At 43.9% G+C, this 288,358-nt stretch overlaps 5 protein-coding genes and 1 non-coding gene across 7 annotated transcripts in view; 3 read left to right on the forward strand and 3 right to left on the reverse strand.

Moving 5' to 3' along the window:
• Positions 1-26,093, reverse strand: part of LOC124040401 (ras-related protein Rab-40B-like) — a 62,379-nt gene extending 36,286 nt beyond the window's left edge. The window contains exons 1-2 of the mRNA XM_046357560.1: positions 25,703-26,093; positions 25,262-25,498 (exon numbers count right to left, since the gene is read on the reverse strand). Coding sequence (XP_046213516.1) covers positions 25,262-25,403 — 142 coding nt within the window. The 5' untranslated portion in view covers positions 25,404-25,498; positions 25,703-26,093. The remainder of the gene's footprint in view (positions 1-25,261; positions 25,499-25,702) is intronic.
• A 33,248-nt stretch (positions 26,094-59,341) lies between these two features.
• LOC124040515 lies at positions 59,342-59,457 on the forward strand. Its single transcript, XR_006839748.1, has one exon. It is a non-coding gene; the product is annotated as a U5 spliceosomal RNA (small nuclear RNA).
• A 13,856-nt stretch (positions 59,458-73,313) lies between these two features.
• On the forward strand, positions 73,314-197,657 carry LOC124040402 (syntaxin-binding protein 4-like). Its single transcript, XM_046357561.1, has 22 exons — positions 73,314-73,441; positions 83,720-83,793; positions 84,129-84,224; positions 84,857-84,926; positions 85,918-85,992; positions 105,857-105,948; positions 109,798-109,957; positions 114,000-114,132; positions 114,590-114,696; positions 115,058-115,361; positions 124,382-124,454; positions 129,120-129,217; positions 129,676-129,772; positions 134,759-134,883; positions 135,895-135,984; positions 136,114-136,179; positions 151,909-152,094; positions 157,618-157,734; positions 158,610-158,659; positions 163,911-164,050; positions 193,824-193,881; positions 195,129-197,657. The coding sequence occupies exons 1-22, from the start codon at positions 73,386-73,388 to the stop codon at positions 195,274-195,276; spliced, it is 2,415 nt and encodes an 804-aa protein (XP_046213517.1). The 5' UTR covers positions 73,314-73,385; the 3' UTR covers positions 195,277-197,657.
• Positions 197,658-213,972: 16,315 nt separating this feature from the next.
• LOC124040403 (hepatic leukemia factor-like) lies at positions 213,973-233,940 on the forward strand. The gene is made up of 4 exons (XM_046357562.1): positions 213,973-214,350; positions 215,377-215,724; positions 219,711-219,922; positions 230,157-233,940. The coding sequence occupies exons 1-4, from the start codon at positions 214,212-214,214 to the stop codon at positions 230,370-230,372; spliced, it is 915 nt and encodes a 304-aa protein (XP_046213518.1). The 5' UTR covers positions 213,973-214,211; the 3' UTR covers positions 230,373-233,940.
• Positions 233,941-235,284: 1,344 nt separating this feature from the next.
• On the reverse strand, positions 235,285-239,525 carry LOC124039372 (circumsporozoite protein-like). Of its 2 annotated transcripts, XM_046355334.1 has the most exons (3): positions 238,214-239,525; positions 237,641-237,725; positions 235,285-236,472 (listed from the first exon to the last, which is right to left on the reverse strand). In XM_046355334.1, exon 1 carries the CDS (start codon positions 239,184-239,186, stop codon positions 238,530-238,532), a length of 657 nt encoding a protein of 218 aa, XP_046211290.1. In that variant the 5' UTR covers positions 239,187-239,525; the 3' UTR covers positions 235,285-236,472; positions 237,641-237,725; positions 238,214-238,529. The 2 variants fall into 2 exon arrangements, with proteins under 2 accessions (XP_046211290.1, XP_046211291.1); XM_046355335.1 differs by lacking the exon at positions 237,641-237,725.
• Positions 239,526-265,353: 25,828 nt separating this feature from the next.
• On the reverse strand, positions 265,354-272,412 carry LOC124040404 (transmembrane protein 100-like). The gene is made up of 2 exons (XM_046357564.1): positions 271,997-272,412; positions 265,354-267,925 (listed from the first exon to the last, which is right to left on the reverse strand). Exon 2 carries the CDS (start codon positions 267,886-267,888, stop codon positions 267,403-267,405), a length of 486 nt encoding a protein of 161 aa, XP_046213520.1. The 5' UTR covers positions 267,889-267,925; positions 271,997-272,412; the 3' UTR covers positions 265,354-267,402.
• Between the last annotated feature and the right edge of the window lie 15,946 nt (positions 272,413-288,358).

Consider the following 288,358-nt stretch of genomic DNA (forward strand, 5'->3'; position numbering starts at 1 on the left):
GAAAATGTAGAGAGGAGGGAGTGAAAGGATGCCAGGTCTCCATTTCCGCTCGGCTGCCCGGAGCCCTGTTCTGTGAGCTCGCAATGAGTCGTCGAGCCACGGAGCGGGAGGGGAGGACCGAGCCGGCCTGGAGGATAGGGGACATAGAGAGTCAAAGGATGCAGAAAGGGAGGAGAGGAGGGTTGAGGAGGCAGAATCAGGAGATAGGTTGGAGAAGGTTTGAGCAGAGGGAAGAGATGATAGGATGGAAGAGGAGAGAGTAGCGGGGGAGAGAGAGCGAAGGTTGGGACGGCGCGATACCATCCGAGTAGGGGCAGTGTGGGAGGTGTTGGATGAGAGCGAGAGGGAAAAGGATACAAGGCAGTGGTCGGAGACTTGGAGGGGAGTTGCAATGAGGTTAGTGGAAGAACAGCATCTAGTAAAGATGAGGTCGAGCGTATTGCCTGCCTTGTGAGTAGGGGGGGAAGGTGAGAGGGTGAGGTCAAAAGAGGAGAGGAGTGGAAAGAAGGAGGCAGAGAGGAATGAGTCAAAGGTAGACGTGGGGAGGTTAAAGTCGCCCAGAACTGTGAGAGGTGAGCCGTCCTCAGGAAAGGAGCTTATCAAGGCATCAAGCTCATTGATGAACTCTCCGAGGGAACCTGGAGGGCGATAAATGATAAGGATGTTAAGCTTGAAAGGGCTGGTAACTGTGACAGCATGGAATTCAAAGGAGGCGATAGACAGATGGGTAAGGGGAGAAAGAGAGAATGACCACTTGGGAGAGATGAGGATCCCGGTGCCACCACCCCGCTGACCAGAAGCTCTCGGGGTGTGCGAGAACACGTGGGCGGACGAAGAGAGAGCAGTAGGAGTAGCAGTGTTGTCTGTGGTGATCCATGTTTCCGTCAGTGCCAAGAAGTCAAGGGCCTGGAGGGAGGCATAGGCTGAGATGAACTCTGCCTTGTTGGCTGCGGATCGGCAGTTCCAGAGGCTACCGGAGACCTGGAACTCCACGTGGGTCGTGCGCGCTGGGACCACCAGATTAGGGTGGCCGCGGCCACGCGGTGTGGAGCGTTTGTATGGTCTGGATGTCATAAGGTGAATGCACCAATTTGTAAGTCGCTCTGGATAAGAGCGTCTGCTAAATGACTTAAATGTAAATGTAAATGTTAAATGTCTGTGCAGAGAGGAGAGAACAGGGATAGACAGACAGATAGTTGACAGGCTACAGAAGAGGCTACGCTAATGCAAAGGAGATTGGAATGACAAGTGGACTACACGTCTCGAATGTTCAGAAAGTTAAGCTTACGTAGCAAGAATCTTATTGACTAAAATGATTAAAATGATACAGTACTGCTGAAGTAGGCTAGCTGGCAGTGGCTGCGTTGTTGACTTTGTAGGCTAGCTGGCAGTGGCTTCGTTTTTGACACTACACTAATCAAGTCGTTCCGTTGAGTGTAATAGTTTCTACAGTGCTGCTATTCGGGGGCTAGCTGGCTAGCTAGCAGTGTTGATTACGTTACGTTGCGTTAAAAGAACGACAATAGCTGGCTAGCTAACCTAGAAAATCGCTCTAGACTACACAATTATCTTTGATACAAAGACGGCTATGTAGCTAGCTATGTAGCTAGCTACGATCAAACAAATCAAACCGTTGTACTGTAATGAAATGAAATGAAAATGTGATACTACCTGTGAATGCGACCGGGTTGTTGAGTTCTATTCGGAAGACTTTGGCTAGCTGTTGGCTAGCTAGCAGTGTCTCCTACGTTAAGGACGACAAATAGCTGGCTAGCTAACCTCGGTAAATTAAGATAATCACTCTAAGACTACACACTCTAAACTACACAATTATCTTGGATACGAAGACAGCAAAGACAGCTATGTAGCTAGCTAACACTACACTAATCAAATCGTTCAGTTGAGTGTAATAGTTTCTACAGTGCTGCTAATCGGTGGACGTTTGCTAGCTGGCTAGCTGCTGGGCAGAGCAGTGAAGACTACGTTAGGACGACGAAATACGATAATTACGCAATTATCTTTGATACAAAGACGGCTATGTAGCTAGCTAAGAAGAAATTGCTAAGATTAGACAAATCAAACCGTTGTACTATAATGAAATGTAATGAAAAAGTGAATGAGCGGTTGTTCATGTTCAATGTATAGGCATTTCCATGAGTGTAGTGTAGTCAACTGTATGTACTTGAATCCACACTCAGTTTCCTGTTCTTGAGTGGTCCCCAAACCCTTTCCGTTGTCTACAAAGCCGTCATAACGGTTTTGTCCGCTAGGGACTTTTTTTTTGTATCATGTAGTAACCAATGTATAACATTTTTTTTTGTGTGTTTTATGTAAACCTGTGATTAAGTTAGTTAGTAAATAAATAAGTTGTATATTGCTGAGTCATGATTCTATTCTAGGGTTCGTGCAGATATCCAAGGATTTGCGACGTTCAATAATGAGACTGATGAGGTATTAATATATTAAGTGACTGTAATCGATAAGATATGAAAATATCTGGAGTTATATTTGGAAATTGACACTATATAAATAATACTATATAAATAATACTTTTCTGTGGTGCCCCGACTTCCTAGTTAAAGTTACAAGATGAGTTAAATTGTGTAATTAAATTACACAGAGAATTGATTTGATAATATAAAGTCTTCACATTGAATGATATGAAACACTACAACAGGGTCCACCTGTGGTAAATGAAATTGATTGGACATGATTAGGAAAGGCACACGCCTGTCTAGGTTAGGATATGTCAGAGTAATTGTTGTATGATTAGTGTAGCTCTATGTATCCAGACAATAAGAAAACAGCTGCATTAGGTTGGTTGATTCCCTATGGGCTCTGGTGAACAGAAGTGCACTAGAGGAAACAGTGTGCCATTTGGGACACATCCAGTCAGTCACCTACTACAGTACTACCAGCCTACTACAGTACTACCAGCCTACTACAGTACTACCGGCCTACTACAGTACTACCAGCCTACTACAGTACTACCGGCCTACTACAGTACTACAGTACTACCAGCCTACCACAGTACTACCAGCCTACTACAGCACTACTACAGTACTACCAGCCTTCTACAGTACTACCAGCCTACTACAGTACTACCGGCCTACCAGCCTACTACAGTACTACCAGCCTACTACAGTACTACCAGCCTACTACAGCACTACTACAGTACTACCAGCCTACTACAGTACTACCGGCCTACTACAGTACTACAGTACTACCAGCCTACCACAGTACTACAGTACTACCAGCCTACTACAGCACTACTACAGTACTACCAGCCTAATACAGTACTACCGGCCTACCAGTCTACCACAGTACTACAGTACTACCAGCCTACTACAGCACTACTACAGTACTACCAGCCTAATACAGTACTACCAGCCTACTACAGTACTACCGGCCTACCAGCCTACTACAGTACTACAGTACTACCAGCCTACTACAGTACTACCAGCCTACTACAGCACTACCAGCCTAATACAGTACTACCAGCCTACTACAGTACTACCAGCCTACTACAGTACTACAGCACTACCAGCCTACTACAGCACTACCAGCCTAATACAGTACTACAGCACTACCAACCTACTACAGCACTACCAGCCTACTACAGTACTACCAGCCTACTACAGTACTACAGTACTACCAGCCTACTACAGCACTACCAGCCTAATACAGTACTACCGGCCTACTACAGCACTACCAGCTTAATACAGTACTACCAGCCTACTACAGCACTACCAGCCTAATACAGTACTACCAGCCTAATACAGTACTACCAGCCTAATACAGTACTACCAGCCTACTACAGCACTACCAGCCTACTACAGCACTACCAGCCTACTACAGTAAGGCTGAATCCTGCAGGTCACTCCCCCCTTTCCCTCCTTCTGTCAAGCTTCATCCCTCCATCTGTCAAGCTTCATCCCTCCATCTGTCAAGCTTCATCCCTCCATCTGTCAAGCTTCATGCCTCCATCTGTCAAGCTTCATCCCTCCATCTGTCAAGCTTCATGCCTCCATCTGTCAAGCTTCATCCCTCCATCTGTCAAGCTTCATGCCTCCATCTGTCAAGCTTCATCCCTCCATCTGTCAACCTTCATCCCTCCATCTGTCAACCTTCATCCCTCCATCTGTCAACCTTCATCCCTCCATCTGTCAACCTTCATCCCTCCACCTCACCTCTCTGCCATCTGTTACTGATGGCATGCACTTTCTTTCAGTACGATTACTGTAGGGCTCAATAGCTCTCCTCCTTCCCACTCTCTTCTCCTCTCCTCTCCTCTCCTCCCTCACCTTCTGTTAAAGGCCCAGTCCAGTCAAAAATGTGATTTGTCTCACAATGAGGTTGGAATAATACTGTGAAATTTATGAAAATGCCCTTTTAGTGTATGAGCTGTTTGAAAAGACGCCTGAAATTTCATCCTGTTTTCGATGGTATGGAGTTTTGGCCCCCCATGCTGACATTACCACGCAGTAATTTAGTACTTCTGTCTTTGTACATGCGTGACTCTTTCCCTGTATGTGTGTGTTCTGAACTATAATTAAGTGATCTATTTTGGTTTGGAACGGTTCTGTGGCCTGCGACCTCAACAACAGTTTATGGAAGGATTCTGTTGGAGCAGAGGGATTCTAGAATCTCTGTGGTCATTCCATTGTCTGTGTTCCAACTGTTCTAATGCTTCTGGAGTCTGTGGTCATTCCCCTGTCTGTGTTCCAACTGTTCTACTGCTTCTGGAGTCTGTGGTCATTCCACTGTCTGTGTTCCAACTGTTCTAATGCTTCTGGAGTCTGTGGTCATTCCCCTGTCTGTGTTCCAACTGTTCTACTGCTTCTGGAGTCTGTGGTCATTCCACTGTCTGTGTTCCAATTGTTCTACTGCTTCTGGAGTCTGTGGTCATTCCACTGTCTGTGTTCCAACTGTTCTACTGCTTCTGGAGTCTGGTCATTCCACTGTCTGTGTTCAAACTGTTCTACTGCTTCTGGAGTCTGGTCATTCCACTGTCTGTGTTCCAACTGTTCTACTGCTTCTGGAGTCTGTGGTCATTCTACTGTCTGTGTTCCAATTGTTCTACTGCTTCTGGAGTCTGGTCATTCCACTGTCTGTGTTCCAACTGTTCTACTGCTTCTGGAGTCTGGTCATTCCACTGTCTGTGTTCCAACTGTTCTACTGCTTCTGGAGTCTGGTCATTCCACTGTCTGTGTTCCAACTGTTCTACTGCTTCTGGAGTCTGTGGTCATTCCACTGTCTGTGTTCCAACTGTTCTACTGCTTCTGGAGTCTATGGTCATTCCACTGTCTGTGTTCCAACTGTTCTACTGCTTCTAGAGTCTGTGGTCATTCCACTGTCTGTGTTCCAACTGTTCTACTGCTTCTGGAGTCTGTGGTCATTCCACTGTGAGCGCTCCAACTCAGCCAACATCTCACCCAGACCGCCCAGCTCACTCTCTGTGCGCATCCCAAATGGTACGCTGTTCCCTACATAGTACACTATTTTTGACGAGAGCCCTATAGGGTATGATTTGGGACTGAAACATCTTTCTCTGGCTATGGAGACCTGCTGACCACAGAAATGCTTCCACTCTCCCTTCATTTCAGTAGAACTGATCCCAAACTGAGATGACCGTTGGATCCTCTTGATTCCACATTTAGTAGCCTAACGGCAACAGAAATGATTGGCCAGAGCGCTGAAAGGGGGTACACTGCCTGCATCCTAAATGGTGCCCTATTCCCTATACAGTGCACTACGTTTGACCAGGGCCCATAGTGCTCCGGTAGAAAATAGTGCACTATACAGGGAATAGCGTGCCATGTGGGACACAACCTCTGTTCCATGGTGTTTAAAACAAGCCAAACCAGCCGGGAGGTGGAGGAAACTGTGGTTCCTATATAAAACACACATCAGACTCATCATATCCTGTGATACCAGCAAAAACCGAGCAGGGCCACACTCAACAAACCATGTCAATAACCAGGAAAAATGGTAGTGTACAAAAACATACAACAGATGTCCCTGGTAGTGCAAGAGAACACCCAGAGAATTCCCACACATTCTTCAGCGTGTGGGTTTTGTCCAACGCTTTCAATGTAGAAACCAACACGTCATTCAAGCAGCAACAGTCAGACAGAACTTCATCTTAAAGTAGCAATGTAGAGACAAACCTCAAAATAAGTTTGGAAAGCATTTATTTGTCTCTTAATTGGTATACCTCAGGTAATAGGTTTACCAAAATGTCATTTAAATTCTTCCGAGGGAGCTTGTCCCTTATTGGATTCTCCAGAATATTAAGATGATAACTGCCACTACTCTGATTATAGTATAATCAGGAAAACCTGTCAAATATTTCTGTTTTCACAAGCACAACACAACGCAGTGTTTTCATTCAATCTTTTTAATAAAGGAATAACAAATCGGAGTATAAACACACACACACACACACACACACACACACACACACACACACACACACACACACACACACACACACACACACACACACACACACACACACACACACACACACACACACACACACACACACACACACACACGGGAATAAAGGAATGACTTCACGCAGACCCTTGACTCCCTCCAGATGATGATGATTGGAGTTGTTGTAATGAGAACATTAGGAAAGAAACACTAGAGAGACAAAATGAAGTAATTAGCAGCTAACTAAGGTCCTCTAAGGAAAACCCTGTTTGCGTCCCAAATAGATCCCTATCCACTATATGGTGCACTACTTTTGAACAAGACTCATAGGAAATTTCATATGAAATATGAAATTGGGATCCACACTAACTGCCATTTATACAGCTCCCTCTAGGAATCAGTCAAACAAACATCAGTCAAAGAAAATAAAAACAAACACTGTTGTTGATGATGATTTACATTTATACCCCATGACACCTTCCATGAATCTCCAAAGTGCTTAGCATTGCATGTTGGGAAGTCTCCCTCAGGAGGTGTCTAAAATAGAGTGACACATTCTGAATGTCGCAGAGCAGAAAAGAAAACACAATATTGAAGAAAAACAAGAACACAGTGCACTACTTTTGGCCAGAGCCCTGCCATTTGGGACACACTCACTGTAAAACACTTTCTCCGTCTACCAGGTTGTTGTTCTTACATAGTTGACAGTCTCCTGATCCACTGTGTGTTGGTAGCCTGTCTGCCTCACCGCTCACAGAATGGAATTCGTAATGGAATGAACGCAACGAGCTCTTGGGTTTGTAAAAAAAATATGAATATTCTTTAAAACTTTATGACCCTCTATAAAGTCCTGAGACAGGATGTATATCCTCTCTGTTTAGGGCAGGCTATGACAGACTCAGGATGTATACACTCTCTGTTTAGGGCAGGCTATGACAGACTCAGGATGTATACCCTCTCTGTTTAGGGCAGGCTATGACAGACTCAGGATGTATATCCTCTCTGTTTAGGGCAGGCTATGACAGACTCAGGATGTATATCCTCTCTGTTTAGGGCAGGCTATGACAGACTCAGGATGTATACCCTCTCTGTTTAGGGCAGGCTATGACAGACTCAGGATGTATACACTCTCTGTTTAGGGTAGGCTATGACAGACTCAGGATGTATACACTCTCTGTTTAGGGTAGGCTATTACAGACTCAGGATGTATATCCTCTCTGTTTAGGGCAGGCTATTACAGACTCAGGATGTATACCCTCTCTGTTTAGGGCAGGCTATTACAGACTCAGGATGTATATCCTCTCTGTTTAGGGCAGGCTATTACAGACTCAGGATGTATATCCTCTCTGTTTAGGGCAGGCTATGACAGACTCAGGATGTATACACTCTCTGTTTAGGGCAGGCTATGACAGACTCAGGATGTATATCCTCTCTGTTTAGGGTAGGCTATGACAGACTCAGGATGTATATCCTCTCTGTTTAGGGCAGGCTATGACAGACTCAGGATGTATATCCTCTCTGTTTAGGGTAGGCTATGACAGACTCAGGATGTATATCCTCTCTGTTTAGGGCAGGCTATGACAGACTCAGGATGTATACCCTCTCTGTTTAGGGCAGGCTATTACAGACTCAGGATGTATATCCTCTCTGTTTAGGGCAGGCTATGACAGACTCAGGATGTATATCCTCTCTGTTTAGGGCAGGCTATGACAGACTCAGGATGTATATCCTCTCTGTTTAGGGCAGGCTATGACAGACTCATTTCACCCTGGAGAAGCTCCCCAACCAGGGGAATGGGGAAGGCTGTCTGGAAATCAAATCAAATTATATTGATCACATACACATATTTAGCAGATGTTATTGCAGGTGTAGCAAAATGCTTGTGTTCCTACTGTAGCACCAACAGTACAGTAATATCTAAGAATTCACAACAATACACACAAATCTAGAAGAATGAAATTAATAAATAATAGACTGAGCACTGTCGGGGGTGGCATCGACTTAAATACAGTAAAATAGAAAACGGTCTACACATATGAGATGAGTAAAGCAGTATGTAAACATTATTAAAGTGATTAGTGTTCCATTATTAAAGTGACCAGTGATTCCATGTCTATGTATATAGAGCAGCAGCCTCTAAGGTGCAGGGTTGTGTAACTGGGTGGAAGCCAGCTAGTGATGGATATTTAACAGTCTGATGGCCTTGAGATAGAGACTGAAAAACAGCTTCTCGGTCCCAGCTGTGATGAACCTGTACTGACCTCGCTCAGGTGGTTGATGTCCTTGATGATTTTTTTGTCCTTCCTGCGACATCGGGTGCTGTAGGTGTCCTGGAGGGCAGGTAGTTTGCCCCCGGTGATACATTGGGCAGACACCACCACCCTCTGGGTGTTGAATGCTGAGCTATAGTTAATGAACAGCAATCTTACATTAGGTATTCCTCTTGTCCAGATAGGATGGGGCAGTGGGCGGTGGGCAGTGGGCGGTGGGCGGTGGGCAGTGCGCGGTGGGCAGTGGGCAGTGGGCGGTGGGCAGTGGGCGGTGGGCAGTGCGATGGCATCGTCTGTGGATCTATTGGTGCGGTAAGTGTCAGGTAGAGGTGATATGATCCTTATTAACTAGCCTCTCAAAGCACTTCATGATGACAGAAGTGAGTGCTACGGGGCGATAGTCATTTAGTTCAGTTACCTTTGCTTTCTTGTGTACAGGAACAATAGTTGACATCTTGAAGCATGTGGAGACAGCAGACTTAGATAGGGAGAGATTGAATATGTCCATAAACACTCCATCCAACTGGTCTGTGCAAGCTCTGAGGACGCAGCTAGGGATGACGTCTGGGCTGGCAGCCTTGTGAGGGTTAACACTCTTAAAATGTCTTACTCACGTCGGCCATGGAGAATGAAAGGCCACAGTCCTTGTAGCAGGCCACGTCGGCCATGGAGAAGGAGAGGCCACAGTCCTTGTAGCAGGCCACGTCGGCCATGGAGAAGGAGAGGCCACAGTCCTTGTAGCAGGCCACGTCCGCCATGGAGAAGGAGAGGCCACAGTCCTTGTAGCAGGCCACGTCCGCCATGAAGAAGGAGAGGCCACAGTCCTTGTAGCAGGCCACGTCGGCCATGGAGAAGGAGAGCCCACAGTCCTTGTAGCAGGCCACGGAGAAGGAGAGCCCACAGTTCTTGTAGCAGGCCACGTCGGCCATGGAGAAGGAGAGCCCACAGTCCTTGTAGCAGGCCACGTCGGCCATGGAGAAGGAGAGCCCACAGTTCTTGTAGCAGGCCACGTCGGCCATGGAGAAGGAGAGCCCACAGTCCTTGTAGCAGGCCACGTCGGCCACGGAGAAGGAGAGCCCACAGTCCTTGTAGCAGGCCATGGAAAAGGAGAGCCCACAGTCCTTGTAGCAGGCCATGGAGAAGGAGAGCCCACAGTCCTTGTAGCAGGCCATGGAAAAGGAGAGCCCACAGTCCTTGTAGCAGGCCATGGAAAAGGAGAGCCCACAGTCCTTGTAGCAGGCCATGGAAAAGGAGAGCCCACAGTCCTTGTAGCAGGCCATGGAGAAGGAGAGCCCACAGTCCTTGTAGCAGGCCATGGAGAAGGAGAGCCCACAGTCCTTGTAGCAGGCCACGGAGAAGGAGAGCCCACAGTCCTTGTAGCAGGCCACGTTGGTGGCACTGTGTTATCCTCGAAGTGGGTGAAGAAGGTGCTTGTCCAGAAGCAAGACGTCGGTATCCGTGACATGACTGGTTTTCCCTTCGTAGCCCGTGATTGTCTGTAGACCCTGCCACATACGTCTCGTGTTTGAGCCGTTAAATTGCGACTCCACTTTGTCTCTATACTGACAGTTTTCCTGTTTGACTGCCTTATGGAGGGAATAACTACACTGTTTGTATTCGTCCTTATTCCCAGTCACTTTGACATGGTTAATGCGGTGGTTCTTGCTTTCAGTTTTGCGCGAATGCTGCCACCTGTCCACGTTTTCTAGTTTGGGTAGGTTTAAATAGTCACAGTGGGTTGTGAACTCTCAACCAGACTGTACTGTTAATAGACATCATGGAGGCGTTACAAGCTTCTAGAATATTCCCAGCAAATTAGTAGTAGTGACAACGGACTCTCCCATCATCTCCCCGTCCCTCTGTCTCTATTCCTCTCACGCCCTATTATCTCTGTCCCTGTCCCTCGGTCTCTATTCCTCTCTCACCCTATTATCTCTGTCCCTGTCCCTCGGTCTCTATTCCTCTCACGCCCTATTATCTCTGTCCCTGTCCCTCGGTCTCTATTCCTCTCTCACCCTATTATCTCTGTCCCTGTCCCTCTGTCTCTATTCCTCTCTCACCCTATTATCTCTGTCCCTGTCCCTCGGTCTCTATTCCTCTCACGCCCTATTATCTCTGTCCCTGTCCCTCGGTCTCTATTCCTCTCTCACCCTATTATCTCTGTCCCTGTCCCTCTGTCTCTATTCCTCTCTCACCCTATTATCTCTGTCCCTGTCCCTCGGTCTCTATTCCTCTCACGCCCTATTATCTCTGTCCCTGTCCCTCTGTCTCTATTCCTCTCTCACCCTATTATCTCTGTCCCTGTCCCTCTGTCTCTATTCCTCTCTCACCCTATTATCTCTGTCCCTGTCCCTCTGTCTCTATTCCTCTCTCACCCTATTATCTCTGTCCCTGTCCCTCTGTCTCTATTCCTCTCTCACCCTATTATCTCTGTCCCTGTCCCTCTGTCTCTATTCCTCTCTCACCCTATTATCTCTGTCCCTGTCCCTCTGTCTCTATTCCTCTCACGCCCTATTATCTCTGTCCCTGTCCCTCGGTCTCTATTCCTCTCTCACCCTATTATCTCTGTCCCTGTCCCTCGGTCTCTATTCCTCTCTCACCCTATTATCTCTGTCCCTGTCCCTCGGTCTCTATTCCTCTCTCACCCTATTATCTCTGTCCCTGTCCCTCGGTCTCTATTCCTCTCTCACCCTATTATCTCTGTCCCTGCCCCTCTGTCTCTATTCCTCTCACGCCCTATTATCTCTGTCCCTGTCCCTCGGTCTCTATTCCTCTCTCACCCTATTATCTCTGTCCCTGTCCCTCGGTCTCTATTCCTCTCTCACCCTATTATCTCTGTCCCTGCCCCTCTGTCTCTATTCCTCTCTCACCCTATTATCTCTGTCCCTGTCCCTCGGTCTCTATTCCTCTCTCACCCTATTATCTCTGTCCCTGTCCCTCGGTCTCTATTCCTCTCTCGCCCTATTATCTCTGTCCCTGTCCCTCGGTCTCTATTCCTCTCACGCCCTATTATCTCTGTCCCTGTCCCTCGGTCTCTATTCCTCTCTCACCCTATTATCTCTGTCCCTGTCCCTCGGTCTCTATTCCTCTCTCACCCTATTATCTCTGTCCCTGTCCCTCGGTCTCTATTCCTCTCTCACCCTATTATCTCTGTCCCTGCCCCTCTGTCTCTATTCCTCTCACGCCCTATTATCTCTGTCCCTGTCCCTCGGTCTCTATTCCTCTCTCACCCTATTATCTCTGTCCCTGTCCCTCGGTCTCTATTCCTCTCTCACCCTATTATCTCTGTCCCTGTCCCTCTGTCTCTATTCCTCGCTCACCCTATTATCTCTGTCCCTGTCCCTCTGTCTCTATTCCTCTCTCGCCCTATTATCTCTGTCCCTGCCCCTCTGTCTCTATTCCTCTCACGCCCTATTATCTCTGTCCCTGTCCCTCGGTCTCTATTCCTCTCTCACCCTATTATCTCTGTCCCTGTCCCTCTGTCTCTATTCCTCGCTCACCCTATTATCTCTGTCCCTGTCCCTCTGTCTCTATTCCTCTCTCACCCTATTATCTCTGTCCCTGCCCCTCTGTCTCTATTCCTCTCACGCCCTATTATCTCTGTCCCTGTCCCTCGGTCTCTATTCCTCTCTCACCCTATTATCTCTGTCCCTGTCCCTCGGTCTCTATTCCTCTCTCACCCTATTATCTCTGTCCCTGCCCCTCTGTCTCTATTCCTCTCACGCCCTATTATCTCTGTCCCTGTCCCTCGGTCTCTATTCCTCTCTCACCCTATTATCTCTGTCCCTGTCCCTCTGTCTCTATTCCTCTCTCACCCTATTATCTCTGTCCCTGCCCCTCTGTCTCTATTCCTCTCACGCCCTATTATCTCTGTCCCTGTCCCTCGGTCTCTATTCCTCTCTCACCCTATTATCTCTGTCCCTGTCCCTCGGTCTCTATTCCTCTCTCACCCTATTATCTCTGTCCCTGTCCGGTCTCTATTCCTCTCTCACCCTATTATCTCTGTCCCTGCCCCTCTGTCTCTATTCCTCTCACGCCCTATTATCTCTGTCCCTGTCCCTCGGTCTCTATTCCTCTCTCACCCTATTATCTCTGTCCCTGTCCCTCTGTCTCTATTCCTCGCTCACCCTATTATCTCTGTCCCTGTCCCTCTGTCTCTATTCCTCTCTCACCCTATTATCTCTGTCCCTGCCCCTCTGTCTCTATTCCTCTCACGCCCTATTATCTCTGTCCCTGTCCCTCGGTCTCTATTCCTCTCTCACCCTATTATCTCTGTCCCTGTCCCTCGGTCTCTATTCCTCTCTCACCCTATTATCTCTGTCCCTGTCCCTCTGTCTCTATTCCTCGCTCACCCTATTATCTCTGTCCCTGTCCCTCTGTCTCTATTCCTCTCTCACCCTATTATCTCTGTCCCTGCCCCTCTGTCTCTATTCCTCTCACACCCTATTATCTCTGTCCCTGCCCCTCTGTCTCTATTCCTCTCACGCCCTATTATCTCTGTCCCTGTCCCTCTGTCTCTATTCCTCTCTCACCCTATTATCTCTGTCCCTGTCCCTCGGTCTCTATTCCTCTCACGCCCTATTATCTCTGTCCCTGTCCCTCGGTCTCTATTCCTCTCTCACCCTATTATCTCTGTCCCTGTCCCTCGGTCTCTATTCCTCTCTCACCCTATTATCTCTGTCCCTGTCCCTCGGTCTCTATTCCTCTCTCACCCTATTATCTCTGTCCCTGCCCCTCTGTCTCTATTCCTCTCTCACCCTATTATCTCTGTCCCTGTCCCTCGGTCTCTATTCCTCTCTCACCCTATTATCTCTGTCCCTGTCCCTCGGTCTCTATTCCTCTCTCGCCCTATTATCTCTGTCCCTGTCCCTCGGTCTCTATTCCTCTCACGCCCTATTATCTCTGTCCCTGTCCCTCGGTCTCTATTCCTCTCACGCCCTATTATCTCTGTCCCTGTCCCTCGGTCTCTATTCCTCTCTCACCCTATTATCTCTGTCCCTGTCCCTCGGTCTCTATTCCTCTCACGCCCTATTATCTCTGTCCCTGTCCCTCGGTCTCTATTCCTCTCTCACCCTATTATCTCTGTCCCTGTCCCTCTGTCTCTATTCCTCTCTCACCCTATTATCTCTGTCCCTGTCCCTCTGTCTCTATTCCTCTCTCACCCTATTATCTCTGTCCCTGTCCCTCTGTCTCTATTCCTCTCTCACCCTATTATCTCTGTCCCTGTCCCTCGGTCTCTATTCCTCTCTCACCCTATTATCTCTGTCCCTGCCCCTCTGTCTCTATTCCTCTCACGCCCTATTATCTCTGTCCCTGTCCCTCGGTCTCTATTCCTCTCTCACCCTATTATCTCTGTCCCTGTCCCTCGGTCTCTATTCCTCTCTCACCCTATTATCTCTGTCCCTGCCCCTCTGTCTCTATTCCTCTCTCACCCTATTATCTCTGTCCCTGTCCCTCGGTCTCTATTCCTCTCTCACCCTATTATCTCTGTCCCTGTCCCTCGGTCTCTATTCCTCTCTCACCCTATTATCTCTGTCCCTGTCCCTCGGTCTCTATTCCTCTCACGCCCTATTATCTCTGTCCCTGTCCCTCGGTCTCTATTCCTCTCTCACCCTATTATCTCTGTCCCTGTCCCTCGGTCTCTATTCCTCTCTCACCCTATTATCTCTGTCCCTGTCCCTCGGTCTCTATTCCTCTCTCACCCTATTATCTCTGTCCCTGCCCCTCTGTCTCTATTCCTCTCACGCCCTATTATCTCTGTCCCTGTCCCTCGGTCTCTATTCCTCTCTCACCCTATTATCTCTGTCCCTGTCCCTCGGTCTCTATTCCTCTCTCACCCTATTATCTCTGTCCCTGTCCCTCTGTCTCTATTCCTCGCTCACCCTATTATCTCTGTCCCTGTCCCTCTGTCTCTATTCCTCTCTCACCCTATTATCTCTGTCCCTGCCCCTCTGTCTCTATTCCTCTCACGCCCTATTATCTCTGTCCCTGTCCCTCGGTCTCTATTCCTCTCTCACCCTATTATCTCTGTCCCTGTCCCTCTGTCTCTATTCCTCGCTCACCCTATTATCTCTGTCCCTGTCCCTCTGTCTCTATTCCTCTCTCACCCTATTATCTCTGTCCCTGCCCCTCTGTCTCTATTCCTCTCACGCCCTATTATCTCTGTCCCTGTCCCTCGGTCTCTATTCCTCTCTCACCCTATTATCTCTGTCCCTGTCCCTCGGTCTCTATTCCTCTCTCACCCTATTATCTCTGTCCCTGCCCCTCTGTCTCTATTCCTCTCACGCCCTATTATCTCTGTCCCTGTCCCTCGGTCTCTATTCCTCTCTCACCCTATTATCTCTGTCCCTGTCCCTCTGTCTCTATTCCTCTCTCACCCTATTATCTCTGTCCCTGCCCCTCTGTCTCTATTCCTCTCACGCCCTATTATCTCTGTCCCTGTCCCTCGGTCTCTATTCCTCTCTCACCCTATTATCTCTGTCCCTGTCCCTCGGTCTCTATTCCTCTCTCACCCTATTATCTCTGTCCCTGTCCCTCGGTCTCTATTCCTCTCTCACCCTATTATCTCTGTCCCTGCCCCTCTGTCTCTATTCCTCTCACGCCCTATTATCTCTGTCCCTGTCCCTCGGTCTCTATTCCTCTCTCACCCTATTATCTCTGTCCCTGTCCCTCTGTCTCTATTCCTCGCTCACCCTATTATCTCTGTCCCTGTCCCTCTGTCTCTATTCCTCTCTCACCCTATTATCTCTGTCCCTGCCCCTCTGTCTCTATTCCTCTCACGCCCTATTATCTCTGTCCCTGTCCCTCGGTCTCTATTCCTCTCTCACCCTATTATCTCTGTCCCTGTCCCTCGGTCTCTATTCCTCTCTCACCCTATTATCTCTGTCCCTGTCCCTCTGTCTCTATTCCTCGCTCACCCTATTATCTCTGTCCCTGTCCCTCTGTCTCTATTCCTCTCTCACCCTATTATCTCTGTCCCTGCCCCTCTGTCTCTATTCCTCTCACACCCTATTATCTCTGTCCCTGCCCCTCTGTCTCTATTCCTCTCACGCCCTATTATCTCTGTCCCTGTCCCTCTGTCTCTATTCCTCTCTCACCCTATTATCTCTGTCCCTGTCCCTCGGTCTCTATTCCTCTCACGCCCTATTATCTCTGTCCCTGTCCCTCGGTCTCTATTCCTCTCTCACCCTATTATCTCTGTCCCTGTCCCTCGGTCTCTATTCCTCTCTCACCCTATTATCTCTGTCCCTGTCCCTCGGTCTCTATTCCTCTCTCACCCTATTATCTCTGTCCCTGCCCCTCTGTCTCTATTCCTCTCTCACCCTATTATCTCTGTCCCTGTCCCTCGGTCTCTATTCCTCTCTCACCCTATTATCTCTGTCCCTGTCCCTCGGTCTCTATTCCTCTCTCACCCTATTATCTCTGTCCCTGTCCCTCGGTCTCTATTCCTCTCACGCCCTATTATCTCTGTCTGTCCCTCGGTCTCTATTCCTCTCATGCCCTATTATCTCTGTCCCTGTCCCTCGGTCTCTATTCCTCTCTCACCCTATTATCTCTGTCCCTGTCCCTCGGTCTCTATTCCTCTCACGCCCTATTATCTCTGTCCCTGTCCCTCGGTCTCTATTCCTCTCTCACCCTATTATCTCTGTCCCTGTCCCTCTGTCTCTATTCCTCTCTCACCCTATTATCTCTGTCCCTGTCCCTCTGTCTCTATTCCTCTCTCACCCTATTATCTCTGTCCCTGTCCCTCTGTCTCTATTCCTCTCTCACCCTATTATCTCTGTCCCTGTCCCTCTGTCTCTATTCCTCTCTCACCCTATTATCTCTGTCCCTGTCCCTCTGTCTCTATTCCTCTCACGCCCTATTATCTCTGTCCCTGTCCCTCGGTCTCTATTCCTCTCTCACCCTATTATCTCTCCCTCTTTTTCTCATTGTTAACATCTTTTCAACATTCACTTGACTACCCTCATTCTATTGGATTTCATTTGAGGGTATTTTTGTGCAGATCTGTTTTACCATTTAGAAAGTAAATTATTTTATGTATCTAGTCCTCTCATTTGAATATATCATACATATATTTGGACAAATTCACTTATTACACAATACATGTTCACTAATAGACCTAGCATCAAAGCGACCAAATCATAAACGTACCTAGTGGTTTCCCACAATATCTAAGAGATGAGTTGTAATAGAAGACTGTGTAGCAGTCAGACCCGAAAGAGAACAAAGAGGTTACCAGAGAGGTCTGCTCTTTCCTGTGCTCTCCCATGAGCAGGGTTGGGAAGTAACAGATTACATGTAACGGATTACAAAAAAAAGTACAGAAAAAAGATTGTAAAATCAGATTACAGATACTTTTTACCAACTAGATGATTACTTCTAGGATTACTTTTAAATTAAGGATTCGGCTATTTATTATATTATATATTATATATTATATGCCATTTAGCAGACGCTTTTATCCAAAGCGACTTACAGTCATGTGTGCATACATTCTACGTATGAGTGGTCCCGGGGATCTTTCAGCCACACCTGTTGCCGACAGGTGTATAAAAATCGAGCACAGAGCCATGCAACCTCCGTAGACAAACATTGGAAGTAGAATGGTCTTACTGAAGAGCTCAGTGACTTTCAACGTGGCACCATCATAGGATGCCACCTTTCCAACAAGTCAGTGTCAAATTTCTGCCCTGCTAGATAGAGCTGCCCCGGGCAACTGTAAGTGCCTGTTTTGTGAAGTGGAAACGTCTAGGAGCAACAACGGCTCAGCCGCAAAGTGGTAGGCCACACAAGCTGACAGAATGTGACCGCCAAGTGCAGAAGTGCGTAAAAATCGTCTGTCATCAGTTGCAACGCTCACTGCCGAGTTCCAAACTGTCTCTGGAGGCAACGTCCGCACAAAAACTGTTCCTCTGTAGCTTCATGAAATGGGTTTCCATGGCCGAGCAGCCGCACACAAGCCTAAGATCACCATGCACAATACCAAGCGTCGGGTGGAGGGGTGTAAAGCTCACTGCCATTGGACTCTGGAGCAGTGGAAGCGCGTTCTCTGGACTCATGAATCACGCTTCACCATCTGGCAGTCCAACCGACGAGTATGGGTTTGGTGGATGCCAGGAGAACGCTACCTGCCACAATGCATTGTGCCAACAGTAAAGTTCGGTGGAGGAGGAATAATGGTCTGGGTCTGGTTTAATGGTTCGGGCTGGGCCCCTTAGTTCCAGTGAAGGGAAATCTTGATGCTACAACATACAATGACATTCTAGCCGATTCTGTGATTCAAACTTTGTGGCAACAGTTTGGGGAAGGCTCTTTCCTGTTTCATCATGATTATAGTCCTCGCTTTGTGCAGAAGAGAATTAAGATCTTGTTTGTCGAGATCGGTGTGGAAGAACTTGACTGGGCTGCACAGAGCCTCAACCCCATCAAACACCTTTGGAATGAATTGGAACGCCGACTGCGAGCCAGGCCTAAACGCTGAACATCAGTGCCCGACCTCACTAATGCTGTTGTGGCTGAATGGAAGCAAGTCCCTGCAGCAATGTTCCAACATCTAGTGAACAGCCTTCCCAGAAAAGTGAAGGCTGTTATAGCAGCAAAGAGGGGACCAACTTTGGAATGAGATGTTCGAAGAGCTGGTGTCCACATACTTTTGGTTGTGTTGTGCCTTCGGAAAGTATTCAGACCCCTTGACTTTTTCCAAATGTTGTTATATTACAGCCTTATTTTAAAATGGATAAACCAAATAATAATCCTCAGCCACACACACACACACACACACACACACACACACACACACACACACACACACACACACACACACACACACACACACACACACACACACACACACACACACACACACACACACACACACACACACACATACCCCATAATGACAAAGTGAAAACAGGTTTTTAGAAATACCAAATTTACATAAGTATTCAGACCCTTTGCTATGAGACCTGAAATTGAGCTCAGGTGCATCTTTTTTCCATTGATCATCATTGAGATTTTTCTACAATTTGATTAGAGTCCCCCTATGGTAAATTCAATTGATTGGACATGATTTGGAAAGGCACACAGCTGTCTATGAAAGCTTCCCCAGTTGACAGTGCATGTCAAAACCAAGCCATAAGGTCAAAGGAATTGTATGTAGAGCTCCGAGACAGGATTGTGTCGAGCACAGATCTGGCGAAGGGTACCAAAACAATTCTGCAGCATTGAAGGTCCCCATGTAACAGTGGCCTCCATCATTCTAAAATGGAAGAATTTGGAACTACCAAGATTCTTCCTGGAGCTGGACTCCCAGCCGAACTGAGCAATCTTGGGAGAAGGGCCTTGGTCAGGGAGATGACCAAGAACCCGATGGTCACTATGACTAGAGCTCTAGAGTTCCTTTGTGGCGATGGAAGAACCTTCCAGGTGGACATCCATCTCTGCAGCACTCCACCAATCAGGCTTTATGGTAGAGTGGCCAGACGGAAGTCACTCCTCAGTAAAAGGAACATGACAGCCTGCTTGGAGTTTGCCAAAAGCCACCTAAAAAGACTCAGACCATGAGAATAAATATTATCCGGTCTGATGAAACCAAGCGTCATGTCTGGAAATAACCTGGCATCATCCCTACGGTGAAGCACGGTGGTAGCAGCATCATGTTGTGGGGATGTTGTTCAGCGGCAGGGACTGAGGGACTAGTGAAGCATGGTGGTGGCACCATCCCTACGGTGAAGCACGGTGGTAGCAGCATCATGTTGTGGGGATGTTGTTTAGCGGCAGGGACTGAGGGACTAGTGAAGCATGGTGGTGGCACCATCCCTACGGTGAAGCACGGTGGTAGCAGCATCATGTTGTGGGGATGTTGTTCAGCGGCAGGGACTGAGGGACTAGTGAAGCATGGTGGTGGCACTATCCCTACAGTGAAGCATGGTCGTGGCACCATCCCTACGGTGAAGCATGGTGGTGGCAGCATCATGTTGTGGGGATGTTGTTCAGCGGCAGGGACTGGGAGACTAGTGAAGCATGGTGGTGGCACCATCCCTATGGTGAAGCATGGTGTTGGCAGCATCATGTTGTGGGGATGTTGTTCAGTGGCAGGGACTGAGGGACTAGTGAAGCATGGTGGTGGCACTATCCCTACAGTGAAGCATGGTCGTGGCACCATCCCTACGGTGAAGCATGGTGGTGGCAGCATCATGTTGTGGGGATGTTGTTCAGCGGCAGGGACTGGGAGACTAGTGAAGCATGGTGGTGGCACCATCCCTATGGTGAAGCATGGTGTTGGCAGCATCATGTTGTGGGGATGTTGTTCAGTGGCAGGGACTGAGGGACTAGTGAAGCATGGTGGTGGCACTATCCCTACAGTGAAGCATGGTGGTGGCACCATCCCTATGGTGAAGCATGGTGTTGGCATGTTGTGGGGATGTTGTTCAGTGGCAGGTGGCAGGGACTAGTCAGGGTCGAGAAAAAGATGAACGGACCAAAGTACAGAGAGATCCTTGATGAAAACCTACAGACCTCAGACTGGGGCGACGGTTCACCCTCCAACAGCGCAACAACCCTAAGCACACAGCCAAGACCATGCAGGAGTGGCTTCGGGACAAGTCTCAATCTTAGGCTGAAGGTAGGGAGGGGTAGTACATCTTGCTGCCCTGTGGGCAAGTACCATGGTCTGGTAGTGGATGCGAGCATTGACTGGAAGCCAGTGGAATGTGCAGAGGATGGAACAAGCAGGGAGCTGGGAGCCCAGCCAACAGTGAGTTGCAGTAGTCCAGACGCGAGATGACAAGTGCCTGGATTAGGATGTGCCACTTGCTGTGTGAGGTAGGATTGTACACTACGGACGTTGTAGTGCATGAACCTGCAGGAGAGAGTCACTGCTTTGATGTTTGCAGAGAATGACAGGGTGTTGTCCAGGGTCACGCCAAAGTTCTTTGACTCTGGGAGGGCGCGACACTGTGGAGTTGTTAACCGTGATGGAGAGGTCTTGGAGTGGGCAGGCCTTTTCCGGCAGGTGTGTGTGTGTGTGTGTGTGTGTGTGTGTGTTAAAGAATGATTAAATTAAAAACTTTATTTTATATATATATATATATATATATATATATATATAAAATAAAGTTTTTAATTTAATCATTCTTTAACACACACACACACACACACATATATGCATGTATATGTTAAAGAATAGGACTAAATTAAACTTGATTTAAATAAAGTTATAATTTATTTAGTCTTATTCATTAAGTTATATTTTTGGTTTGAGATGGAGAAGGGAATCCAACATTTCAATGAACAATTTGTAGACTGGAATTAAAGCCAGACTAAGTCAATGGCACAGCTGCAACTTTCCAGGCAGAAGATAAAACTCCTTCAAATGTTGACCTTTGGTTGTGTTGACAACCAAACACAATTCAATATCATTTTTTGAAGTACAATAAATGTCTTATTAACAAGGATTCATATCTCCAACTCAACCTAAAATAAAAGTTAAAGAATGGGATTAAACCAGTGGCTCAGAACTATCCAAACAATAAATACATTTCAGTTGAATGTTGATATTTGGTTGCGTTGTCAACCAAACACAATATTACTTTTGTAATCCAGTAAATTGCCTGAAGTTAAGGCCATTTTACAAACTAATGTAACATTCAACCATAATACAATAAAACATACATGCCCACATTGAGGTTACTCGTAACTAATATATATAATATTAAATATATAAATAATATCTTATATAATCATATAAAGTGTGCATGTTCAAGATAGCATGAATAGGTCGCCACAGGACTGTGATAATCTGTACAGAATCTCCAACGGCATTGATCACTTGCACCATGTAGTTTTAATGTAATCTCAAGTGTCATCCAGGTCATTTGGTTCTGCTGTCAGATAAAGTTATAACACAATCTGTTGAATAAATAAACCAAATATCTGACATTCTATTAACATTTTCAACTTTGCTGTGCTTTTAAAATGGTGGAAAGCAAAGTTATTAGACATGTTGTGACAACTAAACCAAAATTCTGACATTGTTTTTTAATTGGAATTTAGTCGTGCTTTTATATGGTTGAACACATAGTGTTAATAACACTCTGGTAATTCAACTAACGTTTGGCTGTCTTTTTGTGTGGGTGAATATAGGTTGTAATCTCAACCAAATATTATCCATGTTTAAATGACGTGGTGCGCCCAGTGGGTGGTCACTAGCTGGCACAGCCACAAAGTCATAACACCGAATTTGAAACCTAACCACACTGCTAACCATAATGCTTAACCGTTACCTTAAATTAAGACCAAAAATATCCTTTTTGTTTTCATACATTTTTACAATACAGAACATGTTGACTTTGCAGCTTTCCCATGTAGTGGAAACCGCTCAGTTCTGGCTCCAGGACGAGACTCATGCCAAGAAACGTCAACCTGCGAACTGCTGCATCATGCGGATCCCAGCCTATGGAATAAAAGTTTGAGGTAGTTCCTCTCTTCTAAACTCCACTGTGGTATAGTGCTCTGTACTGTCAAAAACACATTTATTTTAAGGTGGGGCTTTTATTGATCAATCGAATTTGTGCTGATTCCACAAAAATATTGATAGGCCTTACAGACGCATGCTAAAACTCGTACACTTTTGATAAGACTTAAAAAAGCTGCAAACTATCGAGTTATCAAAAAGTGTCCCGAACAAAAACATAAACATTAGGTCTATAGCAAATGCAGCATATGGCATACATTTTAACATGCAAATAGCACATTTTGGTAGTGCTGAAATGAAAAGGATTCCATTCCATGAGAGCAGCATTTCCTTTTCAACTGGAAGCAATAAGCCCAATCAGTCCTCCAGGACAACAAAGTCATAAACAACAGAGTAGGCTATTAATAAGCCCAATCAGTCCTCCAGGACAACAAAGTCATAAACAACAGAGTAGGCTATTAATAAGCCCAATCAGTCCTCCAGGACAACAAAGTCATAAACAACAGAGTAGGCTATTAATAAGCCCAATCAGTCCTCCAGGACAACAAAGTCATAAACAACAGAGTAGGCTATTAATAAGCCCAATCAGTCCTCCAGGACAACAAAGTCATAAACAACAGAGTAGGCTATTAATAAGCCCAATCAGTCCTCCAGGACAACAAAGTCATAAACAACAGAGTAGGCTATTAATAGGCCCAATCAGTCCTCCAGGACAACAAAGTCATAAACAACATAGTAAGCTATTAATAAGTCCATCGTTTTTGGGTTATGCTCCGGTAAAACAATTTGGCTCATCTATATTTCCAAGTCTGATACTTTTAGATCAAGGGGTGGGCCTATGAAATGAATTGGAATGACTGGAAATCTGACAGACTGGTTTTTAATGTAAAGAAAGTCTAATCCTATTATTCTTATTATCTGTAGTGCAAAGCAATGAAGCCTACATAACCAACGCATAAAGTAAAACGCAACAAATTTATGGCCAGCTATGTAAAACTCTAACATTGATTTATCTTAGATATAGATGTCATTCAATTTAAATGTTTGTATTTTTCTAATGCCTCTTAAGGGGAACATAGTCTAAAAGTAATCAGATTACTTTGTGGAGTTTGGGTAATCCAAAAGTTACTTTCCTAATTAAAATTTGTCAGGTAACTAGAACCTAACAAATTACACTTAGAAAGTAACCTACCTAACATTCTTCCTGAGGTACTCTCTCCCCAGGCCTGGAACTAGAAGAGTCCGTCCCTGAGGTACACTCTCCCCAGGCCTGGAACTAGAAGAGTCAGTCCCTGAGGTACTCTCTCCCCAGGCCTGGAACTAGAAGAGTCCGTCCCTGAGGTACACTCTCCCCAGGCCTGGAACTAGAAGAGTCAGTCCCTGAGGTACTCTCTCCCCAGGCCTGGAACTAGAAGAGTCAGTCCCTGAGGTACTCTCTCCCCAGGCCTGGAACTAGAAGAGTCAGTCCCTGAGGTACTCTCTCCCCAGGCCTGGAACTAGAAGAGTCAGTCCCTGAGGTACTCTCTCCCCAGGCCTGGAACTAGAAGAGTCAGTCCCCGAGGTACTCTCTGCTCTCATAAACCGCATTAACATGTCAACAAAATCCTGGGCAGTCAGCTATCTGTATATCCAGGATGAGCAAGTCTGTATTATATACACAAACATAAGATGCACTTTATTGTTTTGTTTTTTTACTTCCAGAGAACAGAAATATCCATTTGTGCTCACAACCTAATTATTGTGTCATGCCCTGCCGTAGCTCTTCTGTTTCCCCTCAGCATTCTTCTTGCAGTGTGTATGATGATTGCTGCGGAAAAACTGTGGCTCGGGCAGTACTGGAGGTATTGACTTATTGGAAAGCATTGGTGTGGGCTTTTCCTGAATAGCTGTCTGATGTCTGAGCTGCCTTCGACCAACACTGGAGAGACTTTTCCCACGGTTGAAGAAACAAGCTTGGACGTGCCTTCGAACCAACGCTAGAGAGAGAGAGAGAGTTTTCCCACGGTTGAAGAAACAAGCTCAGACATGCCCGAAATCAACATCTACCTACCACCTTTAGGGTAGCACACTCAAGTTAAGCAGTTTGAAAATCAATGGGTGGTGAGACATTATATGAGACATTATATGGCCAAGATTTCATTACACTCCTTTTATGTTCAAGTACAAGGTACACTATGGCACATGCATTACATTGTTATCGTGTGGATTTCTTATTTAGGGACGCGGATAAGGGATATTAGAGAGATCGAGAGAGCAAGAGAGATGGGGGGGGGAGAGAGAGAGAGAGATATTACAGTCAACCTCTTATGACAGAGTGCAACAAGTCAGTCAATATCTCCAGTAATATCTCCAGTCATAAAACATATATTGTTTTTTCCCCCCTAGAAGACTGTCAAGCTCTGACACTGGTGGGTGACATCATCAAAGGCCATAATATGTCTTGTCCTTCCGTGATGATCATCCATACTCTGGTCCGAAATGGCACCATATTCCCTAAATAGGGCACTACTTTTGACCAGAGTAATATGGGCCCTAGTCAGAAAGTAGTGCACTATAATAGTGCACCACAGAAGTAGTGCACCATTTGGGACACACTGACCCGCAGACGTCCAAGATGACATGCCCAGCCATGGTCTTATAGTCCACTAATCACAAATATAACCGCATTTCACTTAAAGAATGTGCACTGGCTAGCTAAGGAATGACGACCACTGCGCTTTTCTGGGCTCAGATGACATGTACTGTACCAGCCATAACGAGTTGTGCATAAAATGGACTGCGTGTGATCACTGGTTTGTGTTGCGCAATCAACATATTTTCCTTTCAATATTTCGATTCGTGGTGATCATAACATCAAATCAATCAGAAGTATTTATAAAGCCCTTCTTACATCAGCTGATGTCACAAAGTGCTGTACAGAAACCCAGCCTAAAACCACAAACAGCAAGCAAAGCAGGTGTAGAAGCACGGCGTAGAAGTAATGTTAATTAAAAATTTCTATAAATAAAATGTTTGAAATGAAAATGTATTGTTGGTTTCTTTGTATTTACACTGTTGTAAACTGGACACTCACCCATGTTGTAGCCATATGGAGACTCGCTGGCTCCGTCCTCGAGGCTCGCAAGTATCTCCCCCTTTCCCACATCGCTGTCCCCGACCAGGAGAAACTTGAGCAGAAAATCGTAAGCCTTGGCGGGGCTGGTTCTGTGGTTCATCCTCACGGTGAAGAATGATTATGTTCCATCATGGAACACCGTGTACACGACTGTTCGATCACTTCTTCCGTTTCTCCTCCAACTCGAGATTTGAGCTGTGTGACGCACGAATCAAAGGAGCAAAGAAGAGAGTCAAATTGAATGTGGTGTTCTTCGACTGTTTATATTACGATTCAAAAATAATATCTGGTAACTCACAAAGTCTCCAAAATAGAAGCTTGAATGAAAGCTACAAGTGTCAATTTGGTCACCGAAAGTGACAACACAATGTAATTAAAAATGTATAAAAATGAGCCTACATCTGCAGTGTAATCCACTGTAACATCAAAGCTTGCCGCTCACGCCGAACCTGTTCCTCTGCTCAAATCTTCTTTCCATAAATCCTTCATTCACGCTACCGTGCCTTTAAAGTACCAGAAGCGTCATTTTTTTATAGTCCTGCTTTTGGGTCGCCAGCCACGCTGTTCCGCAGCTCTCTCGGATGTCTGTCGTTTCCTCTCTCCAAACAGGCATGTCTCCAGTAGCCGCAGAGGGTCAAGCCTGGCGCCGCTTTGGTTGGCTCATCCAGCGGGTTGCTAGGGCAGCCTTGAATCGGTAGTAGTCGCTGCAAACGTCAGTCAAAAACCCTAAATACCCATTTGATTACAAGAGAGGGGTGTGACTACCGCTGCTTGCCAAGCCTTGTTCGGTCTGAGTTGGACTCAACGCTAGCCCTGATGAGAGATCAGTGTTAGGGATTTTAACCCTGTAGGAAGGGATAGGATGACCGATGACGGCTGCTTGAACTGATTCCGGGTCAGTATTTGTGGGCGCCCGCAGCAGCCACTGGTTTGGCAGTGGACAGCGTGGCTTGGTTTGTTGTGTTTTGGCTGGGCACGATTTCTGACGTAGCCTAGCGCAGAACAGTTCCGCGGATTTACGGACATTCTTATATTCAGACAACAATCGGACAGCCAGTCTCGCTGTAAAACAGCAGCACATTTTGAGAAAAACAATTACAATCATTTTGATGAGGAAATTATAATTACAAATCGTGTTAAAAGTGATCAATAATAGTATTACCTAATTTAACGGATTAAGTTTTCCCTAAGAAAAAAATGTTAGAGACAATAGACCACATACAATATACATAATTCAGGTAAAATACAAGTGAACTGTACCATTATAAATAAAGGGCTATATTTGATACATTCCTCAATATCAATAAAACAGACCAGGGATCTCTTGTCCTGTGAATAGTGTATGGGGGGTGATTCGTGCCAGAATTAAGCTTTGTGTAGCTACTGATACCTCTCTCCAAGTCACCTAACGTCTTCCTAGCGCCATAAAATACCGGCACGAATTAACATGGACTGTCAATGGAGACAGTACATGTCACGTAGACGTAGTATTCACGCCGTGTAACATGGCATTGACAGGTCACATGTCTGTTTGCTTGTAAGTTCATTATGAAAGATCTATTATTATTATATTATCTAACAATGAACACCTTAAAAAAGTCTACATGTGTTATGTATCAAGTGTTAGTTTAAGTGTCTGTTTAGCTTATTTTTTGAAAATCTCACCATGACCACCTTACAAATATCTACATGTACATGATTTTGTAAAAATATTTTTAATTGTCAGAGTAATCTAATCAATTTCATTTATCGATTTAGCTCAAATAGGCATATCATCTCAATACAAAAATTAGTAGGCTAGTTGATATCGTAGCCAGCCACCATTACGGTGTAGATATGCTGATTTCTCACTTCAATACAAACACAACGGCTTCTTTGTTCGAGGTAGCCCTATTCAGAAACAAGAGGGAGCTTAGGTCTCTAGATGCGCATTCAAAATAACTCGGAACTCGAAAATCTCTGACTTCCGACTTCAGTGCATTCAAGACAATTGGGAACCCTGAAAAAAAACAAGCTCAGACTGGGGAAAATGTTTGTTTTGAGTGGTCATCCAATTCGGAATTCCAATTCAGAAACACTGGCATCTTTCTCTGACCTGAAAACCACTGATGTCATGATTTTACTTCATCCCCCCCCCCCCCCCCCCCCAAGTTCCCAGTTTACCAGTTTAATAGACACAATAGACATGTAGCCTAGTGGTTAGAGTGTTGGGCCACCAAAAGGTTGCTGGATCGAATCCCTGAGCTGACAAGGTAAACATTTGTCGTTCTGCTCCTGGACAAGGCAGTTAACCCACTGCTCCCTGGTAGGCTGTCATTGTAAATAAGAATTTGTTCTTAACTGACTTGTCTAGTTAAATAAAGTTTTAAAAAATCACTGTCACAATGCAATCCTTAGGCTATACATTTCTGTGGTCTTGAATTGAGGGGGTATGTGTGGATATTAGATTAACCCTTGTTATAGATACAGGCAAAAAGCATATGCTACCGCTTGTTTGCTTAGGCTATTCATTTCAGTGCAGTTATGTTCTTACGCATAACCATAGCCTAAACGGAACCCGAAAACACCCCAGCCTGTTTTGATCAACATTTCAGCTGTTTGACATTGATTTAGCCCACAATCGCAGATTTGATACACATGAAGACCTACATTTAATCTAGATTTGACAACAACAAAAAATAGCCTGACTAGGATTCTCACTTTTCCCCACTTCATATTTGTTACCAATTAGGCTAAATCTATTCCTGTTAATAAGCTTTTGTTTTTGCTATTAATTTGCATAGGCTAACCATTGTGTTTAAAATGATTTACCATCTTCTGCTTTTTATGAATAAACAGGTAAAGGGGTAAAAAAATATATATAATTTTGATGCCCTCCCCCCGACACATTAATGTTACATGTGTTACAGATCACAAAGTAATCTAATTTCCACTCCATTCATATGCAAATACATTTGATTTATACACTGGCTTGTATGGCTGGCATGTTTTCATTTAAAACAAGCCTTCCCTTTTCTACACTGAAATAATATTATTTTAGTAGTCCTTTATTATGATTTGTTTTTAAATCATAGCTCATTAGTACACCCTTATGGTTCAATATATATATCTATTGCATGTCCTATGATCCAACAATGAATAATGTTGAACTAACAAATACCATCAAGGGATACGTTACAATTTACAATAATGAACACCATATGAAACAGCCGTGAAAACCAATCTGGCAATATTTTAAATATATAAACGTATATTTTTTTTGTTACATGTGTCAATTTACTTTCACATGTAGACTCACATGGCAATCATAGACTGAAATACTGAATTCTGCTGTGTGGGATAGGGAGGAGGTGGGTGCTGTGTGGACGAGAGGTTCTTCCTGTCACTTGTTTTCAACAGGCAGTCAGTCTCAGAAGAGGGAGACTGCAAAGTCCAGGTGCTGCTGCTCTCTTTGTTCTGAGTGTTTGCAGTGCTAGTGTTTTTTGCTAATCTGTGCATCTCACATTATGTGCCCAGTATGATAGTTTTCTTGCTCTTTCGTAGCAGATAATGACAACATGACAATAACAGTAGCTGGTGTAATGAAAAGCTGGAGGGTGGTTGGTAATGGAGAACATCAGGTGGATCCATGTCTGGGTGTTAGGCAGAACCCTTAGGTCCTGGAGAACAGGAGCAGAGTAAAGGGAACAGGGTAGGAAACAGCCATAACAAGCAAACACACAGGTTACAGGCATATCAGGTATGTAAAAGTACAGTTATTGAATTATTTAATTTAAATATTTGATGTTTGATTTGTTAATGGCAGACAGAAAAGAAAGGATACATGTCTGATATGTTTCTATGTTATTGGGGTTGATGAGGGAGGTAAGGGATGGTCCCTGGAAAAGGTAAGAGAGATGAGATGTGAGAGAAACTCCAGGGTGGTGTCATGAACACTGGAGTCATACACCTTAACTTCAGGCTAGGGTCCCTTTTTCAGAATATTTGCCTGACTTACGTGCCCAACGTAAACTGCCTGTTACTCAGGCCCAGAAGCCAGGATATGCATATAATCAAATTAATTCGATAGAAAACACTTTGATGTTTGTAGAAATGTTAAAATAATGTATCAGACTATAACACAATTGATATAGTAGCCTAAAATCCTAAGAAAAACCAACCAGAATTGAAGGAATGATACATCACGCTAAATACAGGGAAAATATTGCGGGAAACCTGTTTCAGTCTTCCAGAGATTTGAGACTGGGACGGAGGTTCACCTTCCAGCAGGACAATGACCTGAAGCATACTGCAAAAGCAACACACGAGTGGTTTAAGAGAAAAAATTTAAATGTCTTGGAATGGCCTAGTCAAAGCCCAGACCTCAATCCAATTGAGAATCTGTGGTATGACTTAAAGATTGTTTTACACCAGCAGGAACCCATCCAACTTGAAGGAGCTGGAGCAGTTTTTCTGTGAAGAATGGGCAAAAATCCCAGTGGCTAGATGTGCCAAGCTTATAGAGACATACCCCAAGAAACTTGTAGCTGTAATTGCTGCAGAAGGTGACTCTACAAAGTATTGACTTTGGGGGGGATGAATAGTTATGCACGCTCAAGTTCTGTTTTTTTGTCTTATTTCTTGTTTGTTTCACAATAAAACATATTTTGCATCTTCAAAGTGGTAGGCATGTTGTATAAATCAAATGATACAACCCCCACAAAAATCTATTTTAATTCCAGGTTGTAAGTCAACAAAATAGGAAAAATGCCAAGGAGGGTGAATACTTTCGCAAGGCACTGTATATATCTAATAGCACCGTGTGTATATTTTCATTTATAATTTAATTCATCCCATGAAATAAATAATACTAGCACATCAAATTACGTTATTATTGTACACTCGGCTACTCCCCTATTGACTCAGTAAATAATATTGCTTATGTGCATTCAACAATACGTTCTAAACAAAAAGTGATTATTTTCAAATTAACCAAATTTGCCTTAACACAGTAGGCCTGAATATTTTCTAACGATATTACAAACTTAAATATAGCCTACTTACTCCTCAATCGGATTATGGACATCTTGTTCATTCTTTTCATCATCTCTAAGGAAACTATCTGGGGCAGACACTTCGAAAAGCATGTTTGCTGCTTGTAGAAAAACAAAACAAATGTCTGTGCAGAGTTTTCAAATACTGTGCCTGTCTCTCACTCTATGAACGGTCACATCTGTCCGGTTTCCTTGGGACGTCCCTACCCTGAACCCCAAACTATAACCCTTAAGTAGAATAAACTTAACCATTTTACATGTATACTTGATTGACGTATGGACATCCCAAGGATCCCAAATAGCACTCCTCTATTCGACTGAAAGCCATGGACACAACTGTTGATGATAAGATTCGAGGAACTGGACTCGGTCATGAACCAGGGCACGGTGGAATAAAATATATATAAGGCTGTTTATTACAATGAAAAGTATTGCTCAGGCATGCACGGGCTGTTCAATTGACTCAGAGAGAGACCCTGGAACGCGCCCCGAAATATGTCGTGCATGAGAATTTATACATAGAATGACGTAGGTAGATTCTGGTAGTCCTGGCTTCTGGTAGGTTGCTTGTAGGTGATAGACAGTCCCCTCCAGCCTGGTGTCCGTATCCCATTGGTTCTTGACAGAGTTCTTTGTCTTTGGAGCCCATTCCGAAGGGGGTCGAGTGTATGTTTAGGAATTTCAGTGTTTATGTTCAGTGTATATGTTATCTCAGTCAGCCCCCCGTACGGGGTTGTATCAGTGCGGTTAGTATCTACAGAAGGACAGGGGGAGGGGAAGGTTTATGACACAGTGTGCAAGCTATTGTATCATGCTTAGGCCACAGGCAGACAACAGTCAGTGAATGCGTTATTTCATGTGTTAATATGTTACTACACAACTCTTATTGGTTGTCTGATGTAGCCTACTGGGACCTGGTAACAACTCAGTCTGTGATTGGTTAACAACATTTAGAATGTATACAGTGAGATAAAATAACATACCATGCCATGAGGTGTTGAGGGAAAGACAAATGACCTATAGATTGGACATAATCTTTTCTAGGCAGTTAGGGATAACAGAAAATACACAAGCTGTAGGCTACACTATTGCTCAGGATGGCTACTTCGGAATTTCAGCTTGAACATTTATGATTGAGATTAAATATATTCATATAAACTATGCATTTTAGGGCCTTCATAAACACGCAGGCGTTACACAGACGTTAGTAAGGCGTTGGTATGACCACATGTTAGTTACATGCAGGCGTCACGCAGACGTTGGTTTCATGTCATGTCAGTCAGACGTTCAATGGTAGACAGTCACGTGGTGGTATGGTTGCCTAGGCTCATTCTGGCATATATCACCCCCCATACCAGTGAGTAAACATTGTATTGCGAGCAGTAGAGTATTGTTTACAGAGCAGTGGTCATAAATACTTGTCCTGGACAGCTACCCTCCTGTAAGTTTTAGCTCCAACCCCAGCTGTAACTAACCTGATGCAGTTGATCAACCAGCTAATTATAAGAATCAGGTGGGCTAGATTAGGGTTGACGCGAAAACCTACAGGACACTACATCTCCAGGAAGAGGATTGAAGAGTCCTGGTGTAGTGGATGGATGCCTTGGGTCTGTTGATCAGATGGGTTATGTAACAATAAGAGAGAAGCTGCCTGCTGGCGGCAGCTTCAACTCCACTGTGTCCATTGCGTAATTGCACAACAGGCAACACGAGAGATTCGAGGAATTAATTCGGACATCGTAGTTATTAGGCTACATATTCGTTATTAGCCTGTAAGTCACCAAAGGCAATGGAACCTACATGATAATAAAACATTGTAGCCTATTTTTTCCACTGAAATAGTGGAATTGAAACAATTGAGAGAAAAATAGATATGACTTGAGTTTGACTGAATTTCTTTCATTTTCTGTCCATTACTTTTATTTGAGTTTCGCTTTGTTTTTTCCTTTTCACAAATAAAGCTTTCTTTGATCACATTACATAAAATGAGATCATCCACACAGACGTAAGGTATTCGTAGTGCGCCACAGTTGTTGATTGCATCAATGATTACTGTTCATCACCTGACCTCTAGTGGTATATTGTCGGTAGTACAAATAATAAACGCAGGACAAGTTGGATGCAAAGTTCAGATGTATAACAGTGTTGCCACTTTCAAAACAACTGGGAACTCGGAAATCTCAGACAACTGGTGGCTAGGAAAAATAAGCTCCGACTATAAAAATCGTTTGAACGTCATCAAACTCTGAATTCCGACCTGAAGATCATTTACATCATGATTTGGCCTCGTTTTTTCCCCTGAGTTGTCAGTTGTCTTGAAAGCACCATTCAGTCCTCACACGCTTGTGACAGAGTTGACTGTTACCTCGGGCTTTGCTAAATTTGATTTATCTGGTGAAACCATATTCAATACATATTTAAATGCTAGAAAATAAACATTTAGGCGTTCAATTACAGCTCGTAAAACTGTTAAATGTTTAGTTATGTATCTACAGTAGGCTATGATCTATTAAAGCTTCTGGGGGCGCTTTTATTTGTCTCACATTTCAGTTGGCTAAAACTGTCCATTACACTTCTGACGACTCATAACACCAGCACAGCATTTCAATAATCGTATTATCTCATTATAACAGTTTGTACGGAGCGACCCGTTTACCCACAACGTTCTTGAACAGACTTCGAGGTACATTTGTTTCCGTTTGGTGGGTGTGACTTGAAGCAATGAGTGACATGTTTAAACGGCAGTGACCAGCCATGCTGACAGCCTTCCACAAACCCTCCTCGTTTTCCAACTGGTCGTTCAGTACAGCACTGTTTCCGTTCAATTGAACGTACCAGAACGTACAAATGTAGTGAACGCAGCCCTGCTGATTAGAAGGTCCTGTGTAAGATTGTATTTTCAAGCTCTATAAATAGAGAGTTGCACACAATATCTATAATCTTCCAGTAATGTATTGGGTAAACCACCAACGTTTTACAGTGCTTGCTTCAGAGTAATACCATGAGTGTTGCTCCTTGTTGTGTAGACAAACACTGCAATTATAGTGCAGCCAATGACCACAGTGAGGGGTAGTAATTAGGGTGAGGATGGATGAGAAAGTGAAACAGTTAAACACATATACAATAGTTTACAGCATATTGAATATATTAGCCTATTATTTTCATCATCATATTGCAACATGATTAGATATTGCATATATAGTATTAACATCATACATCATTATTATTTACTCATTTAGTTCAAACATAAAGCATAAAAAACACTCTAAACATAGATGACATCATACAATATGTGCAAGCTGATAAATTGTGGAAACAATATGTTCATGTAGCAGACATGTTCCTAAAGAAACAACCAAAAGGGCCTGAGGTCAAAGTCGATATTTAGACCACTAGGGGTCAGCATGTTTTGATTGGGACTTTATTAGTCCTCCCGCTCCTCTCCTTGGAGGGAGGTCTACTTTTGTAGCCTACAGTTTATTCTCAGATAGTCAGCACCTTTACTACACATGGTTAGCAGATGTTAATGCGAGGGTAGCGAAATGCTTGTGCTTCTAGTTCCGACAGTGCAGTAATATCTAACAAGTAATCTAACAATTCCCCAACAACTACCTAATACACACAAATCTAAAGGGGTGAATAATGAGAATATGTACATATAATTATATGGACGAGCGATGGCCAAGCGGCATAGGCAAGGTGCAATAGATGGTATAGTATACAGTATATACATGTGATTTGAGTAATGTAAGATATTTAAACATTATTAAAGTGCCATAAAGTGACTAGTGATCCATTGTTTAAAGTGATCAGTGATTAATTTATTAAAATGGCCAGTGATTGGGTCTCACTGTAGGCAGCAGCCTCTCTGAGTTAACGATTGTTGTCCTGAGTCTGCACAACTCTGCCAGGACCTAGGATCAAGAGAGACGCTCTAGTGTTTTAGTACTATATCTCTTGACACAATGATGAAAATAATCATGGCCTCGAAACCTTCAAGCTGCATAATGGACCCTATTCCAACTAAACTACTGAAAGAGCTGCTTCCTGTGCTTGGCACTCCTATGTTGAACATAATAAACGGCTCTCTATCCACTGGATGTGTACCAAACTCACTAAAAGTCGCAGTAATAAAGCCTCTCTTGAAAAAGCCAAACCTTGACCCAGAAAATATACAAAAACTATCGGCCTATATCGAATCTTCCATTCCTCTCAAATTTTTTAGAGAAGGCTGTTGCGCAGCAACTCACTGCCTTCCTGAAGACAAACAATGTATACGAAATGCTTCAGTCTGGTTTTAGACCCCATCATAGCACTGAGACGGCACTTGTGAAGGTGGTAAATGACATTTTAATGGCATCGGACCGAGGCTTTGCATCTGTCCTCGTGCTCCTAGACCTTAGTGCTGCTTTTGATACCATCGATCACCACATTCTTTTGGAGAGATTGGAAACCCAAATTGGTCTACACGGACATGTTCTGGCCTGGTTTAGATCTTATCTGTCGGAAATATATCAGTTTGTCTCTGTGAATGGTTTGTCCTCTGACAAATCAACTGTAAATGTCGGTGTTCCTCAAGGTTCCGTTTTAGGACCACTATTGTTTTCACTATATATTTTACCTCTTGGGGATGTTATTCGAAAATATAATGGTAACTTTCACTGCTATGCGGATGACACACAGCTGTACATTTCAATGAAACATGGTGAAGCCCCAAAATTGCCCTCGCTAGAAGCATGTGTTTCAGACATAAGGAAGTGGATGGCTGCAAACGTTCTACTATTAAACTCGGACAAAACAGAGATGCTTGTTCTAGGTCCCAAGAAACAAAGAAATATTCTGTTGAATCTGACAATTAATCTTAATGGTTGTACAGTCGTCTCAAATAAAACTGTGAAGGACCTCGGCGTTACTCTGGACCCTGATCTCTCTTTTGAAGAACATATCAAGACCATTTCGAGGACAGCTTTTTTCCATCTATGTAATATTGCAAAAATCAGAAACTTTCTGTCCAAAAATGATGCAGAAAAATGTATCCATGCTTTTGTCACTTCTAGGTTAGACTACTGCAATGCTCTACTTTCCGGCTACCCGGAAAAAGCACTAAATAATCTTCAGTTAGTGCTAAATACGGCTGCTAGAATCCTGACTAGAACCAAAAAAATTGATCATATTACTCCAGTGTTAGCCTTTCTACACTGGCTTCCTGTCAAAGCAAGGGCTGATTTCAAGGTTTTACTGCTAACCTACAAAGCATTTCATGGGCTTGCTCCTACCTATCTCTCTGATTTGGTCCTGCCGTACATACCTACACGTACGCTACGGTCACAAGACGCAGGCCTCCTAATTGTCCCTAGAATTTCTAAGCAAACAGCTGGAGGCAGGGCTTTCTCCTATAGAGCTCCATTTTTATGGAACAGTCTGCCTACCCATGTCAGAGACGCAAACTCGGTCTCAACCTTTAAGTATTTGCTGAAGACTCATCTCTTCAGTGGGTCATATGATTGAGTGTAGTCTGGCCCAGGAGTGGGAAGGTGAACGGAAAGGCTCTGGAGCAACGAACCGCCCTTGCTGTCTCTGCCTGGCCGGTTCCCCTCTTTCCACTGGGATTCTCTGCCTCTAACCCTATCACAGGGGCTGAGTCACTGGCTTACTGGGGCTCTCTCATGCCGTCCCTGGAGGGGGTGCGTCACCTGAGTGGGTTGATTCACTGTTGTGGTCATCCTGTCTGGGTTGTCGCCCCCCCCTCGGGTTTGCCGTGGCGGAGATCTTTGTGGGCTATACTGATGTCATAAGGTGAACGCACCAATTTGTAAGTCGCTCTGGATAAGAGCGTCTGCTAAATGACTTAAATGTAAATGTAAATGTCTCGAGGATGGTCTGTTGGTGGTTGAAGATATCCCTCTAGTGGTGTGGGGGCTGTGCTTTGGCAAAGTGGGTGGGGTTATATCCTTCCTGTTTGGCCCTGTCTGGGGGTGTCCTCGGATGGGGCCACAGTGTCTCCTGACCCCTCCTGCCTCAGCCTCCAGTATTTATGCTGCAGTAGTTTGTGTCGGGGGCTAGGGTCAGTTTGTTATATCTGGAGTACTTCTCCTGTCCTATTCGGTGTCCTGTGTGAATCTAAGTGTGCGTTCTCTAATTCTCTCCTTTCTTTCTCTCTCTCGGAGGACCTGAGCCCTAGGACCATGCCTCAGGACTACCTGACATGATGACTCCTTGCTGTCCCCAGTCCACCTGGCCATGCTGCTGCTCCAGTTTCAACTGACCTGAGCCCTAGGACCATGCCCCAGGACTACCTGACATGATGACTCCTTGCTGTCCCCAGTCCACCTGACTGTGCTGCTGCTCTAGTTTCAACTGTTCTGCCTTATTATTATTCGACCATGCTGGTCATTTATGAACATTTGAACATCTTGGCCATGTTCTGTTATAATCTCCACCGGGCACAGCCAGAAGAGGACTGGCCACCCCACATAGCCTGGTTCCTCTCTAGGTTTCATCCTAGGTTTTGGCCCTTCTAGGGAGTTTTTCATAGCCACCATGCTTCTACACCTGCATTGCTTGCTGTTTGGGGTTTCAGGCTGGGTTTCTGTATAGCACTTTGAGATATCAGCTGATGTACGAAGGGCTATATAAATACATTTGATTTGATTTGATTTGATTGCTGTTTAGCAGTCTGATGGCCTTGAGTTTGAAGCTGTGTTTCAGTCTCTCAGTCCCTGCTTTGATACACCTGTACTGACCTCGCCTTCTGGATGGTAGCAGTGTCAACAGGCAGTGGCTCGGGTGGTTGTTGTCCTTGATGATCTTTTTGTCCTTCCTGTGACATCGGGTGATGTACATTTGAAATCGGAAGTTTACATACACCTTAACCAAATACATTTAAACTCAGTTTTTCACAATTCCTGACATTTAATCCAAGTAAAAATGCCCTGCCTTATGTCAGTTAGGATCACCACTTTATTTTAAGAATGTGAAATGTCAAAATAATAGTAGAGAGAATTATTTATTTCAGATTTGATTTCTTTCATCACATTGCCAGTGGGTCAGAAGTTTACATACACTTAATTAGTATTTGGTAGCATTGCCTTTAAATAGTTTAACTTGGGTCAAATGTTTCAGGTAGACTTCCAAAAGCTTCCCACAATAAGTTGGCCCATTCCTCCTGACAGAGCTGGTGTAACTGAGTCAGGTTTGAGGGCCTCCTTGCTTGCACACGCTTTTTCAGTTCTGCCCACAAATTGTCTATAGGATTGAGGTCAGGGCTTTGTGATGGCCACTCTAATACCTTGACTTTGTTGTCCTTAAGCCATTTTGCCACAACTTTGGAAGTATGCTTGGGGTCATTGTCCATTTGGGACTAAGCTTTAACTTCCTGACTGATGTCTTAAGATGTTGCTTCAATATATCCACATCATTTTCCATCCTCATGATGCCATCTATTTTGTGAAGTGCACCAGTCCCTCCTGCAGCAAAGCACCCGCACAACATAATGCTGCCACCCCCCGTTCTTCACGGTTGGGATGGTGTTCTTCGGCTTGCAAGCCTCCCCCTTTTTCCTCCAAACATAACGATGGTCATTATAGCCAAACTGAAAGGCCGCTCATTTTTGTTTCTTTCCTCCAAACATAACGATGGTCATTATAGCCAAACTGAAAGGCCGCTCATTTTTGTTTCATCAGATCAGAGGACATTTCTCCAAAAAGTACAATCTTCGTCCCCATGTGCAGTTGCAAATCGTAGACTGGCTTATTTATGCCGGTTTTGGAGCAGGGGATTCTTCCTTGCTGGGGGGCCCTACAGGTTATGTCGATATAGGACTCATTTTACTGTGAATATAGATACTTTTGTACCCGTTTCCTCCAGCATCTTCACAAGGTCCTTTGCTGTTGTTCTGGGATTGATTTGCACTTGTCGCACCAAAGTATGTTCATCTCTAGGAGACAGAACGCGTCTCCTTCCTGAGCGGTATGACGGCTGCGTGGTGTTTATACTTGCATACTGTTGTTTGTACAGATGAACGTGGTACCTTCAGGCGTTTGGAAATTGCTCCCAAGGATGAACCAGACTTGTGGAGGTTGACAATCTTTTTTCTGAGGTCTTAGCTGATTTCTTTAGATTTTCCCATGATGTCAAGCAAAGAGGCACTGAGTTTGAAGGTCTTGAAATCCACAGGTACACCTCCAATTGACTCAAATTATGTCAATTAGTCAATCAGAAGCTTCTAAAGCCATGACATAATTTTCGGGAATTTTCAAAGCTGTTTAAAGGCACAGTCAACTTAGTGTATGTAAACGTATGACCCACTGTAATTGTGATACAGTGAATTATGAGTGAAATAATCTGTCTGTAAACAATTGTTGGAGAAATTACTTGTGTCATGCACAAAGTAGATGTCCTAACCGACTTGCCAAAACTATAGTTTGTTATCAATAAATTCGTGGAGAGGTTGAAAAACTAGTTTTAATTTAATGTGTTGTGCAGCACCACCCTCTGGAGAGCATTGTGGTTGAGGGCGGTGCAGTTGTCGTACCAAGCTGTGATACAGCCCGACAGGATGCTCTCAATTGTGCATCTGTAAAAGTTTATCAGGGTTTTGGGTGACAAGACAAATTTATTTAGGCTGTTGCGCCATCTTCACCACTCTGTCTGTGTGGTTGGACCATTTCAGTTTGTCTGTGATGTGTAGCCGAGGAACTTAAAACTTTCCACTTTCTTCACTGCTGTCCCTTCGATGTGGATAGGGGGGTGCTCCCTCTGCTGTTCCCTGAAGTCCATGATCCTCTCAATGTTGACATTGAGTGAGAGGTTGTTTTCCTGACACCACAATCCGAGTGCCCTCACCTCCTCCCTGTAGGCTGTCTCGTCGTTGTTGGTAATCAAGCCCATTACTGTTGTGTCATCTGCAAACTTGATGACTGAGTTGGAGGCATGCATGGCCACGCAGTTGTGGGTCAACAGGGAGTAGAGGAGGGGGCTGAGCACGCACCCTTGTGGGCCCCCAGTGTTGAGGGTCAGCAAAGTGTAGTTGTTTCCTACCTTCACCACCTGGGGGAAGCCCGTCAAAGTCCAGGACCCAAATGCACAGGGTGGGGTTGAGACCCAGGGCCTCCATCTTGATGATGAGCTTGGAGGGTACTATGGTGTTGAATACTGAGCTGTAGTCAATGAACAGCAATCTTACATAGGTATTCTTTTTGTCCAGATGGGATTGGGCAGTGTGCAGACGATTGCATCTTCTGTGGACCTGTTGGGGCGGTATGCAAACTGAAGTGAGTCGAGGGTGGCCAGTAAGGTGGAGGTGATATGATCCTTAACTATTCTCTCAAAGCACTTCATGATGACAGAAGTGAGTGTTACAAGGCGATAGTCATTTAGTTCAGTTATTGGGGCGGCAGCGTAGCCTAGTCGTTAGAGCGTTGGACTAGTAACAAGTTCAAACCCCCGAGCTGACAAGGTACAAATCTGTCGTTCTGCCCCTGAACAGGCAGTTAACCCACTGTTCCCAGGCCGTCATTGAAAATAAGAATATGTTCTTAACTGACTTGCCTGGTTAAATAAAAGGTTAAATTAAATTAAAAATCTGATTTGGTACAGGAACAATGGTAGCCATCTTGAAGCATGTGGGGGATAGGGAGCGATTGAATATGTCCGTAAACACACCAGCCAGGTGGTCTGCGCATGCTCTGAGGACGGGTTAGGGATGCTGTCTGGGCCAGCAGCCTTGCAAGGGTTAAATGTTTTACTCACGTCAGCCACGGAGGGTCAGCGAAGTGGACATTTAGCTTGTTTGATTGCCTTGCGGAGGGAATAACTACACTGTTTTCATTCAGTCATATTCCCAGACCTTTTTCCATGGTTAAATGCAGTGGATCGCTCTTTCATTTTTGCCGCGAATGCCGCCATCCATCCACGTTTTCTGGTAGGTTTTAATAGTCACAGTGGGTACAACATCTCTAATGCACTTCTTTATAAACTCACTCACCGAGTCAGTGTAACGACGTGCGCTGAGAGTCGGGAAGCAAGCTCAGGGAGTGAGTGTTTTAATAAATAAATGGAACATAATGCAAAACAAGAAACTCGAACAGCACATAGACAAGAAACAGAAACAATGACGCCTGGGGAAGGAAAGAAAGGGAGTGACATATATAGGGAAGGTAATCAGGGTAGTGATGGAGTCCAGGTGAGTCTGTTGACACACGTGTGCCTAACAATGGTGACAGGTGTGCACCATAATGAGCCGCCTGGTGACCTAAAGGCCAGAGAGGGAGCACACTTGACAGTCAGTGTATAGGTCAATGTTGTTCTCTGAGGCTGACCGCAACATATTCTAGTCTGCATGATCAAAGCAATCTTGAAGCGTGGTTTCCGATTGGTCAGACCAGCGTTGAATGGTTCTCGTCACTGGCACAGCCTGTTTGAGTTTCTGCCTATAAGACGGTAGGAGCAAGATGGCGTCATGGTCGGATTTGCCAAAGGGAGGGCGAGGGAGGGCTTTGTATGCATCACGGAAGTTAGAGTAGCATTGGTTGAGTGTATTGTCCCTGCATGTAGCGCAATCAATATGCTGGTAGAATTTAGGTAGCCTTGTTCTCAAATTTGCTTTGTTAAAACCCCCAGCTACAATAAATGCAGCCTCAGGATATATGATTTCCAGTTTGCATAGAGTCCAGTGAAGTTCCTTGATGGCCATCTTTTTGTCTACTTGAGGGGGAATGTACACAGCTGTGACTATAACTGACGAGAATTATCTTGGTAGGTAAAATGGCCGGCATTTGATTGTAAGAAATTCTAGGTCAGGTGAGCAGAAGGACTTGAGTTCCTGTATGTTGTTATGATTACACCATGAGTCGTTAATCATTAAGCATACACCCCCCCGCCCTTCCTCTTCCCAGTGAGGTGTTTATCTCTGTCGGCGAGATGCATGGAGAACCCCGGTGGCTGAACCGATTCCAACACCATATCCCGAGACAGCCATGTTTCCCTGAAACAGAGAATGTTACAATCTCTGATGTCTCTCTGGAAGGTAACCCTTGTTCGAATTTCGTCTACCTTGTTGTCAAGAGACTGTACATTGGCTAGTAGTATACTCGGGAGCGGTGGGCGATTGTGCACGTCTACGGAGCCTGACCGGGTGGCCGCTTCGTCTGCCCCTTCTGCGGCGCCGTTGATTTAGGTCGGCTACTGGGATTAGATCAATTGCCCTGGGTGGTGGTCCGAACAGAAGATCTGCTTCGGGAAAGTCGTATTCCTGGTCTTAATGTTGGTAAATTGACGTTGCTCTTATATCCAATAGTTCTTCCCGGCTGAATGTAATAAGACTTAAGATTTCCTGGGGTAACAATGTAAGAAATAATACATTAAAAAAAACAAAAAATACTGCATAGTTGTCACGATCGTCGTATGAAGCGGACCAAAATGCAGCATGGTTTGTGTTCATGATGATTTTATAATAAAAGAAAGCACTGAACACTGAATACAAACTATACAAAAACAATAAACAAAATAACAACCGTGAAGATATCATAAGGACTGTGCTGACACAAGCAACTAACATAGACAATCACCCACAAACAAACAGTGAAACCCAGGCTACCTAAGTATGATTCTCAATCAGAGACAACTAATGAGGGGAACCAGCCAGGAAGAGACAGCATGGGCGATTCTTTGCTCCAGTGTCTTTCCTTTCATCTTCATACCCCTGGGCCAGACTACACTCAATCATAGGACCTAATGAAGAGATGAGTCTTCAATAAAGACTTAAAGGTTGAGACCGAGTCTGCGTCTCTCACATGGGTAGGCAGACCATTCCATAAAATTTGAGCTCTACAGGAGAAAGCCCTGCCTCCAGCTGTTTGCTTAGAAATTCTTGGGACAATAAGAAGGCCTGCATCTTGTGACCGTAGTGTACGTGTAGGTATGTACGGCAGGACCAAATCAGAGAGATAGGAAGGAACAAGCCCATGTAATGCTTTGTAGGTTAGCAGTAAAACCTTTAAATCAGCCCTTGCCTTAACAGGAATCTGGTGTAGAGAGGCTAGCACTGGAGTAATATGATCAAATTATTTGGTTCTAGTCAAGAGTGCTAAACACGGCTGCTAGAATAACTGAAGTTTATTTAGTGCTTTATCCGGGTAGCCGGAAAGTAGAGCATTGCAGTAGTTTAACCTAGAAGTGACAAAAGCATGGATAAAAACAATTTGGACAGAAAGTTTCTGATTTTTGCAATGTTATGTATATGGAAAAAAGCTGTCCTTGAAACAGTCTTGATATGTTTGTATGTCTGAAACACAGACGACTGTAAAAGCAAGATTAATTGGCAGAAGATCTCTTTGTTTCTTGGGAGGCATTCTGTTTTGTCCAAGTTTAAAATAGACCATTTTCACTTCCTTATGTCTGAAACACAGACTTGTACAGCAATTTTTGCTTCACCATGTTTGTCATCCAGCTGTGTGTCATAGCAGTGAAAGATAACATTGTTTCCGAACGACATCACCAAGAGGTAAAATATATAGTGAAAACAATAGTGGTCCTAAAATGGAACCTTGAGGAACACGGAAATTTACAGTTTATTTGTCAGAGGACAAATCCTCCACAGAGACAAACTGAAATCTTTCCGACAGATAAGATCTAAATCAGGCCAGAACTTGTGTAGACCAATTTGGGTTTCCAATCTCTCCAAAAGAATGTGGTGATCGATGGTATCAAAAGCAGCAGTAAACTCTAGAAGCACGAGGACAGATGCCGAGCCTCGGTCTGACGCCATTAAAAGGTAATTTACCACCTTCACAAGTGCAGTCTCAGTGCTATGATGGGGTCTAAAATCAGACTGAAGTGTTTCGTATACATTGTTTGTCTTCATGGAGGCAATGAGTTGCTGTGCAACATATCTCCAAAAAATTGTTGTTAAATCTTTCTATCCATTTCTATAACTTCTATGAAAGCATTTTAATTGCGAAAAATACATTATTTGATATAGACTATCCTTTTCATGTGTTTATGAGTGTTAGAGTGTAAGTCCTTTACTGGCCGCAGTCTGCTTACACTTGATTTTCAAGCTCGGAAACATGGTTTCTTTCAGAATTTCTTAAACTTCTTCCTCTGGGGATCGTTTCGGTATATTTCTTTAGCTTTTTTTATTCAAAACACCCCCCAAAAATTCTATGTGATTTATTTGTATCTTCTACCCTAAGACATTTAATTGTTTAAAGATCGTACTAACATGGGCAATCAAGCTATTTTCTTCTCTTTTTTTTCAGGCCACCTGGGGTATAAGACAGAAATGTGTGAAAATGATTTGATGAAACTTACATGTTGACCATATTGTGTGCGATAGCGTTACAAAATAAATGTACACATGCATGTTATTCAATCATTTCATCCAAACTGCTCACGTGTGTCCGCATAGCCAGTATTTTAGATGCCTGACACGCTACAAGTCCCACCTCAACCATCTACTGATTGATTTTGACAAGCATATATCCACGCGGGTGATTGAAAGAGAGTTAGCATTCTTAGCAATAGTTATCAACTGTACCGCAGAAATGGAACGTAAATCACAGAAAATAGATGTTGTGATGGCAGCTGCAGAGAAGTATTTGAGTATACGAGATTTGACTTCTGAAGAGATACAGGGTCTGTTGAGTGGTGGTGTCCCATGAGTTTTTAATGAGTGTTGGAAGGGTGTTTTTAATTCAACACATTGGACGCCAACCGCCGTCAAACTGCAAAGAAGAAGAAAGACGAAGAAGGCCACACTCCAATAGGCTCTTTGCATTACTCCGCCTCCAACGTTCTAATTGACTTCCGACCGGGTTGATGACTTCCGGAGCGAGTTCTGCTGTTGTTTTCATCATTAGCTTACTAGCTATCGTCGATGCATTTCTGACTGAAATAGTTCGCAATGACTATGTTTAAATTACAGCCCCGCGAAGGAGGCGCTAATGAACATTGTTCAGTGCCTCTGTGTTCAGTTTCTTGCAAATGTAATGGTATTGTGAGCTTCCATCGTTTCCCGGGCGATGTAGAGCTCAGAAAAAGGTGGTTGGTGGCAGTACATCGTGACAACTTTACTGTCACCAAACACACAAAGGTGTGTAGTACACATTTAGTTGAAAGCGACTTAGCTGAGGGAAAAATTGGGGGATGACAATACTTAAAAAGAGGTGTTGTTCCTACTGTCTTCGCGTGGAACTGGCACATTCAAAAGAGACCTGGTGTTTGGGAAAGAAAACCTCCTGCTCCGACTGAGGGGGTGAAGAACCTGGTGCGCTGTCTATGGACTGTGCCGTCTCTGATCCGGTCCAGAGCATGGGCCAAGCCAGTGTAAATGTACATGTGTTTATTTATAAATAATAATTTGTTTATATTCGACATGTATCAATCATTTGTGTTGTAGTGAATATCAGTTTGTGTGGAGCTGGTATTGGCTTTAATTAGGCAATGAGTAACAGGGGTGGAGGAAAGAAATCAAGTCAACACAGTACAGCCAGAATGCAAGATTGAATAGAATGTTAGAGATGTGTGATTGATTAACTGAACTGTTGAACATTTGCTGAAATACATTTTTTTTAAACAAATCTATTCTACTGTAGATTTATTCACAAGAACGTCAATACTTATTTTTCATAAAACCACTAAATGTGGCACCCATGCAGGGGATCCATTCAGGTGCGAGATAGACACAATAAAAGTGGTCAACCTTCTCTCTTATAGTTTTTGAAACCTGTAGATCACAGATTACAAAGTCACACCAGCTACAACCTGTGAGAAGGATTTGACCTTACACCTGCCAGTAGTAAGCATGAGATCTTTTCAACTTCAGCTCTCCATTCTGTATCTTCAGGTAAGGGCAGTCAACATAACTTGGTACATTTGGGCACTTGATCTCTAAGAGTCCAAAGTGTGGTCTCATGTGATCTCCTAAATATTGACCGACTAGGTGAAACTCTTATGACTAAGAGGCATCATGCATAGCTTTTATTTTTTACATATGAGGGTATGAGTGAAATGTCTGTACACTCAGCACTTACCAGCAATTTTCTACTGGAAGACTCTTTGTGGATGCAGCCCCTGTATTGCTATTAAATGTGATTTTGTCACAGTCCCTTCTAACGTGTCCTGCACGGCGTGTGAGCATCGTAGAGGGAAAGAGAAGACATGCACGTGTTCCTGAGAGTCGTGACTGTAAGGGAATAGCTGATAGCTCCCATCTTTAAAAAATTAGATGCAAATTTGTTGGAAGAAAACATTTTGACACAATCACATTTAGCTAACGTAATCGCGTAATCGCGGTTCTATGAACTAAGTGGCTCGTTAGGTTGATTGAAAACAATGGGGGGGGGGTGACAAAATAGCCTTCTGGAATAAAAGGGGGATGTGTTCCCCTCACTTATATGCCAACTGAGCACATGATACAAGCCATCAAAATGTCACAGCCAGTTCAATCAAATCAAATGTATTTTATAAAGCCCTCTTTACATCAGCAATTGTCAACGTGCTTACCCAGCCTAAAACCACAAACAGCAAGCAGTCCAGAAGTAGAAGCACAGTGGCTAGGGAAAACTCCCTAGAAAAACGAGGACCTATGAAAAAAACCTAGAGAGGAACCCGGCTCCAAGGCGTGGCCAGTCTTTTTCTGGCTGTGCCAGGTGGAGATAAGAGTACATGGCCATTAAGGCCAGATCATTCTTCAAGCTGTGTACAGGTTCATAGATGACCAGCAGGGTCAAATAATAATCACAGTGGTTACAGAGGGTGCAACAGGTCAGCACCTCAGGAGTAAATGTCAGTTGGCTTTTCATAGCCAGGTATTCAGAGGTCGAGATAACAGATCCAATGGAGAGAGAGAGAGAGAGAGAGAGAGAGGGGGAGAGACAAAACAGCAGGTCCGGGACTAGCTTAGGCAGCCAATAGTGGGCGCTAGAGCTGCACTATCTTTTACGCATACTTCGTATACACCGCCTTCAGACAAGGGTGTGCAACATCCTAAATTGGACGAAAATCCAAAAATGGTGGTGGAAAATTGTGTTTTATTTAGACAATGCACATATCTTTCTCGTGTTGTCCCCCAGAGGCTCGCCATTAAAGCTAGTTAAGGAGGAAAATGATGCCTTTGCAGCCTTAATGGATGATGCCTTATGTATGACTTGTAACGCCAGGGTAGTGGGTTCGATTCCCGGGACCACCCATACGTAGAATGTATGCACACATGACTGTAAGTCGCTTTGGATAAAAGCGTCCGCTAAATGGCATATATATATATATATATGAGTCGGTCCATGGGGGACACAAGTGTATTACAGAAGAATGCACATCAATCCTAGACGATGGCGCAGATCTAGCGCCAACTAGCGGCTGCCTAGGCTAGTCTGTGACAAGGTAGCACGTCCGGTGAACAGGTCAGGGTACCATCGTCATAGGCAAAACAGCAGAAACTAGATCAGAAGTCTGGATCAGCAGTCTAAATCTAGATGTGAAATGTCACATGCTGTGGCATTGATTCATAAAACAACTGAGCTAGGCTTGGTTCATTCAGATCTTATTATCCAGGTCACATATGTCGCTGTAAATCTATTACGATTGCCAATGTAAGGACTTAAATGGGTCAACTAATAAGGTCATAATAACGTGCTGGGCCTGTACAGGATCTCTCTGTGGTCCACAGTGTAGATTATGAGGTCTTCACTTTTTCAGCGTGCAGTGTGAAAGTACATTTGGATAAAATAGGGAGCTGTGTTGTTTTTCAGAAAGTTTCACAGATCTTTCACATATTAAATGGCAGAGTTACAAAAATTAGTCCAAATAATTACCCCCCGTCAGTGACCTACTCCACCCATTGCCATGTTCCTAAACTGGGTGTCAGAAATACATGCAGCCCGAAGACATTTGGGGTTACTTTATGACCCTGCGTCATTTGAGCTGGGTTTTTGAAACTCCAATTTGATCTAATAAAGTCGATTGGCAGAGTAACAAGAAGTATTGAATACCAAAGCAACAGATCATTTACAAGCCCATGTTCAGAAACAGGTGTGTCAGAAATACATCCAGCTTCCACAGGAATTTATACATTTGGAAAGTATTCAGACTCCTTGACTTTTCCTCATTTTGTTAAGTTACAGCCTTATTCTAAAATGGATTAAATATGTTTTTTTCCCACATCTATCTATACACAATACCCCATAATGACAAAGTGAAAACAGGTTTTTAGAAATGTTTGCAAATACCTTATTTACATAAGTATTCAAAACCTTTGCTATGAGACTTGAAGTTGAGCTCAGGTGCATCCTGTTTCTATTGACCATCCTTGAGATGTTTCTACAACTTGATTTATGATAGGGTCCACCTGTGGTAAATTCAGTTGATTGGACATGATTTGGAAAGGCACACACCTGTCTATATAAGGTCCCACTGTTGACAGTGCATGTCAGAGCAAACACCAAGCATTGAGGTCGAAGGAACTGTCCGAAGAGCTCCGAGACAGGATTGTGTCAAGGCACAGATCTGGGGAAGGGAACCAGAAGCATGGCAGCATCATGCTGTGGGTTTTTTTCAGCGGCAGAGAATGGGAGACTAGCCAGGATTGAGGGAAAGATGAACGGAACAAAGTACAGAGAGATCCTTGATGAAAACCTACTCCATAGGAGAGGCAGGTAGACTAGTGGTGAGAGCGTTGGGCCAGTATCCGAAAGGTTGCTAGACTAGATCGAATCCCAGAGCTGACAAGGTACAAATTTGTCGTTCTGCCCCTGAACAAGGCAGTTAACCCACTGTTCCTAGGCTGCCATTGTAAATAAGAATTAGTTCTTAACTGACTTGCCTAGTTAAGTAAAAAAATAAAATAAAAGCCAAGACAACGCACGAGTGGCTTCAGGACAAGTCTCTGAATGTCCTTGATTGGCCCAGCCTGAGCCTGGATTTTAACATAATCCAATATCTCTGGAGAGACCTGAAAATAGCTGTGCAGCGATGTTCCACATCCAACCTCACAGAGCTTGAGAGGATCTGCAGAAAAGAATGGGAGAAACTCCCCAAATATAGGTGTGCCAAGCTTGTAGCGTCATACCCAAGAAGACTGAGTATCTTGTTACCAAATACAGGTAACTGCTGAAATAATGGAAACAATTGAGTAAATGAGTGATACATGTACATGCATATTGAAAGTATGTGCTTCCACGCAGGTGTAGTTCCGGAGTTAATTAAGTGATTAACGTTGCATCATGTATAAAAATGCTGGGCAGGCCGTTATTTTGGCTACCATAGTTATTGCCCCATAGGATGGCAATGCTGCCATCCACAGGGCATGAGTGGTCACTGAATAGTTTGATAAGCATAAAAACAATGTAAACCTTATGCCATGGCCATCTCAATCACCAGATCTCAACCCACTTGAACACTTATGGGAGATTCTGGAGCGACGCCTGAGACAGCGTTTTCCACCACCATCAACAAAACAACAAATGATGGACGCTCTCGTGGAAGAACGGTGTCGCACCTCTCCAGTAGAGTTCCAGACACTTCTAGAATCTATGCCAAGGCGCATTGAACCTGTTCTGGCTCGTGGTGACCCAACGCCTTATTAAGACACTTTATGTTGGTGTTTCCTTCCCTTTGGCAGTTAACTGTACATTTCAATGTAGTTCAGGCCAGTGAAATACAAATGACAAAATACTCAAAAGTAATTAAAAAATATGTATTTCAAATACATGTAACATAGATACTGCCCATGTCTGGTTCTAGCCAAGCGTTTAGAAGCGTCAGGACAAGTGACAAATCCATTACATGGCCCCATCAAACATCAATGTTTTGAAGTGAAACACAATTTACGTATTTACAAATGTTACATCCAGTCTCACAATTGGAGGTCTGATTTAATCATTGGAAAAAATTGAAAGTATTTCTGTCTGCCTATGAACGAGTTGAATAGAAGGTGTTGAATAGAAGGTGTTGAATAGAAGGTTGTCCAGTTTAATTGCTAATATAGTAATAGCCTTGACCTCTATGACAGCTTTTACATCTGGGATGACTGAAAACCTGATGATAGGAGCCTCTGCTTTGTAGTTCCTGTATTTTATCCTTCGGACAAGAGCCATGTGCTGAAGGACTAATGTCAAACTGTCATAATAACCGTTTTAACCTCAATATTTCAAATCATCTCAATAATGTTGTACACAATCTGTTGGATCACTTGATGTAATTGCATAGCCATGGGCAGGGGGCCTGGGTTTCGGGTAAAGCCCCGCATGAGAGAGCAATTTTACAGTGCATTACTATAACCTATGTGTCTAGGCCTCTATGTACGGTGAACAAATGGTAGCATAAGTTAGCGGTATAGCTGAGACAAACGCACCGTCTATAGTAGAGACGGTGTCCCTGTTTTGGGATAGCCTAGGCCCTACAGATGTAGAATATTAATTTGATCACACTTTTGTTGCTGAGAATTTTCCTGCACTGCAGGAAATGCAAACTTGTGGTGTATTTGAGTTTTAAAATGCTTGTAAAGTGTGTAATTTCCTCTTAGACATTTCAGACTTGATTTGCCCTGACGAAAAATGCATCAACACCTACAAAAATATAAATTTAATTACAAATCAACATAAAAATTCAGGACTATTTTCCTGTTGTAACAAACTGTCTCAAATTAAGATCCTACCTGTATGCATCCTTCTTTCCTCCCATCCTTGAACAAATCACAGATAGATGGCTTGCATGAAAATGTTTGTTTAATTGTGTGAAAATATACTTAGTTTTTACATTAGCCTACTTTGGAAAATCTGTACAAGGTCCTTATATTGCAAGCATTTCGTTTGGTCTGTTTTGTTGATATTCTAATTAACTTTTTACTAGCCTATGTGTTTACCCCTCTACGGGTGGTCCTTCTGTAGCTCAGTTGGTCGAGCATGGCGCTTGTAACACCAGGGTAGTGGGTTCAATCCCCGGTACCACCCATATGTAGAATGTATGCACACATGACTGTAAGTTGCTTTGGATAAAAGCGTCTGCTAAATGGCATATATTATGATGGCGGCTCGATTCCAAAAGGATGAAAACATGTATTATGAGCCATGCTTCACAGATAGCCTATGTCATAGCGGTCAGTTTTTGGTTCCCCTTATGAGTAGGCTAATCTGGGGTAGTATTTTTTTATTTTTTTATTTAAACTTTATTTAACTAGACAAGTCAGTTAAGAACCAATTCTACCCTGGCCAAACCATTCCCTAACCCGGACGAGGCTGGGCCAATTGTGCGCTGCCCTATGGGACTCCTGATCACGGCCGGTTGTGATACAGCCCGGGATTGAACCTGGTCTGTAGTGACACCTCTAACACTGCAGTGCCTTAGACCCCTGCGCCACTCAGGATCCCCAACTGAGGATAAACTGAGGCCAAATCTTCCTCTGTGTTCGAGAGACCGAGAGGGGCAGCCGTGGTGCTCTCCGAGGTGAAATTAAATATTTAAGAACAGATCGAAATGTTCCTCGTAACAACTTTTTAGGCACAGTTTTCTAATAGTATTATAATATATTTGTCAGGTAGGGTGTCAGAAAGGCCTACAGGTCCAAGTACTCAACAACTGACACTCAATAACATTTTCATTATTTTTTTCACTGCTGGAAATTTGCCTTTGTAGCCTATTGTCTTTTGCCATGTGTTCCAAATGTCACTTTGCTTTTAACTCATTCTGTGAGTTATGTCGATGTAGGTCAGAAGAGCATCTTTAAAAACTTTATAATGGCCATTAACTGCACTGTAAAATATGTTCTCAAAAGAAGGATAATGAGTTGAGAAGATGTCCTCTCTCTGTTGCTGAAGGTCAAGCTGGCCATCAAGGGGGTCGTTCCCGAAGACCTCGGGGTGGGTAAGGCTTCCTCCGTGTCTGATGTAATCTGCTGCTAGAACGTTGGCTGGGGGGAGGAGATCTTCAGTGATTCTCGCTGCCTTTAGGTGGTTGGCAAACAAAACATCTGGAATGCCTTGGCGGGAAATGGTATGGGCATTCAATGCTGGAATTAAGTTATCTATTCCAGTTGTGCAGCATCTTCTTGCAAACGAGGAGACGCAGAACTTGGTACACAGGTCATCAATGTCCAACAAACCATCGCTTGTCATGCTGCATAGTGCGTGCTTGATGGGGTCATTTACCCTGGCATTGATTTCAACCCACTTCCTCTCTGCTTCTTGATTCTGTCTGGATTCACTCTGAATGTAAGGGGGCCTGTTGATATTGGTGCGATGTGCTTGGAGTTTGTCTTGCTGGTATAGACACAGGTAGAATTCCTTACCATAGTCAACACTTAACTGATCGAACAAGCCGTGTTTCAGACAGATGTCTCTGTAGATCTCCTCATAAATGCTCAGGTTGTTCTTGATTGGCATTACTGAAAACCCCAAAATTTTGCCACTGAAACTGTCAGATGCCAGAACTTCAGTGACACCAAAATCATTGAGCTTTTCATTTTGATCCATGTAAAGTTGTTGTCCCACATATTCTGTAGGGTACACATGAGGATTCATCTGGCTGGCGGTGCCCTCTCTTCGCATTTGAGTGTAGACTGGTTTCATCAGTATCTGTGCCTGTCTGACGCTTCTCTCTCCCAACCTGAAGCCAGCAGCTCTTAGCATACCTGTCATGACCTTCCTGCCACAAACTGGTCCACTTCTAGTGACCGCTGCAACGATAGCATTAACACCTTCTCTTCCAAGTCGTGAGTAGTCATAGCGATGTATATCTCGTGCAGCGCAGAACTGATAGATGGACGAAGTGCTAGCTCCCCTCTCAATTCCGTATTGCGTCTCCAGAACATGTTTCACTTCACTACATGTGTATCCCAATTCCTCTACTAACCTCCGAATTATGGTTTCATAATCATTAAGAACTGACATAGCTGAATGTGATTCCAGCCAGACACTCTCTCATGAAGTTTTAATTGTGTGATCAACTCCAAAAGTAACTTTTCCTCCTTCCTAGACTCTCAAAAGCCATTGGAAGAGCATACCAAGGTTCCTCCCTGCTGTCCTTCTCTCCCAATGGGTTTTGAGAAGGATGTGACTGGAGTTGATTTCCACACGCACACACACACACACACACACACACACACACACACACACACACACACACACACACACACACACACACACACACACACACACACACACACACACACACACACACACACACACACACACACACACACACACACACACACACACACACACACACACACACACACACTGTCTGTAACTCTAGCCTAAATGAAATTGTAGACCAGGCCTACACAACAAATTCCTCAGTGTTAAATTTAACACTGATCCAGAGTCTGTAGGGGTTCACACATTTCAGTGTTAAAGGTCCCACACAGTCATTCTGATTCCCATGTAAAATAGCCTTTTGAGTAACCAAAATATCTTCCTAATAAAAATGCTCTGAATTTGTGAAACTGAAAAGACAGACAGAGCGAGCGGGGAACTAATAGGCTGAGTGGGCGGAAAGCTCATGTGGACTGCAGTGGAGGCTGGTGGGAGGAGATTTAGGAGAACAGGCTCGTTGTAATGGTTGTAATGGAATTAATGAAATGGAGTCAAGCACATGGTTTTCCATATGTTTGATGTGTTTGAAACCGTTCCATTTATTCCATTCCAGCCATTACAATGAGCCTGTCTTCCTATAGCTCCTTCCACCAGCCTCCTCTGGTTGACTGACAATTCTTTGAAACGCCTATGCCAAGCAACTTGGATGCAGTGTTGCAATGAGATAATGTGAAGCAAATTTGGATGTTGAATACAACATATAAAACAATTCCAGTTTGAATTGAGTGGGCATACTGCTCTAAAAACTGCATTCTGACACCATGTATTTAGTCTGTTTTGACTGACTGTTTGGCCTTCATTCCAACCTCTCCCACCACTGTGGAATATATTTATAGTCCTCTCATTAGTCTGAAGCCTCGGCTATGTGTTTGGCATGCTTACAAAGTTAGCTAGCCTCTAACTTTGCAATCTGAACCCTCTGGTAAATGTGGATAAGTGTAATGTTAGCAAATGCATGACATAGTAGATCGGGATCTGTGAAAAACACCCCTCAAGCCTGAAGTGTCTCCACTAGCACTGTTGAATAGCTTTTTGGTGACACGACTGGGTTAGACACTTAAGGAGGGCATTCATGTGTGTCTGCGAAGGCAGAGGTCCTGGGTTCGAGCCTTTGTATGAGACACATTAGGAGGAAGCGGTAGTCACTAAGCTAGCAGCACGACGTCCTTTACACTTCGTTCAAGTGAACATTGACAGCACAATTAATAAAATGCTTCTGTGTCTGAAATCTGTCTTGCCTACTGGTTACTAAAAGTATATACTCTGTACTTATCATACTACCAGTATTTTCTATTTACAACATACTGTTTAGTAAAAATGAATGCACTAAGTAACAAATATCCACATACTAGGCATACTGAGACGATCTGATGTGCAATGGGGAACGTGCATGAAGATGGTAGCATTCAAATATGACCTCATTGTTTCACCACTATCCACTGAGTTGTTAAACTACGGTGACCGTGTGGCTCAATGCACTATCTTGAGTTAACGTTTACTACTGTGCTAATGTATAATTCAATCAATGAGTAATAGAGAGCACTCTACAATACGGCGAACTTAAACAAAAAAAAAAGGAATTTGTGGTATAAGTGCATGGAGGCCGCCATCTTTATGCATCGTTCCACCATTGAGTTGTTTCCTGTCATTCGTTCATTTTGGTCCACTGCATTCCCTTATGTGATTACCAGCTGCTGGCAAACACAAGGCTGAGTCTGAAAAGACGATTCTCTTCCCCAATAGTGTGCCGTGAATTTATAGATGACATCCTGGCATTATATAAAAAAAATCTGTTTATAAAACAGGATTCACAAAAAAAGCATAAATTCAGGTCAATGCAAGTTAACTTAATTCATTCCTGAGGGGCAATCATTTCAGGCAGGCATAGGATACAGTTAAACGACAATAAACATACACTTAAAGGCCTTGAACAGTCAAAATCATGTGGTTCATCGAATGATATTTGGATGAAACCAGTTCAATGTAGGGTGACCAAAGTTTTAAAAATGATTGTTGGATCAGAAAATGACTAGTTACATAATCTGCATTCAGGAAGTCAGATTCTATATTGGCTTATTGGGGGCAGCTGTAACAGGCATGGTTGGCTTCAGGGAGGGGCGTGGTGGTGCTGAAGCCCCCCTCAAGAATAGGTCTACCATCCCCTTTAGCACCCCCAAGAAAATAATGTATGTGTCCAAGTATGTACACCATATATTGCAAGCACCCCTACATAGCAACCAAGCCACCCCTCAGCTAACCCAGTGAAAAATTACTGGTGCCAGTAACCGAAAGGTTGCTGGACCAAATCCCCGAGCTGACAAGGTACAAATCTGTCGTTCTTCCCCTGAACAAGGCAGATAACCCACTGTTTGCTGTTATTGTAAGTAAGAATTTGTTCTTAACTGACTTGCCTAGTTAAATAGAGGTTAAAAAAGAGGCTACCATACGCAAGGGGTCTATTCTTGCCTGCCACTGCAAAGGTTACTGGAGGTACCTGAAAGAGATCCTGGAGGGAAATTGGAGGAGCCTAAGCTTTGTCCAAAACAAACAGTTAACCTCTTAACCCTGAGTCAGCATTTAGTGAGGGCTTCCCCTGACAGTTGGTTGGCTAGCCTATTTATAACAAATGTGTGTGTGTTTTAAGAAAGAGGGGATCACTGCTGAACTCAGCAAGGGCTTCCCCTGGGCTGGCTGGCTGGACTACCATGGTGTGCTCTTTAGGAAACAGGCAGGCATTACCGCAGAAGATTCATGTGTGTGTAGAAGGAAACACAATGAAAAGTATTTCTAAATGTTGATTAGCTTGTGCTCTTTAATTTATACCATTATTTAACAAGGCAAGTCAGTTAAGAACAAATTCTTACTTACAATGACAGCCTACCAGGGAACAGTGGGCAAAACAACATATGTTTACCTTGTCAGCTTGGGGATTTGATCCAGCAACCTTTCAGTGACTGGCCCAATGCACTAACCACAAGGCTACCTGCCACCCCTTATAAGCTGGGCTTTTAGTGCCCTCTATTGGAAAATAGTTACTATAAGTTGTTTAAAAGCCCAGTGCAGCCGTTTTTATCTCAATATCAAATCATTTCTGAGTAACAATTAAGTACATTACTGTGATTGTTTTCAATCAAAATCATTAAAAAAGTGTAAACACTGTTATTGGCAGAGAGGTTTGGAACTCTCTTATTGGTCTATTAACTCATTTACAGCCCCATTCCACTAAAACAGGCTGAAATTGCAGGTGTCTTTTCAAACAGCTCTTACACTAAAAGGGCATTTTCATAATTTTCACAATTTCACAGTATTATTCCAGCCTCATAGAATGGAAGTATATATATATATAAATATATATACACAGTTTAAGTCGGAAGTTTACGTACACTTAGGTTGGAGTCGTTAACTATAGTTTTGGCAAGTCGGTAAGGACATCTACTTTGTGCATGACACAAGTAACTTTGCGAACAATTGTTTACAAACAGATTATTTCACTTATAATTCACTGTATCGCAATTCCAGTGGGTCAGAAGTTTACATAAACTAAGTTGGCTGTGCCTTTAAACAGCTCGGAAAATTCCGGAAAATGATGTCATGGCTTTAGAAGCTTCTGATAGGCTAATTGACATCATTTGAGTCAAGGCCTACCTTCAAACTCGGTGCCTCTTTGCTTTACATCATGGGAAAAAATTGTAGACCTCCACAAGTCTGGTTCATCCTTGAGAGCAATTTCCAAATGGCTAACGGTACCACGTCTGTACAAACAATAGTACGCAAGTATGAACACCATGGGACCACGCAGCCATCATACCGCTCAGGAAGGAGACGCATTCTGTCTCCTAGAGATGAACGTACGTTGGTGCGAAAAGTGCAAATCAATCCCAGAACAGCAGCAAAGGACCTTGATGATGCTGGAGGAAACAGTAAAACGAGTCCTATATTGACATAACTTGAAAGGCCACTGAGCAAGGAAGAAGCAACTGCTTCAAAACCGCCATAAAAAAAGCCAGACTATGGTTTGCAACTGCACATGGGGACAAAGATTGTACTTTGTGGAGAGATGTCCTCTGGTCTGATGAAACAAAAATAGAACTGTTTGGCCATAACTGTTTGGCCGTTATGTTTGGAGGAAAAAGGGGGAGGCTTGCAAACCGAAGAACACCATCCCAACCGTGAAGCATGGGGGTGGCAGCATCATGTTGTGGGGGTGCTTTGCTGCAGGAGGGACTGATGCACTTCACAAAATAGATGGCATCATGAGAAGGGAAATGATGTGGATATATTGAAGTAACATTTCAAGACATCAGTCAGGGAGTTAAATCTTGTCGCAAATGGGTCTTCCAAATGGACAATGACCACAAGCATACTTCCAAAATTGTGGCAAAATAGCTTAAGGACACCAAAGTCAAGCTATTGGAGTGGCCATCACAAAGCCCTGACCCCAATCCTATAGAAATATTTTGGGCAGAACTGAAAAAAGGTGTGCGTGCAAAGAGGGCTACAAACCAGCTCTGTCAGGAGGAATGGGCCAAAATTCTTAAAATAAAGTGGTGATTCTAACATGCCTAAGAAAGGGTTTACTGGGATTAAATGTCAGGAAAACTGAGTTTAACTGTATTTGGCTGAGGTGTATGTAAACTTCCGACTTCAACTGTATAAATACAGGAAAAATCACAATTTTGACTGAACTGGATGCATTTTATGCACGCTTCTACAATAACACCTAACACCGTACCCTACGTGAAGTCCCCCGCTGGCCAAGAGGACTGGGTGATCTCGCTCTCTGAGGCCCACATGAGTGAGTAAGGTCTTTAATCAGGTCAACATTTGCAAGGCCGAGGGGCTGGATTCCCAGTTGTCTTGAACGCACTGAAGTCGGAAGTCTGAGATTTCTGACTTCCGAGTTGTTTTGAACACGGCATTAGTCTCAGCAGAGGGAGGGAGAGAGCAGCAGAGAGTACGCGTCATGGTCCCTGGTCTCTCCTTCCTTTCCTCTGGTGAGACTGACCAGAGAGAGGGGACACCGTCTTCCACCTGGTCCCTCCTTCCTTTCCTCCGGTGAGACTGACCAGAGAGAGGGGACACCGTCTTCCACCTCATGGTCCCTGGTCTCTCCTTCCTTTCCTCCGGTGAGACTGACCAGAGAGAGGGGACACGGTCTTCCACCTGCTCTCTCCTTCCTGTCCTCCGGTGAGACTGACCAGAGAGAGGGGACACCGTCTTCCACCTGCTCTCTCCTTCCTTTTCTCCAGTGAGACTGACCAGAGAGAGGGGACACCGTCTTCCACCTCATGGTCCCTGCTCTCTCCTTCCTTTCCTCTGGGGGTACCTGGGGGTACCGGTACTGAGTCAATGTGGAGGCTATATACAGGGGGTACCAGTACAGAGTCAATGTGGAGGCTATATACAGGGGGTACCGGTACAGAGTCAATGTGGAGGCTATATACAGGGGGTACCAGTACAGAGTCAATGTGGAGGCTATATACAGGGGGTACCAGTACAGAGTCAATGTGGAGGCTATATACAGGGGGTACCAGTACAGAGTCAATGTGGAGGCTATATACAGGCGGTACCGGTACTGAGTCAATGTGGAGGCTATATAAAGGGGGTACCAGTACAGAGTCAATGTGGAGGCTATATACAGGGGGTACCGGTACGGAGTCAATGTGGAGGCTATATACAGGCGGTACCGGTACAGAGTCAATGTGGAGGCTATATACAGGGGGTACCGGTACAGAGTCAATGTGGAGGCTATATACAGGGGGTACCGGTACTGAGTCAATGTGGAGGCTATATACAGGGTTACCGGTACAGAGTCAATGTGGAGGCTATATACAGGGGGTACCAGTACAGAGTCAATGTGGAGGCTATATACAGGGGGTACCGGTACAGAGTCAATGTGGAGGCTATATACAGAGGGTACCAGTTACAGAGTCAATGTGGAGGCTATATACAGGGGGTACCAGTACAGAGTCAATGTGGAGGCTATATACAGGGGGTACCGGTACAGAGTCAATGTGGAGGCTATATACAGAGGGTACCAGTACAGAGTCAATGTGGAGGCTATATACAGGGGGTACCGGTACAGAGTCAATGTGGAGGCTATATAAAAATACATTGTTAACTCGCTTTAGTGATATTATAGGTAGCAATTTGTTTGTGGGGAGAAACCGAGGAAATTTGTTCATGTACATCGTCGTCGACATACAGCAATCGGTCTTGCCTTGGAATGTTTAGGTAATTTGGGTAGACTTCTCTGTAAGGCTAGTGGACTTTATACTATACTTCGCTGTGTGTTTTTCAGGGCAATAGGCTATTACCTGTAGTAGAGCAGTCTACTGGTCAAACACCTGTTAAGACACGTTGTTAGACCATTTTACACAAACGTTCATCATGGAGTTATGTTTGGTCTTCTAAATGTATACATTGTTGCAGAGTGATTACACGCAATTGTAAAGCACAACCGTTAACATGCTGACACCCCTTCCTGCTTCTCACGCCTGATTTGTGAAGATGTTGCTTGCAGGGTCTCAACTGCGCATGCTCCATGTAGGAGCGTTGAATTTCGTCCCGTCAAAATTTACAAATTGAACATCGTTTCCGAGTTTGATAGTAGATTTTTGATTGTAGTTTAACTGTTACGCCAATGTAGTTACAGCCGTTGATGAGATTAACAAATGAAGGGGACAAACCAGGAAATTATTTTAGTAATGCCCAGCGTGCATTTCGTTTGCGTGAAGAAATAATGAAGTGGCAAAGTATGACACTTACCAAACGTCTCTTTTCATTTGCATTGGTGGACTGTAATATCTCTGTGTTCCGTCGACGGTATAGAGCTTTGATTAAATAATAATAATATTTACCATGACCCTGAATAGTAAGGCCGAGAAAAGGCTGTGAATGTTTTTTCATGAAGCTGTAGTACACTCTGGTTTCTCTTCAGATCGCATAAATCTTTCGCCTTTTACTAAAGATTTCCGTGGAGAGGAACATTATGAGTATCAACTAATTTTTTGATGCCCGGCTTCACGGCTGGGCTTCCTTCACGTGTTAATAATAAAAATGTTGTAGGTAATCTCATGTTGACCTGTATTTTCATAGTTTTAATCTCACTTTTATTTAACCAGGTAGGCTAGTTGAGAACAAGTTATCATTTACAACTGCGACCTGGCCAAGATAAAGCTGTGCAACACGAACAACAACAGAGTTACACGTGGAATAATCAAACATACGATCAATAATAAAATAGAAAAACAGATTGGCTATGTACAGGTGCAGTGGTGAGCTGCTCTGACAGCTAGTGCTTAAAGCTAGTGAGGGAGATATGAGTCTCCAGCTTCAGTGATTGTTGCAGTTCGTTCCAGTCATTGGCAGCAGAGAACTGGAAGGAAAGGTGGCCAAAGGATTGGCTTTGGGGGTGACCAGTGAAATATATCTGCTGGAGCGCGTGCTGCGGGTGGGTGCTGATATGGTGACCAGTTAGCTGAGATAAGGAGGGGCTTTACCTAGCAAAGAATTATAGATGACCTGGAGCCAGTGGCTTTGGCGACGGATATGTAGTGAGGGCCAGCCAACGAGAGCATACAGGTCGCAGTGGTGGGTAGTATATGGGGCTTTGGTGACAAAACGGATGACACTGTGATAGACTGCATCCAATTTGCTGAGTAGAGTGTTGGAGGCTGTTTTGTAAATGACATCGCCGAAGTCGAGGATCGGTAGGATGGTCAGTTTTACGAGGGTATGTTTATTTGGGGAACTTTAAATTGGAGCATCGGAGAAAAATGCAGCGCTCACAGTCAGAGTTCTGGTGTCTTCTCAGTTAAACGCAGGGGCAACTTCATGCAATGTGGTTTGAAAAAGTGTGATAGGTGGTGAATTATATCTAATTGTGATTTACTGTATTTTACAGTATCCAATACTAATATACAGGCAACTGGCAGCTTGTAAAGTTACTCTAAAACGACAGTATAGTGCATTACTGTAATCTTATTCCAGTAATTGTAACCATTGACTGAATTAAATTAATTGAGGGGAGATCGGGTGTGTATTTTACTTTAATTGCATGGGATTGGTGCAATCAGGTTGGCTGCTAGCTAATGGGTTTGCATATTACAGAATATCAATTGAATGCCAGTTTGGAAGCCTTCATTAAGGCCTAGAAGGGCAGGTGCTATAAAAACCAATTGCATACTCCAAGCCTCTTCACCTCATTCTAAAAACCCATTGGAGGAGAAAGTCAGAGGGGAGGGAAAGAGTATGCAATTGAGATTCTCCCAATGACCACAGGGCAAAACAGACCAAAGGACATGGCAAATACTCAGCAAGGTGTACGACTTGCTGCCACTCCAATCTGTCCGCTATACACATTTAATTGATGGGGTACTACTACCACATATCAGTTGAATTTGTACAGCACTCTAACGGGTGGCACAAATGTAGCCTCTTACAAGGCATGCCTCAAAATATGTTAATGAGCCAGAAACAGCAATTATTTCCCTGCCTACAACATTTCCCCACAATGCACCATAATGTACTGTATGCTGCAGTATAATGCTTCACATAATGCTTTTTACTGTTGTACAAATTTACCATATCAATCAGTTTCCATTACAGTGTACTATTATGTGTACTATTATAAAATTTTCTAAATCATGTAAATGTTGTACACACCTTATTTGGTTGGTTCACTTCGGACCTTGATGTCTCTCAAACCTATCACTCAGAATTGAAAAAGTTGCCTGTTGCCAATCCCACAGTGCTGTGTGGTTACAGTAATGTACTGTTAAACCTAAGTGCCTAAAATCACCCAGAGAGTGTTGTCATTTATGGCAATTTACTGTAAATAATTAATACGGTACTTTACTGTTAGTTTGATTGTATAATCCTGTCAAAACAACAAGATAGTTTTATAGTGCATGTGGCACTGGCAGTAGGAGACGGTGTGTCAATACGTGTTGTTCTGTGATTAGGCTGAAGTTGGTTATGTAGTTAGCTGTGTGTGTGTGTGTGTGTGTGTGTATATAACCAGTGTGTATTCTACCGGTATGTATAGGTTGTGTATGTGTGTAGCAGTAGTTTACCAGTGAGCAGAGGGAAGTGTGTGGGTCTGGTGAGAGATAAGATAATACACTGCGTATCTGCCACCCTGTCTGTATCAGAGCTTAGATTGAGGTGTATTATACATGCAAATAGGCCCTGTTCTACCTTCTCATCAACACGATCAGTTATATGGTTCAAGTGAATTCATCTGAGGAATTTGTTGGGTGTGTTTTTGTACTGTTGTGTCTCTGTTTTTGTGTAGTTTTTAGTCATTAGTATTTGTGAATAATTATGAATGATAAATTTGATTTGACCAATATTAAAACTGTTCCACTGGATGTCATAAGGTGAATGCACCAATTTGTAAGTCGCTCTGGATAAGAGCGTCTGCTAAATGACTTAAATGTAAATGTAAATTAAAACACTTTGCTAATAACCTCTACTACCCACCAGGTGGCGACAGTACTTCATTGAGACGTGGGAAGTGTGAAACTGCTGTTGAACTGGGATGTTGTTGAATCACTGGGAGAATCTCCATTGCATTTCCTTGATTCCTCGTATCCTCTCTTCTCGCCTCCTTCTCATAACCTATTTCATAAGAAAGTCAGAGGTCCTTCTCCTCTGACCTTCTCATCCAATGTTTTTTAAGAAGGAGACAAGGAAGTGCATGCGAGGAATCGGGGAGTTGCTCATCAGGTAATTCCCACCTCCTCCCAGACATCCCCAATTCCACCTCTTTTCCTCCATCAATTTAGGCCTGGCTTGCAGTCGGCGTTCCAATTTATCCCCAAAGTGTTCGATGGAGTTGAAGTCAGGGCTCTGTGCAGGCCAGTCAAGTTCTTCCACACCGATCTTGATAAACCATTTCTGTATGGACCTCGCTTTGTCCACGTGCGGCATTGTCATGCTGAAACAGGAAAGAGCTTTCCCCAAACTGTTGCCACAAAGTTGGAAGCACAGAATCATCTAGAATGTCATTGTATGCTGTAGCATTAAGATTTCCCTTCACTGGATCTATGGGGCCTAGCCCGAACCATGAAAAATAGCCCCAGACTGTTATTTCACTGTTATTTCTCCTCCACCAAACTTTACAGTTGGCACTATGCATTGGGGCAGGCAGCGTTTTCCTGGCATCCACTAAAGCCAGATTAGTCCGTCGGACTGCCAGATGGTGAAGCGTGATTCATCACGCACCCTGTGACTTCAGTTGCGCGCAGTCACCAATAGCGGCAAGTGTTACACCACCCCAACCAACGCTTGGCATTGCGCGTGGTGATTTTAGGCCTGTGTGCGGCTGCTCAAATGGAAACTCATTTAATAAAGCTCCCGACGAACAGTTCTTGTGCTGACGTTGCTTCCCAAGGCAATTTGAATCTCGGCAGAAATTTGATGAACTGGTACCTACTGTGTACTAAATTTGGTGCATTTCCCCCTGAGCATACCATTGGTTCCTGTATGAACCATGTGTGCTAGCTTGATAGTTAGCTAGCACACAATGTCGCCCTACTGTGTACCGAAGAAAAGACACTGTCTACCGGTAGTCCCTGCCTCTCGCTTGCACAGCAGATGGGAGGTTAGGGCGACACCGTGTGTTCGCTAGCCTAATAGTTAGTGACACTCTGTGCTAACTAGCTTGATAGTTAGCGACACTGTGTGCTAGCGGTGTTGCCCCCACCTCCCGTCTGCTGTGTAACCTACTGAAGCGAACCAAAAAGAGGAGCAGAATGAAAACTAGCGAAAATCAGATAAAGTATTGTTAAAAAATATATATATATGGAGAGCCAACAAAAGGTGTTAACACTCCACATCTCTCAAGCAAAGTGGTGCACTGGGCACACTGCTCTTAAAAATCTATGCCAGGACATGGACATTGATTCTAGTGTAGTCCATGTGGGTTTCAACGGCATTCTGAAGGGCAGCTCTGAACAGTTGAAACTGGATTTTAAAGAGCTGATTGACTCTCTGCTAGACACTACTAAAATAGTCATCATATCTGGCCCTGTGGCCTCTCTGAATCGTGGCATTGAACGCTTTAGCAGGATTCTTTCTCTTCAAAACTGGCTACGTGATTATTGCAGCTCAATGGGTGTAGCTTTTGTTGATAATTTCAAAACCTTTTGGAAACACGACTCGTTTTATAAGTAGGATGGGACCCACCCAGATCACTTGGGTTTCTGGAACCTTTCACAGTATTATAAGGCTGTGTTGCGACAATGACTTGTCAATGACCCAAGCCCAGCTCAGTTAATCTCTACCATTGTGTCGCTGAGTAACGCCAGGGTAGTGGGTTCGATCCCCGGGACCACCCATACGTAGAATGTATGCACACATGACTGTAAGTCGCTTTGGATAAAAGCGTCTGCTAAATGGCATATATTATTATTATTATTATTATTATGATAATGCTATAGCAAATGGTTATTGGTAGACACAATGTAAGTAGCCTAATTTATGTCCCTCTAACTGCCCTGAATGCCTGGCTGATCATACAGCTGTTGTAGGCAGAAATCATGTGTCTGAACCATGGTTGCACATTTTTGGGAATATTCAGAGGTGGAAACTTTCCGATGGAATTAACAGGCATATTTGGGAATTAATATTAATGCCATTTAAATGTAGATGTTTTTTGCATTGGATATACAGTATATCAGAAAAGTGAGTACACCCCTCACATTTTTGTAAATATTTGAGTATATCTTTTCATGTGACAACACTGAAGAAAGGACACTTTGATACAATGTAAAGTAGTGAGTGTACAGCTTGTTTAACAGTGTCAATTTACTGTCCCCTCATATTAACACACAGCCATTAATGTCTAATCCGCTGGAAACAAAAGTGAGTACACCCCGAAGTGAAAATGTCCAAATTGGGCCAAATGAGCTATTTTCCCTCCCCGGTGTCATGTGACTCGTTCGTGTTACAAGGTCTCAGGTGTGAATGGGGAGGAGGTGTGTTAAAGTTGGTGTCATCGCTCTCACACTCCCTCATACTGACTGATCACAGGAAGTTCAACACGGCACCTCATGGCAAAGAACTCTCTAAGGATCTGAAAAAAAGAATTGTTGCTCTACATAAAGATGTCCTGGGCTATAAGAAGATTGCCAAGACCCTGAAACTGAGCTGGTGGCCAAGACCATACAGCAGTTTAACTGGACAGGTTCCACTCAGAACAGGCCTCGCCATGGTCGACCAAAGAAGTTGAGTGCACATGCTCAGCATCATATCCAGAGGTTGTCTTTGGGAAATAGACGTTTGAGTGCTGCCAGCATTGCTGCAGAGGTTGAAGGGGTGGGGGGTCAGCCTGTCAGTGCTCAGACCATACGCCGTACACTGCATTAAATTGGTCTGCATGGCTTTCGTCCCAGAAGGAAGCCTCTTCTAAAGATGATGCACAAGAAAGCCCGCAAACAGTTTGCTGAAGACAAGCAGACTAAGTACATCGATTACTGCAACCATGTCCTGTGGTCTGATGAGACCAAGCTAAACTTAATTGCTTCAGATGGTGTGTGGCGGAAACCAGGTGAGGAGTACAAAGACAAGTGTGTCTTGCCTACAGTCAAGCATGGTGGTGGGAGTGTCATGGTCTGGGGCTGCATGAGTGCTGCCGGCACTGGGGAGCTACAGTTCATTGAGGGAACCATGAGATATACATGGAAGCACCTCCTCCATGTATATCTCACTAGGTCAGGATATTAAACCTCCTCCATGTACATTGGGGCAAAAAAGTAAAACAAAGTTATCTCACTTAAAAAGACGAGAGAGGCCTGTAAATTTTAATAATAGGTACACTTCAACTATGACAGTCAAAATGAGAAAAGAAATCCAGAAAATCACATTGTAGGAATTTGAATGAAATTATTTGCAAATGATGGTGGAAATAAGTATTTGGTCAATAACAAAAGTTTATCTCAATACTTTGTTATATACCCTTTGTTGGCAATGACAGAGGTCAAATGTTTTTTGTAAGTCTTCAAAAGGTTTTCACACACTGTTGCTGGTATTTTGGCCCATTTCTCCATGCAGATCTCCTCTAGAGCAGTGATGTTTTGGGGCTGTTGCTGGGCAACATGGACTTTCAACTCCCTCCAAAGATTTTCTATGGGGTTGAGATCTGGAGACTGGCTAGGCCACTCCAGGACCTTGAAATGCTTCTTACGAAGCCACTCCTTCGTTGCCCGGGCGGTGTGTTTGGGATCATTGTCATGCTGAAAGACCCAGCCACGTTTCATCTTCAATGCCCTTGCTGATGGAAGGAGGTTTTTCACTCAAAATCTCACGATACATGGCCCCATTCATTCTTTCCTTAACACGGATCAGTCGTCCTGGTCCCTTTGCAGAAAAACAGCCCCAAAGCATGATGTTTCCACCCCCATGCTTCACAGTAGGTATGGTGTTCTTTGGATGCAACTCAGCATTCTTTGTCCTCCAAACGACGAGTTGAGTTTTTACCAAAAAGTTATATTTTGGTTTCATCTGACCATATGACATTCTCCCAATTTTCTTCTGGATCATCCAAATGCTCTCTAGCAAACTTCAGACGGGCCTGGACATGTACTGGCTTAAGCAGGGGGACATGTCTGGCACTGCAGGATTTGAGTCCCTGGCGGCGTAGTGTGTTACTGATGGTAGGCTTTACTTTGGTCCCAGCTCTCTGCAGGTCATTCACTACGTCCCCCCCGTGTGGTTCTGGGATTTTTGCTCACCGTTCTTGTGATCATTTTGACCCCACGGGGTGAGATCTTGCGTGGAGCCCCAGATCGAGGGAGATTATCAGTGGTCTTGTATGTCTTCCATTTCCTACTATTTGCTCCCACAGTTGATTTCTTCAAACCAAGCTGCTTACCTATTGCAGAATTCAGTCTTCCCAGCCTGGTGCAGGTCTACAATTTTGTTTCTGGTGTCCTTTGACAGCTCTTTGGTCTTGGCCATAGTGGAGTTTGGAGTGTGACTGTTTGAGGTTGTGGACAGGTGTCTTTTTATACTGATAACAAGTTCAAACAGGTGCCATTAATACAGGTAACGAGTGTTGGACAGAGGAGCCTCTTAAAGAAGAAGTTACAGGTCTGTGAGAGCCAGAAATCTTGCTTGTTTGTAGGTGACCAAATACTTATTTTCCACCATAATTTGCAAATAAATTCATTAAAAATCCTACAATGTGATTTTTCTAGATTTTTTTCTTCATTTTTTCTGTCACATGATGAAAATTACAGGCCTCTCTCATCTTTTTAAGTCGGAGAACTTGCACAATTGGTGGCTGACTAAATACTTTTTTGACCCACTGTATATCTCACTAGGTCAGGATATTAAACCTCCTCCATGTATATCTCATTAGGTCAGGATATTAAACCTCCTCCATGTATATCTCACTAGGTCAGGATATTGATGCCAACATATATCCACTACTTCTAATATATCCATGACATGTGTGATTTCCTTAAGTGCACAAGGGTGATTTTCCTTTATGGTCCATTGAGGTATTTAAAACCATATTATAAACTTCCGCCATAATAATAGAGTCTTGTATTGCTTGTAGGTTTGATACATTTTCTACGAAGCATGTATCAGCCTTATTTGGACCATATAGATTGAGCCATATCTGTTTAAGGGCCAATAACACGTTTAAAATCATTCATCTGCCTTGTGGATCTGTTTGCACATTTGGATTAAAATGATTGTTAATTAATATCATCACCTCTTTTGAGTTTCTTTGCCCATGGGAGAAGTATATTTCGCCTCCCCCAGTCCTTTTGTCCCCCAGTCCTTTTGTCCCCCAGTCCCTTTTCCCCCCCAGTCCTTTTGTCCCCCAGTCCTTTTTTTCCCCCAGTCCTTTTTCCCCCAGTCCTTTTTTCCCCAGTCCTTTTTTCCCCAGTCCTTTTTCCCCCAGTCCCTTTTCCCCCAGTCCTTTTTTCCCCCAGTCCTTTTTCCCCAGTCCTTTTGTCCCCCAGTCCTTTTGTCCCCCAGTCCCTTTGTCCCCCAGTCCTTTTTCCCCCAGTCCTTTTTCCCCCAGTCCTTTCCCCCCAGTCCTTTCCCCCCAGTCCTTTTTCCCCCAGTCCTTTTTCCCCCAGTCCTTTTTCCCCCAGTCCTTTTGTCCCCCAGTCCTTTTGTCCCCCAGTCCTTTTTTCCCCCAGTCCTTTTCCCCCAGTCCTTTTCCCCCTGTTCTTTTCCCCCAGTCCTTTTTCCCCCAGTCCTTTTGTCCCCCAGTCCTTTTGTCCCCCAGTCCTTTTGTCCCCCAGTCCTTTTTTTCCCCAGTCCTTTTTTTTCCCCAGTCCCTTTTCCCCCAGTCCTTTTCCCCCAGTCCTTTTCCCCCAGTCCTTTTGTCCCCCAGTCCTTTTCCCCCAGTCCTTTTTCCACCCAGTCCTTTTTCCACCCAGTCCTTTTTCCCCAGTCCTTTTTCCCCCAGTCCTTTTGTCCCCCAGTCCTTTTGTCCCCCAGTCCTTTTGTCCCCAGTCCCTTTTTCCCCCAGTCCTTTTCCCCCCAGTCCTTTTATCTAGAATTGTTGAATGAGTTTCCTGTAAACAATAGATATTCTATTCCTTGTCTTTTAGCCAGGTAAATACTGATTTGTCTTTTCTTATCTGCAAAGCCATTACAATTATAGCTTTTACAATCAACATTTACCATAATGAGATACAAGTTTAAATTATATTTATCATAATATATGTTTGTAACCTTAGCATTAAAAAGTGCCATAGCAATTGAATGTCCATGCAAGAATGCCCACATGCAGGAATGCCCCGTATTGAGGGCTGCAGTTGGACACGATTGGGTTCAGCGGCTCCAGAGACGTGCTCCGACCACCAACAGTATCATGTACGCGCAGAAAAATAGAGAATGTTGCAGGAAGCATAGAGAATGGAAATAATGGATAAATTAATGCATTGTGTAAGAATGAATGAATGAATTGATTATTGAATGTTATCGATGGACACAGTTTTGTAGAACCAAAACATACACAGCCTGCCTCTGCTCTCAACACCCGAGAACGAATCGTTCGGGTGGCTGCAGCAGTTCGCGAACGATAGCCTACTAGGCAAATAGTCCTCGCGGCAGTCAAACAGTTGGAATCCGACTGCTCGTTCACAATCTTGTCCGGTTGCGGCCCACAACTAGACTTCGTTTCAAATGTATACATTAATAATCTTATTTGTACGCCTAGCAATCACAATTGCACATTGTTTGAGGCACAGTTTTATACGTTTCAGTCATATTTGACAGCTCCAAAATGCCCCTATGGTGAAGAAATGGCTTGTAGACTCATGATTCTTTTTAGTTCATTGTTCGCCGACACAACAGTCAGATTAATATAATAGTTCGATAACAACGTTTACATTCTTTGCAATACCGATTTCCCTAATAATCTTGTTTATAATGGACACATCTGAAATCAGGTTACTGATGGCATACTGATAAATGTATGCTCATTGATTTATTCCCTGCCTTGCAATATACTACTTTCAGTCCCTCTATCTCTTTACTTATTTACACAACCAATTGAATGAAGTGTGTGTTTGTTTGAGAGTGTGTGTGTGTGTGTGTGTGTGTGTGTGTGTGTGTGTGTGTGTGTGTGTGTGTGTGTGTGTGTGTGTGTGTGTGTGTGTGTGTGTGTGTGTGTGTGTGTGTGTGTGTGTGTGTGTGTGTGTGTGTGTGTGTGTGTGTAGTTGGCTAGGCTGCTAGGCTGCTGACAGATCCGGTTATAGAAGGTAGAAGAGATACTCACTCAGAGGCGTAGATGACACCAGAACAGATGTTTTCCAGACCGATGCAGTGTGAACGGTGTAGAATATTTGGACATGTACAAAGTGTCTACAGGTGGAGGAATCTGAGATGTTGAAGTTGTGGAAAAGGAGGTCATGGTGAATGTTATGAAGCTGTGACGTGTTGCAACTGTGTTGGAAAGCATGAAGCTACATATTTGGAGTGCTCTGACCAGGGCGGAAGAGAATGTGGTTGCCAAAGTCAGGGCCGTCCAGAGCATTTCATGTGTAGTGGCTGTCAAAAGGGTGGAGGGAATGAAAGGTTCTCTTGAGGACTCCATGGTGTTGCAAGATGGACATTATTGTGGATGTGGCAGAGTGGTTCCTGGGACTAAAATATTTCTCAAGGAAGGAATTATAATTATCGCCATAGCCCTCATATATTAAATCAGTATTGCCTTTGCTTGTAGAAATATTCAGATAAAATGTGTGGGAAGTTGACTGTTGACCTGGGGTGTATTCATTAGTCGGATTCTGTTACAAAACATTTAGCAATGGAAACAATTTACTCCAAACTGAAAAAGTTTTGCAATGAAAACCAGAGTTTCTATTTGACACATTCAGGTAGGTCCCTCCCATAGAGAATGATAGAGGCCACTAGTGGCCAAAAGGCCAGTTTAGCATGGGCAGCTGCGCCATTGAGGGCTTCCACCATTTTAATGTAGTCAATTGGTGGGACTTCCAACTTCATTGTCCAACCAAGTCATCAGGAGGGATCAGCCAATGACGCTATCCGTGATGATCATAGACGCTATAATGGCACAAATTAAAAAAGATGAGTCCTCTATCTATCTATCTCTATGGTCCCACCCCGTTTTGTTAAGTTTACTCCAGGAACCCAACAGAAGCAAACAGAGCAAACAATTTTCTTTTGCAAAACATTTTGCAACAGACAAAACATTTTGCAACAGACAAAACATTTTGCAACAGACAAAACATTTGCAACAGACAAAACATTTTGCAATGGAATCTGACTAATAAATAAACCCCAGACTTAAAATAAACTAGTAAACTATAACAGGGTGGTGCCTCCATGAATTCCGGTAATCATGAGAAGGCTAGTGCCGGCCCTGGGGTTGGGGTAAGGCTAGTGCCGGCCCTGGGGTTGGGGTTAGGGTTAGGGCTAGTGCCGGCCCTGGGGTTGGGGTAAGGGTTAGGGTTAGGGTTAGGGTTAGGGTTAGGGTTAGGGTTAGGGTTAGGGTAAGGGTTAGGGTAAGGGTTGGGGTAAGGGTTAGGGTAAGGGTTAGGGTTGGGGTAAGGGTTAGGGTAAGGGTTAGGGTTAGGGTAAGGGTTAGGGTTAGGGTAAGGGTTAGGGTTAGGGTTAGGGTTAGGGTAAGGGTTAGGGTTAGGGTTAGGGTTAGGGTTAGGGTTAGGGTTAGGGTTAGGGTTAGGGTTAGGGTTAGGGTTAGGGTTAGGGTTAGGGTAAGGGTTAGGGTTAGGGTAAGGGTTAGTGCCGGCCCTGGGGTTGGGGTAAGGGTCAGGGTTAGGGTTGGGGTTAGGGTTAGGGTTAGGGTAGGGTCAGGGTTAGGGTTGGGGTAAGGGTTAGGGTAAGGGTTAGGGTTAGGGTTAGGGTAAGGGTTAGGGTTAGGGTTAGGGTTAGGGTAAGGGTTAGGGTTAGGGTTAGGGTTAGGGTTAGGGTTAGGGTTAGGGTTAGGGTTAGGGTTAGGGTTAGGGTTAGGGTTAGGGTTAGGGTTAGGGTTAGGGTTAGGGTTAGGGTTAGGGTTAGGGTTAGGGTTAGGGTTAGGGTTAGGGTTAGGGTTAGTGCCGGCCCTGGGGTTGGGGTAAGGGTCAGGGTTAGGGTTGGGGTTAGGGTTAGGGTTGGGGTAAGGGTAAGGGTTAGGGTAAGGGTTAGGGTTAGGGTTAGGGTTAGGGTAAGGGTTAGGGTTAGGGTTAGGGTTAGGGTTAGGGTAAGGGTTAGGTTAGGGTTGGGGTAGGGTTAGGGTTAGGGTTAGGGTTAGGGTTAGGGTTAGGGTTAGGGTTAGGGTTAGGGTTAGGGTTAGGGTTAGGGTTAGGGTAAGGGTTAGGTTAGGGTTAGGGTTAGGGTTAGGGTTAGGGTTAGGGTTAGGGGTTAGGGTTGGGGTTAAGGGTTAGGGTTAGGGTTAAGGGTTAGGGTTAGGGTTAGGGTTAGGGTTAGGGTTAGGGTTAAAGGGTTAGGGTTAGGGTTAGGGTAAGGGTTAGGGTTAGGGTTAGGGTTAGGTAAAGGGTTAGGGTTTAGGGTTAGGGTTAGGGTTAGGGTTGGCGGGTTAGGGTTAGGGTAAGGGTAAGGGTTAGGGTTAGGGTTATTAAGGGTTAGGGTTAGGGTTAGGGTTAGGGTTGGGGTTAGGGTTAAGGGTTAGGGTAAGGGTTGGGGTTAGGTAAGGGTAAGGGTTAGGGTTTAAAATTAAGGGTTAGGTTTGGGGTTAGGGTAAGGGTAGGGGTTGGGGTTGGGGTTAGGGTTAGGGTTAGGGTAAGGGTTAGGGTTGGGGTTGGGGTTAGGGTAAGGGTTAGGGTTAGGGTTAAGGGTTAGGGTTAGGGTTAGGTTAGGGTTAGGGTAAGGGTTAGGGTTAGGGTTAGGGTTAGGGTTAGGGTTAGGGTTAGGGTTAGGGTTAGGGTTAGGGTTAGGGTTAGGGTTAGGGTTAGGGTTAGGGTTAGGGTTATTAAGGGTTAGGGTTGGGGTTAGGGTAGGGTTAGGGTTAGGGTTAGGGTTGGGTTAGGTTAAGGGGGTAAGGGTAAGGGTTAGGGTTAGGTTAGGGTAAGGGTTAGGGTTAGGGTTAGGGTTAGGGTTAGGGTTAGGGTTAGGGGGTTAGGGTAAGGGTTAGGGTAAGGGTTGGGGTTAGGGTAAGGGTAAGGGTTAGGGTTAGGGTAAGGGTTAGGTTTGGGGTTAGGGTAAGGGTAGGGGTTGGGGTTGGGGTTAGGGTTAGGGTTAGGGTAAGGGTTAGGGTTGGGGTTGGGGTTGGGGTTAGGGTAAGGGTTAGGGTCAGGGTCGGGGTCAGGGTTAGGGTTAGGGTAAGGGTTGGGGTTAGGGTAAGGGTAAGGGTTGGGGTTAGGGTAAGGGTTAGGGTTAGGGTTGGGGTTAGAGTAAGGGTTAAGCACAGGAGGTTGCACCTTTAATTGGGGAGAACGGGGGTTAGGGTTAGGGTTAGGGTAAGGGTTGGGGTTAGGGTAAGGGTTAGGGTAAGGGTTGGGGTTAGGGTTAAGGGTTAGGGTAGGGGTTGGGGTTAGGGTTAGGGTTAGGGTAAGGGTTGGGGTTGGGGTTAGGGTTGGGGTTGGGGTAAGGGTTAGGGTTAGGGTCGGGGTTAGGGTTAGGGTTAGGGTTAGGGTTGGGGTTAGGGTAAGGTTAAGGGTTAGGGTTAGGGTTGGGGTTGGGGTTAGGGTAAGGGTTAGGGTAAGGGTTAGGGTTGGGGTAAGGGTTAGGGTTGGGGTTAGGGTTAGGGTTGGGGTTAGGGTAAGGGTTAGGGTTAGGGTTAGGGTTAGGGTAAGGGTTAGGGTTAGGGTTGGGGTTAGGGTAAGGGTTAAGCACAGGAGGTTGCACCTTTAATTGGGGAGAACGGGGGTTAGGGTTAGGGTTAGGGTTAGGGTTGGGGTTAGGGTTAGGGTAAGGGTTAGGGTAAGGGTAAGGGTTAGGGTTAGGGTTAGGGTTAAGCACAGCAGGTTGCACCTTTAATTGGGGAGAACGGGGGTATCCAAATAAAGTGCTGCCCATCTTTCTCTTCCTAATAGCTGTAATTGCATGGATGTGTACTTTGACCTATTTGTTTTTCTGTTCTCCCTCCTCTCAGTCCCTCTGTCTCTCCCTGATTGCTGATTGGAAAGAGGTACGTCGTCAGTTTGAGTGTGTGGGTGTGTGACTGTGGGTATGTTTCTTAGATTGTGTGGTGTGTGTCTCCCTGACTCCAGGCGACAGTGGAAAGAGAGTTGAGGCGCAGGCAGTGCGTGATGGACGTGTATCAGGAGGGATTAGTGGTAAACATAGGCAGGCGTGTTCTCTCTCTGACGAGACGGATTTCAATCTCTCTCTCTCTCCCAACTGTTTAAACTGCTGGTGTCTCATCTCTCTCCAAACAACTGACTGCTCTCATCTCCCATGGCTCCGTAATATTTGTGTGTGTGTGTCTGTGGGGGGGGGGGGTGGGGGTGTTTTTATCTCCCTGTCTGTGTGTGTTTGAGAAAGTGATTCAGTCTCTCTTTCTGTGCGATGGCACTACTGCCTAAGGAGGCAGAACGATTCGATGGGCTATCTCTGCTATACTGGTATGTCCCTCTTTGTTTTCCCTCTATTTGCTTAATCACCCTCTTCACTCTTAATCTAGTTTCTCTTTTTAAGTCATTTTTTTAAATTGAAGGGTGAAAATATGTACAGTAATTTACATTTTTGTTGCATCTAAAATTCTACTTCCTTTCACCTCTGAGCCTTACAGTAGGAGGAGGTGCGTGCATGTGTGTGTGTGTGTGTGTGTGTGTGTGTGTGTGTGTGTGTGTGTGTGTGTGTGTGTGTGTGTGTGTGTGTGTGTGTGTGTGTGTGTGTGTGTGTGTGTGTGTGTGTGTGTGTGTGTGTGTGTGTGTGTGTGTTGCTCAGAGACTTGTACAGGGGAAGCAACAAAGAAGCATTAATGTGTATGTTTACTTGACTGTTCTTTGCAGGGCTGTAAATGTACGAGTTTAGCTGCACTACATATGTAGAGTTGGAGATGGAAGTGTATCCTATAGACAGAGGTTTATAAATGGCCTATAGCAGCTGGAGCCCTGTGACCACTCCTGGCCAGTCCTGTCACAGTAGGAGGATGAAGGGAAGACAGATTAGCCCGTATTAAGTGATCAGTTACATGTTTGTTCTAACTGTTTGTTCTAACCGTCGATACTCCGCAAGTAACTCACTACATTCTTATAAATAAAGGTACAAGTAACTCACTACATTCTTATAAATAAAGGTACAAGTAACTCACTACATTCTTATAAATAAAGGTACAAGTAACTCACTACATTCTTATAAATAAAGGTACAAGTAACTCACTACATTCTTATAAATAAAGGTACAAGTAACTCACTACATTCTTATAAATAAAGGTACAAGTAGGAACGAAATAGGGTTGTTGAGAGCAATGCCATAGGGGAACTATTTTAGTGTCTGAAGAACCATACAAAAATCCTCCAGGACTGGAATTGAATAGCCCTGCTGTAGGGGTTTAAGCTTATTTGCATATTTCCCAGGGTGCCTTTGGAGTGAATTTTAGAGTGATCAGTACCACCCATGACTGTGGTTGTTGCATTCTTTAATTTTCAGTCCTTTTGCCTTTACCAAGTGAGATCCTAAGTGAATATGTTGTAATTAAAATGTAATAAAAAAAAAATTACAATGGATATTTCATAATGCCTTCTTTTGAGGGCCTAGTTGTACCCTCATACAGTGGCCTGAAACTCATACACTGGAAAACAAAAAAACCCTGTTGTTCTTATGGCAGTAAATTACATGAATTACTTCAAAAAAAAGTATAGTATGTTACTGTAAATTCAGAATAAACTTTGATTTAACAGTAAATTACATGAATTACTCATAAAAAGTATAGTATGTTACTGTAAATTCAGAATAAACTTTGATTTAACAGTAAATTACATAAATTACTCAAAAAAGTATAGTATGTTACTCTAAATCCAGAATAAACTTTGATTTAACAGTAAATTACTGTTATGTTTACAATTTACGTTAACATACTGTACTTAATATATATATATATATATATATATATATTTTTTTACAGTAACTCACAGGTAACTGGCTGCTAATAAATTACCGTAAAAACTATAGGATTAGCAAATTTGCTGTGTGCTATGAAAGGTACACATCTGCAGGCTTCAATACATACAAGAACCTTTGAGAATTCTGAAGAACTGCAGATGCCATTTAAGAACCCCACAGTTAACTCAAAAGGTTATTCATCGGGCAAGGAACATTAAGAGCTGAGGAAGAACCATTTAAGAACCTTTTTTTTGTGTACAATGACTCACTCACTACAATGTCTATTGTAGTGTTTATTGATTGTTAAGGGTTAAACAGTGTGTATGTGACACTGTAGGCTATATAAAACAAATATGGGTGAATGCATTATAGTCCTTCTGTAGGCTACAGGAACAACAGCTGTTTAGTGATCTTACTATGAGCCTTCGGAGTCTGTCTTGGCCATTTGTCTATTGGTTAGTGTAATCTCCTGGGCTAAATTTAGAAATGTGGGCTTTTGTTGTGAACGGGGATGGGGAAGAGTAGAGGACGGAGGAAACGAGGACAATATGGGAGGGGAAATGAGGGAGGAGAGACAGAAATGACAGGAGATGGAAGGGAAGAAGGAGAGGAGATAAGGAGGGAAGACAGGAGAGGAAAGTAAATGAAAGGAAAGGAGGTGGTAATGATTAAACGAGAGGAGTGAATAGGAAGGGAAAGAAGAGGCAGAGAGAGGAACCTTAGGAAACCAGGTCAGCTCTTCCTAAATCTGGAGTGTTAACCTCTAGCTGAACCCTTTTCCTCTGCTACTTCCAGGGTCATGAGCAGGGCAGAGACAGGCCATAGAAAATACCTCTTCCCTCTATTCCTTCATGAACGGAAACCAGAGGTGGAATGCCTATTACGGTGTTAGGGACGGAGTCCCACTTGTAATTGGTCAAAATGAATAATATGTGATGGGTAAAAAATAAATGTGAATATATTTTTATTTAAAGAAAAATATAGATGATATATTATTGGATTATGTTTTAAATGCTGATGAAAGTGCAGTAAATATGTACATTTTCCTGTTTAAAAATATATTGTTCAAAACAATCTGTTCAGTTACTTTGCCCCTCAGTGACTGTCAACAGCAGCTCCGGCCTCCGTGGACATTGCTTGGAATGTTTTACCAGGTATTTTCTATCAGGGCGAACTGCAGCATAAATCATAACAGCACAAAGTAAATGGACCTCCCTGAGGCGCTCAAATGTGCATGTCTACCTTTGATAAATAATTAGCTCTTATTCAGAGGGCTTTGGTTAAATGCGGAAGACACATTTCAATGGAATGCATTCAGTTGTACAACTGACTAGGTATCCCCCCATTCCATGCCAAATTCAACTCTTTCTAAACTAATATCTGAGTAACTCAGAAATATGAAGTTATTTCAGAATGAAAGTTACCTGGCTAGAAGATCATGCTTTGTGACAATATGTTAGTTAGCTATCCCCAGTTAGATCATGCTTTGTGACAATATGTTAGTTAGCTATCCCCAGTTAGATCATGCTTTGTGACAATATGTTAGTTAGCTATCCCCAGTTAGATCATGCTTTGTGACAATATGTTAGTTAGCTATCCCCAGTTAGATCATGCTTTGTGACAATATGTTAGTTAGCTATCCCCAGTTAGATCATGCTTTGTGACAATATGTTAGTTAGCTATCCCCAGTTAGATCATGCTTTGTGACAATATGTTAGTTAGCTATCCCCAGTTAGATCATGCTTTGTGACAATATGTTAGTTAGCTATCCCCAGTTAGATCATGCTTTGTGACAATATGTTAGTTAGCTATCCCCAGTTAGATCATGCTTTGTGACAATATGTTAGTTAGCTATCCCCAGTTAGATCATGCTTTGTGACAATATGTTAGTTAGCTATCCCCAGTTAGATCATGCTTTGTGACAATATGTTAGTTAGCTATCCCCAGTTAGATCATGCTTTGTGACAATATGTTAGTTAGCTATCCCCAGTTAGATCATGCTTTGTGACAATATGTTAGTTAGCTATCCCCAGTTAGATCATGCTTTGTGACAATATGTTAGTTAGCTATCCCCAGTTAGATCATGCTTTGTGACAATATGTTAGTTAGCTATCCCCAGTTAGATCATGCTTTGTGACAATATGTTAGTTAGCTATCCCCAGTTAGATCATGCTTTGTGACAATATGTTACAAAGGGTTTTTGACTCTGTAGCTGTGGTAAATAGTGTTGACCATTCTCTCTGGTGCACTCGTTTTGTTCATGAGCTGGCTGCTCGTTCTAGCACAATCTAATCTGTTCCAAACAATGGCAGCATGTACAGCAGTAGTCATTCGTTTTTTTGACATGCAAGATGGAAATAGGTATAGTTATGCTGTTGTTCAAATTCACAGATCGCTTTATATATCTTCTCAAATAAACTACCTGTAGTTCGAAAACTTGTCATCATATTTCTGTCATGCTGCTTTGTTGACAACACCAACCACCTGGTGCTCCGGGTATTCAGCCAATCAGTTGCTGCCGCTGACGGAAACTCAGGAAACCAGGTCAGCTCTTCCTAAATCTGGAGTGTTAACCTCTAGCTGAACCCTTTCCCTCTGCTACTTCCAGGGTCATGAGCAAGGCAGAGACGAACATGCCGACACTCCATCAACTTCTGAGTACTTATATATAATTTTCCCATTGACATCAATGAAAGATTTATGCACATGCTTTAGTTACGCAGGGATCTGTTGTAAAAGCATTCCACAACTCTAAATCGGTCCATAAACTGACAAGGTGTTGGATGATGAAAGCTTATAGGATAGCAAATGTGGGTAGGTCTGCTATGACAAGGCATTTATTATCTAGCAGTTTGTAACAGGCAAAAGTGACGTTACATTAGCCGTTACAGGTTAGGTACTGTTTGGCGTAGCACAGAGAATTTTCAACCAACCTTAACTTGGTGATACTTCCTCAATTCTCGACTTGCAAGACAACCGAAGTCTTCTAAACGTCCATGTCTAGTTGTCTAATGCTCCGTTATGAAATGAAATCAGTTTTTTGCTAAATGAAGTAATCCAACCATGTGTACGACGCCATCTTGTCTATTTAAAATCTTCTCTCGTTGATTGAGACATCCTCATGACATGCAGCACTTTGAGTATGACACCCACCTGTCTCAATAATGAGGGAAGATTTGGAATAGACAAGATGGCGGCGTACAAATGGTTGGATTACTTCGTGGAGCAAAAAATAAATTAAATGTAACAATGGCGCGTTTTCAAAATTCAAACAAACCTCCTGAAACTAGACATTAACTTTTAGAAGACATTGGTTGTTTTCCTAGTCGGGAATTGAGGAAGTATCGACAAGTTAAGGTTGGTTGAAAATTCTCTGCGCTACGCCAAACAGTACCTATCAGACAACTGGAACTGGAGTAATGGTCTGACCAGGTGATATTTTTTACATTTTTTATTTTATAGACCAGTTCATGTTTTGAATAGTCAGCACATGTAGCAGATGTCATATGGCCCTTTGGTGTGTATATTGTGGCATCCTCTCTCTCTTTCTCTCTCTTTCTCTCGCTTTCTCTCTCTCTCTCTTTCTCCCTATTTCTCTCTCTCTCTCTCTCTTTCTCTCTCTCTCTTTCTCTCTCTTTCTCTCTCTTTCTCTCTCTTTCTTTCTCTCTCTCTTTCTCTCTCTTTCTCTCTCTCTTTCTCTCTTCTTTCTCTCTCTCTTTCTCTCTCTCTCTCTCTCTCTTTCTCTCTTTCTCTCTTAATCTCTCTCACTCTCTTTCTCCCACCAAGTTAAGACTTAACAACAGGTCATAAATTCCTGGCAGAGACTCTCTTCCCCCTGGTCAAGTAGAAAGAGAGAGGAAAGAAACCTATGGAACAAAGAGCTTCTCTTTGTTCAACTCTGTCGTGATGTTGTATTGATTAATGTGCTGCTCGTCGATTGATTAACGATTTATAATTACGTTATTAAATGAACAAGGCAATTATTAACCTGTGGCACCATGGGAAAGTTTTAGCTTTATTGAGTTTCTATTTCCCAAATTAACTCAAGAATATCAGAATATCGATTTTATAACAGTCACTAATTAGTCCATTTCCTCCACAGTCTCATTCTGAACGTTGCATAATCCAGGAATCTGCTCAAACCCGAGTTTCGCCAAATAACCCCCCCCACACCAATTGAGTTGATTATTTATTTGCTAACAAGCTAAAAATGCTAATATAAGATACACAAACACACAGTCTAGGCTATGGATTAGAACTTAGTATGATAAAACAGGCCACTAGGGGGCCAATACAATTTGACACGTGTTACACAAAATGGGGAGAAAAATACACTTAGGTGGATTTGTCAGCTATGCTTATTTGAACCCTAACCCCGAACTGCTGCTCTTATGGGTCAGAATATAATGATGTGATTACGTGTTGAAACTGTCCAATGGGGTGTCTCTGCATGGACCGGATTCCGACTTCTCTGATGACTGTCCGTCTTCAACCTGGTGTAACTCTGTTCTCCTCACCATGTCAGTGTCCTTTCTCTTAGTGGTCTGTTTCCTCGCCCTCGCTCTGAAAAGGGGTCTTCTGAGGAGGGCTAATCAGCCGTGTGGATGGTTCCAGCGTGGGAAGGAAAACAGTGTAGACACACGATTCCTTGGAGAGTGGTGACCAGGTGGTCCTGCTTGAATTCACACCCTTTAGATACAGCTACTCGTCTGTAGCATATTTTGTTAAAAGGTTCCTTTGTCTTCTTCAACCTCGTTTTGGGTTTGCTGACCACTCAGACCTTGGCTGCAGCTCAGGGTCACTTAGTCTGATATGTTAATTCTTAACTCACAGGTTTTATACCCTCAGGTCAGGAATGGGCATTTTCACCTTTAGGGCAATTCTCTGGGCGTACCAAGTTATGAGGATTTTACTCAGATCCAATTTAGACAAATAACTTCACATTTCATCTTTAGAAAAACATTCTCTTTGATCTGGACATTTTCCACACAACGTACAATATGCAAACATCAGGCACATACTAGGAAAACTCTTAAAGTTACAATGTATTTGTTATAACATCGTCCTTTAACTTTTAATATCATAACAAAAATGACATTAATTTTATATTTAACTAGGCAAGTCAGTTAAGGACAAATTCTTATTTACAATGATGGCCTAGGAACAGTGGGTTAACTGCCTTGTTCAGGGGCAGAATGACAGATTTTTACCTTGTCAGCTCGGGGATTCGATCTAGCAACCTTTCGGTTACTGTTCCAACGCTCTAACCACTAAGCTACCTGCCGCCCCATTAATTTTCATATTCCATCTATTGCCATTACCACCATTGTGGCTGACGAAACCTATTGTCCCAAAGTCCATTTATTGCTTGTTAATGTTCTGAGGCCGGTTCACCATAGTGAGAGAACAAAGGAATTTTGTCTGCTGCCTTAGATTTACAATGGGCGTGAGGTGTCATAAAACCCCACATCTCCATACCTCTCGATCTCTTCCCCTCTGGTGGGTGTGAGAGATTTCTCCGTAGGATTGTGGTCCACGGTAACCTAACCCAAGCAGGCCAATCATGACAACTCCTAAATCCCCCATATTGGAGGGTTAAACCATATTTATGTTTTTGAGAATGTGGGAATGGTCCGTGGGTATTTAAAGTACAATCCTGTCGAAGTTGTTTTATTTTGTGACATCAGGAGGGACGGTAGCACAGAATAACGGTACATTTCTCAGTTATTAGTTTTCTATTTGAATGTTGTGTAAAATATATGATTAAATATGAAACTATTTGTGAGAAGATGTAATGTCATGTTGTCCTTCTATAGGAGATACTTGTTAAGTTCTAAAGTTTTAACTAGTCAATGGCCACACCCTCGTGAGCCCAGGCATCACATTAGGCATTATAGAAAACCCCCCTTCTTCCACAGAGTATAAAACCCACTTCCTTCAAAATGCATATTAAGTCAGAGAACGCCGGGACAGAGTCCTCACGTTGGAATGGCTGCAATTCTATAGGCCACAGAGACCATACAGCTGTAGTTGTGACTACACGGCTGGAAATGGTTCAACTCTGAGACTATCGATCACTAAAGAATAAGAGCAAACCTTAGATGTGTAATTACTAAGCTGCAGCTGGAAATGACGTAAATCTAGTTCAAGAATAGCGAGAACCGTGGAAGCATCTATTCTGTGCAATGACCATCTGTAGGCCTGACGTATCCATTAAAACAGACACTATCCAGAGCCGCGGAGAAAGCTACAACCACGAAGGACATTGTGACTTCTGGGGAAGTTAACCAGAGACTCTCTGATGATCTGACTCTCCAGCAGACGGACCGGCGATTCCAACAGAGAAGACAACAACGACATACGGGCGTAAATATATACATACATGCAATTATTCTCGAATGAGCGGCCGTTCATGTGTAAATTATTAGCATTTCAATGAATATAATTATCAACTGTGTGTAGTGAATCCATTTAGTCTTTCCCGCTCTTTCTCAGTCCCCACCCCTTTCCTTTGTCTACCAAGCCTTCATATCGGTATCGTCAGCTAGGGACTTTTTCTTTGCATCATGTAGTAACCCAAATGTCTACTGTTTGTTCATGTAATTCTGTGTGAATATTTAGTTACTTAGCAAATAAATAATTAAGTCAATTTGTATATCGCCGATTCATGATTTAGGCTAGGATTCATACAGATATGCAAGTTTTTGCGACATTCAGTAATGAACTGATTAATTAATAATAATAATTCATTAATGAGCGACTGTTTTGATAAGATATGAAAATATCTGAAGAGTTATATTTGGGAGTTTGACACTATATAAATGACATTTTTAGGTGGTGCCCCCACTTCCTAGTGAGTTAAAGTTACATGATTAGTTTAATCGCATAATTAAATTGCACATAGAGAATTGATTCGATAATATACAGTCTTCACATTTAATGATAGTCCAGACACGATACAGATATACAAGAGATATTTGATGAACACAACAACCTATAAGACCGTGGACTGGATCTTGATTCTGGTACAGTACCTGTGATGTAAAAAAGTGGTTTCTTTTCATGACCAATGTCATCCAAGTAAAGCACAAATTAGTGAAAGGTCTGGCCGCCAAATATGCGGAACAGGTGCTAGGTACATAGCACAAGCTGAAGGGCAATAGATTAAACGCAGAGGTCAAGCAGCTGTTGGAAAAAGAAAGCACCAATGAATGATCATCTGATAGGAAGTCTTCTGAAGGCTTTCAAGTCAAGACAATAGTTGGAACCGCAGTACATGGAGAATGTAAACAACATACAGCCACACTGTCTGGACCACGGATGTACTGTTGTATTGACTGTCAAATATAATGAATGCTCCCGTAGTTTATTGTGCCAGAGCATTTATCAGTGTTTGGGTATAAGTACTGTGTATTTTTGTACACAGCACTTGCAAGTTATTGGATGTGAGTACACTACATTTGAAATTAATTGCATTGACTGTAGTCATCCAATGCCCTAGTTTGAACCCAAAGCTTTGTCCTCTGTTTCGTCCTGTATCTGTCTGTTTGTCCAGAGGATTACCTCCCAGCCCTGTCCTGTCCTCCCAGGTCTGCAGTTTGGCAGTGGTGTTTTCCAATACCTAATGCACCTGTTTAGACTATAATTACTTTTTTCATAATTGAAAAGATCTAAAAGCTCTCTGCTGCTGTAAACCATTTACTCCCATCGGTGACGCAGCATGCAACACACACACACACACACACACACACACACACACACACACACACACACACACACACACACACACACACACACACACACACACACACACACACACACACACACACACACACACACACACACACACACACACACACACACACACACACACACACACACACACACACACACACACACACACACACACACACACACACACACACACACACACACACACACACACACACACACACACACACACACAATTATGGCCAAGAGTTTCTCCTGATCACATGATGTGGCCTGGAAAACCTTTTGACCGTCCTCATACAATGTACATGTCCAGCATAATGGCATTAATTCTCAACAACAAATCTTCTTTTCAGATTGGGTAAGTCCTTGGTTATTACTGTCATATGAAGCATTTTAATGCTGTGAATGGCTCATAGGGAGATTGGTCTGGACAGCCTGAGCTGATGTGATGCTGCCAGTCAAAGTCCCTGTGAAGAGATGAGACGGTGTGTTTTTGTTTTTCCCCTGATGCTGAAACCCTGTCAGTTTGTGTCTGGCGGCTGCTTCTGACCCCACATATACTCAGAACGCACCGACACAAACTCTCCACACACACCTGCAGCCGCTCTGGAATACCACACTCGCCTCACACACTCGCCTCACACACTCGCCTCACACACACGCCTCACACACTTGCCAGACACTTTGGTGGCTCTGTAGACCACACACTCCCTACACACACACTCACTCGCGGCGGCTCCTGACACATTTCAGCTCGTCTGTAAAGCCAGTCCACAGCTGGTTATGGAACATATTGGTGTGGCTCTGGGAACCTATTCTAACGAAATCCTTTGGACAATGATTCAATTACATCTTGAGACCGGAGATGAAAGCTCATCCGATGAACCATGTGGCTGTGAGAGGTCTCTTTCTATCTTCCTTTATCTCTTCCATCCTCTACCTCTATCCGTCATGAGCCTTATTTTCTTTCCATCCACGAGGAAGGAGTTTAAAATAATATTTATCAGATAAATGGGTAAACGTTGGGGTGACGTGACCGAGAAGGTGTTTGTGTGTTCCAGGACCGTCATGGGGCCTCACGGCATCAACCGGGCCATCGAGAGACTGGAGTTCTGCGACTGCAAGAAAGGACTGGGTCAGTATACAACTTGACCTCTAATGTAATATGCATTATGAATGGATGTAGCTATGGTCTATATATATACGTTTTAATCAGCTATAACTGGGGCCCAGAGGTTTCCCTGGTCAGATTATGTAGTCAAGGAAAAACTCCTGGCCCTAGTAACGAATGATTATAATAGCAAGTCGAAGGGCGACATTTCCGTCCGCAACATTCTAATAGTGGCAGCTCCAACACTGTACCTCTCAATTGCTCTAAAATGTGTTTTCTGCTTAATAGATTTCCCCTATAACCTTTATCTACTGGGGGTTCATATAAGGTGTTGCTTTTGTCTCTTGTTCCTCATCCAGGGGTGAAGATCATCGGTGGCTACAGAGAGCAGACACGTGAGGAGTTTGGGATCTTCATCAAGCGGGTGTTACCGGGAGGGCTGGCTGCTCAGGATGGTACGTTACTTTCGGATGGTTGTTGTTTTTGGCTAATTTAGTATGTTGATAAATAACCTCTATTACAGATGATGATGGCAAAATGCTCTCTTTCTTTTTCTCTCTTTCTTTCCCTCTCTCGCTCTCTTTCCCTCTGGGTCTCTTTCCCACACTGTCTCTCTCTCTCTCTCGCTGTCTCGATCTCTCTCTCTCGCTGTCTTTCTCTCATTCTCTCGCTCGCACTCTCTCTTTCATTCTCTCTCGCTCTCTTTCCCTCTCTCTTGCTGTCTCTCTCTCTCATTCTCTCTCTCGCTGTCTCTTTCATTCTCTCATTCTCTCGCTCGCTCGCACTCTCTCTTTCATTCTCTCTCGCTCTCTTTCACTCTCGCTCGCGCTGTCTCTTTCTTTCTCGTTCTCTCTCTCTCTCTCTCTCTCTCTCTCTCTCTCTCTCTCTCTCTCTCTCTCTCTCTCTCTCTCTCTCTCTCTCTCTCTCTCTCTCTCTCTCTCTCTCTCTCGCTGTCTCTTTCACTCTCTCTCGCTTTCTCTTTCTCTCTCTCTCTACGTCTTTTTCATTCTCTCTCGTTCTCTCTCTCACTCTCTCTCGTTCTCGTTCTCTCTCTCTGTCTCTGTCTCTGTGTATTTGTGTGTTCCAGGAAGGCTTAGAACGGGCGACCTCATTTTGGAAGTCAATAATATGAGTTTAGGAGGAGTAACCAACGAGAGGTAGGTCATTAGTACACAATGGTAGACCCGGCCATAATTAGTGAGTTTAGTTGTTTGTTAATCATTCGTTAGCCATGTGAATGATGCTATGCAAATTACGTTACATTGGTGTTGGTGTTACATTGGTGTTTGTGTTTCAACTCAGGAGTAATACTTGAATGCCACACATTGAATTAAAAAACAACCGTTTTCTACATAGAGGTGACTAGAGGTCGACCTCTAGAGGTGACAATGATTGAAGGTGTTATGACAGTTTCATCACCATTTTCTGTGTATCCCAAATGGCACCCTATCCCCTATGGATCCTGGTATAAAGTAGTGCACCCTATCCCCTATGGGCCCTGGTCTAAAGTAGTGCACCCTATTCGCTATGGGCCCTGGTCATAAGTAGTGCACCCTATCCCCTATGGGCCCAGGTCAAAAGTAGTGCACCCTATTCCCTATGGGCCCTGGTCAAAAGTAGTGCACCCTATCCTCTATGGGCCCAGGTCAAAAGTAGTGCACCCCATTCCCTATGGGCCCTGGTCAAAAGTAGTGCACCCTATTCCCTATGGGCCCTGGTCAAAAGTAGTGCACCCTATCCCCTATGGGCCCAGGTCAAAAGTAGTGCACCCTATTCCCTATGGGCCCTGGTCAAAAGTAGTGCACCCTATCCTCTATGGGCCCAGGTCAAAAGTAGTGCACCCCATTCCCTATGGGCCCTGGTCAAAAGTAGTGCACCCCATTCCCTATGGGCCCTGGTCAAAAGTAGTGCACCCTATCCCCTATGGGCCCAGGTCAAAAGTAGTGCACCCTATTCCCTATGGGCCCTGGTCTAAAGTAGTGCACCCTATTCCCTATGGGCCCTGGTCTAAAGTAGTGCACCCTATTCCCTATGGGCCCTGGTCTAAAGTAGTGCACTATAAAGGGAATAGGGTGCCATTTGTGACATATATTTCCTGAACACGGGTGTAGTGTTAAAACTGCTCTCCTCTCTCCTGTGGTCCTATAGGGCGGTGGATATCCTCCGGTCAGCGTCCGCCTCCAATCACATGTCTCTGATGGTTGCCAGGGACGATGAAAGCAGGTAGCCAAGCCTAACTTTATTTAAAAGGAAATTCCACCACTTTTCAGAGACTCTCATCTGCAGCACAATACCAGAATCTACATATGTGATAACAGCGCTTTATAGAAAATAGAAAACAATGTAAAGTAAAACAAATTCTGCCCGATGACGATATATTAAAAACAGTCATTTTCAAACACTGAGATTTGCGGTGTTGTGGGGAGAGAGAAGATACATTTTCTCTGGCTAGAAACTCATTGCCGGTTTTGAAAATCACTGTTTTTCTTTTTACATTTTAATCCTAACCTGTCAGGTCACATTTTTTAGGACCTTTCTTCTTCTGTTTTTAAACACAGATCATAGAAAATCATTTTTTAAGGACCTTTCTTCTTCTGTTTTTAACCACAGATCATAGAAAATAATTTTTTAAGGACCTTTCTTCTTCCCTTCTTAACCACAGATAATAGAAAATCATTTTTTAGGACCTTTCTTCTTCTCTTCTTAACCACAGATCATAGAAAATCATTTTTTAGGACCTTTCTTCTTCTGTTTTTAACCACAGATCATAGAAAATCATTTTTTAGGACCTTTCTTCTTCTCTTCTTAACCACAGATAATAGAAAATCATTTTTTAAGGACCTTTCTTCTTCCCTTCTTAACCACAGATAATAGAAAATCATTTTTTAGGACCTTTCTTCTTCTGTTTTTAAACACAGATCATAGAAAATCATTTTTTAAGGACCTTTCTTCTTCTGTTTTTAACCACAGATCATAGAAAATAATTTTTTAAGGACCTTTCTTCTTCCCTTCTTAACCACAGATAATAGAAAATCATTTTTTAGGACCTTTCTTCTTCTCTTCTTAACCACAGATCATAGAAAATCATTTTTTAGGACCTTTCTTCTTCTCTTCTTAACCACAGATAATAGAAAATCATTTTTTAAGGACCTTTCTTCTTCCCTTCTTAACCACAGATAATAGAAAATCATTTTTTAGGACCTTTCTTCTTCTGTTTTTAACCACAGATCATAGAAAATCATTTTTTAGGACCTTTCTTCTTCTCTTCTTAACCACAGATCATAGAAAATATTTTTTTAGGACCTTTCTTCTTCTCTTCTTAACCACAGATCATAGAAAATCATTTTTTAGGACCTTTCTTCTTCTCTTCTTAACCACAGATCATAGAAAAACATTTTTTAGGACCTTTCTTCTTCTCTTCTTAACCACAGATAATAGAAAATCATTTTTTAAGGACATTTCTTCTTCCCTTCTTAACCACAGATAATAGAAAATCATTTTTTAGGACCTTTCTTCTTCTGATTTTAACCACAGATCATAGAAAATCATATTTTAGGACCTTTCTTCTTCTCTTCTGAACCACAGATCATATAAAATATATTTTTTAGGACCTTTCTTCTTCTCTTCTTAACCACAGATCATAGAAAATCATTTTTTAGGACCTTTCTTCTTCTCTTCTTAACCACAGATCATAGAAAATCATTTTTTAGGACCTTTCTTCTTCTCTTCTTAACCACAGATCATAGAAAATCATTTTTAGGACCTTTCTTCTTCTCTTTTTAACCACAGATTATAGACAATAGGCTGTTTTCACATAATATAGACACTGTTATGGTGCTGCAGATAATGACGAGGAAGTTGAAAAGTGGCGGAATTTCCCTTATTTTATTTATTTTATCAGAAGTCAGAACACATTCTTGGTGTTGTTTGATTTGGTATATGATTATTATATATTATATACTGTATTGTACCAGTCAAATGTTTGGACACACCCACTCATTCAAGGGTTTTTCTTTATTTTTTAAAATTATTTTCTACATTGTAGAATAATAGTGAAGACCTCTTCAACGTAGCCACCCTTTGCCTTGATGACAGCTTTGCACACTCTTGGCATTCTCCCAAACTTTTGACTGGAACTGTACATATTTAATTGATTTATTTCCAAAACATTTACATTTTACATTTAAGTCATTTAGCAGACGCTCTTATCCAGAGCGACTTACAAATTGGTGCATTCACCTTATGACATCCAGTGGAACAGTCACTTTACAATAGTGCATCTAAAACTTAAGGGGGGGTGAGAGGGATTACTTATCCTATCCTAGGTATTCCTTAAAGAGGTGGGGTTTCAGGTGTCTCCGGAAGCGATACTTGGGAGTCAAATATTGTAATATGAAACTGTATCGATTTATTCCCCCTTCACTATTAGACAAATGCTACGAACGTTTGTGTGTAGCCTACGTATGGTAGTGTGCACTACGTTGTTGTCACTGAACAAGGGTAGATACTGTTAGGAGCTGAGTGGTTAAAGAATCCTTGATTTGCTTTTGATAAATACAACAATCTGGTTACTACAGTAAGAACAATAAGGACTTTGGGTTTGTGTTCACTCAGAACTGGACCCCATTCTAATAATGTAATATAATAATCATGTATTATATATCATGTATATCATTTATTAGGAATATTCTATTCCTAACTGGAGCCCTGGTCGAAAGTAGTGCACTATATAGGGAATAGGGTCCTGGTCGAAAGTAGTGCACTATATAGGGAATAGGGTCCTGGTCGAAAGTAGTGCACTATATAGGGAATAGGGCCCTGGTCGAAAGTAGTGCACTATATAGGGAATAGGGTCCTGGTCGAAAGTAGTGCACTATATAGGGAATAGGGTCCTGGTCGAAAGTAGTGCACTATATAGGGAATAGGGTCCTGGTCGAAAGTAGTGCACTATATAGGGAATAGGGTCCTGGTCGAAAGTAGTGCACTATATAGGGAATAGGGTCCTGGTCGAAAGTAGTGCACTATATAGGGAATAGGGTCCTGGTCGAAAGTAGTGCACTATATAGGGAATAGGGTCCTGGTCTAAAGTAGTGCACTATATAGGGAATAGGGTCCTGGTCGAAAGTAGTGCACTATATAGGGAATAGGGTCCTGGTCGAAAGTAGTGCACTATATAGGGAATAGGGTCCTGGTCTAAAGTAGTGCACTATATAGGGAATAGGGTCCTGGTCGAAAGTAGTGCACTATATAGGGAATAGGGTCCTGGTCTAAAGTAGTGCACTATATAGGGAATAGGGTCCTGGTCGAAAGTAGTGCACTATATAGGGAATAGGGTCCTGGTCTAAAGTAGTGCACTATATAGGGAATAGGGTCCTGGTCTAAAGTAGTGCACTATATAGGGAATAGGGTCCTGGTCTAAAGTAGTGCACTATATAGGGAATAGGGTCCTGGTCTAAAGTAGTGCACTATATAGGGAATAGGGTCCTGGTCTAAAGTAGTGCACTATATAGGGAATAGGGTCCTGGTCTAAAGTAGTGCACTATATAGGGAATAGGGTCCTGGTCGAAAGTAGTGCACTATATAGGGAATAGGGCCCTGGTCTAAAGTAGTGCACTATATAGGGAATAGGGTCCTGGTCTAAAGTAGTGCACTATATAGGGAATAGGGTCCTGGTCGAAAGTAGTGCACTATATAGGGAATAGGGTCCTGGTCTAAAGTAGTGCACTATATAGGGAATAGGGTCCTGGTCGAAAGTAGTGCACTATATAGGGAATAGGGTCCTGGTCGAAAGTAGTGCACTATATAGGGAATAGGGTCCTGGTCGAAAGTAGTGCACTATATAGGGAATAGGGTCCTGGTCGAAAGTAGTGCACTATATAGGGAATAGGGTCCTGGTCGAAAGTAGTGCACTATATAGGGAATAGGGTCCTGGTCTAAAGTAGTGCACTATATAGGGAATAGGGCCCTGGTCGAAAGTAGTGCACTATATAGGGAATAGGGTCCTGGTCGAAAGTAGTGCACTATATAGGGAATAGGGTCCTGGTCGAAAGTAGTGCACTATATAGGGAATAGGGTCCTGGTCGAAAGTAGTGCACTATATAGGGAATAGGGTCCTGGTCGAAAGTAGTGCACTATATAGGGAATAGGGTCCTGGTCTAAAGTAGTGCACTATATAGGGAATAGGGTCCTGGTCTAAAGTAGTGCACTATATAGGGAATAGGGTCCTGGTCTAAAGTAGTGCACTATATAGGGAATAGGGTCCTGGTCTAAAGTAGTGCACTATATAGGGAATAGGGTCCTGGTCGAAAGTAGTGCACTATATAGGGAATAGGGTCCTGGTCTAAAGTAGTGCACTATATAGGGAATAGGGTCCTGGTCGAAAGTAGTGCACTATATAGGGAATAGGGTCCTGGTCTAAAGTAGTGCACTATATAGGGAATAGGGTCCTGGTCTAAAGTAGTGCACTATATAGGGAATAGGGCCCTGGTCGAAAGTAGTGCACTATATAGGGAATAGGGTCCTGGTCTAAAGTAGTGCACTATATAGGGAATAGGGCCCTGGTCGAAAGTAGTGCACTATATAGGGAATAGGGTCCTGTTCTAAAGTAGTGCACTATATAGGGAATAGGGTCCTGGTCGAAAGTAGTGCACTATATAGGGAATAGGGTCCTGGTCGAAAGTAGTGCACTATATAGGGAATAGGGTCCTGGTCGAAAGTAGTGCACTATATAGGGAATAGGGTCCTGGTCGAAAGTAGTGCACTATATAGGGAATAGGGTCCTGGTAGGAAAGTAGTGCACTATATAGGGAATAGGGTCCTGTTCTAAAGTAGTGCACTATATAGGGAATAGGGTCCTGGTCTAAAGTAGTGCACTATATAGGGAATAGGGTCCTGGTCTAAAGTAGTGCACTATATAGGGAATAGGGTCCTGGTGAAAGTAGTGCACTATATAGGGAATAGGGTCCTGGTCTAAAGTAGTGCACTATATAGGGAATAGGGTCCTGGTCGAAAGTAGTGCACTATATAGGGAATAGGGTCCTGGTCGAAAGTAGTGCACTATATAGGGAATAGGGTCCTGGTCGAAAGTAGTGCACTATATAGGGAATAGGGTCCTGGTCGAAAGTAGTGCACTATATAGGGAATAGGGTCCTGGTCGAAAGTAGTGCACTATATAGGGAATAGGGTCCTGGTCTAAAGTAGTGCACTATATAGGGAATAGGGTCCTGGTCTAAAGTAGTGCACTATATAGGGAATAGGGTCCTGGTCGAAAGTAGTGCACTATATAGGGAATAGGGCCCTGGTCTAAAGTAGTGCACTATATAGGGAATAGGGTCCTGGGAAAGTAGTGCACTATATAGGGAATAGGGTCCTGGTCTAAAGTAGTGCACTATATAGGGAATAGGGTCCTGGTCTAAAGTAGTGCACTATATAGGGAATAGGGTCCTGGTCTAAAGTAGTGCACTATATAGGGAATAGGGTCCTGGTCTAAAGTAGTGCACTATATAGGGAATAGGGTCCTGGTCTAAAGTAGTGCACTATATAGGGAATAGGGTCCTGGTCGAAAGTAGTGCACTATATAGGGAATAGGGTCCTGGTCTAAAGTAGTGCACTATATAGGGAATAGGGTCCTGGTCTAAAGTAGTGCACTATATAGGGAATAGGGTCCTGGTCTAAAGTAGTGCACTATATAGGGAATAGGGTCCTGGTCTAAAGTAGTGCACTATATAGGAATAGGGCCCTGGTCTAAAGTAGTGCACTATATAGGAATAGGGTCCTGGTCTAAAGTAGTGCACTATATAGGGAATAGGGCCCTGGTCGAAAGTAGTGCACTATATAGGGAATAGGGTCCTGGTCGAAAGTAGTGCACTATATAGGAATAGGGTCCTGGTCGAAAGTAGTGCACTATATAGGGAATAGGGTCCTGGTCTAAAGTAGTGCACTATATAGGGAATAGGGTCCTGGTCGAAAGTAGTGCACTATATAGGGAATAGGGTCCTGGTCTAAAGTAGTGCACTATATAGGGAATAGGGCCCTGGTCGAAAGTAGTGCACTATATAGGGAATAGGGTCCTGGTCGAAAGTAGTGCACTATATAGGGAATAGGGCCCTGGTCTAAAGTAGTGCACTATATAGGGAATAGGGTCCTGGTCGAAAGTAGTGCACTATATAGGGAATAGGGTCCTGGTCGAAAGTAGTGCACTATATAGGGAATAGGGTCCTGGTCTAAAGTAGTGCACTATATAGGGAATAGGGTCCTGGTCTAAAGTAGTGCACTATATAGGGAATAGGGTCCTGGTCTAAAGTAGTGCACTATATAGGGAATAGGGTCCTGGTCTAAAGTAGTGCACTATATAGGGAATAGGGTCCTGGTCGAAAGTAGTGCACTATATAGGGAATAGGGTCCTGGTCTAAAGTAGTGCACTATATAGGGAATAGGGTCCTGGTCGAAAGTAGTGCACTATATAGGGAATAGGGTCCTGGTCTAAAGTAGTGCACTATATAGGGAATAGGGTCCTGGTCTAAAGTAGTGCACTATATAGGGAATAGGGTCCTGGTCTAAAGTAGTGCACTATATAGGGAATAGGGTCCTGGTCTAAAGTAGTGCACTATATAGGGAATAGGGTCCTGGTCGAAAGTAGTGCACTATATAGGGAATAGGGTCCTGTTCTAAAGTAGTGCACTATATAGGGAATAGGGTCCTGGTCGAAAGTAGTGCACTATATAGGGAATAGGGTCCTGGTCTAAAGTAGTGCACTATATAGGGAATAGGGTCCTGGTCGAAAGTAGTGCACTATATAGGGAATAGGGTCCTGGTCGAAAGTAGTGCACTATATAGGGAATAGGGTCCTGGTCGAAAGTAGTGCACTATATAGGGAATAGGGTCCTGTTCTAAAGTAGTGCACTATATAGGGAATAGGGTCCTGGTCTAAAGTAGTGCACTATATAGGGAATAGGGTCCTGGTCGAAAGTAGTGCACTATATAGGGAATAGGGTCCTGGTCTAAAGTAGTGCACTATATAGGGAATAGGGCCCTGGTCTAAAGTAGTGCACTATATAGGGAATAGGGTCCTGGTCTATATAGGGAATAAGTAGTGCACTATATAGGGAATAGGGTCCTGGTCGAAAGTAGTGCACTATATAGGGAATAGGGTCCTGGTCGAAAGTAGTGCACTATATAGGGAATAGGGCCCTGGTCTAAAGTAGTGCACTATATAGGGAATAGGGTCCTGGTCGAAAGTAGTGCACTATATAGGGAATAGGGTCCTGGTCTAAAGTAGTGCACTATATAGGGAATAGGGCCCTGGTCGAAAGTAGTGCACTATATAGGGAATAGGGTCCTGGTCGAAAGTAGTGCACTATATAGGGAATAGGGTCCTCGAAAGTAGTGCACTATATAGGGAATAGGGTCCTGGTCGAAAGTAGTGCACTATATAGGGAATAGGGTCCTGGTCGAAAGTAGTGCACTATATAGGGAATAGGGTCCTGGTCGAAAGTAGTGCACTATATAGGGAATAGGGTCCTGGAAAGTAGTGCACTATATAGGGAATAGTAAAGTAGTGCACTATATAGGGAATAGGGTCCTGGTCGAAAGTAGTGCACTATATAGGGAATAGGGTCCTGGTCTAAAGTAGTGCACTATATAGGGAATAGGGTCCTGGTCGAAAGTAGTGCACTATATAGGGAATAGGGTCCTGGTCTAAAGTAGTGCACTATATAGGGAATAGGGTCCTGGTCGAAAGTAGTGCACTATATAGGGAATAGGGTCCTGGTCTAAAGTAGTGCACTATATAGGGAATAGGGTCCTGGTCGAAAGTAGTGCACTATATAGGGAATAGGGTCCTGGTCGAAAGTAGTGCACTATATAGGGAATAGGGTCCTGGTCTAAAGTAGTGCACTATATAGGGAATAGGGTCCTGGTCGAAAGTAGTGCACTATATAGGGAATAGGGTCCTGGTCTAAAGTAGTGCACTATATAGGGAATAGGGTCCTGGTCTAAAGTAGTGCACTATATAGGGAATAGGGTCCTGGTCGAAAGTAGTGCACTATATAGGGAATAGGGTCCTGGTCTAAAGTAGTGCACTATAGGGAATAGGGTCCTGGTCGAAAGTAGTGCACTATATAGGGAATAGGGTCCTGGTCTAAAGTAGTGCACTATATAGGGAATAGGGTCCTGGTCGAAAGTAGTGCACTATATAGGGAATAGGGTCCTGGTCGAAAGTAGTGCACTATATAGGGAATAGGGTCCTGGTCGAAAGTAGTGCACTATATAGGGAATAGGGTCCTGGTCGAAAGTAGTGCACTATATAGGGAATAGGGTCCTGGTCTAAAGTAGTGCACTATATAGGGAATAGGGTCCTGGTCGAAAGTAGTGCACTATATAGGGAATAGGGTCCTGGTCTAAAGTAGTGCACTATATAGGGAATAGGGTCCTGGTCGAAAGTAGTGCACTATATAGGGAATAGGGTCCTGGTCGAAAGTAGTGCACTATATAGGGAATAGGGTCCTGGTCGAAAGTAGTGCACTATATAGGGAATAGGGTCCTGGTCGAAAGTAGTGCACTATATAGGGAATAGGGTCCTGGTCGAAAGTAGTGCACTATATAGGGAATAGGGTCCTGGTCGAAAGTAGTGCACTATATAGGGAATAGGGTCCTGGTCTAAAGTAGTGCACTATATAGGGAATAGGGTCCTGGTCGAAAGTAGTGCACTATATAGGGAATAGGGTCCTGGTCGAAAGTAGTGCACTATATAGGGAATAGGGTCCTGGTCTAAAGTAGTGCACTATATAGGGAATAGGGTCCTGGTCTAAAGTAGTGCACTATATAGGGAATAGGGTCCTGGTCGAAAGTAGTGCACTATATAGGGAATAGGGTCCTGGTCTAAAGTAGTGCACTATATAGGGAATAGGGTCCTGGTCTAAAGTAGTGCACTATATAGGGAATAGGGTCCTGGTCTAAAGTAGTGCACTATATAGGGAATAGGGTCCTGGTCGAAAGTAGTGCACTATATAGGGAATAGGGTCCTGGTCTAAAGTAGTGCACTATATAGGGAATAGGGTCCTGGTCGAAAGTAGTGCACTATATAGGGAATAGGGTCCTGGTCGAAAGTAGTGCACTATATAGGGAATAGGGTCCTGGTCTAAAGTAGTGCACTATATAGGGAATAGGGTCCTGGTCTAAAGTAGTGCACTATATAGGGAATAGGGTCCTGGTCTAAAGTAGTGCAAAGAATAGTGCACTATATAGGGAATAGGGTCCTGGTCTAAAGTAGTGCACTATATAGGGAATAGGGTCCTGGTCTAAAGTAGTGCACTATATAGGGAATAGGGTCCTGGTCTAAAAGTAGGGAATAGTGCACTATATAGGGAATAGGGTCCTGGTCTAAAGTAGTGCACTATATAGGGAATAGGGTCCTGGTCGAAAGTAGTGCACTATATAGGGAATAGGGTCCTGGTAGGGAAAGTAGTGCACTATATAGGGAATAGGGTCCTGGTCGAAAGTAGTGCACTATATAGGGAATAGGGTCCTGGTCGAAAGTAGTGCACTATATAGGGAATAGGGTCCTGGTCGAAAGTAGTGCACTATATAGGGAATAGGGTCCTGGTCGAAAGTAGTGCACTATATAGGGAATAGGGTCCTGGTCGAAAGTAGTGCACTATATAGGGAATAGGGTCCTGGTCGAAAGTAGTGCACTATATAGGGAATAGGGTCCTGGTCGAAAGTAGTGCACTATATAGGAATAGGGTCCTGGTCTATATAGGGAAAGTAGTGCACTATATAGGGAATAGGGTCCTGGTCGAAAGTAGTGCACTATATAGGGAATAGGGTCCTGGTATAGGGAAAGTAGTGCACTATATAGGGAATAGGGTCCTGGTCGAAAGTAGTGCACTATATAGGGAATAGGGTCCTGGTCGAAAGTAGTGCACTATATAGGGAATAGGGTCCTGGTCGAAAGTAGTGCACTATATAGGGAATAGGGTCCTGGTCGAAAGTAGTGCACTATATAGGGAATAGGGTCCTGGTCTAAAGTAGTGCACTATATAGGGAATAGGGTCCTGGTCTAAAGTAGTGCACTATATAGGGAATAGGGTCCTGGTCGAAAGTAGTGCACTATATAGGGAATAGGGTCCTGGTCTAAAGTAGTGCACTATATAGGGAATAGGGTCCTGGTCTAAAGTAGTGCACTATATAGGGAATAGGGTCCTGGTCTAAAGTAGTGCACTATATAGGGAATAGGGTCCTGGTCTAAAGTAGTGCACTATATAGGGAATAGGGTCCTGGTCGAAAGTAGTGCACTATATAGGGAATAGGGTCCTGGTCGAAAGTAGTGCACTATATAGGGAATAGGGTCCTGGTCGAAAGTAGTGCACTATATAGGGAATAGGGTCCTGGTCGAAAGTAGTGCACTATATAGGGAATAGGGTCCTGGTCGAAAGTAGTGCACTATATAGGGAATAGGGTCCTGGTCGAAAGTAGTGCACTATATAGGGAATAGGGTCCTGGTCGAAAGTAGTGCACTATATAGGGAATAGGGTCCTGGTCGAAAGTAGTGCACTATATAGGGAATAGGGTCCTGGTCGAAAGTAGTGCACTATATAGGGAATAGGGTCCTGGTCGAAAGTAGTGCACTATATAGGGAATAGGGTCCTGGTCGAAAGTAGTGCACTATATAGGGAATAGGGTCCTGGTCGAAAGTAGTGCACTATATAGGGAATAGGGTCCTGGTCTAAAGTAGTGCACTATATAGGGAATAGGGTCCTGGTCTAAAGTAGTGCACTATATAGGGAATAGGTCCTGGTCCTGGTCTAAAGTAGTGCACTATATAGGGAATAGGGTCCTGGTCTAAAGTAGTGCACTATATAGGGAATAGGGTCCTGGTCTAAAGTAGTGCACTATATAGGGAATAGGGTCCTGGTCTAAAGTAGTGCACTATATAGGGAATATATAGGGAATAGGGTCCTGGTCTAAAGTAGTGCACTATATAGGGAATAGGGTCCTGGTCGAAAGTAGTGCACTATATAGGGAATAGGGTCCTGGTCGAAAGTAGTGCACTATATAGGGAATAGGGTCCTGGTCTAAAGTAGTGCACTATATAGGGAATAGGGTCCTGGTCTAAAGTAGTGCACTATATAGGGAATAGGGTCCTGGTCTAAAGTAGTGCACTATATAGGGAATAGGGTCCTGGTCTAAAGTAGTGCACTATATAGGGAATAGGGTCCTGGTCTAAAGTAGTGCACTATATAGGGAATAGGGTCCTGGTCTAAAGTAGTGCACTATATAGGGAATAGGGTCCTGGTCTAAAGTAGTCACTATAGGAATAGGGACTATATAGGAATAGGGTCCTGGTCTAAAGTAGTGCACTATATAGGGAATAGGGTCCTGGTGAAAGTAGTGCACTATATAGGGAATAGGGTCCTGGTCTAAAGTAGTGCACTATATAGGGAATAGGGTCCTGGTCGAAAGTAGTGCACTATATAGGGAATAGGGTCCTGGTCGAAAGTAGTGCACTATATAGGGAATAGGGTCCTGGTCGAAAGTAGTGCACTATATAGGGAATAGGGTCAAATCAAATCAAATCAAATCAAATTTTATTTGTCACATACACATGGTTAGCAGATGTTAATGCGAGTGTAGCGAAATGCTTGTGCTTCTAGTTCCGACAATGCAGTGATAACCAACAAGTAATCTAACTAACAATTCCAAAACTACTGTCTTATACACAGTGTAAGGGGATAGGAACATGTACATAAGGATATATGAATGAGTGATGGTACAGAGCAGCATACAGTAGATGGTATCGAGTACAGTATATACATATGAGATGAGTATGTAGACAAAGTAAACAAAGTGGCATAGTTAAAGTGGCTAGTGATACATGTGTTACATAAGGATGCAGTCGATGTTGTAGAGTACAGTATATACATATGTATATGAGATGAATAATGTAGGGTAAGTAACATTATATAAGGTAGCATTGTTTAAAGTGGCTAGTGATATATTTACATAATTTCCCATCAATTCCCATTATTAAATGGCTGGAGTTGGGTCAGTGTCAATGACAGTGTGTTGGCAGCAGCCACTCAATGTTAGTGGTGGCTATTTAACAGTCTGATGGCCTTGAGATAGAAGCTGTTTTTCAGTCTCTCGGTCCCAGCTTTGATGCACCTGTACTGACCTCGCCTTCTGGATGATAGCGGGGTGAACAGGCAGTGGTTCGGGTGGTTGATGTCCTTGATGATCTTTATGGCCTTCCTGTAACAACGGGTGGTGTAGGTGTCCTGGAGGGCAGGTAGTTTGCCCCCGGTGATGCGTTGTGCAGTCCTCACTACCCTCTGGAGAGCCTTACGGTTGAGGGCGGAGCAGTTGCCGTACCAGGCGGTGATACAGCCCGCCAGGATGCTCTCGATTGTGCATCTGTAGAAGTTTGTGAGTGCTTTTGGTGACAAGCCGAATTTCTTCAGCCTCCTGAGGTTGAATAGGCGCTGCTGCGCCTTCTTCACGACGCTGTCAGTGTGAGTGGACCAATTCAGTTTGTCTGTGATGTGTATGCCGAGGAACTTAAAACTAGCTACCCTCTCCACTACTGTTCCATCGATGTGGATAGGGGGTGTTCCCTCTGCTGTTTCCTGAAGTCCACAATCATCTCCTTAGTTTTGTTGACGTTGAGTGTGAGGTTATTTTCCTGACACCACACTCCAAGGGCCCTCACCTCCTCCCTGTAGGCCGTCTCGTCGTTGTTGGTAATCAAGCCTACCACTGTTGTGTCGTCCGCAAACTTGATGATTGAGTTGGAGGCGTGCGTGGCCACGCAGTCGTGGGTGAACAGGGAGTACAGGAGAGGGCTCAGAACGCACCCTTGTGGGGCCCCGTGTTGAGGATCAGCGGGAGGAGATGTTGTTGCCTACCCTCACCACCTGGGGGCGGCCCGTCAGGAAGTCCAGTACCCAGTTGCACAGGGCGGGGTCGAGACCCAGGGTCTCGAGCTTGATGACGAGCTTGGAGGGTACTATGGTGTTGAATGCCGAGCTGTAGTCGATGAACAGCATTCTCACATAGGTATTCCTCTTGTCCAGGTGGGTTAGGGCAGTGTGCAGTGTGGTTGAGATTGCATCGTCTGTGGACCTATTTGGGCGGTAAGCAAATTGGAGTGGGTCTAGGGTGTCAGGTAGGGTGGAGGTGATATGGTCCTTGACTAGTCTCTCAAAGCACTTCATGATGACGGAAGTGAGTGCTACGGGGCGGTAGTCGTTTAGCTCAGTTACCTTAGCTTTCTTGGGAACAGGAACAATGGTGGCCCTCTTGAAGCATGTGGGAACAGCAGACTGGTATAGGGATTGATTGAATATGTCCGTAAACACACCGGCCAGCTGGTCTGCGCATGCTCGGAGGGCGCGGCTGGGGATGCCGTCTGGGCCTGCAGCCTTGCGAGGGTTAACACGTTTAAATGTCTTAATCACCTCGGCTGCAGTGAAGGAGAGACTGCATGTTTCCGTTGCAGGCCGTGTCAGTGGCACTGTATTGTCCTCAAAGCGGGCAAAAAGTTATTTAGTCTGCCTGGGAGCAAGACATCCTGGTCCGTGACTGGGCTGGATTTCATCTTGTAGTCCGTGATTGACTGTAGACCCTGCCACATGCCTCTTGTGTCTGAGCCATTGAATTGAGATTCCACTTTGTCTCTGTACTGACGCTTAGCTTGTTTGATAGCCTTACGGAGGGAATAGCTGCACTGTTTGTATTCAGTCATGTTGCCAGACACCTTGCCCTGATTAAAAGCAGTGGTTCGCGCTTTCAGTTTCGCGCGAATGCTGCCATCAATCCACGGTTTCTGGTTAGGGAATGTTTTTATCGTTGCTATGGTCGAAAGTAGTGCACTATATAGGGAATAGGGTCCTGGTCTAAAGTAGTGCACTATATAGGGAATAGGGTCCTGGTCGAAAGTAGTGCACTATATAGGGAATAGGGTCCTGGTCTAAAGTAGTGCACTATATAGGGAATAGGGTCCTGGTCGAAAGTAGTGCACTATATAGGGAATAGGGTCCTGGTCGAAAGTAGTGCACTATATAGGGAATAGGGTCCTGGTCGAAAGTAGTGCACTATATAGGGAATAGGGTCCTGGTCGAAAGTAGTGCACTATATAGGGAATAGGGTCCTGGTCTAAAGTAGTGCACTATATAGGGAATAGGGTCCTGGTCTAAAGTAGTGCACTATATAGGGAATAGGGTCCTGGTCTAAAGTAGTGCACTATATAGGGAATAGGGTCCTGGTCTAAAGTAGTGCACTATATAGGGAATAGGGTCCTGGTCGAAAGTAGTGCACTATATAGGGAATAGGGTCCTGGTCTAAAGTAGTGCACTATATAGGGAATAGGGTCCTGGTCTAAAGTAGTGCACTATATAGGGAATAGGGTCCTGGTCTAAAGTAGTGCACTATATAGGGAATAGGGTCCTGGTCTATATAGGAAAGTAGTGCACTATATAGGGAATAGGGTCCTGGTCGAAAGTAGTGCACTATATAGGGAATAGGGTCCTGAAAGTCTATATAGGGAAAGTAGTGCACTATATAGGGAATAGGGTCCTGGTCTAAAGTAGTGCACTATATAGGGAATAGGGTCCTGGTCTAAAGTAGTGCACTATATAGGGAATAGGGTCCTGGTCTAAAGTAGTGCACTATATAGGGAATAGGGTCCTGGTCTAAAGTAGTGCACTATATAGGGAATAGGGTCCTGGTCTAAAGTAGTGCACTATATAGGGAATAGGGTCCTGGTCTAAAGTAGTGCACTATATAGGGAATAGGGTCCTGGTCTAAAGTAGTGCACTATATAGGGAATAGGGTCCTGGTCTAAAGTAGTGCACTATATAGGGAATAGGGTCCTGGTCGAAAGTAGTGCACTATATAGGGAATAGGGTCCTGGTCTAAAGTAGTGCACTATATAGGGAATAGGGTCCTGGTCTAAAGTAGTGCACTATATAGGGAATAGGGTCCTGGTCTAAAGTAGTGCACTATATAGGGAATAGGGTCCTGGTCGAAAGTAGTGCACTATATAGGGAATAGGGTCCTGGTCTAAAGTAGTGCACTATATAGGGAATAGGGTCCTGGTCGAAAGTAGTGCACTATATAGGGAATAGGGTCCTGGTCGAAAGTAGTGCACTATATAGGGAATAGGGTCCTGGTCGAAAGTAGTGCACTATATAGGGAATAGGGTCCTGGTCGAAAGTAGTGCACTATATAGGGAATAGGGTCCTGGTCTAAAGTAGTGCACTATATAGGGAATAGGGTCCTGGTCTAAAGTAGTGCACTATATAGGGAATAGGGTCCTGGTCTAAAGTAGTGCACTATATAGGGAATAGGGTCCTGGTCGAAAGTAGTGCACTATATAGGGAATAGGGTCCTGGTCGAAAGTAGTGCACTATATAGGGAATAGGGTGCCAGAAACAGAGAGCCTTGGGGAAGCTTAAGGGAAGATGGGTTGAGTGTTGTGTAACAGTGTTTGAGGCCTGGCTGGTTCAAATGTGCAGATTCAGAAAACTGCTTATTAGAGGACAGAGAAAGAACACTGTTTCCTTCTGACCTCAGTCAGCACAGGAAGCCGTCTGTCATGGTAGAAACATGAAGTAACCCCAGTTAACCCCTGTGTGTGGATGGTGTTAAAAAAAGGTTTGATTACGTTCAACACATTTTCCAGCGTACTTCAAAGTATTCACTGAGTGTTCAAAATAGTAGGAACATCTGCTTTCTCTATGACAGCCTGACCAGGTGAATCCAAATGAAAGCTATGATCCCTTATTGATGTTACCTGTTAAATGAACTTTAATTAATGTAAATGAAGGAGAGGAGACAAGTTAAAGATGGATTTTTATGCCTTGAGACAATTGAGACATGGATTGTGTATGTGTGCCATTCAGAGGGTGAATGGGAAAGATAAAACATTTAAATGCCTTTGAACAGGGTATAGTAGTAGGTGCCAGGAGCACCGGTTTGAGTCTGACCTGGCACAAGATGGGGAGAAGTCTGTCCGTGATAAAACGCTGCTCTACTTTCTTCACATAACAATCAACTCAACAAGTCCTACAGGCCCTAGTTTTATCACACCTGGACTACTGCCCAGTTATATGGTCAAGTGCCACAAAGAAGGACAAATTACAGTGGCCCTGAACAGAGAAACACAGCTGGCCCTTAAATGTACACAGAGAGCTAACATCAATGACATTCATGTCAATCTCTCCTGGCTCAAAAAAGAGAAGAGATTGACTGCATCACTACTGGTCTTTGTGAGAGGTATTGACATGTTGACAGCACCAAGCTGTCTGTTCAAACAACGAGCACACAGCTCAGACACCCATACATACCCCACAATACATGCCACCAGGGGTCTCTTCACAGTCCCCAAGTCCAGAGCAGACTCTGGGAAACACACAGTACTGCATAGAGCCATGACTACATGGAACTCTCTTCCACATCAAGTAGCGAACAGTGAACAGTAAAATCTGTAGAAAGAAAAAGTAGGATAAATCACCTCACGGCATAACATGGACTATGAAGACACACACACACACACACACACACACACACACACACACACACACACACACACACACACACACACACACACACACACACACACACACACACACACACACACACACACACACACACACACACAGTAATATAGTAGTACTGTACATTTTATATTGTAAATATTAGAGTAATAATGTCTAATGTGATGTATTGATGTGTTATGTTATTGTTTTAATTATATTCATCCTAATGGGGATCCTAATAAATACTGAATCAAGACTTGATTTGAAGGCAGCGCTGTTCGGAACTAGAGAGAGACGTTTCAGCTTGAAGCCTTCTTCGGTGTGTAGGTCCACATCTTTTTAATTCAAACTACATTCTCAGGGAACACAAGTTAGCAACCGATGAGCAACCGGTACTTCTAATCAGGGTATACATTCATCTGCCAATCAGGGAGGACTTCATTTGAAAACTGGGTACATTTGAACACTGGGTACATTTAAACACTTCCCAAATATCCTCTGGGACACTAGTCCTCCTAACTGCTGAGGAAAGGAGTCTGTCCTATGTCCTCTCTCTCCTGTCACGTCTCACCCCGTCTTGTACACCGGGCCTGACATAAAGTGACCTGGCACTCTGCTGGCCCCTGTGCTTTTCACTGTTTGTCAGCCACGTCACACACTACTGGCTCAACGGACGGACAGCCAGACGGATACAGGCTGACATATTAAGAAGACTGTCTGTCCGTCCATCCATCCGTCTTTCATCAGCTGTTTGTTCTGGTTATGTTTCAGAGTATTTTGTGCCCAATAGAAATTAATGGTAAATAATGTAGTGTCTAATTTTGGAGTCATTTTTATTGGGAATAAGTATAGAATATGCTTCTAAACACTTCTACATTCATGTGGATGCTACCATGATTACAGATAATCCTGAATGAATTGTGAATAATGATGAGTGAGAAAGTTATAAATGCACAAATATCAGGCCCTCAAGACATGCTAACCTCTCACCATTACAATAATAGAGGAGGTTAGCATTTTATATCATACCACCAAGACATGCTAACCTCTCACCATTACAATAATAGAGGAGGTTAGCATTTTATATCATAGCTAATCACCATTACAATAATAGGTTAGCATAGTCGCTCTGGATAAGAGCGTCTGCTAAATGACTTAAATGTAAATGACATGCTAACCTCCATTACAATAATAGAGGAGGTTAGCATTTTATATCATACCACCAAGACATGCTAACCTCTCACCATTACAATAATAGAGGAGGTTAGCATTTTATATCATACCACCAAGACATGCTAACCTCTCACCATTACAATAATAGAGGAGGTTAGCATTTTATATCATACCACCAAGACATGCTAACCTCTCACCATTACAATAATAGAGGAGGTTAGCATTTTTATCATATCATAACCTCTCACCATTACAATAATAGAGGAGGTTAGCATTTTATATCATACCACCAAGACATGCTAACCTCTCACCATTACAATAATAGAGGAGGTTAGCATTTTATATTTGTAAGTCGCTCTGGATAAGAGCGTCTGCTAAATGACTTAAATGTAAATGTAAATATCATACCACCAAGACATGCTAACCTCTCACCATTACAATAATAGAGGAGGTTAGCTAAATGACTTAAATGTAAATGTAAATATCATACCACCAAGACATGCTAACCTCTCACCATTACAATAATAGAGGAGGTTAGCATTTTATATCATACCACCAAGACATGCTAACCTCTCACCATTACAATAATAGAGGAGGTTAGCATTTTATATCATACCCCCCAAGACATGCTAACCTCTCACCATTACAATAATAGAGGAGGTTAGCATTTTATATCATACCCCCCAAGACATGCTAACCTCTCACCATTACAATAATAGAGGAGGTTAGCATTTTAATATCATACCACCAAGACATGCTAACCTCTCACCATTACAATAATAGAGGAGGTTAGCATTTTATATCATACCACCAAGACATGCTAACCTCTCACCATTACAATAATAGAGGAGGTTAGCATTTTATATCATACCACCCAAGACATGCTAACCTCTCACCATTACAATAATAGAGGAGGTTAGCATTTTTATACCCCCAAGACATGCTAACCTCTCACCATTACAATAATAGAGGAGGTTAGCATTTTATATTTGTAAGTCGCTCTGGATAAGAGCGTCTGCTAAATGACTTAAATGTAAATGTAAATATCATACCACCAAGACATGCTAACCTCTCACCATTACAATAATAGAGGAGGTTAGCATTTTATATTTGCTAACCTCTCACCATTACTGTTAGCATTTTAAGAGCGTCTGCTAAATGACTTAAATGTAAATGTAAATATCTAACCTCTCACCATTACAATAATAGAGGAGGTTAGCATTTTATATCAAGACATGCTAACCTCTCACCATTACAATAATAGAGGAGGTTAGCATTTTATATCATACCACCAAGACATGCTAACCTCTCACCATTACAATAATAGAGGAGGTTAGCATTTTTGGGGAGGTTAGCATTTTTGGGGGATATGATATTTGTGCGTCTAACTTTCTCACTCATCATTATTCACAATTTTTTTTAGGATTATCCGTAGACATGGTAGCATCCAGCATCCTAATGTAGAAATATATATAGAAATATATTCTATTCTTATTCCCAATAAAAATGACTCCAAAATTACACATGACATTATTTACCATTCATTTCTATTGGGCACAAAATCATCTGAAACGCAACCAAAACAAACAGCAAAGGCATTCAACCAATTTGTAGAGTCACAAGTCTGATGTGTTATGATTATGGGACCAAATACCTCACTTTTTACTACTTTAATATGCAAGGGAATTTGTCCCAATACTTTTGCTCCTCTACAGTGCTGTCAATTCTAAACGCTTCACCCGACATGCATGAAAATACCTTCAAATTAAAGCTGGCAGTCTGCACGTTAACCTCATCGTCATTATATTATTTCAAATCCAAAGTGCTGGAGTAGAGAACTAAAATCACAAAAAAACATAATTGTCCCAATACTTTTGGAGCCCACTGTACAGTATAACCCTAACCCTATAAATGTCAGACTGATTCGCAGACCAGACAGTTGGGGCCAAGAGGTCAATCCTTTTTTCTAAGACATACTTAGGACTTTTTACCTGAACACATAACACAGTAGACTCTTTACCTCGAGATTAAACCGGATTAGCATCCTGATCTAGCTCAGATAATCCTAATCTCAACTACTAACAAAGAAGACACTTTTAATGGGTCTGCTCCTGTCAATGTCACTTGGAATCAATGTCTGTGTGTGACCATGGGAGGGAGACAGAGCTCTACTGTACTGTTTCTCTGAGGGAGTTGACTCTGTCTGTCTGTCTGTCTGTCTGTCTGTCTGTCTGTCTGTCTGTCTGTCTGTCTGTCTGTCTGTCTGTCTGTCTGTCTGTCTGTCTGTCTGTCTGTCTGTCTGTCTGTCTGTCTGTCTGTCTGTCTGTCTGTCTGTCTGTCTGTCTGTCTGTCTGTCTGTCTGTCTGTCTGTCCTCCAGGCGGGAGTTCATTGAGTTGATGAATAAGTATGGCTCCCACAGCAGTTTTAAAGGAAGCTCAGGGAGGGTCTCCCCTACACAGCTCTCTACAGGTGAGTTTCTGTACCTAGGAACTTTTGCATCCCAAATTGCATCCTATTCCCTATTTAGTGCACTTCTCATCCATATTCGCTAGCACACCCTTCCTAATTCTCATCCATATTCCCTATTACACCCTTCCTAATTCTCATCCATATTCCCTATTACACCCTTCCTAATTCTCATCCATATTCCCTATCACACCCTTCCTAATTCTCATCCATATTCCCTATTACACCCTTCCTAATTCTCATCCATATTCCCTATTACACCCTTCCTAATTCTCATCCATATTCCTTTTCACACCCCTCCTAATTCTCATCCATATTCCCTATCACACCCTTCCTAATTCTCATCCATATTCCCTATTACACCCTTCCTAATTCTCATCCATATTCCCTTTCACCACTCTTCTAATTCACATCCATATTCCCTTTCACCACTCTTCTAATTCACATCCATATTCCCTTTCACACCTCTTCTAATTCAATTTAGGAATAGCCACAATTAGGGTTGCACATTCAGTGGTGGAAACTTTCCGTGGGAATGAATGGGAATATATGCAAATTAATATTAATACCATTTAAAAGTAGATGTTTTTTGCATAGGATATATTTACCATATCATATGGAGACAGAAACATAAACCTTTTACCGTATCATAAGTAGACATACATGCAAATGATTAAATCCTTCCAATAGAAATAAAAAGCAATTCAGTTACGAATTGAACTTTAATTAAATGAGTTGACTCTTCACATGGGATGATTTCACTGAACAACAAAATGGAATATTAAATTATCCCCAATGATCCATCACATATCCCCAAAAAGTTTTCAACATGCATCTGTAAAATGATAGTAAGGAAACTAAAGCTTTGGTTGTCTTCCTCTCAGGCTTCCATGGCTTCTCCCTGGACCTTCTTCAAATCATATCAAATCAAATGTATTTGTCACATACACATGGTTAGCAGATGCTAATGCGAGTGTAGCGAAATGCTTGTGCTTCTAGTTCCGACAATGCAGTAATAACCAACGAGTAATCTAACCTAACAATTCCAAAACTGCTACCTTATACACACAAGTGTGAAGGGATAAAGAATATGTACTTAATGTCCACCTCTTGAATGTCAGACTCTGAGGCCTCATCTTCACTATCATGTTCCAACCTTGTTGAAGATGGCTCGTTGTCAGGCTCAAAAAGCCTCAAATTTGCCCGGATGGCCACCCATTTTTCAACCCTTTTATTGGTCAGCCTGTTGCGTGCTTTGGTGTGTGTGTTCCCAAACAAGGACCAGAGGCGGCCGATGTTGGTGGGATTTGTAGGATGATGGAAGCAGCAGGGGAAATAGCCTCCGATCCACAAAGTCCCTTCCACCAGCTGGCTGATGAAATATGTTGGCACGACTGCCATATTGCATCTCCATCCCAAAGCCCTTGCTTGGAAGTGTACTTCGCCAGACTGCCAAGAACCTTGCCCTCATCCAGGCCAAGGTGGCGAGACACAGTAGTGATGACACCATAGGTCTTGTTGATCTCAGCACCAGACAGGATGCTCTTGCCAGCATACTTGGGGTCCTACATGTACGCGTGTATGGGCTTCAGGTAGAAGTCTTCACGCTTATTGATGTATTTTAGAACTGCAGTTTCCTCTGCTTGGAGCGACAGTGAAGGGGGCAGGGCAGTATGGATTTCTTCTCTTACATCAGCAAGCAGAGTCTGAACATCAGACAGGATGGCATTATCTCCCTCAATCTGTGCAATGGCTACTGCTATAGGTTTCAGGAGTTTCAGGCTGCTTACCACTCTCTCCCAAAATACATCATCCAGGAGGATCCTCTTGATGGGGCTATTCATATCGGCAGACTGTGATATGGCCATTTCTTGGAGAGACTCCTTCCCCTCCAGGAGACTGTCAAACATGATGACAACACCACCCCAACTGGTGTTGCTGGGCAGCTTCAATGTGGTGCTCTTATTCTTCTCACTTTGCTTGGTGAGGTAGATTGCTGCTATTGCTTGATGACCCTTCCCATACCTAACCATTTCCTTGGCTCTCTTGTAGAGTGTATCCATTGTTTTCAGTGCCATGATGTCCTTGAGGAGCAGATTCAATGCATGAGCAGCACAGCCAATGGGTGTGATGTGAGGGTAGGACTCCTCCACTTGAGACCAAGCAGCTGTCATGTTCACAGCATTGTCTGTCACCAGTGCAAATACCTTCTGTGGTCCAAGGTCATTGACTACCTTCAGCTCATCTGCAATGTAGAGACCAGTGTGTATGTTGTCCCTTGTGGCTGTGCTCTTGTAGAATATTGGTTGAGAGGTGGAGATGATGTAATGAATTATTCCTTGCCCACGAACGTTCGACCACCCATCAGAGATGATTGCAATACAATCTGCTTTCTCTATGATTTGCTTGACCTTCACTTGAACTCTGTTGAACTCTGCCTCCAGCAAATGAATAGATAAAGCATGTGTGGTTGGAGGTGTGTATGCTGGGCGAAGAATATTCAGAAATCTTTTCCAATACACATTGCCTGTGAGCATCAGAGGTGAACCAGTTGCATACACTGCTCGAGCAAGACATTCATCAGCATTTCTCTGACTACGTTCCCCCATTGAGTCAAAAACACTTCTGATCCCAGGAGGACCATGAGCTGTTGCTATCGATGAGGTGCCTGATTCATCATTTTCACCTTGAATAGAAGAAGAGGGACTTATGTCAGAGGTTGCCTGTTGTGAGCGCTGAGGGAACTTTATGCACTTGGCCAGATGATTCTGCATCTTTGTTGCATTCTTCACATGATTTGGTACAGTATTTGCAAATGTAAACATATTTTACTTCTACATTAGCTGCAATGAAATGTCTCCTGTAAAGATTAGAAAGAAATTGGTTAAAAAAAATATGAAATACAATTCCATGTACAGATAAATTGTTAAGCAATGAGATTAAACAACTCCTTTGTAAGACTCATGTCTTAAAATGAAACATGTATGGAAACAGGTGAATTAACACTCCTCAGTTAGCAAGCTCAAGCAAGCTAAAACCCACACGGTAGCAAGAACTAACTAGCAGAAATTGTTAACAAATTGAAATGATTTAAACACACTTTGCTGTAGGCTACTATTTACTAGGTAACAAAAAATAATGTATGTCTTATCAAATATATTCACCCCACCAGGTATTGTCGTTCTGCCCTGAACAAGGCAGTTAACCCACTGTTCCTAGGCCATCATTGAAAATAATAATTTGTTCTTAACTGACTTTCCTAGTTACATACATGTAAAATAAAAAATGCAATCAAAACTTACCAGAAAGCTTGTAGTCCTTGGCTCAGACAGTGTAGTAGTGTGGGCTCAATAGCATCTCATTTAGTGTGCAATATCTTGAGAGTGCACTGCACATGCACTGTTGTTGCAGTTCCATTGAATTGGGAATAGTTTAACCAAAATATGCCACAAGACCTAGAATTGCCTTACTTGTATCCCACAAAAATCGATGTAAAATTCCCCAAATTCCCGGGCTTACCTGCCCATGTAACATTTCTGGAAATTTAGCGTAAAGTTACCAACCCTTTGCAACCCTAGACACAATTTTAATGATATATTTTTGTATATTTCATTATCGCTGGGAAGCCCTAATTCTGCCCTACATGCATTAGTTGGTGTATTTCTTTTGTCTTGTAAAATTTTACAAAATAATTCTGCATGTAGGGCTTCAATTGGATGTCCAGTTTGAAGAGTGGCCCCCAAACCTCACTTCCGTAAATAGCTATTGGTTTGGATTACGCTGTCAAATATTTTGGTCCAAATTCTAATTGGGGTGTTGATTTTAGAATAATAATTCTCTCTTTCTCTCCAGGAGGCAAGACAGACACGGCCTCCTCATCTTCCTCCTCCAGATCTACCAGTCCCACCAGCCAGCTCTTCAGTCCTAAAGAGGGGGTCACAGGACCTCCCTATACCACTGGGCCCCCCTATACGTCAAACCCCAACACAGCCCCTACACAGCCCATCTTCAAGTAAGTGACATTCTGAAATTGATAGTTGAGGGATTGTCTTTATGTGTGTGTGTGTATATATGTATATGTACAGTGGTGCAAAAAAGTATTTAGTCAGCCACCAATTGTGCAAGTTCTCCCACTTAAAAAGACGAGAGGCCTGTAATTTTCATCATAGGCACACTTAAACTATGACAGACAAAAATAGAAAAAAAATCCAGAAAATCACATTGTAAGATTTATTTATGAATTGATTTGCAAATTATGGTGGAAAATAAGTATTTGGTCACCTATAAACAAGCAAGATTTCTGGCTCTCACAGACCTGTAGGCTCTCACAGGCCTGTAGGCTCTCACAGGCCTGTAGGCTCTCACAGACCTGTAGGCTCCTCCTCTGTCCTCCACTTGTTACCTGTATTAATGGCACCTATTTGAACTTGAACAATTATACTATTATTCTGACATTTCACATTCTTAAAATAAAGTGGTGACCCTAACTGACCTAAGACTAATTAAATGTCAGGAATTGTGGAAAAACTGAGTTTAAATGTACTTGGCTAAGGTGTATGTACACTTCCGACTTCAACTGTACATGTAGGTATTGTTAAAGTTACTATGTATATATGATAAACAGAAAGTAGCAGCAGAGGGGTTGGTGGGTGGGGGGTGGCAGGACACAATGCAAATAGTTTGGGTAGCCATTTGATTACCTGTTCAGGAGTCTTATGGCTTGGGGGTAAAATCTGTTTAGAAGCCTTTTGGTCCTAGACTTGGCGCTCCAGTACCGCTAGCCATGAGGTTGCAGAGAGAACAGTCTATGACTTGGGTGGCTGGAGTCTTTGACAACTTTTAGGGCCTTCCTCTGACACCGCCTGGTATAGAGATCCTGGTTGGCAGGCAGCTTAGCCCCAGTGATTGTACTGGGCCGTAGGCAATACCCCACAATCAAATAAAGAAACTGTATGTAGACACACAATACAACTACATTATGTCATTATGATGCCATTACCTGTCATTATGTCATTATGATGTCATTACCTGTCATTAAGATCACAATGGCTTCTAGAAAAGAAACAGACATAAATACTTTTCTTCATTTCAGCAGTTATCATACACCATTATTAAAAAATAGTTCACCATGTAACCAACTCCTGCACATTTGTTTTGACACACCTACTCATTCTAGGCTTTTTCTATATTTCTATTTTCTTCATTGTAGAATAATAATGAAGACATCAGAACTATGAAATAACACATATGGAATTACAGTAAATGTAATAGTAATAGTAAATGTAGTAGTAAATATATTTTAGATTCTTCAAAGTAGCCAGCCTTTGCCTCAATGACAGCTTTGCACACTCTTGGAATTCTCTCAACCAGCTTCATGCGGTATTCCCCTGGAATTAATTTCAATTAACAGGTGTGCCTTGTTAAAAGTTCATTTGTGGAATTTCTTTCCTTCACGTGTTTGAGCCTATCAGTTGTGTTGTGACAAAGTAGGAGTCGTATACAGGAGATAGCCCTATTTGGTAGAAGACCAAGTCCATATTATGGCAAGAACAGCACAAATAAGCAAAGAGAAACGACAATCCATCATTACTTTAAGACATGAAGGTCAGTCAATACAGAACATTTCAAGAACTTAGAAAGTTGCTTCAAGCGTAGTCGCAAAAACCATCAATAGTTATGATACAACTGGCTCATGAGGACCGCCACAGGAAAGGAATACCCAGAGTTACCTCTGCTGCAGAGGATAAGTTCATTAGAGTTAACTGCACCTCAGATTGCAGCCCAAATTAATGCACCACGGAGTTCAAGTAAGAGACACATCTCAACATCAACTGTTCAGAGTGAATCAGGCCTTCATGGTCGAATTGCTGCAAAAAAACACTACTAAAGGACACCAATAATAAGAAGAGACTTGCTTGGGCCAAGAAACACAAGCAATGGACATTAGACCGGTGGAAATCTGTCCTTCTGTCCGGTCTGACAAGTCCAAATTTGAGATTTTTGGTTCCAACTGCCATGTCTTCGTGAGCCGTACAGTAGATGAATGGATGATCTCCGCATGTGTGGTTCCCACCGTGAAGCATGGAGGAGGAGGTTTGATGATGTGGGGGTGCAGTGATACGCCATCCCATTTGATTTGTGCTTAGTGGGAATATAATTAGTTTTTTCAACAGGACAATGACCCAACACACCTCCAGGCTATGTAATGTCTATTTAACCAAGAAGGAGAGTGATGGAGTGCTGCATCAGATGACCTAGCCTCCACAATCATCCGACCTCAACCCAATTGAGATGGTTTGGGATGAGTTGGACCACAGAGTGAAGGAAAAGCAGCCAACAAGTGCTCAGCATATGTGGGAACTCCTTCAAGACTGTTGGAAAAGCATTCTAGGTGAAGCTGTTTGAGAGAATGTCAAGAGTGTGCAAAGCTGTCAACAAGGCAAAGGGTGGCCACTTTGTAGTAACCACATATTACACAGTGACCCCAGGTTTGGTAAAGCGTTTGAATCCCCACGAGGTGGATAAGAGAGGTTTCCTATGAGACCCTCAAATTGGATTGTTTAGTAAGGTCAGATTTGCCTAAGAAAAAAGCATTGTTTTTCATGACTATCATTCCTGAAGGCAATATCCCTGCTATGATCAGAGGGAACTCTCTTGTCCATCTCCATTCAGGTGAGATGATAAAGGTTCTAGGTGGAATAACATGTAACACAAAATGTGTTGTATATCCTTATGTTTTCCTGTAACCTTTGTTATGTGGGTCAGACCAAACGTGAACTTAAGACGAGGTTATGTGAGCATAAGAGCTCCGTTGGCAACCGCAAGGAACAATCACCTGTTGCCGGGCATTTCAAAAGCCATAGTCATGAACTAAGTGCCTTATGTTGTATAGGCATTGAATTGGTGATGGCGCCATGTAGCGGAGGAGATGGGGGGGGGGGGGTAAAGAGAGACATATAGGATAGATGGTTGGGAACTCTTGCCCCAGCAGGCCTTAATGAGGAATGTTCTTTTTCTTGTTGTTTGTAGTGTTATCAATAACTTTGGTAATTACATCACAATGTAATTGTATTGATTGTCTATGTATCTTTATTAGATTGTCATGTTTCCCCCACAGCCCTCTCTGCTGGGATCTCTTGATTGGGCCAATACTGATTGGGCATTTTTGAATTATGCCCACCTGTGAGGTGGTTGTGACATTGATTGTCATTGCCTTGAATGCTGAAGAAGGGCTCAATTTCAGTTTATTTACCAGAATGCTGTCCTATTTCTGTTATTTTATTTAGTCATGACCACAGTCGGTGTGTTAGTCTGAACTACTGTCTCTCATCTCTGCCACCTCCCGACAGTGTCTTTCTGATTATTTCTCTCTCTCTCTCTCTCTCTCTCTCTCTCTCTCTCTCTCTCTCTCTCTCTCTCTCTCTCTCTCTCTCTCTCTCTCTCTCTCTCTCTCTCTCTCTCTCTCTCTCTCTCTCTATCTCTCTCTCCCTCTCCCTCTCTCTCTCTCTCTCTCTCTCTCTCTCTCTCTCTCTCTCGCTCTCGCTCTCTCTCTCTCTCTCTCTCTCTCTCTCTCTCTCTCTCTCTCTCTCTCTCTCTCTCTCTCTCTCTCTCTCTCTCTCTCTCTCTCTCTCTCTCTCTGTCTCAATTTCAATTTATGTTTTTTATTGTCATGGGAAACATATGTGAACATTGCCAAAGCAAGTGAAGTAGATAATAAACAAAAGTGAAATTAACAATAAAAATTAACAGTAAACATTACACTTGCATTAAAAACATTTCAAATGTTATATTATGTGCAAATAGTTAAAATATGGGTTGTATTTACATTGATGTTTGTTCTTCACTGGTTGACCTTTTCTTGTGGCAACAGTTCACAAATCTTGCTGCTGTGATGGCACACTGGTATTTCACCCAGTAGATATGGGAGTTTATCAAAATTGAGTTTGTTTAATCTGAGGGCAAAATGTCTCTAATATGCTCATACATTTGTCAGGAGGTTAGGAAGTGCAGCTCAGTTTCCACCTCATTGTGTCTCTCTCTCTTCTTCTCCCTAGTGAAAGCATCATTCAGTTGATATGCATCTCAAAAGGAACAGGCCTGGGCCTCATCATCAAGGGCGGAGCTAACCGAGCCGAGGGACCAATGGTGTTGATTCAGGAAATAGTGCCCGGAGGAGACTGCCAGAGGGTGACTTGTCACTATGTTTACCTTCTGATACTGAGGGAATCAGGGGTTACACAGGGGTTTTGTGTGAATGCATAATAAAGTGTGAGATGTTAGTTAAGGCATAAAATAACTACAACTATGTTTTTTATTTTTTTGAAACAAGTAATTTTTTTCATTTCACTTCACCAATTTGGACTTTTTTGTGTTTGTCCATTACATGAAATCCAAATAAAAATCCATTTAAATTACAGGTTGTAATGCAACAAAATTGGAAAAACGTCAAGGTGGATGAATACCTTTGCAAGGCACCGTATTCTCTACCTGTATTTAACTAATACAATAACTATATCCTAATGCCCTTAAGATATTCTCTACCTGTATTTAAGTGATATTGACCGTATTTTTATATTTATTTTTATCATATTACAATGAAACCATGACCCTTGACCCTTGATGTAGTTTGTGTTTCATATGACAGGACGGTAGACTACAGCCAGGAGACCAGCTGGTATCGATTAATAAGGAGTCGTTAATCGGAGTGACTTATGAGGAGGCTAGAAGTATCCTGACACGCACCAAACTCAGGTGGGGGCGCACCTTTATGACTTCACTTGAATATGTATTGACAGGATAAACCTCCTGAGGTCCACCATCTTGTTTTCAAGGTTCCTGTATAAACAGACAGTAGTAGAAGAGTAAACACATCCATCTTTATTGTAATGTGTCCAGAACAATCTCTGAGGGAATCGTGTGAACTATAACGTAGAGTGCATTCAAATGGCAGCCTATTCAATAGTGCACTACCTTTGACTTGATCCCTATGGGCCCATGTCAAAAAATAGTGCACTATATAGGGAATAGGGTGCCATTTGGGACGCAATCTCTTATCTACATTCAAAGTAGTCCAATCCATTCTCAATTCTCCCTTCTGTCTGTCCTTCTACAGACCAGACCCTACGGTGGAGATAGCATTTATGAGACACAGGACTTCCACCAGTTCTGCTTCCTCCAGCAGTGGCCCCCAGGGTCCTTTCACCCCACAGGGCGCAGCTAGTGGAGCCTCCTCAGTGCCCCCCACCAGGAGAGGGACCCTGGCTGTACTGGGGGCCCTGCCTCCCCCTCGGTCACTGCTCCAGCACAGAAGAACCACGCTCCCTGCAGCCCTCCCTGGAGCTCCCCTGGTGGTGCCCAAGATCACCTCCACCCTCAACCCCGCCAGTGAGACCCTGCCTTCTGTCAACCTCAGCCAGGTTTGGGACTTTAACGCAGGGACAAATGCACACACGCACATACACACCCCTACAGGGTTTTCTGTGAATATGGTTATTCCTCCTTATGGTATTAATAGTTGGTGTGGTTGTAGGATGTGCTGTTGTGTGTAATGTTCCCTCTAAGCTGCACGCGTTCACCACAGCGAGAATTAGGAGATTGAACTTCACTCAACTTTATAGAGCAGTGGTCACCAACCGGTGGATCACGATTAACTTGTCGATCTCCAAGGCTTTCCTAGTCGATTGCCAAACATTTCAGTAAAAAAAAAAACAAGCCTTGTGTTCCTATTTTTATTTGTCTCGGGCTGGTGGCAGTAGGTGCAGCTGATTCAGCTGCGGTGTTTTTATTTGTCTCGGGCTGGTGGCAGTAGGTGCAGCTGATTCAGCTGCCATGGGGGGGGGGGGGCCAACTGTTGCCATTTTGAACTATTTCATTTGTCTGAAGGTACAAATTTTGTTGTACAAAAAAGTGCACTATTGGCCTACCGCTGGCCAATCGGATGACTCAGATCACTGTCTGCAGTAACGTAGCAGGCATAAAAGGTAGCTACAGAGTTGATACGGTGAGATTTCAAAACGTTTAAAACTATGACTAGAGAGAGACGGTCAACAAATACAGCAAAGAGCTGAGTGAGTTGATGTTTAAGGTCTTACTCGGCACCGTCAACTCTTTGTATTCAACACTTTTAGAAGCCCTAAAATGCACGTTCTTCCTATTTCCACTCAGAGCCACAAGCACTGCAGCAGTAATGAATGAGTAGTTTCCTAGGAACGCGAAGCGAGGCGGCCATCTTTGTCGGCGCCGGAAGTCATATGAGATTTGATTTGATTTGATTTTGAGTAGGAAAGGATCTATAGGCACGCGTTATTATTAGCAGCTTGTGTCTTTTTTCATATTAAGGAATGTTGAACTTTCTCTGTTCATAGGAGGAACAACATGAATTTGTGCATGAGGCAGGAATAATGCGGTGCGACTGGAGTTTGGCCATCAGCTGGAAGTCCCTTTTTGGTCCGCGGAGGAAAGGGAGAGCGGAGGGATGTTGAGAAGTTGATCCTCAGTCTGCTGCTCTCTCCCGCCACTGAGACTGGCCATCACATGCAGGCACCATCAGCCCAGTAAAATAAATAAAAAGCGAATTATTTAAATGTATGCTCACTCAGCTGTGCCTCACAATACAACAACGGTTATATTACCAGTGTGATCATATAGCCTACCTCAAATGTAGAAATACTATTGTTAAAATATGGTCCGAACAACAATGCATTGGCAGGGCAATTCAAGCAAAACCAATATGCAGCGATAATGTGTTGGGCCTATAGCTTATAGCACAAAACTCATTGCTACAGTAATGTTTTAAATTGGTTATGTTGTAAACTCAGCAAAAAAGAAACATCCATTTTTCAGGACCGTGTCTTTCAAAAATAATTCATAAAAATCAAAATATCTTCACAGATCTTCATTGTAAAGGGTTCAAACACTGTTTCCAATGCTTCTTCAATGAACCATAAACAATGAATGAACATGCACCTGTGGAACAGTCATTAAGACACTAACAGCTTACAGACGGTAGGCAATTAAGGTCGCAGTTCTGAAAACTTAGGACACTAAAGAGGCCTTTCTATTGACTCTGAAAAACACCAAACGATAGATGCCCAGGGTCCTTGCCCATCTGCGTGAATGTGCCTTAGACATGCTGCAAGGATGCATCAGGACTGCAGATGTGGCCAGGGCAATAAATTGCAATGTCCGTACTGTGAGACACCCAAGACAGCGCTACAGGGAGACAGGACGGACAGCTGATCGCCCTCGCAGTGGCAGACCACATGTAACAACACCTGCACATGATCGGTACATCCAAATATCACACCTGCGGGAGAGGTACAGGATGGCAACAACAACTGTCCGAGTTACACCAGGGACGCACAATCCCTCCATCAGTGCTCAGACTGTCCGCAATAGGCTGAGAGAGGCTGGACTGAGAGCTTGTAGGCCTGTTGTAAGGCAGGTCCTCACCAAACATCACCGGCTACAACGTCGCCTACGGGCACAAACCCACCGTCGCTGGACCAGACAGGACTGGCAAAAAGTGCTCTTCACTGACAAGTCGCGGTTTTGTCTCACCAGAGGTGATGGTCGATTCGCGTTTATCAATGAAGGAATGAGCGTTTCACCGAGGCCTGCACTCTGGAGCGGGATCGATTTGGAGGCGGAGGGTCCGTCATGGTCTGGGGCGGTGTGTCACAGCATCATCAGACTGAGCTTGTTGACATTGCAGGCAATCTCAATGCTGTGCATTACAGGGAAGACATCCTCCTCCCTCATGTGGTACCCTTCCTGTAGGCTCATCCTGACATGACCCTCCAGCATGACAATGCCACCAGCCATACTGCTCCTCCTGTGTGTGATTTCCTGCAAGACAGGAATGTCAGTGTTCTGCCATGGCCAGGAAAAAGCCCGGATCTCAATCCCATTGAGCACGTCTGGGACCTGTTGGATCAGAGGGTGAGGGCTAGGGCCATTCCCCCCAGAAATGTCCGGGAACTTGCAGGTGCCTTGGTGGAAGAGTGGGGTAACATCTCAAAGCAAGAACTGGCAAATCTGGTGCAGTCCATGAGGAGGAGATGCACTGCAGTACTTAATGCAGCTGGTGGCCACACCAGATACTGACAGTTACTTTAGATTTTTACCCCCCCCCTTTGTTCAGGGACACATTATTCCATTTCTGTTAGTCACATGTCTGTGGAACCTGTACAGTTTATGTCTGTTGTTGAATCTTGTTATGTTCATACAAATATTTACACATGTTAAGTTCGCTGAAAATAAACGCAGTGAGAGGACGTTTATTTTTTGCTGAGTTTTAAGTCAGGTTGACTCTAAGTGATCTTGACTCAGAAAAGGTTGGTGACTACTGTTCTAGAGTTTTCACTGTTAACAATATCAATGTTTCCCTTTACTGTGGCAATTGGTGATCGAATCAACGCAATATTAGCCACTTTCAATGCAACATAACGAAACAAAACTAACTATGCAAGAGATGTTGTTGTAGGCAGAAAGCATCGGAGTAGGATTCTATTGCATTGGCTCGCATTACTCAGCCTGTACTCTACACAGACTGGTGTGGCATAAACAATCAGAGCTGCAGTAGGTCTATTGTAAATAGAAATTGACCATTGCCAAACATGGATCTGTGTCATTTACTTTGAACTGGACTGTGTTTACAGTATGAGCGATCGTGAGTAGAAGCACTTGTTTTGATAATCAAAGCGAGAGCTGCATGTAGGCATGTGCACATTTTGTTCATATTCTTTGCTAGTTAGTGAGTTATTAAGTAACCTATTGTCATGTTTTGTCTTAGATTGTCTTGTCATTTTGCTTTTCCCTCTGTTCATTTTCCCCCTGCTGGTCTTTTTAGGTTCGTTCCCCTTTTTCTCTCTCCCTTCCTCTCTCTCTTCTCTCTATCGTTCCGTTCCTGCTCCCAGCTGTTCCTATTCCCCTAATCAATCATTTAGTCTTCCCACACCTGTTCCCTATCCTTTTCCCTGATTAGAGTCCCTATTTCTCCCCTTGTTTTCCGTTTCTGCCCTGTCGGATCCTTGTCTATTGTTCACAGTGCTGTGTCTGTGTATCGCCCTGTCGTGTCGTGTTTCCCTCAGATGCTGCGTGGTGAGCAGGTGTCTGAGTCTGCTACGTTCAAGTGCCTTCCCGAGGCAACCTGCAGTTCTTGATCGAGTCTCCAGTCTGTTCTCGTCATTACGAGTGGAATTATGCCTTATGATTGTAAATTTACTTTACTGGATTAAAGACTCTGTTTTCGCCAAGTCGCTTTTGGGTCCTCATTCACCTGCATAACAGAAGGATCCGACCAAAGAATGGACCCAGCGACTACAGATGCTCGTAACACTGCCGTCGAGATCCAAGGAGCCATGCTCGGCAGACACGAGCAGGAATTGTCTGCTGCTCGCCATGCCGTGGAGAACCTGGCCGCTCAGGTTTCCGACCTCTCTGGACAGTTCCAGAGTCTTCGTCTCGTGCCACCTGTTACTTCCTGGCCTGCCGAGCCTCCGGAACCTAGGGTTAATAACCCACCTTGCTACTCCGGGCAGCCCACGGAGTGCCGCTCCTTTCTCACCCAGTGTGATATTGTGTTCTCTCTCCAACCCAACACATACTCTAGCGAGAGAGCTCGGGTTGCTTACGTCATTTCACTCCTTACTGGCCGGGCTCGAGAGTGGGGCACAGCTATCTGGGAGGCAAGGGCTGATTGTTCAAACAATTACCAGAACTTTAAAGAGGAGATGATTCGGGTTTTTGACCGTTCAGTTTTTGGTAGGGAGGCTTCTAGGGCCCTGGCTTCCCTATGCCAAGGTGATCGATCCATAACGGATTACTCTATAGAGTTTCGCACTCTTGCTGCCTCTAGTGACTGGAACGAGCCGGCGCTGCTCGCTCGTTTTCTGGAGGGACTCCACGCAGTGGTCAAAGATGAGATTCTCTCCCGGGAGGTTCCTTCCAGTGTGGACTCTTTGATTGCTCTCGCCATCCGCATAGAACGACGGGTAGATCTTCGTCACCAAGCTCGTGGAAGAGAGCTCGCGTCAACGGTGTTTCCCTGCTCCGCATCGCAACCATCTCCCTCCTCTGGCTCAGAGACTGAGCCCATGCAGCTGGGAGGTATTCGCATCTCGACCAAGGAGAGGGAACGGAGGATCACCAACCGCCTGTGCCTCTATTGCGGATTTGATGGACATTTTGTCAATTCATGTCCAGTAAAGGCCAGAGCTCATCAGTAAGCGGAGGGCTACTGGTGAGCGCTACTACTCAGGTCTCTTCATCTAGATCCTGTACTACTATGTCGGTCCATCTACGCTGGACCGGTTCGGGTGCTACATGCAGTGCCTTGATTGACTCTGGGGCTGAGGGTTGTTTCATGGACGAAGCATGGGCTCGGAAACATGACATTCCTTTCAGACAGTTAGACAAGCCTACGCCCATGTTTGCCTTAGATGGTAGTCATCTTCCCAGTATCAGATTTGAGACACTACCTTTAACTCTCACAGTATCTGGTAACCACAGTGAGACTATTTCTTTTTGATTTTTCGTTCACCTTTTACACCTGTTGTTTTGGGTCATCCCTGGCTAGTATGTCATAATCCTTCTATTAATTGGTCTAGTAATTCTATCCTATCCTGGAACGTTTCTTGTCATGTGAAGTGTTTAATGTCTGCCATCCCTCCCATTTATTCTGTCCCCACTTCTCAGGAGGAACCTGGCGATTTGACAGGAGTGCCGGAGGAATATCATGATCTGCGCACTGTCTTCAGTCGGTCCCGAGCCAACTCCCTTCCTCCTCACCGGTCGTATGATTGTAGTATTGATCTCCTTCTGGGGACCACTCCTCCTCGGGGTAGACTATACTCTCTGTCGGCTCCCGAACGTAAGGCTCTCGAGGATTATTTATCTGTGTCTCTTGACGCCGGTACCATAGTGCCTTCTTCCTCTCCGGCCGGGGCGGGGTTCTTTTTTGTTAAGAAGAAGGACGGTACTCTGCGCCCCTGCGTGGATTATCGAGGGCTGAATGACATAACGGTTAAGAATCGTTATCCGCTTCCCCTTATGTCATCAGCCTTCGAGATTCTGCAGGGAGCCAGGTGCTTTACTAAGTTGGACCTTCGTAACGCTTACCATCTCGTGCGCATCAGAGAGGGGGACGAGTGGAAAACGGCGTTTAACACTCCGTTAGGGCATTTTGAGTACCGGGTTCTGCCGTTTGGTCTCGCCAATGCGCCAGCTGTTTTTCAGGCATTAGTTAATGATGTTCTGAGAGACATGCTGAACATCTTTGTTTTTGTCTATTTTGACGATATCCTGATTTTTTCACCGTCACTCGAGATTCATGTTCAGCACGTTCGACGTGTTCTACAGCGCCTTTTAGAGAATTGTCTCTACGTGAAGGCTGAGAAGTGCTCTTTTCATGTCTCCTCCGTTACTTTTCTCGGTTCCGTTATTTCCGCTGAAGGCATTCAGATGGATTCCGCTAAGGTCCAAGCTGTCAGTGATTGGCCCGTTCCAAGGTCACGTGTCGAGTTGCAGCGCTTTTTAGGTTTCGCTAATTTCTATCGGCGTTTCATTCGTAATTTCGGTCAAGTTGCTGCCCCTCTCACAGCTCTTACTTCTGTCAAGACGTGTTTTAAGTGGTCCGGTTCCGCCCAGGGAGCTTTTGATCTTCTAAAAGAACGTTTTACGTCCGCTCCTATCCTCGTTACTCCTGACGTCACTAGACAATTCATTGTCGAGGTTGACGCTTCAGAGGTAGGCGTGGGAGCCATTCTATCCCAGCGCTTCCAGTCTGACGATAAGGTTCATCCTTGCGCTTATTTTTCTCATCGCCTGTCGCCATCTGAACGCAACTATGATGTGGGTAACCCCGAACTGCTCGCCATCCGCTTAGCCCTAGGCGAATGGCGACAGTGGTTGGAGGGGGCGACCGTTCCTTTTGTCGTTTGGACAGACCATAAGAACCTTGAGTACATCCGTTCTGCCAAACGACTTAATGCCCGTCAAGCTCGTTGGGCGTTGTTTTTCGCTCGTTTCGAGTTTGTGATTTCTTACCGTCCGGGTAGCAAAAACACCAAGCCTGATGCCTTATCCCGTCTGTTTAGTTCTTCTGTGGCTTCTACTGATCCCGAGGGATTCTTCCTTATGGGCGTGTTGTCGGGTTGACAGTCTGGGGAATTGAAAGACAGGTTAAGCAAGCACTCACGCACACTGCGTCGCCGCGCGCTTGTCCTAGTAACCTCCTTTTCGTTCCTGTTTCCACTCGTCTGGCTGTTCTTCAGTGGGCTCACTCTGCCAAGTTAGCTGGTCATCCCGGTGTTCGAGGCACTCTTGCGTCTATTCGCCAGCGCTTTTGGTGGCCGACTCAGGAGCGTGACACGCGCCGTTTCGTGGCTGCTTGTTCGGACTGCGCGCAGACTAAGTCGGGTAACTCTCCTCCTGCCGGTCGTCTCAGACCGCTCCCCATTCCTTCTCGACCATGGTCTCACATCGCCCTAGACTTCTTTACCGGTCTGCCTTTGTCTGCGGGGAAGACTGTGATTCTTACGGTTGTCGATAGGTTCTCTAAGGCGGCACATTTCATTCCCCTCGCTAAACTTCCTTCCGCTAAGGAGACGGCACAAATCATCATCGAGAATGTGTTCAGAATTCATGGCCTCCCGTTAGACGCCGTTTCAGACAGAGGCCCGCAATTCACGTCACAGTTTTGGAGGAGTTCTGTCGTTTGATTGGTGCGTCCGTCAGTCTCTCTTCCGGGTTTCATCCCCAGTCTAACGGTCAAGCAGAGAGGGCCAATCAGACGATTGGTCGCATACTACGCAGCCTTTCTTTCAGAAACCCTGCGTCTTGGGCAGAACAGCTCCCCTGGGCAGAATACGCTCACAACTCGCTTCCTTCGTCTGCTACCGGGTTATCTCCGTTTCAGAGTAGTCTGGGTTACCAGCCTCCTCTGTTCTCATCCCAGCTTGCCGAGTCCAGCGTTCCCTCCGCTCAAGCGTTTGTCCAACGTTGTGAGCGCACCTGGAGGAGGGTGAGGTCTGCACTTTGCCGTTACAGGGCACAGACTGTGAGAGCCGCCAATAAACGCAGGATTAAGAGTCCAAGGTATTGTTGCGGCCAGAGAGTGTGGCTTTCCACTCGCAACCTTCCTCTTACGACAGCTTCTCGTAAGTTGACTCCGCGGTTCATTGGTCCGTTCCGTGTCTCCCAGGTCGTCAATCCTGTCGCTGTGCGACTGCTTCTTCCGCGACATCTTCGTCGCGTCCATCCTGTCTTCCATGTCTCCTGTGTCAAGCCCTTTCTTCGCACCCCCGTTCGTCTTCCCTCCCCCTCCAGTCCTTGTCGAGAGCGCACCTATTTACAAGGTACGTAGGATCATGGACATGCGTTCTCGGGGACGGGGTCACCAATACTTAGTGGATTGGGAGGGTTACGGTCCTGAGGAGAGGAGTTGGGTTCCGTCTCGGGACGTGCTGGACCGTTCACTTATTGATGATTTCCTCCGTTGCCGCCAGGATTCCTCCTCGAGTGCGCCAGGAGGCGCTCGGTGAGTGGGGGTACTGTCATGTTTTGTCTTAGATTGTCTTGTCATTTTGCTTTTCCCTCTGTTCATTTTCCCCCTGCTGGTCTTTTTAGGTTCGTTCCCCTTTTTCTCTCTCCCTTCCTCTCTCTTCTTCTCTCTATCGTTCCGTTCCTGCTCCCAGCTGTTCCTATTCCCCTAATCAATCATTTAGTCTTCCCACACCTGTTCCCTATCCTTTTCCCTGATTAGAGTCCCTATTTCTCCCCTTGTTTTCCGTTTCTGCCCTGTCGGATCCTTGTCTATTGTTCACCGTGCTGTGTCTGTGTATCGCCCTGTCGTGTCGTGTTTCCCTCAGATGCTGCGTGGTGAGCAGGTGTCTGAGTCTGCTACGTTCAAGTGCCTTCCCGAGGCAACCTGCAGTTCTTGATCGAGTCTCCAGTCTGTTCTCGTCATTACGAGTGGAATTATGCCTTATGATTGTAAATTTACTTTACTGGATTAAAGACTCTGTTTTCGCCAAGTCGCTTTTGGGTCCTCATTCACCTGCATAACACCTATAGGCAGAGATTAGCATAATTTGTCTGATTCTCTGTAGTAATGGTATGGGAATAATAATGGATTTTATTTTGTAAAGTGTTTTTTTGTATCAAACAAGTCAACAACAATTTCAGTCACCTCGTTGTCTGAAGGACAAGTGGATAAACAGGTTAATGTCAAGCCCTGCAACTTAAAGCAGGTACAGTCTCAGTGTTCACAGTAAACGCTTGATGGGAATTACACCGAATTTTCAAAACATTCAAGTTTGCACTCATCAGACCTGAAATTTGCCCAGAGCCTAAAACAATTATAGGGAACATTAGTTGTATGTTGTAATGTGGTGGTAATGTGGTGGTAATGTGGTGGTGTGGTTGTGTCCTGCAGGTGCGAATGAGGACAGAACAGACGTGTGTCTCCTCCCCTCCTCAGAGTCCCAGCACCACAGACGCCAAGCCTGGTGAGAAACCTGTCTATTTCTCTATATCTCTGTATGTCTGTCTCGGTTTTTCCTCCCTTTCCCCCTCTCATTTTTTTTTCTCTCTCTCAGCCTCTCTCTCATTCTTCTTCCCCACTCTGTCTTACCTTCACCTTGGCCTCTGGGCTAATATAACTACACTGACATTTCTGAAAACAGCCGAACCAGAAAGTACTTTAGTGAGTTGTTGTTGATGTACATTTCTGAACATCGTGTCCAATCGCTTTAGGACATGTTCCAGTCCTGCCCTTGGATACACCTACAATTAGAATGCATCACAAATGTCACCCCAATTCCTATGTAGTGCACTTCTTTTGATCAGGGCCAATTGGCCTCTGGTTTAAAGTAGTGTACTATATACATGGAATACGGTGCCATTTTGGGACGCATACCTGTAAGTGGAATCTACGTGGAAACAGATCACAGCAGGTCATAAAGAAGAGATACTAGTTAAACGAGTGTGCCTTTTTAGCCCTTATTTCTCTGCAGAGGACAGAGTCATGTCATAAACTCAGTCTGTGAGTACAGGCAAACTGTTCCTACATGTACATACTACCTCAACTAACCGGTGCCCCCCCCCCCCCTGTATATATTGTTCTTTTTTACTGCTGATCTTTAATTACTTGTTACTTTTATCTCTTATTCGTATCCGTATTTAAACAAAAATGCACTGTTGGTTAGGGGCTCGTAAGTAAGCATTTCACTGTAAGGTCTGTTGTATTCCTGGACCGAGTTTGGGAAACCCTGGTCTATAGTAGGCCGTAAGGGCCCTGGTCTATAGTAGGCCGTAAGGGCCCTAGTCTATAATAGGCCGTAAGGGCCCTGGTCTATAGTAGGCCGTAAGGGCCCTGGTCTATAGTAGGCCGTAAGGGCCCTGGTCTATAGTAGGCCGTAAGGGCCCTGGTCTATAGTAGGCCGTAAGGGCCCTGGTCTATAGTAGGCCGTAAGGGCCCTGGTCTATAGTAGGCCGTAAGGGCCCTGGTCTATAGTAGGCCGTAAGGGCCCTGGTCTATAGTAGGCCGTAAGGGCCCTGGTCTATAGTAGGCCGTAAGGGCCCTGGTCTATAGTAGGCCGTAAGGGCCCTGGTCTATAGTAGGCCGTAAGGGCCCTGGTCTATAGTAGGCCGTAAGGGCCCTGGTCTATAGTAGGCCGTAAGGGCCCTGGTCAAAAGTAATGCACTATAAAGGGAATATGGAGCCATTTGGGAACTTGAGCTCAGATTAGTATAGAGGAGGCTGTAGTGATGTGGCATGCAGCTTGGAAGGAGGAAATTAGGCAGGTGGGAGATGCTTGGATCTGATGGGGTCACAAACAAGACATTCTGTCCGCCTCCGTCCCAATAACATGTTGTCATCTTCCGGATGGAATCCCTTGTCAGAATAATGTTCTTCAGAGCGCTTTGGAATGATGATGAATGGTGTTGTCTGGATGCTGGCTGTTCTGTCTTGCTCAACATGTCAATGATCAGTTGACACAGAGATGTGAATAATTAGCACATAGGCTTCCTTCAAATGTTGCCCAACATGTTCATGTTCATGTGGTGCAGCAGTATAATCAGATATGACTCCTGTGCACACGTTTACTACATTTACCTGTTTACTACATTTACCTGTTTACTGCATTTACCTGTTTACTACATTTACCTGTTTACTACATTTACCTGTTTACTACATTTACCTGTTTACTACATTTACCTGTTTACTGCATTTACCTGCTGTAAGGTCGTTCGTCTGTTGAAAGAAGAGAGTCGGACCGAAATGCAGCGTGTTGGTTACTCATGACTTTAATGAATGAAAATGCGGTACATGAAATAACTGAAAGACGAAAACAACAAACGGAACGTGAACCTATTACAGCCTATCTGGTGAAACTACACGAAGACAGGAACAATCACCCACGAAATACAAAGCGAAACTCAGGCTGCCTAAATACGGTTCCCAATCAGAGAATCACCTGACTGATTGAGAATCGCCTCAGGCAGCCAAGCCTATACAACACCCCTAATCAGCCGTGATCCCAAATACTACAAACCCCAATACGAAAAACAACATATAAACCCATGTCACACCCTGGCCTACCCAAACATATACCCAAAACACAAAATACAATGACCAAGGCGTGACAAAACCCCCCCCTAAGGTGCGGACTCCCGGACGCACCTCAAAAGCATAGGGAGGGTCCGGGTGGGCGTCTGTCCATGGTGGCGGTTCTGGCTCGGGACGTGGACCCCACTCCATTAATGTCCTTGTTCCACCCCTTCGCGTCCTGGGATAATCCACCCTCTCCGCCGACCATGGCCTAATAGTCCTCACCCAGATCCCCACATAACTGAGGAGCAGCTCGGGACAGAGGGGCAGCTCGGGACAGAGGGGCAGCTCGGGACAGAGGGGCAGCTCGGGACAGAAGCAGCCCGGGACTGAGGGGAAGCCCAGTACTGAGAGGAAGCCCAGTACTGAGAGGAAGCCCAGTACTGAGAGGAAGCCCAGTACTGAGAGGAAGCCCAGTACTGAGATGAAGCTCAGGCAGGTAGTAGGCTCCGGTAAATTTACATTTACATTTAAGTCATTTAGCAGACGCTCTTATCCAGAGAGACTTACAAATCCTGGCTGGCTGGCAGAACTGGAAGATTCAGGTTGACAAGCAGATCTGGAAGATTCTGGTTGTCTGGCAGATCTGGAAGAGACTGGTTGTCTGGCAGATCTGGAAGAGACTGGATGTCTGGCAGATCTGGAAGAGACTGGTCGTCTGGCGGCGCTGGGCAGACTGGGAGCACTGGCGGCGCTGGGCAGACTGGCGGCGCTGGGCAGACTGGAAGCACTGGCGGCGCTGGGCAGACTGGGAGCACTGGCGGCGCTGGGCAGACTGGGAGCACTGGCGGCGCTGGGCAGACTGGGAGCACTGGCGGCGCTGGGCAGACAGGAGACTCCGGCAGCACAGGAGAGGAGAAAGGCTCTGGCTGCGCTAAACAGGCGGGAGACTCCGACAGCGCAGGAGAGGAGAAAAGCGCTGGCTGCGCTGAACAGGCGAGGCGCACTGGAGGCCTGGTGCGTGGTGCTGGAACTGGTGGTACTGGATCGAGGACACGCACAGGGAGCCTGGTGCGGGGAGCTGCTATCGGAGGACTGGTGTGTGGAGGTGGCTCTGGATAGACCGGACCTCTGTCTACCCTCTTGTCGTGAACTTGGTGGATTTTTGAACAGATGGATTTTTTTGTGTGTGGAAGGCTGCAGTGAAGCCAAGCCGTCCATCACAATCATTTCCCTCCACCGTTCCTTCCTGTTTTTTAAAATCTCTAATTATCTCTCTCTCCAGAACCTGTCTGTTTACAGCTCACCTGTTCTCACTCTGACCAAACCTGTCTTAAATGACAAAGGGCTGCATTTAAATATGCTTGTGTAACAGACAGTGCATGAAGTGGGATTATTCCCATAAAGTGGGATTGTTCCCATAAAGTGGGATTGTTCCCATAAAATGGAATTGTTCCCATAAAGTGGGATTGTTCCCATAAAATGGAATTGTTCCCATAAAGTGGGATTGTTCCCAAATAATATGTGTAACATACCTTAAATTCTGATTTGTCTCAGAATGTGACAAATCTCTCTTTCTCTCTTGCTCTGCAAATCTCTCTCTCTCTCTGCCTCGGCCTCTCTCTTTGCCTCTCCCTCTCTCTTTGCCTCTCTCTCTCTTTGCCTCTCTCTTTGCCTCTGCCTCTCTGCATCTGCCTCTCTCTTTGCCTCTCTCTGCCTCTCCCTCTGCCTCTGCCCCCTCTCTCTCTCTTGCTCACTCTCTCTCTTTGCCTCTCTCTTTGCCTCTGCCTCTCTCTTTGCCTCTCTTTCTCTCTCTGCCTCTCCCTCTGCCTCTGCCCCCTCTCTCTCTTTGCCTCTCTCTCTCTTTGCCTCTCTCTTTGCCTCTGCATCTGCCTCTCTCTTTGCCTCTCCCCTCTCTCTGCCTCTCCCTCTGCCTCTGCCCCCTCTCTCTCTCTTGCTCACTCGCTTTCTTTGCCTCTCTCTTTGCCTCTGCCTCTCTCTTTGCCTCTCTCTCTCTCTCTCTGCCTCTCCCTCTGCCTCTGCCCCCTCTCTCTCTTTGCCTCTCTCTTTGCCTCTCTCTTTGCCTCTGCATCTGCCTCTCTCTTTGCCTCTCCCTCTCTCTCTGCCTCTCCCTCTCTCTCTCTCTTTGCCTCTCCCTCTCTCTCTCTCTTTGCCTCTCCCTCTCTCTCTCTCTTTGCCTCTCCCTCTCTCTCTCTCTTTGCCTCTCCCTCTCTCTCTGCATCTGCCTCTCTCTTTGCCTCTCCCTCTCTCTCTGCCTCTCCCTCTGCCTCTGCCCCCTCTCTCTCTTTGCCTCTCTCTCTCTTTGCCTCTCTCTTTGCCTCTGCATCTGCCTCTCTCTCTGCCTCTCCCTCTCTCTCTGCCTCTCCCTCTCTCTCTGCCTCTCCCTCTCCCTCTGCCTCTCCCTCTGCCTCTGCCCCCTCTCTCTCTTGCTCACTCTCTCTTTCTTCTTTCTCTCCTCCTCCATTGTATAAGCTTTTATTTTTCCACATGTATATGCAATAAATGTAATACATTTGTCATAAACAACAACAACAACGTTATGCGTTATTATACCCAGTTACTGGTTCACTTGGTTACCTGTCCGTCTCCCTCTACCCAGAATCCTCCACTGTATGGCAGCCAGTCAGCAGTCTCGTACCACAAAGGAAGTGCTCCCTCAGCTCCATCTGTCGCCTCAAACTGGAGAGGCTGGAGCAGGTCAGTGTGGGCGTGTGGATGTGGAAGAGTGTGTGTTTATCAGTGTTTAATATATGTGTCTAAGAATTAGTGTATGTGTATGGGAATGTTTATAATTGTGTGTGTATGTACTGTACGGATGTGGTTTGACATTAGGGTCATTGCAGTGTATTGATTGTGTTGACGTTGCCTCATCCCTGCAGAGACACTGCTCAATAAGCTATTACTGCTGCTGGCCTGTCATGTGCTCTGGCCTGATTACACTGCACCGTACAACCAACGTGTGTGTTCAGTGTGTTCACTGTGCGCTGTCCGAGGAGCTCCAATCATTCTCCCACGACATCATGGCAATATCGATAGGCAGTATTCACATGCAGCATGCTTAGTCACGCTAGGTGTGTGTGTGGTTTACTAGTCTGTGTGTGTGGTCATATTTAAGGGTATGGTGTGTGTGTGTGTAACTCTGTGTGTGTTGCCAGGCTCTGGATGCATTGGGACTGAATCCTACAGAGGCACAGAGACAGACGTTGAGGGCCAGACTACAAACAGACCCTGCTGGGACAGTGGCCTACGCAGGTAAGACTACACTTCCCCATAACCTTACCTGACCCTAACTCTAACCCTGCTCTGACAGTGGCCTACGCAGGTAAGACTACACTTACCCATAACCTTACCTGACCCTAACTCTAACCCTGCTCTGACAGTGGCCTACGCAGGTAAGACTACACTTCCCCATAACCTTACCTGACCCTAACTCTAACCCTGCTCTGACAGTGGCCTACGCTGGTAAGACTACACTTACCCATAACCTTACCTGACCCAAACTCTAACCCTGCTCTGACAGTGGCCTACGCTGGTAAGACTACACTTACCCATAACCTTACCTGACCCTAACTCTAACCCTGCTCTGACAGTGGCCTACGCTGGTAAGACTACACTTACTCATAACCTTACCTGACCCTAACTCTAACCCTGCTCTGACAGTGGCCTACGCTGGTAAGACTACACTTACCCATAACCTTACCTGACCCATTTGACTTTGCAGCCCGCCCATCTAGTTCTGCCTCCAGGGCAAGACAATGTACGTTTAACCCTGATGGCTGATCCCAAACACATTCACAGGGTGTCTGCACATTATTGAAAAGTCTTTAAAAATATTGTATATTTTTGATTATCTGATTTAAAGGCCTTAACATTCAGTTTTCAAAGGTATTTTAAAATACAACAGACATGGCTACAATGTTTCTGTTATGTTGTGCCTCTGTCACCATGGCAACAAAAAAAAGACAATTTGATAGACAACAAAACTATCTAGAGATGGGACGAGAAACGGAAATGACAGAAACCAACATTGCCCTCTTACCAAAACAATTTGACTTATGTTGGTGATTAGGCTTCATAGCGTTCCTGCAGATTTTTTAGTTCTAAAACCATTATTTGGTCAACAGTAATGTGCATTAGGCTGCTTCCTGCAATGAAAGTATCTGCTCTGTCAATGTTTCAGTGCTGGCTCTCATTCCCTCTCTCCCCTTTGCACACGGAGTGAAGGGAGTGATGCATTCTGATAAGTACAAGCATAGTGACAGTTGAGCATCATTTTGAAATGTAATTCCGGGAAAGAGTTTTTTTTAACAACTACTGTTACTGTTGTTAAAAAAAGAGGAGAGTTTCATATTTATGTGAGTATAACAATTATTTCTCAACTATCAATATAGAGGATGTAACATCACTTTAAAAATGGAGGATATAATTGAGATAATACTCTAACAGAACGGAGCAGAGAGCACCATTTGCGATGAATAGCCTATATCAGGAGCCTATATAGGCCTACCAATGGAACATTTTTGTAGGACATTACATCTACTGTTAGATCAATTGCATTTCTATCTAGCAACAATATCATATTTAGAGTGATCAATCTAGCTAGTGTGTTTTGAGGTCTGACTTTCACAGGTGGTAGGCCTAAATTATGTAGCAAATAGCCTAGTGTAACGACGTTTGTCTGTTGTAAGAAGAGAGTCAGACCGAGATGCAGCGTGTAGGTTACTCATGACTTTAATGAATGAAAAGGCACATGAAATAACTGATATAAGAAAACAACAAACGAAACGTGAAACTAATTACAGCCTATCTGGTGACTACAACACAGAGACAGGAACAAACACCCACAAAATACAAAGCGAACTCAGGCTACCTAAATACGGTTCCCAATCCGAGACAACGAGAATCACCTGACTCCAATTGAGAATCGCCTCAGGCAGCCAAGCCTAACTAGACACACCCCTAATCATACACAATCCCAATTAATACAAACCCCAATACGAAACACAACATATAAACCCATGTCACACCCCGGCCTACCCAAACATATACCAAAAGCACAAAATACAATGACCAAGGCGTGACAGAACCCCTTCCCTAAGGTGCGGACTCCCGGACGCACCTCAAGAGCATAGGGAGGGTCCGGGTGGGCGTCTGTCCATGGTGGCGGTTCTGGCTCGGGACGTGGACCCCACTCCATTAATGTCCTAGTTCCTCCCCTACGCGTCCTGGGATGATCCACCTTCTCCGCCGACCATGGCCCAATAGTCCTCACCCAGATCCCCACATAACTGAGGGGCAGCTCGGGACAGAGGGGCAGCTCGGGGTTGGGGGGCAGCTCAGGACAGAGGGGCATCTCAGGACAGAGGGGCAGCTCGGGACAGAGGGGCAGCTCGGGACAGAGGGGCAGCCCGGGACAGAGGGGCAGCTCGGGACAGAGGGGCATCTCAGGACAGAGGGGCATCTCAGGACAGAGGGGCATCTCAGGACAGAGGGGCAGCCCGGGACAGAGGGGCAGCCCGGGACAGAAGCAGCCTGGTACTGAGGGGAAGCCCGGTACTGAGGGGAAGCCCGGTACTGAGGGGAAGCCCGGTACTGAGTCAGTAGCCCAGTTACTGAGAGGAAGCCCTGAGGAAGCTCAGTACTGAGAGGAAGCTCAGTACTGAGAGGAAGCTCAGGCAGGTAGTAGGCTCCGGTAAATCCTGGCTGGCTGGTGGAACTGGATGATTCTGGTTGTCGAGCAGATCTGGAAGAGACTGGTTGTCGGGCAGCGCTGGGCTGACTGGCGGCACTGGCGGCGCTGGGCAGACTGGGAGCACTGGCGGTGCTTGGCAGACTGGGAGCACTGGCGGCGCTGGGCAGACTGGGAGCACTGGAGGCCTGGTGCGTGGTGCTGGAACTGGTGGTACTGGCGCGAGGACACGCACAGGAAGCCTGGTGCGGGTCGCTGCCTGTTTAAACTAGCGCCTCTCAGTTTTAGCCAGCGTGTCTTTTTCTTTGACTCGATTCGCCTGTAGCCCTCTTCGTACTGCTGAAGCGAATCCCAGGCGGGCTCTTGCACTCGCTCTGGGTCGGACGCCCACCAGTCGATTTCTTCCCATGTCGTATAATCCATGCTTCTGCTGTCCATAACGTCCTCCTTTAGCTCCTGCCAGTTTACACACTGCTCGGTCTGTGAGTGGTGGGTGTTGTCTGTAACGATGTTCGTCTGTTGTAAGAAGAGAGTCAGACCGAAATGCAGAGTGTAGGTTACTCATGACTTTAATGAATGAAAAGGTACATGAAATAACTGATATAAGAAAACAACAAACAAAACGTGAAACCTATTACAGCCTATCTGGTGACTACAACACAGAGACAGGAACGCTAACATAGAATAGAGTAAGAAAAAAGAATTACTGTATTATCCAATGAGATCAAAGCATTGACTTTAGTGATCTCGTTCTCTCGAACCAATCTTTCCGTCTACTTTCTAAAAACTCTATTCACTGCACTATTCTATTCAATATTCAGTAGCTACTATTTTGTCTCATCACTACAACTCCCGTACAGGCGCGGGAAAGACGAAGGTTGAAAGTCATGCGTCCTCTGATACACAACCCAACCAAGCCGCACTGCTTCTTAACACAATGCGCATCCAACCCGGAAGCCAGCCGCACCAATGTGTCGGAGGAAACACCGTTCACCTGGCAACCTTGGTTAGCACACACTGCTCCCTGCGCGATGAGACAAGGATATCCCTACCGGCCATGCCCTCCCTAACCCGGACGACGCTAGACCAATTGTGCATCGCCCCACAGACCTCCTGGTCGCAGCCGGTTACGACAGAGCCTGGGCGCGAACCCAGAGTCTCTGGTGGCACAGCTGGCGCTGCAGTACAGCTGCGCCACCCGGGAGGCCGTTCAGCTGTATTTTTCGTAGCTGTCTACATACCACCACAGACCGATGCTGGCACGAAACTGCACTCAATGAGCTGTATACCACCAAAAGCAAACAGTAAAACTCTCACCCTTGTGGCCTGGGAACATTAATGCAGGGAAACTTAGAAATGAAAGAGAACTGATTTATCAGCATGTTAAATGTGCAACCAGAGGGAAAACATTCTCGACCACCTTTACCCCACACACATAGACGCGTACAAAGCTCTCCCTCGCCCTCCATTTGGCAAATCTGACCATAATTCCATCCCCCTGATTCCTGCTTACAAGCACAAATTAAAGCAGGAAGCACCAGTGACTCGGTCGATTGAAAAAGTGGTCAGATAAAGCAGATGCTAAACTACAGGACTGTTTTGCTGGTACATACTGTAATATGTTCAGGGATTCTTCCGATGGCATTGAGGAGTACACCACATCAGTCACTGGCTTTATCAATAAGTGCATCGAGGACGTCGTCCCCACAGTGACTGTACGTACATACCCCAACCAGTAGCCATGGATTACAGGCAACATTCGCACTGAGCTAAAGTGTAGATGTTCTAAAACTTGTGACCGGTAGTGTAGATGGGTAAAAAAAGCAGGCATTGAATATCCTATGGAGCATGGTGAAGTTATTAATGACATTTCGGATGGTGTATGAATACACCCAGTCACTACACAGATACAGGTGTCCTTCCTAACTCAATTGCTGCAGAGGAAGGACACCGCTCAGGGATTTCACCGTCTTCAATTTCAGAATGATGGAGGCCACTGTGTTCTTGGGGTCATTCAATGCTACAGAAATGTTTTGGTACCTTTCCCCAGATCTGTGCCTCAACACAATCCTGTCTCAGAGCGCTACGGACAATTCCTTCGACCTTGTGGCTTGGATTTTGCTCTGACGTGTACTGTCAACTGTGGGAACTTATATAGACAGATGTGTGCCTTTCCAAATCATGTCCCATCAATTGAATTTACAACAGGTGGACTCCAATCAAGTTGTAGAAACATCTCAATGATGATCAATGGAAACAGGATGCCACTGAGCTCAATTTCAAGTCTCATAACAAATGGTCTGAATGCTTAAAAAAAAAAAGTTATCTTTTTATTTGAAAGAAATTTGCAAAAATTCCTAAAAACCTGTTTTTGCTTTGTAATTATGGGGTATTGTGTGTAGATTTAATGAGGAAAACATTTATTTAGTCCATTTTAGAATAAGGCTGTAATGTAACAATGTGGAAAAATTCTGGGGTCTGAATACTTTCCGAATGCACTGTATTTATAGATTGTGATTATAAAACACATGTTGCCTCTCTGTGTACAGACTTTGAGACGCTGACGCGGGAGCTGTTCAAGCTACAGTTTGAGGAGTCAGAGGTGGGAGGTCAGAGGTTAAAGTTTGTGTCAGAAGACCTCTCCAGCCTCCTAGAGTCACCCACCAAATCACGGGTAGGATATATTAAATCCGCACCCTCCAGCCTCAATAGGTTTCCTGTGTAAATACATCAAATCTAATGTACTGTAGTTGTTTACGTGCACGTCAGACTGTGAAATTGGATATAGGTATGATGATTTTGAAAATAATTTGCAGATCTATGTCTTACAGTTGTAGGATCTTACTTTGACCCAAATTGCTACAGCAAGAACATAAAATAACAGGAATGTGAATTATCATGTGGACATTTTACGTAAGGGGTTGATACATTTTACGTAAGGGGTTGATACATTTTTGTAAGGGGTTGATACATTTTACGTAAGGGGTTGATACATTTTACGTAAGGGGTTGATACATTTTACGTAAGGGGTTGATACATTTTACGTAAGGAGTTGATACATTTTACGTAAGGAGTTGATACATTTTTCGTAAGGAGTTGATACATTTTACGTAAGGAGTTGATACATTTTACATAAGGAGTTGATACATTTTACGTAAGGAGTTGATACATTTTACGTAAGGGGTTGATACATTTTTGTGAGGGGTTGATACATTTTACGTAAGGGAAAATTAAGTCAGAAATTTCAAAGTGGAAATGACGAACTTCAGAAGCCTTTTTAAACCTCAAATACACTACTACATGTTTTAAATGTCCTGCATTGCATTACATTTCTCGGCATTTCTCCTGCAACAGGTTGATCAAATTAAGATCTTACATCTGTATGCTAAATCAAAGGGACGTTTTCCCGGACACATGTTAAACCTGGTCCTGGACTAAAAAGGAAACTCAATTGAGAATCTCCATTATTAAAAGTGCTTTGTCGTCTAGGACTAAACTTAATCTGTGTCTGGGAAACAGCCCCAAAGAGTGTTTGTCTGTTGTAGCGTTAATGTTTGCTGTAGTAAACTTGACGTGCAGTGGTTATGAATGTCGCCCTGTTGATGCTCTGCTTGAAGGTGTAATATGTGTAGTTTAGTAGTGTGTTTTTATATGCATTAAAGCTGTCCGTCTGTCTATCTATCAGTCTTCACTGTCTGACTCTGATGACCTAGAGGAGATGGAGAGACTGAGGAAAGACCACATCGAGGCTCTGAGAGAAATCAAGAAACTACAGGTACATATTGCCGGAGTTCGAGATATCAAAACATTAGTAGGTCAGAAAAGAGAAACGTGAATACATGAGCATATACAGTATATAGACAATTTATGTTATTTTTTGTTGCCGTGTCTCTACATTCTTCAGGAGCAGTTGGCAGAGTCAGAGAGACTTCAACTGCAGATGCAGGGAGAGCTGAACAATGTCAAACAGGTGTGTTAGTACAGTTTATCTGGGGGTGGGGGGGTTGCATAGATGTTTCCCCATTCACCAGAGGGAGTTCTGCACAAGCACATTTAAAGTGCATACTGTACAAGTGAAAAAAGTTTTGACACACCTATTCATTCCAGGGTTTTTCATCATTTGTACTATTTTATACATTGTAGAATAATAGTGAAGACATCAAAACTATGAAATAACACATATGGAATCATGTAGTAACCAAAAAAGTGTTACACAAATCAAAATATATTTGAGATTCTTCGAAGTAGCCAGTTGTCTTGATGACAATTTTGCACACTCTTGGCATTTTCTCAACCAGATTCATGAGGTAGTCACCTGGAATGCATTTCAATTACACTTTGGAACAGATAAATAAAAAATAAAAAAGTGAATCACTTGGAGCTTGATTTGCTGGTGTTTTTAAAATTTTAGGTCCAGCAAAAAAAAAAAAGAAAGTAGAATCTTGATGGTTATAAAGATACGAAGAACGAGCCACAGTCCAACTCAAGCTTTATTAACGACTAGTCGGGAAGTGGTAGCATACGAGCACTATATCTTCAATATGTATCCTTAGTTCCCAGCTTATATTGAGCAAGCAAGGGTCTTTTCTTGGTCTTAGCCTATGGAATTCATACAATAATACAGTAATACAATAATACAGTAATACAATATCAGGATTGTCTTGTGAATGGCTGTGTCTTGCCTACGACATACTAAAAAGCCATACTGTGTCGTACTACATACGTACCATCGTACCACATACTATTTAGAACAGATTGTTTAGTAAAACTGCATTCAATAAGCAACAAATATAAACGTACTAGCTCAACCATACTAACAATGAGTCATGCAATGCGCAATTGTGTTGATCCCAGCATTCGTTCATTTTGGTAAAGCGAGTCTCCCTATCTGATTATAAGCTGTTGTCAAACGCACATGGGTTTGGAAAGAAGATTCCCCTTCTCTATAGTGTCCAGCGAATTCTACTCGATGAAAAGCCAAAATGACTACGCATTTAAAGCTTTAACTACAATTTGGAGATTTCACATATACATCGTTCTATTTTCACATACCACAAGAAAAGACTACTATTTAGAGAACAAGAAGGAGTATTCAGACACAGCCGATAAACTGATCAGCCCAGAGTAACCAATACTACATACACCAAACCACATGAGTATCCCATACTGAAACAAACAGACCACTCATTATAAACTGATCAGCCCAGAGTATCCAATACTACATACACCAAACCACATGAGTATCCCATACTGAAACAAACAGACCACTCATTATAAACTGATCAGCCCAGAGTATCCAATACTACATACACCAAACCACATGAGTATCCCATACTGAAACAAACAGACCACTCATTATAAACTGATCAGCCCAGAGTATCCAATACTACATACACCAAACCACATGAGCATCCCATACTGAAACAAACAGACCACTCATTATAAACTGATCAGCCCAGAGTATCCAATACTACATACACCAAACCACATGAGTATCCCATACTGAAACAAACAGACCACTCATTATAAACTGATCAGCCCAGAGTATCCAATACTACATACACCAAACCACATGAGTATCCCATACTGAAACAAACAGACCACTCATTATAAACTGATCAGCCCAGAGTATCCAATACTACATACACCAAACCACATGAGTATCCCATACTGAAACAAACAGACCACTCATTATAAACACGTTGAACCACATCACTAAGTGGTTAATCAACCTTAGTGCTACCAGTCACGGTCCCTTCGACACATGCCATCATCCCTAAGCATCCTCTCAGTACACTTCCCAAATTACACACTATTCCGGGTTATAGTGCACTTCTTTGACCAGGGCTCTGTTCAAAAGTAGTGCACTACTGTATATAGGGAATAGGGTATCATTTCGGAAGCGTTCTCTGAGCTTGTTGAGAGCACTGGGTTTAGCACATCTTGTAGTAGCAGCACTTACAGTACCGTGTGTAGGCGGGAGAAACAGACAGAACAGTGTAACAAACTCACTGTATGAAGAGCGAGACTCCAGGGAACACAGACGAGGGTGGACCCTAAGTAAAATAAATAAATACACCCTCTCTGTACTGTGAGTCATAGACACAGCACACTTGGCCTCACCTCCACTCCTCTACGGGTCGGTCTCCCACACACTCTGGATGCGTCCCAAATGGTACCTTATTCCCTATAATAGACAACTGGACCAGAGTAGTGCACTACATAGGGGATAGGGTGCCATTTGAGATGCATATTCTGATACAAGTGTTGTGTAAAGAGCACAGATCAATATCCACAGATCAATATCCACAGATCAATATCCACAGATCAATATCCACAGATCAATATCCACAGATCAATATCCACAGATCAATATCCACAGTTATCCACAGGCAATATTAATATGTCCATCAGGAACCGGGATGGTAACATCTTTCTTTCTTTCTTTCTTTCTTTCTTTCTTTCTTTCTTTCTTTCTTTCTTTCTTTCTTTCTTTCTTTCTTTCTTTCTTTCTTTCTTTCTTTCATATACTTCCTTCTTTACTGCATGTTTGTCACGACAATGACTGCATGCAATGCCTTCATAAAGTATTCACACTACTTGACTTTTCCAAAATGTTGTTATGTTACAAGGTGGGATTAAAATGGATTTAATTGTCATTTTTTTTGCGTGAAAAATCTACAGAAAATACTCAAAAGGGGAAAAAATAAAGTCAAAGTCAAAGTGGAATAAATAAATAAATAATGAATACACTAATATATATTAATTAGATAAGTATTCAACCCCCTGAGTCAATACTCAGGATGTTCCAGGATAAGGATATGGACAGTCAAATCAAATCAAATCACATTTTATTTGTCACATACACATGGTTAGCAGATGTTAATGCGAGTGTAGTGAAATGCTTGTGCTTCTAGTTCCGACAATGCAGTAATAACCAACAAGTAATCTAGCTAACAATTCCAAAACTACTGTCTTATACACAGTGTAAGGGGATAAAGAATATGTACATAAAGATATATGAATGAGTGATGGTACAGAGCGGCATAGGCAAGATACAGTAGATGGTATGAGTACAGTATATACATATACAATGAGTATGTAAACAAAGTGGCATAGTTAAAGTGGCTAGTGATACATGTATTGCATAAAGATGCAGTAGAGAGGCAGGACAGGATGTTTCGGTGCTCACCTCTCTCTTCCACCAGGTATGACCACATCCTGAAGTAAATTAGAATCACCTTTGGCAGTGATTACAATTGTGAGATTGCACACCTGAATTTTTACAATATTTGCACATGATTATTTTTTTAATTCTTCAAGCTTTGTCAAGATGCTTGTTGATCATTGCTAGACAGCCATTTTCAAGTATGCCATTAGATTTTCAAGCAGATTTAAGTCAAAACTGTAACTCGGCCACTCAGGAACATTCAATGTCGTCTAGGTAAGCAACTCCTGCTGAAAGGTAGAAACCAGCTTCTCCTCTAGGATTTTGCTTGTGATTAGCTCTATTCTATTTATTTAATAATAAAAAAACTCCCTAGTCCTTGCAAATGACAAGCATACCCATAACAGAATGCAACCACCACCATGATTGAAAATATGAAGAGTGGTTCTCTGTGATGTGTTGGATTTGCCCCAAACATAACCCTTTGTATTCAGGACATAAAGTACATTTTTTTTGCTGTTTTAGTGCCTTATAGCAAATAGGATGCATGTTTTGGAATATTTTTATTTTGTACAGGCTTTACATTTACATTACATTTAAGTCATTTAGCAGACGCTCTTATCCAGAGCGACTTACAAATTGGTGCATTCACCTTATGACATCCAGTGGGACAGTCACTTAACAATAGTGCATCTAAAACTTAGGGGGGGTGGGGTGAGAGGGATTACTTAACCTATCCTAGGTATTCCTTAAAGAGGTGGGGTTTCAGGTGTCTCCGGAAGGTGGTGATTGACTCCGCTGTCCTGGCGTCGTGAGGGAGTTTGTTCCACCATTGGGGGGCCAGGGCAGCGAACAGTTTTGACTGGGCTGAGCGGGAGCTGTACTTCCTCAGTGGTAGGGAGGCGAGCAGGCCAGAGGTGGATGAACGCAGTGCCCTTGTTTGGGTGTAGGGCCTGATCAGAGCCTGGAGGTACTGAGGTGCCGTTCCCCTCACAGCTCCAGCTCTTTTTATTCTCATTTAGGTTAGTATTGTGGAGTAACTACAATGTTGTAGATCAATCCTCCATTTTCTCCGATTGTCACGGTTTTCATATGGTGAAGGAGAGTCGGACCAAACTGCAGTGTGTCGATTGCGATCCATGTTTATTTAAACAAACGTAAACACGACTAAACACGAACACTACAAAACAATAAACGAAACAAAAACCGAAAACAGCCTATACATATGTCAACTAACATCGAACAAGGACATCAAGACACTCAGGACAATCACCCACAATACAACTAAAGAATATAGCTGCCTAAATATGGTTCCCAATCGGAGAAAATGATAAACACCTGCCTCTGATTGAGAACCACTTCAGACAGCCATAGACTCTCCTAGAACACCCCACTAAGCTACAACCCCACTAAGCTACACACCACATACAAAAACCCATGTCACACCCTGGCCTGACCAAATACATGAAGAAAAACACAAAATACTTCGACCAGGGCGTGACAGAACCCCCCCCTCCCCTAAGGTGCGGACTCCCGAACGCACCTCAAATCAATAGGGAGGGTCCGGGTGGGCGTCTGTCCATGGTGGCGGCTCCGGCGCGGGACGTGGACCCCACTCAGTAAATGTCTTAGTCCCCTCTCCTTGCGTCCCTAGATAGTCCACCCTCGCCGCCAACCATGGCCTAGTATTCCTCACCCAGAACCCCACTAGACTGAGGAGCAGATCGGGACTGAGGTGAAGCTCGGGACTGAGGGGAAGCTCGGGACTGAGGGGAAGCTCAGGAGTGAAAGGAAGCTCAGGAGTGAAAGGAAGCTCAGGAGTGAGAGGAAGCTCAGGCAGGTTGATGAATCCACCAGATCCTGGCTGACTGGCATATCCTGGCCGACTGGCAGATCCTGGCTGACTGGCAGTTCTGGCAGATCCCGGCTGACTGGCAGATCTGGAAGAGTCTGGCTGACTGGCAGATCTGGAAGAGTCTGGTTGACTGGCAGATCTGGAAGAGTCTGGCTGACTGGCAGATCTGGAAGAGTCTGGCTGACTGGCAGATCTGGAAGAGTCTGGCTGACTGGCAGATCTGGAAGAGTCTGGCTGACTGGCAGATCTGGAAGAGTCTGGCTGACTGGCAGATCTGGAAGAGTCTGGCTGACTGGCAGATCTGGAAGAGTCTGGTTGACTTGCAGATCTGGAAGAGTCTGGCTGACTGGCAGATCTGGAAGAGTCTGGCTGACTGGCAGATCTGGAAGAGTCTGGTTGACTGGCAGATCTGGAAGAGTCTGGTTGACTGGCAGATCTGGAAGAGTCTGGCTGACTGGCAGATCTGGAAGATTCTGGCTGACTGGCAGATCTGGAAGAATCTGGCTGCTCCTTGTAGACTGGCAGCTCCTTGCAGACTGGCAGCTCCCTGCAGACTGGCAGCTCCCTGCAGACTGGCAGCTCCTTGCAGACTGACAGCTACTTGCAGACTGGCAGCTCCCTGCAGACTGGCAGCTCCTTGCAGACTGACAGCTCCTTGCAGACTGACAGCTCTGGCTGCCTCATGCAGACTGACAGCTCTGGCTGCTTCATGCAGACTGACAGCTCTGATTGCTCCATGCGGACTGACAGCTCTGACTGCTTCATGCAGACTGACAGCTCTGATTGCTCCATGCAGACTGACATCTCTGGCTGCTTCATGCAGACTGACAGCTCTGGCTGCTTCATGCAGACTGACAGCTCTGACTGCTCCATGCAGACTGACAGCTCTGGCTGCTTCATGCAGACTGACAGCTCTGACTGCTCCATGCAGGCTGACAGCTCTGACTGCTCCATGCAGGCTGGCAGCTCTGGCTGCACTGAACAGACAGGAGACTCCGGTAGCGCAGGAGAGGAGAAAGGCTCCGACAGCGCTGGAGAGGCGGGAGACTCTGACAGCGCAGGAGAGGTGAGGAGCACTGTGGGCCTGATGTGTGGTGCTGGCACTGGTGGTACTGGGCCGAGGACACGCACAGGAAGCCTGGTGCGGGGAGCTGCTACCGGAGGGCTGGGGTGTGGAGGTGGTACTGGATAGACCGGACCGTGCAGGCGCACTGGAGCTCTTGAGCACCGAGCCTGCCCAACCTTACCTGGTTGAATACTCTCGGTCGCCCTGCCAGTGCTGCGAGGTGGAATAGCCCGCACTGGGCTATGTAGGCGAACCGGAGACCCTGAGCGCAACGATAAACACCTGCCTCTGATTGAGAACCACTTCAGACAGCCATAGACTTTCCTAGAACACCCCACTAAGCTACAATCCCACTAAGCTACACACCACATACAAAAACCCATGTCACACCCTGGCCTGACCAAATACATGAAGAAAAACACAAAATACTTCGACCAGGGCATGACAACTCCTGCTGTCACCCCAGCCTGGCCTCAAAGAGTCGAAGTAACATGGTCAATTTAAATCTGTGACACTCAAACAGGAGGGAGGTTGGTCGTGGACGATGGGTGGGCGTATAACAACCCAAAGGTTGCGTGTTCGAATCGCATCACAGATCATTTTAGCTAGTTAGTAGCAACTTTGCAACTACTTGCTACATTTTAGCTGCTTTGCAGCGACTTAGGATGTCAGCTAACCCTTCGCCTAATCTCAACCCTAACCCATAACCCTAAATTTTCCCAGCTAGCACATTTGGTTCCTTGGAAGTTGTGGAAACATATGTTTTTGGTTTCCCATTGGTTCTGGGAACAAAGACATACGTTTCCTGACTGGTAAGACTGTTTTAAACATTCTGAGAACGGAAGTAACATTTTTGCCTGTTCTGGGAACTTACATTTTTAGTTTTCATGTAGCGTCTGAGAACGTTTTACCATGGATCCCTGAATGTTTTCTTAATGCTTTGAGAATATGACTTTAAATAGAACCATGACAAACCTGTCACTCCAGACCTGAATGCCCTCGACCAGAACAAAAACATCCTATGGCGGACTGCAATAGCATCGAATAGTCCCCGTGATATGCAACTGTTCAGGGAAGTCAGGAACCAATACACGCAGTCAGTCAGGAAAGCTAAGGCCAGCTTCTTCAGGCAGAAATTTGCATCTTGTAGCTCCAACTCCAAAAAGTTCTGGGACACTGTGAAGTCCATGGAGAACAAGAGCACCTCCTCCCAGCTGCCCACTGCACTGAGGCTAGGTAACACGGTCACCACCAATAAATCCATGATTATCAAAAACTTCAACAAGCATTTCTCAACGGCTGGCCATGCCTTCCGCCTGGCTACTCCATCCTCGGCCAACAGCTCCCCGCAGCTACTCACCCAAGCCTCTCCAGGTTCTCCTTTACCCAAATCCAGATAGCAGATGTTCTGAAAGAGCTGCAAAACCTGGACCCGTACAAATCAGCTGGGCTTGACAATCTGGACCCTCATTTCTGAAACTATCCGCCGCCATTGTCGCAACCCCTATTACCAGCCTGTTCAACCTCTCCTTCATATCGTCTGAGATCCCCAAGGATTGGAAAGCTGCCGCAGTCTTCCCCCTCTTCAAAGGGGGAGACACCCTGGAGTCAAACTGTTACAGACCTATATCCATCCTGCCCTGCCTATCTAAGGTCTTCGAAAGCCAAGTCAACAAACAGGTCACTGACCATCTCGAATCCCACCGTACCTTCTCCGCTGTGCAATCTGGTTTCCGAGCCGGTCACGGGTGCACCTCAGCCACGCTCAAGGTACTAAACGATATCATAACCGCCATCGATAAAAGACAGTACTGTGCAGCCGTCTTCATCGACCTTGCCAAGGCTTTCGACTCTGTCAATCACCATATTCTTATCGGCAGACTCAGTAGCCTCGGTTTTTCTGATGACTGCCTTGCCTGGTTCACCAACTACTTTGCAGACAGAGTTCAGTGTGTCAAATCGGAGGGCATGCTGTCCGGTCCTCTGGCAGTCTCTGTGGGGGTGCCACAGGGTTCAATTCTCGGGCCGACTCTTTTCTCTGTATATATCAATGATGTTGCTCTTGCTGCGGGCGATTCCCTGATCCGCCTCTACGCAGACGACACCATTCTATATACTTCCGGCCCGTCCTTGGACACTGTGCTATCTAACCTCCAAACGAGCTTCAATGCCATACAACACTCCTTCCGTGGCCTCCAACTGCTCTTAAATGCTAGTAAAACCAAATGCATGCTTTTCAACCGTTCGCTGCCTGCACCCGCACGCCTGACTAGCATCACCACCCTGGATGGTTCCGACCTTGAATATGTGGAGATCTATAAGTACCTAGGTGTCTGGCTAGACTGTAAACTCTCCTTCCAGACTCATATCAAACATCTCAAATCGAAAATCAAATCTAGAGTCGGCTTTCTATTCTGCAACAAAGCCTCCTTCACTCGCGCCGCTAAACTTACCCTAGTAAAACTGACTATCCTACTGATCCTCGACTTCGGCGATGATATCTACAAAATTGCTTCCAACACTCTACTCAGCAAACTGGATGCAGTTTATCACAGTGCCATCCGTTTTGTCACTAAAGCACCTTATACCACCCACCACTGCGACCTGTATGCTCTAGTCGGCTGGCCCTCGCTACATATTCGTCGCCAGACCCACTGGCTCCAGGTCATCTACAAGTCCATGCGAGGTAAAACCCCGCCTTATCTCAGTTCACTGGTCACGATGGCAACACCCACCCGCAACACGCGCTCCAGCAGGTGTATCTCACTGATTTTCCCTAAAGCCAACACCTCATTTGGCAGCCTTTCGTTCCAGTTCTCTGCTGCCTGTGACTGGAATGAATTGCAAAAATTGCTGAAGTTGGAGACTTTTATCTCCCTCACCAACTTCAAACATCTGCTATCTGAGTAGCTAACCGATCGCTGCCGCTGTACATAGTCGGTAAATAGCCCACCCATTTTTACCTACTTCATCCCCATACTGTTTTTATTTATTTTATTTTCTGCTCTTTTGCACACCAATATCTCTACCTGTAAATGATCAGATGGTCATGTATCACTCCAGTGTTAATCTGCAAAATTGTAATTATTCACCTACCTCCTCATGCCTTTTGCACACAATGTATATATACTCTCCTTTTTTCTACTGTATTATTGACTTGTTAATTGTTTACTCCATGTGTAACGCTGTGTTGTCTGTTCACACTGCTATGCTTTATCTTGGCCAGGTCGCAGTTGCAAATGAGAACTTGTTCTCAACTAGCCTACCTGGTTAAATAAAGGTGAAACATTTTTTTTTTATCCTAAACTTCTGAAATTCCCACTTAAGAAACATAAGGTTCTCAGAACATTATGTGCTAGCTGGGTGTCCTGCACCATTCCCAGAATGTTGTGGGAAAGTTGTATGCAAATTACCGGAGGAAAACAACACACTCACCAAGGTCCAAAACAAAAATATGTAACCCTTCCACTAACCTTAACCCCTAATCCTATCATACTAAAGGGATGGAGAAAGATTTAAGTTTACTATGTTAAGTCTACCCCTGAGTCCAGGTTGGTCACCCCAGATAGCAGACAGAAAACAAGCGGATAAATAAAATAAATAATTTACACGAGAAATGTATGAAATATGTATACAGAGTGGAAGTATTGAATTGAACCAGGGGAAGGACCTGCTGTTTCTCTTTGTGAAGGGTTATATTGCCAACTGGTATGACTTGATTAGGTTTATTTTGTAGAGCTGAGGGGGGAAGGGGAGATGAACATGGAGAGATGAAGAAATGGGAAATAATACAATTTGTCATTAGTGTCCAAGGTCACCAAGATTAGTATTTGACATGGACATTGGGGCACACACATTCATACATGGACTCATACACATGCACATACTTCTCTTGCTTTCTCCTTCCACTGTCTCTACCTCTCTACGTCTCTACCTCTCTCTCAATTCAATTCAAGGGGCTTTATTGACATGGGAAACATATGTTAACATTGCCAAAGCAAGTGAAGTAGATAATATACAAAAGTGAAATAAACAATAAAAATGAACAGTGAACAGTACACTCACAGAAGCTCCAAAAGAATAAACCCATTACAAAAGTCATAGTAAAAAAAAAGAAGGTTAACCAGTTTTGATAGTTAGTGGGTATCGGCCTATTTCTGCTCTGCAGGCATTATTTGGTGTTTTACGTTGTACACAGAGGATATTTTTTCAGAATTCTACATGCAGAGTCTCAATTTGGTGTGTGTCCCATTTAGTGAATTATTGGTTGGTGAGCGGACCCCAGACCTCACAACTATAAAGGGCAATGGGTTCTATTAATGAGTAAAGTATTTTTTGCCAAATTGGTATGTCAAATTTGATGTTCCTTTTGATGGCATAGAAGGCCCTTCTTGCCTTGTCTCTCAGATCGTTCACAGCTTTGTGGAAGTGTGTATGTGTATGTATAGCTCGTCTGTGGGGTTCTATAATGAAGAGGTCGGGTCTGACCCACTCGGGGGGTAGGTGAAAGTCCAGCTGAAACTGTTTGGGTTTCACCTGTACCATTACTCTTCCAGACTTATAGAGATGTATATTAGCTGACTCAGAGTCCTCGTTGTCTAGTATCCTGAGTTTCCACCCCTCTTAACAGAGGGGTAGTGTGCTAATATAGCACTGTGCCCTGCCAGGGATGGTTTGTGTTAATATAGCACTGTGCCCTGCCAGGGATGGTTTGTGTTAATATAGCACTGTGCCCTGCCAGGGGATGGTTTGTGTAGAAGAGGAGGTTGCTGATGTGCCCATTTTTATAATAGTCAGCTAAAAGTGTCTCTTGACTTTCCATAAGGAGCTTCATTTTGTGATCTTTTCTTGCCTTATCATTCTTTACATACACAGGGTACTGTATTTGAATTACCTCTGAACAGCGGGAGGCAGCTTCTAAGGCCTCTCCATTTGGTTGGAGTAGACTGTGTGACTCTCCTGCCGTTGTTGGGCTAAAGGGCTTTGACAGCTCTCACTTGACACGTTAGTGCTAATTGAAGTTGTATCAAGCTTGGCAGCTTTAATTTATAATTTGGTCATTATAAAGTAATGTAATGCGTTCTTCTTCTTGGCTTTTGGAAATAAAGTATATCAGACGTAACATTACTCACTCAGTTCCAGGTTGGATGGTGTTTTCATGTTTCTGTTGTTTTCCAGAGCATTTGCTGTATAGCGTTGGAATAATACTCTTTGGTAGTTGTAAACGTTCCAGGTGATTCCGTAATTGCGTCCAAAATCAGGTTGTAGGTTTTGAGTTTTGATTTGGAGTGAAGGTTATGTTGTAGAGGGTAGCATCCTGTATATCCAACTCAACATCTATCTAAAAATGCACGAGATCTCTCTCTCTCTTTCTCTCGCTCTCTCTCTCTCAAATAACTTTCTTCTGAAACTCCTCAGTCTAATCTTGTTCTGAGAAATGAAGGTTATTCCATGCGAGAAATTGCCAAGAAACTGAAGATGTCATACAATGCTGTGTACTACTCCCTTCACAGAACAGCGTAAACTGGCTGTAACCAGAATAGAAAGAGGAGTGGGAGGCCCCGGTGCACAACTGAGCAAGAGGACAAATACATTAGAGTGTCTAGTTTGAGAAACAGACGCCTCACAAGTCCTCAACTGGCAGCTTCATTAAATAGTACCCACAAAACACCAGTCTCAACGTCAACAGTGAAGAGGCGACTCCGGGATGCTGGCCTTCAACAGTTATTTGTTTCTGGCCATTTTGAGCCTGTAATTGAACCCACAAATGCTGATGCTCCAGATACTCAACTAGTCTAAAGAACGCCAGTTTTATTGCAAAAGGGTTTTCTTATGATCAATTAGCCTTTTAAAATTATAAACGTGGATTAGCTAACACAACGTGCCATTGGAACACAGGAGTGATAGTTGCTGATAATGGGCCTCTGTACGCAGATGTAGATATAACACAAAAAGATCTTCCGTTTCCAGCTACAATAGTCATTTACAACATTAACAATGTCTACACTGTATTTCTGTTCAATTTGATGTTATTTTAATGGACCAAAAATGTGGTTTTCTTTCAAAAACAAGCTCATTTCTATGTGACCCAAACTTTTGAACGGTAGTGTACATATTTATACTGATACGTTATGGAGGGTTTTCTCTGCTTTTTAATGTCTTTCCCGTGTGCTGTGATCTATCCCAGCTTAAGTCTTATCCCTCTCTCTCTCTCTCTCTCTCTCTCTCTCTCTCTCTCTCTCTCTCTCTCTCTCTCTCTCTTCTCGGAACGTCGGTTCTCAGAATTGATAGAATTCCCAGTATTATAACCGGAAACAACAGGAACAGTTAGTGTGTGTGTGTGTGTGTGTGTGTGTGTGTGTGTGTGTGTGTGTGTGTGTGTGTGTGTGTGTGTGTGTGTGTGTGTGTGTGTGTGTGTGTGTGTGTGTGTGTGTGTGTGTGTGTGTGTGTGAGAGAGAGACACCAGGGGAGATATTTATTTTTATCCATCAGCAGAGATCAGAAATTACCCCAGAAAATGTGTTGTCAAAATTGTTGTTTATGTCCATGTGAGTTATGACTAGACTGCTACATCCTTGACCTGATTCTACTGACTTACTGATGGATAATGGAACACCAGGTAGGGGGTAGCACAGGGGGGGTTTCTGTAAAAAAAGGTTTCAAACTCACTGACCAATGCATGTTATGCCACTAGAAACACGAAACAGGATGTTTTTTTAGGTCTTCAGAGGCCGGAAGTCATCGTCACCAAATGTTGTTTTTAAAGTATGAGCTGCACCTTAATAACAGATGACAGCTTGTGTAGATGGTAACAAAAGTAAAAATGGGCCACAGCCTTCAATGTCACTTATCTACCATATTATCATGGTATCAGGTGCAGCCAGGAGTTTTCCAGGCCAGGTCACGTGGTCAGAAAAACTAGTGCGTTGTCTCTACTCTAGTCCGTTGTCTCTACTCTAGTCCGTTGTCTCTACTCCAGTGCGTTGTCTCTACTCCAGTGCGTTGTCTCTACTGTAGCTAGTGCGTTGTCTCTACTCTAGTCCGTTGTCTCTACTGTAGCTAGTGCGTTGTCTCTACTCCAGTGCGTTGTCTCTACTCTAGTCCGTTGTCTCTACTCTAGTCCGTTGTCTCTACTCCAGTGCATTGTCTCTACTCCAGTGCGTTGTCTCTACTCCAGTGTGTTGTCTCTACTGTAGCTAGTGCGTTGTCTCTACTCTAGTGCGTTGTCTCTACTCTAGTGCGTTGTCTCTACTCTAGTTTGTTGTCTCTACTCTAGTTTGTTGTCTCTACTCTAGTTTGTTGTCTCTACTCTAGTGTGTTGTCTCTACTCCAGTCAGTTGTCTCTACTCTAGTTCGTTGTCTCTACTCTAGTGCATTGTCTCTACTCTAGTGCATTGTCTCTACTCTAGTTCGTTGTCTCTACTCTAGTGCGTTGTCTCTACTCTAGTTTGTTGTCTCTACTCTAGTTTGTTGTCTCTACTCTAGTTTGTTGTCTCTACTCCAGTGCATTGTCTCTACTCTAGTGTGTTGTCTCTACTCTAGTGTGTTGTCTCTACTCCAGTGCATTGTTTCTACTCCAGTCATTGTCTCTACTCTAGTGCGTTGTCTCTACTCTAGTTCGTTGTCTCTACTCTAGTGTGTTGTCTCTACTCTAGTCCGTTGTCTCTACTCTAGTGTGTTGTCTCTACTCTAGTGCGTTGTCTCTACTCTAGTGCATTCAAATCAAATCAAATCGTTGTTTATTTATGTGTTGTCTCTACATCAGTGTGTTGTCTCAAAGTGTGTTGTCAGAAACCCAGCCTTGTCTCTAAACAGCAAACAATGCGTTGGTGTACTCTAGTGCATTGTCTCTACTCTAGTGCGTTGTCTCTACTCTAGTGCGTTGTCTCTACTCTAGTTTGTTGTCTCTACTCTAGTTTGTTGTCTCTACTCTAGTTTGTTGTCTCTACTCTAGTGTGTTGTCTCTACTCCAGTCAGTTGTCTCTACTCTAGTTCGTTGTCTCTACTCTAGTGCATTGTCTCTACTCTAGTGCATTGTCTCTACTCTAGTTCGTTGTCTCTACTCTAGTGCGTTGTCTCTACTCTAGTTTGTTGTCTCTACTCTAGTTTGTTGTCTCTACTCTAGTTTGTTGTCTCTACTCCAGTGCATTGTCTCTACTCTAGTGTGTTGTCTCTACTCTAGTGTGTTGTCTCTACTCCAGTGCATTGTTTCTACTCCAGTCAGTTGTCTCTACTCTAGTGCGTTGTCTCTACTCTAGTGCGTTGTCTCTACTCTAGTGCGTTGTCTTTTCTCTAGTGCATTGTCTCTACTCTAGTTCGTTGTCTCTACTCTAGTTCGTTGTCTCTACTCCAGTGCGTTGTCTCTACTCTAGTCCGTTGTCTCTACTGTAGCTAGTGAATTGTCTCTACTCTAGTCCATTGTCTCTACTGTAGCTAGTGAGTTGTCTCTACTCTAGTCCGTTGTCTCTATTGTAGCTAGTGAGTTCTCTACTTTAGTTCGTTGTCTCTACTCTAGCGCGTTGTCTCTATTCTAGCTCGTTCTCTACTCTAGCGAGTTGTCTCTAGCTTGTGAGAATGACCTCAGAACACGTATCCTCCATCAGAGAATGACCAGACAGCTAAAATCCTCGGGAAGAAGTGAATAATTGTTTTGAAGCAAAATACCATTCAAACCGAGAAAATAATGTAGCATCCTGCATTTTCATTATCCTTCCTTCCTTCCTTCCTTCCTTCCTTCCTTCCTTCCTTCCTTCCTTCCTTCCTTCCTTCCTTCCTTCCTTCCTTCCTTCCTTCCTTCCTTTTGTTCCTTCATTCCTTCCTCCCTCCTTTCGTTCGTTCGTTCATTCATTCAAGCAGTAAAATGTTTCCTCACAATTTCAACATGCACCGAACCTTTGCCTATTACATTTAATTTATTTTGGGACACAGACATATACAACAAAATGTACAATGTGGACCCAGAGGATATCACTTGAAAGTATTAATTAAAACGCTTGTTTCTAAAGGTGTTCTCGATGGTAAAAACAATGACACATATAATGATTCAAATAGAAGACAAAATTACGAACAACCATAAATACATTCATTTGTATAGACATCCTAAAAAGTGACACTATTCACTGTACTTCTCCCGAACCTTAAAAATCAACCATATTCATTTCACATTAAAACAATCAATTAATTGCACATCACACCGATCCTTTAAATAAATCCACCTGGCCAGCAGTAGGGGACAGCAGCGGCAGTGGAGTGGATTCTCTTATTCAGACAACCTTGTCTAAATGAAAAACTTTGCCTGCTTTTTAAAGCTATTTTTATTTGCTTGATCTCCAAGGGAAGGCTATTCCGTAGACAAATGCCTGTATGGAAAACGTGCTCCTCGCAGTACTGTTTACTCTTGGGATTTTACGAGACATCACACCAGCTCTGGTATTGGTTATAAGACCATATCAATGTGGTTTTTCATGTAACCTGGGCCACGATCATTTAAGATGTCAAACATATGATTTAAGTTTAAGTTGGTCCACTCTGGACTCAAGGCAACAAGCCCCCCTCCCGGAACTCCTATACCCCTTTTCCTGTTTAACTGTCCTCTCCTGTCGAATGGTAGGAGGTCAAGTCTGGAGTTGAGGAGAGCCGTGCACTGCGGAGCAGGATCCACCTGTCTGAGGCAGCCCAGAAGCAGGCCAGAGGGATGGAGATGGATTATGAGGAGGTGATCCATCTCCTGGAGGCTGAGATAGCTGAGCTCCAGACCCAGAGGACAGAGCAGCCCGGCCAGTCCAGCCAGGTGCAGGTAACACAGACTGAGTCTCAAATCATAACCTTTATTCTCTAGATACAGCCGTGCTCTACTTTTGACCAGAGCCAATACCCTACACAGTGCTATTATTGTTCATGTAGTGCACTACTGTAGACCAGAGCCAAAACCCAGTGCTATTATTGTTAATGTAGTGCACTACTGTAGACCAGAGCCAAAACCCTACACAGTGCTATTATTGTTAATGTAGTGCACTACTGTAGACCAGAGCCAAAACCCAGTGCTATTATTGTTAATGTAGTGCACTACTGTAGACCAGAGACAGTGCTATTATTGTTAATGTAGTGCACTACTGTAGACCAGAGCCAATACCCTACACAGTGCTATTATTGTTCATGTAGTGCACTACTGTAGACCAGAGCCAATACCCTACACAGTGCTATTATTGTTCATATAGTGCACTACTGTAGACCAGAGCCAATACCCAGTGCTATTATTGTTCATGTAGTGCACTACTGTAGACCAGAGCCAATACCCTACACAGTGCTATTATTGTTCATATAGTGCACTACTGTAGACCAGAGCCAAAACCCTACACAGTGCTATTATTGTTAATGTAGTGCACTACTGTAGACCAGAGCCAACACCCAATGCTATTATTGTTCATATAGTGCACTACTGTAGACCAGAGCCAAAACCCTACACAGTGCTATTATTGTTAATGTAGTGCACTACTGTAGACCAGAGCCAATACCCAGTGCTATTATTGTTAATGTAGTGCACTACTGTAGACCAGAGCCAATACCCTACACAGTGCTATTATTGTTAATGTAGTGCACTACTGTAGACCAGAGCCAAAACCCAGCCCTATGACCTCCTGGCGAAGATGTGTTTTTGTTGCTCTCTTCTGGTACTGTCTTTCCTTCTCTCTCTCCTTTTCATGTCATTCTCCCTTTCCTTTTTTTAGTGTGTTACAGGGCCTATAAACCCAGTCTGAGGTAACAGACTTGACTGTCCGTCCGTCCGTGTGTGGGGCCTATTAAACCTGTGCCCAGTCTGAGCTAACAGACTACAGTACATTCCCCTGTTGGAATGAATGACAGTCTACTCCTCGACAGCATGTGTTATTAACATGTATCACATGCACGCTTAAATGTCTTACTGACGTCGGCGGCCACGGAGAACGAGAGCCCACAGTCCCTGGGAGCGCAATATGTCGGTGGCACTGGGTTATACTCAAAGTGGGCAAAGAAGGTGTTTAGTTTGTCCAGAAGCAAGATGTCCGCAACGACTCAACCACACATATTATTAACTTGGTTTAAGGCAGGGATGAGGAAAAAGCGGCCCGCGGCTCCCCTTTTGTAGGCCCGCAGATCCATTTCCAAAAACTGCTGTTGAGAGTTACAATAGTAGAACACACAAGGTGCAACTTGCTCCAAAACTGCAACATTTCCTCAATGCCCCATGGCAAAATGTGTAGAATTGCAGGAAATGAACTCTAAAATGTTTTTCTCTTCGCTGTCAAGAGGGAGGCCGCTACAATGTTTTGCTTACTAGGCTTACTGACTGCATGTGTGGGTTCGGATGTGTGTACGCAGACCCGCGAGCTACTGCCCCATCGCTCGAGGTTCCTCCCTTCCCCAGTGCTGCTAGGTAAAGTCCGCTCCAGGTTACTCCCCTCCCCAGTGCTGCTAGGTAAAGTCCGCTCCAGGTTACTCCCCTCCCCAGTGCCGCTAGGTAAAGTCCGCTCCAGGTTCGAGAGCGAGAGCCCACAGTCTTTGGGAGCGGACCATGACGGTGGGAATGTGTTATCCTCAAAGCGGGCAAGGAAGATGTTTAGCTTGTTCAGAAGCAAGACATTAGTGTCTGCGATGAGGCTGGTTTTCCCTTTGTAATCCGGGATTGTCTGTAGACCCTGTAGACATACAGTTGAAGTCGGAAGTTTACATACTCTTAGGTTGGAATCATTAAAACTAGTTTTTCAACCACTCCACAAATTTCTTGTTAACAAACTATAGTTTTGGCAAGTCGGTTAGGACATCTACTTTGTGCATGACATGAGTAATTTTTCCAACAATTGTTTACAGACGGATTATTTCACATATAATTCACTGTTTCACAATTCCAGTGGGTCAGAAGTTTACATACACTAAGTTGACTGTGCCTTTAAACAGCTTGGGAAATTCCAGAAAAGTATGTCATGGCTTCTGATAGGCTAATTGACATAATTTGAGTCAATTTGAGGTGTACCTGTGGATGTATTTAAAGGCCTACCTTCAAACTCAGTGCCTCTTTGTTTGACATCATGGGAAAATTAAAAGAAATAATATATGCCATTTAGCACACGCTTTTATCCAAAGCGACTTACAGTCATGTGTGCATACATTTTTTGGTCCTGGGGATCGAACCCACTACCCTGGCGTTACAAGCGCCATGCTCTACCAACTGAGCTACACAGGACCACTACACAGAAATCTCACCTCCAGAATTTTTTTTTGTAGACTTCCACAAGTCTGGTTCATCCTTGGGAGCAATTTTCAAACGCCTGACGGTACCACGTTCATCTGTACAAACAATAGAACGCAATTATAAACACCATGGGACCATGCAGCTGTCATACCGCTCAGGAAGTAGACCCGTTGTGTCTCCTAGATATGAATGTACTTTGGTGTAAAAATGCAAATCAATCCCAGAACAACAGCAAAGGACCTTGTGAAGATGCTGGAGGAAACAGGTACAAACGTATCTATATCCACAATAAAATGAGTCCTATATCGACATAACCTGAAAGGCTTCTCAGCAAGGAAGAAACCACTGCTCCAAAACAGCCATAAAAAAGCCAGACTACGGCGTGCTACTGCACATGGTGACAAAGATTGTACTTTTTGGAGAAATGTCCTCTGGTCTGATGAAACAAAAATGAGCGGCCTTTCAGTTTGGCCATAATGACTATCGTTATGTTTGGAGGAAAAAGGGGGATGCTTGCAAGCCGAAGAACACCATCCCAACCATGAAGCATGGGGGTGGCAGAATCATGTTGTGGGGGTGCTTTGCTGCAGGAGGGACTGGTGCACTCCACAAAATAGATGGCATCACGAGGATATATTGAAGCAACATCAAGACATCCGTCAGGAAGTTAAAGCTTGGTTGCAAATGGGTCTTCCAAATGGACAATGACCCCAAGCATACTTCCAAAGTTGTGGCAAAATGGCTTAAGGACAACAAAGTCAAGGTATTGGAGTGGCCATCTCAAAGCCCTGACCTCAATCCTATAGAAAATTTGTGGGCAGAACTGAAAAAGCATGTGCGAGCAAGGAGGCCTACAAACCTGACTCAGTTACACCAGCTCTGTCAGGAGGAATGGGCCAAAATTCACCCAACTTATGGTGGGAAGCTTGTGGAAGGCTACCTGAAACATTTTATCTAAGTTAACCAATTTAAAGGCAATGATTCCAAATACTAATTGAATGTATGTAAATTCCTGACCCACTGGGAATGTGATGAAAGAAATAAAAGCTGAATCAAATCATTCTCTCAACTATTATTCTGAGATTTCACATTCTTAAAATAAAGTAATCCTAACTGACCTAAAACAGGGAATTATGAAAAACTGAGTTTAAATGTATTTGGCTAAGGTTTATGTAAACTTCCGACTTCAACTGTTCGTGCCTGAGCCATTGAATTGTTTGTATTCTTCCAAATTCCCAGTCACCTTGCCGTTAAATGAGGTGGTTTACGCTTTCAGTTTTGCGCGAATGCTGCCATCTAACCACGGTTTTTCGTTTGGGTAGGTTTTAATAGTCACAGTGGGAACAACATTCCCTCTGCACTTCCTTGATGAACTCAGTCACCGTGTCCGTGTATACGTTAATGTTATTCTCAGGGGCAACCCGGAACATATCCCAGTCCACGTGATCAAAACAATCTTGAAGCATGGATTCTGATTGGTCAGACCAGCGTTGAATAGATCTTAGCACGGGCACTTCCTGTTTGAGTTTCTGCCTATAGCAAGGGAGAAGCAGAATGGAGTCGTGATCTGATTTGCCGAAGGGAGGGCCTTGTAGCCATCCCGGAAGGGAGAGTAACAATGGTCGAGAGTTTTTGTAGCATGAGTACTACAACCAATGTGTTGATAAAACTTTGGTAGCGTTTTCCTCAAAATTCTTCAAATTTGCTCAGTTACAAGAAATGCAGCCTCGGGATATGTGGGTTCCAGTTTGCACAAAGTCCAATGTAGTTCCTTGAGGGCCGTCGTGGTATCGACTTGAAGGGGAATATACATGGCTGTGACTATAACTGAAGATAATTATTTTGGGAGGTAATTTGGTAGACATTTGTTTGTGAGATATTCTAGGTCGCCTGATCAAAAGGACTTCAGTTCCTGTACGTTATCACAATCACACCAAGAGTTGTTAATCATGAAACATACACCCTCGCCTTTCTTCTTCCCGGAGAGTTCTTTATTCCTGTCTGCGCGATGTACTGAGAACCCAGCTGGCTGTATGGACGGGGAGAGTATATCCGGAGAGAGCTATGATTCCGTGAAACAGAGAATGTTACAGTCCCTGATGTCTCTCTGGAAGGATATCCTCGCCCTGAGCTCTTGTACTTTATTGTCCAAGGACTGAACATTAGCGAGTAAAATACTCAGCTGTGGATGGTGTGTACACCTCCTGAGTCGGACTTGAAGTCAATTCCTCTTTTCCGCGGCCTCTAGGATAAGTTCAATAATCTCCAATACTCATGTACGTGAAACCACTCCAGGTTTTCTCTCTGTCCTGTTCAGTAAAAGTGGGTCAGCATTTGACTTGTATTATTCAGGACCAGAGCAGCTCCTGCTGCATCATTAATGTATTAATGTTGATGCTCAGTGACGTTCATTTAAAGTTGTCAGGTTATCTGTATTGATCTGGCTAGCGACCAGTACCTGGACCATGATTACATCACCAGTCACTCTTTTCGCACTCAGAGTACATACAGTAGTATAGCACGTCAATGGAAAAGGGTTTATAAACAAACGAAGTAGTATCACACTTTTAGCAGTCACAGAAAAGTCAATAGATTAGTTTGCAATAGTTTATAAAATAATAAACTATCATCAAAAAATGTCACTAATTGAAAATTATGGCTGTAAAAATGTTTTGTTTTTGTGTTCATAACAGGATTTGCTGTGGTTTATCAAGATTAATCGCAAATTCAGAATTCGCTCAAATTGAGCTGTAATTTAAGATTCTTTATACAAAAAGCATTACAAGAATATTGACAACTTGATTTTCTCCAAAGTAACAGTTAGAAAAATCAGGTAAATTGATAAAACATGCTTTCATTAACCTCAATGTCAACTTGTTTTCAGTGTATTTTCTATGCTTCCAGACAATACGATCAGTCACGATAAAATAAATAAATGGTGCACTAAAATACAAAAAGTGAACTGAGTAGCTGTGACAGCCCTACTGAAAATACAGCCAATCTTTCAACTTGAAAACTCATCCAGATGTAGGCCATTCAGTAAATTCCAAGCTGACGACCTGATCTCTGTGTTGTTGTCCTTTCTGATAGAATGAGGCAGAGGAATTGAAGAAGAGAGTGGCCGTTCTGGAGTGTCAACTAAGGAAGAACGAGGAGGCCAAAAAGGGTTTTGAGGTGTCCATGGGTAAACTGCTCAACTTCGTGGAGGTACAGTGCCTAGTGAAAGTTTACACACCCCTTGCACCCCCTTGCAGTCTTCACATTTTGCGGCCTTAAAATGACATCTACATCTATTTTTATTTGAAAAAGAAAATGTGTCTGTGTATTTGAGTATTTTTAAATACATACCAATAATTTCCAACTGTTTTTGGAAATAAATATCAAAATAAAAAATATAAAGTACTTACTTCGAAATGTATGTGAAAGTCATTGAAATATCTTAAATAGTATTTATTCCCAGATCTGATAAATAGGCTTGTGGTGTTTAGAAATGTGGTCTCATCAGATGTGTCCCAAATGGCACCCTATTCTCTTTATAGTGCCCTAATTTTGACAAGAGCCATGCTTGGGCCCTATGCATGGGCCCTATGCTTGGGCCCTATGTATGGGCCCTATGCTTGGGCCCTATGTATGGGCCCTATGCATGGGCCATATGTATGGGCCCTATGCTTGGGCCCTATGTATGGGCCCTATGTATGGGCCCTATGTATGGGCCCTATGCTTGGGCCCTATGCTTGGGCCCTATGCATGGGCCCTATGTATGGGCCCTATGCTTGGGCCCTATGTATGGGCCCTATGCTTGGGCCCTATGTATGGGCCCTATGCTTGGGCCCTATGCTTGGGCCCTATGTATGGGCCCTATGCTTGGGCCCTATGCTTGGGCCCTATGCTTGGGCCCTATGCATGGGCCCTATGCTTGGGCCCTATGCATGGGCCCTATGCTTGGGCCCTATGTATGGGCCCTATGTATGGGCCCTATGCATGGGCCCTGGTCAAAAGTAGCACAAAATATAGGAAATAGAGTATTGGAGACATCTGTCAACTCACAAATAATACTAATCTTGTCATTCCTTCCCGGTCAGAATGTCCAAGACTTCCTCATTGAAAATCAAGGACCTGTGAAGAGCTACAGGTAAGAACGTCTATGGTGCTCAGTAGGAATAGAGTGAACATTAATAAAATGTCTGCCTCCGTCCTTTCCCTTTCAAAAGCCGGCTGTCTTTCTGAGCATCTCATTCATTGTATACAGGAAACCGTGAATGGGTTATGGTGACATTAGATTGCAGCGAGTGATGCACAAAAAGACGACATTTAACTTGTTGCTAGTAGCAACAGTTGGCAGACAGCAGATCTCTGACCAAGTCTATACACTCCTAATTGTAAAGACAAGCATAAAAGCTTTTTAATTTTTTTTTTTAACAGACCATTTTTCCTGAACCTTTTCAGTTAATGAGACAGTATGTTATTCTGTATAATCCCATCAGTTTGACTAAACTGTGTGTCTATAAAGACCCAGTCTGTAAGACCTCCTGTAACTTCCTTTCGCGTGTGTGTGTGTGTGTGTGTGTGTGTGTGTGTGTGTGTGTGTGTGTGTGTGTGTGTGTGTGTGTGTGTGTGTGTGTGTGTGTGTGTGTGTGTGTGTGTGTGTGTGTGTGTGTGTGTGTGTGTGTGTGTGTGTGTGTGTGTGTGTGTGTGTGTCTAGCAGTCTCTAACAAATTCCAATCTCTAAGATCTCCTGCAGCTTTCCTTTGTGTGTATGCGTGTCTTCATCTATCCGTGTGTGTGTCTGTGTGCCTACTCCTGTGTGTGTGTGTCTGTGTGCCTACTCCTGTGTGTGTGTGTCTGTGTGCCTACTCCTGTGTGTGTGTGTCTGTGTGCCTACTCCTGTGTGTGTGTGTCTGTGTGCCTACTCCTGTGTGTGTGTGTCTGTGTGCCTACTCCTGTGTGTGTGTGTCTGTGTGCCTACTCCTGTGTGTGTATGTGTGCCTACTCCTGTGTGTGTATGTGTGCCTACTCCTGTGTGTTTCTGTGTGCCTACTCCTGTGTGTGGCTGTGTGCCTACTCCTGCGTGTGGCTGTGTGCATACTCCTGCGTGTGTCTTTGTGCCTACTCCTGTGTGTGGCTGTGTGCCTACTCCTGTGTGTGGCTGTGTGCCTACTCCTGTGTGTGGCTGTGTGCCTACTCCTGTGTGTGGCTGTGTGCCTACTCCTGTGTGTAGCTGTGTGCCTACTTCTGTGTGTGTCTGTGTGCCTACTCCTGTGTGTGTGTCTGTGTGCCTACTCCTGTGTGTGTGTCTGTGTGCCTACTCATGTGTGTGTCTGTGTGCCTACTCCTGTGTGTGTATGTGTGCCTACTCCTGTGTGTGTATGTGTGCCTACTCCTGTGTGTGTCTGTGTGCCTACTCCTGTGTGTGTCTGTGTGCCTACTCCTGTGTGTGTCTGTGTGCCTACTTCTGTGTGTGGCTGTGTGCCTACTCCTGTGTTTGTGTTTCTGTGTGCCTACTCCTGTGTGTGTCTGTGTACCTACTCCTGTGTGTGTCTGTGTACCTACTCCTGTGTGTGTCTGTGTGCCTACTCTTGTGTGTGTCTTCATCTATCTGTGTATGTTTGTCTGTGTGCCTACTCCTGTGTGTGTCTTCATCTATCTGTGTATGTGTGTGTTTGACCCAGGCACCTCTGCAGGACCCATATAGGTGGGTAGGTGTGTAATGAGGGACCCTGTAGACAGCAGAACCTATTTAGTAGAGTTCTCCTCTCGTCTGCTACTTATCCAACAGGATGGAGTAGAGCTCTGAATCAGGCATCAGACTCAGCTGAATGATAATTAACAGTTGTGAAGGGTCCCACATGGTTTCTGAGTCATTCTAGGAAATGAGTTCCCTTTTGGTCCCTTTTGATATTTTAAGAGGAAATTGTGCACCAATATTTGATTTTAAAAGCCTGTTATGTTAAATTAAGTGATCTTTACTATAGACTACATGGAGAATTCAATCAATCAGATGTTTTATATGAATAAAGGCTGAAGTACCAAAATGTCCCTCTGTCAAAGCTGTGACTTCTAGGAAGATTTTAACCCACTTAATCCCAACATTACTCCAAGTTTAACCATCATTGTAAAGCCTTTTTGTTGCACTGACAGTCATTTCTGAAGATTGTTATTTATTTAATGTGATTAGTAATTCATTTTCCAACTGCTCTTCATGTTAAGGTCCACTCTGTTACGTTGTCTGAACTCTCATTTTAATATGGTGAAACTATTCCCTTTTAAAATAATCTAAAGATTACATTGAACATATAATAGTCAAACCACAGAGTAACAGCGGGAGATATGGATCTACTCTTTTCGGCCATTTTGTGGTGGAAAACGAAGCGGGTCGAGGATAACATAGATAGTCTAGAGATGTTTTATAACAATTTCATTTTTTTGTTGCACATAACATGTATCCCCCCTGTCACAAGGGGATTTATGGCTGATTTAAGAAGAATGTGTCAACCCTGTTATGGTTCATCCTGTTACTTTATTTGGCACTTGATAGGCACTTACTATGGTCATTTATTTATTTATCCTCTTGAGATGGGAAAAGTTGTTTTTTATGAAGATGAACATGTGCTCTTTGTGACAGTATTTTAAATACAGTTGAGGTCAGAAGTTTACATACACGTAGGTTGGAGTCATTAAAACTCGTTTTTCAACCACTCCATAAATTTCTTGTTAACAAACTATAGTTTTGGCAAGTCGGTTAGGACAACTACTTTGTACATGACACAAGTAATTCTTCCAACAATTGTTTACAGACAGATTATTTCACTTATAATTCACTGTTTCACAATTCCAGTGGGTCAGAAGTTTACATACACTAAGTTGACTGTGCCTTTAACAGCTTGGAAAATTCCAGAAAAGTATGTCATGGCTTCAGAAGCTTCTGATAGGCTAATTGACATAATTTGAGTCAACTGGAGGTGTACCTGTGGATGTAGTTCAAGGCCTACCTTCAAACTCATTGCCTCTTTGCTTGACATCAAGGGAAAATCAAAAGAAATCAGCCAAGACCTCAGAAAAACAATTGTAGACCTTCACAAGTCTGGTTCATCCTTGGGAGAAATGTCCATATGCCTGAAGGTACTATGTTCATCTGTACAAACAATAGTACGCAGGTGTAAACACCATGGGACCACGCAGCCGTCATATCTGTAACGATCTTCTTCATCTGAGGAACAGGAATAGGAAGGATCAGACGCAGCATGGTACGTGTCCATGTTAAATTTATTATGACAGAACACAAAATAACAACCGTGGAAATCGAAACAGTTCTGTGTGGTGAAAACACAGACACAGAAGACAACTGCCCACAACCCATAGTGGGAAAACAGGCTGCCTAAGTATGGTTCTCAATCAGAGACAACGACAGACAGCTGTCCCTGATTGAGAACCATACCTGACCAAAAACACAGAAATACAAAAACTTAGAAAAAGGAACATAGAACACCCACCCTAGTCACACCCTGGCCTAACCAAAATAGGGAATAAAAAGCCCCTCTATGGCCAGGGCGTGATAATATCGCTCAGGAAGGAGACGCGTTCTGTCTCCTAGAGATGAACGTACTTTGGTGCGAAAAGTGCAAATCAATCCCAGAAAAACAGCAAAGGAACCTGTGAAGATGCTGGAGGAAACGGGTACAAAAAATATCCACAGTAAAACAAGTCCTATATCGACATTACCTGAAAGGCCGCTCAGCAAGGAAGAAGCCACTGCTCCAAAATCACCATAAAAAAGACAGACTACGGTTTGCAACTGCACATGGGGACAAAGATCGTACATTTTGGAGAAATGTCCTCTGGTCTAATGAAACAAAAATAGAACTGTTTGACCGTAATGACCATCGTTATGTTTGGAGGAAAAAGGGGGATGCTAGCAAGCCGAAGAACACCATCCCAACCCTGAAGAACGGGGGTGTCAGCATCATGTTTTGGGGGTGCTTTGCTGCAGAAGGGACTGGTGCACTTCACAAAATAGATGGCACCATGAGGAAGGGAAATGATGTGGATATATTGAAGCTACATCTCAGGACATCAGTCAGGAAGTTAAAGCTTGGTCATAAATGGGTCTTCCAAATGGACAATGACTGCAAGCATACTTCCAAAGTTGTGAAGAAATGGCTTAAGGACAGCAAAGGTATTTGCTGGTATCACTCCTGGTATCACTCCTGTGTAGCAATGGCATATTGTGTTAACTAATCCAAGTTTATACTTTTAAAAGGCTAATTGATCATTTGAAAACCCTTTTGCAATTATGTTAGCACAGAAGAAAACTGTTGTTCTGATTTAAAGAAGCAATAAAACTGGCCTTCTTTAGACTAGTTGAGTATCTGAAGCATCAGCATTTGTGGGTTCGATTACAGGCTCAAAATGACCAGAAACAAATAACTTTCTTCTGAAACTTGTCAGTCTATTCTAGTTCTGAGAAATTAAGGCTATTCCATGCGAGAAATTGCTAAGATACTGAAGATCTCGTACAAAGCTGTGTACTACTCCCTTCACAGAACAGCGCAAACTGGCTGTAAGCAGAATAGAAAGAGGAGTGGGAGGCCCCGGTGCACAACTGAGAAAGAGGACAAGTACATTAGAGTGTCTCGTTTGAGAAACAGACGCCTCACAGGTCCTCAAATGGCAGCTTCATTAAATAGTACACGCAAAACACCGGTCTCAACGTCAACAGTGAAGAGGCGACTCTGGGATGCTGGCCTTCTAGGCAGAGTTGCAAAGAAAAAGCCAGGTCTCAGACTGTTCAATAAAAATAAAAGATTAAGATGGGCAAAATAACACAGACACTGGACAGAGAACTCTGCCTAGAAGGCCAGCATCCTGGAGTCGCCTCTTCACTGTTGACGTTGAGACTGGTGTTTTGCCGATACTATTTAATGAAGCTGCCAGTTGAGGTCTTGTGAGGCGTCTAGGCATAATCTGAGTTTTGGAGTGTGCCCCTGGCAATCCGTAAGAAAATGGTGCTGTCTGGTTTGCTTAATATATGGAATTTGAAATCATTTAGACTTTTACTTTTGATACTTAAGTATATTTCAGCAATTACATTTAATTTGATACTTAAGTATATTTAGAACCAAATACTTTTATACTTTTACTTAAGTAGTATTTTACTTGGTGACTTTAACTTTTACGAGAGTAACTTTCTATTATTAAGGTATCTATACTTTTACTCAAGTATCACATTTGGGTACTTTTTCCACCACTGTGCCTAAATTTGCTAATCTTGTCAATGAAAAAAAATCTAAATATTGCCCCTTGCTAGATTGACAAATACAGCCATGCTTAAAACAATGTAAAAATGCTGTCAGCTTGAAACTCTATACCTGTCTGTGTCTCTGCAGCTCCGGTGACGTGAAGGCTGGAGCCTCCTCTCAGCCCCTGGGAGCCCGGGTGGGGAAGAAGTCCCAGTGGACGGCCGCCACACTAACTGCGGAGGCTAAAGAACTCACACGGACTGTTAGCGCCATTCTGGAGGTGGAGTGTAAGTGATCTATCATCTCGACTCACTGCATGCCTGCATGTCATCTCTATCCCTGGTCTAGCATGCAATTCCAATCAGCTCAACAGACACCGAATCACCTCCATAGTTCTGAAACCAACCAAAAACCAACTGGATAACAGACACCAAACCAACCAAATTATGTCCATAGCTACTAAGCTAACCAAAATCAACCAGCTCAAAGACCTCAAACAATCTAGTTACTAAGCCAACCAAAACCAACCGGATAACAGACACCAAGCCATCTTTGTAGTTACTATACACGTCTCAATGGCCATCTTTTAGTTGAGTGGCCTGTAAGAAAATGATGGACATCCTTGTACCTAAGGATCAGACAACAGAATGAGACCGTAAAGCAGCTAAGCAACTTTGAGAGGTTCAGTCTCTGTGTCCAGTGGAGTTGAATGAACCAGAGACTAATTGTTCCGTCTCTGTGTCCAGTGGAGTTGAATGAACCAGAGACTAATTGTTCCATCTCTGTGTCCAGTGGAGTTGAATGAACCAGAGACTAATTGTTCCGTAGTTACTCGTGTTTTCTCTGTAGTCATCGTCTAGTGGACGGACAGAATGATCTTTCATTCAACATGAAATGTAGTGTTGATGATGTTCGCAATGTTTGACTTCCTATAGATTTGTGTTTTGAATCAAATAATTGTTTTTCAGAATTGGACCAGTGTATCTAGAAATGTACAATAAGACCTTAGTCAATACAAAAAACATCATCATGCATGCACCTGATCAAGTCAGTCGCTGACCATACTGTAGCCCTGAATGTAGTGGGATGGGAGGAAGCCAAGTACATCAAAAGGGGAAAAAGCTTCCACATCGGGTCATAATAACTCCACGGGGAACGAAAACAGAAGCGAAGAAGATGATTGAGAGGAAGAGGGGTTAGATACTGATGTCGTCATTACTAACAAGATTCTTCAGGAATTACAATATACAGCATCTGGACCAGGAGCCATATGGGAGCAAACTGTTTCCGTTCAATTCAGTTCTAATCCAGCGTTGGTGTCAGGTTGTGAGCAGGGTGAGAAGTTTTTTATTTTTTAATTTTATTTTTATTTCACCTTTATTTAACCAGGTAGGCGAGTTGAGAACAAGTTCTCATTTACAACTGCGACCTGGCCAAGATAAAGCATACCCGTGTGAACAGACAACAACACAGAGTTACACATGGAGTAAACAATTAACAACTCAATAACACAGTAGAAAAAAATAGTCTATATACATTGCGTGCAAAAGGCATGAGGAGGTAGGCGAATAATTACAATTTTGCAGATTAACACTGGAGTGATAAATGATCAGATGGTCATGTACAGGTAGAGATACTGGTGTGCAAAAGAGCAGAAAAGTAAATAAATATAAACAGTATGATGATGAGGTAGGTAAATTGGGTGGGCTATTTACCAATAGACTATGTACAGCTGCAGCGATCGGTTAGCTACTCAGATAGCAGATGTTTGAAGTTGGTGAGGGAGATGAAAGTCTCCAACTTCAGCGATTTTTTTTTTCTTCTCCCCAATTCGTTCCAGTCACAGGCAACAGAGAACTGGAACGAAAGGCGGCCAAATGAGGTGTTGGCTTTAGGGATGATCAGTGAGATACACCAGCTGGAGCGCGTGCTACGGATGGGTGTTGCCATCGTGACCAGTGAACTGAGATAAGGTGGAGCTTTACCTAGCATGGACTTGTAGATGACCTGGAGCCAGTGGGTCTGGCGACGAATATGTAGCGAGGGCCAGCCGACTAGAGCATACAAGTCGCAGTGGTGGGTAGTATAAGGTGCTTTAGTGACAAAACGGATGGCACTGTGATAAACTGCATCCAGTTTGCGGAGAAGAGTGTTGGAAGCAGTTTTGTAGATGACATCGCCGAAGTCGAGGATCGGTAGGATAGTCAGTTTTACTAGGGTAAGTTTGGCGGCGTGAGTGAAGGAGGCTTTGTTGTGGAATAGAATGCCGACTCTAGATTTGATTTTAGATTGGAGATGTTTGATATGAGTCTGGAAGGAGAGTTTACAGTCTAGCCAGACACCTAGGTACTTATAGATGTCCACATATTCTAGGTCGGAACCATCCAGGGTGGTGATGCTGGTCAGGCGGGCGGGTGCAGGCAGCGAACGGTTGAAAAGCATGCATTTGGTTTTACTAGCGTTTAAGAGCAGTTGGAGGCCAAGGAAGGAGTGTTGTATGGCATTGAAGCTCGTTTGGAGGTAGAGCCATATATTAAGAGACTACGGTTTCAGAATGGACGCCATGTTAGCACCTTCATTCTTGAAATGTTGGCGACGTAACAATACGCGATCGCCTCCGATAGTTCCCTCTGAAATTACCTGACTCAAACAAGCAAAACAGAGCAGCGAATTGAAGACATTTTTACTGATTACCATTCGGAACCATGTGTATCCAAGTCGGTATTGTGATGTCAACAAATTGCACATCTGCTTTCACTGGACATCTTCATAGTTTTCAAAACCTTTCACAAATAAACAGCACAATGCGTAACCATAAATGATCACTGAGCAACGGCTATAGTGGAGAAAGTGGCGCTTTCAGAATGTTCAGACAGAAACCACATTGGCCCAACTCTCTGTATCGATGCCTCTGATGAGAAGTACTGACCTCCGAGGTCAACCTCCTGTCTCTAGGTTAACCTTGTCTGATCCAACAAAACTTTCTCCTGACCCCTGACCCCTCTTGACCTTTCTCAGTCAGAGGTGAAGCAGCCAATCAACCAGGTGATCTAACTCTCACCCATAGAGATAGATAGAGGACTCTAGTGCCCAAAATCCTGTTTTAGCATGGGCAGTGCCATTGTGAGGACATAACAATTTTGAAGTAGTCAACTGGTTGGGACTTCCTATGGGTTTAGGAAGGATCACATAATTCCATCCAGTTCATCAGGAGGGATCAGCCAATGAATTATACCCGTGAGAAAACAATTTACTGCAGGTGGCAGGTAATTGTCAATCTTGGCCTTATACCTGTTCAAACAACAAACTCCAGGTGGCAGTATGCACCCTTTCCGTTTGTTTACCAACTCATAGAAGTAGTAGTAGAAGAAAAATGGAGATTGGCCTCAATGGTGCTGCCCATGCTCTCATAGATGCCATGATGAGACAGATACAATGTTTCGTCCTCTAACTATCTCTATGCTCTCAGCTGAGGCGGATGTGTCATTGTGACTCTGGGGTTTGTCAACTCAGCCCTATGGGCCCTGGTCAAAAGTAGTGCACTAAATATAGAATAGGGTGCCATTTTGGGATGTAGGCTTTCTCTCTTTCTGTTTTCATTTTTGGTAATCATAGATGAATGTTAGATACAAAAAATAAAAATGTACTGTCCTTGATAATATGAGTCAGTGTTGGAGAACTAGAAAATGTACTGTCCTTGATAATATGAGTCAGTGTTGGAGAACTAGAAAATGTACTGTCCTTGATAATATGAGTCAGTGTTGGAGAACTAGAAAATGTACTGTCCTTGATAATATGAGTCAGTGTTGGAGAACTAGAAAATGTACTGTCCTTGATAATATGAGTCAGTGTTGGAGAACTAGAAAATGTACTGTCCTTGATAATATGAGTCAGTGTTGGAGAACTAGAAAATGTACTGTCCTTGATAATATGAGTCAGTGTTGGAGAACTAGAAAATGTACTGTCCTTGATAATATGAGTCAGTGTTGGAGAACTAGAAAATGTACTGTCCTTGATAATATGAGTCAGTGTTGGAGAACTAGAAAATGTACTGTCCTTGATAATATGAGTCAGTGTTGGAGAACTAGAAAATGTACTGTCCTTGATAATATGAGTCAGTGTTGGAGAACTAGAAAATGTACTGTCCTTGATAATATGAGTCAGTGTTGGAGAACTACTGTCCTTGATAATAAAGTGTTGGAGAACTAGAAAATGTACTGTCCTTGATAATATGAGTCAGTGTTGGAGAACTAGAAAATGTACTGTCCTTGATAATATGAGTCAGTGTTGGAGAACTAGAAAATGTACTGTCCTTGATAATATGAGTCAGTGTTGGAGAACAGTGATAATATGAGTCAGTGTTGGAGAACTAGAAAATGTACTGTCCTTGATAATATGAGTCAGTGTTGGAGAACTAGAAAATGTACTGTCCTTGATAATATGAGTCAGTGTTGGAGAACTAGAAAATGTACTGTCCTTGATAATATGAGTCAGTGTTGGAGAACTAGAAAATGTACTGTCCTTGATAATATGAGTCAGTGTTGGAGAACTAGAAAATGTACTGTCCTTGATAATATGAGTCAGTGTTGGAGAACTAGAAAATGTACTGTCCTTGATAATATGAGTCAGTGTTGGAGAACTAGAAAATGTACTGTCCTTGATAATATGAGTCAGTGTTGGAGAACTAGAAAATGTACTGTCCTTGATAATATGAGTCAGTGTTGGAGAACTAGAAAATGTACTGTCCTTGATAATATGAGTCAGTGTTGGAGAACTAGAAAATGTACTGTCCTTGATAATATGAGTCAGTGTTGGAGAACTAGAAAATGTACTGTCCTTGATAATATGAGTCAGTGTTGGAGAACTAGAAAATGTACTGTCCTTGATAATATGAGTCAGTGTTGGAGAACTAGAAAATGTACTGTCCTTGATAATATGAGTCAGTGTTGGAGAACTAGAAAATGTACTGTCCTTGATAATATGAGTCAGTGTTGGAGAACTAGAAAATGTACTGTCCTTGATAATATGAGTCAGTGTTGGAGAAAACTAGAAAATGAAAATGTACTGTCCTTGATAATATGAGTCAGTGTTGGAGAACTAGAAAATGTACTGTCCTTGATAATATGAGTCAGTGTTGGAGAACTAGAAAATGTACTGTCCTTGATAATATGAGTCAGTGTTGGAGAACTAGAAAATGTACTGTCCTTGATAAAAATGTTGGAGAACTAGAAAATGTACTGTCCTTGATAATATGAGTCAGTGTTGGAGAACTAGAAAATGTACTGTCCTTGATAATAAAGTGTTGGAGAACTAGAAAATGTAGTCCTTGATAATATGAGTCAGTGTTGGAGAACTACTGTCCTTGATAAAAAGTGTTGGAGAACTAGAAAATGTACTGTCCTTGATAATATGAGTCAGTGTTGGAGAACTAGAAAATGTATGGTAGGATTAGAGAACTACAAAATGTATGGTAGGATTAGAGGAGAACTAGAAAAGGTATGGTAGGATTAGAGAACTACAAAATGTATGGAACTAGAAAATGCAGGATTGATAATATGAGTCAGTGTTGGAGAACTAGAAAAGGTAGATAATAGAGTCAAAGAAAAACTGTCCTTGATAAATGAGTATGGTAGGATTATGAGTCAGTTGGAGAACTAGTCAGTGTTGGAAGAAAATGTACTGTCCTTGATAATATGAGTCAGTGTTGGAGAACTAGGTATATGAGTCAGTGTTGGAGAACTAGAAAATATATGATAATATGAGTCAGTGTTGGAGAACTACAAAATGTATGGTAGGTTGGAGAACTAGAAAATGTATGGTAGGATTAGAGGAGAACTAGAAAAGGTATGGTAGGATTAGAGGAGAACTAGAAAAGGTATGGTAGGATTAGAGAACTACAAAATGTATGGTAGGATTAGAGGAGAACTAGAAAAGGTATGGTAGGATTAGAGGATAACTAGAAAAGGTATGGTAGGATTAGAGGAGAACTAGAAAAGGTATGGTAGGATTAGAGAACTACAAAATGTATGGTAGGATTAGAGGAGAACTAGAAAAGGTATGGTAGGATTAGAGAACTACAAAATGTATGGTAGGATTACAGGAGAACTAGAAAAGGTATGGTAGGATTAGAGGAGAACTAGAAAAGGTATGGCAAGATTAGAGGAGAACTAGAAAAGGTATGGTAGGATTAGAGAACTAGAAAAGGTATGGTAGGATTAGAGGAGAACTAGAAAAGGTATGGTAGGATTAGAGGAGAACTAGGAAAGGTATGGTAGGATTAGAGAACTAGAAAAGGTATGGTAGGATTAGAGAACTAGAAAAGGTATGGTAGGATTAAAGGTATGTTAGGATTACACTTCTGCCATTCAAAAAAAAAAGAAGATCTGCTGCCATCTGAGGCTGGTAATAATATCAAGTGATTCTGTGAAACAAAAGAAGGTCCTGTGAGAAGAAAGTCCTTTGACTTCTAAGAGAACATTGGATCATTTGGAAAGTATATTGTGTTCATTGGTGTGTTATGTAAAGTTGTTTGTTAAAGAGGGATTAGATAAATAGGTCAATCCAATAGCAAACGACCCAAAGTATTAGTTAGAAAAATGTATTAAAGTGTCACTCCACAATGATAGTACAGTTGACAATACAAAATACCAATTGTAATAACCACACTGTGGACCACTCAGTTTAAGACACTAAAAGCGGCCATAGTCAAACATGGTACAGTATTTTAATTTGCTCATCTGTAATACATAATACTATGTATACATTATTGGTATCATTATTATACATTAGGTCATCTGTACACACATGTATACATAAACCAAAGAACGGTAGAAAACAGGACATTAAGGCACATATAAAGAAACGACTCCGTGTCCTATTTCTGTCCGTTCAGTTGACGAAAAGAATGAGCCCTGATGTGGTTGTGTTCCCCGTAGTACAGCAAGGCTCAAGATTTTCAATGGATCTAGCATTACAATAACAACAGATGTTTATCTCAGAGAGTGTTTGTTTGTGTATGTGTGTGTGTGTGCGTGCGTGTGCGCGCGTGTGTGTATGTTTGTGTATGTGTGTGTGTGTGTTTGTGTACGTGTGTGTGTATGTTTGTGTGCGTGTGTGTGTGTGCGTTTGTGTACATGTGTGTGTGTGTATGTCTGTGTGTGTTTTGTGTGCGTGTGTGTGTGTGTTTGTACTTTAGACATTCTCCTCTCCCCAGATCCCATCTTAGTCATTTTCACTGGGTTCAGTGTTGCTTGGTTGTGTACTGCTGAGGAAAACCATCTTACCTTACATTTCAACCAGGTGATCTTTCTGAGTGGACAAACACACACACGTTATGGGTCACTAATATTGGATTGACCTACTTACCTACCCCTTCTCAACACACACACACACACACGCACGCACGCACGCACGCACGCACGCACGCACACACACACACACAACCTAATCACACTCTTTTGTTTGCGCAAAGGTTGTAATTGAATGGAATTGACTTGGAATTTAAAGAGTCCTCATTCTGTCTATTCAGTTCTAGGAACCTTTCTTAGACTTTCTCAAACTTACATAATATAATAATAATAATATATACCATTTAGCAGACAGCTTTATCCAAAGCGACTTAGTCATGTTTGTATACATTTTGTACGTATGGGTGGCCTCAGGAGTCGAACCCACAATCCTGGCGTTGCAAGCTCTTCAATCTATGCTGCTCAAACTCAACTCTGGACCTCCAAACCAGTTCCACTGCATTTTTTTCATTAGAAAGAAACAATCAGGGACTGATTTAGACCTGGACACCAGGTGTGTGCAATTAATTATCAGGTAGAACAGAAAACCAGGAGGCTCCGGACCTCGTAGGGTCAGAGTTGAGTACCCCTGCTCTATACCCGCTAAAAAATACAGGACCACCACATCATACACTTTATACAAAGTCCTTGTTTATGTACAGTATTGTTTGTACTGTATATCGTATCCTCAGCAATAAATGTTTTCTACAGAACACGTCCTGTCTGCTATAAAGGGGTGGTTGGGGTTTCGGGTAATATCACCCACAGTTAGCCTGAGGTGTCATAAAACCTATGTAAACTGTTAATAATTGATGTATATTTACAGACAAATGTTTAGTTAGCTCTTGGAATTCTATATAACAGCACACAACTGTAAAGTGCAATACACTATGGGGGCTCAATGGCATTCCGCTATTAGCTACATAGGTTGACAAGTTGCCTAGTGCTTAAGAGCGTTGGGCCAGTAACTGAAAGGTCGCTGGTTTGAATCCCTGAGCCGATTAGGTGGAAAATCTGTCTGCCTGTAAGTCGCTCTGGATAAGTGCGTCTGCTATATGACAAACATGTAAATGTTGCTATTCCAAACACAGTGTGCAGGTAGACAGACATATCTTACCCCCTCTTTGTAACTAATCAGTAGGATTGCAAAATTCCTGGAACTTAAAAAAAAAAAAAATCCTAGTTTTCTCAAAATCCTGGTTGGAAGATTCCCGGAATCTGGGAAAAAGCATGAAATTCAGAATACTCCAACCAGGCATTCTGGAAAACCAGGGACGTTCCTGGAATTTTATAACCCTACTAATCAAACACTTAGTCAATCACATTGATTTAGCATTGTTACATGAAACATTTTATATTTATAATACTGTTATTCAACCATTTCCTTTGCTTTAAAAACTGTCAAAATAAAATAAAAACCTGTTTAAGTGAATTTGCTTTATTCTGATCATGACTGATTATATAAAATCACAAACAACCCTTTCTTATCATTCCACAGGCTAAAGCATTCAAACATATTTAACAATTTAATTTAACATTTTAATTTTTGAAGATTAGAATGTATTTTATAGAATACCTTTGGTATTAAAACATGTTTAACTGCAGAAATGATTTTAATGATGGTTGTAAATGTAAAGTGCCTTCAGAAAGTATTCATACCCCTTGACTTATTCCACATTTTGTTGTTACAGCCTGAATTCTTAATGTATTAAATATGTCCTTCTCACCCATCCATCTACACACAACACCCCCTAATGACAAAGTGAAATAATGTTTTTAGACATTTTTGCAAATTTATTGAAAATGAAATGCATATCTTGTTTACATAAGTATTTACAACCCTGAGTCGATACATGTTGCAATCACCTTTGGCAGTGATTACAGCTGTGAGTGTTTCTGGGTAAGTCTAAGAGCCTTGCCCCACCTGTTTTGAGCCCCACCTGTTTTTTGCATATTTTGGCATTAATTACGTGTCACATACTAATTTGCAAACAATGTAAACAAATGATTAAACAAAATAATCATTGAGTTAATAAAGCTGCATACGAACATGGACTCTTATTTTGCTTTCTTGAGTAAGGCAGCTCCAAAATGCAGGTGTTTCAGTCTAGCTCTGTGCTTTCTGTGGTGGTGGGGCAGCTAGTGGAAAATACATTGGTTAGGGGTTGGTAATGTTCTCTAGTTGCACCGTGATTGGCTCAGTGTTCTGTCACTCATGGGGACACCACATCATCGCAAAATCTACAGGGAGAGCTAGAAAATTCAAGTACCCTGGGTGCTGCCATAGAGTTACGTTAGAAGTGCCACAGATACAATTACGTCAAATCACATATCTACCGTAGCTTTGATTGGACTGATGATGTCAACATCATACTTTCAAAATCTGGCTAGCAAGCTAGCAGTCATCATGAATCAAGACGACAATCTACTGCTAAATCCTTTTCAATCCTTGTCATATGAAGAGAAACTATGCCGAAAAATATAAATAAAACGCATCTGTGCTCATCGGCCATTGGACATTAACAAGATAGCGCCGACAGAGATGGCAGCTTCGCTTCAAGTCCTTAGGAAACCAGAAAACCGTAAGTGTTATTACATACAGCCGGGAAAGCTATTGGATATCAGAGACCTCGACCTTCGAGCCCGATGTCCGGCATGCTATCGACTGTGCCGCAAAAGCATGCTCGTGCGGGAGGGTCGATTTCCACGCTTATAAACCCAGGGTCGTTACACTACTCCCTCCTTTCAAAGAGCGCTTCCTCGTGTTAGCTTGCGACTCTACGTCTTACAGGAATGCGCTCACCGGCCAAGCACACGCACTGTGTCGTGGATGCAAGGTCCGATCCCTTCTGACACCAATGTAATGAAACAGCAGGAGCAGGTCTCGAACCCTCGACCTTCGAGCCTGAGGTATGATCACTTCTGACACCAATGTAATGACCTGACTAGATCATAAAGGAACAATTTGGGAAAGCATAACTTTGCCATGCTCAAAGGCATATTCAATGTCTGCTTATTTATTGTTACCCATCTGCCAATTGGTGCCCTCCTTTGCAAGGCATTGGAAAACTCTCCCAGGTGTATGTGGTTGAATCACTGCTCGACTCAGGGACCTTACAGATAATTGTATGTGTGGCGTACAGAGATGAGTCATTGAAAAGTCATGTTAAACACTGTTATTGCACACAGAGTGAGTCCATGTAACTTATTATGTGACTTGTTTAGAAACTGTTTAATCCTGAACTTATTAAGGCGTTGCCAAAACAAATACTTCTTAACGAAAGACATTTCATCTTTCCATTTTTAATTAATTTGTTAAAATGTTAAATTATGGAGTATTGTTTCTAGGCCAGTGACAAACAATCTACATTTAATCCATTTTAAACTCTGTAACACAACAACATTTGGAAAGAGTAAAGGGTTGTGAATACGTTCTGAAGGCCCTGTAGAGACTGTATATTGTATATACTGTATATATGCAGTATGTTGAAAAAAACATATTGTGAAGTAGTACATAATAAACTTCAGTAAGTCCTTCCTCTAAATGGGTTCACTATTAGTCTACACATGTTGTTTACGAAGCATGTGACAAATACAATTTGATTTGATTTTACTATCTGTTATTAATGATATCATGTGATATATTTCAGGGTTAGGGTTCAATTTGGCATTGAAGACATTCCTTTGGACTGTCCTGTAGCATCCCAGACAATACACGTTGGTTCTTTCTGATGCTATTGCTGGTTGGTTAGTAGTGTAGTAGTCAATCAACTTTCTCCCTGTCTGTCAAATTTGATGTTGAATTAGCTTTGTTGACTAGTCATGTATAGGTGTATTGGATATCACCAGCCAATGAAGAAAGTCCACTGTGCTCTGCAGTGTTACCCCTTCTCCTGCGGTGGTTAGTAGTCATGATGAATGTTTGCATACCAGCCACAACCACTCCCTGTCTCCCTGTAGTCAAACATACTTACATACTGTATGTGTGTGTGTGTGTTTGGGTCACCCACATCAGTGTATTTACACACCAAATCCTAACCCCAGTCTGCATTCAGCAGAAAAGACAGGAGGCAGACAGAGTATGTCATTCTCTCTGACTGTGTCCCAAATTGCTCTCTATTCCCTACTTTGTGCACTACTTTTGATCAGGGCTCATAGGGCTCCGGTAAAGAGTAGTGGACTAATAAGGGAATAGGGTGCCATTTTGGATATAGCCAGAGAGAATGAAACATCATTCAAATCCATAGATACTCATTCACTAATCCTGTCTGTCACCCAGGAAATATGAATACAAATACTGTACACAGTACAGTTCAAGCATTACGGTCAGACAATTCCTGCTTTGTGTTGGTATTACTGGTATTACCACCCTGCTGCTAGCCCATCCCCAGTCTGTGTGTCCCAAATCACACCTTATTCACTATATATTGCCCTACATTTGACCAGACTAGTAGTAGTGAGTGCACTATATAGGCCATAGGGTGTCATTTGCGGCACGGTTTCTGTCTCTAAGCTGTGGTTGAGTTGGCACATGGCAGCTTTACGTATTTTGTCTCACAGAGCTGCGTCCTAACACAGACATCTTTACAATTAAGCACTTGAAGGTTAACTTTACACACTCCCATGTTAGATCCTGCTGCACCCGTTTAATACAGTCCATGGCACCTCTGTTAAAGTCCGAATTAAATACTCTTATAACAACTAAACACAAGGCTTTATGTTTTAGGCCCTCTGTCTCTCCTCTACTCCCCCCTCTGTTAGCTAAAATAGTGTAATTACCTTTTTCAACCTTTTTTCTTGGCAACACAACAAGAAAGTAGAGAGGGATTGTGTGTGTGTTGTGTGGACACGCAGCATGAGCAAGAGAGCCAAGGTTCTGGATCAGTAGCTTCAGCTCAACATCACACACCAACTGACACTCACAAGTGCCTGATTGGCCCACTCTATTAGCCAAACAATGATCTTGTTTTTCTCCATATTATCTCAATCTCCAATGAGCTACCCAGGAAAGGGTGAAGAATAGCCCACATTAATATGTAGCCATAGAAATAATTCATGAAATCAATGACTCGCTAACATCGGATAACATTCATATACAGCTCATCTCTGAAACTCACTTAGATAATTCCTTTGATATTACAGCAGTAGCAATACAAGGATATACTATCTACAGAAAATACAGGAATGCCTATGGGGGAGGTGTCTGTATATGTTCAGAGACGTGTATTCCTTTAAAGCTGAGAGAGGATCTATTGTCAAATGTTGTTGAAGTGTTGTGGTTGCAAATTCACCTGTATCATCAAAAGCCTCTTCTTCTGGGGTGCTGCTATAGGCCCCCAAGTGCTAACAGTCAGTATATGGATAATATGTGTGCAATGCTTGATAATGTGTGTGATGTTAACAGAGGTCTATTTTCTGGGTGACCTGACTGGTTAGCAACTATCTGTCCTCTCAAGAGGAAGCTTCTAACTCTGACTAATGCCTGTAACATGACCCAGGTTATCACTCAACCAACTAGAGTGGACACCAATAGTGTTGTATCTGTGACATCCACTTGTATTGATCATATCTTCACTAATGCTGCAGAGCTTTGCTCCAAAGCAATATCAGTTCCCATTGGCTGTAATGATCATAACATTGTGGCAATATTGTGTAAGATCACGCCGACAGATAGGGCAACTCAGCTTCTAGCTCCTAAGCAACTTTGCAGTATTTTGTAATTTTTTGTGTGTTATTTCTTACATTATTAGCCCAGGAATGTTTTTGCATTATTACATACAGCCGGAAATAACTTCCTGGATATCAGAGAGGTGGTAACTCACCAGCATTGCGACCAGGAATATGACTTTCCCAATTTGGATCCTTTGTTTGTACCCCCCGGGGCAATTGAACTGTTTCCAGAGGTGGATCCAAAACACAGCCGACGGAGAAGAGGTACTCACTTCTAGTCCAACTGAGGAGGCTTTCACACCACCCACCGCTTCAGAGTGGACTTCTAGTCCAACTCAGGAGGCTTTCACACCACCCACCGCTTCAGAGTGTATTACTCGATAATGTTCAGTCTCTGGATAATAAAGTAGACGAGCTCAGGGCGAAAATCTCCTTTCAGAGAAATGTCAGGGATTGTAACATACTATGTTTCACATAAACATGTCTCTCTTGGGATATACTGTCTTCGTCCATACAGCCAGCTGGGTTCTCAGTACATTGCGCAGACAGGAATAAAGAACTCGCCGGAAGACGGAGGTGTATGTTTCATGATTAACTACTCATAGTGTGATTGTAACAACATACAGAAACTCAAGTCCTTTTGTTCACCCGACCTAGAATACCTCACAATCGATATCCAACCGTATTACCTCCCAAGAGAATTCTCCTCAGTTAAAGTCACAGCCATGTATATTCCCTCACGGCGGCCCTCAAAGAACTACACTGGACTTTGTGCAAACTGGAAACCACATTTCCTGAGGCCGCATTTATAGTAGCTGAGGATTATAACAAAGCAAATTTGGGGAAAACGCTACCGAAGTTCTACCAACACATTGACTGTAGGACTCGCTCTGAGAGAACATTAGACCACTGCTACTCATCTTTTCGATAAATGCCTACAAGGCCCTCCCTCACCTTTCCTTCGGCAAATCTGATCATGGCTCCATTTTGTTCCTCCCTTCCTATAAGCAGAAACTCAAGTACCCTTACAACGGACTATTCAATGCTGATCTGACCAATCAGAATCTATGCTTCAAGATTGTTTTGATCACACGGACTGTGATATGTTCTGGGTAGCCTCTGAGAATAACATTGACGAATACACTGATACGGTGACTGAGTTAATCAGGAAGTTTATAGAGACAAAGTGGAGTCGCAATTCAATGGCTCAGACACGAGACGTATGTGGCAGGACCTACAGACAATCACAAAAAAAAAGAAAAGAAAGCTTCAAGTTCCTCGGCATACACATCACTGACGATCTGAAGTGGTCCACCCACACAAATAATGGGGTGAAGAAGGCACAACAGCGCCACTTCAACCTCAGGAGGCAGAAACAAATTTGGCTTGGCACCTAAAACCCTCACAAACCTTTACAGATGCACAATAGAGTGCATCCTATCAGGCTGTATCACCGCCTAGTACGGCAACTGCACCGCCCGCAACAGCAGGGCTCTCCAGAGGGTGGGTTGGTCTGCCCAATGCATCACCGGGGACAAACTATGTGCCCTCCAGGACACCTACAGCACCTGATGTCACAGGAAGGCCAAAAAAATAATCAAGGACAACAACCACCCGAGCCACTGCCTGTTCACCCCACTATCATCCAGAAGGTGAGGTCAGTACAGGTGCATCAAGGCCATCAGATTGTTAAATAGCCATCACTAGGTGGCTTTCAACCGGTTACGTAATACTGCACCTTTAGAGGCTGCTGCCCTATATCCAGTACATAGACTTAAAATCACTGGCCAGTTTAATAGTGGAACACTAGTCACTTTAATAATATTAACATATTTTTGCTTTACTCATCTATGTATATACTGTATTCTATTCTACTGTATTTCAGTCTACAATATGCCACTCTGACATTGCTCGTCCTAATATTTGTATATATTTCTTAATTCCATTCTTTTACTTTTAGACTTGTGTGTATTGTTGTGAATTGTTAGATATTACTGCACTGTTGGAGTTAGAAACACAAGCATTTTGCTACACCCACAATAACATCTGCTAAACATGTGTATGTGACCAATACAATTTGACTTAATAAGCCAAAGTACCAAGGGTTGGGCCTAAAGTATTTAATAAGAGATCATACAAAATGTTTCCTCATGACTCTTGTTGAAGATGTAAAAAAGACAAGTCTGATGTGTATGAGGAAGTGAATCCAGATGCAGCATTAGACGTATTTGTAAAATTATTAATACCAATTGTTGCCAAGCAGACACCTAATAAATTCACTTTGACTTGTTAGAACCCCATGGATTGATGATGAATTTAAAAAAATGTAAGGTTAAAAAAAATATCCAAAATACAGCTGATTGGTTGACATACTGTAAATTGAGAAGTGTGAGGGAAATATTATGTTTATGTATCGTGCTACTTTCTAATAACTAATTAGAGAGGTTCATGCAGGTGACTGACTGATCGTGTATGGAGGAATCCTCACTATCACTGTTCCTCACCTTGGCAGTACGCCCAGAATGTTGTTATGGGAACAACCGAGGTGTCTGTTTCAAGTCTCAACTTAGAGAGAGAGAGAGAGAGAGAGGGCCTCGTGAGGTATTGGTCAGTCACATGTGCAAGCCACCGGTAGTGATGAATTAATTATGATAAATCAATTTCCACCACAGAAGTGTTGTGACTAAACATAACTAAAAGAAGAAGAAATTAAACTGAGTGCCCAAAAAATTAAATTGCTGTGTGAAGTTGCTGGATATTTGCGGGAACTGGAATGCGCTGTCGTACATGTCAATCCAGAGTATCCCAAAAATGCTCAATGGGTGACATACCATAACCCCACTCCAACCATGGGGCACTCTGTTCACAATGATGACATTCACAATGATGACATCATCAAACCTCTCGCCCACACGGCGCCATACACATGGTCTGTGGTTGTGAGGCCGGTTGGACATACTGCCAAATTCTCAAACGGCGTTGGAGGCAGCTCATGGTAGAGAACGTTACATTATCTGTCACCTGCTCTGATGGACATTCCTGCGAGACATATGAGACATCTGTGGCATTGTGTTGTAATAAAACTCAACATTTTAGAGTGGCCTGTTATTGTCTCCAGGGTGCACCTGTGTAATGATCATAATGTTTAATCAGCTTGTTGATATGCCACATCGGTCAGGTGGATGGATTATCTTGGCAGAGGAGAAATGCTCAAAAACGTATGCAAACAAATTTGTGCACAAAATTTGAGAAATAAGCTTTTTATGCACATGGAACATTTCTGTGATCTTTTATTTCAGCTCATGAAACATGGGATCAACACTTTACATGTTGTGTTGATATTTTTGTTCAGTGTAATAATGAAAGAGAAACTACTGTTTTGAATTTGGCCAAGTCGGCGTGGGAGAGGTGGAAAAACTATTGTTATTTATCAATAAAGATAAGCCACCAAGTATAGACAACCTTGATGGGAAACTACTGAGAATAGTAGCAGATTGTATTGCCACCCCTATCTCTATCCAAAGACTAAAGGAGTGTATGTGTCCACAGGAGTGGAAGGAAGCTAAAGTTATTCCACTGCCTAAAAATAGTAAAGCACTCTTTGCTGGCTCTAACACCCGCCCAATTAGTTTGCTACATGTTCTTAGTAAACTGATTGAGAGAATTGTGTTTGACCAAATACAATGCTATTTTTAGGATAACAGAGAATGGCACTCAACTTGTACTGCACTAAAAGTAAGATGACAGATGATTGGTTAAAATAAATGGATAATAAGATGATAGTTGGAGCTGTATTGTTAAATTTCAATCCAGCCTTTTATGTGATTATAAATTGTTATTGAAAAAACTCATCAGCTGCCATTACATGGTGAGATTGTTATTTATATAATAGAACCCTGAGAGTGTTTTTCAATGGAAGCTTCTCTGACATCAGATATGTACAGTGTGGTGTTCCTCAGAGCAGTTGCCTCGGGCCGTTACTCTTCTCTATGTTTTACAAATTGTTTTCCACTGGTCCTACACAAAGCTAGAACAACTATGTATGCAGATGAGTCCACACTCTCCATGTCTTCACCCAAAGCCAGTGAGCTCACTGAAATTCTAAATAAGAAGTTACAGTCAGTGTCAGAATGGGTGAGTAGTAATACACTGTTGTATTTGGTTCCAAACCTTCTCTAAGATCTAAACCTCAACTGGAGTTGTGCATATTGAGTAAGTTGAGGAAGCTAAACTCCTAGGTAATACCACTGGATGGTCAATTATCATGGTCAAATCATATTTTACTAAGCAAGTCAGTTAAGAACAAATTCTTATTTTCAATGATGGCCTAGGAACAGTGGGTTAACTGCCTGTTCAGGGGCAGAATGACAGATTTGTACCTTGTCAGCTCGGGGATTTGAACTTGCAACCTTCCGGTTACTAGTCCAATGCTCTAACCACTAGGCTACCCTGCCGCCCCATATTGACAAAAGTGTTGTAAAGATGGGGACTGTACTAGTTGTTAGGTCTCTGGTCTTGTCTCATCTTGATTACTGTCCGTTAATTTGGTCAAGTGCAGCATGCAAAACCGAGCAGACCTTAACTGCACACACAGAACTTGCCAGTCGTTCCTGGTTGACGGTTGATGAGAAATGAACTGCATTCCTTCTAGTTTTTATGAGAAATATTACTGTGATGAACATTTGATTTGTCTACATAATCAAATAGCGTACAGCTCAGACACCCAGGGGTCTCTTCACAGTCCCCAAGTCCAGAACGAATTCACAGCAACACACCATATTATACAGAGCCATGATCGAATTGAACTCCCATCTCCAATTACTCAGGCAAACAGCAAAAATCCCTTCAGAAGTTGATAAAATAACATCCCATGGCACAATAGAGACTGTGAAATGACACAGACACACTATCACACTCTAACACACACACAATCTACACACACATTCTTTAGTTGTATTGTTTGTATATCGTTGTATTTTAAATGTATGTGACTGTCCTTGTCTATCAATCTATCAGTATTTGGTTACTTGATGTATTTTGTGTTTTTTGTGACCCCAGGAAGAATATCAGCTGCTTTGGCAAATAAACCAAATACCAAAACCCTCTCTTTTCTGTCTTTTGTTCTAAAATGTGTGTTTTTTTAAATACATTGGATAAAAATACAGACAGTGCTTCAGAATGGCATACCATACACTGTACTTGGATGAATAATGGAAGTAATGCTTGTTTAAAAGTTGATCAATTTATAATCCCATTTAGGAGAAAAGGAAATTCAAACATTTTTACACTTGCGCTACATTGATCCTTAGGAAACATACACTTAAAAAACAAATTATTTCACCAAATTGCAAAAAATGGATTCTCTGAACGTTATTTCACCAAGTTCCGCCATTTAGGCAAACCATTAACAGTATCACATATCCTATTATTGTATAATAAAGATGACCTTATTATTTTAAATTATGAAGCTTATCGTAGTTCCCCAGAAAGTGAACTGGTGCGTCCATAGCATTCTATATCTAGTCTCTGTTTGAAGCGTACATGAGGTGATGAAGTTAAACTTGTATGCAATTCACAACTAAATGTTTGCCATCAGATATCTTTTAATGATTTTCTGCTAGAAGTCAAAGAGCTTTGGATGAGTTATCTGCACAGCTGCCATGTTTTCCCTGTGCTTCCTACTAGGGGTTTTTCTCTCCTCTGTTCTTCTCCCCTCTGCTCTCTGTACACATGCTGCACTTACTTCAGAAAAGCATGCATCAACAATTTGTTCATTTTCACAATTTTTCTTGGTCACTTTCATTTGTAAATGTCCACACTCACCAAAAATCACATTCGGGAACTACTAGCTATGCTTGCATAACTTTGAGCTGGATCTGCCTGTCTTTGCAATTAGTTTTGTAAAGATGGAAGTAGATTTTCACACTTTTGAAGAAAATGGATCATCTTGAAACCTGTAACAGTGTCTGTGGTCTCTTGACACAGGGGCCACCCAAAGGGGTTAGGGGTATAGAGTTGGACGGTATATTCTCATTCCAAACAACATTCCATATGTGGGTACACCGGTGGCCATGTTGAATGTACCATTTGGAATGTTCGATCAATTGATGCTTCTGACATCCTCACTCAGAATTCAGTGCTGTGTTCTGTGTTCTACACCTGCAATGATGTCTGGATTGTGAGAAATCCAGTGGATCTATTAGTTCTCATTCTATGGTTACAGTCGACCTTTCACCAAATATCATCCTGTCCCTCTTACTGTGAACAAAAAGTGTTATTTTACAATAAGTATCGCAATCGCTGTACATGGCACAATAAACACAATGCACATATTCGTCAACGGCGATAGTTCACACCCCCGGAAACAGACAAAACTTGATATCGGTCAGAAAATTTGTTTGTGTCCCTCAATGTACAATGTGGATATTATTGGTACATTTCACAGACTGGGTTTCACTCTGTTAATGAAATGTTGACAGGCGGGGCCCGGGGATATATGAAATGTTGACAGGCGGGGCCCGGGGATATGAAATGTTGACAGGCGGGGCCCGGGGATATGAAATGTTGACAGGCGGGGCCCGGGGATATGAAATGTTGCGGGGCCCAGGGATAAGCAGTTTGGTCTCAGGTTTTAGTGAACACATCAGTCACAGAAAATAAAGTATCCAATGATCTTGAACTGATCTGAATTGATTTGAACTGATTGAACTTGGCTTGACATGCCAAATAATCAGTTTGGAACATTACACAGTGTATATTTCAGAAATACTTCCAAGGCTTTCTGGTTTTGTATCTGTTTCTAACGTGAGTCCCTCATGACCAGAGACTGACTCCTAGCCCTGGCCTCGGAGAGAGAAGTGAGAGGGGTCTTACCATGTGAACCACAGAGGGCTCAATGCCAGCTTTGTTCCTCATTTTGTCCTTTTCCCCACATCCTGGGGCAGTGGACTGAATTCAATCGAGTGTTTCTGATAAATAAAAAGCATTAAATAAAGCGTTTAAAGCTGCTTACAACAATCCCCGCAAGGACATCATATAGAGGGAGATTCAAATATAAAATAAAGGGGAGGGGGAGAGATAGGTGGACAGGGAAATGAGGGAGGGGAAATGATCAATGGAGTATCATTGTGCTAGGGTCAGACCAAGGAGTTAATTGTGGTGTGTGTAGATAGAATCAAAGTGTCTGTAAATTCATAATTCATTGAATGCTTAATTCAATATTACAGCTAATAACTCTTCTTTCTCCCCTTACCAATCCCCAGTCCCTCTGCCCCCTGCTCCAACTCCACTCCTTCTCCTCTTCCACCCTGGTGTCACTGTGGTCTCACGTGGCTCACCGTGCGCTGACTAACCCCGGCTAACCCTGGCTAACCCTCCACAGGTGGCATGTCACAGCATGGGCCTGAGTAATGTGCTGTTCCAGAAGAATATGAACAGCTGTCATACATAATAAGCTAGAATACACACACACACTTGGCATCACCGGATGAGAATGATGAAAATGTCAGCATCCCCTGCCCTCCTCGGTCACGCTATTTATTTAACCGTTATTTAACTAGGAAAATCAGTTAAGAAGAAATTCTTATTTCTGAAGACGGCCTGGGATTAAAAAATGTATATCAACTCAGCAAAAGGAGTGAAGTTGGAGCAGGGGGCGACAGCGAAGCCTAGTGGTTAGAGCGTTGGACTAGCAACCGGAAGGTTGCAAGTTCAAATCCCCGAGCTGACAAGGTACAAATCTGTCGTTCTGCCCCTGAACAGGCAGTTAACCCACTGTTCCTAGGCCGTCATTGAAAATAAGAATTTGTTCTTAACTGACTTGCCTAATTAAATAAAGCTAAATATCCCTTTTTCAGGACCCTGTCTTTCAACAATAATTTGTAAAAATCCAAATAACTTCACAGATCCTCATTGTAAAGATGTAAAGACTGTTTCCCATGCTTCAATGAACCATAAACAATTAATGAACATGTACCTGTGGAACGGTCGTTAAGACACTAACAGCTTAGAGATGGTAGGCAATTAAGGTCACAGTTATGAAAACTTTGAAACCTAAAGAGGCCTTTCTACTGACTTTGAAAAACACCAAAAGAAAGATGCCCAGGGTCACTGCTCATCTGTGTGAACGTGCCTTAGACATGCTGCAAGGAGGCATCAGGACTGCAGATGTGACCAGGGCAATAAATTGCAATGTCCGTACTGTGAGACACCTAAGGGAGACAGGACAGGATGGACAGCTGATTGTTCACGCACTGGCAGACCACGTGTAACAACACCTACACAAGATCGGTACATCCGAACATCACACCTGCGGGACAGGTACAGGATGGCAACAATAACTGCTCGAGTTACACCAGGAGTGCACAATCCCTCCATCAGTGCTCAGACTGTCCTCAACAGGCTGAGAGAGGCTGGACTGAGGGCTTGTAGGCCTGTTGTAAAGCAGGTCCTCACCAGACATCACCGGAAACAACGGAAACAATCGCCCATGGGCACAAACCCACCGTCGCTGGACCAGACAGGACTGGCAAAAAGTGCTCTTCACTGACAAGTCGCGGTTTTGTCTCACCAGGGGTAATGGTTGGACTCGTGTTTATCGTCGAAGGAATGAGCATTACACAGAGGCCTGTACTCTAAAGCGGGATCAATTTGGAGGCGGAGGGTCCGTCATGGTCTGGGGCGATGTGTCACAGCATCATCGGACTGAGTTGTTGTCATTGCAGGCAATCTCACCGCTGTGCGTTACTGGGAAGACATCCCTCCCTCATGTGGTACCCTTCCTGCAGGCTCATCCTAACATGACCCTCCAGCATGACAATGCCACCAGTCACACTGCTCGTTCTGTGCGTGATTTCCTGGAAGACAGGAATGTCAGTGTTCTGCTATGGCCAGCGAAGAGCCCGGATCTCAATCCCATTGAGCACATCTGGGAATTGCTGGATCGGAGGGTGAGCGCTAAGGCCATTCCCCACAGAAATGTCTGGGAACTTGCAGGTGCCTTGGTGGAAGAGTGGGGTAACATCTCACAGCAAGAAATAGCAAATCTAATCTGATGCAGTCCATGAGGAGGAGATGCACTGCAGTACTTAATGCAGCTGGTGGCCACACCAGGTACTGACTGTTATTTTTGATTTTGACCCCCCCTTTGTTCAGAGACACATTATTCCATTTCTGTTAGTCACATGTCTGTGCAACTTGTTCAGTTTATGTCTCAGTTGTTGAATCTTGTTATGTTCATACAAATATTTACACATGTTAAGTTTGCTGAAAATAAATGCATTTGACAGTGAGAGGACGCCTTTTTTTGCTGAGTTTAAATTGGACAAAACACATAACAACAAGAGAGACACCACAACACTACATAAAGAGAGACCTAAGACAACAACATAGCATGGCAGAAACACCTGACAACACAACATGGTAGCAACATAATATAACAACAACATGGTAGCAACACAACATGGCAGCAGCACAACATGGCAGCAGCACAAAACATGGGACAAACATTATTGGGCACAGACAACAACACAAAGGGCAAAAAAGAAGAGACAACAATACATCATGCGAAGCAGCCACAACTGTTCCCAGCCTGCAAGACACGTTTCAGTCAGCATGCTACTTGTACAAAAGTTTGACTGTCCTCGTGTGGACTGAACAATGGCTTCCTATTCAAAATCCTATTTTCCCTAACCCTAAACCTAACCCTAAACCTAACCCCTAAGCCTAGAATAGCCTTTTTCTTTGTGGGGACCGCCAAAATGTCCCTACTTGTCAGAATTGTCCTTGTTTTACCTGGAGGATTCTGGTCCCCACAAGGATTGTAAAACCAAAAACACACACACCTATTTGTGACATTTTTCCAAAAGCTGGGAATATTACGGATGTCACTACTTCAGAGGAGAGGCATTTGAACGTATTTATATACACTACCAGTCAAAAGTTTGGAGAGACCTACTCATTCAACGCTTTTTCTTTATTTTTTACTATTTTCTACATTGTAGAATAATAGTGAAGACATCAAAACTATGAAATAACACATATGGAATCATGTAGTAACCAAAAAAGTGTTAAACAAATCTAAATCTATTTTATATGACAGGCATACTCTTGGCAACCCTTTGCCTTGATGAGAGGCACAACAAGGCACACTCTTGGCATCCTCTCAACCAGCTTCCTGAGGCAGTCACCTGGAATGCCTTTCAATTACCAGGTGTGCCTTGTTAAAAGTTAATTTGTGGATTTTCTTTCCTTCTTAATGCGTTTGAGCCAATCAGTTGTGTTGTGACAAGGTAGGGGGGGTATTCAGAAGATAGCCTTATTTGGTAAAAGACAGAGTCCATATTATGACAAGAACAGCAATAGAGCAATGGACATTAGACTGGTGGAAATCTGTCCTTTGGTCTGCTGAGTCCAAATTTGAGATTTATGGTTCCAACCACCGTGTCTTTGTGAGATGCAGAGTAGGTGAACGGATGACCTCTGCATGTGTGGTTCCCACCATGAAGCATGGAGGAGGAAGTATGATGGTGTGGGGGTGCTTAGCTGGTGACACTGTCTGTGATTTATTTACAATTCAAAGCACACTTAACCAGAATGGCTACCAAATCATTCTATAGTGATATGCCATCTCATCTGGTTTGCATTTAGTGGGACTATCATTTGTTTTTCAACAGAATAATGACCCAAAACACACCTCCAGGCTGTGTAAGGGCTATTTGACCAAGGAGAGTGATGGAGTGCTGCATCTGATGACCTGATGATCCCAACCTCAACCCAATTGAGATGGTTTTGGATGAGTTGGACCGCAGAGTGAAGGAAAAGCAGCCAACAAGTGCTCAGCATATGTGGGAACGTCTTCAAGAAGTGAAGCTCGTTGAGGGAATGCCAAGAGAGTGCAAAGCTGTCATCAAGGCAAAGGGTGGCTACTTTGAAAAATCTCAAATATAAAATAAATAAAATAATAAAATAAATAAATAAATAAAATAAAATAAGTTTTGATTTGTTTAACTCTTTTTTGGTTACTAGATGATTCCATATGTATTATTTTGTAATTTTGATGTCTTCACTATTATTCTACAATGTAGAAATAGTACAAATAAATAAAAACCCTGTAATGAGTAGGTGTGTCAAAAATGTTGACTCGTACTGTATGTTTACATTGGATAAACAAAAGTGAAATAAACAGTAAAAAGTGAACAGTAAATATTACACTCACACAAGTTTCAGAAGAAAAATACATTTCAAATGTCATCTGTCTATATACAGTGTTGTAACGATGTGCAAATAGTTAAAGGGGAAGAAAAGGAAAAATAAATAAATCTAAATATGAGTTGTATTCACAGCGAAGCTTGTTCTTCACTAGTTGCCCTTTTTTTGTGGCAACAAGTCACAAATCTTGCTGATGTGATTGCCCACTGTGGTATTTCACCCAATATATATATGGGAGTTCATCAAAATTGGATTTGTTTTTCTAATTCTTTGTGGGTCTGTGTAATCTGAGGGGAAATATGTGTCTCTTATATGGTCATACGTTTGGCAGGAGGTTAGGAAGTGCAGCTCAGTTTCCACCTCATTATGTGGGCAGTGTGCACATATCCTGTCTTCTCTTGAGAGCTAGGTCTGCCTATGGCAGCCTTTCTCAATAGCAGGGTATGCTCACTGAGTCTGTACATAGTCAAAGCTTCCTTAAGTTTGGGTCAGTCACAGTGGTCACGTATTCTGCCACTGTGTACTCTCTGTTTAGGGCCAAATAGCATTCTAGTTTGCTCTGTTTTTTTTGTTAATTCTTTTCAATGTGTCAAGTAATGATCTTTTAGTTTTCTCATGATTTGGTTGGGTCTACTTGTGTTCCAGGACCAGCTTGCTTCTTCATCTTTCTGTAGGTGATGGCTTTGTTATGGAAGGTTTGGGAATCACTTCCTTTTAGAGGGTTCTAGAATATAACAGCGCTTTCCTGGATTTTTATAGTTAGCGAGTATCGACCTAATTCTACTCTGCAAACATTATTTGGTGTTTTACATTGTACGCATACTGTAGGATATTTTTGCAGAATTCTGCATGCAGAGTCTCAATTTGGTGTTTGTCCCATTTTGTGAATTATTGGTTGGTAAGTGGACCAACACAATATTTTTTTCCAGATCGTAATTGGTATGTCAAATTGTATGTTCCTTTTGATTGCATAGAAGGCCTTTTTTGCCTTGTCTTGTATTTGAGGTCCTGGCAACTGGACCTTTTTTGGAACACCATTATTTTAGTCTAACTGATATTTACCGATCATAGCCCAGGTCTGACAGAATCTGTGCAGAAGATCTAGGTGCTGCTGTAGGTCCTCCTTGGTTGGGGACAGAAGCACCAGATCATCAGCAAACAGTAGACTTGTGAGATTCTAGTAGGGTGAGGCTGGGTGCTGCAGACTGTTCTAGTGCCCTCGCCAATTCATTGATACAGTTGAAGTCGGAAGTTTACATACACCGTAGCCAAATATATTTAAACTCAGTTTTTCACAATTCCTGACACTTAATCCTAGTAAAAATTACTTGTCTTAGGTCAATTAGGATCTCCACTTTATTTTAAGAATGTGAAATGTCAGATTAATAGTAGCGAGAATGATTTATTTCAGCTTTTACTTTTTTTTCATCACATTCCCAGTGGGTCAGAAGTTCACATACACTCAATTAGTATTTGCTAGCATTGCCTTTAAATTGTTTAACTTGGGTCAAATGTTTCGGGTAGCCATCCACAAGCTTCCCACAATAAGTTGGGTGTATTTTGGCCCATTCCTCCAGACAGAGCTGGTGTAACTGAGTCAGGCAACTCCAATACCTTGACTTTGTTGTCCTTAAGCCATTTTGCACAACTTTGAAAGTATGCTTGTGGTCATTGTCCATTTGGAAGACCCATTTGCAACCAAGCTTTAACTTCCTGACTGATGTCTTGAGATGTTGCTTTAATAACTCCACATAATTTTCCTCCCTCATGATGCCATCTATTTTGTGAAGTGCACCAGATCCTCCTGCAGCAAAGAACCCCCACAACATGATGCTGCCACCCCCATGCTTCATGGTTGGGACAGTGTTCTCGGCTTGCAAGCCTCCCCATTTTCCCTCCAAACATAACGATGGTCATTATGGCCAAACAGTTCTATTTTTGTTTCATCAGACCAGATTTCTCCAGAAAGTACGATCTTTGTCCGCATGTGCAGTTGCAAACCGTAGTCTGGCTTTTTAATGGAGATTTTGGAGCAGTTGCTTCTTCCTTGCTGAGCAGCCTTTCAGGTTATGTCAATATAGGACTTGTTTTACTATGGATTTAGATACTTTTGTACCTGTTTCCTCCAGCATCTTCACAAGGTCCTTTGCTGTTGTTCTGGGATTGATTTGCACTTTTCGCATATTACGTTCATCTCTAGGAGACAGAACACATCTCCTTCCTGAGCGGTATGACGGCTGCGTGGTCCCATGGTGTTTATACTTGAGTACTATTGTTTGTACAGATGAACATGGTACCTTCAGGCGTTTGGAAATTGCACCCAAAGATGAACCAGTCTTGTGGAGGTCTACAATCTTTCTTTTGTGCAGTCTTGGCTGATTTCTTTTGATTTTCCCATGATGTCAAGCAAAGAGGCACTGAGTTTGAAGGTAGGCCTTTTCAAATGATGTCAATTAGCCTATCAGAACTTCTAAAGCCATGACTTAATTTTCTGGATTTTCCAAGGTGTTTAAAGGCAAACTTCTGACTCACTGGAATTGCGATACAGTGAATTATAAACTAAATAATCTGTCTGTAAACAATTGTTGGAAAAATTACTTGTGTCATGCACAAAGTAGATGTCCTAACCGACTTGCCAAAACTGTATTTTGTTTATTTTTTTTCTCCACAATTTTGTGGTATCCAATTGGTAGTAGTTATTCTTGTCTCATTGCTGCAACTCCCGTACAGACTCGGGAGAGGCGAAGGTTGAGAGCCGTGCGTCCTCCGAAACGCAACCCAACCAAGCCACACTGCTTCTTGACACAGCACACATCCAACCCGGAAGCCAGCCGCACCAATATGTCAGAGGAAACACTGTACACCTGGCAACCTGGTCAGTGTGCACTGCACCCGGCAGGAGTCGCTGGTGCGTGATGAGCCATGGATATCCCAGCCAGCCAAACCCTCCCTAACCCGGACGACGCTGGGCCATTTGTCGCGTCGCCCCATGGACCTCCCGGTCGCGATAGAGCCTGGGCTCGAACCCAGAGTCTCTGGTGGCACAGCTTGCACTGCTATGCAGTGCCTTAGACCACTGCACCACCCTGTAACAAGACATTTGTTGGTTGAAAAACAAGTTTTAATCGCTCCAACCTAAGTGTATGTAAACTTTCGACTTAAAATGTATATATGTTGAAGAGGGTTGGGCATTCGTCCCTGTCTCACCCCACGGCCCTGTGGAAAGAAATGTGTGTGTTTTTGGCCAAATTTAACGGCACACTTGTGTACATTGTACATTGTTACAGTTGTTTGTGTACATGGATTTTATAATGTCGTATGTTTTTCCCCCAACACCACTTTCCATCCATTTATATAGCAGACCCTTAAGCCAAATTGAGTCAAAAACTATTTCTAAGTCAACAAAGCATGATAAGGCTTTGCCTTTGTTTTGGTTTGTTTGTTTGACAATTAGGGTGTGCAGGGGGAATATGTGCTCTGTTATATGGTAATTTGGTAAAAAGACAACTTGGCATTTGCTCAGTACATTGTTTTCGCTGAGGAAATGTACGAGTCTGCTGTTAATGATAACGCAGAGGATTTTCCCAAGGTTGCTGTTGACGCATATCACACAATAGTTATTGGGGTCAAATTTGTCTCCACTTTTGTGGATTAGGGTGATCAGTCCTTGGTTCCAAATATTGGAGAAGATGCCAGAGCTGAAGATGATATTAAAGAGTTTAAGTATAGCCAATTGGAGTTTTTGTTCTGTATATTTGATCATTTCATTTAGTATACCATCAACACCACAGGCCTTGTTGGGTTGGAGGATTTGTATTTCATCCTGTAGTTCATTCAATGTAATTGGAGATTCCAGTGGGTTCTGGTGGTCTTTAATTGCTGATTTTTAGATTTCAAATCAAATCAAATTTTATTTGTCACATACACATGGTTAGCAGATGTTAATGCGAGTGTAGCGAAATGCTTGTGCTTCTAGTTCCGACAATGCAGTGATAACCAACAAGTAATCTAACTAACAATTCCAAAAAAAAACTACTGTCTTATACACAGTGTAAGGGGATAAGGAACATGTACATAAGGATATATGAATGAGTGATGGTACAGAGCAGCATACAGTAGATTGTTAAACAAAGTGGCATAGTTTTGTTTTAGAGCTAATATATATTTACATCATTTCCATCAATTCCCATTATTAAAATGGCTGGAGTAATTGATCATGTATATGTTTTTGCTGTTTGTTATTTGTTTTAGAGCTAATATGGTTAATCCACACATCTCAGTTTTGTATAGACAACACTTTGTGTATTTGTTTGTTTAGTGTGTTCCAATTTTCCCAGACATGGTTTGATTCTATGGATTCTATGGCTTCTATGGATTCTATGGATTCTATGAATTCTATGAATTCTATGGATTCTATGGATTCTATGGCTTCTTCAGTTACATTGAGCTGATTCTGATGTGCTGTTCCTTCTTTTTCTGTAGTGTATTTCTGTATTGTTTTAGTGATTCACCATAGTGAAGGCGTAGACTCAGGTTTTCAGTAGTGTATTTCTGTATTGTTTTAGTGATTCACCATAGTGAAGGCGTAGACTCAGGTTTTCAGTAGTGTATTTCTGTATTGTTTTAGTGATTCACCATAGTGAAGGCGTAGACTCAGGTTTTCAGTAGTGTATTTCTGTATTGTTTTAGTGATTCACCATAGTGAAGGCGTAGACTCAGGTTTTCAGTAGTGTATTTCTGTATTGTTTTAGTGATTCACCATAGTGAAGGCGTAGACTCAGGTTTTCAGTAGTGTATTTCTGTATTGTTTTAGTGATTCACCATAGTGAAGGCGTAGACTCAGGTTTTCAGTAGTGTATTTCTGTATTGTTTTAGTGATTCACCATAGTGAAGGTGTAGACTCAGGTTTTCAGTAGTGTATTTCTGTATTGTTTTAGTGATTCACCATAGTGAAGGCGTAGACTCAGGTTTTCAGTAGTGTATTTCTGTATTGTTTTAGTGATTCACCATAGTGAAGGCGTAGACTCAGGTTTTCAGTAGTGTATTTCTGTATTGTTTTAGTGATTCACCATAGTGAAGGCGTAGACTCAGGTTTTCAGTAGTGTATTTCTGTATTGTTTTAGTGATTCACCATAGTGAAGGTGTAGGCTCAGGTTTTCTGGATCTCTATGTTTTTTGGTTGGATAGGTTTCTCAATTTCGTTCCTAGGTTTTTGCATTATTCTTCAAACTATTTGTCATTGTTGTCAATTTTCATAGGTTGTCTGCTTTAACTATGTTGATTTGATAGCATAAACCTACCAAAAAACATCTAGGCAATAACAAATTCAATCCCTTTTAGACAACTTCCTGGACAAAACATTTCACTGTAATAGTGAAGGTGTAACTATGGCAGTAGGAAGACTAAACAGGATATTTGACTTTTCAGCTTCGCACTACTTTCCCTCCATCTATAGCATTTCGTAATATTGTTTAGTGCCTTTGGCTTTGATGCCTCATGATTGAGTATTGCTCGGTTCAGGTAGACTATGATTTTGCTGTGAACTGTTAGGTGTGTTTGTGGGCTGACTGTGAACGCTCTGAGAGACTCTGGGTTGAGGTCAGTGATGAAGTAATCTACAGTACTACTGCCAAACAATGAGCTGTAGGTGTAACTACCATAGGAGTCCCCTCGAAGCCTACCATTGACTATGTACAGACCCAGCGTACGACAGATCTGCAGGACTTGTGACCCATTTTTGTTGGTTGTTTTGTCATAGATGTGTCATATTTGGGAGGAAATACTGTCACCTCCGGGTAGGTATTTGTACCCCTGTGTGCTGAGAGTGTCAGGTTATTTCTCTCTCTCTCTCTGTCGCTCTCTTTCTCTCTCCCTTTCTCTTTCTCTCTTTTTCTAGATCTTCCATATGGATGGGAAGAGGCCTACACTGCAGAAGGAGTCAAATACTTCATCAAGTAAGTCCAAACAACTAGAGGGTTAATATTCTAACCGCTCCAGGAGTCTCCGCTCAATGGCAGCCTTTGACTGTTTCTGTCTGTATAGTCGGAAGTACTGGTTCTGTAAGCGTGGGGCTCAGTGGTGGACTGCCAGATGATGTGGGCTTGTTTATAAGGTCATAAGCCTGGAGCGGTTATGTTTGGAGGAAAAAGGGGGAGGCTTGCAAGCCGAGAACACTGTCCCAACCGTGAAGCATGGGGGTGGCAGCGTCATGTTGTGGGTGTTCTTTGCTGCAAGAGGATCTGGTGTACTTCACAAAATAGATGGCGTCATGAGGGAGGAAATTTCTGTGGATATATTAAAGAAACATCTCAAGACATCAGTCAGGAAGTTAAAGCTTGGTTGCAAATGGGTCTTCCAAATGGACAATGACCACAAGCATACTTTCAAAGTTGTGCAAAATGGCTTAAGGACAACAAAGTCAAGGTATTGGAGTTGCCTGACTCAGTTAAACCAACAAGCCCACATCATCTGCCAGTCCGCCACCGAGCCCCACGCTTACAGAACCAACCAATGTTGTGCCAAGTTTCCACAAAGTCCCACATCCCTTTTTCAATTCCATGAATTAAAACTTCCAGTACTTCTCGACTATACGAACAGAAACAGTCCAAGGCTGCCATTGAACGGCGACTCCTGTAAACCACAGAATAGACTCAACCCAACATATCTGCTTTGATCTCAGTCTTACACGCAGTCTTAGCAATGCTGGCTGTCGAGTAAATGAAATATGTGCAGGGAGTCCCAGGGTGTGTCTTATTGTTGTTGATGACTGAATGAAATATGTGCAGGGAGTCCCAGGGTGTGTCTTATTGTTGTTGATGACTAAATGAAATATGTGCAGGGAGTCCCAGGGTGTGTCTTATTGTTGTTGATGACTGAATGAAATATGTGCAGGGAGTCCCAGGGTGTGTCTTATTGTTGTTGATGACTGAATGAAATATGTGCAGGGAGTCCCAGGGTGTGTCTTATTGTTGTTGATGACTGAATGAAATATGTGCTGGGAATCCCTGAGTGTGTTGTTTTGTGCTTGATGACTAAATGAAAGACGAGTAAATAATGAGGGGACCACATGTGCTGGTAATTTAGGGTTAGAAGCACATAAACGTTAAGGAAGCTGATCCATTCAATGAAAGAGGGATCAGGGGTTCAGGGGTGATGACCTGAGTGTGATGTGTTGCCCTGTCTTATTTTTGTCTCGTGCCAGTCATGTGACGCAGACGACATCATGGACCCATCCGGTGACCTGCAGCCTGGCTCTGGGGTTGGGGCTGTCTGAGAGAGAGGGGGAGGTATCAGCCGACGGACAGGAAGACAGCACAGCCACCTCCAGCCCCGACCACACCAAGACTTAAACCTGGGACAGTTCCATAGGATATAACATTGCAGAATCTTTAGATAAACGTGTATTGAATAGACTAGATATTGTATGTCTTGGAGTTGGATAATAGAGAGGCCTCGCAGGCAGCTCTGTATATAACATTTCTATCTGAACGTTCTGTCGTGTTGCTATTCCCCAAGCGAAGAAAAAACACCAGGCATTGGTGAAACAACACCAGTCTTCCTGTACAAATAGAGATTCAGTAGAACCCTAGAGGTGGATACAGAGACAACTACCTGAAACCCTTTAGGAGCCCCAACAAAATATTGTCTTTAAAATCATATAACTAGCTACACATAATGTTTCATTAAATGGCAGTGTACGTTAGCTGTTCTGGTGAATATGCAGTTTAAACTTTATATATATATTTTTTTACATTGAAACCTATCTGGAATTGGGCTGAGCAGTGTATAGACAGTTAATTAATTGTGTTAAAATGAATTGCACAAGCCTAGCTTCCCCGTTCGATGGAGTTGATTCATGACTCTTATTATATCGCTGTGGGTTTCTAAAGAGTTACTGGAGTTGCCTCTCCTCCTTCTCTATTATATGTGTATGCTGCTATTTATTCCTATTACCTCTATGAGGAACAGTGACCAAGCCCTCTCTCTCTTCATCTCTCTATCAACTTCCACATAAGTCTTTATAAACAATTTCACAACCCTCCAGATTTTTCAACCTTAGAAGCCAGCTTCACAATGTCTAATTTTCTTTTCCGAAGCAAATCAGGTTGGAGAAAACGCCAGTTTTTCTGTTTGCTCCCTGAGCTGCACCTTGGAATGCCATTCCGAGAGGTCCACATTCCGAAATCGGAATTGTCTTCTGAATCAAAATATACCAGAATCTACTGCTGAAAGCTTGGCCTAACATGCTATATTTTTACTTTTCACTTCCTTCACCAGAACTGATATGGCGGAGAGGCAAAGGATTGAGAAGAAGAGTTGGCTTGCATCTTGTCCATTGGTCAGATAAGAGTTGGCTTGCATCTTGTCCATTGGTCAGATAAGAGTTGGCTTGCATCTTGTCCATTGGTCAGATAAGAGTTGGCTTGCATCTTGTCCATTGGTCAGATAAGAGTTGGCTTGCATCTTGTCCATTGGTCAGATAAGAGTTGGCTTGCATCTTGTCCATTGGTCAGATAAGGGTTGGCTTGCATCTTGTCCATTGGTCAGATAAGGGTTGGCTTGCATCTTGTCCATTGGTCAGATAAGGGTTGGCTTGCATCTTGTCCATTGGTCAGATAAGGGTTGGCTTGCATCTTCTCCATTGGTCAGATAAGGGTTGGCTTGCATCTTGTCCATTGGTCAGATAAGAGTTGGACAGATTGTTACCAGGTGTCTTTAGGTTGTAATGATGTAACACATTATGTTTTTAAAAGAGTTATGGAATGAAAGCATGCAATAGCAAGGGTAGTTATCAAACATCATCCTATTTGCTGTTAGTTAACCTCCTCTTTAGCCTGTAGTATTTTATTTGATTTACTCACTAGTTGAGACCAGTGTGGCTATTTTTATCCAAAATACATTGATAACATGTCTGTTCAGTGTCCTGTAGCGCTGCTACCTCCATTAAGAGATCAATCAAATAGTATTTCAAATGTATAAAAGGCTGCGTTTACACAGGCAGCCCAATTCTGATCTTTTGCCACTTTGCGTCTTTTGACTAATCAGATCAGATCTTTTGCCGATAATTGGGCAAAAGATCATCATTGTGCTGCCTGTATAAATGCAGTCTAATACAACATGTCAAGTGTGTTGTGTTCATGTCTAACCAACCATTACCGGTGTTTTGCATAATATTACATGTTACACTAAGTATGTATGAAGTCCTCACAAGGATACTAAAACAAGGGAAATTGGGCAGTTTTGGGTTAGGTTAAGAGTTAGGACTAGGGGTTAGCGTAAATAGGATTTTGAATAGGAATCAATTGTTTGGTCCCCAGAGAGATAGTAAAACAAACATGTGTGTTTTGTGTGTGTGTGTCCAAGCCAATATCGACCGTGCCCAAGGCTGGGAGTATTGATTTTCCCTCTCTAGCATGTGTGGTTAAATATATCCCCTTCCTCTGGAAACACAAATCACATGACACACACACACACACACACTCTCTCTCTTTCTCGTTCTCTCACTCGTTCAAAGTTCTGTGTTCCATAGAGCCGTGACGACGAGCAGTATCAGCAATGTTGGTACCGTCTCTCCACAGCTCCATAGTTCCATAGTGACAGTGTTCCATACACTCTTAGAAAAAAGGGTTCCAAAAGGGTTCTTTGGCTGTCCTCGTAGAGAACCCTTTTTGGTTCCAGGTAGAAGCCTCTGTGGAAAGGGTTCTTTGGCTGTCCTCGTAGAGAACCCTTTTTGGTTCCAGGTAGAAGCCTCTGTGGAAAGGGTTCTACATGGAACCTAAAATGGTTCGACCTGGAACCAAAAATGGTTCTTCAAAGGGTTCTCCTATGGGGACTCCCAAATAACCCTTTATTTTCTAGATAGCACCTTTTTGTGTAGTGTAGTGACAGTGTTCCATAGCGGCAGTGTTCCAGCTACTGACTGACTGGCTGGCTGGCTGGCTGACTAGCTGACTGGCTGGCTGACTAGCTGACTGGCTGACTGGGCACGTTTGAGTGTTAAGCCGAAAGTAGCCGTCTGTAGATGGAAACCAGAGAGTAAAGTCGGGAGAGGTACCTATGCACTGACAGCAAGTCGGCCAACTTCTGCTGTTTCTAGGAAGCGCAACAATGTCAGATATGACGTTCACCTTTGCTATCGCCAATGAAGTGGATGCTATCGAAATTCCACTTCTCCTACACAAAGATGAACACGATCAACATGGTCCAAGGAATGAATATCCCGATGATAAGGACATTAGATACCAGCCCAATCTCTTTATAACATTCACAAGACCTGTTTTGTATTTGTGTGATGGTTCAGAAAAAAAATATATATGTTTTATTGTCACATACACCGTAGGCTACTAGAATGAGAACACAGAGGTGTTTTTGCAGTATATTGGATATGCTCTGTTGCCATTGTTATGCCTATGTACCTTCCTCATTATTATTTGTGTTTGTGCAACATGGAATTGTAAGAGATGTGATTAAATTAAGTCCACAAAGATTCTTACTGTATGGTAATTGATTACATGTCAAATCACCACAGTCTGTGGTGTATTTATCTCATTCTCAACCTGTATGTTGCTTTTGTCAGTAAGCATGATGAACACATATATATATATATAAAAACCTTTATTTAACCAGGCAAGTCAGTTCAGAACAAATTCTTATTTTCAATGACCGCCTAAGAACAGCGGGTGAACTGCCTTGTTCAGGGGCAGAACAACAGATTTTTACCTTGTCAGCTCAGAGATTCGATCTCGCAACCTCTCGGTTAACTAGGCCAACACTCTAACCACTAGGCTACGCTGCCACCCCAGGGACAGATTTTTTGATTCAATCACATGACGAAAAAGATTAGACTATACATGTAAATCAGTTCACATAAGTTAATGGGTAAACAATATGCCAAGCTGACAAATGCACTTGGTATTGACCCCCGACATGTCTGGGGTTCTTGCTCATGAAGGGATACAGAACAAGTCCCTGAAATGGCCAGTGTAGAAAAACCCAGGTCTAGTCAACAATTTGTATTACATTTTATTCACACTTAATAGAAAATAAGCACATTTGAATTTGTTTGTGACAACAATATTACAGACAAGACTAATTGTAGGGTATAATATGGGACACAACATTACAGTAACATCTACATAAATACATTAGCTATATTGTCTCAAATTAGATATTTCATTTATTTATGTTAAACATTTGGATCACATGTAAGGTGGTGACAAATGTTGATAAAGTCTTGACAAAAATGATCTGCTCGAACACACCCACTGACTGACTGACTGACTGACTGACTGACTGACTGACTGACTGACTGACTGACTGACTGACTGACTGAATGACTAGGTGACTGACTGACTGACTGAGTGACCGACTGAGAGACTGACTGGGTGACTGAGTGACTGACTGGGTGACTGACTGACTGACTGACTGGGTGACTGACTGACTGGGTGGGTGACTGACTGACTTGGTGACTGACTGACTGGGTGGGTGACTGACTGACTGGGTGACTGACTGACTGACTGACTGACGGACTGGCTGATGGACTGGCTCATTTCATTTGATTTGATAGGATCCCCAGTTGCCCGATGCCAATGGCGACAGCTAGTCTTACTGGGGTCCAACACCTAATGAAAAATACATTACAGACAGAAAATACTTTACAATTTACATACAGTACATTTAAAAATATTAAAATGTAGTGTGTGTGTGTGTGTATCTATCAGTTACACATACATGTCAGTACATACACACAACATGTAGGTCACATGTCAGTACATACACACAACCAGTAGGTCATATGGGGAGAGGTGTTGTGCCGTGAGTTGTTGCTTAATTTGTTTTTTGAAACCAGGTTTGCTGTTCACTTGTGCTATATAAGATGGAAAAAATATTTTCTGTACACTTGAGTAATTGACTCTGTATAATACTATACATTTCCTTGAATTTGTTCTGGCCCTAGGGACTGTGAAAAGACCCCTGGTGGCATGTCTGGTGGGGTAAGTGTGTGTGTGTCCGTGCTGTGTCTAAGTTGACTATGCAAACAATTTGAAATTTCCAATACATAACTGTTTCTTATAAAAACAAGAAGAGATTTCCCTCAACTCTCAGCATGCATAGTATTAATATTAGCCCTCTGATTACAATGAAGAGGAAAACGTGCATAGGGCTGTTGCGGTGACCATATTATCGCCACACCGACGGTCACGAGTCATGAAGGCATTCAAATTCCACATTCCACGGTACTTAGGCTCCTCCAAGCTCTGATGCTGCTTCTGGTCATTAGTAGCCTACCAAACTTGCTTACTGCCTTGTACTCAGCACTCTATCGTCCCTCTAATCACTCTGACATCAATGCAAATGGGTTCGAAAATCTAGTCAAACACTTCACGAGAGCCCATAACCTCATGTTGCGCAACATTTCTATAGGCTATGCAATTGTGGGAGAAAACAGAGTGATGGCCTCTACTAAAAAGAGGAGGATCCCATCAGCATTCGGTAGGCTAGTTCTCAACTTTCTTAATATTAAACACATTGCTTATATTTCCAAAAGGAGTATAGTCTATCTGGCTGGCTTGAAAATAATAACAATTGTGACCGCCACAGCCCTAGACATGCCGCTCTGTTTTGTCAAAAAAGCATAGCATCTCCTTTATTATGAACAGACCTCTTCCCATCTTTACAACCATTGAACAATATGTTTTGACCATGTCAGTTTACAATCTAAAGTAACACCAAGTAATTTAGTCTCCTCAACTTGTTCAACAGCCACATCATTCATTACCAGATTCAGCTGAGGTCTAGAACTTAGGAACTGAGTTGTACCAAATACAATGCTCTTAGTTTTAGAGATGTTCAGGACCAGTTTATTACTGGCCACCCATTCCAAAACAGACTGCGACTCCTTCTTAAGGGTTTTGGTGACTTCATTAGCTGTGGTTGCTGATGTGTATATGGTTGAATCATTAGCATACATGGACACACATGCTTTGTTTAATGCCAGTAGCATGTCATTGGTAAAAACAAAAAAGAGTAGAGGGCCTAGTAAGCTGCCCTGCGGTACACCACACCTTACATGTTTGACATTAAAGAAGCTTCCATTAAAGAAAACCCTCTGAGTTCTATTAGATAGATAGCTCTGAATCCATGATATAGCAGAGGTTGAAGAGCCATAACACATACGTTATTTCAACAACAGGTTATGGTCAATAATATCCAACGCTGCACTGAAGTCTAACAGCACAGCTCCCACAATCTTCTAATTATCAATTTCTTTCAACCAATCATCAGTCATTTGTGTCAGTGCGGTACATGTTGAGTGCTCTTATCTATAATCATGCTGAAAGTCTGCTAATTTGTTTACAGAGACATTGTCACGCCCTGACCTTAGAGAGACGTTTTACTAAAATAAAAAGGAAACACTCACCACGCTGCACTTTGGTCCACTTCTTACGATGGCCGTGACAGAAATAGCATTGTATTTGTAATTGTATACACACTTTTTTTCAAACAGTTTGCTAAGAGCTGACAGCAAGCGGATAGGTCTGCAGTAAAGTCCTCTTTACCACTCTTGGGTAGCGGAATGACTCTGGCTTCCCTCCAGGCCTGAGGATAAATATTTTTTTCTCGCCTCAGATTAAAGGTATGACAAATAAGAGTGGCTATATAGTCAGCTACCATCCTAAGTAACTTTCCATCTAAGTTATCAATGCCAGGAGGTTTGTCATTATTGATCGATAACAATAATTTCCCCACCTCTTCCACATTAACTTTACAAAATTCAAACATACAATGCTTTTCTTTCATTATTCGTTTTTATTCATGAATATGATGGCTCACTGTTCGCTGTTGTCATTTCCTGCCTAAGTTTGCCCACTTTGCCAATGAAGTAATCATTAAAATAATTAGCAACAACAAATGGTTTTGTGATGAATAAGCCATCTGATTCGATGAAAGATGGAATTTGTCTTTCTGCCCATAATTTCATTTAAAGTACTCCAAATTTGTTTCCATCATTCTTTATATCATTGATCTTGATTTCATAATACAGTTTATTCTTCTTTTTGTTGAGTTTAGTCACATCATATCTCAATTTGCACTAAGTCAGCCAGCCAGACTTATTAGCCAATCCTTTTGCCCCATCTCTTTCAGGCATACAATTTTTCAATTCCTCATTTACCCATGGAGCCTTAACAGTTCTAACAGTCAGTTTCTTAACAGGTGCATGTTTATCAATAATTGGAAGAAGCAATTTTATAAATCAAGTGCAGTGTCTGGATGCTCCTTATAAATCACATCAGATCAACAAATATTTTTGACATCGTTCACATGAGTCACAGCAAAATGTATGGTCTCTTATACACTATTTTAGGCCCAGCATTTGGAACTTTGGCTTTCCTGGATATAGCCACTATATTGTGATCACTGCATCCAATGGGTACAGATACAGCTTTAGAACAAAGTTCTACAGTATTAGTTAACAGGAGATCAATACATGTGGATGATCTTGTTCTTGTAATGTTTGTAAACACACTGGTAGGTTGATTAATAACCTGAACCAGGTTACAGGCACTGGTTACAGTGAGAACCTTTCTCTTGAGCGGACAGCTTGATGAAAACCAGTCAATATTCAGGTCCCCAAGAAAGTAGACCTCTCTGTTTACATCACATACACTATCAAGCATTTCACACGTAGTATTTACATACTGACTGTTAGCACTTGGTGTCCTATAGCAACACCCCAAAAGAAAAGGCTATAGGTGTGTCAGGTGAACCTGCAACCACAACACTTCAGTAACACTTGACATAAGATCTTCTCTAAGCATTACAGTGATATGGCCCTGAATATATACAGCAACACCTCCCCCTTAAGCATTTCTGTCTCTTCCATAGATGTTATATCCTTGTATTGCTACTGATGTATCATCAAATGAATTATCCAAGTCAGTCTCAGAAATGGCTAATATATGAATGTTATCTGATGTTATCAAGTTATTGATTTCATTAACCTTATTTCAAAGGCTACATATATTAATATGGGCTAATTTCAGCCCTTTCCTGAGTAGCTTATCAGAGATAAACATAATATGGAAAAGAGCAAACAAAGCAAGAGACAAAAAGATAAACCCTCAGCAGTCCATTAATCAATTGGTGTGTGTGTGTGTGTGTGTGTGTGTGTGTGTGTGTGTGTGTGTGTGTGTGTGTGTGTGTGTGTGTGTGTGTGTGTGTGTGTGTGTGTGTGTGTGTGTGTGTGTGTGTGTGTGTGTGTGTTGCAGGGTTGAAGCTACAACCCATAGGCTTGGCTCTCTCAACCCTTCCAGGCTTTTAGGAGGGAGGGTGGACAAAGAGCCTGTCATAGCGGATGCAAGCAATGTCCCCACACACTATGGCAGCTTTCATGGCTGGGATAAGTTCTTTCCTCTTCTGGTGCACAGCTTCAGGATAGTCCTTGTTGAGAAAGATGTACGTTCCTCTCAAGTTCTTGGCTCTTTCCAGAACAGCTACCTTGTCCTTGAACCTCAGGAACCTGACCACTATTGGCCAGGGCCTGTTACCTGTCCCGGTATGGGCACGCTCCACCTTAATCTTCCTGTGGTCCATCTTCAGTTTCTTCGAGATAATTTCCCTCACTTTGTCCTCAGACTTCATTCAGGTCTCATGTGGATTCTGCAAATCCATCTACAACAATATTGTTCTGCCTTGATTGTCCCTCGAGATAATGTGATTTCTCTCTCATTGTTATCAGGGATTCACAAACAGAACTGATGTCCTCTCTCAATGACTTAGATTGCTGTCATCTTGCCGTTCTCCTGTTTAAACTCATCATTCTGACCCTGGGAGAACTGCAAACTGTTCTTTATGTTCTGGGCCTCTCTGGTCAGGTCATCTATTCTTTTATTAACTGACTCCACCAATATTTGGACACACCACTTGAAGCTATTTTCTTGTTTTTGTAACATCTGCTTGGGACAATCCGCTTCCCAGCCACAATGGCTAACCTCATCATGGGTTGCGTTCAAGCCCTCAAGAAAACCCTGCTAGCTTGATAGGCAGCTAGTTAGCTAGCAGCTAGGCTAGCTGATATGCCAGACAGCTACTCAGAACCGGCCTTGGTCGGCAGCATCACTGGACAGATTGTAGCATTCCCAGCAACTGATGCCAACCGGGTTGCGGAATCGAAACTCAAAAGAGTTTCAATAGACTTTCAAAACAACAGCCTTTCCAAAACACCAAAACGAGCTCTCCCTCGTTTCGCGTTCAACAGGAAGTGACTGACTGGCTGACTCCTCTAATTGGTCTTGCTGTACTAAATGTTCTACTAAAAACGAGAGTCAGTGTTACGTTCCAGATGGCACCCTATTCCCTTTATAGTGCACTACTTTTGACCAGAGCCCAAGTAGTAGGGCTATAGTAGTTCCTATATATGTCAAGCCCTGGCCATAGAGAGGCTTTTATTCTATGTTTTGGTTAGGCCAGGGTGTGACTAGGGTGGGCATTCTAGTTTCTTTATTTCTATGTTTGCTATTTCTTTGTTTTTGGCCAAGTGGGGTTCTCAATCAGAGGCAGCTGTCTATAATTGTCTCTGATTGGGAATCATACTTAGGCAGCCTTTTCCCCCCCATCTGTGTTTTGTGGGTAGTTGTTTTCTGTATAGTTGATTTGCCTTACAGAACTGTTCGTTTTCCTCTTTGTTATTTTGTCCGAGTGTTTTGCGTAATAAATTATCATGAACACTTACCACGCTGCGCTTTGGTCCGATCCTCATTCTGACTAGAGACGTTACTGTTTTCTTGAGTTGAAGGAGAGGAGGACCAAAATGCAGCGTGGTTACTATTCATGTTTTTAAATAAGACAACTAAACATGAACATAATACAAAACAACAAATGTGGAAAACCAAAACAGCTCTATCTTTAAAAAAAAAAAAAATCATTTATTATCTTCAATACCATTCATTCTTTACAACTCATAATTTACATACATACACAAATAATGGTATTTTAAATAAACTAATTAAACTAAACATAAACCCCAAACAAAACCTCAGGGGAGCATCTTCCCTCCCCGTCACCCTACAAAATACCTTTCCCTATCTCCCCGTCGCTAATCTATCCCCTTACAAATCTAAATGACACCCAGCCCTAAACCCCCCTTCCACCTCTCCCGAGCAGCATGCTGCCCCCATTTCCTCTCCTCCCCTCTTCATCCTCCCTCTCAAATCTCCTTCCACCCTCCTCACTATCCCTTCCACCCCCCAATCTCTCCCTGTCTTCACCATGTTCTGCCTTGCTTCCCACAGCCCCCGTTTAAAGAGACTCATGAGAAGCCAGAGCAGAAACCTGTCCCTATCCGTCCCTCTCGCTCTCCCTACACCCCTCTCTAACCTGGCCCACGTCAATACAAAATCCCCCTTTACCAAACCTAACAACACCCGTGCCCTAGCCCATACTACTCCGGCAAAGGCACAGTCCCAAAAGACATGGCGCACAGTCTCCTCCCTGCCACAAGAGGATCTTGGACAGGTGGGGGATTGCACCAAATTATACCGGTACAAGATGGAACGTACCGGCAAACAGTTATGAAGGCTCAACCAATTCAGGTCCTTGAGCCTGTTGTCCAGACCCCGCACCTGCACTCCCTTCCAGACCACTTCCGAGATGCCCACTACAGGCGCCGGACTCCCTGCCTTTCTGACCTCCTCGTACAGGTGCCTATGATCTAAACCTACTCGGGCAACTTCAACCTCAGGGTGCGCACGCAGCCACTTGGCCGCATGACCAAAGTGCCACGGCAGCTGTTCCGCCCGAGGACCCGTGTTAGACCACACCATTATGCTTCTCGCCTGATACGAGAAAAACACCCTCAGGAGGTAACCGGACGGGTGTATCACTGGCTGAGCAAGCTCCGTTAACAAGAATGAAACAAAAATTGTGTCCAGCTTGAGGGGGAAATGTGGTACCCCCCTACCTCCCTCCCCGATGGGACAGATCATGCGTGCCCTGGCGACCCACTCGCACCTGCCACTCCACATAAACTGAAACACAAGCCTCACTAGAGGCCTCCTCAGACAAGCCGGCAATGGGTAGACGGCAACACATCCACCTTTACGACCAGGACTTTGCCCATAAAAGACAAATACCTAGCTTTCCACATTGCTAGCTTCCTCTGTACCACAGCAATACGCATGTTCCAGTTTAGCGTCGCTGAGCCGGAGGTCTCAAAATGGACCCCGAGAATCCTCAGGGCTCCCTCACAGAGAGATAACCCCCCAGGCACATCCGTTCTACCGCGCCATCTTCCGAAAAACTTGACGGAAGACTTTGCATGGTTCAGAACTGCTTCCGATGCTCGGGTGAAATCCCCAAAGATGGCAAGGGACCTTGTCATGCACGAGTCCTTGCACAACAGCAAGGAAGTGTCGTCGGCGTACTGCGTCATCTTAACACACAGCCCACCACTTCCAGGGATCAGCAAACCTTCCACCCCTGTGTCTGCCCTAATGGCAGCCCCAAGAGGCTCCATGTACAGAACGAAGAGGAGAGCCGAGAGTGGGCACCCCTGCCTGACCCCAGACGAGAGGTCAAAAACGTCACCCAAGTGACTATTTACACTAACTCGGCACCCCGCTCCGACATATAATGAACGAATCCATCCTATAAACTTCTCCCCAAATCCTAATCGACCTAACACTCTGAATAAAAAGGATCTATTCACGCGATCGAAGGCTTTCGCCTAATCTAGCGCTGCTACCATTAAAGGCAGACCTCTATCTTCAACCCAAGCGATGGAGTCCCTGATTAACTGTAGGTTCCATCTAATAGAGCGGCCCTCTACCCCGCACGTCTGATCCTCATGAACGACGTAGGGAAGGGCTGTGCGCAACCGGTCTGCTAAAACCTTTGCAAGTAGCTTGTAATCTACACACAGCATGGTCAACGGCCGCCAGTTGCCAAGGTCTGTTACTTCCCCCTTCTTATATAAAAGTGACAGCACACCAACAGCCATTGATCCCCCCGGGACCCCCGTCTCAAGGATGGCCTTCAAGACTTCGAGGACCACTGGTCCACGTATACCCCAAAACTTGAGATAAAACTCAGCCGGCAGCCCATCCATCCCAGGCACCTTCCCTTTTCCCATCCTCCTAAGAGCGCTCTCAACCTCTTCTAGTGAGATCTGGGCCTCCATCACTTCTCTAATGTCCTCCGGCAACCGCCTGGACAAGTGTTCTAAAAACACATTTCCCTGCTCTACATCTATTTCCCTTTCCTTAAATAAACCTTGGAAATGATCAGTTGTCACCCTGACCATATCCTCTGGTTCTCTAACTATAGTACCATTTTCTTCCCTAACACCATGCATTACCTTCCTACTCTGTCTTGCCCTAACCAACTTAAAGAACATAGCAGAACAAGTCTCATTATGTTCTACAAAGCCACAATGCGCACGCTCAAGGAAAGCTCGAGCCTTCCACTCCTGCAACTCCCTGAGCTGCGCCTTTAGGGTTGCGGATCTCTCCCAGTCAAACGACCCGCTGAGGTTGCCTGCCTCGTATTCGAGTTCAATTAACCTCTGGATACGATCCACCTCCCTCCTCTCCTCCCTTTTTTTCCTCTTGCAATACCCTATTATAAAAGCCCTAATCCTCACCTTAACTAATTCCCACCACCCTAACACCCCCTCGCACATGGACCAGAGGCCCTCAAGCCTCCAAAAGAAACCATAAAACCCGTCAACAAAAGCCTGCTCCTCCAGCACATCCCGATCTAGCTTCCAGTACCCCCTACCAAAGAGGCAGACTGGCGACCCCACCTGCAGGAGCACCCCGTCGTGATCCGAAAAGAAAACAGGCAACAGCCGCCCAGACAACTTACCCAAAGACCTGGGTACAAAAATATAGTCAAGCCTCCGCTCAACCCCCCTGGAGTTGCGCCATGTAGGACCGTCCATTTTCGGAGTAGTGTGCAGACCACCATCTATCAGACCATGGCAAGCCATTAGCCTGGCAATGGCGCCCGCACTGCTATCCCCCTCTTCCTAAATCTGTATTAAAATCCCCCTATCACTAATTTCCTATTTGTGACACACAGGGGCGTCAGACAGTCCACCATCTCCCTCCTGTCTGCCACCACCTGTGGCCCATACACCACCACTAATCTACATTTACAATCCCTTATCGTGACATCCACCCCTATAACCCTCCCCTGCATTACCACAAAAGAATCCTCCACTTTTACCTCCCTGTGCCCACACAAAATCCCTACCCCCGATGACTGCACCCCCAACACCCCAAACCGACTCCCCCTTGCCCCACTCCCTCTTAAACCTACTAACATCCCCTCCATCCCTCAGGTGAACCTCCTGTAAAAAACAAAAATCAAACCCCACACCCTCCAAATAACTAAAAACCGCCCTCCTCTTAACAAAATCCCTTAAACCCCTTACATTTAAACTAACAAAAGTAAAATTAGACTCCATGAAAAAATAAAAACATGTAATACACTCAAATTCTAAACCCAGACAGAAAAAAAACATAAACAGGAGACTCACCCGATGCTCCCCTGCTCCATATCTACCGGTGAGAACACCATCCGTAATCCCGACATCCCCCCCTCTTCCTCCATCACACCATCCCAGGATGCAGGAATAGTGTTTGGCTCCAGGGTGCCCTGCCCTGGGTCTACCCCCACACTCCTCCCCCTCCCCAGTGTTGCAGCTGGTTTGGAAAAAAATTGGGGAGGCTGAGTCCCCAAACAAAAAACTCCCCACCTCCTCTTGTACCCAGTCCTGAGTCTTGTTAGGTGTGTCCCCACCCAACAGAAGTTGAGGGCCTGGGGAAACCAGCAGCAACCCAGAGGTTTCTCCCGCCCCATCACTCTCTTGGCCATCCCCTCCCCCTCACTGTCGGCCAATCGCCCCCTCCTCTTCATACTCTTCTTTGGTGATGGCGGCAGTGGAGAGATACCGCCCTACCCCCCCGCCAGCTCCTCCACCATACCCCTCATCTCTTCAACCAGGGAACTTTCCCCCCAGTCCACTTGCTCTTCCACCGTCTCCTTCTCCACCACTCCTCCCTCGCTTTCTTCTCTCTCATGCTCCTCCACTCGGTTGTACTTCTTGTACTTCACGAGGCGAATATGTGACCGTAGGCCATACAGCACCTGCAAAATGGGGGCTGACGTGCATAAAACAACGTCCCCCTGTCAGCCCCTAGGGAGAACATAGCAGGAGGATGGAGGTAGCCACCATGTCCCTTTGGGTCCTCTCTGAGGAGGGCCTGGAAGCCTCTCCTCCCATTCCAAAACCCAAGGGAGTCTTTGAGGTGCCTTGCTGAGGAGACGTTATCCATGTATCTCCCCAGAAAAGCCCTCACCTCTTCGTCCTTAACGTAAGGGTTGTAAATGTTGACAGTTACAACCCTAAAGTTATTCTTCGCCAGGCTTGTTATATCGTAGTGGCACATCGGCCTCTCACCTCCCACTGCTCTTGCCCTTCTCAGGATATCATCGTGTTTTTCCTCTGTATATAGTGCCACGTCGTATGCTCCCTCCAACGAGTTGCCTTGGAAACAAAACACGTCCTTCACCGTCCGCTTTAGAATCCTCATCAATATTATCCTTCCAAAGGATTCCGGTCCTAAAGGCTCCAACTCCTTTTCCTTCCAAGCAAACCGAATCGTGTTGGCCAGCCCAATCCCAGGGACCGACCGTGTTGATGTATTTAGCACCATCTCCGCAAGGAGAATAGCGCTTGTTCTCTTCTTCCAAAACAAGTAAAAAAGAAAAACCAAAGTGACCGAGCCTATCTGGTGAAACTACACAGAGACAGGAACAATCAACCACAAAACCCAACACCAACCAGGCTACCTAAATATGGTTCCCAATCAGAGACAATGACTAACACCTGCCTCTGATTGAGAACCATATCAGGCCAAACATAGAAATAGACAAACTAGACATGTAACATAGAATGCCCACTCAGATCACACCCTGACCAAACAAAACATAGAAACATACAAAGCAAACTATGGTCGGGGTGTGACAGTTACAATATAGGGAATTGGGTGCAATTGGGGATGCATTCAGAGCCAGACAGTTGCTGTTTCAGCCTTCTGTTATATTACTGTCACAACATTCTCATTCTGTTGACATAGTCTCTGTTAAGGAAAGATTAACCACGCAAAGTAGTGAAAGAAGGTAAAGATCAAACAATTTCATCAGAGGCAGAAAAGGTCAAGGTACAGTAGTTTTAATACAACTGAATCCTGGCAACCCTAACTTGTGTGAGCGGTGGCCTTCAGCCAGGTGTGTGTGTGTGTGTGTGTGTGTGTGTGTGTGTGTGTGTGTGTGTGTGTGTGTGTGTGTGTGTGTGTGTGTGTGTGTGTGTGTGTGTGTGTGTGTGTGTGTGTGTGTGTGTGTGTGTGTGTGTGTGTGTGTGTGTGTGTGTGTGTGTGTGTGTGTGTGTGTGTGTGTTGGGCAAAGTAGGCTCAAGATCTTACAGTACATAACACACTGGCTAATTTAGGTCACTGCTGGTCATGCTAATCGCATTTTCAATCTGTTATTGGTACAAACACACACGCACACACGATATTGGATTGGAGTGCGTGTAAGGAAGATACACTATAATTACCTTCAGGTTAAACAGGATATTCGTAATAGTTCTAATTCCATCGTTCTGAGTTGCAATATCTCATGTTTGATTAAAACAAAGTCATGTGATAAACAGATCCCTTTTCTGCCTGAGATGATTTCTAGCCTGCCTAAAGCTCAAATCTGACAACTTTACTTTCGTGTGCCAGCGCTCAGGAGAATAATGTACATGCAGTGACTAACCCACTCACTTTTTCAAGTGTTCAGGGCTGTGCATAGATCTGTGTAAGGGGAAGGTGCTCAAAATGACCCCCCAACCCCCCGCAAAAGAATCGACCTAAATCCCTAATACATCCAACTGCATCTGTAGCCAAAATGTTTTTTTTTTTTTTAGCATAGCTCTATATATTTTATGCAACATCACTCATCACACACTGTACGCAAGCTAGTGTCACTGACTCCTTCAGAGACATTTAATTGACAACATGCACAAACATGGTTAGCACTGTTGGATCCTATGTGTACATGTCTGGAAGTGTTTTAGCCCAGGGGAGCAGGTGTGGCTAAGCAATGTCCTACTTTTCTCTTGCAAAGGTTGTCACGACATTATGCTTTAGCAACCTCTGTTGTCAAGGATGTCAACAGAGTTTAGAGTTTAGGAGGAAAATAGAGATTTGTTTAACATATTCGTGTGAGCTAACATTGTCTCTAATGTCACTTTTTCAGACATAGGCAGACAAAGGACTATAGCTTCCACAAGGATGGCTACTTTGAAGATTCTCAAATAAAAAATATATATTTAGATTTGTTTTACACTTTTTTGGTTACTACATGATTCCATATGTGTTATTTCATAGCTTTTGTGTCTTCACTATTATGCTACAATGTAGAAAATAGTAGAAATAGAGAAAAACCCTTGAATGGGTAGGTGTGTCAAAACTTTTGACTGCTAGGGGATATGAGAGTGGCAAGAGCTTACTACTTTATATTATCATATAAACAACAAATAAAGGGATAGTCGATGAGGGGCGCTATGCGTTCTATGGAAAATAAAGGGATAGCCGATGAGGGGCGCTATGTGTTCTATGGAAAATAAAGGGATAGTCAATGAGGGGCGCTATGCGTTCTATGGAAAATAAAGGGATAGTCAATGAGGGGCGCTATGCGTTCTATGGAAAATAAAGGGATAGTCAATGAGGGGCGCTATGTGTTCTATGGAAAATAAAGTGAAGTGGAAGGTGTGTTCCACAACACGATGCCGGAGTGGAACTGATTGAGTTCATTATCCCTTTTATTCTATAGCTATAATTTGCCACTATAAATATGTGTTCATTTGCCAGTAGAAAGGTGTTCAACATCCACTCAAGTGGCTAGCAAGGTTACTAGATAGCTACAGTACTAGTAGTAACCATGGTAGCCATGGTAACCAAACAAACAGACTTGCTAGTTTATGAAAATCAAATTCAACAGTACCCATAATATGTTCAATTTGACTGCTTTCAAACAAAACATGTACAAATTAACTACAGCCATTGAATTCTACCTGCAAATATACTGTGCGTTATAGGGAAATAGTGCACGCTCTTGAATGCCCATCAAGCCAATCAGAAAGGAGTATTCAACAATGCCATGGTATAAACAAGATTATAAACGTGATGGTTCAAGTCCTGAATGCTGATTGGCTGACAGCCATGGTATATCAGACCGTATACCATGGGTATGACAAAACATGTATTTGAACTGCTCTAATTACGTTGGTAACCAGTTTTTAATAGCCATGGGGCACCTTGGGGGTTTGTGGTAAATGGCCAACATACCACGGCTAAGAGCTGTATCCAGGCACTCCGCTTTGTGTCGTGCTTAATAACACCCCTTAACAATAATATATTGGCCATATACCACACCCCCTCGGGCCTTATTGCTAAATAAGATACTACATTGAGTTTCTATAGCGATAGGCCGTCATTGTAAATAAGAATTTGTTCTTAACTGACTTGCCTAGTTAAATAAAGGTTACATTTTTAAAAAATTAAATAAATAAAACATACATTCATTGATAGAGGCCTTTCAGGACAATCAAGGGCAAAAGTAGGCTACATAAAATCAAGTGCAGGTTGAATCAAATTATAGAGCAATTAATAATACAATTAAACGATTAATATTGCAATTTCAGGGACAGAAGGGGATAGGGGGCAGGACAGAATCAATCAAAGACCATTGGCTTTCTGAAAGAGGTGTTTTTGTATTGTTTTTATGAGTGACTATCTGCATTTTGGCAGCAGAAGGCAGGACTGGGTGGATGAAGATCCTGCAGTTGTTCACTTTGTAGGCCTAAACGCCTTGTTTCATTTGTACAAAGAGTACAGGAGCTTTTTCTTCCCAGTAGGCTGCTGTGTGTTAGATTGAGTTGTTTTCACCCCGCTGAAAGCACATGAGGTTCAATGTGAGAACCGCCTAGGCCCTAGGAGGTGGTGAGCAGCGAGCGCAGGATATCTCGCTCCGCTATTGGACAAAAGTAGGTCAACCGCGCCCACTAACGTGACCCGTCATTCCATCCACCCTTTTCTAGGCTAAGGGTGAAGGGGTTTGGTCCGTGCGCTCAATGCGTGACAGACGAAAAAGCACTCTATCAAAAAATCACTCTCCACCCAAAAAATGTTCTCATAGCTCCTCGCTTGGAACATGACTACAGCGATTTCCATTTACCTCATTGTGCAATTAGTCCATCTATGTATGTATATGTCGGGGAAAAACGGTTGCCTAACTTTAGTGTAATTTGTCACGTGTTTCACATATGAGGACGCGCTTCTCATGTTGAGTGGGTTCAAAACAGACGCACCTTGTACCTATTTTGAACAAGAGCCAATGTAGGCTAACATAATGTAATTATAGTGCACACACAAACTCGGATATTATGCTATTCGGAATATTACTCTCTGTGCACATGCATGTGATAAATAGCCCTACTTTGCCGGCTTCTCTGAACTCTCCTTGATAGGATTTAAATTTGAGAAATTATAGTCTGTAGGGCCTAGTACTAGGTCTATTCTAATCTAGTAGGTAACCTCCATACGAATTAGTCTGGAAACGCAATGGGCTATATAGAAATAGTGTTGTTGATAGGCTATATTCCTCCTTCCGTCAATAAAATATCCTAATAGCTAGGGGACTAAGGTGTCTTGACTTGTCAGTGTCTCACTCACTCACACACACACACACACACACACACACACACACACACACACACACACACACACACACACACACACACACACACACACACACACACACACACACACACACACACACACACACACACACACACACACACACACACACACACACACACACACACACACACACACACACACACACACACACACGAGAGAGAGAGCGATAGAGAGAGAGATAAAATGGGCGGTATCTCAGGGTTTGACGTCACATATCTCGGTTTTCACATGGTATGAATGGGTGAACGGGACAAGGCTATCTCTGCCTTCTACTGTAGACTACAGAGCTATTGGAATAGCAGGTGTCACTGGAACCAGCTTTTCCCACTGGGTTTTATATCGGCAGTTGTTGAGGTCGAAATCGACCTGTGATTTCGATTTATTTTTTTCGATACAGTTGAACGTTTTGGATTTTGTATTAGCCCACCAGGAGCAGGTTAAGTGATTTTTTTTGACAGCTGAAGGGAGGCGAGATGGATAAAATAGTGTCCAGACATCTCCCGGGGAATCCAAGGTTTCTACCTATGTCGAATCACTGGGTATTGAAGTCTCTACTGGAGAACCCCATGAAACTACCCCTCCTCCTCCAACAACATGAACAACAACATGAAGGTAAAAACAGCCTATATTTGTTTTACTCTGTTCTATTCTATTCCTTTCTATTCTAGAATATATAATTACTTATCTCAAACTTAAATTGCCTTTATTTCTATAGAGACAATTTGTTTATTTACATTATTTATTTATATATTGAATAGTTTATTGGAAAATCTACTAGTATCTATGGACTCGCTTTGCTCCAGATAGATAGCGTAAATAATGCATGTTGAACTATTCTCTAAAGGCCTATAGCCAACATTAATTTTTTAGAAATCTTCGATCAAATTGATAATGATTTGCTTCAGCGTCCTTACCTATCGAAATACAGGCATATGGATATAGTTCATATAAGGTTACTATATACGTGGGTGCCTGTCTGTATGTGCCCAAACCGGCTCCACTAGTAGGCCTACAGTAGCTATGTTTTCTGATATTAGTCACCTGACAACACTTGACAAATTCCTTAGCTAGCAATTAACTAACCACACTACTCCTTATTATTCCTACATGAATGTATTGAATTATATAGCGAGCCCCAGTAATCAGTGATGTATGTTGATGCAATGGATTGATTGATTGAAAGTATGATCATTGGAGAGGTAGTGATGTAGCAATAGATATTGTTATTGAAGTAACTTTATCAAAGCTGGTTTCACTTCCGAATTTCAGCTTTTTTTGCTCCTCATAACCAGTTATCCAAACCAGTTAACCGTGAAGATGAGCTGCTGCAAACCATGGAGGATACTTTAGTCTCCCAAATAACAGATGCAATAAATAGATGCTGCACTTTCAATACTAGCATAGCACTTTCAATACTAGCATAGCACTTTCAATACTAGCATAGCACTTTCAATACTAGCATAGCACTTTCAATACTAGCATAGAAGCCTCACGACTGTGCAGCACTTTATTTTACTGTTTCTGTAATCTAATTTCTGTACCTCGAAGTAAAGTGCTACCATTGTATGTATAGATGAGCGTTGTTTTTTTGGTGCCTTGGTACTTACTGTGGACCCCCCCATCCCATGTTCTCTTTAGGATTTGAGAAGGAGCAAGAGAAGGAGAAGAAGTTGGATGAGGAGAGAAGTGCCCCCCAGTCAGCCTTCCTGGGGCCCACGCTGTGGAACAAGACTCTCCCATACGATGGAGACAACTTCCAGCTGGAGTACATGGATCTGGACGAGTTCCTGTCGGAAAACGGCCTCCCCTCTGAACTCACCACCTCCACCCACCCCAACCAGTACCAATCACAGTCCCAGCACCAGACGCCAATCATGTCACAAGCCTTGCCCTCGGTGATCGACCTTAGCAACCATGCCAGCGCATCCACGTCGGTACACACAAGCATGGGCGCACAGAACTGTCTCCCTAGCCTCGCCAGAGCAGGTGTGTAAAACACACACACACACACACACACACACACACACACACACACACACACACACACACACACACACACACACACACACACACACACACACACACACACACACACACACACACACACACACACACACACACACACACACACACACACACACACACACACACACACACAAGGAAAAAAGGATAACACCCACATCCTCTGTTTGTCTGTACAGAGAACATCTGAAAGACAATTCTAGCTCATATAATACAATATCAACCACAGCTCAGGAAGAATAAAGTAGGACTACTACTTAGGTTTCGTAGAAGAGGCCTCAAACCCAGAATGGAAAAGGTGTGAAATTCAGATGTTGTGATGACGTGACCCGTGTGTGTGTGTTTCCTCTGTCTATGCCCCTAATCGAAAGGTTATGGGTTCGAATCATCGAGCCGACAAGGTGAAACATCTGCCCGATGTGCCCTTAAGCAAGGCACTTACCCCTAATTTCTCCAGGCTTTAATGGCAGACCCAGGTCACGACCCCACTAGCTCAACTAATTAGCGTACTGTTCTGTTCTTTAGTCACTCATTTTAAGCACCTCTGTTTTGATAGGCAGGTCTTAGACACTTCTGAAAAGCATAGCTTTCCTTGTCTTGATTTAAGTTAAATCTTCCCCCTGGAGGTCAAATCCCTCACTTTATATCCCTTCAGCTGTTGATTAGCAGGTTCTGAGAGGCAGCTGTTGATTAGCATGTTCTGAGGGGCAGGTTCTGAGGGGCAGCTGTTGATTAGCAGGTTCTGAGGGGCAGCTGATGATTAGCAGGTTCCGAGGGCCAGCTGTTGATTAGCAGGTTCTGAGGGGCAGGTTCTGAGGGCCAGCTGTTGATTAGCAGGTTCTGAGGGGCAGCTGTTGATTAGCAGGTTCTGAGGGGCAGCTGTTGATTAGCAGGTTCTGAGGGGCAGCTGTTGATTAGCAGGTTCCGAGGGCCAGCTGTTGATTAGCAGGTTCTGAGAGGCAGCTGTTGATTAGCAGGTTCTGAGGGGCAGGTTCTGAGGGGCAGCTGTTGATTAGCAGGTTCTGAGGGGCAGCTGTTGATTAGCAGGTTCCGAGGGCCAGCTGTTGATTATCAGGTTCTGAGAGGCAGCTGTTGATTAGCAGGTTCTGAGGGGCAGCTGTTGATTAGCAGGTTCTGAGGGGCAGCTGTTGACTAGCAGGTTCTGAGAGGCAGCTGTTGATTAGCAGGTTCTGAGGGGCAGCTGTTGATTAGCAGGTTCTGAGGGGCAGCTGTTGATTAGCAGGTTCCCGAGGGCCAGCTGTTGATTAGCAGGTTCTGAGGGCCAGCTGTTGATTAGCAGGTTCTGAGAGGTAGCTGTTGACTAGCAGGTTCTGAGGGCCAGCTGTTGATTATCAGGTTCTGAGAGGCAGCTGTTGATTAATAGGTTCTGAGGGGCAGCTGTTGATTATCAGGTTCTGAGGGCCAGCTGTTGATTAGCAGGTTCTGAGAGGTAGCTGTTGACTAGCAGGTTCTGAGGGCCAGCTGTTGATTATCAGGTTCTGAGAGGCAGCTGTTGATTAATAGGTTCTGAGAGGCAGCTGTTGATTAATAGGTTCTGAGGGGCAGCTGTTGATTATCAGGTTCTGAGGGGCAGCTGTTGATTAGCAGATTCTGAGAGGCAGCTGTTAATTATCAGGTTCTGAGAGGCAGCTGTTGATTAGCAGATTCTGAGGGGCAGCTGTTGATTAGCAGATTCTGAGAGGCAGCTGTTAATTATCAGGTTCTGAGAGGCAGCTGTTGATTATCAGGTTCTGAGAGGCAGCTGTTAATTATCAGGTTCTGAGGGGCAGCTGTTGATTAGCAGATTCTGAGGGCAGCTGTTGATTAATAGGTTCTGAGGGGCAGCTGTTGATTAATAGGTTCTGAGGGGCAGCTGTTGATTATCAGGTTCTGAGGGGCAGCTGTTGATTAATAGGTTCTGAGGGGCAGCTGTTGATTATCAGGTTCTGAGGGGTAGCTGTTGATTAATAGGTTCTGAGGGGCAGCTGTTGATTAGCAGGTTCTGAGAGGCAGCTGTTGACTAGCAGGTTCTAAGGGGTAGCTGTTGATTAATAGGTTCTGAGGGGCAGCTGTTGATTATCAGGTTCTGAGAGGCAGCTGTTGACTAGCAGGTTCTGAGAGGCAGCTGTTGACTAGCAGGTTCTAAGGGGTAGCTGTTGATTCATAGGTTCTGAGGGGCAGCTGTTGATTATCAGGTTCTGAGAGGCAGCTGTTGATTATCAGGTTCTGAGAGGCAGCTGTTGATTATCAGGTTCTGAGGGGTAGCTGTTGATTAGCAGCTTCTTAGAGGCAGCTGTTGATTATCAGGTGCTATACACACACAGTTCTAATAAAGCATACATTGCCTTCTCGTGATTTATGAAATCTTCACACTGGGGCTGGAAGTCAAATATTTATTGGAAGTCATATTTCCCAGTACATCTGAGCTGAACTACGTATAGATCTATCTACATTGCATTCGGAGAGTTTTCAGACCCCTTCACTTTTCCACGTTTTGTTACCTTACAGCCTTACTTATTCTGTAACATACAGCCTTATATGTTTTTTTCTTCTTATCAATCTACACACAATACCTCACAATAACAAAGTAAAAACAGGTTTTTACAATAATAATAATAAAAAATATTTATTTACATATTTATTTGAACCTTTGCTATGAGACTCAAAATTGAGCTCAGGTACATCCTGTTTTCATTGATCATCCTTTATTGAGATGTTTCTACAACTGGTTGGAGTCCACCTGAGGTAAATTCAATTGATTGGACTCAAGGCTGTAATCGCTGCCAAAGGTGCCTCAACGAAGTACTGAGTAAAGGGTCTGAATACTTAAGTAAATGTGAGATTTCTATTTGATTTATTATTATTAATGTGCAATATCAATGTCTTAAACCCTGTTTTTGGTTTGTCATTATGGGGTATCGTGTAGATTGATGAGGGGGAAAACTATTCAATCCATTTTAGAATAAGGCTGTAACCTAACAAGTTTTGCGAATGCACTGTATATGTCTCAGGCATCAGTGTAATTCATCTCGTCCACCAGCTGTCTCTCTCTCTCGCTCTCTCTGGTAGCAATTGAGCCTGGGGACGAGGTTAGTTAGGTAAGTATTTAAGCCTTTGACAAATAAGCCCGGTCCGAGCCAGAACAGCCCATAGGGACAGGGACCTGTCTCCTGTTTCTGTAGTGTAAGGCAGCTTGATGAACAAGTAAACTGCCTGTACAGGTCACTAGTTAGAGTGTGAAGGCTATAAGGTTCTCTATACAACTATTCTACCTCTGCTCATGTTAGGGAAGGGCCTAGTCGTCACATCAGGTTCAGATTGAGGTTGAGATGTAATTTGAACACTGAAAAGGAGCAGGGGCCTCTGGCACTATCGCTTTCGCCCATCTCACACCAGCTGGCCTCCAGCCTCAGGCCCACTCAATGCAAATCAATACTTACATGCATAATGCTTGTGTAAGGACAGTGGTCAGAGATAGATGAATACAGACTTACATAAATCCTGTCCACATAACCATTTTCGAACCAGTGTTTTTCTGTCCAGTAGTTAGTTCTGGATGGGAAATGGAGGGGGAAGACGAGGGGTGAGTATGTAGGTACTCACGAGGTACTAGATGTTTCACAGACGGGCAAACTTTGGTTTAGGCTGTGAGTTATCTTTGTGTCTTGTGCCCCCCAGTGGCTGCAGTTTGTCACTACTACTGGAAACATTACAATGACAATGTGACTATTCATGGTGCAAGGAATAAAAACGCACTACTTTCACCTTGTCACAATGATTTAGCTCAAGTTTAACTTTTATCTTGAATGTCTTCAGAATAGTGCACTAAACCACCAACCCTCCCCCTGAAAAAATATGTAGTGGTAATTTCTCTAATTCTATCAAATACATTTCTATAACCTACTTCCATGTATCTAACATCCTTCTGTCCTCCTACTCTCCCTCACCAGCCCTGCCGTCCAGAAACACTCCCAGCCCCATCGACCCAGAGTCCATCCAGGTGCCGGTGAGCTATGTGCCTGACCCTGCTGACTTGGTTTTGTCCAGCGTACCGGGACAGGAGATGTTCGACCCCCGCAAACGCAAGTTTGCCCCCGAGGAGCTCAAACCACAGCCCATGTTCAAGAAGGCCCGCAAGGTGTTATTGCCAGATGACTTGAAGGTGTGTGTGTGTGTCTCTCTGTGTCTCTAATCTATCAGACTATCTGTGTTATCCCTGATTATGAAACAGGTAGATCCGGCCATCTTCTGTTATTGATGAATAGATGAATAAATGATAATCACACTGAGTGAATGGCATGTAGTTAGTGTAGTAGACTATAGTGTGTAGTAGGCTATAGTGTGTAGTAGGCTATAGTGTGTAGTAGGCTATAGTGTGTAGTAGACTATAGTGTGTAGTAGGCTATAGTGTGTAGTAGGCTATAGTGTGTAGTAGGCTATAGTGTGTAGTAGACTATAGTGTGTAGTAGGCTATAGTGTGTAGTAGGCTATAGTGTGTAGTAGGCTATAGTGTGTAGTAGGCTATAGTGTGTAGTAGACTATAGTGTGTAGTAGGCTATAGTGTGTAGTAGGCTATAGTGTGTAGTAGACTATAGTGTGTAGTAGGCTATAGTGTGTAGTAGACTATAGTGTGTAGTGTGTAGTAGGCTATAGTGTGTAGTACTATAGTGTGTAGTAGGCTATAGTGTGTAGTAGGCTATAGTGTGTAGTAGGCTATAGTGTGTAGTAGGCTATAGTGTGTAGTAGGCTATAGTGTGACTATAGTGTGTAGTAGTAGGCTATAGTGTGTAGTAGGCTATAGTGTGTAGTAGGCTATAGTGTGTAGTAGGCTATAGTGTGTAGTAGACTATAGTGTGTAGTAGGCTATAGTGTGTAGTAGGCTATAGTGTGTAGTAGGCTATAGTGTGTAGTAGGCTATAGTGTGTAGTAGGCTATAGTGTGTAGTAGACTATAGTGTGTAGTAGGCTATAGTGTGTAGTAGGCTATAGTGTGTAGTAGACTATAGTGTGTAGTAGGCTATAGTGTGTAGTAGGCTATAGTGTGTAGTAGACTATAGTGTGTAGTAGGCTATAGTGTGTAGTAGGCTATAGTGTGTAGTAGGCTATAGTGTGTAGTAGGCTATAGTGTGTAGTAGACTATAGTGTGTAGTAGACTATAGTGTGTAGTAGGCTATAGTGTGTAGTAGGCTATAGTGTGTAGTAGGCTATAGTGTGTAGTAGGCTATAGTGTGTAGTAGGCTATAGTGTGTAGTAGACTATAGTGTGTAGTAGGCTATAGTGTGTAGTAGGCTATAGTGTGTAGTAGGCTATAGTGTGTAGTAGGCTATAGTGTGTAGTAGACTATAGTGTGTAGTAGACTATAGTGTGTAGTAGGCTATAGTGTGTAGTAGACTATAGTGTGTAGTAGGCTATAGTGTGTAGTAGACTATAGTGTGTAGTAGACTATAGTGTGTAGTAGGCTATAGTGTGTAGTAGGCTATAGTGTGTAGTAGACTATAGTGTGTAGTAGGCTATAGTGTGTAGTAGGCTATAGTGTGTAGTAGGCTATAGTGTGTAGTAGACTATAGTGTGTAGTAGACTATAGTGTGTAGTAGGCTATAGTGTGTAGTAGGCTATAGTGTGTAGTAGACTATAGTGTGTAGTAGGCTATAGTGTGTAGTAGGCTATAGTGTGTAGTAGGCTATAGTGTGTAGTAGGCTATAGTGTGTAGTAGACTATAGTGTGTAGTAGACTATAGTGTGTAGTAGGCTATAGTGTGTAGTAGGCTATAGTGTGTAGTAGGCTATAGTGTGTAGTAGGCTATAGTGTGTAGTGTAGTAGACTATAGTGTGTAGTAGACTATAGTGTGTAGTAGGCTATAGTGTGTAGTAGGCTATAGTGTGTAGTAGGCTATAGTGTGTAGTAGACTATAGTGTGTAGTAGGCTATAGTGTGTAGTAGACTATAGTGTGTAGTAGACTATAGTGTGTAGTAGGCTATAGTGTGTAGTAGACTATAGTGTGTAGTAGGCTATAGTGTGTAGTAGGCTATAGTGTGTAGTAGACTATAGTGTGTAGTAGACTATAGTGTGTAGTAGGCTATAGTGTGTAGTAGGCTATAGTGTGTAGTAGGCTATAGTGTGTAGTAGGCTATAGTGTGTAGTAGACTATAGTGTGTAGTAGGCTATAGTGTGTAGTAGGCTATAGTGTGTAGTAGGCTATAGTGTGTAGTAGACTATAGTGTGTAGTAGACTATAGTGTGTAGTAGGCTATAGTGTGTAGTAGGCTATAGTGTGTAGTTAGTGTAGTAGACTATAGTGTGTAGTAGACTATAGTGTGTAGTAGACTATAGTGTGTAGTAGGCTATAGTGTGTAGTAGGCTATAGTGTGTAGTAGACTATAGTGTGTAGTAGGCTATAGTGTGTAGTAGACTATAGTGTGTAGTAGTGTAGTATAGTGTGTAGTAGGCTATAGTGTGTAGTAGGCTATAGTGTGTAGTTAGTGTAGTAGACTATAGTGTGTAGTAGACTATAGTGTGTAGTAGACTATAGTGTGTAGTAGGCTATAGTGTGTAGTAGGCTATAGTGTGTAGTAGGCTATAGTGTGTAGTAGGCTATAGTGTGTAGTAGGCTATAGTGTGTAGTAGGCTATAGTGTGTAGTAGGCTATAGTGTGTAGTAGGCTATAGTGTGTAGTAGGCTATAGTGTGTAGTAGACTATAGTGTGTAGTAGGCTATAGTGTGTAGTAGGCTATAGTGTGTAGTAGGCTATAGTGTGTAGTAGGCTATAGTGTGTAGTAGACTATAGTGTGTAGTAGGCTATAGTGTGTAGTAGGCTATAGTGTGTAGTAGACTATAGTGTGTAGTAGGCTATAGTGTGTAGTAGGCTATAGTGTGTAGTAGACTATAGTGTGTAGTAGGCTATAGTGTGTAGTAGGCTATAGTGTGTAGTAGGCTATAGTGTGTAGTAGGCTATAGTGTGTAGTAGACTATAGTGTGTAGTAGACTATAGTGTGTAGTAGGCTATAGTGTGTAGTAGGCTATAGTGTGTAGTAGGCTATAGTGTGTAGTAGGCTATAGTGTGTAGTAGGCTATAGTGTGTAGTAGACTATAGTGTGTAGTAGGCTATAGTGTGTAGTAGGCTATAGTGTGTAGTAGGCTATAGTGTGTAGTAGGCTATAGTGTGTAGTAGACTATAGTGTGTAGTAGACTATAGTGTGTAGTAGGCTATAGTGTGTAGTAGACTATAGTGTGTAGTAGGCTATAGTGTGTAGTAGACTATAGTGTGTAGTAGACTGTAGTTAGTGTAGTAGGCTATAGTGTGTAGTAGGCTATAGTGTGTAGTAGACTATAGTGTGTAGTAGGCTATAGTGTGTAGTAGGCTATAGTGTGTAGTAGGCTATAGTGTGTAGTAGACTATAGTGTGTAGTAGACTATAGTGTGTAGTAGGCTATAGTGTGTAGTAGGCTATAGTGTGTAGTAGACTATAGTGTGTAGTAGGCTATAGTGTGTAGTAGGCTATAGTGTGTAGTAGGCTATAGTGTGTAGTAGGCTATAGTGTGTAGTAGACTATAGTGTGTAGTAGACTATAGTGTGTAGTAGGCTATAGTGTGTAGTAGGCTATAGTGTGTAGTAGGCTATAGTGTGTAGTAGGCTATAGTGTGTAGTAGACTATAGTGTGTAGTAGACTATAGTGTGTAGTAGGCTATAGTGTGTAGTAGGCTATAGTGTGTAGTAGGCTATAGTGTGTAGTAGACTATAGTGTGTAGTAGGCTATAGTGTGTAGTAGACTATAGTGTGTAGTAGACTATAGTGTGTAGTAGGCTATAGTGTGTAGTAGACTATAGTGTGTAGTAGGCTATAGTGTGTAGTAGGCTATAGTGTGTAGTAGACTATAGTGTGTAGTAGACTATAGTGTGTAGTAGGCTATAGTGTGTAGTAGGCTATAGTGTGTAGTAGGCTATAGTGTGTAGTAGGCTATAGTGTGTAGTAGACTATAGTGTGTAGTAGGCTATAGTGTGTAGTAGGCTATAGTGTGTAGTAGGCTATAGTGTGTAGTAGACTATAGTGTGTAGTAGACTATAGTGTGTAGTAGGCTATAGTGTGTAGTAGGCTATAGTGTGTAGTTAGTGTAGTAGACTATAGTGTGTAGTAGACTATAGTGTGTAGTAGACTATAGTGTGTAGTAGGCTATAGTGTGTAGTAGGCTATAGTGTGTAGTAGACTATAGTGTGTAGTAGGCTATAGTGTGTAGTAGACTATAGTGTGTAGTAGACTATAGTGTGTAGTAGGCTATAGTGTGTAGTAGGCTATAGTGTGTAGTTAGTGTAGTAGACTATAGTGTGTAGTAGACTATAGTGTGTAGTAGACTATAGTGTGTAGTAGGCTATAGTGTGTAGTAGACTATAGTGTGTAGTAGGCTATAGTGTGTAGTAGACTATAGTGTGTAGTAGGCTATAGTGTGTAGTAGGCTATAGTGTGTAGTTAGTGTAGTAGACTATAGTGTGTAGTAGACTATAGTGTGTAGTAGACTATAGTGTGTAGTAGGCTATAGTGTGTAGTAGGCTATAGTGTGTAGTAGACTATAGTGTGTAGTAGGCTATAGTGTGTAGTAGGCTATAGTGTGTAGTTAGTGTAGTAGACTATAGTGTGTAGTAGACTATAGTGTGTAGTAGGCTATAGTGTGTAGTAGGCTATAGTGTGTAGTTAGTGTAGTAGACTATAGTGTGTAGTAGACTATAGTGTGTAGTAGACTATAGTGTGTAGTAGGCTATAGTGTGTAGTAGGCTATAGTGTGTAGTAGACTGTAGTGTGTAGTAGGCTATAGTGTGTAGTAGACTATAGTGTGTAGTAGGCTATAGTGTGTAGTAGGCTATAGTGTGTAGTAGGCTATAGTTAGTGTAGTAGGCTATAGTGTGTAGTAGACTATAGTGTGTAGTAGGCTATAGTGTGTAGTAGACTGTAGTTAGTGTAGTAGGCTATAGTGTGTAGTAGACTATAGTGTGTAGTAGGCTATAGTGTGTAGTAGACTATAGTGTGTAGTAGGCTATAGTGTGTAGTAGGCTATAGTGTGTAGTAGGCTATAGTGTGTAGTAGGCTATAGTGTGTAGTAGACTATAGTGTGTAGTAGGCTATAGTGTGTAGTAGACTATAGTGTGTAGTAGACTATAGTGTGTAGTAGGCTATAGTGTGTAGTAGGCTATAGTGTGTAGTAGACTATAGTGTGTAGTAGGCTATAGTTAGTGTAGTAGACTATAGTGTGTAGTAGGCTATAGTGTGTAGTAGACTATAGTGTGTAGTAGGCTATAGTGTGTAGTAGGCTATAGTGTGTAGTAGGCTATAGTTAGTGTAGTAGGCTATAGTGTGTAGTAGACTATAGTGTGTAGTAGGCTATAGTGTGTAGTAGGCTATAGTGTGTAGTAGGCTATAGTGTGTAGTTAGTGTAGTAGGCTATAGTGTGTAGTAGACTATAGTGTGTAGTAGGCTATAGTGTGTAGTAGGCTATAGTGTGTAGTAGACTATAGTGTGTAGTAGGCTATAGTGTGTAGTAGACTATAGTGTGTAGTAGGCTATAGTGTGTAGTAGGCTATAGTGTGTAGTAGGCTATAGTTAGTGTAGTAGGCTATAGTGTGTAGTAGACTATCGTGTGTAGTAGGCTATAGTGTGTAGTAGACTGTAGTTAGTGTAGTAGGCTATAGTGTGTAGTAGACTATAGTGTGTAGTAGGCTATAGTGTGTAGTAGACTATAGTGTGTAGTAGGCTATAGTGTGTAGTAGGCTATAGTGTGTAGTAGGCTATAGTGTGTAGTAGGCTATAGTGTGTAGTAGACTATAGTGTGTAGTAGGCTATAGTGTGTAGTAGACTATAGTGTGTAGTAGACTATAGTGTGTAGTAAATGTAAATGTAGGCTATAGTGTGTAGTAGACTATAGTGTGTAGTAGGCTATAGTTAGTGTAGTAGACTATAGTGTGTAGTAGGCTATAGTGTGTAGTAGGCTATAGTGTGTAGTAGGCTATAGTGTGTAGTAGGCTATAGTTAGTGTAGTAGACTATAGTGTGTAGTAGGCTATAGTGTGTAGTAGGCTATAGTGTGTAGTAGGCTATAGTGTGTAGTAGGCTATAGTGTGTAGTAGGCTATAGTGTGTAGTAGACTATAGTGTGTAGTAGGCTATAGTTAGTGTAGTAGACTATAGTGTGTAGTAGGCTATAGTGTGTAGTAGGCTATAGTGTGTAGTAGGCTATAGTGTGTAGTAGGCTATAGTGTGTAGTAGACTATAGTGTGTAGTAGACTATAGTGTGTAGTAGGCTATAGTGTGTAGTAGGCTATAGTGTGTAGTAGACTATAGTGTGTAGTAGGCTATAGTGTGTAGTAGACTATAGTGTGTAGTAGACTATAGTGTGTAGTAGGCTATAGTGTGTAGTTAGTGTAGTAGGCTATAGTGTGTAGTAGGCTATAGTGTGTAGTAGGCTATAGTGTGTAGTAGGCTATAGTGTGTAGTAGGCTATAGTGTGTAGTAGACTATAGTGTGTAGTAGACTATAGTGTGTAGTAGGCTATAGTGTGTAGTAGACTATAGTGTGTAGTAGACTATAGTGTGTAGTAGGCTATAGTGTGTAGTAGACTATAGTGTGTAGTAGACTATAGTGTGTAGTAGGCTATAGTGTGTAGTTAGTGTAGTAGGCTATAGTGTGTAGTAGGCTATAGTGTGTAGTTAGTGTAGTAGACTATAGTGTGTAGTAGACTATAGTGTGTAGTAGGCTATAGTGTGTAGTAGGCTATAGTGTGTAGTAGGCTATAGTGTGTAGTAGGCTATAGTGTGTAGTAGACTATAGTGTGTAGTAGACTATAGTGTGTAGTAGGCTATAGTGTGTAGTAGACTATAGTGTGTAGTAGACTATAGTGTGTAGTAGGCTATAGTGTGTAGTAGACTATAGTGTGTAGTAGACTATAGTGTGTAGTAGGCTATAGTGTGTAGTTAGTGTAGTAGGCTATAGTGTGTAGTAGGCTATAGTGTGTAGTTAGTGTAGTAGACTATAGTGTGTAGTAGACTATAGTGTGTAGTAGGCTATAGTGTGTAGTAGGCTATAGTGTGTAGTAGGCTATAGTGTGTAGTAGGCTATAGTGTGTAGTTAGTGTAGTAGACTATAGTGTGTAGTAGACTATAGTGTGTAGTAGGCTATAGTGTGTAGTAGACTATAGTGTGTAGTAGGCTATAGTGTGTAGTTAGTGTAGTAGGCTATAGTGTGTAGTAGGCTATAGTGTGTAGTTAGTGTAGTAGACTATAGTGTGTAGTAGACTATAGTGTGTAGTAGGCTATAGTGTGTAGTAGGCTATAGTGTGTAGTAGGCTATAGTGTGTAGTAGGCTATAGTGCTATAGGCTATAGTGTGTAGTAGACTATAGTGTGTAGTAGGCTATAGTGTGTAGTAGGCTATAGTGTGTAGTAGGCTATAGTGTGTAGTAGGCTATAGTGTGTAGTAGGCTATAGTGTGTAGTAGGCTATAGTGTGTAGTAGCTATAGTGTGTAGTAGGCTATAGTGTGTAGTAGGCTATAGTGTGTAGTAGGCTATAGTGTGTAGTAGGCTATAGTGTGTAGTAGGCTATAGTGTGTAGTAGGCTATAGTGTGTAGTAGGCTATAGTGTGTAGTAGGCTATAGTGTGTAGTAGGCTATAGTGTGTAGTAGGCTATAGTGTGTAGTAGGCTATAGTGTGTAGTAGGCTATAGTGTGTAGTAGGCTATAGTGTGTGTAGGCTATAGTGTGTAGTAGGCTATAGTGTGTAGTAGGCTATAGTGTGTAGTAGGCTATAGTGTGTAGTAGGCTATAGTGTGTAGTAGACTATAGTGTGTAGTAGGCTATAGTGTGTAGTAGACTATAGTGTGTAGTAGGCTATAGTGTGTAGTAGACTATAGTAGTGTAGTAGGCTATAGTGTGTAGTAGACTATAGTGTGTAGTAGGCTATAGTGTGTAGTAGGCTATAGTGTGTAGTAGGCTATAGTGTGCTAGGCTATAGTGTGTAGTAGGCTATAGTGTGTAGTAGGCTATAGTGTGTAGTAGGCTATAGTGTGTAGTAGGCTATAGTGTGTAGTAGGCTATAGTGTGTAGTAGACTATAGTGTGTAGTAGGCTATAGTGTGTAGTAGGCTATAGTGTGTAGTAGGCTATAGTGTGTAGTAGGCTATAGTGTGTAGTAGGCTATAGTGTGTAGTAGGCTATAGTGTGTAGTAGGCTATAGTGTGTAGTAGACTGTAGTTAGTGTAGTAGGCTATAGTGTGTAGTAGACTATAGTGTGTAGTAGGCTATAGTGTGTAGTAGACTATAGTGTGTAGTAGACTATAGTGTGTAGTAGACTATAGTGTGTAGTAGACTATAGTGTGTAGTAGACTATAGTGTGTAGTAGGCTATAGTGTGTAGTAGACTATAGTGTGTAGTAGACTATAGTGTGTAGTAGACTATAGTGTGTAGTAGGCTATAGTGTGTAGTAGACTATAGTGTGTAGTTAGAGTAGTAGGCTATAGTGTGTAGTAGACTTAGTGTGTAGTAGGCTATAGTGTGTAGTAGGCTATAGTGTGTAGTAGGCTATAGTGTGTAGTAGGCTATAGTGTGTAGTAGACTATAGTGTGTAGTAGGCTATAGTGTGTAGTAGACTATAGTGTGTAGTTAGTGTAGTAGGCTATAGTGTGTAGTAGACTGTAGTTAGTGTAGTAGGCTATAGTGTGTAGTAGGCTATAGTGTGTAGTAGACTATAGTGTGTAGTAGGCTATAGTGTGTAGTAGACTATAGTGTGTAGTTAGTGTAGTAGGCTATAGTGTGTAGTAGGCTATAGTGTGTAGTAGACTATAGTGTGTAGTAGGCTATAGTGTGTAGTAGACTATAGTGTGTAGTAGGCTATAGTGTGTAGTTGACTATAGTGGGTAGTAGACTATAGTGTGTAGTAGGCTATAATTTGTTCACACAGAGCCATCAACTCTGGTTTGTTTGATTACCACGCTGCTTTCTCTCTCCCCCCCTCTCTCTCTCTCTCTCTCTCTCTCTCTCTCTCTCTCTCTCTCTCTCTCTCTCTCTCTCTCTCTCTCTCTCTCTCTCTCTCTCTCTCTCTCTCTCTGTCTCTCTTCTCACTAGCTGCTTCCATCAGCTCTCATCTGACCCTGACCCTATTTGCACCCTTCCCATTGGTCAGATCTGACCTAAGGGGTGTGTGGTCCAGATAAGAGGCTTAGCTGGTCTTGTGTTCATCCCAAGAACACCCTATGTGATTAATCTCTCTCTCTCTCTCTCTCTCTCTCTCTCTCTCTCTCTCTCTCTCTCTCTCTCTCTCTCTCTCTCTCTCTCTCTCTCTCTCTCTCTCTCTCTCTCTCTCTCTCTCTCTCTCTCTCTCTCTCTCTCTCTCTCTCTCTCTCTCTCCCTCTCTCTCTCTCTCTCTCTCTCTCTCTCTGTCTCTCTCTCTGTCTCTCTCTCTCTCTCTCTCTTCTCTCTCTCTCTCTCTCTCTCTCTCTGTCTCTCTCTCTCTCTCTCTCTCTCTCTCTCTCTCTCTCTCTCTCTCTCTCTCTCTCTCTCTCTCTCTCTCTCTCTCTCTCTCTCTCTCTCTCTCTCTCTCTCTCTCTCTCTCTCTCTCTCTCTCTCTCTCTCTCTCTCTCTCTCTCTCTCTCTCTCTCTCTCTGTCTCTCTCTCTCTCTCTCTCTCTCTCTCTCTCTCTCTCTCTCTCTCTCTCTCTCTCTCTCTCTCTCTCTCTCTCTCTCTCTCTCTCCCTCTCTACCGCTCTTCCTCTCTTTCTCCTGTTCTTTCTTTCTTTCTCTCTCTCTCTTTCATTATTTCTCTGTCTCTCTCTCTCTCTCCTCTGTCAGACTAAATGGATTTGCCTTTTTTTAAATGTATTCACATAAAGGTATATCCATGCCTGGCTTTAGTCCAGTAATTAATTGACTGAAGGCTGATTGTGTAGCCATACAAAGGTTATGGGAAAACTCCTATAGCTGCCAGACTGAGAGGAGGGGTCATTTTCTAATTGGGAGAAATCTTTCCCTGACAGTTAACATATGGGTGTGTTTTCAACACAGAAATAAGTCAATGAAAGTTGTCTAAAGCTACCAGTCCAGTTAACACGATTATATCAAATATGTGATTCTTTTTTAAATAATCATATTGCTCATCGGTAGTGTATAATTAAGCAATACGGCCCGGGGGTGTGGTATATTGCCAATATACCACGGCTAAGGGCTGATCGTCGTAGCGGCGCAACGCGGATAAACTGGTTACCAACCTAATTAGAGCAGTAAAACTAAATGTTTTGTCATACCCTTGATATATGATCTGATATACCATGGCTGTCAGCCAATCAGCATTCATGGCTCGAACCACCCAGTCTATAATTAAGTACATTTCCCCTCTTTTAATACCCGCTCTCTTCCCTTGCACCTCTCGAGCAGGATGACAGGTATTGGGTGAGGCGTAAGAAGAACAACGTGGCTGCCAAGAGGTCACGTGACGCCCGTCGACTCAAAGAAAACCAGATCGCCATCCGAGCGGGTTTCCTGGAGAAGGAGAACTCCGCCCTGAAAATGGAGGTGGCCGATCTGAGAAGAGAGCTTGGGCGCACAAAGAACATTGTGGCCGAGTACCAGGCCACACAGGGGCCTCTGTAATGGGACTGAGACAGAATACACTCACAAACATGGAGAATACACACACACACACACATGCACGCACGCACGCACGCACGCACGCACGCACGCACGCACGCACGCACGCACGCACGCACGCACACACACACACACACACACACACACACACACACACACACACACACACACACACACACACACACACACACACACACACACCCGGCCCTGTTGCCCAGGCCCTCATTCATCCCTGAACACCCCCAGAAGAGGTTGAGAGGCTGAGCTTACACCTGCCTGAGGCTACCACCCGGTCAATGTCCTCCCTGCTCGAAAACTGGCCCCACACACAACCTAGGAACTGCCTCCTACCATCTCACAACTCGTATCAAGAGATTGAAGGACAAAATTATTTAGGCTCAGTAGCACATTTCTACTCATTTTCTATACCATATATTTCATCCTCATCCATGTCTCTCTGTGATTGGCCCTTGTGAGGGAAAGCAGGTAGCTTTCTGTACCGTCTATGAGTAAGAAACGAAATGGGTTTATTTTTATTTCCGATCTGTGTGTGTTTTTCATTTGGTTATTTTCTTTCTGATGTAGTGTATCTGTCCACACGTGGCTTTTGTGTTATTTTCTGCATTTTTCATGGCTTTTTCTGTGGTGTGTTATTTTCTTATGAATGTGTATGTTGAATCTTATGTTACCTACCCTCCTCCCACTCCCTTGATTCATAACGTCTGTGAATCATCTTGTGTTAATGGTTGCTTCGGTTTTTCTCTGGTTTCCATAGTGTAAATGTCATTTGAGACGTCTCCCCCTGACGTTACCTGTCCCACTTTATCCACCTCCCTCCCCGTCTTCTTCTACAACAGATATAAGCTGTTTGTAACGTGTAAACAATCACTGCACTGCTCATACTTTAAAACCTCTCCCAGGCCTACATACCGCTAGCCTGGGTATCCGACTGTTTCTGCATTAAGCAACGCTACGTTGTTGCCTTAGTGAGGCGACAACATGGAGGATAAAGCAGAGACAGACCCGGCCGCCAGGCTATTATGATGTCAGCGTCATCGTTCTCATGTTCTTCTTATAGCAGTGTTATGTATAACAAAGGTTTGTTTCTAGTTCCTTGTCACCAGATCACTCTGTTGAACAGAACAAGTTCGGGAAGCTAAAGCAATAAGGCAGTATAAGCTCTTGGTCTCCTCTCTACCAAGCCTACTGTCACAGACACACATGGACCTGCCCTCTTTATTTTAGCACGTAACCAATTTGTAATTGCTTTTATTAGGTGATATTATGATATTTATGTCTTTACATAAAATCAGGCATGATTCTATTTGTTGTTCAAGCATTCAAATGTGAACATTATCAGCATCTGTGCAGTAGGCAATAGTTTTTATTGTGTTCGTTTTCTTTTGTCAGGCTTCTCGGTGTCATGTTCTTGTCTACAGAGGTACGGTTGTCCGTATTAGGACTGCCTCTCAGTCCTGCCGAGATTGAAAGAATTCCTGCTGAGAATGAGGCTGTCCTAATATTAACACCGTACAGATACTCTCCCCATGACCCAATGAGAGATGAATGTAACAGATGTACTACTGTATATAACAAATCAGCACAGTGTACGTTGGGCAAATTAATGGTGTTGCCGATACAGTACTTTGGAATATACCCACATCACTTTATATATCTCTTTACTACAGACCAAAAGATTACAGTATAGAAAGTACATGTTAATATATGAAAGGTTTTGTTGTTTTTACAAAGATATTCTTGTTTTTGTACAGTATTTTTTTCCGTACATATATCTCCTGTGTATTTAAAAAATGAACTATGTATATTCAGAACTTGTTCACCTCCTCAGACACTTTGCATGGGCATTACTCGAGACAACCTTAAATAGGAAAGTGACCGGCTGTTTTACAGACCATATGAAAGTGACAGGCTGTTTTACAGACCATATGAAAGTGACAGGCTGTTTTACAGACCATATGAAAGTGACAGGCTGTTTTACAGACCATATGAAAGTGACAGGCTGTTTTACAGACCATATGAAAGTGACCGGCTGTTTTACAGACCATATGAAAGTGACAGGCTGTTTTACAGACCATATGAAAGTGACCGGCTGTTTTACAGACCATATGAAAGTGACAGGCTGTTTTACAGACCATATGAAAGTGACAGGCTGTTTTACAGACCATATGAAAGTGACAGGCTGTTTTACAGACCATATGAAAGTGACAGGCTGTTTTACAGACCATATGAAAGTGACCGGCTGTTTTACAGACCATATGAAAGTGACAGGCTGTTTTACAGACCATATGAAAGTGACCGGCTGTTTTACAGACCATATGAAAGTGACAGGCTGTTTTACAGAACATATGAAAGTGACAGGCTGTTTTACAGACCATATGAAAGTGACAGGCTGTTTTACAGACCATATGAAAGTGACAGGCTGTTTTACAGACCATATGAAAGTGACAGGCTGTTTTACAGACCATATGAAAGTGACAGGCTGTTTTACAGACCATATGAAAGTGACCGGCTGTTTTACAGACCATATGAAAGTGACAGGCTGTTTTACAGACCATATGAAAGTGACCGGCTGTTTTACAGACCATATGAAAGTGACAGGCTGTTTTACAGACCATATGAAAGTGACCGGCTGTTTTACAGACCATATGAAAGTGACAGGCTGTTTTACAGACCATATGAAAGTGACAGGCTGTTTTACAGACCATATGAAAGTGACAGGCTGTTTTACAGACCATATGAAAGTGACAGGCTGTTTTACAGACCATATGAAAGTGACCGGCTGTTTTACAGACCATATGAAAGTGACAGGCTGTTTTACAGACCATATGAAAGTGACCGGCTGTTTTACAGACCATATGAAAGTGACAGGCTGTTTTACAGAACATATGAAAGTGACAGGCTGTTTTACAGACCATATGAAAGTGACAGGCTGTTTTACAGACCATATGAAAGTGACAGGCTGTTTTACAGACCATATGAAAGTGACCGGCTGTTTTACAGACCATATGAAAGTGACAGGCTATTTTACAGACCATATGAAAGTGACAGGCTGTTTTACAGACCATATGAAAGTGACAGGCTGTTTTACAGACCATATGAAAGTGACAGGCTGTTTTACAGACCATATGAAAGTGTAGTCAGTCTCACTCTTTAACCCCTCACGCCCACCACAGACAAACTCAAAACGCTTTGCTGTTTTCGTTTTGAAAAGTTGTGTATGTTTTGTTGCGTTTGTGTATGTTTCTTTGGTTTTCAGAAGCAGAAGCTCTGTAGTCTAAGAGGAAGATTGATATTGGCATCCCTTTTTTGAATTCTTATTTGTATTGTATGTAGTTTTGGCATTGAAGAAAGTCAAATCCCAACAACAAGCGCTTCTGTTATGTCTCTTCTTAATTTCTCCCTTTAGTGTGATGATTCCTACTTTCCTCTTGGTGTAGGGTTCACTAGACAGAATACTTATATGCTGATATGTTCAAATCTGTGTTTTTCCAAGTATTCCTCCCTTGTCTTTTGTTTGTTTTTCATGATCAAAATAAAACTATTGAAATCACCTGCTAGTTATGTGTTCTTTCTGATGATAAAACAAGTGGGGGTTTATTTGATTTATTTTATATTTTATTTCACCTTTATTTAACTAGTAGAGAACAAGTTCTCATTTACAACTGCGACCTGGCCAAGAATAAAGCCCAAGCAGTTTGACACATACAACAAACATACAGTCAATAATACAGTATAAAAAGTCTATATACGGTGTGTGCAAATGTAATAAGATTAGGAAGGTAAGGCGATAAATAGGCCATGGTGGCAAAGTAATTACATTATAGCAATTAAACACTGGAGTGATAGATGTGCAGAAGATGAATGTGCAAGTAGAGATACTGGGGTGCAAATGAGCAAGGTAAATAAATAAATACAGTATGGGGATGAGGTAGTTGGATGGGCTGTTTACAGATGGGCTATTTACAGGTGCAGTGATCTGTGAGCTGATCTGACAGCTGGTGCTTAAAGCTAGTGAGGGAGATATGAGTCTCCAGCTTCAGTGATTTTTGCAGTTCGTTCCAGTCATTGGCAGCAGAGAACTGGAAGGAAAGGTGTCCAAAGGAGGAATTGGCTTTGGGGGTGACAAGTGAGATATACCTCCTGGAGCGCGTGCTACCTCCTGGTGGGTGCTGCTATGGTGACCAGTGAGCTGAGATAAGGCGGGGCTTTACCTAGCAGAGACCTGTAGATGACCTGGAGCCAGTGAGAATGGACAGGTCGCAATGGTGGGTAGTATATGGGGCAAAAGCCTACGGGTTGATTTGGAATGAAACAATGTTGTCAATCCACAAGCTCTTGGTTGGATTCGGTGTCCCTGTGTGGTATCAGATGAGGAAAAAAGAAACAAGATAAGACATGATGCAATAACTATCTGTATCTCACGAATGAGAAAATTCAATCAGAAATATATGTTTTTAAAGAGTCAGATGAGAGAGTAGTTTTTCCAAAGGTAACCACTGGAGGGCGATCTCCATCCATGGCAGATCTTCAATAGCCTGGTCCCATATCATAGTTTACTACTATACTACTGCATTATGTGCTGTAGCCAACACATCTGTAATTCAGCCGTACATTATTTGATTGATTAATGATTAGACAGGCTAGCACAATGTGTGTGTGTGTGTGTGTGTGTGTGTGTGTGTGTGTGTGTGTGTGTGTGTGTGTGTGTGTGTGTGTGTGTGTGTGTGTGTGTGTGTGTGTGTGTGTGCGTGCGTGCGTGCGTGCGTGCGTGCGTGTGTGTGTGTGTGCGTGCGTGTGTGTGTCCTCTCTCTCAGAATACGTACAAACACATCAACTAGTTTAGTTTTTAGTTTTTTTTTATTCATCTTTTCTTTATACAATGTTATTTACAGGGGCTTGGGCAAAGGTGATACTTTTGTGATACTTTTATTTAATGTGCTATATATTCTTGCAGTATCTTAATAATGTACCATAAATATGACATTTAATGAAGGATATACTGTGTTTTGAGAGCAACATGTCTGACTTCTCCCCAAAACCTGGGTGTTATTCATTAGTGTACACCGTAGCGAAAAGTTTTGCAGCAGAAAAAGACAACAACTGTTTCTTATTGGGAAAATTCCACCCGGTTTCAACCTGTTTGTTTCCATTTCATAACTCATGAATATGCCCCAGGCTTACAAGTTCACTTGAACGTTGGCTCAAGTTTGATTTTAAATCCTCCCTCTTGCGTGCCACAAATATCTCCCTCCCTAGACTAAGTCCCTTAACTGATGTCCACTCCTTATTAGTCCCCACTACCACCTACGTCAAATCCAGAATATGACCAAAATGTTTTTGGTCTGTTAACAAGAAGAAACGTATGTTACCCTGCAGAGAGGACCAAAGCAAAGCAGAGCAAACATCAGAGAGAATATGTAACCCTCGCTCTCCCATAATACTTGAGTTAGACACTAATCCCTCTAACATGAAACATGGGGGATGCATCATTTGTTGCTATTCATATTGCAAATGGAGCTCTGTGATTGGTCAAGTCATTGGTTGGTCTCGATGGGCACTGAGCTGACAAGGCCCTTGTTTTGTTTTTTTACATAAGAGGCTTTAGCATGTCAAGTCCCTCGGTATCACGACTCTCTGACTGTTGGTTGATTCAAAGTCGTGGCAGAGCAGATGACTTGATGTGACTGAGGCTTGATGTGGCTGAGTGGAGAACAGTCACAGGACATCCTGCTCCAATCGACCGTCAGTCTCTTCATTGAAGTAACTGGTCTTAATGATAGTTGTTGTACCATTGTGGCTCGGATGTCTCCTCCAGTTTCTATGAAGTAGTGTGGACTACATGGAAGCTATTGGGTATTGCAGTTCTCCATTAGTTCATAGTTCTAGCATTATACATCTAGAACCTGATCCCAATGTGGATCATTCTTAGTGAGGTGTGGCCGGGTGTCGTCTATTGGTCCTTTGGCATCGTCACGCCCAACGATGTAGCGATGGGGTGAGCAGGAGAGAGAGGAGGGTGATTCCATAATGTCAGAGGTACTCTGGTTTCTGAATGGTGGTGACTCCATACTGATCTGCTGCCCTGGGGAAAGACAGCGGGAGGAGACATTACCTTCAACACCAGACAGTTATGATGGAACCGAGGCTCCATTGTGGCACATATATTAGTGTAAATGAAACCTATCTATATACTAAAGATGTTCACATCCGTCCCAGCTGGCACCAGACTGCTGATGCCTTGGGGGGAGATAAAGACAGAGGAAACGTTAAATTCAACATGACAGAACAGAGGGTTTATAACTAGTCGTCTGTGATGTAGGCTCTCTCTTTTGATCACTAAAACAGATGCTTTCAAATGTGCAAGGTTGCATTTGTGGAAAGCTCGTTATTCACTTTTTCACCAGTGACATTAACTGTGTCGGTGTCCCAAATGGCACTGACACAGCGCTGGTCAAAATTAGGGCACTATGTAGAGAATAGGGTGCCATTTGGGACACAAACTGTCTGGTTTTTAGCCTCCTCATATAAACACACGTATTCTAAAACACTCTAGATAAGAGCCTGTGTCTGGCTTTAACTCTATCACAATGGCAGCCAATGTTTTCACAGTGCTTTCACAATCATTTCTGTCAATCATCGACAGAGTGAAGCCAGCATTCATTCATTGACTGGGAGGCTTTGTGTTCTTGGGCCACATTCATTTTTACTGATGGAGTTCGTGCCTGCGGGATAAAGAGGGATTTAAAAGGCAGAGGATAGACAGAGGTTTAAACAGAACGAGACTGAGGCTTGGTATAGTAGTGGGGGTTGGAGATGTTATTAGGGTCTGGTGATCAGTGAATGTTCTTATCATAGGGGAGTGTCTGACTGTCTGCCTACTCTCTTTAGATCACTTTAAAGCATTCATCATGTGTCTATTCCATCATTCATTCATTTATTGCCTTTTGCATGCCAATCGGAGTGTTTGTGTGGGTGTGTGTGAGTGTGTGTGTGTGTGTGTGTGTGTGTGTTTGCGAGTTTGAGTGTGTGCGAGTGTGTGTGTGTGTGTGTGTGTGTGTGTGTGTGTGTGTGTGTGTGTGTGTGTGTGTGTGTGTGTGTGTGTGTGTGTGTGTGTGTGTGTGTGTGTGTGTGTGTGTGTGTGTGTGTGTGTGTGTGTGTTTACGTGTGTGTGTGAGTGCGTGTGCGTGTGTGTGTGTGTGTGCGTGTGTGTATGTGTGCAAGTGTGCGAGTGTAAGTGTGTGTGCAAGTACGTGCGAGTGTGTCCCTGTTCATCTTTCTGCGAGCATGTGGGTGGGGGATTCCCTTACAGCAGCCTCCCAGCCTGCCAGGTCCCACCTGCAGAAAACACAGGTTCATATGAACCTCTGCTGAAGTCATTCACATCAAGAGGACATCTTCGCCTACATGCAAGACTCAATGTTAAAAGCACCTTACTGTTTAGTGCTGATATTCTAGTTACATATTTAAAACATCCTACAAAAGGAATTGGGTTAATGAATTCATGCCTGTCACCTTCCAATAAACTAATGTGTTCAATTAACCAATCATATTGATGACTCACACACTGTGGTAACAGCCTGGATTGATTGGACATGAGAACCCAGTAAAAACATCTGTATTTAGACACTGATTTCTGTGTTGTGATTACATGCATTCACCAATTGATACATTGTGACATGTATAGTTTGACATGTAGTGGATAGATGTGCTTGAAATGTACAGACACACGCACACACACACAGACACACACACACACCCACACACACACGCACACACACACACGCACACGCACACACACACACCAATAACCCCTGCCGACTTACCTTCTCAGCGATATAGACACCAACATCATACAAAACGATCAAAATAAAAAACATCTACAGAGCAAAAATAAAATACTAAACAAAACAGCAGCAATTTACATCCAGTCCAGTCCAGTCCAGGCCTTTTCTATACAACCAAATCTCCCCTCTCCTCCATCTCTCCTCCACAGTGTCAAATCCAGAACTTAGCATCTCTCTTCTCTTAAGTCATGGACTCCCCCACCTCCTCCCTCTCTCCTCCACGGTGTCAAATCCAGAACTTAGCATCTCTCTTCTCTTAAGTCATGGACTCCCCCACCTCCTCCCTCTCTCCTTATCAGACCAGGGTGCTCCTCTTCTCCCTCCCCAGGTCGGGGGTGGGCGTCAGCGCCGGCGGCTCGTAGTGGTTCCTGCTGTGCTCGTAGTGGTTCCTGCTGTGCTCATAGTGGTTCCTACTGATTTCTGGCTTCCTGCTCAGTTCTGGGTTCCTGCTGGGTTCTGGCTTCCTGCTGGGTTCTGGGTTCCTGCTAGGTTCCAAGTTCCTGCTGGGTTCTGGCTTCCTGTTGGGTTCTGGGTTCCTGCTAGGTTCCAAGTTCATGCTGGGTTCTGGCTTCCTGCTGGGTTCTGGGTTCCTGCTAGGTTCCAAGTTCATGCTGGGTTCTGGCTTCCTGTTGGGTTCTGGGTTCCTGCTGGCTTCTGGCTTCCTGTTGGGTTCTGGGTTTCTGCTGGGTTCTGGAGCAGCCATGTTGTTCTGGTTCTGCTGCTCATAGCGAGATGAGGCAGGAGAGTTTTGCATGACCACAAGGCGTATGGGCGACTGGCTGGGGGGTGCGGGGGGCGCGGGGGCGTACTCCTTGGTGGGGTCCTTCCCCTGGCAGTCATACAGGATGCAGGAGATGAGGAAGACAAGGAGGAGGATGGCGTAGCTGGCCACCAGGATGATGAGGTTCAGGGTCACAGGGTCAATCTCCAAGTAGAATTCCATGAAACCCATCACGACGCTTCATATCTCGCTGCCGCCCACGGGAAAATGACGGGGCACCGGCCGGAGGAGCCAGAGCCTTAGGATGAAGGGATGAAGAGAATCAGAGAGGAAGAGAGCAACAGCTATAGATAGCCTGCACCATCCCATTGAGATCCAAAGAGATAGAGAGAGATGGACAGGAAGAAAGTTAGATAGCTGGAGAGGGAGAGCAACAGATAGTAGACGATGGCAGCAGGGAGAAAGAGCAAGGAAGGGATCACGAGAGAGAAAAAGAGAGAGAGAGAGAGAGAGAGAGAGAGCAAGAGAGAGAATGAGACAGAGAGAGAGAGAGAGAGAGCGAGGCAGGCTGTGGGTGACATCAGGCTCTGGCCCACAGATCAGAAAGGATATGAAGGCTTTGTGCATCGTGTTAATCCACTCCTCTCTGCCAACCTTGAATTCCTGCAACCAATGATTAAAACTGCTCAGTTTAATAACTTAAGCCACCATTTTGCCAACTTCACATACCGTAGCAGGGCTGGAAGCTAAATTGGGTTCAATGGAAGAGATGATGGTTTTTGGACTGTCAACACACACACACACACACAAACCGGTCAGCTTGCCATGAACATGCCACTGGGGATTTGGGGGATTTTGGGGCTCATGTAATGTGTTAAAAAAATGGATTTATGGATTTATTATGTCGCTAGCAGTGATTAATATTTGGATATAAAATTTGAATTAACTTATACTGAACACAAATATAAACACAACAAGTGTTGGTCCCCTGTGTCATGAGCTGAATTAAAAGATCCCAGAAATTGTCCATATGCACAAAAAGCATATTTCTCTCAAATTGTTTCCACAAATTTGTTTACATCCAAGCTAATGAGCATTTTTGTTTTGCCAAGATAATCCTTCCACCTGAAAGGTGTGGCATACCAATAATCTGATTAAAAACCATGATAATTACACAGGTGCACCTTATGCTGGAGATAATAAAAGGCCACTCTAAAATGTGCAGTTTTGTCACACAACACAATGCCTCCAACGTCGTTTTAGAGAATTTGACCTCCACACCCAGCTTTTTCACCTGCGGGATCGTCTGAGACCAGCCATCCAGACAGCTGATGAAACTGTGGGTTTGCACAACCAAAGATTTTCTGCGCAAATACAGCATGTATGGCGTTGTGTGGGCGAGTGGTTTGCTGATGTCAACGTTTTGAACACAATGCTCCATGGTGGCGGTGTGGTTATAGTATGGGCAGTCATAAACTACAGACAACAAACACAATTGCATTTTATCAATGGCAATTTGAATGCACAGAAATACTGTGACCATATCCTGAGACCCATTGTCGTGTCATTCATCTGCCGCCATTACCTCATGTTTCAGCATGATAATACACGGGCCCCATGTCACGAGGATCTGTACACAGTTGCTGGAAGCTAAAAATGTTCCAGTTCTTCCATGGTCTGCATAATCACCAGACATGTCACCCATTGAGCACGTTTGGGATGCTCTGGATCAACGTGTACGACAGTGTGTTCCACTTCCCGCCTACACCTAGCAACTTCGCACAGCCATTGAAGAGGAGTGGGACAACAATCAACAGCCTGATCAACTCTATGCGAAGGAGATGTGTCGCACTGCATGAGGCAAATGGTGGTCACACCAGATACTGACTGGTTTTCTGATCTACCATTTTTTAAGGTATCTGTGACCAACAGATGCCTATCTGTATTCCCAGTCATCTGAAATCCATAAATTAGGGCCTAAGGAATTTATTTAAATTGACTGATTTCCTTATATGAACTGTAACCTTATATGGTCTGTAACCTTTTATGGTCTGTAACCTTATATGATCTGTAACCTTATATGGTCTGTAACCTTATATGGTCTGTAACCTAATATGGTCTGTAACCTTATATGGTCTGTAACCTTATATGGTCTGTAACCTTATATGGTCTGTAACCTTATATGGTCTGTAACCTTATGTGGTCTGTAACCTTACGTGGTCTGTAATCTTACGTGGTCTGTAACCTTATATGGTCTGTAACCTTATATGGTCTGGAACCTTATATGGTCTGTAACCTTACATGGTCTGTAAGTAAAATTGTAGAAATTGTTACGTGTTACATTTATATTTTTTGTTCGGTGTAAAGGCAAACTGTGAACATGAAGCCAAATGTATGTCCTCTCTATTTTGGATCGAAGGCCAATCCAATATATCAGCATCAAATCATAGTGTCTTACAAAAGGTTTATTTTCAATATAATAAACTTTAGAAAACCTGGAACAAAATGACTTGTCCTGTTCTGACCTGTTCTCCTTGTATGGTGTTCCCTCTGAACACTGAGACTTAAAGTGGTTTGTGTGTGTGTAAAAATCTGTCGTTCTGCCCCTGAACACTGAGACTTAAAGTGGTTTGTGTGTGTGTAACAATCTGTCGTTCTGCCCCTGAACACTGAGACTTAAAGTGGTTTGTGTGTGTGTAAAAATCTGTCGTTCTGCCCCTGAACAAGGCAGTTAACCCACTGTTCCTAGGCCAGTTAACCCACTGTTCCTAGGCCAGTTAACCCACTGTTCCTAGGCCAGTTAACCCACTGTTCTTAGGCCAGTTAACCCACTGTTCCTAGGCCAGTTAACCCACTGTTCCTAGACCAGTTAACCCACTGTTCCTAGGCCAGTTAACCCACTGTTCCTAGGCCAGTTAACCCACTGTTCCTAGGCCAGTTAACCCACTGTTCTTAGGCCAGTTAACCCACTGTTCCTAGGCCAGTTAACCCACTGTTCCTAGAGCAGTTAACCCACTGTTCCTAGGCCAGTTAACCCACTGTTCCTAGGCCAGTTAACCCACTGTTCCTAGGCCAGTTAACCCACTGTTCCCAGTTGGCCATCATTGTAAATTAGAATTTGTTCTTAAATAACTTGCTTAGTTAAATAAAGGTTCAATCTGTGTTGGGACCATCTGTAGAGTTTCACATCCCAGTGTGACAAATACACACACAGTTTAATAAGGGCAAACATTTTAGGCTTATTGCAAAAGTGAGTGTGTGCATATGTAGTGTGGACTGGACCACCAGGCTACAACACTCTGCCATTTTGATCGTGAGCTGTGATGACGACCACAAGGGATTACAGAACGGAAATCATGTCTGGAAGGAAGAGATCACTGGACTGATGCCTATTGGGTACAGAAAGTACTAAAAGTACTTTGATGGAAGTCCCTCCTGGATCATAATGCTTGTAGCATGATACCCAGTCGAAACAGTTTGCACATATATAATGACAATATTTTGTGACGTTTTTGTTCGTTTTGGTGTTTGGCAGGTGTTTGTTTGTTCGCGCATACAACTTTTTTCTTGAGGCACGTCAAAGTTTAGTAGCCGAAAGTCTACACCTCTTCGTTGGTGATTGTACTACTGGAGGAGTGGGAACCATGAATGGGATTCTTCAATTCAGTTTTTGTTGTTTTTAAATGAGAGATTACTAGTTTTCATGCACATTTTTTTTACTTGAGAAATATTGCACCAAACATCTTAAATGTAAAATTGCACAAATAAGACCTCCTCTGTAAAAACGTCATAATTAATGACAGGTTTCTTGATATATCTAACTGGTGGACAATTCGGATGATAAACAGTAGAATACTAGTAAATCAAATCAAATCAAATTGTATTTGTCACATACACATGGTTAGCAGATGTTAATGCGAGTGTAGCGAAATGCTTGTGCTTCTAGTTCCGACAATGCAGTAATAACCAACAAGTAATCTAACTAACAATTCCAAAACTACTGTCTTATACACAGTGTAAGGGGATAAAGAATATGTACATAAAGATATATGAATGAGTGATGGTACAGTGCGGCATAGGCAAGATACAGTAGATGGTATCGAGTACAGTATATACATATGAGATGAGTATGTAAACAAAGTGGCATAGTTTAAAGTGGCTAGTGATACATGTATTACATAAGGATGCAGTAGATGATATAGAGTACAGTATATACGTATGCATATGAGATGAATAATGTAGGGTATGTAAACATTATATTAGGTAGCATTGTTTAAAGTGGCTAGTGATATATTTTACATAATTTCCCATCAATTCCCATTATTAAAGTGGCTGGAGTTGAGTCAGTGTCAGTGTGTTGGCAGCAGCCACTCAATGTTAGTGTTGGCTGTTTAACAGTCTGATGGCCTTGAGATAGAAGCTGTTTTTCAGTCTCTCGGTCCCAGCTTTGATGCACCTGTACTGACCTCGCCTTCTGGATGATAGCGGGGTGAACAGGCAGTGGCTCGGGTGGTTGTTGTCCTTGATGATCTTTATGGCCTTCCTGTAACATCAGGTGGTGTAGATGTCCTGGAGGGCAGGTAGTTTGCCCCCGGTGATGCGTTGTGCAGACCTCACTACCCTCTGGAGAGCCTTACGGTTGTGGGCGGAGCAGTTGCCGTACCAGGCGGTGATACAGCCCGCCAGGATGCTCTCGATTGTGCATCTGTAGAAGTTTGTGGGTGCTTTTTGTGACAAGCAAAATTTCTTCAGCCTCCTGAGGTTGAAGAGGCGCTGCTGCGCCTTCTTCACGATGCTGTCTGTGTGAGTGGTCCAATTCAGTTTGTCTGTGATGTGTGTGCCGAGGAACTTAAAACTTACTACCCTCTCCACTACTGTTCCATCGATGTGGATAGGGGGGTGTTCCCTCTGCTGTTTCCTGAAGTCCACAATCATCTCATTCGTTTTGTTGACGTTGAGTGTGAGGTTATTTTCCTGACACCACACTCCGAGGGCCCTCACCTCCTCCCTGTAGGCCGTCTCGTCGTTGTTGGTAATCAAGCCTACCACTGTAGTGTCGTCCGCAAACCTGATGATTGAGTTGGAGGTGTGCGTGGCCACGCAGTCGTGGGTGAACAGGGAGTAAAGGAGAGGGCTCAGAACGCACCCTTGTGGGGCCCCAGTGTTGAGGATCAGCGGGGTGGAGATGTTGTTGCCTACCCTCACCACCTGTGGGCGGCCCGTCAGGAAGTCCAGTACCCAGTTGCACAGGGCGGGGTCGAGACCCATGGTCTCGAGCTTGATGACGAGCTTGGAGGGTACTATGGTGTTGAATGCCGAGCTGTAGTCGATGAACAGCATTCTCACATAGGTATTCCTCTTGTCCAGATGGGTTAGGGCAGTGTGCAGTGTGGTTGAGATTGCATCGTCTGTGGACCTATTTGGGCGGTAAGCAAATTGGAGTGGGTCTAGGGTGTCAGGTAGGGTGGAGGTGATATGGTCCTTGACTAGTCTCTCAAAGCACTTCATGATGACGGAAGTGAGTGCTACGGGGCGGTAGTCGTTAAGCTCAGTTACCTTAGCTTTCTTGGGAACAGGAACAATGGTGGCCCTCTTGAAGCATGTGGGAACAGCAGACTGGTATAGGGATTGATTGAATATGTCCGTAAACACACCGGCCAGCTGGTCTACGCATGCTCTGAGGGTGCGGCTGGGGATGCCGTCTGGGCCTGCAGCCTAGTAATGCATGAAATTAGTGCTTTATAGGCCTTTATAGGTGCTTTATAGGCCTCATAAACTCATCCCTGACCGCTGGCTACGTCCCTTCCGTCTTCAAGAGAGCGAGAGTTGCACCCCTTCTGAAAAAACCTACACTCGATCCCTCCGATGTCAACAACTACAGACCAGTATCCCTTCTTTCTTTTCTCTCCAAAACTCTTGAACGTGCCGTCCTTGGCCAGCTCTCCCGCTATCTCTCTCTGAATGACCTTCTTGATCCAAATCAGTCAGGTTTCAAGACCAGTCATTCAACTGAGACTGCTCTTCTCTGTATCACGGAGGCGCTCCGCACTGCTAAAGCCAACTCTCTCTCCTCTGCTCTCATCCTTCTAGACCTATCGGCTGCCTTCGATACTGTGAACCATCAGATCCTCCTCTCCACCCTCTCCGAGTTGGGCATCTCCGGCGCGGCCCACGCTTGGATTGCGTCCTACCTGACAGGTCACTCCTACCAGGTGGCGTGGCGAGAATCTGTCTCCTCACCACGCGCTCTCACCACTGGTGTCCCCCAGGGCTCTGTTCTAGGCCCTCTCCTATTCTCGCTATACACCAAGTCACTTGGCTCTGTCATAACCTCACATGGTCTCTCCTATCATTGCTATGCAGACGACACACAATTAATCTTCTCCTTTCCCCCTTCTGATGACCAGGTGGCGAATCGCATCTCTGCATGTCTGGCAGACATATCAGTGTGGATGACGGATCACCACCTCAAGCTGAACCTCGGCAAGACGGAGCTGCTCTTCCCCCCGGGGAAGGACTGCCCGTTCCATGATCTCGCCATCACGGTTGACAACTCCATTGTGTCCTCCTCCCAGAGCGCTAAGAACCTTGGCGTGATCCTGGACAACACCCTGTCGTTCTCAACTAACATCAAGGCGGTGGCCCGTTCCTGTAGGTTCATGCTCTACAACATCCGCAGAGTACGACCCTGCCTCACACAGGAAGCGGTGCAGGTCCTAATCCAGGCACTTGTCATCTCCCGTCTGGATTACTGCAACTCGCTGTTGGCTGGGCTCCCTGCCTGTGCCATTAAACCCCTACAACTCATCCAGAATGCCGCAGCCCGACTGGTGTTCAACCTTCCCAAGTTCTCTCACGTCACCCCACTCCTCCGCTCTCTCCACTGGCTTGAGGTTGAAGCTCGCATCCGCTACAAGACCATGGTGCTTGCCTACGGAGCTGTGAGGGGAACGGCACCTCAGTACCTCCAGGCTCTGATCAGGCCCTACACCCAAACAAGGGCACTGCGTTCATCCACCTCTGGCCTGCTCGCCTCCCTACCACTGAGGAAGTACAGTTCCCGCTCAGCCCAGTCAAAACTGTTCGCTGCTCTGGCCCCCCCAATGGTGGAACAAACTCCCTCACGACGCCAGGACAGCGGAGTCAATCACCACCTTCCGGAGACACCTGAAACCCCACCTCTTTAAGGAATACCTAGGATAGGATAAGTAATCCTTCTCACCCCCCCCCCCTTTAAGATTTAGATGCACTATTGTAAAGTGACTGTTCCACTGGATGCCATAAGGTGAATGCACCAATTTGTAAGTCGCTCTGGATAAGAGCGTCTGCTAAATGACTTAAATGTAATGTAAATGTTTAATTTATGAGGCCCGACTGCATGATAAATACGCAAATTAATAAAACTGTTGTGTTCTTTGGCAAGACATCAACATAAGAGCTGACTTAAGCCGAGGTAGAGTGTGCCCAGCTATAGGAGCACCAGGCGTGTGAGTCAAAGCAATTTTTTTGTTGTTTCTATTTGACTGTTTATGGTCGGAAGGTAGAGAAGGAGACAAATACAGAAGGAGACAGAGATTAGGGGCCAAGGCGAGATTCGTAGCCCCGTCACAAGTGGTATGTATGGGGTTTCATAGTCGGCTACCATTAGACCAGACTGGCACAGTCCAAGTTGTTTCTATTGTGAATGATCCTTCCTCTACGGTGAGGCACGGGAGAATGACAATGTAACTGATGGTAATCACATGTTTAATGGACCTGCCATTCTTTCCTAACACAATGTGAATTTCCTGATACAAGGCGACACCACAGTGCCAACCACAAACTCCACCCATAATACTGTCCCAGATACAATACACCTTAGAGTTCACAGTTCACAGTAAATCACTACACCGATAAATGAAAGAAAAGAAAGAGATGTAAAAATGTTAAAGGCCAAGTGCAGCAAAAATGTGATTTTTTTCCTATGTTTTATATATATTTCTTCACTATGAAGTTGCAATAATAGTGTGACATTATGAAAATGATGATCGAGCCCTTTTAGTGTAAGAGCTGTTTGAAAAGACCCCCTGATATGTCAACCTGTTTTGGTGGGAGTGAGTTTCCATGGTGACATGCGGTAATTTAGCTAATAGACCAATAAGAGAGTTCCAAACCTCTCTGCCAATAACAACTACATTTTCTGGTTTCCCCTCCCCAGTCAAACCACTCTCCCTTAGACAGTGCTAGCTAAATTCTTGCTTTGCTCTTTGCTAAAAAGCTATTTTTGATTCTTCTTGACAATTTTTGTTGAAAACAATCGCAGTTAGGCACTTAATTGTTACCCAGAAATGATTTGATATTGAGATAAAAACTGCTGCATTGGACCTTTAAAACGAAAAATGATGTTAGTAAGGGAAAGACCACTCTCTTGTGAATAGGAGTTTCTATGGTGGGTCTGGCTATTGTTGGGTTTGGAGTTCAACCCATCCGTGGTAGTATCAGATCAGACAGGTTCTGGGTCTGGGCTGGTCCACTGAAGAGGCTTTGTCTATTTCTATCAGCGTCTGGATCATTTCCCCTATAGATCTCTTGTTGCCAGGCAGGGAGAGCCAGATATGTGCAGCTTTACATGATCAGGCCAAAAGCATTTCTGCAGGTCTTCACTGCATGGTCCTTAGCAGTTCCCGTCACAGTTTAGCTTGAAGCAAAAGCATTTGAACAAGTTTTTGTCTACGTGAATTGCTGGAATTGGACATACTTTAAATCCCCCCCGTGAAGGCCATTACTGTAGTAAAAAGCTTGGAAGCATCTGGGCCCGTATTCACAAAGAGTCTCAGAGTAGAGGGCTGATGTAGATTTTTAGATCATAATGGATAACATTACACGGACAGGGGGAACCTGATCCTGGATCAGCACTCCTACTTGGAGATGCTTTATGAATACTGGCCCAGGTCCCTAAAGAATCAGATCATGCCAATAAGGATTCTGTGTACTTTCTATTTCCTTGTACTGTTTGTATCTCAGACTGTTTAGTTTGTCTGAATCAGAGAAGCCTTGTGGAAACAGACCCTTTACAAACTTTTAATCAAAAGACGGAAATGTCCATTTGAACTCTGGCTGTCCAATCGTCCAAAACATTAACAAGCAATCCTTTTTCAAGACTGTTCTTAACTTAAACGGACTCGTCTGGCTAACTCAAGGTTAAATACATTTAATTAAAATGCTGGAGGTCACAGCTGAACTTACAGACTTGGTGTACATCACAAATGGCACCATATTCCCTATATAGTGCACAACTTTTGACCAGAGAGCCCTTTGCAACAAACAATTTGGGATACACAGCCACAGACCTCCTCTGTCTTGGAGAACTAGCAATGCCTACATTCCTCCCAGCTCGGCCCAAAATAAAAAAGCTTTTGAAATAAAACCCACAAACAAGGTTGCAGCTCAAGTGCAGATGTGAGGAAATCTCAAAAGTTAAAAGGAGTTTTTGGGACAACCGTTGAAAGTTCTCTCTTGCTCTCAAATGTGCTTTGACATAACAAAAAGTACTAATGCTTTTTAGAAAGAGAAATCAGCAAGCCGTCAATCCTCCTGTAAACATGTTGTGAACAGTCTGTGACGAACATCTGGTGAACTCTGGTTAATGTTACACAAGTACACAACACCAAACTGCTACTTTCATTATAGTATTTCTCAACAGCATCTTTATAATGTTTATCTTTTAGGCTTATGTGCCTAAGTGAACTTAATCTGTGTTTTTCTCTTCCAAATCACCACTGAATGAATTCTGGGATAGTGGTGTAATTTGAGGGGTCTGTATCGCCATGGTGACTGAAGTTTGAAAACAGGAACAGGAAGTTAATGAGAATGACCTCCAACCCCTCAGGATGTCCCCCCACTGATTCCTTGTGATAGGATGGATTACCATCAGCAACCATTACACTCAGCCGCTGTCACACACGCAGGCACACAGGCACGCATGCAGGCACGCACGCACGCAGGCAGGCACGCAGGCACACAGGCACGCAGGCACGCAGGCAGGCAGGCAGGCACGCAGGCAGGCAGGCAGGCAGGCAGGCAGGCAGGCAGGCAGGCAGGCAGGCAGGCAGGCAGGCAGGCAGGCAGGCAGGCAGGCAGGCAGGCAGGCAGGCACACTGTGAGGTTGACCATGCGGTTGGATTGGAACAGTGAGGATGCAGATGAGGAAGAAGTGTTTTTTCTTGCCAAAGTGAGGCTTTTTATTTGCAGGTGAAAAATGATTATTATTATAGCCGGTGACTGTAGAAGAAGTTACAAAAACACACAAACAGGACGATGAACGAAAAGCCTCATCAACTCAAATGAAAAGCCAGGCTTCAATCATTCCTGTACCTGGTAGCACACCAACCCTGTCTGTCTCTGTCTGTGTCTTCAATACCAATACCCATCATGCATCTGACCAATGGGAAGAAGCCCTTTCACATCCTGTTCAATTAACATTCAACAGCATGAGTTTACATATAAACATCTTGGGATGCTACACACACACACGTGAATAACCTTAAACACACCTATAAATAACAGTGTAACCATGCTTTAGCATCAATACAATCTGGGGTATGAACAAGTACGTCCACCCGAGATAAGAAACTTCTGCTATCCCCAGACACTGACTTGATATACTGTAAAGCATGTCTTTACATTATGAGAAAGAGATCATAGGACAATCACCACACTCACACACACACTCACACACACACTTACACACACACACACACACACTTACACACACACACACACACACTTTCACACTCACACACACACACTTACACACACACACACACACACACTTTCACACTCACACACACACTTACACACACACACACACTTACACACTCACACACACACTTACACACTCACACACACTTACACACTCACACACACTTACACACTCACAAACACACTTACACACTCACACACTCACACACACACTTACACACTTACACACACACTTACACACTCACACACACTTACACACTCACACACACTTACACACTCACAAACACACTTACACACTCACACACACACTTACACACTCACACACACACTTACACACACACTCACACACTTACACACTCAAACACACACTTACACACTCACACACACACTTACACACTCCCACACACACTTACACACTCACACACACACACTTACACACACACTCACACACACACACTTACACACTCACACACACACTTACACACTCCCACACACACTTACAAACTCACACACACACTTACACACGCACTCACACACACACTCACACACACACACTTACACACTCAAACATACACTTACACACTCACACACACACTTACACACACACTCACACACACACACTTACACACTCACACACACACTTACACACTCCCACACACACTTACACACTCACACACACACTTACACACACACTCACACACACACTCACACACACACACTTACACACTCAAACATACACTTACACACTCACACACACACGTACACACTCCCACACACACTTACACACACACTCACACACACACTCACACACTCAAACACACACTTACACACTCACACACACACACGTACACACTCCCACACACACTTACACACACACTCACACACACACTCACACACTCAAACACACACTTACACACTCACACACACACACACACACACACACGTACACACTCCCACACACACTTACACACTCACACACACACTTACACACTCAGACACACACTTACACACTCAGACACACACTTACACACTCATACACACACTTACACACGTACACACTCCCACACACACTTACACACTCACACACAGTTAATTGGTCAGACACTGTGTTCCTATTGTGACATGGTTGCCTTGACCCTGGCAGAGGAGAGGAGCAGGTGTGTTCTTACTTCATAGCAACTAGACTTGCCGGAGACAAGCAATGGGAAGACTCAGATTCACAGAATCTGCTTTGCTGTGTAATATTGCAAACATGTAACTAACGGAATACGTTATAATAACACTATAAATGCATCTTTTCACAAACTCACGTCGAATCTAGACTTTTGTCGAATTGCAGCAAACGTCAGATTGCGAATAGCACTGTGTCATAGTCCTCCTCCACTGATATGACTATACTTATATAACCAATGCTGACTGAGAACGGGGTTATTTTAAAGCCCTTTGCAGAGGTGTGAAGCGATTTATTAAGGATCGTATTCACTTAAATAAATAGAGGGCTTCCCAGCAGTGCCCAGCGCTGACAATGGGCATCTGGGGGCCTTGGTGCGGAGCTGAGGGGCATTGGGGCGGAGGGGTGGGGCCTTGGGGTGGAGCGGAGGGGCATTGTTCAAAGTTTTGGTAAAGGGTGTATAGTCTCACAGTCTCACTAACCTACTTCCTGTTCTCTTTCTGATCCCTCAGCCCTTTTAATAGTTAGTCCCCCATCAAAACCTTTTCCATTTCCCTGTGCCAGGCCCTTTCCCAGCGAACGAGGTGTGTGTGATAGGGATGGGGAACGCTGCTGCCACACCTCTGTCTCCTGAATCCGACACCAACAAGGTTCTCAGTAAAGGGAGGGAACAGGGATATCCCCCCCACACACACACACACACACACACACTCACACACACATGCGCACGCACACACACACGCACGACCGCGCACGCGCGCACGTGCACACAAGCGCACACACACACACTTATTCTCCAACAAAAGTACAATGGGTCAATCAAGAATGACAACTCAACTCAAGTCAGACAGTATATCTGTCACTCATATCGAGGAACTTCACACCACGCCTCTGGGAAAGGGCCAGGAGTTTCCTGTTTTCCTATTTTCATTTGTACCTTGTAAAAGGAGTACGGAATGAATTTAAAAGCGGTTTGAAAAACAATACTCTGCAATGGATTCGCTTTTGAACCGAGTACCTCTGAAGAGCGGGTCAAGTCGTTTGTGTCTTGGCTGTACTTTTCATAGACCTGATCTTCTTTAGAGAGACCAGCAGGGTTATAGCCTGGTCCCAGATCAGTTTGTGCTCTTGTGTACTCCATTGTTGTCATTGTCATGACAATGAGTGACAGGCAGTTGGCATAATAGCACAAGCAGGCTGGCATGAATGTATAGGGTTATACTGTATCTGACTATCACACTTTTGGTATTAGTGTACATCCCAAATTGCAGGTCAAAAGGTCAAAAGTACATCGCTATATAGGGAATAGAGTTCTATAGGGTCCTGGTCTAAAGTAGGGCACTACAGGTCAAAAGTACTGCACTATATTGGGAATAGGGTGCAATTTGCGATAGACCCTTAGGGTTCACCCAGGGCTACAGATGACATCAGGACTTACATACAACTGTATCACTTCACATTTAATCAATGTTTTGTTACCCTCCAGTTACATTACCCTCCAGTTACATTACCCTCCAGTAACATTACCATACAGCAACATTACCCTACAGTAACGTTACCCTCCAGTAACATTACCCTCCAGTAACATTACCCTCCAGTTACATTACCCTCCAGTAACATTACCCTCCAGTTACATTACCCTCCAGTAACATTACCAGACAGCAGCATTACCCTCCGGTAACATTACCCTCCAGTTACATTACCCTCCAGTAACATTACCCTCCAGTAACATTACCCTCCAGTAGCATTACCATACAGCAACATTACCCTCCAGTAACATTACCCTCCAGCTACATTACCCTCCAGTTACATTACCCTCCAGTAACATTACCCTCCAGTTACATTACCCTCCAGTAACATTACCAGACTCAACATTACCCTCCGGTAACATTACCCTCCAGTTACATTACCCTCCAGTAACATTACCCTCCAGTAACATTACCCTCCAGGTACATTACCCTCCAGTAACATTACCCTCCAGTAACATTACCCTCCAGTAACATTACCCACCAGTAACATTACCATACAGCAACATTACCCTCCAGTAACATTACCCTCCAGTTACCCTCCAGTTACCCTCCAGTAACATTACCCTCCAGTAACATTACCATCCAGTAACATTACCCTCCAGCAACATTACCATACAGTAGCATTACCATACAGTAGCATTACCATCCAGGTACATTACCATCCAGTAACATTACCCTCCAGTTACATTACCCTCCAGTTACATTACCCTCCAGTTACATTACTTCCAGTAACATTACCCTCCAGTTACATTACCCTCCAGTTACATTACCATCCAGTAACATTACCCTCCAGTTACATTACCCTCCAGTTACATTACCATCCAGTAACAATACCATACAGTAACATTGTCATGCAGTTACATTACCCTGAAGTTACATTACCCTGAAGTTACATTACCCTGCAGTTACATTACCCTGAAGTTACATTACCCTGCAGTTACATTACCCTCCAGTAACATTACTCTCCTGTTCCGGTGTCAGGGTGATGCAACACACTCTCTCTCTCTCCCTTCCTCTCTATCTCTCTCTCCCTTCCTCTCTATCTCTCACCATCTGCCTCTCTCTCTCCCTTCCTCTCTATTTCTCTCCCCCTCGGCCTCTCTCTCTCTCCCTTCCTCTCTATCTCTCTCCCCCTCTGCCTCTCTCTCCATTCCTCCCCATCTCTCCCCCTCTGCCTATCTCTCCCTTCCTCTCTATCTCTCCCTTCCTCTTGATCTCTCACCCTCTGCCTCTTTCTCTCTGCCATCCCCTCTCTCTCTCTCTCTCCCTTCCTCTCTATCTCTCTCCCCTCTGCCTCTCTCTCTCCCTTTCTCTCTTTCTCTCTCCCATCCCTCTCTCTCTCTCCCTTTCTCTCAGCATAGCATTCCATGCGTGTGCCATTCCAGTGTAGTTCAAGTTAGCGCTCTGGAGGTGTTGTAGCGGGTGGCCCCACAGTGACACAACCCAATGATTTTATTATCTGCTCTGGTGTTGAAGGGACGCTAAGCAACGTGAACACACACTATAAATACAACAACCCCTCCACTGTCCAGCCCCCTCCCACTAACCCACTGTCCAGCCCCCTCCCACTAACCCACTGTCCAGCCCCTTCCCACTAACCCACTGTCCAGCCCCCTCCCACTAACCCATTGTCCAGCCCCGTCCCACTAACCCATTATCCAGCCCCCTCCCACTAACCCATTGTCCAGCCCCGTCCCACTAACCCACTGTCCAGCCCCTCCCACGAACCCACTGTCCAGCACCCTCCCACTAACCCACTGTCCAGCCCCCTCCCACTAACCCATTGTCCAGCACGGTCCTACTAACCCCCCACTGTCCAGCCCCCTCCCACTAACCCACTGTCCAGCCCCCTCCCACTAACCCACTGTCCAGCCCCCTCCCACTAACCCATTGTCCAGCCCCCTCCCACTAACCCATTGTCCAGTCTCCTCCCACTAACCCATTGTCCAGCCTCCTCCCACTAACCCATTGTCCAGCCCCTCCCACTAAGCCATTGTCCAGCCCCTCCCACTAACCCATTGTCCAGCCCCCTCCCACTCGCCCACTGTCCAGCCTCCTTCCACTCCCCCACTGTCCAGCCTCCTTCCACTCCCCCAATGTCCAGCCCCCCACTCCCCCACTGTCTAGCCCCCGCCACTCCCCCACTGTCCAGCCCCCTCCCACTAACCCATTGTCCAGCCCCGTCCTACTAACCCCCCACTGTCCAGCCCCTCCCACTAATCCACTGTCCAGCCCCCTCCCACTAACCCACTGTCCAGCCCCCTCACTAACCCATTGTCCAGCCTCCTCCCACTAACCCATTGTCCAGCCTCCTCCCACTAACCCATTGTCCAGCCTCCTCCCACTAACCCATTGTCCAGCCCCTCCCACTAAGCCATTGTCCAGCCCCTCCCAATAACCCATTGTCCAGCCCCCTCCCACTCGCCCACTGTCCAGCCCCCTTCCACTCCCCTACTGTCAAGCTTCTTCCCACTCCCCCATTGTCCAGCCCCGTCCTACTAACCCCCACTGTCCAGCCCCCTCCCACTAACCCATTGTCCAGCCCCCTCCCACTAACCCACTGTCCAGCCCCCTCCCACTAACCCATTGTCCAGCCTCCTCCCACTAACCCATTGTCCAGCCTCCTCCCACTAACCCATTGTCCAGCCCCTCCCACTAAGCCATTGTCCAGCCCCTCCCACTAACCCATTGTCTAGCCCCCGCCACTCCTCCACTGTCCAGCCCCTCCCACTCCCCCACTGTCCAGCCCCTCCCATTCCCCCACTGTCCAGCCTCCTTCCACTCCACTCCCCCACTGTCCAGTCCCCTCCCTCCCACTCCCTCACTGTCCAGCCCCCCCCCTCCCCCACTGTCCAGCCCCTCCCACTTCCCCTCTGTCCAGCCTCCCCTCTCCCCCACTGTCCAGTCCCCTCCCACTACCCCACTGTCCAGGCCCCTTCCCCACTGTCCAGCCACCTCCCACTCCCCCACTGTCCAGTGCCCTCCCACTCCCCCACTGTCCAGTCCCCTCCCACTTCCCCACTGTCCAGCCCCCTCCCCCACTGTCCAGTCCCCTCCCACTTCCCAAATGTCCAGCCCCCTCCCCCACTGTCCAGTGCCCTCCCACTCCCCCACTGTCCAGTCTCCTCCCACTTCCCCACTGTCCAGCCCCCTCCCCCACTGTCCAGTCCCCTCCCACTTCCCAAATGTCCAGCCCCCTCCCCCACTGTCCAGCCCCCTTCCAGGGGACTGGAATACTAATTGGGACAACGTCAGGGATGAATTCGAGGACTATGCGCTGGCGACCGGTCTACATGAGAAACCCAACGAGGTACAAGCAGCAACTCTGAGGAGTTTAATGGGCAGCGAATGCAGGCATATCTACCGGCACAATCTCACCCTCACAGCACGTCAACAGTGTGATGCAAAGGCTATATTGGATGCATTGGAGAATTACTTCAAACCCATCATAAACGTAATTTATGAGCGGTTCGTTTTCGGAAGCTGTAAACAGGAAGAGGGTGAGTCAGAACACAACTTTGTAACCCGTTTGAGAGAGAAATCCGCCACTTGTGAATACGGGGGATTGAAAGATGAATTGATTCGTGACAAAATAGTGCTTGGAATTGCAAATGAGGATACACGCCGGCGTCTACTGAGAGAGAGAGACTTAACATTAGTAACTGCCATTGAAATGTGCCGCACTGCTGAAGTCACTGACATGAGAATGAGAGCAATGGAAATGGAAACCCCACGCTCCGACGTTGATACCGTTCACGCTGTTGCTAGGCAGACATTCAGACTAAACCAATCGAGGCAGAGCAATTCACCACGAACAGTGAACACAGAGAGCCCCGTAGCATGTAAATACTGTGGGAATACACACACACGTGGCAAAGAGCACTGCCCTGCCTACGGAAAACCATGCAGAGCTTGTGGAACTAATAATCATTTTGCAAAAGTGTGTCTCAAAAGCAAAAGAAGGGTGAGTGAGGGCAAGATTCACTGTGTTGATGATGTCATTCAATGTTCAGAGCTGAAAAGTGAAAGTGGCATTTACATGCATGAATCCATTGGGGCTGTACACTCAAGAGGGAAGAAGTGGTTTGTGACACTACGATTACACAACAAGCAACAACAATGTCAACTGGATTCTGGTGCTCCATGCAACGTAATGAGCTACAAAGACAAAATCAATCTGGCACCTGACAAACATCTATTGCCCAGCGATACTAGACTAAAGCTCTACTCAGGCGAGCTAATGAGCTCTATGGGCACCTTTGAGACCGAATGTGTTATTCGGGGACGCAAACACAAGCTGGAGTTTGAGATTGTAAAAACCAGTCAACGTCCTCTCCTCTCAGGCTCTACATGCGAACGCCTGGGACTGATGCAGTTCACTGTACCAAATGACCTGCACATTGTGGATCATGTCCAGCATGGACCTTTGTCCAAAGAACAACTACTTAGCAGATATGACGATGTATTCAACATGCCCGTTGAATCTGTGCCTGGGGAGGTACACTTTGAAGTGGATGAGGGCATCACTCCAGTCCAGTGTGCTCCTCCCAATGTGCCCATTGCAATGAAAGTGGCTGTGAAGGCCCAGCTGGACAAGTATGAGGCCGATGGCCACATGACATCTGTGACTGAACCAACTGACTGGATCAGTAATATGGTCATAGTGAAAAAACCAGAGAAGCTGAGTGTCTGCATCGACCCAAAGCATCTGAACCAAGCACTGAAACGATCCCACTACATCATACCGACACTAGAGGATGTCCTCTATAAGATTCCCAAGGTCAGGATTTTCACCTTGGTGGATGCCCGAGATGCATTCCTTCAATGCAAGCTGGATGAAGAAAGCAGCCTCATGACTACCTTCTGGACCCCCTGGGGTCGGAAACGCTGGCTCAAGCTCCCGTTTGGTGTCTCGGTGGCGCCTGAGATATACCAACGTAAGCAGCACGAGTTACTGGCTGGGCTCAAGGGCATTGAACCCATCACAGACGTCCTGATCGTAGGCTGTGGTGACACAGACGAAGAAGCAGTACGCGACCACGATGTGAAGCTCCTGGCACTGATGGAGCGCTGCCGATCAGTTAAGCTTCGCCTTGGCCTGAAGAAGCTGCAGTTCAAGGTGAAAGACCTCCACTTCCATGGCCACATTCTCTCTGCAAAAGGCCTGAAGCCGGACCCAGACAAGGTCAGAGCGATCCTCGACATGCCAAACCTGTCTGATGCAAAAGGAGTACAGCGTCTCATCGGCTTTGCAAACTATCTTGCAAAGTTCATGCCACACCTATCAGCAGTCTGTGAGCCTCTGCGCCGGTTTCTGGACAAAGACACACCATGGCACTGGCTACCCAAGCACGAGGCCGCAGTGCAGGAGATGAAATCTCTGGCTTCATCCATGCCAGTGTTGCGCTACTACGTCGTCATGAAGCCTGTCACAATCCAGAGCGACTCCAGCCAAAGGGGACTTGGATGCTGCCTTATGCAGGAAGGCCAGCCCGTTGCGTTTGCCTCGAGAGCGCTCACCCCCACCGAACAAAACTATGCACAATTTGAGAAAGAGTGCCTCAGCATCGTCTTCTCCTGCCAGCGATTCCATCACTACTTATATGGGCGAGACCTGGTCATCGCTGAAACTGACCACAAACCACTCATTGCCATATTCAGTAAACCTCTCCTCAACGCGCCCAAGAGGCTTCAAAGCATGCTCCTGACTCTGCAAAACTACAGCCTGAAGGTCATTTACAAGCCAGGACCAGAGATGTACATCAGCGACACACTGAGCAGGGCAACAACACAATGTACAGGCAGAGGCACTGTCTATCAGCGGCAGGCCATCTGTTCGCTACAGCAGGAACAACAAGATGTTCAACAGATCAATCAGGCAGACTACTTGAACGTCACAGATCACCGCCTAGCCCAGATAAGGCAACACACTGACAAGGACGAACGCCTAGAGTCACTGAAGTCCATGGCTCTCGCAGGTTGGCCATACCTGAAAGAGGAGACACCTTTCACAGTGAGAGAATACTGGACCTTTCGAGATGAGATCAGCGTGCAAAATGGCATCTTGTTCAGAGGTCAGAAGGTCATTATTCCCAAATCACTACGTCCAGAGATGCTTACCCGCATACACTCCAGTCACGTTGGAGGTGATGCCTGCTACCGCCAGGCTCGTGAAACATTATACTGGCCAAACATGCAAGCAGAAATTAAAGACTTTGTCAGCAACTGTACCACATGCAACGAGTACGCTCATGAACAGCAACAGGAAACCATGATGTCACACGAACTGCCCACAAGGGCCTGGCAAACCGTCAGCATGGACTTATTCAGCCACAGACAAAAGGACTATCTTCTCATCGTTGATCACTACTCTGACTTTTGGGAAATTGAACTGCTCCCTGACTTGTCTGCAGAGCCGGTCATAAAGTGCTGCAAGGCGCAGTTTGCAAGGCAAGTTCAGCCTGACAAGGTAATCACGGACAATGGCCCACAATTCACTGCACAGTTGAAGCGTTTCGCCTCAGAATGGGAGTTTGACCACGTGACCTCCTCTCCAAGACACCCAAAAGCAAATGGCAAGGCAGAATCAGCTGTCAATATTGCAAAAAACCTGTTAAGCAGGGCCTTGCGCGACAGCAACGACCCACTGAAAACATGGACAGCAGCCCAGCACAACGCCTTCTGTCCAGACGTCTGAAGACTACCATCCCCGTAGCTAACAAGCTACTGGGCAGGCTTACTCTGTAAGCAAGGGACTGTTAACATGCCCTCGGTTAATTAAAATCTATATTTGTTCTTAAATAATTACATTGAAATTTAAAAAAGGAAGATGACAACTGAAGTAAAAAAGAAAATGTAATGCTTTTTCTATTGTTATGACCTGACTGTTAAGAATTTAATGTTATGCCTTTATGTTTGCACTTTCTATTGAAAAGGATGATGTTACGGAGTCTAGTTGATAGGTAATCGACTAGCCGGACTGTTCCCCGGACTCCAGTTGTAGCCATTCGTACAATGCACAAACAAGGCTATTGAACCTGACATTGGTGTCTGTCGTTATTCCTTTATCTGACATATCATACTGAAACAGCCCCCTCCCCCAATGTCCAGTCCCCTTCCACTCCCCCACTGTCAAGCCCCCTCCCCACTATCCAGCTCCCTCCCACTACCCCACTGTCCATCTCCATCCCCCTCCCCCATGCCCAGCCCCCTCCCAACTGTCCAACCCACTCCAACCCCCTCTGTCCAGCCCCCTCCCACTCCCACTCTGTCCAGCCCACTCCAACCCCCTCTGTCCAGCCCCCTTCCACCCCCACTCTGTCCAGCCCACTCCAACCCCCCTCTGTCTAGCCCTCTTCCACTCCCACTCTGTCCAGCCCACTCCAACCCCCCACTGTCCAGCCCCCTTCCACACCCACTCTGTCCAGCCCACTCCAACACCACCTCTGTCCAGCCCCCTTCCACTCCCACTCTGTCCAGCCCACTCCAACCCCCCTCTCTGTCCAGCCCCCTTCCACTCCCACTCTGTCCAGCCCACTCCAACCCCCCTCTGTCCAGCCCCTTCCACTCCCACTGTGTCCAGCCCACTCCAACCCCCCTCTGTCCAGCCCACTCCAACCCCCCTCTGTCCAGCTCCCTTCCACTCCCACTCTGTCCAGCCCACTCCAACCCCCTCTGTCCAGCCCCCTTCCACTCCCAACCACTCCAACCACCCTCTGTTCAGCCCACTCCAACCCCCCTGTCCAGCCCACTCCAACCACCCTATGTTCAGCCCACTCCAACCCCCCTCTGTCCAGCCCACTCCAACCCCCCTCTGTCCAGCCCCCTTCCACTCCCACTCTGTCCAACCCACCCCTGTCCAGCACCCTTCCACTCCCCCTCTGTCCAGCCCTCTCCAAACCCCCTCTGTCCAGGCCCCTTCCACTCCCCCTCTGTCCAGCCCACTCCAACCCAACCTCTGTCCAGGCCCCTTCCACTCCCCCTCTGTCCAGCCCACTCCAACCCCCCTCTGTCCAGCCCCCTTCCACTCCCACTCTGTCCAGCCCTTCCAACCCCCCTCTGTCCAGCCCCCTTCCACTCCCACTCTGTAAAGGCCACTCCAACCCCCCTCTGTCCAGACCCCTTCCACTCCCACTCTGTCCAGCCCACTCCAACCCCCTTCTGTCCAGCCCCTTCCACTCCCACTCTGTCCAGCCCACTCCAACCACCCTCTGTTCAGCCCACTCCAACCCCCTCTGTCCAGCCCACTCCAACCCCCCTCTGTCCAACCCACCCCTGTCCAGCACCCTTCCACTCCCCCTCTGTCCAGCCCTCTCCAAACCCCCCTCTGTCCAGGCCCCTTCCACTCCCCCTCTGTCCAGCCCACTCCAACCACCCTCTGTTCACCCCACTCCAACCCCCTCTGTCCAGCCCACTCCAACCCCCCTCTGTCCAGCCCCCTTCCACTCCCACTCTGTCCAACCCACCCCTGTCCAGCACCCTTCCACTCCCCCTCTGTCCAGCCCTCTCCAAACCCCCCCCTCTGTCCAGGCCCCTTCCACTCCCCCTCTGTCCAGCCCACTCCAACCCCCCTCTGTCCAGCCCCCTTCCACGCCCACTCTGTCCAGCCCTTCCAACCCCCCTCTGTCCAGCCCCTTCCACTCCCACTCTGTCCAGCCCACTCCAACCCCCTCTGTCCAGACCCCTTCCACTCCCACTCTGTCCAGCCCACTCCAAACCCCCTTCTGTCCAGCCCCCTTCCACTCCCACTCTGTCCAGCCCACTCCAACCCCCCTCTGTCCAGACCCCTTCCACTCCAACCCTGTCCAGCCCACTCCAACCCCCCTCTGTCCAGCCCCCTTCCACTCCCACTCTGTCCAGCCCACTCCAACCCCCCCCCCTATGTCCAGCCCCTTCCACTCCCACTCTGTCCAGCCCACTCCAACCCCCCTCTGTCCAGCCCACTCCAACCCCCCTCTGTCCAGCCCCCTTCCACTCCCACTCTGTCCAGCCCACTCCAACCCCCCTCTGTCCAGCCCCTTCCACTCCCACTCTGTCCAGCCCACTCCAACCCCCCTCTGTCCAGCCCCCTTCCACTCGCACTCTGTCCAGCCCACTCGTACCCCCCTCTGTCCAGCCCATTCCAACCCCCTCTGTCCATCCCAACCCCCCTCTCCAGCCCCCTTCCCCCTCTGTCCAGCCCCCTTCCACTCCCACTCTGTCCAGCCCACTCGTACCCCCCTCTGTCCAGCCCATTCCAACCCCCCTCTGTCCATCCCACTCCAACCCCCACTCTGTCCAGCCCACTCCAACCCCCCTTGGTCCAGGCCCCTTCCACTCCCACTCTGTCCAGCCCACTCCAACCCCCCTTGGTCCAGGCCCCTTCCACTCCCACTCTGTCCAGCCCACTCCAACCCCCACTCTGTCCAGCCCCCTTCCACTCCCACTCTGTCCAGCCCACTCCAATCCCCCTTGGTCCAGCCCACTCCAACCCCCACTCTGTCCAGGCCACTCCAACCCCCTCTGTCCAGCCCCCTTCCACTCCCACTCTGTCCAGCCCACTCCAACCCCCCTCTGTCCAGCCCCCTTCCACTCCCACTCTGTCCAGCCCACTCCAACCCCCCTCTGTCCAGCCCCCTTCCACTCGCACTCTGTCCAGCCCACTCGTACCCCCCTCTGTCCAGCCCATTCCAACCCCCTCTGTCCATCCCACTCCAACCCCCACTCTGTCCAGCCCACTCCAACCCCCCTTGGTCCAGGCCCCTTCCACTCCCACTCTGTCCAGCCCACTCCAACCCCCTTGGTCCAGGCCCCTTCCACTCCCACTCTGTCCAGCCCACTCCAACCCCCACTCTGTCCAGCCCCCTTCCACTCCCACTCTGTCCAGCCCACTCCAACCCCCCTTGGTCCAGCCCACTCCAACCCCCACTCTGTCCAGGCCACTCCAACCCCCTCTGTCCAGCCCAATCCAACCCCCCTCTGTCCAGCCCACTCCAACCCCCTCTGTCCAGCCCACTCCAACCCCCACTCTGTCCAGCCCACTCCAACCCCCACTCTGTCCACCCCCACTCTGTCCAGCCCACTCCAACTCCCACTCTGTCCAGCCCACTCCAACCCCCACTCTGTCCAGCCCACTCCAACCCCCACTCTGTCCAGACCCCTTCCACTCCAACCCTGTCCAGCCCACTCCAACCCCCCTCTGTCCAGCCCCCTTCCACTCCCACTCTGTCCAGCCCACTCCAACCCCCCTATGTCCAGCCCCCTTCCACTCCCACTCTGTCCAGCCCACTCCAACCCACCCTCTGTCCAGCCCACTCCAACCCCCTCTGTCCAGCCCCTTCCACTCCCACTCTGTCCAGCCCACTCCAACCCCCTCTGTCCAGCCCCCTTCCACTCCCACTCTGTCCAGCCCACTCCAACCCCCTCTGTCCAGCCCCCTTCCACTCCCACTCTGTCCAGCCCACTCCAACCCCCCTCTGTCCAGCCCACTCCAACCCCCCTCTGTCCAGCCCACTCCAACCCCCACTCTGTCCAGCCCACTCCAACCCCCTTAGTCCAGGCCCCTTCCACTCCCACTCTGTCCAGCCCACTCCAACCCCCCTCTGTCCAGCCCACTTCCACTCCCACTCTGTCCAGCCCACTCCAACCCCCTTCTGTCCAGCCCCCTTCCACTCCCACTCTGTCCAGCCCACTCCAACCCCACTCTGTCCAGCCCACTCCAACCCCCACTCTGTCCAGCCCACTCCAACTCCCACTCTGTCCAGCCCACTCCAACCCCCACTCTGTCCAGCCCACTCCAACCCCCACTCTGTCCAGCCCACTCCAACCCCCACTGTGTCCAGCCCACTCCAACCCCCACTCTGTCCAGCCCACTCCAACCCCCACTCTGTCCAGCCCAGTCCAACCCCCACTCTGTCCAGCCCCTTCCACTCCCACTCTGTCCAGCCCCCTTCCACTCCCACTCTGTCCAGCCCCTTCCACTCCCACTCTGTCCAGCCCCCTTCCACTCCCACTCTGTCCAGCCCCCTTCCACTCCCACTCTGTCCAGCCCCTCCCACTCCCACTCTGTCCAGCCCACTCCAACCCCCACTCTGTCCAGCCCCTTCCCTCCAACCCTGTCCAGCCCCCTTCCACTCCCACTCTGTCCAGCCCACTCCAACCCCCACTCTGTCCAGCCCACTCCAACCCCCACTCTGTCCAGCCCACTCCAACCCCCACTCTGTCCAGCCCCTTCCACTCCCACTCTGTCCAGCCCCCTTTCCCACTCCCAGCCCCTTCCACTCCCACTCTCCAGCCCACTCCAACCCCCACTCTGTCCAGCCCCCTTCCAATCCAACCCTGTCCAGCCCCTTCCACTCCCACTCTGTCCAGCCCACTCCAACCCCCACTCTGTCCAGCCCACTCCAACCCCCACTCTGTCCAGCCCACTCCAACCCCCACTCTGTCCAGCCCACTCCAACCCCCACTCTGTCCAGCCCACTGCAACCCCCACTCTGTCCAGCCCACTCCCACCCCCACTCTGTCCAGCCCCTTCCCACCCCCACTCTGTCCAGCCCCTTCCACTCCCACTCTGTCCAGCCCCCTCCCACCCCACTCTGTCCAGCCCCTTCCACCCCACTCTGTCCAGCCCCCTTCCACTCCCACTCTGTCCAGCCCCTTCCACTCCCACTCTGTCCAGCCCCCTTCCACTCCCACTCTGTCCAGCCCCCTCCCACCCCCACTCTGTCCAGCCCCTTCCACCCCCACTCTGTCCAGCCCCTTCCACTCCCACTCTGTCCAGCCCCCTCCCACCCCCACTCTGTCCAGCCCCTTCCACTCCCACTCTGTCCAGCCCCCTCCCACCCCCACTCTGTCCAGCCCCCTCCCACTCCCACTCTGTCCAGCCCCCTTCCACTCCCACTCTGTCCAGCCCCCTCCCACCCCCACTCTGTCCAGCCCCCTCCCACCCCCACTCTGTCCAGCCCCTTCCACTCCCACTCTGTCCAGCCCCCTTCCACTCCCACTCTGTCCAGCCCCTTCCACTCCCACTCTCTCCAGCCCCTTCCACTCCCACTCTGTCCAGCCCCTCCCACCCCCACTCTGTCCAGCCCCCTTCCACTCCCACTCTGTCCAGCCCCTTCCACTCCCACTCTGTCCAGCCCCCTCCCACCCCCACTCTGTCCAGCCCCCTTCCCCTACTTTCCAGAAGGGATATCCAAAAAAGGGATATCCAGATAAAATATGATTTGATTGGTTAAAGGATTGATTGATTATTGGCACGTTGATTTTGTGGTTATTGGCACAAATATTCCAAATATATGTCAATGGATATGTCATAAATAACATGAAAATACAACTTAACCAGAGTACAATGCTATATTCGTTAACAATTTTCAATTGACCCACTCCTCAACTGTCCAGACCCCTTCCACTCCCTCTCTGCCCAGCCCTCTCCAACCCCGCTCTGTCCAGCCCCCTCCCACTCCCCCACTGTCCAGCCCCTCCCACTTCCCCTCTGTCCAGCCCATCCAACCCCCCCCCTCTGTCCAGCCCCTACCCTACCCTCCAGCCCCTCCTACTTCCCCACTGTCCAGCCACTCCAACCCCCTCACTGTCCAGCACCCTTCCACTACCTCACTGTCCAGCCCACTCCACCCCCCCACTGTCCAGCCCCTCCCACTTCCCCACTATCCCGTCCCTTCCCACTCCCCACTGTCCAGCCCCTCCCACTTCCCCACTATCCAGCCCCTCCCACTTCCCCACTATCCAGTCCCTCTCACTTCCCCACTGTCCAACCCCTCCCACTTCCCCACTGTCCAGTCCCTCCCACTTCCCCACTATCCAGTCCCTTCCCACTCCCCAAACATGACTTACATATACAAAACCTAGAAAGTAAAGTAAAATGTCTGTTTGTTACTGACATTTTTGTTCTAAGAGACATCCAAATAAAATAGAATTTGATTGGTTAATTGATTGATTGATGATTGGCACATTCATTTTGTGTCTTAAGTTTATTGGCACAAATATTCCAAATATATGTCAATGGATATGGCATAAATAGCATGAAAATACAACTTTACCAGAGTACAATACTATATTTGTTAACAATTTTCAATGAAACCACAACTTGCTTAGCCACAGCTCTAGTCTAACAATGAAAAACTGCACATTTGGCACAACATGTATTAAATGAATCAATTTTATGCATACTAGGCAGTTACAAAGGTATATTGTATTGTTATCTAAAATGATGAGCACTGTTTTAAAGGGAAGCATTAAAAGCTGTGCATATCGAACTTGAGAGAGATACTTTGACTCCATTAGGCAATCACTTCCTACAAGTTCACTTTACATTGTCATAGTGAGCTTTGACCGTGAAAAGTCAGCCAGTCTACTACTTATCTAAAACATAACATTAAGTACCTATTACATGTTCACTTGAAACATCAACAGAGCAGCAATAGAGTCACAGATACATCACGTGATGTGCATGAGAATAGTAGAATGGAGAATCATGGTCCACCGTGTAACACTCCTTTCTGCTCCAGGATGAAGTTTCTCCTAGGTACAGATCTAGGATCAGCTTCTCCTCCCCCAATCTAACCTTAACCATTAGTGAGGAAAATGCAAAAATGACTCAAGATTAGAATCTAGGGGCAACTTCACCCTATTTCATCCTTACTTTCCAATAACTCATCTTTGGATAATCCCTATTTACCTCCATGATCTTGATCCTGGTCTTTTCAAATGTCCAGGGAGAACAAACCACCAGAATTTCAGATGGTATTTTAGCTACAGAACAGCTAGTCTTTCTAGCAGGGGTTGGAACCGGTTCAGGGAACAGAACAGAAAAAACGGAAAATAACGTAATTTTACAAGGAACAGAAACAGAGCCGGGAACGGAAGGGATCCATACTGTTCCGGAACAGAACCGTTATTTTAAAAGCATGGGAACCGGTTAATAACGTTATTTATGTTCCAAGCATTTAAAAATAATCATTTCTAAACACAACTAAGCACCTATGCAAAGCCCTCACTCTGTCACTCAGAAACCTATTCCAGTGTCTGCCTGCAAACTGAAAATTTGCCAGTGTTTGTGTGTGTTTAGGCTATCTGCCCCTCCCCCCTCCGAAGCATAGGATACTGTACTGACGTTAGCATAGGCTGGCTACTGACTGACATTACAAGCGGAATTCAGAAGATAGGGAGAGAGATTTTCAATCAGTTAGAGAAGAATGGATGAACTTGTTCAATGCTAGATACTAAATGCCTAGTTATCACGTTTCACATTGGATTGATTAACTACAAAAAGGTAAGACATATTTTTTAATTCTGGTGCATACACAAACTTGTTAGATAGCTAGCTCAAACTTGTTAGCTAACTAGCTCAAACGACATTCAATGTTCCTCCATAGAAGCCGCTCCTCATAGGTATAATTCTGTGGACCTAAATTCAGATCATGCATGTCATAACAAGATGCCTAGCACTTCAAGCCTCTTCCTCAACCCTCTGTCGCTCTCTTCTCAAAATTTCAGTCGCATCCACACTGATTGGTAAAGTCATTTAATGAGCTAAATGTAGACAACTGTTGATTTGAAGGAACAGAACGGAACGATATAAAACTGTACTTTTTGGGGGTTCGAACCAGTTCAGAACTTTATTTTGCTGGTCGTAACAACGGAACAGAATGAAAAAAATATGGGTCAACATTTGGAAATTAATTTTAGTTCCAACTCCTGCTTTCTAGGCATATAGTCCCTCCGGATAGTATCTCACCTACAAAGCAGCTAGACTTTCTAGCCCATTCTAGTCCTTCAGCTAAGCATCTGTTTTTGATAATGTGTGAGTCCTTCATACCCAACCAGCTCAGACATCCCTAAACTCTCTCCAGTCTCTTGTCATTCGATACCTTTTTGTTCTAACTTCAAATTGTTCCATTTAACAGTCCCACTGTTCCACTGTCCATGTCGTCCCCTCAGGCCACAGCAGCACCTTGACTACAAATAGTTGAAACTTCAAACTTTAACAGTCCCTCTCTTCCCTCAGGGCTCAGACCACGCATAGTCCATGGTTGGCCATGAGGGCCGTCTGACTCTCCCTCCTCCGGTCCTTCTTCCTCCCAAGCCGGACCCTCCAGCAGACAGCACTGGACCCCAGGAGGGCTAGCCCAGCCGACAGCAGAACCAGCCCCAGCACCGAGATGGTGGAGCCGTGGGAGTTGAACGCGTACGCCACGGCCGTTACCACAATACCGGCGATAAGGACCACCACGCCAAATGGCACGGTGCACCGGTAGCACGACATCTCTGCCCCGCCGGTGGCCGCCGTCAGCTGTACCTCGTTGATTAATGGGACGGTCGTCATAACAACGCTACGGTCCTTCTTGTTGTGGTTGTTGTTGCTGGATTTCTCTGTAGTGACTTTCTCAGAGGTAGATGTGGGCATTTTCATGGCGCTTTTGGGGACTTTCGGTGCATTTTTATTGATAGAGTCATCTGGAATAGAGATTTTGCTGGCTAGGAAAAGGTGGGCCATCTTGACTTTCAGTGGTCAACCTGTCAATCTGTGTGGCCTACAGAGAGAAAAATACATTTTAGTCATATTGAAAACAAAACAGAGAACCCAGAAAACACTTTATGAAACAACTATAAAGGATGTGAACAGAGCACAATTCACTGAATTGAAGCCTGTGCACATTGAAATTAATTGAAGGCCGCCTATAGCGGCTGCCTATAGCGGCTGCCTATAGCGGCTGCCTATAGCGGCTGCCTATAGCGGCTGCCTATAGCGGCTGCCTATAGCGGCTGCCTATAGCGGCTGCCTATAGCGGCTGCCTATAGCGGCTGCCTATACCGGCTGACTATAGCGGCTGCCTATAGCGGCTGCCTATAGCGGCTGCCTATACCGGCTGCCTATAGCGGCTGCCTATAGCGGCTGCCTATACCGGCTGCCTATAGCGGCTGCCTATAGCGGCTGCTTGATAAGGGAGGCATTTTCTAAGCTAAACTGACCAAGACGCACCTCCAACAATACATAAAATCTCACATAATTACAGTGCATTCGGAAAGGATTCAAAACCCTTCCTTTTTTCCACATTTTGTTACGTTTCAGACTTATTCTAAAATCGATTACAAAAGATATATTCTCCTCATTAATCTACACACGATACCCCATAATAACAAAGCAAAAACAGGTTTTTATACATTTTTTCTAAAAATAACAAATTCAAATAATATCTTATTAATACCTTAAGTATTCAGACCCTTTGCTATGAGACTCAAAATTAAGCTCAGATGCATCCTGTTTCTATTGATCATCCTTGAGATGTTTCTATAACTTGATTGGAATTAAATTGATGGGACATAATTTGTAAAGGCACACACCTGTCGTGAGGTCGAAGGAATTTTCCATAGAGCTCCGAGACAGGATTGTTTCGAGGCATAGATGCCGTAGCACTCGCTTCTGTCATCATGAAGTGCTTTGAGAGACTAGTCAATGATCATATCACCTCTACTTTACCTGACAACATATACCCACTTCAATTTGCGTACCGCCTCAACAGGTCCACAGATAATGCAATCGCCATCACACTGCACACTGCTCTATCCCTTCTGGACAAGACAAATACCTATGTATTTGGAAGAAGTTTAGAACCACTAAGGCTCTTCCTAGAGCTGTCTACCCAGCCAAACTGAGCAACTGGGGGAGAAGGGCTTTGGTCAGGGAGGTGACCAAGAACCCAAAGTTCCACTGTGGAGATGGGAGAACCTTCCAGAAGGACAACCATCTCTGCAGCACTCCACCAATCAGGCCTTTATGGTAGAGTGGCCAGACGAAAGCCACTCCTCAGTAAATGGCACATGACAGCCTGCATGGAGTTTGCCAAAAGGCACCTAAAGGACTCTCAGACCATGAGAAACAAGATTATCTGGTCTGATTAAACCAAGATTGAACTCTTTGGCCTGAATGCCAAGTGTCACGTCTGGAGGAAACCTGGCACCGTCCCTACGGTGAAGCATGGTCGTGGCAGCATCATGCTGTGGGGATGTTGTTCAGCGACAGGGACTGGAAGACTAGTCAGGATCGAGGGAAAGATAAATGGAACAAATTACAGAGAGATCCTTGATGAAAACCTGCTCCAGAGCGCTCAGGACCTCAGACTGGGGCAAAGGTTCATCTCCCAACAGGCCAATGACCCTAAGCACACAGCCAGGACAATGCAGGAGTGGCTTCAGGACAAGTCTCTGAATGTCCTTGAGTGGCCTAGCCAGAGCCTGGACTTGAACCCGATCGAACATTTCTGGAGAGACCTGAAAATAGCTGTGCAGCGATGCTCCCCATCCGACCTGAAACAAAGCTTGAGAATGGGAGAAACTCCCCAAATTAAGGTGTGTCAAGCTTGTGCAGTCATACCCAGGAACACTAAAGGCTGTAATTGCTGCCAAAGGTGCTTCAACAAAATAATGAGCGAAGGGCCTGAATACTTATGTAAATTAAAAAATTGTTTTTTTAAATATAAATGTACACACATAAAAATAAAAATAAACTGTTTTGCTTTGTCATTATTGGTATTATGTGTCGATAGATGAGGAAAAATAACATTTTAATCAATTTTAGAATAAGGCTGTAACGTAACAGAATGAGTAAAAAGCCAAGGGGTCTGAATACTTTTCAAATGCACTGTATGCCCAGAAAGAATGACAATTTCTCTCACCCAGTAGCATATGGGCTATTTAGGTGAGCGCTGATAAGCAGTGTGATAAGCAGTGCCCACATTGTCAAAAGTAGGGGTATGAAATATTTAGCTTGTGCATGCTGAGCGCACCTCTCCAGAGTGCTGTTGGAGAGACGCTCCACCAAAGTTCCATCAAAATAATAATGGAACATAACGAGTGTATGGCCTTTTCTGTAGCCTACAGGCTGGAGTGGAGATAGAAATGTACGACAATGTCATGAGACGGGCACCTTTTACATCGTTTCTCTGATCAAATAGCCTAATCTAAATGGCTCCCCATCAAATAACAAATGGCCTTCGATATGAATATGGCATGTTTACAGACAGCACCGGTCAAAGTGAAAACCCAGACTACTTGCATTGCCCCCCCCCTCTTTTACACATATATACATGTGGGTAGTTAAATAACGTTTTTTTTTTTAAATACGCTTTGTCATGTTTTTAGATTTATCATGATTGCATTATTATGGATTTCATGATTATTCATATAATTGGTTATATAGTTATGTTTATGATAGAGAACAATTTTTTTTATGCAATCATATGTGCATCTGTAAGGGCCAAGATATTCTGTGGCGTCCCACAGGGTTGGAATATTGGACCTTTGTTATTCCTAATCTATATCACTTAACATTCTCTTTGCTGATGATACCAATTGATTGATTCACTAATTAATGAAGCCAACTCTGAATTTTCTGAATGGTTCCAGATTAACAAATGATCTTTAAATGTAAAAACAAAAAAATCTAATTTCATTATTTTCACTAGTAAGAATAAGAAATATTGTTTAAAAAAAAGATTTTAAAAAAGAGCAAGAATCTCAATTGGGGGTCACATCCACTAGATTCCTTTGTTTTCTAATTGATTAAAAGTTTTCCTGTAAAGATCATATTCAATTTGTCTGCAGCAAAGTGATGAAATTGGCTGGTGTCATCAGAAAGATTAGTGGTTTGGTTTATCAGGCTTGCTTCCTAACTCTATACTACAGCAAAAAAAATGTATATCTATTTTTGTTTTATCACTTGTTTTTTTTGGTGCAAATAAATTAAACTTAAACAGTACAGTAAATAGAAGTTAAGTATAGTTCAGTACAGTGCAATGATACAGCACAGTGGAGTATTAGAGTATAATGTACTGTATTGTACACTACTTTACTCTAATGACCTTTATCTTCAACTTTCATTCAGAACCGAAAATGAACCTTATAATGGAATGCATTTTAAACTTCGGTAAAATACGTATTTTCACCTTTCATTCAGATCCTAAAATGAACCTAACTTCAATGTCTGGAAAAATATGTATTTTAGATGTCTTTTCAACGTAATTTTGCTTACTGGGACTATTCTAAGTATAGGAGGGCGGGATTTTTTTTTTGTCTCGCCTTGGGTGGCAGAATGGCCAGGTTTAGGCCTGTCTCTGTGCCTATGCATAGCCTATGCCCTGGCAGTAATATTTCCACCGGATGCATCGTTGGCAGTTGAACTTGAGGCCTTTACAATGTGCAACATAACTGTCAAATTCCCCGGAGAACTGCGGGCAACGCTAGGCGACCTCCGTGAAACCAGAGCCGGTCAATTTCATGAACAGTCTGCTCTAATGATGAAATGGAAGATGTTAAAATCCATCAAAACATCTATGATGTAGCATATGTCATCAACCCTTAACTTCTCTGTCGATGTCCACTGAGATGCGATGCAATATATCGAAGTCTTGCTCGAGCACGCGCGTTATGGAGATTTTGGGGGGTCTGTCGATAAAAATGAATCTCTTTATCAACATTTAGATGCCGACTGTTCCCATATTTGACACCTAACCCATGCACATATTGTAGTTTCAGGGATATGATATTCAATGCAAGTATTAACTGTGAATGTCACCATTAAAGTCAAATAAATCAGTTAAACTTACTGTATTCTGGAGCTCTTTTCATTCTCTGACGTTCTCGAGTGCGTCTTTGGAGTAACGGAATGCGACCGTCAGCCTGTTTACTCTCATCTCGTTCTTGAAGTTGTCTGTCATGTCATCCGTTCGTTTTTTTGACCATTATTAGTTCGTTTTTCCCCTCCAAATACAGATATAATATACGACACTCCTGTTTACCGTTCACACGAGCGCATGGAAATGTGTTATATGCGCAGAGGTTTTCTCAGAATTAGATATATTATATAGCCTAGCACCGTTTATTTAACTCACTTCTAATCTCTCTGTACGGTGTCCATGTACCGTGCAGGCAGCGGATGTTCTAAACGAGCGCAGTCATGTCTAGAAAGCTGTGTCTCTTTTCCATGATCTGGTCTACAACGTCTTGGAGAATCATGCTGAGGATATCAATAGCTAAAGAGGGGAGGGGCTGTGAGACACGGCTCTCCTCTCCCCTCACCTAGTAAACGAGCAAGGAAACTTTTAACCCTTCCCACTCGGGAAGACAGGGACACAGCTGAACTGATAAGACTGCTAAGTCTATTATTATTTATTTCAAAGTATACAGCAAACGCAATTTCAATGTGTTAATGACCCATAGCATCACATCTAATTATGTATTTAAACAACAATTACGTTCTTCTTCATTGTTTTACCAGTAGCTTATATCACATAACATCAACAATTGAATCATGTCTACTGTTATGATATAATGCGTTGTCTCATCTATGTTGTTGATTTCTACTTGTGTTTCAATGTGTCAAGACTCACCCATGACACTGCTGATGCTTTATATGCCAACTAAGGTACGGCCTTTACACCAAGTTTAGTTTGTATAAGGGCTGGTAACCCTAGCATGTAATGGTTCTCTCTGTGTGTGTGTGTGTGTGTGTGTGTGTGTGTGTGTGTGTGTGTGTGTGTGTGTGTGTGTGTGTGTGTGTGTGTGTGTGTGTGTGTGTGTGTGTGTGTGTGTGTGTGTGTGTGTGTGTGTGTGTGTGTGTGTGTGTGTGTGTGTGTGTGTCTGTCTGTCTGTCTGTCTGTCGGTCTGTGTTTAAGTAATGGCTTGGTATTATTTTAACCCCTTGTTTCGGGGTCTGGTTCTTGTTCACATGGGGAGTAGTCCTGACTGCTTTCCTAACTGACAGTCAATATTTCCACACAGGGATGCAACAAACTCTTTTACTCTCCATTGTTGATCAATGCCACTTCACCCTTGCTTCACTGACTTACTGTATAAATGCCAACTAACGGCTGCAACATCGGGGATTTGCCTGCAGTTGCAGTCATTTGTAGGTGACTAATGCACTGTGCAAGAAAATATCATTTAGTCACTCTGACTCTGAATTCCCATATATATATATATGTTTTTTTACATTTACAGAAATGATTGATAAAGTTACAGTTGTAAACATTGTGAGTCAGAGCCTATTGCCAGACTCAAGCATTCTCTGCAGGATACTCTCAGGATTCTTTAAATCAATGACAAAACACTATTTTCTTCCACTTTGCATTAGTCACTTACAAATGACTGCAATACTATCGAACCATTACTTAAACACACACACACACACACACACACACACACACACACACACACGCAGGTATGCACACACACACACACACACACACACACACACACACACACACACACACACACACACACACACACACACACACACACACACACACACACACACACACGCAGGTATGCACACACACACACGCAGGTATGCACACACACACACACACACACACACACACACACACACACACACACACACACACACACACACACACACACACACACACACACACACACACACACACACACACACACACACACACACACACACACACACACACACACACACACACACACACACACACACACACACGCAGGTACACACACACACACACACACACACACACACACACACACACACACACACACACACACACACACACACACACACACACACACACACACACACACACACACACACACACACACACACACACACACACACACACACACACACACACACGCAGGTATGCACACACACACACGCAGGTATGCACACACACACACACACACACACATACACACACACACACACACACACACACACACACACACACACACACACACACACACACACACACACACACACACACACACACACACACACACACACACACACACACACACACACACACACACACACACACACACACACACACACACACACACACACACAGGCTGGCTTCCTACTGTTCCCACCATTATCACCCAGAGAATTGTCAGAGAAAAGTGAGTGAGGGGCCATACCAGACTGCTTTACCCTTTATCCACGAACCTAACCTTCTGTGGTACTTCAAAATCTGTGTCCTCAAACAAATACCCTGTTTTTAATGATGGGTGTTTCTCTGATCTGCAGAGCGTGAGAATAATGGTCCAGCTTGGCTTTGACATCTGCAGAGAGTTAGTCAGGTTCAACAGTCTGTTGGTGTGCTTATTGTCTTTACCCTGCTGCACAGGAGGTTGATTAGGGAGGACAGGCTTGTGGTAATGACTGGAGCAGAATCAGTAGAATGATATCAGACACGTCAAACACATGGTTTCCATGGTTTCCAGTTGTTTGCTGCCATACCATTTGCATTGTTCCGGACGTTATTATGAGTCGTTGTCCCCTCAGCAACCTCCACTGCGCCTTACTGTCTGCCTATAGTCCATACTCAAGTCTAAGTATACATCCCAAATGGCACCCTATTCCTTATATAGTGCACTACTTTAAACCAAAGCTCTATGGGTCCTGGTCAAAAGTAGTGCACTACATTGGGAATAGGGAACCTAAATCAAAATGAAACATGATCCCTGCATCCTCACGTCTCTGCAGTGGTCTAATGACTGTTGTAAAGAATGTGAATGTGTTTAGGTGTAGATGATTAGTCAGACAGGAACACAGTGGGAGTCATGGACTCTGTCTGCAATGGCATAACATTTCCTATATAGTGCACTATTTTTGACCAGGGGACATACGTCTCAAAGGTAGTGCACTGTGTAGGGGAATAGGATGCCTTTTGGGATGATATGGGGTTGTGTGAATGATTTTGGCTTATTGTTGTATCATACATTGTGTTTGTGTTTTGTATTGTAATGTCTGAGCTCCAACCAGGCACATCTGTAATATTCTAAACAGACCCAGGACCTGCCTGTGGAGATAGGACCATCAGGGCCCAGTAGGGGGTCAACTCTCCCCACAGAGTTCAGGCCCTGCCTGGGGTCCACTCACACAGATGGCCCCCTACACTTTCCTTTGATCCAGGGCAGAAGTCCCACTGCTGGCTCTGTAATGTGCCCTGAGAGAGGCACAGGCAGCCTTTCTGGGGCTGTGGTTCCTTTTGGAGGATGATGCAAGCCCATGTAGCTGGACAACATCAGCCTATAGTATATCAATGTGGATCTGCACGTATTGAGGTTAGAGGTTGGTCCACTTATTCTCCTCTCAGGGGTTCAGATTACCAGAGATTTCCTCCAAGATGTCCAAAAGATAAACCATTTACAAACAAGAACTGAAGTGCTGCATGGTTCCTCCATGTGAACATTGCAGCAGCTGCTTTGTATTGACAGTGAACCTGTTGAGCAATTTGTAGGAAGTTTACCAATATTCAGTTAGTTTGAATGATCGTTCTGGGTATTAGCTCAGAGAGAGTCTCAGAAATCCATAACAACAAGCTGCCATGAATCCAGTTAACAGTATAAGAACAGACAGACGGAGGTCCTCTGGGATTTTAATTACTCGACTCGAGCTTTGTCGCATATTTCCCAAAAGGATTGTTCTAATTTGAAGTGGAGTGCAGCTTTCGAAACCCAAAGACCTGAGTCTGGATGTTAAATGCATGCACACAGCGGGTATCCCAAATGCCACTCTATTCTGTACAGAGTGCACTACTTTTGACCAGAGCCCATACGAGGCCTGATCAAAAGTAGTGCACTATAAATAATAGCATGCCCTTTTGGACTCAGTTGGGATGTTAAATGAATGCACACAGATTGATTTTCCTTCCCTGTCTAGTGTAGAGATGTGGGGGAGCTACCAACTAGAGGGATGTACGCTATATCCTTCTTAGCATCATCACCATGCATTTATCAGGGGATTAGGAGGGATGTATCTTCATACCACAGCAGTTCACTAAGATCAGTGGAGTGTTTATCTTAATATATTGTCAAATACACAAGGCTGTTATGGAGATAAATGTACCGTCTAACATTTTTTTTAAAAGCTGTAGCTCTGCATGTGTTTTAGAAGTATTGTAACTGTTGTTCAGTCCTGTTATAGAGCAGCCAATGAGAGGGCAGATACGCTTCTGAACGACAGGCACAACTCTGATTTTTTTTCAAAATGGCCGAAATGCCACATGCTTCCACTATTATGAGTGCATTCGTAAACAACCTAACCATTGCAAAAATTTTATTCGATCAAACAAGCCTCATGTAGCAAATAGGCAATTCAATTTTTTGAATTGGATTGGACACTCTATCATTGACCTCCGTACCAAAATTCCTCACTTCATGGTCTTATTTTCCTAGTAAGATTTTGGGCAGTGTAAACCCTCTCGCTTTGTCTCTTCCTCTCTGTTTATATACAGTCAATAGGAGAGGGAGCCTGATAGAAATGTTTGGTAACCATTTTTGCCTCTTTTCCCTATATAGTCAGTGCACAAATTTTGACCTGGGTCTATCTGATCTAGTCAAATGTAGTGCACTATGTAAGGAAAACATTGCCATTTGGGATACACTCAGTGTTCTGGGTAGGGGTCTACCTCCGTTCACTGGCTTCTCTTTGGCACAGTAAACTTTGACCCTGAACTCATTCCTGTCTGTTCTCCGGGACTGCCGGTCATGGTATATTTAGGCAGGAAATGAGGTAATCCCTGGTTACTGTGGAGGAACCCCAATGGAAACAGTGAATTACAGGGATGTTTCCTCTACTGTCTTCACTTCAGAGTTCTGAGGCTCACCAGTGAAATCGGAGCTGCTCCCTATAACCTTCCCTCTTTTTTTCCCTTTTCGTCTCACTTCCCACTCCTCCCTCTTTTTCATCCTCTGCATTGGACCTTGACTCTCTGTCTCTGTTCAACCCTTAATTTACACCTACAGGAACCTCCTATGTCTCCCTCTCCCTTCCCTCCTCTCCCTCTCCCTCTCCCTTCCTCCCTCTCCCTCTCCCCTTCTCCCTCTCCCCCTCTCCCTCTCCCCCTCTCCCTTCCCCACTCTCTCTCTGTCATTCTCTTATCCTGTGTCTCTCTCTCTCTTATCCTCTACCCCTCTTCCTCTCTTTCTCTCTATTACCCTCCCTCTCCCTCTCCCTCTCCCTTCCCCCTCTCCCTCTCTGTCATTTTCTTATCCTGTCCCTCTCTCTCTCTCTTATCTTCTACCCCTCTCCCTTCCCCACACTCTCTCTGTCATTCTCTTATCATGTGCCTCTCTCTCTCTTATCCTCTACCCCTCTTCCTCTCTTTCTCTCTCTTATCCTCTCTCTCTCTCTTGCTCTCTCTCTCTATATATACACACACACACATTTCTCTTACCCTCTTCCTCCCATCCCCCTCCTCCCCTTTCATCAGGTCATTGGAGTGACTTATTGAATATGGTGTGACCTGTTTAAGAACGGGAGCATCTAACAGATGTTTCCTGGACACATACAGATCATACTGTCGGAGTTAGGGTCAATACCATTTCAATTCATTCAATTCAGGATGGGAGCACTGCATCAACTGGGTACGATGAGTACCATGCCTACAGTGGATCATTGCTTATTCAACTAACAGTATGTTGTGCTACAGTATGTTTTTACACACACACACACACACACACAGAGGTATGGTGTGGAGCACAATTGGCCCAGCATCGTCCGGGTTTGGCAGGGGTAGGTCGTCATTGGGAGTCCCATAAGGCGGTGCATAACTAGCCCAGCATCGTCCGGGTTTGGCAGGGGTAGGTCGTCATTGTAAATAAGAATTTGAACTGACTTGCCTAGTTAAATCAAGGTTCAATCTTTAAAAATAATAATTGACATGTTTAAATGGCTGTAGCACTCTCTACTGGTCTTGGTGGGAATTAACACTAATGTCCTCCATATGGAGCCAAAAAGTGGGGAAAAGTGAGAGAGAAAAATAACTGTATGATATTATATAAAACATCTGCCGTTCCGAGAATATAATATTTCCCTAATGTGTTCGTGCTACTGAGTCTAAAAGCTCTGGCCAAACGTGTCTGTGCCAAATGGCATCCTATTGCCTAGCTATATACTGTAGCGCATTACATTTGACCAGAGGCCTATGGGCCCTTGCACTATAGCCTAAAGGCCTTTATTTTTTCTTCTTCCATTAATAGGGTACACTTTGGGATGCACACTCTGAAATGAATCTCATTGGATGATGAATGTGTTTTTATATATCCCAACACCACCACTGGGGCCATCCACACGCAAACACATCACTGTCACTGTTACCACTGTTAGTGTCTCATGTATACCAGATACACCGGACAACCCTGTAGGTCTATGTATTCTGATGTAGGCAGTCTTTGGACAGTCTATATGACAACCCCTGTAGGTCTATGTATTCTGATGTAGGCAGTCATTGGACAGTCTATAGGGCAACCCCTAAAGGTCTATGTATTCCGATGTAGGCAGTCTTTGGACAGTCTATAGGGCAACCCCTGTTTTTATATGCAAGTCAACTTTCCTTTTAATGGCAAGGATGAAGTTACAACATCTGCAATGTCATAGATAGCATGAGATAGACGAGGCCTTCCACTGAGTAGGTTTACATGCACAAAAATAATTAGATAACAAACTGACTATGGCAGTAGGAAGATTATTCAATAGTCATGTAAATACCTTACTCTGCTTATCTTAATAGGACATCATGGCAAAATTGAATTAAGCATAGGAACACCTGTAGCCTCATTTAAAACCGCTGCGTAAATGCTCCACTAAATATCTGCGTGTGCTATTTCTGAAAAGACTGCACACCCACAAAACATATTTATATTTATAAATTTGGCACACGCCATACATACGCATGTTATAAATCAGACCTGTCATAAAACTGTGAGCGCGTGAACCAGCATTATAACTCCGCCTGAATAACGCCCATCATACATTCATCTTTTAATGTGACAATAACGCCCATCATTCATTCATCTTTTCATGTGACAATAACGCCCATAATTCATTCATCTTTTAATGTGACAATAACGCCCATAATTCATTCATCTTTTAATGTGACAATAACGCCCATCATTCATTCATCTTTTAATGTGACAATAACGCCCATCATTCATTCATCTTTTCATGTGACAATAACGCCCTTATTTGCTGTATACTTTGCAAGTATTGGAATGAACTCAATGCGGTATATCTGAAGGAAACATCAATGGGCGAACTTGATCAAATGTCTTTGGAGTTGTTGGCAGAATGTAATTTTTTTTGCAGTGACATTTACTGTAGCAAATGTTTCTGAAACACAAAAACATTAGCAAATTGTTGTGAGCATTTACTTTCTCCCTAACTAAAATATGCTGCACTGCCCGCGAATTCTCAAACATTGTCTACTCTGAATAAACAAATGTAAAACCATAGTATGGCCTAGGCCTATTTATAATGGTAGCCTACACACTTCAGTGCAAAATATGCATATAGCATATAGCAAAAACTTGAAATTATAATAGCCTATTTTATAAGCCCAATTAAATGAGAAATGCGCATGGTAATTTATTGTATGGTTACTTCGGGAATATTAATTTATCATGGCCAGAAAATATGCAATGTTAATGACATATGTATTATGTTTATAAATGTTGCCTAAGCAACTCGAGAAATGTGACATCACAGTATTCAGACGTGGCCTACAAACATCAGCGTTCTACCATTAAACGTAGCTTCGATCACATAGAGCAAACATATTGTGAATACCAGTCGCTAATCTATTACTACAGTGAAGTGGGGTCATATAAATGAGCGATTTCGTGACTTGAAACCATCAGTCAGAAAAGGTGCGGAATTTATTCTGCAATGATTATGGAAATTAAATAAATAATCGGGAATAGATTTGTAATTGTTTTAGAAATCAAGGATCAAATAAATCGATTTTCGCTATTTTCACTAAAAGCAAATGATTGCATCATGTTATCTTTAGTTACCTGTTTTGATGTTATGAAAAAAACTTTATGTATTCCCCATTTGCACAAGGCTATTTTACTTTAACCACTAGAAACTGTGCATGTGCATATGCATGGTCTAAAGTTTGCAGGAGGATAAACACATTCAAGCCGAGCGAGACTCACTCTTTAGCGCGAGTGATTTCGGAACAACTAAATGTTTGCGAAGTAGTTTTCACATACAAACGTTATATGTCCAAACCCAGAGTCAAATAATATTCCCGAAAATATAATCGTCGCTGTGGTAGATTGGAGATTTTCTGTAATTATCAGAGTGCCACCAGGTAGCCTGATTTCAGATGTGTCCATGTACACATATTTTAGGGATATTGTCCTTGCAAAGCGTGTAAACGGTTTAAACATTATTATTTTTAAATCAAGGGCACAACTTCGGTTTTAGATGTGGGAGGGTGAGAACCTTGCGGTGATTTTTCAGTTGTTGCCACCCATAGCTAATTTCTTGCATTTCTACACAATTTAACAAGACCCATGGTCCTTCTAACTTGTTTATTTTAGAAGAGCAAAACGAAGCAGAAAGGGCCACAGTCATCAAGCTAGGTAAGAGATAATTAAACATGTTTAAGTGGTTGATAAAAGACTGGAACAAAGGTCATTCAATCATCAATATGATGTTTCTAAGTACAAATAAGTCACTTTTGGTTTTTATAAATTCCTCTAATATAAAACCTCAAACTTAGTCAGACAATATTTCAAGTTTCTATAAATACATAGTAAAAGGATATCTTCATTTCAAACTCTTTTGTAATTTACCCCGGAATGTAATCTATGGGGCCAGGAGAGAGACATCCATGGTTCAGATTTGTTTCAAAAGCAACTCCCAACTTGAGTGAACTAGCCAAAAAAACAATTGGAGTGTGATTTTCACTCCAATTGGAGTGTGATTTTCAAAAGTTGTGGTCAAATGACCTCGAAGTAACTTCAAACCAAGTCTTTGAGTTGATTTTTCAGTTGAGTTGAACATGGTGAGAGCATGGCAGGGTAGCCTAGTGGCTAGAGCGTTGGACTAGTGACTGGAAGGTTGCAAGTTCAAATCCCTGAGCTGACAAGGTGCAAATCTGTTGTTCTGCCCCTGAACAGGCAGTTAACCCACTGTTCCTAGGCTGTCATTGCAAATAAGACTTGCCTAGTTAAATAAAGATAAAAATAAATAAGTACTGTAGTTTCATACCCTCAGCATTTGATCAAATCATCTGCTCAGAACAGGAGCCTTTATGTAAACCTTTATCAGAAGGAGTTCTTGGCCAATTCATGTCCCGACATCTATCAGGTTTGACAAGCACCTTTATTAGGGCTCTGATTGATAATCACTTTTTAGGGATGGGAACAGCCAGAGTCAGATGTGGCAGGCCATTACAATGCTGAAGTACAGTGAATTCCTCTGAAAATGAAGTGTTTTCTGCATTATATGAATACCTTATTAACATACAATTTGCTTTGAGATAGTGATAATGTCAAAGTTTAGTCTTTTTACTCCATCCAACACAAGATGTCATGTTCTCCAGCACACAACCAACACAGAAGACCGGCACAGGTAATTATGCTCAAGGTAAGCTCTATTTTAAATTCATGGGTTAAAATGAATCAGATCCCTTTTCCCCACCTCTCACAACAGACGGTTCGATTTCACAGACACCCCCCCCCGGTAAATATCAAACATGCAAAGTGACACACTGAATTATTCTGATATGGCACTGCAAAAAATATGGTAAAAGGCACTACAATCTCACTCTGGTGCTGCCACTACAATCTCACTCTGGTGCTGCCACTACAATCTCACTCTGGTGCTGCCACTACAATCTCACTCTGGTGCTGCCACTACAATCTCACTCTGGTGCTGCCACTACAATCTCACTCTGGTGCTGCCACTACAATCTCACTCTGGTGCTGCCACTACAATCTCACTCTGGTGCTGCCACTACAATCTCACTCTGGTGCTGCGACGCAGTGAGCACTTGCATAGGTGACTAAGCCCCATGGAGCGACATTCTCAACTCCCAGCCCCAAACACCACCAAAACACAGGCCTTTTAAAGGAAATTACAGCCAATCCCTTGCTACCTGTGTGATTAGCTAAATCGCTGCAGGTGCTTCTGATCACACCAGCCCCACCATCCACTTATCTACCGATCCATCGTGTGACAATAGCATATTTAAGCAATAAGGCATGAGGGGGGTGTGGTATAGGGCCAATATACCATGGCTAAGGGCTGTTCTTAAGCACAACGCATCGCGGAGGCCTGGACACAGCCCTTAGCCATTTTTTTTATTTCACCTTTATTTAACCAGGTAGGCTAGTTGAGAACAAGTTCTAATTTGCAACTGTGACCTGGCCAAGATAAAGCGTAGCAATTAGACACATACAACAACAGAGTTACACATGGAATAAACAAAACATACAGTCAATAATACAGTAGAACAAAAGAAAACAAAATGTCTATATACAGTGAGTGCAAATGAGGTAAGTTAAGGAAATAAATAGGCCATGGTGGCGAAGTAATTACAATATAGAAATTAAACACTGGAATGGTAGATCGGCAGAAGATGAATGTGCAGGTAGAGATACTGGGGTGCAATGGAGCAAAATAAATAAATACCAGTATGGGGATGAGGTAGGTAGATAGATGGGCTGTTTACAGCTAGGCTAAGTACAGGTGCAGTGATCTGTAAAATGCTCTGACAGCTGGTGCTTAAAGCTAGTGAGGGAGATGTGAGTCTCCAGCTTCAGAGATTTTTGCAATTCGTTCCAGTCATGGGCAGCAGAGGTGCCTTATTGCTATTATAAACTGGCTACCAATGTAATTAGAGCAGTAAAATTAATGTTTTGTCATATACAGTCTGATATACCACGGCTGTCAGCCAATCAGCATTCAGGGAAATAACCACCAAACCACTTGTGGGTATCAGGTAATGCCAAATTTCAGTCTAAATGAACTATGCTTTGAAGTGATTGAAATGCATTGGACATCTCCTCATTTGTTTATAGAAGCAGGTACCCACGTGGGTGATTGAAAGACGAAATGTTTTGCCGGTTGTCGTGGTAATACTATGAAAGTGTATATGGATCACCATATAAATTCAAAGATGAAAAGCCTGGAAGGAGGAGAGATGACTAGAAACGATTCGGTTGCCCATTTTATGTGTGGATTAATTGTCGGAGTAGAAGACCTTGTGCATTTCAGGTAAAATAACAACTCAATGTTTATATCCCATGACAAATTAGCTAGCAACAGCAAGCTAGCTAAATAGGACAAATTAGCTAGCAAGTGCAAGCATAACAAGCTAAATTGCCATACATATTTAATGCTTTTCGACTTATCCCCATATTCATGTAATTGGTTCAGAGTTTGTTCTGATATTTTAACCTGCGTGTCATGATCGCGTTTGGTGTGGGGGGACAAAATGCTGTAAAGACCCTGGGTTTATAAACTTTGAACTCTTATTCTCTAAAGAAGTGATACCTCCTAGCCGTCGCGTTAGTGCAGCAACTGTAGACGTGGGCTAGGAGAGGACGGACAGAATATGTGTTCTACCACAAGACGACGGTTCTACCAAGTATCCATTCTACCATCAGACATTCTTCAAAGGACAACCCGGCCTCCCATCTACAACCAACCCGACCGAAGCGCAGCTCAGAGTAAATATTTATTGCATTTACCTTTTTCAAATGGGTGGTAATTTAGAATGCATAAGATACTGTATTTATGATAGCATAGCTTCTCTCTTTGTTCCTCAGTCTTCCCGCTCTTTCATTCAAACCCCCCCCTTTCCTTTGTGTAACCAGCCGTCATGTCGACTCCGTCCACCAGGGACGTTTTCTTTATGACATAATTTGTAATCAATATATGATCCATTCTGTGTAGATGTAATTCTGTGTGATTAGTTAAGTATTTAGTAAATAAATAATTCAACCAAATTTTGTATTGCTGATTCAACTTGTTAGCCAGGGTTCGTGAAGATAACCAAGAATTTACAGCTTTCAGATGAGACGAAACAAGGTGACGATTAAATATTGACTGCTATTGATGTAAAAGATTACTAGGTCTTTAAGAGTTTATTCGGAAGATAACAGCTCTATAAACATTATTTCGTGGTGCCCTGACTTTCTAGTTAATTACATTCACCTGATTAGCTTAATCAGGTAATATGAATTACAGAGAAATGATTTTATAGAATAGCATGTCATATCACTTAATCCGGAATAGCCAAAGACACGACAGAGTTTGCTCTGTTTTTTTGTTGATTCTTTCCAATGTGTCAAGGAAGTATCTATTTGTTTTCTCATGATTTTGTTGGGTATAATTGTGTTGCTGTCCTGGTGCTCTGCGGGGTCTGTTTGTGTTTGTGAGCAGTCTCCCCATAAATCCTTTTGTGACTAGGGGACAGTATTTTAATTTTTGGAAAAATAACGTTCCTGTAGTAAACGGGATATTTTGTCAGGACAAGATGCTAGAATATGCATATAATTGACAGCTTAGGATAGAAAACACTCTAAAGTTTCCAAAACTGTACAAATATTGTCTATGAGTATGACAGAACTGATGTTGCAGGCGAAAGCCTGAGAAAAATCCAAACAGGAAGGGACTCTGTTTTAGAAGGCTCTGCGTTCCTATGCGTCCCTATTGAGCAGTGAATGGGCTATCAACCAGATTACTTTTTCTATGGCTTCCCTAATGTGCCTAGTGTCACAATACATAGTTTCAGGCTTTTATTTTGAAAAAGGAGCCTGAACATCAACATTGTGTCAGTGGTCAGCTGAAGTCTCTCATAGTGTTTGTTGCGTAAAGGACAAATACGGCCATTGTTTCTCTCTTTCCTATTAAGAAGCCACCAGTCCTGGTTGATATATTATGGAATGGGTATTTGAAAAAAACCTTGAGGGTTGATTATAAACAACGTTTGCCATGTTTCTGTCGATATTATTGTGTTAATTTGGAATATTTTTCAGCGTTTTCGTGACTGCACTTTCCGGGCGATTTCTCAGCCAAACGTGAAGAACATACAGAGCTATTTCGCCAACAAAAATAATATTTTTGGAAAAAAGGAACATTTGCTATCTAACTGGGAGTCTCGTGAGTGAAAACATCTGAAGCTCATCAAAGGTAAACGATTTAATTTGATTGCTTTTCTGATTTCCATGACCAAGTTACCTGCTGCTAGCTGGACAAAATGCTATGCTATGCAAACTTACACAAATGCTTGTCTAGCTTTGGCTGTAAAGCATATTTTGAAAATCTGAGATGACAGGGTGATTAACAAAAGGCTAAGCTGTGTCTCAATATATTTCACTTGTGATTTTCATGAATAGGAATATTTATGTCCGTTGCGTTATGTTAATTTTGTGTCAGTCGATGATTACGCTCCCTCATGCGGGATGGGAAGTCACTATAACAGCTGGCTGAGGTTCAGCTCCAGTTTCACCTCTCTGTAGGTAAGGGGTTTGTAATGGATGGTTTGAAATTGCTTCTTTTTAGATGGTTGTAGAAACTAATGGCTCTTTTTCTGGATTCTGATAATTAGTGGGAATCATCCTAATTCTGCTCAGCAAGCATTATTTGCTGTTTTACGTTGTACACAGAGGATGTTTTTGTAGAATTCTGCATGCAGAGTCGCAATTTGATGTTTGTCCCATTTGGTGAATTCTTGGTTGGTGAGTGGACCTCAGACCTCACAACCGTAAAGAGTGCTCTAGGGCAACATTGTCTCTCGGGGATATGAACTTGCAACCTTTCGGTTGCTAGTCCAACGCTCTAACCACTAGGTTACCCTGCCACCCCGTCTGTCCTGGGGTGACATTGTGTGGTTTACTATTTCAGTCATTACAAAGACTCAATACACCAGCCTCGTCAATGATTCCCTCGATTCGGCTTCACACACACACACACACACACACACACACACACACACACACACACACACACACACACACACACACACACACACACACACACACACACACACACACACACACACACACACACACACACACACACACACACACACACACACACACACACACACACACACACACACACACACACACACACACATTATTATGTCTAGAGAAGTGGACACGTTTTGAGAATTGGTCGATGTTGAGTTACTGGGGTAAAGATCTATGTTGAGTTACTGGGGTAAAGATCTATGTTGAGTTACTGGGGTACAGATCTATGTTGAGTTACTGGGGTAAAGATCTATGTTGAGTTGATCTATGTTGAGTTACTGGGGTACAGATCTATGTTGAGTTACTGGGGTAAAGATCTATGTTGAGTTACTGGGGTAAAGATCTATGTTGAGTTACTGGGGTAAAGATCTATGTTGAGTTACTGAGGTAAAGATCTATGTTGAGTTACTGGGGTAAAGATCTATGTTGAGTTACTGGGGTACAGATCTATGTTGAGTTACTGGGTTACAGATCTATGTTGAGTTACTGGGGTAAAGATCTATGTTGAGTTACTGGGGTACAGATCTATGTTGAGTTACTGGGGTACAGATCTATGTTGAGTTACTGGGGTACAGATCTATGTTGAGTTACTGGGGTACAGATCTATGTTGAGTTACTGGGGTACAGATCTATGTTGAGTTACTGGGGTACAGATCTATGTTGAGTTACTGGGGTACAGATCTATGTTGTGTTACTCGGGTACAGATCTATGTTGAGTTACTGGGGTACAGATCTATGTTGAGTTACTGGGGTACAGATCTATGTTGAGTTACTGGGGTAAAGATCTATGTTGAGTTGATCTATGTTGAGTTACTGGGATACAGATCTATGTTGAGTTACTGGGGTACAGATCTATGTTGAGTTACTGGGGTACAGATCTATGTTGAGTTACTGGGGTAAAGATCTATGTTGAGTTGATCTATGTTGAGTTACTGGGGTACAGATCTATGTTGAGTTACTGGGGTACAGATCTATGTTGTGTTACTGGGGTAAAGATCTATGTTGAGTTACTGGGGTACAGATCTATGTTGAGTTACTGGGGTAAAGATCTATGTTGAGTTACTGGGGTACAGATCTATGTTGTGTTACTGGGGTAAAGATCTATGTTGAGTTACTGGGGTACAGATCTATGTTGAGTTACTGGGGTAAAGATCTATGTTGAGTTGATCTATGTTGAGTTACTGGGGTACAGATCTATGTTGAGTTACTGGGGTACAGATCTATGTTGAGTTACTGGGGTACAGATCTATGTTGAGTTACTGGGGTAAAGATCTATGTTGAGTTGATCTATGTTGAGTTACTGGGGTACAGATCTATGTTGGGTTACTGGGGTACATATCTATGTTCAGGTCGGAGATGGTAGTGTAGTTGTGGAGGATAAAGACAGGAGTCCATAGTGGATCATGGAGGAGCCGCAGTTACAACATCACTGAGGTCAGGTACTGTAGGGGGATAAAGGCAAAACTAGGTAATAGATAATATCTCATAAGCAGTTCCTAACAATTAATTACCACTGTTTGTAAATTGTCATGTCCAAGCTTGTATTTGACTATAGGTGGTACAGATCAAGAATGCCAAATTGCACTGTAAAGGGTAAAGCTATGCGGTCTCCGTTGTGAATCATCCGTATGCTTTGGACTAGGACTATGCTTAATGCTCACAGATGTCATGTCATCTACCTTATCATTTGGGAAAGGCTATTCAAGTTATCTGGATAGTGGGTATTTCAGGGTTCGTTCAGTGTTTACATTGTATTTTCGGGAATATCAAAAAGTGTCTTTGGCATCGATGACAGCAAAGAAGAGAAGAGGAAGTGTTGACAGTAGAACTTATTCCTCATCACTGAACGTTTCATAGACTGCTATCTCCTTGTCTCCTTTTTTCCATATCTTGAATGTTTTAGCTCATGCTATTAGAGTACCGTGTGTGTGTGTGTGTGTGTGTGTGTGTGTGTGTGTGTGTGTGTGTGTGTGTGTGTGTGTGTGTGTGTGTGTGTGTGTGTGTGTGTGTGTGTGTGTGTGTGTGTGTGTGTGTGTGTGTGTGTGTGTGTGTCAGTGTGTCAAACCTGCCACGATGCAAATTAGGCACTATTAGTGTCACTCAAGAGCTCTGGAATTTTTTAAAATATTTTTTTTAATGTATCACATCCCTAATTATAATCA

This window comes from Oncorhynchus gorbuscha, linkage group LG07 (genome assembly GCF_021184085.1).
Source record: "Oncorhynchus gorbuscha isolate QuinsamMale2020 ecotype Even-year linkage group LG07, OgorEven_v1.0, whole genome shotgun sequence".
NCBI classification, from domain to species: Eukaryota; Metazoa; Chordata; class Actinopteri; order Salmoniformes; family Salmonidae; genus Oncorhynchus; species Oncorhynchus gorbuscha.

Coding starts and splice junctions, on each gene's coding strand:
- LOC124039372 (XM_046355335.1), bottom strand. CDS start 239,186: ATGGGTTTCATGGAATTCTACTTGGAGATTGACCCTGTGACCCTGAAC.
- LOC124040404 (XM_046357564.1), bottom strand. CDS start 267,888: ATGGCCCACCTTTTCCTAGCCAGCAAAATCTCTATTCCAGATGACTCT.
- LOC124040403 (XM_046357562.1), top strand. CDS start 214,212: ATGGATAAAATAGTGTCCAGACATCTCCCGGGGAATCCAAGGTTTCTA. Junction 215,725..219,710: donor CCCTAGCCTCGCCAGAGCAG/GTGTGTAAAACA, acceptor CTCCCTCACCAG/CCCTGCCGTCCAGAAACACT. Junction 219,923..230,156: donor TATTGCCAGATGACTTGAAG/GTGTGTGTGTGT, acceptor CCTCTCGAGCAG/GATGACAGGTATTGGGTGAG.
- LOC124040402 (XM_046357561.1), top strand. CDS start 73,386: ATGGCACTACTGCCTAAGGAGGCAGAACGATTCGATGGGCTATCTCTG. Junction 84,225..84,856: donor AGGGCTGGCTGCTCAGGATG/GTACGTTACTTT, acceptor TGTGTGTTCCAG/GAAGGCTTAGAACGGGCGAC. Junction 105,949..109,797: donor CCCTACACAGCTCTCTACAG/GTGAGTTTCTGT, acceptor CTTTCTCTCCAG/GAGGCAAGACAGACACGGCC.